This window comes from Notechis scutatus, chromosome 1 (assembly GCF_049901735.1).
Source record: "Notechis scutatus isolate UNSWTSFEM ecotype Mainland chromosome 1, rNotScu1.2, whole genome shotgun sequence".
NCBI lineage: Eukaryota > Metazoa > Chordata > Lepidosauria > Squamata > Elapidae > Notechis > Notechis scutatus.
Window position 1 is genome coordinate 247,431,608 of NC_142009.1, and position 288,358 is coordinate 247,719,965.

Sequence of the window (288,358 nt, forward strand, 5' to 3'; positions counted from 1 at the left end):
TATGCACAATAGAGCTTCCTTCCTGCTAAATGGGTAGAACTACTTTTTCTCATCTGGAGCCATATGTATTGTATAATACATGGGCCGACATGGCATTGTTTTCCTTGGCTAGGGTTGATGGGAACTGAAGACCAACGCATCTCTCATGATGTGAGCGGCTGTTGATATCAGGGACCCACAGATTTGCTTTCCTATCTCAGTCTCTAATCTTGGATGAATTGTATTTCCTCATTTAAGATTACTGCCATGGTGCATTTGGAGATCTTTTTTTTAACAAAACTGGTTCTAAAAATGGGGCAGAACATTTTGTGATCTTGCATTTTAATTCTTTTGTATGTTTTATATATCTCTGGTATGGTATTTTGGTTTGTTTTGATTGTTATTATTTCTGTAGCTAGCTTTGAGTTATTCTGATTAAGTAACTTACAAACTGAATAAAATAAAATAATATAATCATAAGTTCAGAGCAGGTTTTCTCAGTCTTGGTGTCATCCAAATCATTGGACTTCAGCACTAGAATTCAGGCAGCGGCCTTGGTGGACAAAGTATTTTGGAACTGAAAGTCATATATCTAAAAGACATCCAAGCTGAGAACGTTTAGTTTGGGATTTCATGTTTGGTCCAAATGGAGAGTATGGTTTAGTTCACATTTGAATTAACCAGAAAACATAGCCTTGAACAAATATAATGCAATTTATGTTTTTCTGATTAGCTGAATACAGAAGTATCATGTGTTCTGCATCTGAATGACACATTAAATTTAAACTAACCAGTTGTTTTCAAGTTGTACCAGTCAGACTCAGCCAACAGACATGAATACATCATTGTTTTCTTAATGATAAGAAAAAATAAGTCTAATATCACCATGGAGCTGTTATTTGCCAACAGAAAGAAAAGGAAGTGGTCATTTGAGAAGCTTTCATCTGGCTCTTTCATAACAGTAATGCTCTTTGCAATTCCAAAGAAAACTGAGATTAATACTAACTGTATTTATTTGATTTCCCATTATCTTCATGAGTTTTAAACAATGTTTTTCCTATTGCAAGATTACAACTGCTTCAACTATAATGTTGCTGGGAGACCATAAACTAGAAATTATCTTGACAATATAATCTGTGAATAAGCCACAATTAAGAATTAAGTTCATGTGACTAAGAGTGTAAGTATAATGAGCTAAGATTTGAGCTGCCTGAAATAGTCCTGAAGGACATTTTTAATATATTATTGGAAATGTAAGGAATAACAATGTTAATGACAATTCATTAAGCTAATACCTTAAGAGCCATGGCGGCACAGTGGTTAGAATGCAGTATTGCAGGCTACTTCGGCTGCCTGCCAGCTCCCTGCAATTTGGCATTCGAATCTCAACAGGCTCAAGGTTGACTTAGCCTTCCATCCTTCTGAGGTCAGTAAACTGAGGGCCCAGATTGTTGGGGACAATGTGCTGACTCTGTAAACTGCTTTAGAGAGGGATGTAAAGCACTGTGGAGTGGTATATAAGTCTTATTGCTATTGCTAATAGCACTTAGGTTTATATACTGCCCCATAGTGCTTTATAGCATTTTTTGAGTAGTTTACAATGTCAGCATATTGCCCCCGACAATCTGGGTCCTCATTTTGTGGACCTCAGAAAGATGGAAGGCTGAGTTGACTTTGAGGCTGTCAGGATCAAACTCCTGGCTATGTTAGCCTACAAGACTGCATTCTAACCGCTACATCACCTCAGCTCCTATATAGCTGCCCACTTCTCTTCATGGCAACTCCACTATTGTAAATTATAGTAGAGTACCAAAGATAAAAGCTACAATATCCTGTTTTTATGGGAGTAGTCTAATGGAGAGCCTGCCTATGAGCCATCACTATCAAGCTCAATATTTTTGAAAGCCTGTACTAATTAGAACTTGCTATAACGTTGAAGCAAGAGTGGCAATGGCAGTTAGACCAGACTGATTATCATTTCCCTGGTAAAAACAAAACAAAAAAAACCCCAAACCCTTTTGTACTGCATTTATTCTGCACACATAGCTGCGTAGTCACCTTCCTCAAAAGCAAGTGCTTAATAATTAAACTCCGAACTTCCAGGTACATTATGAGAAGTTCAAAGTATATATAAAATCTTAAATTACAAAGTTCAGATCCCATTGTGACATGGAGAATATGATATAAAATAAATGGTAATAACTTATTTAAAACTATGGAAGATGAGTAAATGCAAAAAGCAACATAGCATAGATATGATAGTATTTAAAAAAAAGCTGACTATTTTGTTGGGGTTTAATTCTTCTGATCACACTAACAAAGAAAAAGCCGTTTGTGCTGCTAAAAAAAGTATTAATTTATAGTAATAGATATGCAGCTTGCAGATGTCTGACAAGATGTTAACAAATTTAAAATGGAAGTTTTGAATGGTATGATCCATTGTTTTCAATAGATTTTACTTCCAGGAAAATGTGCATAAGAATGCAGTATTATATAAGATATATTTGGTACATATGGTGAATCATTTCTAAATTCTATGACTCTTTCTTCCTCAGTTAGACTTTTGCTACTCTTACTTAAATCTTTGGTCTATAAGTTTAAAAAGACCACCTTTTAACTCTATGAAACTTGTAGCTCTATGAAAGCTATCAACTGATAATATTGCTTTGAAATTTCTGTTATTTATCCATATCTGATCAGAAATCTTGACAGTTGAAGTTTAGTTACTAAACTTGGTTTTAAAATTTGATTATAGCTAACCAGAAATGGTGGTTCCATGTTCTAAAGACACTTTTAGCAAAACCAAAATCTGTGTTTAAAGCAGAGGTGGTATTCAGCAGGTTCTATCCAGTTCTGGAGAACCAGTAGCGGAATTTTTGAGAAGTTCGGAGAACCGGCAAATGCCACCTCTGACTTGAAATTTTACAGCATCCTTCCCCTGCCACACCCACCAAGCCACACCCACAGAACCGGTAGTAAAAAAAATTGAATCACCACTGGTTTAAAGCATGGTGTGAAATACTGTTAAGAATTACGTTTGTTTGTTAGTTTATAGCCTGCCTTTATTGTTTTTACAAATAAGGCATAGCATTATGTTATGCTGGAAGAGGAAAGAGGAAGCAATGAAATGGCTCTAACTTTCAAATAAATTTTAGGTGTTGGGTTATTTGAAATTATAGTCATTTGAAATTATTTACATAAAACTGGATATATATATCATTCCAAACAATATTTTATACATACTGTATACAAAATCAAATAATTAGATTATATATATATATATAAATAAGGTGTCAAAATACACATAGGTACAGACACAACAAACAACTTTGAAATAAAAAAAAAACATTCTTATGTTTTCTAGCTTTTCCTCAAGGTCTGCTGCAGCTTGTTTTATTGTTTCTTTTCAGTCTCCTGCTATTATAATGCTTGACCTGCAGAATGTCCCTGATTTGAAATCTGAAAGGAATGTACTTTTAATTAGTCTGTTTACTTCTCTCAAAACCTTCTAGATCAAGTGGCTGGAAAAATGATGAAATGGTTTTAAAATGATCAGACATTTAAAACAAACAGTAAAAAAAAAAAAAAAAAAAGCAACCAGGTAGCTTAGGAAAAGGAAAATAGTAATTAAATTGTTCCTGTTGAGTGTTAACCTGGGAATCCTGTTCATACTAAACAAATATTGTAACCACCAAGAACGATCTGAAACATTAACTGCAGCAAACTTCATTGAGGAATAGCTGGGAAAATGAGGTAAGGGGAAGTTCATGCTTCCGAACAAACTGGAACACAGTAGTCTTCAACTTATGAGCACAGTTAGGACTGTTGCTAAAGAAGTTGGTTGTTAAATGAGTTATGCCCAATTTTGCGACCCTTTTTTGCCATGTTTGAGTGAATTACTGGAGTTAAGTGAATCATAAGCAAATCTAGCGTCCCCCTCAAACTTTCTTTCTTGCAAGCCATCTGATAAGCTCTATTGGAAGAAATATCCTTCTGGGTTCAGTTTCAAGTAGGGGAAAAAAGACACTGGAAACATGGAGGCTGTTTGGAAAGATGGTTTAATGGTGGACAGGATTACATGCCTTGTAGCTCTTGGGTGAAGAAAAGGGAAGAGATGCTGAGAGTCCCTGGGTTTTATACTCTCTCTGGCTTTGAACTTCCTGGGGCATAGGAAGAGTATCCTGACTGGTTGCTGTCAGAGATCATAGCTAGTTTGGTAGGTTGTCTGTGTGCCAAGTTTGGTTGAAACTTGGTGGATGGTGCAATGAAGGGTAATTAAATGGCTCTGCCTGAAGGAGATTGATCTTTGTTATGTAGAATAGACTGGCCCAGGCCTTAATGGCCCATTAACAAAGGTGGAAGCTGAGTTTCTGCTTCTTGGAGTTTCTACTTCTCTTTTAGGGAAAATATTCTGCCTTTTTCGTATATCCTAAAATATTTCATTTTTTTCTAGGAGAGGGGTAGGTTTTAACTCCCAACAGTTCCCAAGTGGTAATCACTTGACCTTGGGTTGCTGCAACCGTCATACTTACATGCCAGTTACCAAGCGCCAGAAGTTTAATCATATGTCCATGGGGATGCTGTTACGAATATAAGTGGAAGGACCGGGTTGTAAGTCATTTTTTTCAGTGCCATTGTAACTTTCAAGCAATCGCTAAACACAAAGTTGTAAGTTGAGGACTACTGGTGTCAGAATCAGCACAAGCTGGAAAACACTAGTATTGAACTTTCAACTTGGAGAGGAAAAATCTAGCAGAGAGCCAAGGTTAAGTAAAAGACGATACTGCTGTCTCCAGAAACAATAGTGACTCTTACTCTTGACAAGATAACCTTATCATGTAGATATGGCCAGTATCTCTAAACCTCCTGACTTCTATGTGATTTAAAGCGTCTTCATTAGATCATCCAGCCATCACTGAAATGATTAAAAAATGTTCTCATTGTTGTTATTTTGGCACAGTGATGATTGAAAACTGTTAGAAATCAGATGTAAAGCATACTATCCAACAAAAAGCTCTACCCAACAAAATGAAATTTAATGTGGAGAAAAGCAAGGTTTTTACACCTGGTAGGAAAAACCAAAGGTTCAAGTATAGATTAGGTGAAACCTGGCTCAAAAACAGTAACTGTGAGAGGGAACTTGGAGTCCTACATGGACGATCACTTAAACATGAGTCAGCAGTGTGCGGTGGCAGCCAAGAAAGTTAATACAATCCTTGGTTGTATAAACAGAGGTATAGAATCAAAATCATGAGAAGTATTAGTACTGCTTTATAAAGCCTTAGTAAGACTACACCTGGAATACTGCAACCAGTTTTGGTCACCGCATTACAAAAAAGATGTTGGCATTTTGGAAAAAGTGCAAAGAACAACTAAGATCAATGGCCCCCAACCTTTTTTGTGCCATGGCCCGGTACCGGCATCACAAAATGATCCGCGGCCCAGTACCGGCATCAGCACGCATGACAAGGCAAGGCGAGCCGAGCGACCAGCCAGCCAGCCAGCCGTCCCGCTTCTCCCGCCACCTTCAACTCCTCCTTTGTACCTTTGTCGATGGGCTTCGCTTCGGGACGACTTCGGGACAGTCGCTCAGCTCGCCTTGCCTTGGGTGCTGAAAGAATCCTCGCGCCTTAGTTTCGTTCGAAGCCCCCCCCCTTTGATGAAACTAAGGCGCGAGGATTCCTTCAGGACCCAAACGCCGCTTTCCAATCGGAAAAGCTCACCCGGAAGCACTTTCTCGTCAAACAAGATGGCGGTGCCCAGCAAACCGGCGGCCCGGTAGGAAATGTTCCACGGACCGGTACCGGTCCGCGGCCCGGTGGTTGGGGACCCCTGACTAAGATGATTGAAGGCCTGGAGACTAAAACGTATGAAGAACTGTTACAGGATTTGAGTTTGACTAGTCTAGAGAAAAGAAAGACTAGGGGGGATATGATAGCAATATTCTAATATTTGAGAGGCTGCCACAAAGAGGAAGGGGTCAATTTATTTTCAGAAACACCAGAGGGCAGGACAAGAGACAATGGATGGAAACTAATCAAGGCATGAAGCAACCTGGAATTAAGGGGAAACTTCCTAACAGTGAGGACAATTAACCAGTGGAACAATTTCCCTTCCAGTGGTTTTTAAGAAGAGACTGGACAGTCACTTGTTTGAAACAGTAGGGTCTCCTTGAACAGGGGACTAGACTAGAAGACCTCCAAGGTCCCTTCAAGCTCTATTCTGATTGATACAATTTCTTCCATCCCTGCTTTTTGAAATATTTACACTACAATTTTCTTAGCTGTAAAACTTCATGTGACTATAACTAAACCATTCTATATTCTACTCTGTAATTTGGTGGGACTCAATAGATATTAAAACATATTATTAAGTACAACTAATTTTAGGAAAATGCTAAATTCCTATACTTGCAAATGTTTATATTTCACAGTGATGTTAAGCACAAATGTGTTAAACTATGTCTAGAAAGTGATAACATGAAACATACCAGGAATAATTAGGTCATGTTATCACTTGTTTCTCAATCTGCAGTGAAAGTGCGGTATAAACAATAATAAAGGAAACTTTGTTTCAGAGGCAAGTTCAAATAATTCAACAGAAACAAAGGAGAGCGTCTTCTCCCAGTTCTTTTGCTACAAACAGAAAATATTGTGCATATTATGGTAAATAAAATATTTCAATTTAATGTCATTGTGCTGTGCATGATTATTTAGATAGAAGCTATTTCTCTCAATGCAGCATATAAGAATAATACATTGTGTTAATTATAATTACTAGTGTAAAGCCCTGGCACAAATTACCATGTTGTATATGTATTATGCAAGGCCTGGCTCTCTGGAGAAGACTCTATGCTGGGAAACATGGAAGATAAGAGAAGAAGATGGCTAGTAGCAAAGTGGCTGGACTAAGGTTACAGTGGCCAGGGATGTACCATAAAAGATCTGAAAACCCAGGTTAGCGGAGAAAATCTCCATGGTGGCTGCTATGAGTTGAAAACTATTTGATGGCATATCAAAAAAAAGCCAGGATGTACTTTCAGAACATAGCTTTCAAACCAGAATCTGGGAACTTTAAAATCAACCAATCATCATCATCATAGTTTGTTAAGGGAAGCATACATGCCTGGTAATTTACTTTTGCTTTGTAAAAGTTTAGATTTTTGACAAGGAATAAAATGTGCTGAAGTGTGAAACAGGCTGCATTCAGACTGGTTTTAGTCTGGAGAAATTGACCTGTCTTCAGCATGGAAGAATTATCCCCAACACTTAAGACGGATGGATACTTTTCATTTAGACAGAGTACCTTAAAAATAAAACGAAATACTACCTAAGGAAGATTCCAGTCATCCTATTTATTGGTGCGTTGACTTCAGTGAGCGATAAACAAGGAGACAACCAAGGCCCGTCATAGGAATGGCGTTGGAAATAAATGGGGCCAGTCAAATCAACCTTTTGCCCGCGGGCTGCTTCGAGTCTTAGAAAGCCTTGAGTTATGGGACTGGCTAGCTTATAACAGGTGTTCAACCTCCTCCCACCTCTCCTCCTCCCTGGGTGCAACCCCGCTTTTTTTTTTTTTAATGACCAGGGAGCACTTCTTCCAAAGTCCCAAAGCGGAAAGCCGCTCCCGCGTGTAACTTCAGGGTGACAGAACTCCCCTTCGGCGTCTTCCCATTGGCAGAAAGAAGTCGGCTGGAAGCCCAGCCCCGCCCCGCCGCCCTCGGCTCGCCACGAGCAAAGCGAAGCAAGCAAGAGCAGGCGGGCGAGTCCCGTTTAAGGGCAGTCAGAGCTGCGCGCATTCCGCCGCGCGCAACCGGAGGGGAAGGAGCCGGCGGCATGCGCCTGACTCCCAGGTAGAAGAGCAAAGAGCCGCGGCCGGAGCGAGTTTCTCAAACCGCTCCTGGTCTTTGTCGTCTTCTTTTGCGACCAGCGTGCTGACGACCCCCGCCTTGTGACGGTAAGGCTTTTAAGGATTCCGCCTTTTGCTTTTTTTTTTTTGGGGGGTGTCTGTGGAGCGTGGGATCTTGAAGCGTCTCCGGCAGCTGGGATATATTTGCGCGCGGACGGCCGGGCGGCCGGGCGCCCTTCCAGGAAAGGCAGCGTTGCCGACAGAGGCAGCTTTCCCGGTCAATTCTCTCGGTGGTCCGGAGCGCGGCTTTACGCAGGTGGCGCTCGGTTGGGAGGCGCCGGCGAGCCCAGGTTAAGGTGGTTCGATCAGCCCGGTGCGAAGGCTTTTGTGCGCTCTTCCAACCTTCAGAATTGTATCGCCAGGCGCGTTTCATTTGCTTCGCGGGGGTGTTCTGTTGGGTTTTAAAACAAAAAAAACAGGATGTGAGAGAGCTGACCCAAAGTCCCCCCCATCCTGACAGAGGCGGAAATGAAAGCAGATCTGCGGTTTGGGCTTCGGTGGTGAAATATTTCTCGTTTCGGAGTTCCCTAATGGGCGGTATGCGATTCTTTTTAAGTGCAGGTGGTTTCTTGATGCTCCCTCCTCCACGTTTCTTATAGTTTTTTTTTTAAAGAAAGAAATAACGATATAGCTTTAAAAGCCTATGGAGTGGTTCAGTCAGTCTGTCTGTCTTCCTTTCTTTCTACCTACCTTTCTATCTATCTGTCTGTCTGTCTGTCTAAAAATGTTGGGATCTTGCAGATCAACCGTTTTGTTTCCTTCAGCTGCTTTCAGCTGTTGAAGATAAGTGGAATTTAAAGAAGGCCCCAGGACAGTGAGGTTTCTCTGTTGGGAGGATGAGGAAACCTTTCTTACACAATGTGGAATTTGATCTATTCGGAAGTAAAGTGTGTTGAATTCATCTTTTGGGTAATTGCAGATTGCAATGCAATGGAACAGATTGTCTTCTGGCATCATAAAGAGTCTGCTTCTGTAGACACGTGAAGGGTAGCAGTGCATAGGTACCTGTGTGGAACGTATTTGTATAGATACAGTACTGAGAAAAAGAAATCCTGTACCAATTATCTCCAGTTCTCCTTCCCAGAATGTTTTGATTTTCAATTCATATCATATTGAGTACTGAGTTTGGGTAAATGATCTACATTTTGGACTCAAGAAAGTACCATCTAAAGAGGATGGAGGGAATACTGTTTTCCCCAGCTTAGAGTGTTGTGATTTGCACCACATTATTCTTGTCCATCCTTCTTTGGGTATGAATTCTGGAGCTCATGAAGAGGTTGCAAAGTTGAGGAAAGGTGCTGTGTATTTGGGCATTATTTCTTAGATTAATCCTTAGTTTACAAATCCTTATATGATTAAAGGTTTATTGCACAGTTAAAAATGAGGTGTGTGTCTTAAAATTTCACTGTTCTTAGGCTTTTCTAAGTAGTCTTAAGGGAGTTATGCTGCTTCTACAGTAGTTTTAAGGAGTTATACTGTTGCTGATTGAAAAGACTAGAAGTTAGTAGTAGAGTTTGTGTGGAAAATGAGATGTGGCAGATAAAGAATGAAGATAGAAACTGGCTGGGTGTGGAAGGGAAGTCAGAGGCTGCTTATTGGCAGCTGTTGAGGTTTATGAACACGTTGGTCCAGTTATGGGTGAAGAAAGACAGCCTAAACAGAGTACAAACCATAAAGGCATCCTCATAATAACCTTATAAGAAACATCCATATACTGTAATGATAAGCAAACAAAACAAAACATGTTGAAGACACTTTACTTCAAGTAGAATGTCTTCTCTATGTTTTCCATACTACATAATACCTTCTTGAGCTTTAAGAAACAGTGCTTATATATGGTAATTTTCAATGTCTTCTTTCACATGACTTGAAAATCCAAGGTTAATGGAACTTCGTTTTCCTGTATTGTGAGCTCATTGAACCCTAGATTAATCACATGCATTGCGTTTGGTTCAGTATGCTAAGCTAAAATATGGCGAAGTAGCTTTTGATTCAATGAATTGCACTAACCCAGCCTTGGTAAATCTTCCTATCAGTATGGTTCTTTGCCACGGATATGCTATGAATCACTATGAAACAGTGTGCCTATTTAAGGAGATGTATGCCTGTGCAGTCAAGTGGGGAACGGACATTAGACTTTGAATTTCTTCTATGAATTCACTTTGGATCCTCCTCCACATAACTGTTATTTGGAATGAAGTGCCAGAATAGATCTGTGGGTGACTGTCAGCTTAAGTTCTAATAGTCTAGGAAGAATGGAACAGGGCACCCTATACTTTCTAAAGTTTTCTCAAGCATCCCTGTTTTATTGTACCAAACTTTGTACTTTCTCTTTCATATATTCTTTCAAATAGCTACAGGTACTATGGCCCCTAGAGGGACAGCATGTTCAAAATTGCTGATCTTCTTTATTTGAAACGCACAAAGGAATCAACACTGTTTATTCCAGACACTTTAATAAAGACTTCATTCTTAACTAAATGTACAGCAGATGCCAGTTACTTCAATAAGAACTGATCACCCTATATTTTTATGAAAAAATAACAAATAAGGCTAAAGTTGATTAGGTGCTTCTATTTTAAATCTCACAACCACCATAGAAAAATAATAATAAAATGGAAGCTGCCAAAAACAATGGGCTTTGGTTTGTTTTGTTTAAATTCTATTTTTTTTAATAGTTTTAAATTCTTTTTTTAATATGTAAACTCTTACTTTTTTCCTTTCATGTCTGCTGTTGTCTTTAATGGAAAAAAAAGTTTACTCAATGAGTAATGCAGTTGCAGTGCTTGCTCAACATGAGGCATGTCAATATATATATATATATATGAGTGACTGTGTAATACTATCACAGCAATCTGTAATTTCAGTTGTGACTGCTGTGTTTGCTTTATTAGATCTTCAATATACTGTATTCAGCTCATGTTGGGCCTAATTAAAAAAAAGGTGTCTGATATTATCCCAGTTCTGAATTGTGGATTGCTGCTTATTAGCGTATTTGTTTAGTTATTTGTATTGTCTGCAATTCTAAGTTACGCCCAGGCAATTTAAACATTCATTTCTTTTCACAAATGAGATCTCTCGGAGAGATTTCTTTTTTTGTATTGATCGTCTTTGGACTTCAAACATTTTCTTTTCTTGTATTGAAGTCTTTGGACTTCAAACATTTTGTCCCTGGGAGAATCCTTGCTGTAGGACTGGTGATCTTAGGTGGTACTACATTTGATTGGTATCTGTATTTAGATGTCAGCATGTTTTTATAGAGTAGCTTTTCTCGGTTGGGGTTCCTCAAGAAGTCACTAGGGATTCAGTAAAGGCTTGTGATTTAAAGAAAATCAATTTTCAAACTTTCTGTGCCACATGATGCTAACACTCTTAGGAATTGGAATTTTTACATGCCATGATATAACAGCTGGCTTGCAAATTTGCTGTTGTTGTAAACATTGTGTAGGTTGGGAGTTGTATTTTAAAATACATACATACATACTTACGCACGCACATACATACATACAGATCTTTGGTTATTCAGGTTTTCTCCCGCGTAAAATTGGAAGTATCTAGGCGACATTTCGATGAAGTCTCATTCATCATCTTCAGGCTTGTGTCTTCAGCTTTGTGCTTCTCGGAGTAATGTGAGCTTGCAGCTGCTTCTTCCTTTTAACTGCTAGTGGGGGTGTGACTTGATTGGGTGGGGACCTGGCTGATTGGGTGGGGGTGTGTTCTCATTGGTTGGGGGTTTGGCTGTGTTCTGATTGGTAGGGGGGTTGGCTGTGTTCTGATTGGCTGGGGGGGGTTCTGTTCAGGTGGGGGCTTGGTTGTGCTCAGGTTAGTCTTAGTTGCTGGGGGATTTGAGCTGGTGAGCTGTGACTTGTTGTTTGGCTTCGCGTTTGTGGTGGTGCCACATCTTCATGGTGGCCGTCAGTTCGCTTCATGTATGGGTCGGAGGGGTTTGAAGCGGGTAGTGATGCAGCTGCGGTACGGCTTCTGGTCCATAGTCGTGTCTCATCTTCTGTGTGGGTGTGAGTCTGCTTTCTACGTGGAAGTGTGGTGGTAGCATCTTGTGTGGCCCTCGTGGGTGTGGGTCTGGTGTCATTCTTCATGTTAGGTACTCATTTGTTAATGAGGGCGGGTTTCCAAATGGCTGGTAGGCGGGAGGTATCATCTCGTTTATTCATGCTGTGTGGGCATTTTTCTATCTCTATGGCTTCTCTGATTATTCTGTTGTTGAAGTGTTCAGTTTTGGCGAACTGACGCCCACCATGAAGATGTGGCACGACCACGAACGCGAAGCCAAACAACAGGATCACAGCTCATCAGCTCAAATCCCCCAGCAACTAAGACTAACCTGAGCACAACTAAGCCCCTACCTGAACAGAACACACCCCCAGCCAACCAGAACACAGCCAACCCCCCCAGCCAATCAGAACACAGCCAAACCCCCAACCAATGAGAACACACCCCCACCCAATCAGAACACAGCCAAGCCCCCACCCAATCAAGTCACACCCCCACTAGCAGTTAAAAGGAAGAAGCAGCTGCAAGCTCACATTACTCCGAGAAGCACAAAGCTGAAGACACGAGCCTGAAGATGATGAATGAGACTTCATCGAAACGTCGCCTAGATACTTCCAATTTTACGTGGGAGAAAACCCAAATAACCAAAGATCCACATACAAATACCCGCGAAAACCTCAGAAAATTATATATATATATATATATATATATATATATATATATATATATATATATATATATATATATATGTATATGTATATGTATATGTATATGTATATGTATATATATATGTATATGTATATGTATATGTGTATATGTATATATATATATATATATATATATATATATATATATATATATATATATATATATATATATATATATATATATATATACAAAACAAAACAAAACAAAACAAAACACAATTTTTATGCAAAAACTATTTCAAGGGTTCCTCCAGGGTAAAAGATTGAGAAAGGCTGCTACAGACAATGATACATTAATTGAGAGCCATGTTATGCTGTGTGCAGTAATGAACCAGAGATGCCCTGGACTACAGTGCATGACATAGTCCTTGATGGCTAAATCCTAAATATGTTTATTAGAGCAGAAAGTAGACTAATAGTTCAAATACAGGTAGTCCTCAATTTACGACCATAATTGAGCTCAAAATTTCTGTTGTTAAGCGAGACATTTGTTAAGTGAGTTTTGCCCCCATTTTACAAACGTTATTGCCACCATTGTTCAGAGAATCACTGCAGTTTGTAGTTTAGTAGCATGGTTGTTAAGTGAATCTGGCTTCCCCATTGACTTTGCTTGTCAGAAGGTCACAAAAAATGATCCCATGACCTTGGCAATGGCCAAGCATCTGAATGTTGATCAGATGATCATGGAGATGTTGCAAAGGTCATAACTCTGAAAAACGATCATAAGTCACCTTTTTCAGTGTTGTGGTAACTTTGAACAGTCACTAAATGAACTGTTGTAAGTCAAGGATTACTTGTATGAGACTAGGATTGTGACCTAGTATTCTGATCCTGAAGTCAGCACTAGCAGCACTAATATAACATTATGGCTTTCTGTTTTTAGATTTTTTAAAACAGTTTTACCATAGCAGTGCAGGAACTGCAGAGCTTACCCAGTAAGCAATTTATATGCAAGTGCAGCAAGTAAGTAAGGTTGATTTATAATTGGCACACAGACCAATAATCACAGCCAAGAAGATGATTCCATTTGAGCACGGAATCTGAACAACATTCTTGTTACTGGAGATGGCCACTCAGAGTCCGAGTGAATGAGAGTCTTGGGAGCAAAAACATTCTTGCTTTAATTATGAGTAGTTGTTGACAGTGTCATTTATGATTTTGCATAAGGTAAAATTAGCATAATATGAATTAGTGAATTTGAACTTTGGAGTGAAGACATGCCTCTCCCCCCTCCTTCCCTGCAAATTAGGCACTACTGCGTAGCAAGTTTCTAAACCTGTTTAATGTGGTTCCTGATTATTATATATGAAAATAAGACTTGCAGGGCTGGCTTTCCAAGGATACTAAGCTCTAATTATCAATGCAAAGTATAGTTACTTAGAAAAAGTGATATAAGAAAAGTATTCTTTTCTATTTGTGGCTGAGTTGCTTGATAAATGTAGTAAAAAAAAAACCTTGTATGAATAAATTATAAATAAAATGTATTCAGATGCATAGCTATAGGTATCCATAACAAGCTACAAATCTTTCTTTTTATAGATTTTTAAATTATATTTGTTAAATTTATTTGTTGCCTATGTCGCCATGGGGGGTACTCTTAAGTGGCTTTCAATTATATGAATAAAATTAATACGTAATAATATACTTCTTTTTATCTTGTCCCTACTTTTTTCTTTTGTGTCAGGCCTATTTGTTTATTTTTATTTTTTTTATTACAATTTATCACATAAGTCTGCAGCCTGCAGCACTAAAATTATTGCCTTCCTCTGCATTAAATATATATAAAAGAGCAAAAGAAATTTGCATAATACTATAACAAGCCGATATAGGTGTATAGCCTAGACATTGGAGATAAAAAGCATTAAGGAAGTAAATATAAATAAAACTTCAAGCAAGTGCTTTTTCTGCCTCAGTGTAACATGTGATCTAGTTCCATAGAAGCAACAAAGCTATAATTTGAAACCACGTTTTCTCCTCGAGCCGCTCGGAGCATCCAGAGACTGGGATGTGCTTCCGAGTCCTCTTCTTGCAGGCTGAGCTTTAGATGAGGAAACGCTCCGCCCCCTCACGTGACATCGCGGAGCGCTCCCAGTCTTTTTGCTCAGCCTCGAAGAGTCAGGCTGTGTGTTAGAGAGCTCCTTGGCTGATCGCAGATTCCTTCCTATTTTCTCTTTCTGATAAGGTTTGCCTTCTTTCTCCTCCTGCGCAAAGGGTCTGGACTTAAGGGAAAATTTTCCTCGTCCCTGAGACGAAGCGCGGGCTCGCAGCGCTTAGCGCCACCCCCGTCCTTATCAGATCGCATCGCTGCCTCCGCGTTGCCTCGTGGCACGCGTTGTTTTACTTTCATTTACTGCTGGATTCCCCCCACCCCAAACGCCGACCGGGAGGGTTATTGCCCCTAAGGCCCTAGGCGTGCCGAGCTGACCGGCAAAGCCCTCCTTTTCCGTCCCGAAGGCGCCCCGACGGTTCAGCTCGCTGGTCGCCATTTTGGCTCCGCCGTGGTCGGGCGCCTTTTTTCTGGTTCTAGCTGCGGTGAATTAGAGCCCCAGGCCTTGGGTCAAAGCTTTGCTGCCCATTTTTTTCTACCTGGCTCGCTCTTTTATCTTAGTTGGCCTCCCGCAGTCCGTTCGGGGCGAAGTTGCAGCCCCCTCCGGTTTTGTTTTCCCTTGTCTGAGGCCTGCTGCCAGAGGCCTCTCTTCTACATAGGCCTCAGGCGTTTATTTGACTGATCCGGCCTGTACTGAGATACCAGTTACTGCTACTGTTCGAGAATAAAAGGAATATATTTGCAAAATAATAATAATAATAATTTCTGTTTTTTGTACAGTAATAATTTTTTTCATAGATATATAGACATTTACGGATAACCTGTATATATATTGCGTAAAAAAAAAAAAAAAAAAAGAGAAAAAGATAAAAAGAACAAACAAAAAGAAATCAAAGGAATTACAAATAGAGTATCTATTTTTCCTGTACATACTATATTATTCAGATACCTCACTGTTATCTCTGTACACTACAAATTCCAAAAGGGGAGAGGGCCAGCTTCACCTTCACCCGGCCTCATCCAGGCCTATTCTGGGCGAGCCAACCGCCTTGCTAGTATTGTTACCTAACATGGCAGACGACAATCCATCTAAACGTCCTTCTTTGAAGGCTAAAGCAAAGTCCCACTACTTGCGCAGGCAGGACAAGGAACCTAAGGGCTCCAGACAGGACAAGGAACCTTCCAAGGCCGCACAACGTGACGCCTTGAGGCGCCACAAAGCGTTAGAAAAAGAGTTCGACCGGCGTTCAAGGGAGTCCCGCTCGGAGACGCCTATACCTCCTCCTCCAACCCCTTCTACCTCTGCTCTACCTCTCCCCTCAGACCCTTCTTCCCTACCTAGGCGCAGTTCGCTCAGGGTCTTCCGACCCCGGACCTCCGACCAGACGGACCCCAAAGCCACCTTTACACCCACAGCCGCTGGTCTGCGCCAGGATGAACCCTCTACCTCCGAGGTTCCACCTCACATCAAGGCTTGGATGGAATCAGCCATCCGCCAGGGCATAGCAGAGGCACTTCAACACGTGTCCAGATCAGGTTTCTCTCCGCGAGCCTCTGAACACGATTCGTTATCACTCAGATCCCTTCCACAACCGGTCCCCCAACTGATCAGGTACTCTCTCAGAGGGATAGCCCTCCACCGGTTGGGGCCCAGATGGAGGAGGAAGGGGACTTTGGGGACTTCAGGGAGGAGGAAGAGGATTCCCGGATGGGATCCTCCCGCTATAGTGAACCCCTCTTAGAGGCTGACATCATGGAGGGGGAGATGTCGGAGGACGAGGGTCCTTCCCGACCAACCCACCTTTGGGGGCTGTTCAAACCACATATGTTCAAGTCCCTCCTCCTTAAGGCCAAGAATGTATCTGGCCTTCTTCCCCAGTCCCCTGCTGAACCCCCCAGTCCAAGAGGGCCCAGAAGACTCCATTTTCACCCAACCAGTGGTGGAAGCCGAGGTCATCCCATCCCCTCCCATCTTCGTAGATCTGGTTGCAAAGCAACTTACCTCCTCAGGGACACCTCCTGCTCCATCTAGCCAAGACAAGAGATTCTTCAATCTCGATGCGGCTCTGTCTAACCTTCTGAATATCCCGGAGGTTGATGACCCCATTGTGGGTCTAGCTTCTTCCTCTACCCCTAGTGAGGCCCTAGAGGCCTTAAAGCCTGAGGACAGGCGGGCGGAGCTGGCGCTGCGTAGGGCCCACCTATCTGACGCCTGGGCCATTAAATCGGCTACGGCCGCCTCATTTTTCACCAGGTCTTCCATCCGCTGGCTACGTCAGCTCAAGGACCACATCCCTGCTTCCAATCTGAGAGCTCACCAGGATATAGCGAAGTTAGTGGCTGCAGCCGAGTTCTCGGCTGACGCCACTTACCAAGTCGGTAAAATTTTCTTCCAGAGCCATCACGTCGACGCTTTCGCTCGCCGCATGCTATGGCTCAAACACTGGCAGGCGGACGTAAAGAATAAGGTCAAGCTGGCCACTGCTCCCATTACGGGAGACAATCTGTTTGGCCCAGCTTTGGAACCACTGCTGGTCGAGGGCCGCAGTAAGAGAAAGTATTTGCCCTCCCTTTTTCAAAGATCGGAGACCAGGGGCCCCAGCCCTTTCGGAGGAGCTTCCCCCGCCCCTTCTACCAACCCCCTTCCCGCCCAGATACCCTAGACCTCCTTCCTTCCGGTCCCAGGACCGCTCGGACCCGGGTGACAGAACCAGACGCGGTGGCGGCTACAAGAGACCATTCCGGGATCGGGAGGAAGGCCCTACCGTAGAAGGTAGATCCTCTTCCTCCCTCCCCATTGGCGGCCGCCTCAGCCACTTCGCCGCCCAATGGGACATATCCACCTCCGATGCATGGGTTAGGGACACAATCAGGTTTGGTCTCGCCCTGGAGTTCAGGTCCGCCCCTGATTGTTTTATCCCATCTCCCTCCTCAAGGGATCCCTCCAAACGGGCTCTAATGGATGCAGCCATCCATCATCTTCTTGACATCCAGGCCATTCAACCTGTCCCTCCGGCCCAGAAGGGAAAGGGTTTTACTCCCATCTCTTTGTGGTGCCCAAACACTCTGGGGTTGGAGAGCCATCCTAGACTTGAAACGGCTCAACCGTCACCTCATCCAGCGTAGATTCAAGATGCACACCTTGCAATCAATTCTCTTAGGCACCAGGCGGGAGACTGGTTATCTTCCATAGATCTGTCGGAGGCATACCTCCACATTCCAATCAGGCCCTCCCATTACAAATTCCTCAGGTTCTGCCATAATAACCTTCATTATCAATACGTGGCCCTACCCTTCGGTCTGGCTTCGGCCCCGGACCTTCACCAAGGTCCTGGCGGCCCCTGGCGGCCCATCTCAGGACCGTTCCCGTCCGCCTCCACTGCTACTTGGACGATATTCTTATTCTCTCCCCGTCCAAATCCCAGGCAGTCAGGGATACCAGGGTCACCCTCTCCGCCTTACGGGCACACGGTTTTCTAGTCAATTGGCAAAAGAGCCAACTTACCCCTTCTACTCGAATTAACCACTTGGGGGCCATAATTGATTCGGTGTCACAGAGAGTTTTCCTCTCTCCGGAGAGGTTCCTTAGCATTCAAGCCCTGGTCAATCAGATCAGGCGTTCAAGGAGGGTGGCCTTGTTGGACCTCTCTAAATTGTTGGGCAAAATGGTATCATGCATCTCCATTATTCCCTGGGCTCGTCTACACAGCAGATCCCTCCAATGGTTCCTGCTCCCGTTCCAACCATCCGGAAGAAGCAACTCGAGGGTCAAGGTCAGGGTCCCTCCAAAGGTCCTCACGTCTCTTCTCTGGTGGACCAATCCCGCCATCAACAGAGGCCACCTATTCGGAACCTCAACGACTCACCGTCACTACGGACGCAAGCCTATCCGGGTTGGGGCGCCATCTCGACTCGATCTCTGCACAGGGCAAATGGTCGCTGACCGAGCAGGGTGCAGCATCAATTGGCTAGAGCTTCACGCCGTCCTTCTGGCCCTGCGCAGCTTTCCTCAGATCCGCAATCATCACGTTCGTGCTCACGGACAACGCCACGGCCAAGGCCCATATCAACAAGCAAGGGGCACCCAGTCCATCCAGCTAATGAGGAAGCCGAGCGCCTTTGCCGCTGGGCAGAATCCAACCTCCTATCTTTAAAAGCCGAACACATCTCCGGAGTAGACAATACTCAGGCGGACTGGCTGAGCAGGGCCACGGTGGACCAGGCGGAATGGCGTCTCCATCCATCCCTTTCGAGGAAGCGTCCAGAATATTCGGCCTTCCGGTGGTGGACCCTTCGCTTCCCGACCAACACTCAGCTTCCACGGTTCTTCTCCCGGTATCCGTCTCACAGGTCGGAGAATCACAACGCTCTGCGTTGCCCATGGCCCCAGGGCTCCTATATGCCTTCCCTCCGCTCCCGTTAGTTCCCAGAGTAGTTCAAAAACTCATTCAGGAGAGGGCAGAACTTCTCCTGGTGGCTCCCTATTGGCCCAGGCGACCGTGGTTTGCGGATCTCCGCATCTTATCAGTAGCGCCCCATGGAGGATCCCCCGGACAAGGTCTCCCTCTCTCAGGGCCCCCTGCATCCGGAGCCTCAATGGCTCCATTTAGCCGTCTGGAGGTTGAGCGGATCCGTCTGACTTCTGAGAATCTTTCAACTCAAGTCATCGACACTATTTTGGCCGCCAGGCGCCTTCCACCACACGTAATTTATGATGCCACTTGGAAAGGGTTCTGCAAGTGGTGTAGCGGGTCTCAGGTTAATCCCTCTCTCCTCGGTGGCACAGATCCTGGAATTTCTTCAGGAGGGTCTTCGCAAGGGGCTCGCACCTAACACCCTGAGACGGCAAGTTTCTGCTCTCTCAACCGTGGTCTCCTGTGATAACTACGGTTCCCTTCTCACCACCCCAGGGTTAGATCTTTCCTTAGGGCGCCACCAACCTGTGCCCTCCTACCGCTCACAGGTTCCCCACATGGGACCTCAACAAGGTCCTCGTTTCTCTTACACGTCCCCGCTCGAGCCTTTGAGGAGTCATCCCTGCAGTTTCTCACCTTCAAGGTAGTTTTTCTAGTAGCTATTACTTCTGCTCGTCGAGTTTGGAATTAGCAGCTCTGTCAGTCAGGAGCGATCATGCGTGTTCCACGCAGACCGGGTGGTCCTTCGTCCCGACCCTACCTTTCTACCCAAAGTTAACTCTCCTTCCATAGGTCACAGGAACTGATTTTACCAAATTTCTGCCCCAGGCCCTCCAGGGGCAGGGAGGTCCTCTGGCACACCCTAGATGTTAGAAGGGCCTTGCGTATTTATATTAAGCGCACTCAATCCATGCGAAGGTCGGAATCCCTCTTCCTATCCTTTCAACCCAGGTCAATGGGGCTTAAGGTTTCCCCTTCCACCATCAGTCGCTGGATCAGGGCTACTATTGCGGTGCTACCTTTCCCATTCTCTGCCCGCTCCGGGTGGGATAACCGCCCATTCCACCAGAAGTGCAGCCACCTCGGCGGCCTGGGCCACACAAGCCCCCATCGCTGACATTTGTCGGGCAGCCACCTGGTCCTCTCCGTCCCCGTTTATCAGACATTATAAAAATAGATACGTACGCCTCAGCGGAGGCCTCTTTGGCCGACGGGTCTTACAGAGGGTCATCAGTGGTCCGGAGGGGCCTTCGGGCCAGACGGAGTCCCACCCGTAGGACAGCCCAGCTTTGGTATGTCCCAGTCTCTGGATGCTCCGAGCGGCTCGAGGAGAATGGGCGTTGGTTCTTACCTGATACGCCCCTTCTCGGCGAGCCGCAGGAGGCATCCAGCCCCACCCTAATTTCTCCGTCTGGTGGGGCTTTTTCTTCAGCCAAGGAGCCAATAGTAGATTAGAAAGAATCAATAACCTCTCTTCTCAGTTATCGCAAAAACTGGGGAGGCGAGCCCGCGATGTCACGTGAGGGGGCGGAGCGTTTCCTCATCTAAAGCTCAGCCTGCAAGAAGAGGACTCGGAAGCACATCCCAGTCTCTGGATGCTCCTTGCGGCCGAGAAGGGGCGTATCAGGTAAGAACCAACGCCCATTCTCTTTGTGATCCTGTTTTTTGTTTGTTTATTCAGTTTGCATCTCAAAAAGGTGACCTTGGGCAGTGAACAATTGTGAAACCAAGTAAAGCCAAACATAATAGAAATTTATATCAATATATAGAGCTACTGAGAGAAATTATAACCATAAATAAAAGCAGGACCCTTAACATACTTGGGGTCCCAGGATTGGGCACATAATCAGGCTTTCAAGGTTTATGAAAGGCCAACAGGGTCGAGGCCATCCTAATTTCTGAAGGGAGAATGTTCCAGTGGGCAGGGTAAGACAATGAACTGATACTGGGAAGAGATCCAGGTTCTACTCATCCTTCAGCCACAGCCCATGAGCCACTCATTTTCTCTCAACCATACTATTTCACAAGGTTGCTGTATGGGGAAAAATAGGAGGAGGAAACACTGTATATCCGTGTGGCGAACCTATGGCACGCGTGCTGGAAGTGGCACGCAGAGCCATTACTGTTGGCACGCGAGCCCTCGCCCAGAGCAGGTCTACTGCGCATGTGTGCGTGCTGTGCGCCCAACAGCTGATTGTCAGGTATCTGGCGTGCATGCGCGGGGAGCGGGGTGAGTGGGATGCACAGTGCACGCTCATGCATGTGCAGGGGGTGTGGGGGGGACCCGCATGCATTGCCTTATGGGTGCTGGCATGTGATTGCGCGCATGAGACCGCAAGCACAATTATCAGCACAGGAGCCCAAAAAGGTTAGCCACCACTGCTGTACATATCTTGAGTTTTCAAATGAAACAGGATGCAAATTGAATAGGTAAGTTTTCAGAAATAAAATAAAAAGCAAACTTATTGTTCAACTTGAAAAGATCCTTTGAAATTAGCTTTTCCCAATACTAAATTGTAAGTCTGTTGTTACAGGTAGTCCTTGCTTAATGACCAGTCACTAAGCTCAAAGTTTAAAGTTACAGTGGACCTTCTCAGAGCTACTTGTGACCCATTTCCACAGGTTCTGATGGCTGCATAACCCCCTCCACAGTCAGATGATCTCATTTTGGATACCTGGCAATTGCCTAATGTTTCCCTCTGTTTGCAGTCATGTGATTTGCAGTGTTTTTTTGCCAACATTTACTTCCAGTTTCCACCAAAAATGCTTATTGAAGAAAATGGATTTGTTCAATGGCCAATGACTGTCACAGTCATGTGACACACATAACTGCCATGACTTAAGGCCATAATTACGATCTCAGTTATGGTTGTAAGTCAAGGAATACCTGTAGTAAAACTGTGTTTCTACTTGGATACAGGTGTTATTATTTAGTAATGTTTTTACTTTTCTTCTGATGAAACAACTGTTATTTAAACTACTTGCTCTAATTATTAGTAGGTATAACTTGGTAGCCTCAGAGCTCCTTTTTGATATATCTACCCAAATTTCTCTGTTCCTTTCTTCTTGGTTGACAGATGGAACAATTAAAGCATCATGCTTTTCCATGCTACATAACCTCATCTGGCCAAGAGGAGACAGTTTTATCATTGGCTGAGTGACAGGTTCTATTTCCCAGCATTGTAATCTGTGATATGAAAAGTTGGAGATATTAACCTCTCCAAGAACTACTTTGGACTTCTTTATCTTTCTATACAGCTTGGTTGTTCATACAGCTGCAGTCTTTCTTCTAGTGCAGGGCTGTCAAACTCACGGGCCACATGCATCATGTGCTCGCCATGCCCACACCCGGTTTAGTGAAGGGGGAAAAAAGTCCTGATACATCACGTGACAACGCTGTGATGACGTGAGTTGGACACCCCTGTTCTAGTGAATAGATCACTGGTATCCTCACCTGAATCTGATATTTAGACTGGACTCCACAACCTGAGTTGTTTTTTGGACAAATTGAAAAATAGAGAAATGAAAATCGAACTATTTGGTAACATCTGCAGACCCTGTAGTATGGAGGCCTAGGTAAGGAATCAGCTCCTTTCCTTGCTCTCCCCCTTAAAGAGAAAACAATCTCACAAGGAAAAACAAAATGAAGCTTCATTCTTCCAAAAAAGGGAAAGAGATAAAGATCCCTTTTTGGATTTAAGTAGTTATAAACAAAACAATAGTAAAGGAGATGAAATGGGTGTCTTGCAGAAAACTATAAAGGAAAATAGAAGGCTCTGAAGCTTGTCTTTTAGTTGGAGTGTCCTCCATCTTTTTGAAGTTGTTTCTTTTACCAGAGGAACCCTGTTACTGATTTTTTTCCTTTCCCTTGGAGAATTGTTTGCACTTTCCTAAAAGACAAAAGCCCTTCTGCCTGGAAACCTGAGGGATTGGAGAAAAATATCCTTTTTGCTATATAAAAAGAAAGCACCTCTTCTTCATTAAGATGTAGATTAAAATTATATGTCAGATCTGGCTGACAGTAAGTTTGTGAGGCCATACCTGTCCATTCACTCCATGTACATTACAAAATTCTTTTTCATATCTGCCTGCTTATTGGAGAGTATCTCACACAGTGCTAGGTCATGATTTTTTAATTTTGTTGTGTTGAACAAGCAGAGATAAATACTAAACACATAATGGAGCCATCCATTATGCTAACCTAAAGCAATCTGGATATATTATGGTTTAGTCATAAAATTACATATGCTTCATTGCACCTAAAATCTATCACTCATACATTTAATAGGTTAGTTCTGGAAATTGATAAAATAAATTCCAGGTATACAAAACTTCTCATCTACTAGTCACTAGACCTTGAAAGTTATTCCTGAGGATTATTTGAGGGATATATGCCTCCCCAAAGACAGCTTTGATTGCGCCAATGGAATAATATTCTAGATCTGTGTTGGCAAACCTATGCCACGTGTGCCGGAAGTGGCACTCAGAGCCATTTCCCCTGGCATGAGAGAGGTTGCCCGGAAGAGCCCCACTGTGCATGCGCGCTGCTGCCACCACCCGACAGCTGATTGTTGGGTATCTGGTGCGCATGCGCAGATGCGTAGCATGTGAGAGGGGCCACGCGCACATGTGCAAAAATGCATGGTGTGAGTGGGGAATTGCAGACACAGAGATGCGCAGCACACGGGGGGAATCGCATGCACAGACATGCAGCATGTGAAGGGGAGTCTCGCGCATGCGCAGGGGTGTGGTGGGGCCCCAGCATGCATTGCCTTCTGGGCATGCGAGCGCACACAAGCGAGTGCAAGTGCAATTATCAGCACAGGAGATGAAAAAGATTAGCCACCACTGTTCTAGATTGTGGGTCATTGGACTTCTGCCATTATGAGTTACTTTGACCATAATGCAAACCAAACCTCCTGAAATTATTTAACAGGCTGGTAGATTTTTTTTTCCATTTATTTCTACAAAAACTTTGATAATCCAGATTAATGTCTATGAATTCATATGTTAAGTGGTCAGTGTGTTAATGTTTCCCTCCAGTATTATTTAGTCTGCATGCAAAGAGAAAATTGGGTTAGGAAAAAATATGTGGTCATGTCTAGAAAATAATTGATTTGATGATGTTATCTGGGTAACGAAGGTTTCTTATCTGGTTTTATGCTATAATTTCCTCCTGATTTTCCAGAGGCAAATGGCTTTTGTGAGACATTGGGTGTGAAACACCAACTTTTTGCCAATCATATCTGTTAACCAGCTGTTGGGGTGCTATGGAGGATTAATGTTGAGCTTAAACAATGTCAGTTGTGTCTGTAACCCAGAGTTACAGAGAAGGAAAGTACAGATGAGATTGGGAACAGTTTCAAACATAACTTTGATCATTATGGCTTTTGGACCTATATGTAGTGCGAAGTTCAATGTCTGATAGCAGTCAGGGTATCACTTAAAGAACACAATGTGAGCAAAATTTCCTGTAAAATTTAGAAATAAAAATATGAATTTTAGTAGCATTAGAATCTAGTAGATATATTGGAGAGCTTTCAGATAATTCAAATGTTGAAGTATTTGTTTCTGTAATGTATGCTAAGGTGTTGGAAGTCACTATTGCAAAATGTAGCAATGGTTTTAAAAAGAAGTATGATAAATTTCTTCAGTACATTTTCTCAAAGATGAAATTTTCAATATATGCCTGTATGTTACTTTAAGTATTGTCTATGAAGTAGGATGCCTCTAAATACCAGAGGATGGAAAACTCAAGTGTGTATTTGTGGACTGTTGAAGGAAATGCATGTTGGAATGGACCTTGTCTGATCTAATATATTATATTATAGGTAGTCCTGATTTATGACTACAATTGAGTCCTACATTCCTGTTGCTAAGCCACTGACCACTGACTATGGGAAACAGGCTCCAAGACTGAAGAATCGAAGAATCGCTCCTTAGGCTATAAAGAGCCCTGAGCGAAGTCAGCAAAGAAAAGGGCTGCCTCTGGCCACACGATCAGCTGGCTGACGCTGTTATCGGTTTGCCGATCGCTTTTTAGACCGCTCAAACCGCAGGCGTGGGGGAGGTCTACAGACGCTGCCCAACTTGCCTGAACAGCGCTCTGGCAACGCTGCTCCCAATGTTGCAGGAGAGAGAGAGAGCCCTGCTCTCCTGGAAGAGCAGCTGTCCAGATCCTGGAAGCTGCTGAAGCGAGGAAAAAAGGTACTGAAGATCGCTGGTGAGTGCTATCTACAGAACCTCAGCTGGCTGATGCTGTTATCGGTTTGCCGATCGATTTTTACGACCGCTCAAACCGCAGGCATGGGGGAGGTCTACAGACGCTGCCCAACTTGCCTGAACAGCGCTCTGGCAACGCTGCTCCCAACATTGCAGGAGAGAGAGCCCTGCTCTCCTGGAAGAGCAGCTGCCCTGGGAGCTGCTTGAAGCGAGGAAAAAAGGTACTGAAGATTGCTGATGAATGCTAACTAACAGAACACTTTCAGAGACACAGCTACTGACTGAAAGGAGCTGAGTCAAAAGCTGGGGTAACTTCCGGGGTCTGGCTTTTATATCTTAGTACAGACTCAGCTAAATGATGTCATAGGAAGGAGTTAACCCATCCTGGGCTCTTGATGCAGCATGGAGGAGAATCATGAACACAGACTGCTAGTTTAATACTCATATTAAAGTTTTGTTTTTTGTTTTTTTGCTGAAGGGAACTTGTTATCAACCTCCACAATAAGCTGCCAGCTCCTTCTCTGTAATCTCTACTCTCTACCCTCCTTTATCTGAATACTGGGAGTCTGGATTCATTTATTTGAAATGAAAAAGTTCTACTCAGGGAGGTGTTTAAAGCTGCAGCCACCTACTCTTAAGTTCCTATCCCTTGGAATCTGGTGGGTCATAGGAAATTATCCTTCCCCAAAAGGAACCAACTTTTAAATGAATGGCTCCAGTTTTTCCTTTTCAGCCAGGATTGCCAAGCTCAAGCAGTTTTGGAACATTAGGTGCTAGATCAGGGGTAGTCAACCTTTTTATACCTACCACCCACTTTTGTATTTCTGTTAGTAGTAAAATTTTCTCTAACCGCCCACCGGTTCGACAGTAATGGTGATTTATAAAGTAGGGGACAAAACCCCTACCACCCACCATGAAAGCTGGAACGCCCACTAGTGGGCGGTAGGGACCAGGTTGGCTACCACTGTGCTAGATGATTGGAGTAATGAAGAAAATAAAGAATTTTTGTTTCAATAAAAGCAACAAAATAATGATTTCAGAGCCCAGTGTAATTGTAACTAGCTAATAAGATTGAGATTTGCATTCAAAACTTAGCACTCAGATCTGTAAATAGTCTGAGTTAACAAAATAATGTAGAAACAGACAACTCAATATCACTCACATCGAGGCACGCATCTCCTCCCCTGGCCTCTCATGACTGTGGGGATGCTGCAACAGTTGTAAGTGTGAAAAATGGTCATAAGTCACTTTTTTCAGTGCCATTGCAACTTTAAATGGTCACTCCACACAAGCAAAGTACCAGCAAAGGAGGGGGGAAAAACTCCAGAGAAGTTCCTGAGACAAGAAGTCTAGTCCTGCCAAGAATGTAGTAAGGGTTAACGGAGAGGCAGTTTCTGTAAGCAACACCAGAATGTTTCCTTCTTGCCTTCCTTGCAGGATTAGGCCGGTAATTTCTTCTAACAACTGGTTCTCTGAACTGCTTAGAATGTTAACAACCAGTTCTAGCGAATAGGTGCGAACTGATAGAATCCCACCCCTGGTGGGGTGAAAGATTATATTTGAAAAACTGTTTGTGATGCTTACAAGCCACCCATCTCAATGTGACAAATACTATATACTTACAGATCCCTACTTTATTATTACCATTGAAAACAATACTTAATGACACAATATAAATTATTTAAAGAATATGACATTTCCTGTGTTTTCCATTTTGCATCATACATTCACTTATTTTAACATCTAGAGGCATAACAGGAAATAATTTGTAATTAGTTTAATATTACTTCACATTATATGATTATTTTTTTCTTTTTTGAAGCTCATCTTCCCCAGCATAATGTTTGATATTGAAGATGAGGTTAGTGTTTTTTTGTGACACAAAAGATTAAGTTAACAGGTTATGAAATGGGAGAACTTAAATAAATCATACAGATTTTCAAGGTTAGTCCGTATGGTATTTACCACATGACAGCATAATTGGTTGAAATTATGTTTACAACCAGAGGTGGTATTCAGCCAGTTCTGATTGGTTCTGGAAAACCAGTAGCGGAAATTTTGAGTAGTTCGGAGAACTGGCAAATACCACCTCTGACTGGCCCTACCCCCATTTATTCTCTGCCTCCCGAGTCCCAGCTGATCGGCTGGGTCTTCTTTTGTTGCCCTGCACAGGAGAACGGAGCTGGAAAACAGGTTAGTGGGGTGGGGAGGGAATGGAGATTTTGCAGTATTATCCTTCCCCTACCACGTCCACCACACTATACCACGCCTACCAAGCCATGCCCACAGAACTGGTAGTAAAAAAAATTTGAATGCCACCACTGTTTACAACCTACTACTTTTAAGAAAGAACTTCCAATTAGTATTTCCATTTTAAAAGTTATGGTTGCTCTGCGAATGAATCCACATGCAGACGTGCTTTGCTTTTCAATGCTTGGCAACAGGCTCACCTTTATGACTGTTTACAGTGCCCCACTGTTACCTGAATGTGATTTGCAATGTTTTTGTCAGTTTCCAGTTTACTTCTGGTTTCTGGTAAAAAAACACCATTGGGGAAAATTGATACACTTATGACTGCTGCAAAAAATGTCAGGAAATCAGCTCTGGTCATGTGATGCCTTACCTTATGATGGCAACAAGTTATGATTGTAATTCTGGGCTCAATTATGGTCGTAAGTTAGGGATTACCTGTATAAACTCTTTTCAGCTGTCCTTGTTCGTCGGGATGTTTATTAAATTACTAAAAACCATGGATTAAATTCTAGGAATGAGTGTGTGCCCTATGAGTGTCTTATGTGTGAGCTACAATGTTTTTAGAGAAAATTCCAAGCATTATAGTAGAACTAGACACTGCCCTCTATAGAGTGAAGCTGCCAGCCTTATTCAGGTGAACAATAACAAACTGCCACGAGTTACATGATTTTGGTAGCATATAAATTAAATCAGTAAATAAGTAAAAGGCCCTTGGTACTCTGTGAGCTTGGTTGTTTTCTTGCAGACATCCCATTATCCAAACTAGGTAACAGTGTCAGTACCCTAGTTTGGATAATGAAACATCTGCAAGAAAACAACCAAGCATAGAGAGCACCAAGAACCGCTCATTTCAACCTTGAGCTACAGATATTTTTCTCTATTGGTACCAAATAAGTAAGTCTCTGTTTGGAAAAAACTAAACAGAATAGAAGTAATGCTACCACAGAGTGTTACACATGTGCTCTCACTAAAGTTATATTGACCTCTGCCACATTTAATCCTACTGGGCTTATGATCATTTCAGTAATTTACTTGATTTCAGAATGTAGGTCTAAACGTGTTGATGCACCAAATATCACTGATCGATTATCAAAACAATTATTGATGCCAAAGAAAGGATTTAACCATAGGGTTTAGGTTTTAATTTCAAACTATAACAATATGTGGGAATGAGAGACCAGGCAAACAGATACTGCCTATGGTGGCATTCTACCGGTTCAGCCCGGTTCGGCCGAGCCGGTAGCAACGATGAGCAGCAGAGACTAAACCGGTTCTCTAAGATGCTCTGCTGTTGGGCCCAACTGCCCATCCGGGCTCCCATGTCTTGCTTTTGAAGCACAGCTGCTTTGCGCAGCACAGCAATTGCTGCATGGCAGCTGCTGAAATATCAGGGAGAGCACAGGATACTGCCCATCGCTGATACAGTGACTCTGGGTGGCTTACAATAACACTGTAAGTGGGTAAATATAGAGAGCTAGTTTGGATTAGTTGTTGGCTTGCTAATTTGGCTTTGAAATAGTTAATAGTAATTTATGGTTGTTTTATTATAGCTGTTATTTGTAAAATCTTGTTTAGCTACAATTTTTTTGATAGTAATTATTTTAGTGTAATCAGAGTTGACTAAATCTTAACCAATGAATGGAAAGTTGCACTTCACATTTTAGGAACTGCATTTCTCCACAGCAGTTAAGATTTAGGGACTTAAGATTTGATTTAATTTAATTTAATTTAATTTAATTAGACTTAATGTACTATCTTGCTCCTTAAATAAAATTAATTTTATTATGCCTGTTATTGATTTTCATTTTATGCATGTAAAATGGTTGAAGCAAGTAAGGAATTAAATGGCTGAAGTTTATGGGCTGAGTCCTCCTTCCACTTTCTCCCGGATGTTAAATTCTTATCTGTTAAAAGTAATGTAATGTGAAAAACATGTGCATCCACGTTTAGAACCAAGCAAGCCATATAGTGGCTTAGCGTGAACTAACAACTCAGCTCTGTCCTTCTTCAGTAAAATATGGTATGTGTAAGTTATTTATGGTTAATTTCTAATGCTGGTTGATTTATAGCCCTCATCATGCCTTGTGGTCTGCCAAGCAACCTTGTGTGGCCCACTGGCATTTTTTGAGAACATAGCAAACCTACTGGCACCAGACATTGTCACAATTGCCTGGGTTTTTATAGCTATCTTGGCCCCGAAAAGACATTCTGCTGAGCATCTCTAACATATCCAGGCATGGCTAATACCACCGACTCCTGTAATGGCACCATGGTGCTAGCTGCTGAAAAGATGGTCAGCACCAGTGGTGGTACCAGCTACCAGTTTGGACTGGTTTAGCCAAACCGGTAATAAAAAAAAAAAGCCTCCGATGAGCTGAGAGGAGGAAAAAAGGCTCGGCTGAGATGATAAAAGACCAAAAAGTGCATGGGGAGGTGGGAGGGTCACTGCTAGCTTTTTGTTTCTTCATCCTCTCAGCTAATTGGCTTGTTGGGGTGCATGCGCTAGGGGCAACTTGAGAAGAAATTCAAGACAATACAGTACACAGAAGATTTTTTGTCTGTAGGAAAGGATATAAAGAAGGCTTTCCTGTACAGGCTTTCAGATTATTTTGCAAATGGGACCATTTTGAATTTAAAACACTAGATGTTAAGTTGTTTGGAGAAAGAAATTGCTATTTGATATTTGAAATAGGTTACTTTGAACAGAACTATTTTGAGTTTAAAATGCATCCACATGAACAAAATATTTCATATTTAAAACAACTATTTTGAATTTGAAGTAATATAATTCAAGGTCAGAATGTTTTGCACACCCTTATTTCCCTACTTTTTAGTTCTAAAATAAGAGGGGGCCAAAAGGTGTGTGTTGATCTTTATCTGTGTGTAAATATATAAATATAAAACACACATACATTATTTTTCTTCACTGTTCTCTCTGGATACATAGACAAGAACTGGGAAATAGGAACTAGAAATATGAGTTTCACCTAGAGATGGATGAAAAAAGACTGCAGGATTGGACCTGTCCTCTGTAAGATTGTACCAAGCCTGTTTCTTAAGTTCTTTAGCAAGATTGTGCTTGGTAAGTTATGTATTATATTGAATGTTACAACTTTAGGGAAAAGATATAAAGGCGTCATACTCCAATCAGTAACTACAGGAGAAATTTTGTTTAATGAGAAAAGATAATAGATAATTGAAACAGGACAGACAAAAAATATAAATACAATGATTTGAATTGAGATGAGATAATTAAAATAAAATTGAGAAAATTAAAAGAGGGGAGAAGCTATGCAGAAAATGTAAAATAGTAATAAGATATGGAATAGAATACAAAAATGAGCATGAACCTGAATTTGTGTCTGTACGAAGAAATGTAACCCGGGATTATGCTGCTTTCAAAAAAGATGTTTTATTTGTATTTTTTTTCTCTTTGTGAAAACTCAAATAAAATTTACAAAAAAAAAAAAAAAGAATTTCATTTTCTTGTACATAACATCCATTTCATTTTCTGTGAAGACTGGTGTGTCAAGCTCATTCTTCCTCATCACCTCTAGAAGACAGCAATTCTTATCCACAATGTTTAGGATAATAGGAATTGTAGCCAAAAGCCCTCCAGGGTTTTTGGCTAGAGAAATTCATATAGCTAGGTAGACTCACATGGAATTCGGTATTTTAAAAGAATCTGATGGCTCTGATTTTGTATTTGGACTTCAGTGATTAAGCAAGGCATTCTGTTTAAAAGAATATAGGGCCAAGCTTTACAAATTAGATACAGCCTTTGTATCTGCTTAAAAGTAAGTGGACTTTGCGGAGTATGTATACATCTTCAGTTGATTAAATGGAGTGACTGTTGAGTACCAATTTCAACTGACAGCATTATGCATAAAGAAGTACTTGTAATGTACTTTTTAAAAATGTGGTTTAGAGACTGATGTGTTAGTAAAAATTTAAAAATACAATAAAAATAGTAATTCTAATGTTTATTGACAGACATTATCTGCACTTGAGCAAATAAAATTAATCATTTTAACCAATCAACAATTTTTTTAGTAATGTTGCAAATGGAGCCAAATACACTCCATATGTGAGCACTACTTGAAATTGATGGAAACACTATGCTCACCTGCACTACTAGTTTCATTCTGCTTGTAATTCAGATTTCACCTTATTGGATTTTTGTATTAGTTAAATTCCTTAAAAGTTACTATTTCTTAAGTGTTGTATCAAAAGATACACTTTTATATAAGTGATTATATAACTCTTGCTATATCAGGCTCTGAAATACACCTGATGGAAGAAAGATATATCACTGGATGGCTGTTTAAGTTATTTTATCCTCTCAAGCATTTGAGCTATTATTAGTATGCCTTTTTAAAGAAATTATTTTTAACCAGCTTGTATTTTGCCCTTTAACATTCCAGCATAGAGACAGTATACAGCTGTTTTAGAATGAAGCTTAAAATCAATTACATGAAACTGCTACACTTCTTTAAATTATTTCCCATGTGAATTATGATGCTGGACAAAATTAGATAATTTATAAAACAGTTACATATTTGTACCTTATAAACTTGAGGGGTCATCTTAATTTTTTAAAATTAAATATTATTGAACTTTAAAAACTAAATTTAATTGGCTTTACTGGCTTTATTGGATAAGATTTCAAGCCAAAGCAGGAAATAAAGTCAGAGTAAAATCAGAACATTTGAAATGTTAAAAAATGGAGCACCCATACAGACTGATTTTTGAAGTTCTGATAATATCTTAAAAATGAATCATTGAAAATAATTATGTCAAAAAATAGATTGTTCTAAATGAAATCACATTGTAATAAAATATTTGATACTGAGAAAGATTATTTAGTAGAATACTAGCTGTATAACATTCTAGGTGAGTATAAACATTAATTTGCAATGCAATAGAAATATACAGAAGGAAGATAGAACAGACAAAAAGAGAAATGTTTAAAGTACTGATGATGGCTACTTGCAACTCTTGCTTTATTCTATTAGAAACAGTAATTCCAGAAGAAACAAAGCAGCCAATCTCATTTAAAAAGGATAACAAAGACAAAGGAAACAGTTTCATCAATTTTTGTTTGTTTCTCTAACTCAAGGTTATTAAAAAAAAAAAACCTCTTGATTCAGTCTCCCAAGCAATGCAGCATTAAATACAGGACCTGCCTCCCTCCCTCCCTCCCTCCTCAACTGAGTGCATTTGTGAGGCATTTGCTGTACCAGACTATTTAATGCCTAGTTCTCATAATCTTTCCAGTTCCCTCCTCCTGAGCAGTCAGGAAACAGTTGAAAACAGAGCTGCTTGAATATATGAAAAGTATGACGAGACTCCTTTCCTTGTAGTGTTGTTGTATGCTGAATTCTGGGTGTTCCTGGTCTAGAGGAAACATAAATGGGTACCTGTTATGCCCTCTACAACACCTCTGTGCAAAAACATTATCAGAATACAGAATACCATAGTTGGATGGGGCTTTGGAGATCTTTTAGCTTCAACCACAATAATACACGGGCAAACAGTCAATAGAAACTCAAGCAGGAGATCTTGTACCATTCTGGACAAATAGTTGTCCAATATCATCTTAAAAACCTCCAGAGCACCCACAACTTTTGAAGACAAGCTGTTCTGCTGATTTAATTATTCTTACTGTCGGTAAATTTCTCCTTAGTTCTAGGTTGGATCTTTCTTTGATAAGTTTCCGTCCATTGCTTCTTGCTTGCTGCCAGGTGCTTTGGTGAATAGGTTGTTCCCCTCTTCTTTGTGGCACAAGGCCAAGTTACTCATGGGTCTCCTCTTCTGAGAGTATCTGCCCATCCTACCAGGTCCAAAGGGTCCAGGTTCCTTTCCTGAATTGAGTGGGACCTCGGAATAGTGCCCCTTCCCATGGCTTCCCCTATCTTATGGAACACCTTTATCTAGCAACCAGCAATCCTTTTAGCCTTTCAGAAGACCGTTAAAACCTGCTTCTTTGCCCAGGCAATAGATAAAGGGTGGACTGTTGAGATTTTTTGGGCATTTTGGAGGTTGATTGAGGTGCTGGGTTTTATATGTTTATATAGGTTTCTTAGTTTTATTGCTCTGAGTTCCTCCCCAAGATTGTCCAAAGATGGGCAGCCATACAATTTTTTAAAAAATAAACAATAAATGTAGTGTGGCCTCTGGGATGTCTATGGAAGAAGGAACTTTCCCACCACCATGAAAGAGAGAGAGCATAAGTTACATTTCATGGAGTTGATGTTCTGTAATACAGAACAATTTTAGTCCAATTAAGAAAGTTTGGCAATCTGATCATTGGTGAAAGATACGCTAACATTACTCTAATTCATTGTGATTATTTAGGAGGAATTTCTCATTGTTCCTTTATCTTGTAGAATACAGTAGTTGAGCAACATTACTGAAAAAGAATAATAGCAATGGTGAATGTATTTAATGCATTCCTGATGTGTGCAGTAGTAAGGAATAAGGAATTTGTCAAATATTCCCCAGGAGGGAAAAAAATAATAATTTCATTTTAAAAAATTGCAGTTATATTCATTTGCTAGAGTTTTTGTTCTCTTTTTAACAATTTTTAATATATGAATAACATATCTTGATATAATCCACAAAATTGTATATATATTACAAAGATATATGTTAGAGAAGAGTTTTAAAAATTATTTTAAAAATATTTATATCACTGCCCACTAAGCCCATGATTCTGTGCTGGAACACTGGTAGCACTAGAGCCAAAAAAAATTGTTCTGGTTCCTTGTATACATACAAACGTCTAAGACATTTCATTTGAATTATCTTTTGCAATTGAATTATGTGTTATTATTTCTCTGTGATAAACATATTGTATCTTCACTGCATATTAAAACTCTTTTTATCTACCCAAACATGACCATGCATAAAACACTGTACTGAATAACAACTCAAAGGTTGGAGTTTTTTTTAAAAAAAATATTGGTTACAAATGTAGTCATTACAAAACTTGTGCATTGAATGTTGGAATAAGAATGGCCTTTGTTCTGATATCTTTAAGAAAATGCATTTTCATATTTCATGGACAGTTAGGAATACAAGGTAAAGATTTAAAGATCAGTATATTTACAAGCCTCTACTGACACAAGATAAGTTATTTTATTTCTTAAAGAATTTAAAAACCACATCTAAGAACACAGTAGCAAAAAATAATCCCAAAGCTAGAAACTTTGCAAAAGGTTATATTGAAGTATACATAAAATCTTCATCCCCTCTCTAAACATTGTCTCTTCCCTGGTGAAATTTACCTCAACTGTTATGGTCTTCCGGAAGGACCTTAAAATTTGTTTTTGTTTTTTTTCAGCAAGCCTGGGAAAATCCTTTGGCGATAAGAAGCCCACATGTTGGTGGTATTATCTGTAATATTCTCCCACTTGTGGTCTTCTTTTTAATTCTATTTCATTGTTTTTAATGGATTTTGCAGTGGGTTTTAATAGTAAGTTTTATTGTACGCTATCTAGAGTCATTTTGTGTGAGATCGACAGCTATGTAAATCTGATAAATAAATGTGTTAAAATCATGTAACAGATCATAGGCATACATGTGTTAGAATAATATAACATTGCTTTAAGCATATCTATTTATATAACTTCTGTTGTAGCAGTTTTATTTAAAATTCTCTCAATAGTGGTACTTTTTTTCTCTCGATGACAACACTTTGAGTTCTTTTCTATGTTGTATGTTGTAAAGTCTGGAATTTTGTCCTGATTTACACTAATGATTTTTATCTGTCCCTTTTTTTAGATGTTACATCTTGGGACAAGTTGACAGTATCTCTCAGATGAACCTCTGCTTAAAAATATGCCATTTGTACATGCTACTCAGTCTTCTTGAAACATGGGTGAAAAAGACAACGATAAGTACAACCAAGCTAACCAAATATTTGAAAGCTTTTTTCAAGCCTCAACATGCAAAGGTTCGATTCAGGCTTTTAATATTCTCACTCGCCATCTTGAATTAGATCCTTTGGACAACAGGAACTTTTATGCCAAACTTAAATCAAAAGTGACCAGCTGGAAAGCCAAAGCTTTGTGGAATAAGCTAGATAAAAGGGCAAGCCATAAGGAATATAAACGTGGAAAATCTTGTACAAACACAAAGGTAAGGTGAATTTCGTACTTTATTTTGAATCTGACCCTGCTTGAATAAATCAGGTAACCCTCTGGTTTTATAGAAGAAATTTTGGGATACTTCTTTAGGTTTAATAATATTTCTGCATAAACTTCCTCCTATGGATCAAAGTTCAAAAGTCTATTCCTATGCTATGCTATTCATATATACTATATCATAAACTAATGTACATCTGTTTTTTTAGTATTTTAAAGTTGAGCATGATATATACTTGTAAATTTCCAATTACTTTAATCTCTACTGTAAATATAACAAAAAAATCCGCATGTTAATTTTAATGTATTAAAATATATGTACTTGCTTCATCTACTCACATTTTGAGGAAGATTATTGTTATATTTAACTTACATTCAAAGTTGATGCATTCAAAGTCAAAAATGCAGAGAGTGCTGGGAATACTTAATAAGAAACCAAAGCAGCTTTTTAGTTTCCATTGTCAGCTTTCATAAGAACCTATGAGTGAATGATCACTAGTAGGTGGAAGGGAAACATCCTTATTGAAAAACTGAATCCATTTGCATTCAATTAGGTTAAAATCCTCTGTTTCAAATACAGGAAATCAGGAGTGCAGGCAGCTCAAATGAATATAAGGGTTTATTGCAAGCTTAAGCTCTCTACAAGAATCTGAATTACTAACAGTCAAAGCAAATTGGCAATAGATAAGAGTCAACAGAATTCAAATGGGCTCATGTAGTTTCAGTTGTAGTTGTTAACTGAATCTTGCAGTTTTTTAGCTCAGTATCACAAGATTGACATATGGGTCCTCCTGCCAGCTTCCCATCAACTTTGCTTGTTGGAAGCAGACAATGAAGGTCACAGATGGTGATCATGTGACTGCAGGATGCTGCAACTGTCATAATTGTGAGCCGGTTGCCAAGTGCATGACTGTGGAGATGCTGTGACAGCCTCAGCTTCGAGAACTGACCATAAGTTTCCTCATGCAACACTGTCCTACCTGTGAACTAATTTATGAACTGAGGACTACCTGTAGCACTGATGTGAATGAGATAATTTGAGTTACATGTTGAATATATGGAATATGTGCAACTTTTTAAAAATGTGTTTTTTATCCCCAGGTTAGAAAAGAAAGAACGGGATTATTCCAAATTCTATTATTAACAATGGCTTTTTGACATTTTAAAAAATGAGAATATTTCACAGAAACTAAAACAAAAATAACATTTTAATAGGGAATAGTATCAATTAATAAATTTCAGATACTCCAAAATGATCCAAAATTGTTTTATCTGCTATCAGAGTAACCAGATTGTATGTATGGAAATGAGGAATGTAATGAAAACACTGACTGGATTGCCAGCCGAATATAACTTATCAAGCAAGCATTCTTTACTGATGAATCATTGTTTCCTGTCAAAAAATATCTATGATATAAATATGAGTGATAGGAAGTGCAGAAACAAGAACAACTCCCAAATGATTACTGGCATTAAAATACTAAATATACAAGGTTTAGCACCTTAGCAGATTAAATTACATACCAGTATATAAATCAGTTGTGGAACTAAAATCTTCCATACAATTAGTGAGGACAAATATACTTGGAACAAAATATGATTCTCATGTTGAGCATTAATAGGTAGAATTAAACTTTGTGGATGGGCTAGCCTAGAATGTTTAGCTAAACGTTAGAAAATAATGTTTAAATTTCTGCATAGTCATAAATATTGCAGCAGTCTTGCATCTTACTGTCTATATTATTTCTGATTGTCGTCTATTTATCATCTATCTTGTAGCCTTAAAATGTATATATTGCATTATTTATAATAGGGTGTATAAGTATAAAATACATAAAAATAAATGTAATGGTTAAGGCATTAGGCTACAAACTGGGAGAATGTGAGTTCTAGTGTCACCTTAGGAACAAAGCCAGCTGCGTGGCCAGTCACTTTGTCTGAGTTCTAGAAAATAGGCAATGGCAAACCACTTTTGAAAAGTGCAGGGATTTGTTCAGATAGTCTTTGAGAATCAGACATGATTGAATGGATAAAACGTACATACATACAGTAGTGAAAAAATAATAAATAAAAATATCTGAAACAAAAAACAGAGGAAAATCAATAGATTTATAAGAAGTAAACAGTGGCATTCAGTTTTAAATAAACATCCTTTCAGATGTTGGATACAGCAATATTAGAACAGACAACTTTTTAATGGTAGAGGGAGAATTTTGACAGATAAATCTCTGCTTTTGTAGGAAAAAGTAAGCTTTCCCATTTCTACCTTAGCCTCTGATTTAATAGGAATGCCTGCCTAAAATCAATTTTGAGGTAGGAGTACCTGAGGAATGTAAAAAAATCTGAACCACATTTTCCATATTGATTAAATTGGAATCATTGTGTATTTTCTAATGTTGCTTCTTTGAATTTCTGCATATTTTTACTGAACTCGATTGGTAGTCACGATTGGTAAATGGGGTATTGGATAGAATAATCACTTGTATTATCACTTATGCTTTGGAAAAGCTGAATTTAGTCTGTTAAATACTGTGCAAAAAGGCCTGCAGAGCACCTGAGATGCTTCAAACTCCTTCAATAATTCAGTAATCTGTACAGTAAAAACCATTTCGCAATGTTAGCTCTTGCATACTGTGGAGGGTGTGTGTATCCAACTAAACATTACTTCATTGTCATTACTAGTAAGCCAATTGTGCATTATTATAACACACACACACACACACACACACACACACACACACACCATTTTCCTGCTTGTCGGATACCTGCTGATCTAGTATCAGTAGAAGCAATGGATGGCTTTTTCAAGGGGGCTGATATTTACAGAGAAGGTTGGGCAGGGTGTTCTTGCTCTTTAAAATGTGTGCAAATGGAAATTATCTGATGTAATCCTAATCACTTTTCCCAGTCAGTGCTTCAAGAGCAGACAGACTGGCAATAAGTACATTGCTTAATCTGTTTGTTTTTGCTTGATAATGTCTGGAATACAAACTGAGCTTTTTTAATGCAGTTTCACAGTAAGATACATAAATACTTCACTATACCTTTTATGCATTTCCAGATAGCTGAATCAAGGTACATGAACGCTGTATACGGCAACTGTGCTTTTTGTTAATTTAACATTAAACTTTATTGTTTCTTAGCCAAGGCTTGAAATGATAGATCAATTTCTCAGGAAATATGAAACTAGTTAATATTTAAAAGTATTAATTAGTATACATTAATGGAAGAAAAAAAAATACATTCAAGCTTCACTAAACTAAGACTATCTTGATACTAAAACAAGTAAAGTATTCTGAGAATAACAGCAGCACTTGTTATGATTTGTATTATAATAATTTCACCCCATCCCCAATTTCTATCAGTATATATGTAGTTATATTTGGAACTTTATAAAAACACATTTGATATCAGTGTGTATTTTTATATGACTTTGTAATGTTTTCTCCCCTTCTTTCATATATTCTCCTTCCTCCTTTTGAGAAATGTAATTCAGAGAGCAATGAAGTTATTGTTGTAGGTACATGTTTAGAATAAATGTTTCTTGAACAGAACAGACTCTTCCCCTGCCTCCCCTTAATTTTAATGCAAATTTAATGGTTTTTGACATTGAGGAGTTTCTAAAGCAATCTGGGCTTGGATGAAAAGTTTGGAGTAATGATGCACCATACCTTCTCCCCTATAGCTCCCTATATAGTCTCAGGCTAAAATATTCGGGGTTCATGGGGGACTGTCAGAGGCAGCCTGGGATATTTTATCAGAAGACAATGTTACACCAATGACTACCATGTTATAAATTATGCTAATGTGAGTTCCATATTTAACTCTACCTTTCAAATCCTGGACACTATCTTGGTGGAGAATTTGGTATAAGTCATTGTGGAAAGAATGAACCACTTGTGTGAAGTGAAAAAAAAAAAAAGAACAAATTTTGAATGCATTAAAATTCTATAGAGCTGTAATTATGGTCAAGGTTTTGGAATGGAATTGGATAACTTGGATATTTTTTATCTAACATGAGCTACTAGCTTTATTTAGTTCCTAACAGGATTAAACAGGAATTGCAAATGGTTGATGTAAAAGGTGGATGTGAAATTGAGGAAATAAGCAGTACATAACCATACAGTACTTTGCATTGTACTCTGAAGCTCATTTGCAAGTGTGATTTCTGCGTAGAAATCAATTTCAGAACAACTTTTACCATTTCTAAAAAGTGAAAAAGTTTTTTTAAGTACCATATATCAGAGCTATGATGTTTGAAATGAACATCTGTGTTATCTGGGGATTAACATACTGTAAAAGAATATTCACTTATTACCAGGGATTTAAGGCAATTAAAACCATACTTTTTTTTGTTATTAGGGACTGAATTTGGTGGGCAGAAGAGGGGCTGCTACAAGTTGGTGTTGATTCCTTGTGACTACCTGGAAAAATCCCTGGAGTTTTTTCTTTTGCTATTGTCTCCTTCTGAAATCAGAGAAAGTAACTGGCCCAAGCTTACCCACTTTTTTTTTTTGCCTACGATGACACTAGAACTCATTGTCTTCTGGTTTCTAGCCTATGCCTTAACCACTGCACCAAACTGTCTCTCTGAGGACTGCAAATACTCTGTAAATTTAAAAAAAAAAACATTTTAATAATGTAGAGCAGAATTTGCTTAGAAATTGTGGAAAATGTGCAAGTTGCTTTGAATAAAATGCTTAGATTCAGCTAATAAAACCAGAGCCAAGAAACTAATTTAAAGCCAAAGGTCTTTCATCATCTCAATTTAAAAAAAAATAATTCTGGGACTCCCTCCGATTATTTATGCTTATTTAGCATTACCTGTTTTATTTCAAACCACAAGAACCGCAGAGACATCAAGACATTACTCTGATGATTTCTGTACTGTGCAAGCACACGCTGTCCTGAAAAACAACTGCAATTATTACCAGATGACAGTAAGCACAATCTCTCAATAAAAATAATGTTAGTGGGGAATAAGTATGCAATTTTAGCACAAGAATTAACAGATTATATGTCCTACTAGCAGAGTGGGCTGCTGGGGGTTTGCAGGGGTTTGGGAGAGCCCCTAGCTAAGATTCTGTGAAGTTTGGAGAACCCTCAAATCCCACTCTTGGCTGGCCTGCTCCTCCCAGGAGTCCCCATGCAGCCCATTTTGGATGAGTGTGCACGGAGGCTCAAGGAAGGTGAAAAACGGACCTCCCGGAAGTTCGGAAAGGCCGGAAATAGGCCCGTTTCTGGGCTTCCAAAGAACCTCCGGGAGCCCAGGGAGGCCATTTTTGCCCTCCCAAAGGCTTGAGGAAAGCTTCCGGAGCCTGGGGAGGCAAAAACATGCCCCCCCCCCGGGGTGCAGGAGGCTGCCTAAGCCACGCCCACCATGGCCACACCAACCCAGCAACTGGGCACAGTATCCTTTGCTAAAATTTTTGAAGCCCACCCCTGCCTACTAGAGATATTAGAGCACTGTGCAATGATAGCATAGTGGGCAAGATAAACCAGACAGTGGAGACAGTGGAATCAGTTTTTAGACAGCCTGGAAATAATCCGACTTGTGTTCCTTAGTTCAAGATCCTTTGAAATGGTCCTTGTGACAAGTATAGATTGAAGAATCCTAAGATTGCTTGATAGGAGATGTATTTGATGAATTTGCAAAATTACAATCTATTGTCACCTTGTTGAGAGTTGCTGATTTTACTAAATCCAATAATTTCAGCAAAGTTGCTCAAAATAACTAAACACCTCTTTTAACAGCATTAAATAGAAAGGTTAACTCACTTGGGCAAAAATGCTTGAAGGAAGTTAAAGTTTTACCATTTATATTATTTGCATAATGATTTAGTTTACCTGTGTTCATGTTTTTTTAAAAGAAAATTATAGGAAGTAATTCTTTTTCAAGCACCAGTGATGAAAGGAAACATTGAAAATACTTTTTTGTAAACAAGACAACATATTTGACTTTAGGAACAACTTGCTTGAAGAGATTAATTTTGATTTAATGCCATAGATCACTAAAAACTGCTTTTTCTGGCACTTGATTGTTGCCTACAGAATGAACATGATACAGTTATTTTTTAAGTATACTGCTTATAGTCTTCCAATAATGTGATAGTAAGGGATATATAGCTATAGTTTTAACAGTTTAAGAGTTTTGTAGAATAAATGAAATTATTTATTTTATGAAGCTATTGACTACTTGTTATAAAATGGACACTGTGTTAGGATAGTATTCCTAGAAGATGATGAAGTCAGGACAGATGCTTAAATAGTAGGAGACGAGATATTTGTGGCTAATACCACAGGAAACTTAAGGTTATGAGGTAGATGATGTGGGTCTTGATGAGTCATTGTGGGGAAGCTATTCCAGACTATGAGAAAGGTATGATTAAAGCTCAGTGATAAACAATTCTTAAGCTCCTGAAAGGAGCTCAGTTCTTACACTACTAGCAAAAGACAAAGTAATAAACTGGCAGATAGCATGTGCTGAATTTTCAGGAGAAAACAAGGAATATAACTTTTAAAGTTACACCTAGTTTGTTGACTGCATTACATGCTTCCATCTAAGCTAATAATATTTAAATCAGCAGTACAACCCAGAATTAAGTTGTGGGTGAATTTTAAAAATCAGTTTAGTAATCCAAATATGAAACAGAAAAAGTATTCATCTACACAATCTCAAAAATATAAAATAAAATAGCATAAAGTTTCTAATTAATACAAGGGATGAGATTTTGCTGGGGTCTAAATGCTATTCAAATTTGGATAGAAAAGGAGAAAATAAAAGTGGATAGGTTAGGGCAAGATACTATAGGAACCTGTTTGATGATACAGAAAAAGATAAATTAGCATTGCAAGTAGAATAAGCCTGAGGCTAATCTTCAAAGACAGCCCTGCTTTTCAGTCATAATATCTACAGCCATTTCCTTCACTGGAAATCTGCACCTTTTCAACAGTCTCTTCTATTTTCAGTGAACGTAAACTGAAATAAAAATAAAAGATTGTTTATTCAGTCAGTAACCAGCAACATTTAAAATGAAAGGTAATTTCCCATGCAGGTCACTTGGTAATTGGTTTCTTAATTATCTTTCAATACGGTATGCAGAAAGTTCCAATATTACTTGGCACATCCAGTTCAAAAGTATAAATCCATACCTACTTGATTACCCAGAGAACTTGTCCAAGTAGCTGGTATTACATTGGATGGACAGAAGCTAAGCTGTCTAAATACAGGGCAGGCTGTTGTATTCCTCTGAAGTTTGGAGAATAATGTGAAAAAGTATGAGAAGATGAATAAAATATAAGATTATGTGTCTAAGAATGCTTCGAGCGGGATGCCTACCCATGGGCATACTTGATAAAACCCAAATAGAGTTAGAAACAAAAAAAAATCTAATAAAATGAGATTTGTGAATGCTACAGTAGTCAATGTGGAAAGCAAAGATTTTGGGAATGGAAACAGCTGTTTTGTAAACAGTGTAAAATAGTATAAAGTGCAGACGCAACCAGTTGGCCATGTTGAGTAAGCTTAGAATGCATTACAAAAGAACAAGAAAATGATTCTTCAGATTCAAATCTTGGGGCATGTAGGCATCTAGAATTTAGCCTGCCAGAAGCTCTTTTCAAGCTAATGAAAGTTCATATATCTGTAGCAAGGATCTTATCGATTCAAGTCAAGTGTTTGACTTCTAGTGAGAAAAATCAGGTCTACTGAAGAATTATTGCAGGAGCTACCTTGTGACAAGCTCAGGAAGAATGATGTAGGCTGCCAGCTACAAAGGTAAAAGGAAAATAAAACTTTTGCAGATTCTTACATTTAAATAAAAATACTCCAAAAGTAACAGAAAAAAGATTTAACCCAAGCTACAAAGAATAAAAAGTTGACACTAATTATAGGGGAAAAGTTAAAGATAACATTGAGTAAAAGAGGAACCAAACAAACAAAAAAAGGTCAAATATTTTAAACTGGGTTAAAGACCCAAAGACAGAATAAAGTTACAGAACTATATTAGTGAACCACAAATAGAACGAGTATGTGTTATCCTAAGGACAGATCAAAGTCCAAGCAAGAAAACTGTCCTGCTTGTCAGGAAATAGATTGTAACCAACGGTCTCTTAAGACAAGGAATTTTCACTATCCGTCATTTGACAATGCAGGGGAGAGAGGAAAAAGGTGGTAACATTCTCTTTTGCAGTGCTTTATGGTGAGGACATTCTTGGTAATTAATTCTGACCTTTGGATGCCTTTATTGAAATAGAATCATGATTTTGTATGTAACAATAGGGTTCATGTATTAAATTCTGTTGAAGCCAGGTGATGTTGCTTTTTGTTAATTTTAAATAAACAAAGCATAGGTCAATATATCGGGAGGAGGAGGAGGGGAGGAGTAGATTTTGCTTTGGCCCAGACTTTATTTTACAGAAATGCCATAGAAACAAAATATTTTGGCCCAACAATAGTTAAAATATCTACAGTTTAGTATATTAATTTTGCTGTATTAACATTTATTTAAAATATATAATGGATCAAGTCTATTAAATGAGAATGTTTAACTTTTTAATGTAACGTGAAGCAAACAGTTCTTTTAAAAACATAAAATGACATTCAGAATTACTTAAGAGAATCTTTAAACCTGTGAGCAAAATTTATAACTATGTTTAAATAAACTCTTAAACTATTTTGTCACTCTGATAGCACAGAATATCTGGTAGTGCTTAACTTAAACATATTTGACAAAGATTTCATTTTTAGATTTAAAACTTTGTCTTAAAAAGGCCCAAATTCTACATTAAACAAAAATTGTGGGGCATAGCTGTAATCCTATGTATAGGTTCCTAGTAGAGTCCTATTAAAAGTCCTACTAAATTATGAGTGCAGCTTTAACAGCTTTTAATAAGAAATGCACATAACTTACTTAATTTACTTGCCAAATCAAAAACAATCTATTTCGTCCAGTTCCCAGCAGATGACTTTGTTCCTGTCTCAAAAATAACTTGGAGGTATCTTACTCTGCATTGTGTGCACTAATATGAACAAAGGAGCTTTTTGCTTGAGGATATTGGCATCTACAGTATTGCTTTAAAACAATCCTTTGTAGTTCACATCAGGAGTGAGATAAATTTATCTGATAACATCTGCTATATAAAGTTGGAACAAATTGGTGCTTACTGAAAGTATTTCCTCAGGTGTAAATATAAGGCATCAGATCTATATGATATCAGATGCATATTGAATAAGGCAGTTATGCTTCATATACCTGGCTGTAGAGTGGTGGAGGTGGATTCTGACCTAGAAAACAACTTTTTCCTTCAGGCTCTATGATACATTCGATCGTATGGCATATCAGTAAGTTTTATAAATGTTTATTATTTAAAATAGTATAGTTATCTTTCATCTTATTTAAAAGTGTGGTGTACAGTCTGTAGGAACCTTCAGAGCAATGAACTGAACCAAGTAGCAAACCTAGAAAAAAAAAGTGGCCAAAAGAAATTCATAGAACAAGAACACCCAATGAACATAACATTATGCAAGTTGGACACAGTAAATCAAGTTGTAAACACACGTGCTTGCTTTATAAGAACATACCAAATTTTTCATTTTGCCGTTCTCCTGTATTCTATGTTTCTGTCAAAGTAATGATTTATACTATATTAAAGTTGCATAGATCCTTTGAAATATATTCTTTGCGAAGCATGGGAAAATGAATGACGCACTTCTCTTCAAACCCTTAAACAGCTGCATCTTTTTCTAGGTTATTTTAAAAGCTGCTATCAGTTGTCCCTGGGTGCATATACAACCTCTTGGTTTGCTTTCTTTTCAGCAAAATTATTGTTCTTCATGCAATGTAGCTCTAAAAACCTTTTGGATGAAAGAGAGATGGAAGTAGTTCCTTAATGTTAACCAAGGTAGAAATATTATCCATTTATCTACAGCAAATTCTGTCTGTCAGCTCTTCTCTTTTCACACACTGAATTTTTAGCTGCAAGTCAGCCAAGGCAAAAGCATCAGAGCAAACCTGATAACAGCCTTAAAGTAATAATCTATTTTAAAAAAGAATTCTCTTTAGATTCCAATTTTGTAAGCAGAAGAATGAGTTAAACGGAAGGCATTTCGTAAACCAGGCATACATCCAGAACTCAAGCTAATATAAGCTGTCAGTCTATGAGTCCAGAATGACGCTATTGGGTCTGTTTTTCTGACTGTTCTCCTTATTGAGTCTTTGCCTAGCACTTTATGTCTTGTTTGTTCCCTTTCATCATAAATGGATTAACTAGATTTGGAAATGGAGAAAAAGTCTGGAATCAGTATGAAGTACACAGTTACTGTAAGTCTGTAGAGATTCTCAGTCATCCAGGTCATGGTTGTCATCCAGGGGCTTTTTCCCAAAGTCCAGTTGCCTCCAAAAAAAGCAGCTTTGGTACAAAGTTAGATGTTTGAACTGTGTATTAAATGTTTTTTTTTTCTGTATGTATCTTCAGATTTCAATGTAACTGAAAGCTAATTTGTTCAGTCCCTTCATACTTTGCTAAATATAAGAGTCTAAACACTACTATGCTTAATGCAGTTAAGATCTATAATTGTCCTCCAAATATTTTAATATGAATGGCAAATAACACGTGTATTTTGCATTTTAGTAGGAAAATCTTGATAAACAAAACTACAAAGCAAGTAATTTAATGTAAATATGTTAGATGGTATTCTCAGATTGTGGCATAAAACAGTTGCTAACCGTATGCCCCAAAGAAAGTAGGTGGTGTTTATCTTGCAACTGCTCAAAAGAATTCTGTTTTAAGTGATAAAAGAATATTCCTTGAAAAACCAAAGTTTGAATGAGTCACTGTTTGTAACTGGAATTGTTTGTATATATGCACACACATATGCATACGCACATCTTTGCCTGGCAGGCCAGAATAGATTAAATCATTTATAATGTGCATGTGTTGGGTACTGTTAAACTGTATATATAACTCTTTAGCAATGTTTCTTAGAACTCTTTAGCAATGTTTGTTAGAGTTCTCATGTGAATCATAACAAAAGTGTGCTGACAAATCATATAAACTTCTGCCAACTGTTTCCTCAATCTTGATAGCATTTGGACTAGATAATACTGATCCATATAATTAGGTCAACTAAACCACCTTTTATGATAGCAGCTGACACAAAGTACCTTTGTAGCTTTATCTCAACCCTTCAAGGTAGGCTAGACTAGGAAATCAAAGTTATGAATGCTAATACTATTTTTATTATAAAGTTACAGTAACAGAATTTTTGAGGTCTGAATCACTTCTCCCCTCCCTTCCTTTATCTTTGTGAAAACTAGGGAGGGTCATCTCTGAAACACTTTTTCAAATTACATTCCTGTTCCAGACTTGGATTTCTCTTATCTGACCTTTGTCTTGGTTGTGGCTCTTCCTCTTGTTAAGGTTATTCTTTCTGCCTATTATACTTTAGCACAGTTTTGACTTTATATGCTAAATCTAGCTGGGAAGAGCAAAATTTTACCTATGCAGAAATAGTTACCTGCAAAGAATGTGTTGGGTTTCATAGAGGAAAGTAAGCATAGGTTGTTATATTAGTACTTGGGGTTTTATTTTCCGTTTCTTCTGCCAATGATCATAAGAACTGTGTTAACAATTGATCAGCACATCGTGTGTGTGTGTGTGTGTGTGTGTGAGAGAGAGAGAGAGAGAGCGAAAGATTGTATACTGAGAATGAGTGTATCTCATGAGTGTATGAGTATATGTATGTTGTTTATATTTGTATATAAACAAATATGTCAAATATATACTAAAGAACTGATTGGTTCTCAAAAGAACAATGAATTTTTCATGTTGATTTTTTAAGGGTTTGAATGTTTTTGTTTGCTTCAAAGATTGTTTTAATGCAAGTTTCGAGAACTATATAATTTAGTCCAAACTATATTCATGTCAGAATATTGGTTTTGACCTAACTACTTGCTATGAAGGGAAAGCAGCTGAGTAAAGGGCTTAGCTTAAGTCATTTTCCACCTATATTTATCAATCTTCTGTGCTCAAAAGTGCTGTTTACTATATGCAGCAGGCCTGTCAAACTGACGGCCCATGGGCCAGATGCGTCATGCACAGCCCACGCCCACTCTGGCTCCGCAAAGGCAAAAACAATGTCATGATATGTCACATGACACAATTCAGTTTGACACCTGTGATATATACAGCAAAGCAATTTTGGAGCAAAAAGCTTTAGAAGGGGGAGATTACAGGAAGAAATTAGTACCTGGATTAAGAATATATACAACTATTTTAATGAAGGAGAACAACTAAGAACATGTAATTGGGCCATTGGTGGAAAGTCAACCATAAAGGATCCATCTCTGAATTAAATGGCAGGTTTTTGAGGAAGTATATTTTGTATGGAGTTGTAGTTTTGTTAGACTTATATCTCAAGAAATTCAAGACAGCAGGCATAACATTTTTTTTCCAGAGTTTTCACACACTCACATTTCTGTGAAGTACATTGTGCTGAGTGTGACTTTGGCCCAGAGTCATTTTGGAAACTTCCATAGCCAAGGGTGGCTTTGAATCAGGTTGCTCAATCTAATATTTCGAATCCTATACATAATATGAATTAATTTTGCCCTTGACTTTTCCCAACTTAAGTGATTAGGGTGAGCTCTCTCAAGGGTTTAGATGTGTTTTTCATTATTTGCTGGCTGTGTGGGACAGTGTAAAATTTAATTTTCCTATAGGCCTAAATATAATTAATTTTCTCTTATTTGTTTTTCCAGTGTTTGATTATTGGAGGTGGTCCCTGTGGCTTGCGAACTGCTATAGAACTTGCCTTTCTTGGAGCCAAAGTCGTTGTCGTAGAAAAGCGAGACACATTTTCAAGAAACAATGTACTGCACCTCTGGCCATTTACAATTCATGATCTTCGAAGTCTGGGAGCTAAAAAGTTTTATGGGAAGTTTTGTGCCGGATCAATTGATCACATTAGTAAGTCATAATTACATCATTGTTTCTTTCTGAAAAGGAAAATTATACCCATGGTGAATATTTTTTGTTTAGAAATATTAACTGCAACTTAATACCAAGAGGTGGATATAGTGTGTTGAATAAAAATCTGAAGGAACACTTTGGCATACAAGTGTTTATCTAACTTGTATGCCAAAGTGTTCCTTCAGATTTTTATCAATATCAGTTGGCAGAAATTATCTGTACATTTAGTATTTATGTACAATTTTTCAGTAGGACTTGATGTATATGTTAGAGTTCAACTACAGCCTCTATTTACAATCTGGATTATTCATCATAAAACACAGGCATGGGATTGCAATTAATGGGGTAGATCCTTTCTTAACATTAAAAGAAAACCATAAAAAAAACTTCCTAGATATCTTCCAGAATGAAAATACATGGTAAATAATGCATGATCAAAAACCTCACACAGTAACATTTCTCTTTCATAGGCATTAGACAACTTCAGCTTATTCTCTTCAAGGTTGCACTGCTGCTAGGAGTTGAAATCTATGTGAACTTAGAATTTGTGAAAGTTTTGGAACCTCCTGAAGATCAAGAAAATCAAAGTAAGTTGTGTTTCTTTGAAAGGAAGAATTTCACAGCAAAAAATATTTTTTACTGTTAGAAAACAGAATGCCATTTTTGATGCAACTGATTACATCCATAGAGGTGTGCAAAGCATTCTTTATGGCTAGTCTGTGTCCAGAGCATAATATGTATTTTTGATTTGTATCTGTAATGAAACTGTAACTTGATCTAGGCACAGATGGAAACTGGTGCTTTGGGCAGAAATGTTTGTAGAGAAAGCCAAAGTTATTGGTGATACATGATTGCTATGTGAAGTAGGAGAAGAGAGCAGTCCTTAGTACCCTTCCAAAGTTTGACTCAACCATATCTTCAAACAATGAAATTCTTCTGGATTTCATTTGTTCAACTACTGTCCACCCACAGTTCAGCAAAACTTCTGAAACAGTATTTGTTTGTTTTGATTTTAAACAAAATTAATTTTCCATTTTATGTGCATCTCAATATGTGACCTGAATAAATTCATGTTTTATGTATTTTATTACTTAGACTAATGTTAAGTTTTAGAGCAGATGTTGTACCAAATTCCTTCTCTCAGACTGAAGGATTGACTCTGAAAATCTTTTCCACAGAAGTTAAGGATGAATTAATTAATTAGCAACTAATTAAATTGGGATTCAGCATAAAAATGGAATCATCTTGCTTATAAATGTTTGTTACATCATGATACACTTTTGAGTAGAATAAGTTGTAGACACTGTCTAGGTTCATGATCATATTTGTGTAAATTTTCTTCATGTATTGCTTGATTATTGCTTTGTTTAAAACAGAAATGGTATGGATGGATATAATCATCTATATTTAATCATTTATGGTGTCCATCCCATTTTTTAGATTGTTTTAACTGTAAGAGAATTTGCAATAAATGTATACATTTTTTTCACTAAATATAAATATAGTATGCATTTCTTCTAGAAAACATATAATTTATCTGTATTTTCTATAATACATATTTTTAATAAATTGAAACTTTAAAAAATCAACTAGAAGATAGTAGGGAAGTTTTTCCAAACATTTCTTAACATGATTTGCATTATACATGTTATTGACATACATTTGCTGACTAACCTCTTGATTTCAGAAATAGGTTGGAGAGCTGAATTTCTCCCAATGGATCATCCCTTATCAGAATTTGAATTTGAAGTCATAATTGGAGCTGACGGCCGAAGAAATAGTTTGGAAGGTATGTTATAAATAGAATCAAAATTCAGTTGAACAAATATCTAAAATGGAAATAAAGAGCCTGCTCATTTCTTTCTTTATGAAAAACAATGAAGTAGATCAAACTTTTAAAAATTATTACACTTTTATCTTTTAAAAATATGGGTGGCTATTAGTAAAAGAGACATGCACTTTTGAACTGCAAACTCTAATGCAGAACTTTTCATTGTTCCAACAAGGGCATTCTGTGTTATTTGGATCACAATTCTGCTGGGGTACAAAATAAATATGCACAATATAGGAAGCAATTTTACTTAAAAAAATAATTGTGAATTTGGTATAGAATAACCGAATGGAAGGAGAAAGATCCTGTTGTACTAGCTGTTAAATATTTTAAAAGGAATTTAATAATAATAAGTATCACAACTCTTAAGTCGGCTTTTGTCAATGAGATGTTAGTTAAATAGCCCATGCTGTGTTATATGATTGTGTTATCTTTATGCCTATTGGGCTTTAATCAGATGCACACTTAATTCTTTGGAACTACTGGACTGTTAAAACTTTTGAACCTAATATCACTACAGAGAGTTATGCCTACCCAATTCTAGGAGAAAAAAAATCAGTACACCTAATGGATTTGATGAATTCTGAGGTTGGGAGGTACCAGAGGAATGTGGTAGAATAGTCACAACAGGTAACACCAAGAATTTTTTAGCAAAACAAGTAAACTCTTTAGGAGATTTGTAAATAAATGTTTGCACTGAATATGAAATATGTAGAACTGACCAGTGGAAAAATGAAGAGAGTCAGTTTGAAGAATCTGATGCAGGAAATTATATAGTTAGAGGAGGTGTGATTCAATTAAAAGAGGATATAATAGAGAAATGCTAGGAGAGAGGAACAAATATTTGAGAGATTTCTTGCTCCAAATTAATTTACAATCTTTATGGTGATCTCCACCTGAGTTCTTGGGTAAATGCCAAAATTTCTCATGAAAAAATGGTATTAATCAACTGATATGCATTGCTCTTGTTGTTTTTCCTTGTAAGGTTTTAAAAGAAAGGAATTTCGTGGAAAGCTAGCTATTGCCATTACTGCCAACTTTATAAACAAAAATACCACTGCAGAAGCCAAAGTGGAGGAGATTAGTGGTGTTGCTTTCATTTTTAATCAAAAATTCTTCCAAGATTTGAAAGAAGAAACAGGTGGGTATTCTTTTAAACATGGCATAATACAGCAAGCTGGCAACCAAACTGAATAACAGAAGTATAAAATTGGTGATGGCACTTTAATTCATTTTCTTTAAGATTTTGTTCAGTGATTTATACAAAATACATATTAATAGACAGCTTCACTCATCATGCCAAATCAAAAGCAATCAAGCCACATTTTATTTGTGCAGTAATGTGCAATTTTTTTCTAGGTTGTGGGTCACCCTTTTCCTGTAGATGTAGGAATATAAAGGATTAAGAACAAACTGATTTAACTTCATTTATCGTTTTAATTAAATTTAATTGGAATTGAGTGTGAATGCTGTCTAGTTAGAAATTTAATATCTTTTACAATAAAAATTATGATTTGGTAATAATTTCTGTAGGTTCATGTCAGTTGCTTGCAAGTTTTCAAGGGTGCTTGTGTATCAGGGTCATGGATTATGAGCTTCTGGTCATAGCATTAAGTATAAACTAAGTCATAGTTATTTCAAAGGTGCTACTCGTTGCAATAAAAATAGCAAAATGTTTTATGACTTTCTACAATAGAATCTTCTCAGCCTTTACTTTTTCATATTATTTTCTGGACCAAAAAATTTCCAACACTTTACATGCATACAAAGAAAAATTGAATTCCCTCAAACATGCTGTTTGCTGACAAATTTAATGTGACATAATTTTTAACTAGGATACGATTTCAGACTATGAACATGCATGATTTAATGTGTTCATCTTTAAATTATCAAATCCTGTTGTTTTTAATGTCAACATCATGTTAGAATTTAATTAAATGCATTATTGAGAATGTTACAGTATGAATGAATTTGAATTCAAAATTTAGGAGATTAAAAATGTTTTTTTTTCCAAATTCATTGAATGTTAAAGTAGGAAAAAAATGAGCAATATACACTGTTTTTATTATACAAGTTTTCATCCAAAACATGTTTTGCTCTTCTGTAGGAATTGACCTAGAAAATATTGTTTACTATAAAGATAGCACACACTATTTTGTGATGACTGCAAAGAAACAGAGCCTTCTGGAGAAGGGTGTTATTATTAACGTAGGTATCCAATGTATATTTTTTTTCTCTGCATAATGGTACACATTCTGATCTCTGAGCCTGAACAGAATCTTAAAACTCAGATTCTCTTTTTTTAAATCACTAGTATCCAGATTATTTGGGACAGATCATTTCCAGAATTCCCAGCCAAATGGCCATTCCCAAAGTACTGAGTGGAAATTCTAAGTGTTGCAGTCACAACACATCTGAACTACAATTTGACAAAAGCTGAAGTGCATTTTCAAAGTTAAATATTAACAGGAAATTGTGTTGTAATTGAGTATTCAAGGAAGATGGAGAGGGAACATGCAGGCATAAGACTCATCATAGCATTAATAAACTAAGGCACGTTCTGGGTTCAAATTGTTATATCTCAACTGAGTTATTTATAAATTCATAGAATTTGTATTTGTGCTACATTAAAAATAATTGGGGATTATGGGAGTTGAACCTCAAAATGTTCTGGAAAGTAATTGGCAGGAAAAATCAAATGCATCGGTAGAGAATAGTCAATAGCTACTTCAGTATGAGTCAGCAGTGTGCTGCAACTGCCAAAAAAAGCCAATGTAGTCCTATGCTGCATCAACAGAGAGAGAGCATCAAGATCATGAAAAATGTTAGTCTTTAGTATTTATTTGATTTGTCAATCATTTACAAGATACAAGTATAAGAATAAATATAGTTTTGAATACATGAGATAGATACTTATAAGAAAAATAAAAAAAAAACAATGGGACAGGGACAGTAGGCATGATTGGTGCACTTATGCATGCCCCCTACAGGCCTCTTAGGAAGGGGGTGAGGTCAATAGTAGACAGTCTAAGGTTAAAGTTTTTGGGGTTTGGGGAAGAAACCACAGAGTCAGGTAGAGTATTCCAGACATTGACCACTCTGTTGCTGAAGTCAAGTTGTATTTCCTGCAATCAAGTTTGGTGCAGTTTACCTTGAGTTTGTATCTATTGTTTGCTCTTGTGTTGTTATGATTGAAGCTGAAGTATTCATTGACAGGTAGGACATTGCAATGTATGATTTTATATACTATACTTAGATCGGACCAAAGGCGGCATAGTTTTAGGTTTTCTAGGTCTAGAATTTCGAGTCTGGTGGCATCAGGTATTCTGCAATGAGTAGAGGAGCAGAGAACTCTTCTTGTGAAATATTTCTGGAATTTCTCAACTGTGTTAATATCAGATACATGATATGGGTTCCAGACTGATGAGCTGTATTCAAGTATAGATCTAGCAAATGTTTTGTATGCTCTAGTTAGTAGTGTGATATTACCAGAGAAGAAGCTACGTAGGATTAGATTAACAATTCTTAATGCCTTTTTGGCTATGTAGTTACTGTGGGCTCTAGCACTTAGATCATTTGCAATGATACAGATACAGATAATCAGAGTTGGAAGGGACCTTGTAGGTCATCTAGTCCAACCCCCCACCCAAACAGGAGACCCTACACCATTTCTGACAAATGGCAGTCCAATCTCTTCTTGAAAGTCTCAACTGATGGCGCTCCCGCAACTTCCAAGGGCAAGATGTTCCATTGGTTGATTGTTCTCACTGTCAGAAAGTTTCTCCTTGTTTCCAGGTTAAATCTCTCCTTGTTCAGTACTCCAAGGTCCTTGACAAAGTTTGGATCCTCAACAAGGTCTTGACTATTTAGCTTGTATTTTATTTTCTGATTTTTTCTGCCAATATGTAAGACAGAGCATTTATTTGTTGAGATTTGAAGTTGCCATTTGATTGACCATTCTGATACATAGTCAAGGTCTTTTTGGAGGGTAGTAGTATTGTCTGTGGTGTTGAATAGCTTTACATCATCAGCGAAGAAAACGCAGTTGCTCTTAATATGATCACAGAGGTCATTTATGTAGAGTATGAAGAGAGTTGGTCCTAAAACACTGCCTTGGGGAACACCACTGTTGACAGGTACAGAATTTGATAGGATGCTCCCAATTTTGACCATTTGTTGTCTGTTTGACAGGAATGCTTCTATCCAGTTATGTAGGTGTCCAGAGACACCATAAGATTTTAGTTTTAGTAGTAGTTTGTCGTGTACCACTGAATCAAAGGCTTTACAGAAGTCTATGTAGATTGTGTCTATTGCTTTGCCCTGATCGAGTTGTGTAGTCCATATGTTTTTGCAGTGTAAGAGTTGCAGATTACAGGATAGTAAACTAGTAAAGCCACACTTGGAATATTACATCCAGTTCTGGTTGCCACAATACAAAAAAGATGCCAAGACCTTAGAAAGAATACAGAGAAGAGCAATAAAGATGATAAGGTAACTGGAGCCTATCTGGAGCCTAACCATATGATGAATGATTAAGGGAACTATGTATGTCTAGCCCACTGAAGAGAAGGTTTAGGGGCTGGTAGCTGTCGATATCTAATTAACCAGATGATGGCTGTCTTCCAATACTTATGGGGCTGTAACAGAGAAGAGGGGTTCAACCTATTCTCTGAGCGCAGGACAAGCAGTAACAGGTGAAAGAGAGGTGTATGGTTCCTTCTGACCCTTTTATTCTATGTTCCACATACTGTCTGAATTCATACTTTTTAAAAAGAAATTTCATTTTTTAAAATCATTTTTTTAGTTAGGTACCGATATATTTGATTTAGATGCACTCAGTGGTGAACGTGTGCAAGTGCAAAACTCCATTTGTATGAGCTGCAAATGGAGCTGCATATGCCTGCAGCTCTTCCCCCCTGCTGCCAGTCCACAAAGGTGGAAAGGTTGGAGACCACTGGTCTAGAGCAAATTAAATTGCTAGCATATAATATGCATATAACTTCACCGTGTAGTGTTATATGTAATTATTTGTTTTATCTAGCATCCATTGGACGGTCCAAGAATTCTAACAATAGACCTCTGTGGTTTCATTTAGGATTTTATTGATACTGAAATGCTACTGTGTGTGGAAAATGTAGACCAAGACAATCTATTGTCCTATGCAAGAGAAGCTGCCGACTTTGCGACGGATTATCAATTGCCTGCCTTAGATTTTGCAATTAATCACTATGGGCAACCAGATGTGGCCATGTTTGATTTTACTTCTATGTATGCCTCTGAAAATGCTGCATTAATACGTGAGAGGCATCGACATCAACTGTTGGTTGCTCTTGTTGGAGACAGTTTAGTAGAGGTAGGATGAATTACGCATTTGTTCAAGATAGCTTTCAAAAGTGATTTGCTTTGTAATAACAGTTTTATGAACCAACATCTAGTAAATATTGAAATTATGAATGCTATAAATACTATTTTCTAACTTAAATGGTAGGAACTTCCGAAGCATTCACAATCTATACCAAGAGGTTTTATTATTGTTGTTGTTGTCCAATACTCCAGCTCTTACCTATTGTGTTTGTTTTTCCTCCACTTTCGCTCTTTTGTGTAAACCGCTTACCTACCTGTATCCTCTGCTTTCTTCTCGTAATATTGTGGCTGGATGGTATCTAGACTATAATAAGGAACTTGAATTTTTCTTTCAATTTAAATTATAGTAGATGTTACCTAAACAAAAATATGTTTCACAGCCTTTCTGGCCAATGGGTACTGGTTGTGCAAGAGGCTTCTTAGCTGCATTTGACACAGCATGGATGGTGAAAAGTTGGGCACAAGGAAAGTCCCCTCTTGATATCCTAGCAGAAAGGTAAGTGTATATGTGTTTGTCTTTATATACCAGAGAAGTGAATAAATTCCATTTTTCACAGAGCCTAAATTGATCCCAGTTTGATCCAAAGTGGGGATGAAGAATCCGTGGCCATCTAGATATCAAACATTCCTTACTATTGACCTTGGGCACTTGGTTGCTACAGTGTATTTCAGTAGATCTAGGTGACCTAGTTCTGCCATATTTGATAATTGTTCTATTATCTTATTCTTGTTTTATTTTGCTATCAATTTGTTTCTCATTTGCTCTACTGCAATCTTTGCCCAATTACAAGGAGGAGAGGACAGTAGTTGAGAAAGGGTTTTTTGGTGGATGTTATATATGGTAATGATGAAGTCAAGTGTCTGGATTTGGAAAAAGGTCATATAAGGGCTGAGAAAGCATGTTTGTGGAAAGCAAAAGACAGCACAGGCTGTAAATGGAAACCTGACTGACTAATAATGGCTGTGAAAACTATACCTACTGCTGTTTTGTGGCTAAAGGAGGAGTTGTTTCTTGTGCAAAATGAAAATTAAAGCCAGATGATTTAGGATGATGTAATCTTACTTCACTGTAGCTATTTTCTGCCTTAGGAAGACCTATATTTTTCTGCCTGAGTTGTTGTCATCTTAAGCATTTTTCATAGTTTGGCAAATCTAAATTTGTTGTCTAAATACAGATAGGTGCGCATCAGATAAGGATGAAAACTGCCTGCCTCTTAAAATCAAACAGGCATATTTCTCTTGCTGTCTTTCAGGGAAAGTATTTATAGACTCTTACCTCAGACAACACCTGAAAATATCACTAAGAATTTTGACCAATACACTATTGACCCTGCCACACGATATCCCAATTTGAACTCAAGTTGTGTTCGACCTCATCAGGTAAGCCAAGATATAAACAATAAAACTCTCTACATTCAAAGTGATGCAAGGAAGGTTGGGTTGGGGTTTTATAACATTTCTGTTCAACTTTGACTGTTATAAACATAGTGGTTGCATAGTTGACCTATAAAATATGAAAACAAACTCAGATGATCATCAAGAAAATGCAGACCTGCCTGCATTGCATGCATGTCTTGATAGATTTATTTCCCCTAGATGTTTATCTGTAAGTTATCACAATGGTGTTTTGTTGAGTTTTAAAGTTTGTTAAATGCTTGGGATCTTGGAATAGGGTAGCAAATAACATATAAACTGGGGTTAGATGTTGCATATCCATTGTCAGTTTAGATAATTGAATGATAAATCAGATTCGCGCAGTGAAGATTCTGAACTCAACTGATGATTATCTTCCCTTAGGTGAAACATTTATATATTACGAATGAGCTGCAGCCGTGCCTACTAGAAAGAGCAAACACCATTAGAAGATCAATTGGCCTTTCAAAACATGGTATGAGAAGTTTCATTAGTGTTCTGTTTTACTCCATAACCTGGGAGAGTTTGAAAGTTGTAAAGATTGTACCGTTTTTTTTTTAAAAAAGAAAATTATTATTTCAGAATATGACATAAAGCCCAACAAACTTTTAACCTGGTGTCAGAAACAGACCGAAGGATACAAGAACGTGAACATCACAGATCTCACCAGTTCATGGAAAAGTGGCCTTGCCTTATGTGCAGTTATACATCGCTTCAAACCTGACCTCATGTAAGTTTTTATACATGTATATAAATAATGCTTGCTAATTGCCAAATTCCTTTTAAAATAGAGACTTGAATAAGGCCAATCAAAACAGGAAAGATTGTTTCTCTTTTTAACATCTATTTTGCAATTCTCTGCGTCTTTTTGTTCAGATTCTGCCCCTCACTGTCTTTGGCTCCATACTAAAAAATACAAAGTTTACAGATTCAAAGAACTCCTAAAGTTTCATCCATACTGTTTTTTGCTTGTGTTATAGAAGCTGGTATCTTTTATGCTTGTATTTCTTCCTGAATTCATAGCATTTGTTATTTTACAGTGTTTTCTTTTAAACACTCTGTGCTGAGTAATATTCACATGCAAATGTGGGGAGAGATTATTCAGAATTGAGGAGTGCCATCTGTATTTTTATAATGTCTGGAAAAAAAAATACAAAAACAGCCCATGACAAAAGTGCAATAATAGCAAAGAAAACAAACCCTGAAGGCAACCCAAAGGAAGAAAGGGGCATTAATTGTCTTTAGCGAAACCTAGGCAAAGAACCAGGTCCTTAGAGCTCTTTGAAATGCCAGGTGTGTGTGTGTGTGTGTGTGTGTGTGTGTGTATCTTAATGCATCTATGGAAGGATATGTCAACTGTTTGGAGAATCAGTTGTATGTTTTATTCCTATCCCAGTTCCCCATGAATTCTGGAGATGATGGTGATTAGATTTTTATCCTGTCTTTTACATATGTTGGTCAACTCAAGGCAGTTAACATACCTGATGCTCCCACCTCCTATTTTCTCCACAAAAATAGCTCTATTAAGTGGGTTGAGTTTTTCATGCCTAAGAGAGATCTAGAACTCCTGGTTTCTAGGTCAGCACTTTAACCACTATACCAAATTGGCTCATACTGGAACCAGCAATTACTTCATACTTATTTAGTAAATATAATTCTCTAGAATAAAAATATTTTTATGCCAATAGATGCTAACTTTCTTCCTAATACCTAAAGCCTTCCATATCTATGTATATCATTTCCCATAATTTATAGTTACAGCCTTTAGGAAGTACTCAAAATATGTTCAGAACATCTGTAAGATACAGGATCAGAGACAATTGATTTTGAACATTTGCGTATTCTGGTTTGGTATATATTATTCTATTATAGCATATATTTATTTAGGGTTTCTTTCATTGGTTGGCTGGCTGGCTGTTGGTTGTTCTAAGGGATAATTATAGACTATTGTTTTGTATATATAACCTGGACTGAAATGATATAAGGAGATGGTGGTATTCCACTCTGGCAGAAACATAATGTGGAAGAGATTAAGTAGGTATGAATACTCACTAAATTAAAGAATACTAATACACATTTTCCCCCCCACAATGTTTTAGAAAAACTTTGAAAACAAAAAGATTTAGTACAGGGAAAAACATTTTCTAAAGTACTGTAAGAGATAAGTCCAGTTGCCATGATTCAGACTCCTCTTAAGAGATGTTTCTGTACTTATATGACTTTTCTTCCTAATTCTTCAGTGACTTTGATTCCCTGAATGAAGAAGACGCAGTTGAAAACAACCAGCTAGCATTTGATATTGCTGAACGTGAATTTAGAATTCCTCCTGTCACAACTGGGAAAGAAATGGTGTCTGCTGGAGAGCCTGATAAACTCAGTATGGTTATGTATCTCTCAAAATTCTATGAGCTATTTAGGGGGACACCTCTGAGAGCAGTTGGTAAGTTAGCTCTGTTGCTTTTACTCCCAGCAAAAATCAAGCTTTTTTTACTTCACATTCAGGTTTGGCCTTAAACCTGAGCCCAAGATTTCTTACAATTCTAACTGCTTTGGAATATCTAATTATATTTAGCTATGTCAACCAGGTTTTATAACAAAATGGGCGGAAAGGACAGTTTTATTCTTTTTGGAAAACCAGAAGACACTGTTTCCATTACTTATTTTGGTTAATTGATCACATAACCTTCATGGAAGTTGCTGATTCTCTACTTGGTTTTCATATTTGTCTCAGTTTTATTACATTTTTCAATTTAAAACCTTGTCTGCTAGATATATTGTTTTCCAAGTGCTGTGATATGGCTCAGTAAGACTCAGAAATCTACATTATCCAGTATATTTTTGCACCTTTCACACAGTCATTGGCAAAATGGCAATGTCGAAAAGAGGGGGCCGCCCAGGACAGTTCTTGACTCTGTTTTGCATTAAAAATTTGTACAGTGGAAGAGCTTTTAGGCATGCACAAATATCTTTTATTTAAAGTAATCATTGCAATCTGCTAATCGTAACTGGTTTACTCAGATATGCATCTTGGTGAGACTCAGCTCTGCTCAATGTGTTATATTTTTTGTGTCAGCATTGTTTGAGTAGTTGAAGGCTTTAAATCCACCTCCCAACTTTCCGGATGGTCACAGAAAGACATCTAATGATACTGTGACTTCATTGGAAGGGACAACTCCAAATTTATATCCCTTTCATGTGGTGAAAAGGAAAGAAATAGAAGTGGTAGGCCTCTGACAGACAAATCACTTCCATCCCCACCCATAAAACTTCCTAAAATCAGCAGTGGCCTGATATCCCATTTCTCAGGGTCATCTTGGATCTTCCTTCCAGATTTGTTAGAGGGACAGTTATAGAAGTTATTATAAAAATGTTCAACTTGTTACAACTTCAAGTTTTTGGAGTTGTTATGGTGGGGAAGAAAAATGGAAGCAGGAACAGGAGACAAACCACTTCTACTTTGAATTTTTAATTTTTTTAAGGGCTGCTGAAATTCAGCAGTTATGTTATTGACTTTGGCAGTGAAGTTTAGGGTGTTTGAGTGAGACCTGAATGTGACTTGAGAGATATCTCTCTCTATTCTAAGTTGAGAAGATATGACTGTGCTATTTAGTTTGAAGAATAATGTTGCTTTTTCAGTGTTTCAAATTTTGTTTTGTAATGAAAGATTTTCTGAAGTTAATGAATTATAAATGTAGTTTTATAGGAAAACTACTTGAAAGTATAAATGCCTTGCTTTACATGATTTCCAAATTAATACATGATGCTTAAATTTACTTTATTTTTTATGTTTGAACAGGTACCATGGTAAAGCAAAATGGAGAAAGAATTGATCCTCGTTCAACAAAATCATCCAAATTTGGCTGTAATAATTACATAAACTTGACATTTCCAAGGAAGAGAATACCAAAAGTAAAATTATATATCTTTTTTCTTCCTCCCCATCCTTCACATAAAGGGATAAATGCATGCGTAGTACAAAATAAACAGCAAGCTTATAAACTTACAAACACTGTGTAACTCATGACAGTTAAAAATAGGATAGTACTGAATTATGCTAGCTACATGTTATTTAGATTCACACAGTGAACAAAGTATAGCTTTCTCTATCATGCAAAGTTTGTAAATTTCCTTGGACTATTTAGTTGCCATTTGAGGTCCGTATTAAATTGGCCTTTGATCTCCTAAGGCTAAATTATCCCTAAGACTACTGAAAAATGTTCTCCAGTAAATCTGATCTCCCATTTACAGATGTCAAATTGACCTAATATTAAAAGAAACTACAGTTTTTAAAAGAGAGTCTACTTATCTGTGACCAATATTCTCTGTTGATTTCTGAAAGAGATCACTGTGTTTTCCCCCCCTCCCCCGTTGAAGCTTCATTGGAACAGCTATGGTATGACTGCACAGCAGCAGGAAAATAAAGGAGAGTGTGTGAATTTGCAGGTGTCACCAATAAGGAAAGAAAGAGTGTTACTTCCTACTAATAATTTTATATTTAGCACAAGAAATACTCGGCTCCAGAACTGGAAGAAAGTTCAGGTTTATACAGACATATAACTCCAGAACATTAATTTGTATTAAAAATTAAATTTAAAAAATGAATTAAATTTAAATTAAATTTAGAAAATTAAATTCCATCCTAGGTATGAAAATTAAATGTTTGATCTTTGAGATAAAGCCTCCTACCATAGCTGTTAGGTATCAGAAAAAGAAACAGCTTTGCATAATAGTTCTTGTGCTCAAATATAAGCTTAAACTTCCCAGTATTTTAATAATGAAATTGCTATAGCTTAGTTCATTCATCTATCAACTTCCATCATATAGTACTGTTTGATGGAGTGTGTTTTGGTTAAAATTATCATCTGATTATACTTACTTTTGTGATAAGTAGAACTTACACCACCACAAATTAGCTGCATTGATTTGAATAGTCAGCTAACAATGATTCACTCCATTATGTGAGAAGGTTTCACACATGCAATATAACTCCCCCCTTTTTCTCCCCCCTACATTTCATCCCTACATCTACTTACGTATCCCTAGAATGCCTCCAGAGACATTAGCATGCACGTATCATTTTACAGAGATTGCTTGATCAAGTAAGAGAGTAGTGTATACAAAAATATTTAGTCAACAGCTTCAATAACTAGCAACTAAAAACAATGAGTGCATTTTGTGCTTTTAAAACTGTATCAACTCTGCCTTCTTAAGGCCAGTGAATAAGGTTTAAGAGAGTCTATAAAAAACAAAATGTAAGATTCTTCTTATGCCAACCATTCTATAAATAATACCATCAAATCATGTGAATATTAAGCTATCTACCAGTAGTCATATGTCCTTTTTAGGAAACAGCCTTTCTTTATTCAGTCTTGCAAACAGAACTGGTGTGTTTATTCAATTGAAACCCAACTATCCAATTTGGCATAAATAGGAGAAAAATGCTCATCCTTTCAAAACAAGTTTACAGTAGATTCCTCTGCTAAAATATCGATATGGTGCATTTCACGATGTGGCTTACTGTAACTTTTCCAGTCTTGCACATCAACATAAATAAGACATCTTCATTTTTCCCCGTGTTTGTTGTTCTATGCCAGCTTTTCCGCCCTCAGCTACACAAACAAAATTTATTGTTATTAAATGCCCAACTGAACAGTGAAATATTAAAATTTTAAAAAAACATGCTCAGAAACTTAGTTTTAAAAGATCAATGGATTAAATCTACAAATCTGTAACAAGAACTGTACTTGTAGCATTGTCCCATAGATGGTTCTTTTGCTTAATTCCCTGCTTCACGGGGAATGGAGATCACACAAATAGCTTGGCAGGGGGAGAATAAAAACAATTTCTGGTTTCTATTAGTAGTAGGAATTTCTGTTATAGCCTCTTCCAAGAGCAGAAGGGTAATTCTGGTTCACGTCACCATTAGTAATGGTTTTTAATCTAGACAGGCAATAGTCTGATTCAAAATAACAACTTTGAAAACTTTTAAGACCATTTTTAGAACTATACATCTGTCGGTGTTTTGGAAAGGAGAGCTAAGACAGGTTTTGTCCATCATTTAGAAGATTACACATAGCTATAAAATAGTTCCAAAAGAAATATATTTATGTGAAATCATGTGGCTTGCAAGTTCAGCCAGAGAGTGTTGAATGTTATCAGTAATGCCACTCACACTTGCATGAAATATTGTTGAACTAACATAATGTTGAAATATTCACAGGATACTTTCTACCTCTTCTTAGAGGTAGAAGAGGTAGAAAGCTATATAAATTAATTCATATCACCGATAATGCCTGTCTTCCTTACATAAAGAACAACTGGTGATTTATCCAGGGCCTGAATTAGGCAGCAGTATACACAAGCTCCTGAGTGGTGTCATAAAAGAAAAAGTGTAATGCTGGGATCTTTAGGCCTGAAATAATGCATAAAGACCTTGAATCAAGGGAACCAGATTATCTCGTGGAAGGTTTCTGAGCTACTGTGACATTGGAATTGTGTGATTCCTGAGTTATTGTGAGATAAATACAATAAATCATTTTATATGTTTAATCTACAATCCAAATGCATTGACATGTGTGTGCCACTTTTGTATCAAAAACAGAATATAGATAAGGATAATAAGAAACTTCATTTTTTACTTAACACCTTGAAATCTATTAATTCGGGTAGTTGTTCTCTTCTCATTTGCTCTTTGGTGTTTTAGCTGTTAATGAGAAAAGTGCTCGGGCTGACATAATAAAAGAAGAATGGCAGAAGACAAAGTGGCTTTTATTTGCATCAGTCATGTGTGGTTTTCACATAAAAATCAGATTATACAAATTCCACAGCTTATGAATAGAATGGAGGAGACTGAAAAAAGCATACTCTAGTTTGGACTATAGATAACAAAATGTGCTGAGAATAGGTTGGTAGAAAGAGAAACATTAACATCAACTTTATAACATATTAAAAGTGCCATAAATTTAGTCCTCCAGTCAATTCTTTGAATTGTACCTGATGCATGATTTTTGCCCTTTCTTCTTTTATAACTAATTTGATTTTTTAATGCACAACATGTTCATTTGCCCTTTTATTAAATAGATATTTTTTTGATTCATTTACAGTTGTGAAAGTTTTCTTAACTTGATTTCATTGCTTTCAGGTGGAAGAAAACGAAACCAATAAAAGGCGACGCAAAAGTTTCATCAGTTTTGAAGAGGTTGGTAATAAATTTAATTATTAAATGTGCTATTATTATATAACAAAATTTGTTTTCCACTATAAAAAGTAGATATTAAGGAATTCACTTTCAGCTTTTTAGCTGATTAAAATTGATCATAACAAGTCAGGGGATGGGTAGCATTATTTTATCTATTTATTAAAAGGTTTAAACTGCCCCATAGTTGAAGACATTAATAACTCCCATTTTGTTATCAGTTCAATGTCTGCAAAAAAAAAAGTAATATTGTTTTGGAACTTGCTTTGAACAAGCAGGACTTTACTTTAGCCTCTTTCAAGTAATACTAGATTCTTCAAATCTGTGGTTGGAAAGCTGTATGGCTACTGCTATTGTCAGTGGAAGCCAAACTTCTCTGAAGACTTGTAGTGTGACAAGTGTCAAATATCAAGGATAGAATTTACTTGATTGTTTCTTAAGGGCCTTTCTGTGGCTTTAGATGCCATCATCTCAGAGATTTTATTTATTTATTTTTATTTTTTTTATTTATTTGATTTGCCAATTGTTTACAAGATAATAAGTATAAGTGTATACATAGTTGTGAATACATGAAATGGGTACATATAAGAAAAATAAAAGAAGAATAAGAGAAACAATAGGACAGGGACGGTAGGCACGTTGGTGCGCTTATGCACGCCCCCTAGATTTGGGAATAGGCGGCATGGCTTTGTAATAGTTCCATTCCTATCTCTCAGATAGGTTTCAAATGATGTTGCTTGGACACAGATCCTTAAAACAGGAGTATAAGAAACTCTACAGCTTTATTCTGTTCCCAGTAATATTTGATATCTTGAAACACTGGAGATATACAGCTGGATTTATCAATGTGGTTTTGACATCCAATTCTATGTCTCTATAAACTTTTCAAGAAATCTGTATGACTCCACTGAATGGCCTGCTGTCTGTAGTGAGACAGATAATGGATAATTTGTTGCAAGTAAAGCAGAAAGTGTTCATTTGAAAGGCAATAAAGCATAGAAATGTATATTTTAAACAGGATTGTACTCTCTTTGAAGGATGCCTAGGTAGTTTGGAGTATTTCTGGACTTGGATCTATCTCTTGTTTCCAGATTGAAGAAATGGCCAGTAGCATATTTTATCAATTTTAATATTTGTACCCATTGGAAGACAATGGTTTTAATATTATAATTGTCCCAGGAACTTCCAGGCTCTACACAGGTCTACCTTTGTGTCTATGAACATTTTATTTGGAGCAAAACAAGGCAGTCAGGTTGGTCTCAGAAGTCATAATCAGTTCATATTTAGCCTGCTGTATACTTAAAATACAGTAGTGGCTTCCCATTTATTTGTGTACAAAATACAGTTAATACCCTACACAGCTCAGGTCCTGACTATTTGAGAGAAGACCAATTTCTGTATGAATCTTTATAACTACTGAGGCATGAAATTCTCTACTTGTTACTCATTCGTGGGTTCCTCCCCCTTTTATCTGATCACTCCTTAGGAAGCATCTTTCCCTACCACTTCTTCCATTCTCACATTCCAATATACCCACTTTCTGTTTTATTTATTATCATGCTTGATCCCCCAAAAACTCAAAGCTTGCATTACTTTTGTGGTGTGTAACAGATGCGTTGTTCTAATGAGAGTGACAGAATGCTTTTCAAATTCACAAATGTAATGAAGAAAGAACAATTTGGTCTAGTAGTTAAGGTGCCAGGCTAGAAACCAGGAGACTGTGAGTTCTAGTCCCACCTTAGGCATGAAAGCCATCTGGGTGATTTGGGGCCAGTCACTTTCATAGAGCGGTTGTTGTGGAGAAAATAGGAAGAGGAAGAAGGAAGAAGTATGCTTGTTACCTTAAGTTATTTATTAAAAATGTAGCTTTTTTACATAGATTTTTAAAATCTACATCAAAGATTTACATAAATGGCAGTCCTTAATATTATGGAATAAAGACATATACTTTTTTTTTCTTCATCTGTTTGTTTATAGTCTTCAAATCATTTAAATCAAGAAAGAAATTCTAGTAATCGACCAAGGGATTTGAATGGAACAATAAATCGAAACAAAGTGAAATCAATGGCAACGCAGCTCTTAGCCAAGTTCGAAGAAAATGCGCCCAATGTTTCATTAAGGAGACAGGTGAGTGAATAAGCAAATGAATAAGAAGGCAGAGCAATTGCAGGACAAGGGCCAGACCATCTTGATTAGTTGAGAAATGGTGATAAGACTATACTGGCAGTGTTATCCAAAAACAAATAGAGATGAGGTAGAGATGCTGAATTCTTCCTGCCTCTCTCCTCTGCATGCTACGGAATATGGAACATGCAGTAAAGTGGTTTACATACGGTAAAGTACGTGCAGTAAGTTGGAGGGAACATCTAAGACACAAATCTTGTAGGATGAAGAATTCCCTCATAATGTCAGGCAGTTAAATAAATAGCCTATTTAAGCCTCTACCAGAAGTTCCATGTTTGATTGTGCAAAGCTCCTATAATGATGATGCTGCCTACATATTCTGGATCTTTCCTTGTGACCTTGGCTTGTTTTTGGATCTTCTGTGTACATCTTCTGTTTCATAGAGTAAATGAATCTACTGTCTTACTTAGTTTCATCAGCTTTGATTTGACCAGTTACTAAACTTTCCTTTGCCTTGTTACTGCTTTGTTACTGCTTCCAGTACAAATAATAAAATTCATATTTGGAAATGGAGTCAAATCTTTCTGAGGGATAAGCAGCTATTTTGAGCTATTGGCACATAGGCCTTCTGAATATATATGCATAGAATTACTATCTTAAGTTTTAAGTACAAGGAGAAAGATCCTAAAACTTTATTCTGCTTCCAAACAGCATTTCAGGGAATACTCTAAAAAGCATGATTTTGAGTAATGCAGTTCAGTATTAGTTTCAGAATCTTCACATATACAGGAAATACACATTTCTAGACATATAGGCAGATAATATAAATATTGCTGGCATTATAAAAGGAAGCATCTCAGAATACCTCCTGTCTTTGTATTTTTGTATAATGATGAAAATGCAACATAGTCATTTGTTCCTAGTCCAAGATAAACAAGGTTCCTTTCAGATGATAGATAGTGTGACATAATTTTATGATGCTTTCCTTCCCTGTTACTGAAATTTTTTTTAAATAATCTGATGCCATGGGATCAGGCTGTCTTAGCATGTAACATAATTTAATAGAACAATATAAAAACTGTATATTCTTGTGCTTCTTAAGATAGTTAGCAATATTTTGGTTAAGATTACAAGATGATGAAAATTTTGTTACACATTTTTATTGTTACTTAAATTGATTTTCTTAATCGATTTTCTAGAAACATCATACTCCATGACAATTGCTGTTTAACTATTTGCAAATATTTCTAGTATAGGATTACATGTAGAAAACAAGTCAAAGTTCTGTGTCAGCTTGGGCTTTGTGGTCAGAATCTTAAATGTCCACCATAAAAACTTGTTTGAAACATCCTACATAAATTCAATGTATACAATTATATAAAATAGTGCAAAGAAGAGCAATAAAGATAATTAGAGGACCAGAAGTTAAAACATATGAAGAACAGTTGTAGGAATTGATGATGTCTCATCTAATGAAAAGAAGGACTGGGGTGACATGATATAAGTCTTCCAATATTTGAGGGGCTGTCACAGAGAAGAGAGGGACAACCTATTCTCCGAAGCACCTAAGGTCAAGGCAAGAAGCAATGGATAGAAACTAATCAAGAAGAGACCCAACATAGAAATAAGGAGAAATTTCTTGAAATTAGACAGTCAGTGGAACTGCTTGCCTTCAGGGTGCATTACGAGAGACTTTTAAGAAGAGATTGGACAACCACTTGTCTGAAATGGTACAGGGTCTCCTGCTTGAACAAAGGATTGGACTAGAAGACCCCCAAAGTCCCTTCCAACTCTGTTATTCTGTATTCTATTTTTATTGCTATTGAACTTGAAATGAAAAGTATTCAAAAAAGGAGTATTTTTAACCTCTCTATACCTAATGATAGAGCCGTGATGGCGAACCTATGGCACGTGTGCCACAGGCGACATGCAGAGCCATTTATGCAGGCACACGAGCCCTAGCCAAACTTACCTGCACTGCGCATGTGCGCGCCCCTCCCAGCTGATTTTCAGCCTGTTTGAGGCCGTTTTCGGCCTCCCTGAGGCTCGAGGGAAACCTCTGCAGCCTCAGGAGGCTGAAAAACAGGCCTTCCGGAAATGCTGAAACAGGCCCATTTTTCGGCCTCCAAAGCCTGCAGAGACTTCTCTCGAGCCTCCGGGAGGTAGAAAATGGCCTCTAACAGGCCAAAAATCAGCTGGGATATGCGTGCATGCACAGTGCAGGTAAGGGGGCAGGCAAGGGTATTGCACGCACAGGTGCAGAGGATGGGGTGCATTGCATTGTGGGTGCCGGCACGTGCACGCTTTTGGCACACCACAACAAAAAGATTTGCAATCACTGATAGAGGATGTTCTCCACTGAACCAAATGTAAAATGTTTGGATATGTAATGTCACACTTTCCTATTCCAGTTGAAGATTGTGAATAAATTGTTTACATTTCTGACCTCTCCACTTCCAATGCTACTGGAAAAATTAGCTCAAGGCTAATTTATAACTGGCTGACATTAAGCCAGTCACTCACTCTTAGAAGAAGCAAGCAACCTACTTCTAAAATCTTACCAAGAAAACTGCAGAAGCTTGTCCTGACAATTTCTAGGAGTCAACACTGACTCAAAGGCACCCAAAATAAATAAATATAAATTTCAAAGTTGCAATTAAGTTAGGTACTGTCAGAAAATGATGACCAAATCAAGGCAACAGAGATTCATTATTGTTTATTTAAGACTTCCTTTTTCTTCAAACTACATGGATTAATTTTTATGTTTCCACAGCAGTTGAAAAGGTCACATATATTCTCAGTAATTAATATGCTTGCCTAGTTATTTTACCATATACAACAATCTAGGATAATTTGAAAATTGAGCTAGTGAAAAGCTATCAGTGAAATGCTCAGTTGTGATTGTAGTTTGCTATACAAAAGGACTAATGAATATTGTGGTTTTTAAAATTCTAAAAAAATTATTGTTCAAATGAAGAAAATGAAGTGGTTGCTCCAATAATAAATGCTGGTTGCGTGTGATAGAAAGAAGTCATCAGATTTTAAAACTGAGTTAGCTTGATTGTAGAATTAGTGATGGTATTCCTAATGACCATCAATGTGGAAAATCTAAAGAGTGCTTATTGTATGTAGTTTATAAATATTATCCTCTCTCTTTAGAGGTTTTTAAGTTTCCAGAGTTTAGATATTTGAATAGCACCTAACTCAGGGGACTCCTGCAACAGGCCAGATTTTCAGTTTGCTTAGGTTTCTGTTTAGCTTTCAGTATGAAGATTATACAAACTGTGAGCTCTACAGAAAACCTGAGTTCAATTTATGATTTGCTCAGCTAACGTTGATACTTCAACCTTATCTTCTTTATAAGTCTTGTAGGTTAGTACCATCCAAGCATATTTATGATGTTCTACTGTTTAAAGCAAAACATTTAATATTCCACGTGAGTGCTTTGAAAACAATTTGCTTCCAATTTGTTTAGTTATGTAGGTTTTTATTCCATTGGCTTTAATATTTGTGTGAATAGAGGCTTGAGGGAATGATTTTAATTGGGACCCAAGTAGAGAAGAAAAGTTGAGCTTCTCCTTCCCACTGTCCTAACTAACACTGTATAAATTTTAATGCTAACTACCAATTCAGTTTGTACCCATCTGATTTTAGTGGATATTATTAAATTTGCAATAAACAGAAATGATTATATAATTATAATAATTTCACAAATTTTAAAATGCTTCTGCTAGTGGTTCTTCTTCAAATTTCTTTCTTCTTCTTCATGCTAGCTTTCTGTTATAATTCTAAAATGTTCTTGGGCTGTTTTCCACTTTTTTAATTTAAGGAGCCGGTAAATAGACCAGGCTTGCTTCTTTCTTCTGAATCTCCTATAAATCCTCGCTTTGCTAAACCCAAGGAGACAACCAATAATCTGCCATCTCCACCAAAGAAACAGGTAGGCATTCTTCAGGGCGGGAAAAACCTTTGACTGCTGGAGACCATGATTGGATGATGCTAGCAAGAAGCCCATTAATACATTCCAAAACACTAGAAAGTCATTTTAACACAATGTGAAATATACCGAAGAAGTGATATAGTAGGTAGCAATACTTAGCTCCTAACAAAAGTTTACGCTATTATCCCCTATCCTGGGTGAATGTCAGAAAAAGCAAAATAATGTCAAGGATCGTTTTAATATAGAATTGGACAATGGAAATCTAATTTATAATAATCAGATGTGTGCTGTTTATGACTATTGGGTAACAAGATTTTTTGTTCCAAATAAATTATTTGCCTTTTGTTCATGTGATTAGGTGCCCGTTTGCATGGGTATATTCTGATTATTTTAGCCAATTTCAATGCAGATATCCTTTGCTGGGAAAGAGGCCACTGGTTTCCTTTGCAGTATTTCCCAGTCTCAGTTCATAGCTAAGATGGACTGCACTATCAGGAAACCCTTGTGGCCTTTGTCTGATGAGCAACCACTAGCCAAGCCTTTGAGATGCATAAAACCAAGCGAGCCGAAGTCTAGAGTCTCTGAAACTCTTGCCTCTTCCTGTCCTGCTGCCTTTGCACTCTCTGGTGTGCTTCAGCGCCTTCAAGATGTGGAGGAAAAAATTAATCAGGTGACTTCTTTCCTCTCTTTCCTCTTCTTTTTTTTCCTTTCTGGTTTCTTCCTGTGCTACTAAAACACATTCAATCATATAGGACAGTTCTGAACCATGGAATCCTAGCTGCTTTAACCATAAAACATACTTTTCTTTCCTTTCACAGATCCCTCATCCTTTTACAATTTATTTTCTACATTGCACACACCTTAAATTGATTAATGAAACTTGAGAGAAACTTGAGTTAGAAAGTTTTCGAAGTCTCAATTACTTCTTAAGTCCTGCACGGATATTTGATCATTTCATTTATCAAGCAAAGATTTGGCTCCCTTTTTTTAATCAACAGTCTTCAAGACATCTCAAAGCCAGGCTATAGGAACTCGGGATGCAGTCATGATATCTAAGAGATTGCTGCACATACACAAATTGATAGAATGTGATCCCTGGAAAAAGTCTTTTTTTAAAGCACATTACAGTTTTTAAAAGGAAGAGCAGCATAGCTCATCAACTGGTGAAATGCACAAGAAAAAGTGTACATTGGGGTGACATCAGGCACAAAGTTTCTCGTAAAGAATCCCACATATTTTTTTTCTCTTTAATTATTCCAGATAACTTCATGTATACATAACAGTGCTTAGTGTTTCTGTGCCTTCTTTCTCTTTGTTACTTAATCTTCTTTTCTCCAAACCTGCTATCTTTTGTACTATTATTTCTACTTTTTTCCTTAACTCGAACTGTTTTTCTCTCCTTGCTGTTCTTGCCACAGAAAAAAGCTCAGTCCATAGCCAATAGAGAATTTCATAAAAAGAGCATTAAAGAGAAAGCAGCTCATCTGGCCTCCTTGTTTGGTTGTGTTGACATCCCCAAGGTGAATAAATAAGCAGAGAATGCAAAGTTGGTGAGGAACTGTGTTAGTAGTTAAGAGGGCTAGCTCATGGCTAATAACTCTTTTGCTTCATTTCATTAAATGTGATTTTTTTAAAAATGTGGAAATTTGCTCATAGTCTGTCACAAAGTGATAAGGGCCAATTTCAACATGTCGTTTTTTTCTGATATGTTTGTCTTAGTTTATGGCTATAATAATTTTTCTTCTGGGTATAACAGAACGTTCTTCAATAATTTAATGCATGTTGGCAAGTTCCATAATTTTAACATTCATTTGCAGGTAAATAATTTGGGACCATTTTTCCTCTTTCTGCTTTACACAGAATTCACTTCCCACTAAAGGTCTCTCTCATTCTCCGCTCCCATCTCCCGCTTGTCTGCCATCTCATGATTCAGCTGCTTCCTCTTCATCTATAAACTCTGCTTCCTCTGCTATTCTTTCTGAAAAGGTATTCTTTAACAGGTTTCCTCTCAGCTTCATATTGTCACTTAAAAAAAAAATGCCTGTGTCACTTTGGCTTTCACTAATATTGCAAGGGAACTGTTTGTATGTGCTATGTTTCATTTGAAAAAAGGCTAAAGTAGTGGGTATTAAAGAATTTTAAAACAGCACCAGAACTTGAATTTGGCTTCTCCTGTTTAATAAACTATTTTAAAACTTGGACTGAAAAAATGGAAATCATGTAACTTTCCCCTCTATAAACAGTGGGAGAAGCATGATTGTATATTTGCTGTTCAGAAAAAAATGTGCTTATTACCAGGTGAGCTTCAAGGCCCACATGGGTTCCCAATTCTTTATTTACAATCCTCAGAATGTTCTCTGATAGCAGTTGTCAAAAAGTAGCATGATGATTATGATTTTGAAGTAGCATGAACACAAAAATGCTGTGGAAATGTAATGTTTTACATAACAAAAATCCCCAAGGGAATAATAATAATAATAATGTCCCAGCCTTAATCTTTTGCTGTCCTGTTTTTCCTAACTTCATCTAGAAAGATGGATTCACACATTATAGAACACCATAACACGTTCGTTTGCTTGGGACTTAACATTCAGGAACATAGTGCTTTGAAAACATGGTTTAATGCATGTGAGTATATGCACCCCACAGTTCACTTTCAGGAATGCAAAACAAAGAAAAGGAAATAGTAACCCAAGAAAGGGAAATACAGATATATCTAGTTTACCTTGAAACCATTTTCAGTCTTTCCAAATCAACCTAGTTTCCATAATGCCCAAATCCTGTTTCATATACTAATCTTCTCACAGTGCTTGTTTTGATTCTTTCCTATTTCCTCTTACTTTCAATCTATTCACTTTTCCTTATGGATCTTCATTAATTCTTTCTTTGTAACTAATTTTCTCTAACATTTCTATTGTATTGCTCACTCAAATCTGCATTCAGTCTTTTTTTTTTTTTTTAAATCTGCATTCAGTCCACTTTCATTTATTTTTGATCCTATTTCTTCCTGGACCATATAGTTCTTAAGTATCCCATTCCCACTGTGTTCATAAAAGTTTCATATTTCTCCTGACTTACTCAACCCTCACTTCATGTAACAAAGCAGGCAGAAGCACTCATATAGTGGCCATTCACTGATGATGGTGGTGATGGTGATAGTGATTGCCCAGATTTTAAATATTTGATAGTAACCTGTCTAAAAAATAAAAAACTGAATAATATTAATTTGAATAATATATAATATTAATTTGAAATATATGATATTCAAATTAATAAACAAGTTATATAAAATTTTACACACAAAAATAATTGTATTTTTTCAAGACAATCCCATTTTTGGCAAGCTTGCATTTGCATCCTTTTTAATAAAGATTGTGTCTATCATTTTAAGAAGCAAAAGTATGTTGCTTTACCAGGTGCCATCATGATTGGTGTCTGGTAAATTAAAGCATTGATATGAATTCTGTCAATAGATATAATTTGCTTCAAAGGATCAAAAACAGGTGTTGTTAACTTAACCTTTATTTATAATTCATGCATTTTTGAAAACATGCATATTCATCAGGAATGCCTCCTTTTACAAAATACTTCTTGCATTTTTAATTTGGTGTAATAATTGTAAATGTTTGCATTATGTCATCAAGGTAAATTATTAGAAGTCGTTATTCCCTTTTTGAGAAGTCAGAAGGAATATGTGTTGATGACTGTAATAATGTTATTACTAACATTATTTTAATATTTTATCTTCATTATTTCATTGGCCATTTAACAAGTTGCCCAGAATTAAATGCAGGTCTCACTTAATTCTTTAGCCTCTTGAGTGTGTAGTAGAGTGTGTTTGAATGTATGCATACACACAAACTCATCTGTTCAAGATATTCATACAATCTCAGATTTTAAAGATGTAGCAGATTGTCAACATATGGTATTATACAGATTTTAGACTTTATGTAGTAAGGTATAAATGTTTAGATTTTATGTGGGATTGGCATTCTGTAATTAAGCTCTGTTCTTTTTTTACTTTAAACTTGTACACCTTTGCTTCACTGTTTTTCTTTGCTTTGCTTTTCCTTAAATTGTAATTTCTAAGGCAAGATTTCTTCATTTTCCATCTTTTCTCTTTCCTCTCTCCTTCTTTGGGCCTTGTTAAATATTAGATGACAGTAGGGAAGGTGTCTCATGGAATAGATGCTGTAGCACAAATCCTTGTCAATCTATACAGGAATGATCACAAACCTAATCCATTACCTGCATCTTTGCAATTGGTAAGCCTTAATCAACACATAATTGAGTGCAACTCGTTATAATGAAGATGATAATATTTTATCCATTAAATGTATCCATTTTTCAGCAGTGAAAACAATAGAACCTTTTTACAGATAACAGCACTGGCTTTTCCAAAGCACATAAAAATGCTGAATTATTCATAGATTCCCTGGTTATGTTGAATCACTTTATATGTATTGTACTTTGAATAAGTTATAGCCTAAGTAGCCCAAAATAATTAAGAATTTGCTGATAACATTTAATGTTTCCTTTATATATACATGCATTCATATATTCAGATTTTTAAAATCTCTGCTTGCAATTCCAGAAAATATTTCCCTTTTTTCAGTTAGTTAAAATATCTGTATCCCACTTTTCTACCAAAAATGGCTTATTTTCAGGTTATACAAATCATCTGCCTTTTAACAAGAGGCTTTCAAAGCAAATATTCATAAAAATAAATTTGAATGGATAAAGCCAACATTTGTGCCTATATTTTCAGTTTATACAGATATACAGAATATAATATAAATTATATTAAAATGAGTTACATTGCATTGAATAAAATATGAAAAACATTGTTGCTCCCTAACTCTAGTCTAGCACATTAAGACAATTGGAAGTAGTGCTTTTTTGTACTATATAAATGGGCATAATTCAATTTCTATAAACAAATTGGAAATCTGAAGATTAGTTAGTGAGCTATTTTATATACAATATGTTGAACATGCAGCACATTCTATATTTGAACATAGCCTTAAAAAAACTAAAGTACTTTACGAGCCTGTGCCAAATACCAGTCTACAGAACCAAAAGTCATTGCAGATGACTCAGCAGCCAAATGTAAAGAGCTTCAAATATTTGGGATGCATCATCTCAAGTGATTGGTCTTTGAACAAAGAAATTGACTGCATTCAGGCTCTGGCTGGATGCATAACAGAGTAATCTAGCAGCACAATGTCTATATCTCCACAAAGCTGAAAGTCTGCAGAAGCTATCATTATTCTTTCTCTCATATGGATGTGAATCTTGGACTTGGTACTGACAACATAACAATCAATTGGAGAAATTTCATATTCATGCCCTCCACTCCAGCCTTGGCATTTGTCGGCAAGACCATTTCTCAAACTTGAAGATTTGGATAATGTGGATCCATGAGTATTGAGTCCCTAATTATCAGAGTCATAGGTGGGACAAATCATCAAAATGAAAGGACTACTGTATGCCTTATCAATTGTTCTATAGTGAACTGGAGACTAAAAAGAGACCTCAAGATTATCTATTCAAGCACTACAAAGATACTGTGAAGGCAACCTTATGTTGCTGTGTCATCCAAGAGAATTAGAACACACAACTGATGATAGAACCAGCACCAAAAATGACTTTTGAAAAATCTTTTACCGTAACTACCTTAATAAAGCCATCTAACATCATGAACAAGCATCATAAACATTAAACCAGGAAGTACCAGTAGTTGAAAATACATAAAATATGGCACTAGCAATTAAAATCTGCCAGAAAATTACTGTGGAGAGAAAGTGAGAACACAAATGTGTTAAGGTTTTTCATGGCAGCATATCAAAGAGGCTGATTAAGATGCTGGTAGGAGTTAATTCCAGTGCTTTTGGCTCTTCTATTGCCAAGTTCTAAACCCTAGCTATAGATAGCTTCACATGGGCACTCACACCACATATGGAAAGCCTGCTCCACCATTTAGCCATAAGACCTACTGAATAACTACTACTATATAGTAGCAAACCACTAAATGCATGGTTTGCTATGACACTATGGGTAGACCTCGAATTACAACTACAATTGAAAATTTCTGTTGTTAAGTGAACTTTGCCCCATTTCTTGACACCAATAGTAAGTGAATCACTGCAGTTGTTAAATTAGTAACATAGTTGTTAAGTGCATCTGGCCCCCGTTGACTTCGCTTGTCAAGGTTGGAAAAAGTGATCACATAACCCCCAGCATACTGCAACCATTGTAAATGTAACCAGTTGTTCAAATTTTGATTATGTGAGGATGCTACAATAGTCATAAGTAATTTCAAATGGTCACTGAACAAATGGTTGTAAATTGACGACTACCTGTATATTATTTAAATGTATAGTATATTGCCAGGATGCAGAACATGTCTAATCAGCAAGAAAATGCAAAATGATGTAAAACAGCTCTGATTAAAAAAATATGCAAGTAACAATACAAATCATTGTCAAGCAAATCAGGAGAGCCTGTTCTTGATTAAACTCCTAGTTTTCCTTCTGAAAAAACTTTTTTTGTGAGATTAAATAGTGATACAAACATTATTCAGATATTACCAATATATTTTAATTTTTTCAATAGGGATCTTTGAAAAGAGAATTTCCTCAGACAATAGGTGGAAGTGAAATCTGCTATTTCTGTAAGAAAAGAGTTTATGTCATGGAACGATTGAGCGCGGAAGGCCATTTCTTCCACCGAGAATGCTTTAAATGTGTCATATGTGCAACTACTCTCCGCCTAGCAACATATACCTTTGATGCAGAAGAAGGTAATGCAGATCTACAATAAAGTATTTTAATTTATCGATAAAGGAGAATATTTGTAGCTCAGGGTTGAAATGAGAAGTCCTTGGTGGTCTCTGAACTTGGTTGTTTTCTTGCAGATGTTTCATTACATAAACTAGGTAACATCAGTGCTTATTGCACTGATCGTAAGACTAAAAGGACTATATAGTAGGACTAGCACTGATGATGCTACGTAGTTTAAGTAATGAAACATCTGCAAGAAAACAATCAAGTTCAGAGAGCATCAAGGACCCCTCAGAAATATTTATGTATTGATGCCAAGACAATGTACCCTACGCATATTTTGATTGTATGTTCCTAGATACGGTTAAACTAAATGATAAAGGGTGGGTTATATGAAACCAAGCAAGGATAGCATCTTCATTATCCACAGCAAAAATACCACATGTGGTATTTTAGCCATTTTGCCAAGGCTTTGGTATCCCAAAGGTAAGACCACTCAGTTGCTAGAATAAGGTAATAAACTTTTCTCATATAAAGGACTTTTTCATGAAAGCACTGCTTTCCAAATGGTTTTAAACAAAGTCACTTAAAATAACTTACATTTGAAGGTATATTACATTTACATTCCCCATTCCATTTGTCAAGTTTACTATCTGGCAGATTGCATTGGGGAAGGGACAAAACCTAATGGCATTCCTTTTATTTTTCAGGTAATTTTTACTGCAAGCTTCATCTTGCACAATGTAAAACAAAGAATACGCACAGAAAGAAGAGAGCGGAAATAAAGGTATATATATATATATTTCCACTAAAGTATGACAGAGAGTAGGAAGATTATAAAGAGACCAATTCCAGCTCATTGGAAGTGATGCATAAAAGGGAAACTATCCATGTTATTCTGGCCGACCTTTGCACTTGAATTACATTGGGGTGATCACTGGATATCCAAAATGTTGTCTCTCTTAGCAGAAGTGAACTGATACATTCAGAGACGTTTTCGCTCAGTCTGTGAGCCACCCTAGCTTTAAAACATTTATATCAAGATATGTCTTTGTGCCACCTGCAGAAAAGGAGGAGCTGAAATATGTAAGAATTGCAAATGATTGTTTTTTGGACTTCAAAGTACCAGTGAAATTTCTGATGGTTCCATTATTTTAACACGCCAAACTACATTATTTTCTTAGCCTAGTCATATCAAATGCATTCTAATGTATTTTCAATTTTGACTGGAAAATATGATGCATATGATGATAAACAAGAAAGAAAATAACCTCAATGACATGTTTTCTTTCCCTGGGCTGCCATTTTTTTGTTTATCAAGATGAGAAAATATTAAATATCCTTTGCATTCTCATTCTAACTTTCTTGCAGCCTCTCTAAGGCTTTTTATTAGTTTTTGAAAGGAGACACTAGGGGGAGGAGATAAGACGTGACCTTTATGTCTACCTTGATTCTGAAAATTGATATCTGTTTATAACTTGAACTCAATGGAAAAAATTCCCTTACTTATTTTGGAGTTAGTAGGCCATCAGGGCGGTCCTTTTCTAAGTTGAAGCATTGACACACAGTAAATTGTATTTTGGAGATTGCAAAACATTTCTTTGCAAGGAGTTTTGAGTAATCTAGAAAGTCTTTGAATCGTGGCAAGGCACAAATGTAGACAATAAATAAATGGTTTTTTAAACAAATATTTGAAATATTGAAGATGAACATCCTGTTAATCTATTTCTCTTTAAAGGAGGAAGCAGGACTTCAGAGGCATCAAGAACCCATGTGTGAAGAAACTAGCTCAGAAAGTGCTTTTGCTACTAGTAGCAGCTCAGAAGACCGGTCACCAGGTATCCTGCCTTCATTCTTTGGGAAAGCTCTATGCTGGCCTCTTAAGGTGACCAGGGATCTGCTTGATCTTCCGAGACGCCTCTCTAACTGGATGCATGGTGTCCTGCACGCAACCAGACTTCATTTCTGGGACAATGCATACAACTATGTCTACTTGTATGAACTCCTAAGCATTAGCATGCCATTCCTTTTTGTGCTTCATGAGTTACTTGGCAATTTTTACGGGGAAGTGGAGTTGTCATATGACAATATGCTTGAATCGGTGAAGAAATTTTTCAAGCTTTAAAGTTCTTCTGAATCTTGGTTGTGCCTTTCAGATTTCCAAAACAAACAGCTTTGGGGTTTTGCACAAAAATAAATATTTCAATTCAGTAAGTGCTTTAAATGAGCCCAGAGCTCCATGGTGCAATTGTAAAATCATTTTTATTATTATTATTATTATTATTATTGGATCATGAATGTTAAGTGTCCGAATTCATTTCCCATCCATGGAGACGCTATGAAGGATAGTTTTATAGATTTTTTTTAATTACATGAATCTATTTCTAGTTAAAAAAACATATATTCCTCTATGTTTACATTTTGATATTCTTATTTTAATGACTGTGAAAGGAAGAACTTTCATACATAGGGAGATAGCAAATTTTTATTATGTGGAGGTTTATTTTGAAAACTGAATGTGGCACATACCTTTTTCTACCTTTTGCTTTGTCTATGGGGCTACTGTCTTCATCAATTTTTTTTAAAGTTCAAATGTATACTTAGCCCATAATAGTTACATTGACGTCTCTTTGATAAACCCTTTGTGAACACTGGGCATTTTCTGTAATATTTATGAATGAATTCAAAGAGTAATATTAAGACATTAATTAAACTAAACCAAAGTACAGCAATAGCCTATATTTATTTTTTCTCAAATCAAGGGGCAATTTTGTTAATTTATATTAGAGATAACCCAGAGCTGATATGGAAGGTAAGATGTATCTGTGTTAGAATAGTTTTTCTCAGTCAATCATTTGAAAGTTGTAACGATCAGAATAGTATAAAAATGGAATAATTTGAGAAAGAGGGATAATTATTCAGTTTCTGTTACTGACTTCATAGCTCTTTTTGACACCATAGAGTGTCATAGAAATTAGGATATGGCTGAGAATTATAATATATTCACTTGATATAAAAGCCACATTTGACTGAAAGAGAAAAGGTATAGGCACCATAGGGCCTTAAATTTATTTTTGCCATTATAGATGATTTACACAGGAGATATCTATGGATAAATTTAAGATAAAAAATAATTAATAGGATCCTTTTATTTAATGTCTTATTGCCCTAAGTTATCTTTGAAGAATACATGCTTCTTCAAAGTCTTGGGAAATAGCTGTAAAAACAAAGTCCAATTATGAGGCTTGTTCATTCTATAAAAGGGTCAGATAATTGGCTCCTGAAACTAAAACCAATTTGACTTTTGGCTGATAGAAAAATAGTTCTCCTAGATTATATGTCTGGTTCTCTATACCCATCCTGTGGCTATTCAATTGCATAAATATTATTTGTATAATGTAATATTAACTTACCATTAAACAGGATAAAAACAACTTCATAAAACCCATCAAGAAAGATTTAATTTAGAGCTAGCCTGTTAAAGGATTAACTGGTATACATGCTGTTCTATTTTCACCTTAAATCTCATGGATTCCTACTTGGAAAATTGTCCTATTTATTTCATTGGAATGGGGAGATGTAGTGTTAAGCACAGTACACAACAATAATCTTTAATTAAATGAACAATGGTGATGAAAAGAGGCTTTTATTTTTAATATTTTTAAAAGAGGGTTAATTTTTGCTCTGTTAATTATTTGCTTACATGTTAGAATTTTAGGTGGTCCTACTCACATGCTGTGATATTGTGAACTCCCTGAAACAGCAAAGGGATTTGTGTGACACCCCTCCATGAATAAAACCAATGAGTTCCTTCTTCTCTATAATAGTAATTGTGCCATCAGGTGCACAGAAAGCCAGAATCCATTGAGAACTCAGTCCTGCTGCTAGCTTGTCTAGGCCCAATGATGCTTTTAGGTCCTCCATTCCTAAGAAGTACGCCCAAATGTGTATTACCTGACAGATGAGATGTCTGCACCATGGAGCAAGGGACTAGATCCAGGGAAGAACAGGGTGGAAAGGGAAGTTGAATTATCAGAAGCCAGTGTGGACTGTGGAAACTCAGGTTACTGCTGTACCAATAAACAAGGCTTCTTTTAACAATGGAAAGGCTTGTTGGACCTTCAACCTCTATCCCTTGGACTTTCTGGTCACCTCTCTTCTGCAGTGATGAGCAGCAGAGGTAGGGAAGCTGTAAATAATATTTCCTACTCTCACATGACTAGTCTTTTGAGACTACTCTACCTACCCCCTCTTGCCATACAATGGCACTGCCTATGGTGTGGCCACTGACTTGGCCAGGCAGAGTAAGATGGTATTTGACAACCATTCAAGTTGGTCTGGGATTACAAATTTGAATCTCACTCTGTCTCGACAAACCAGCAGCTGCATCACTAAAGTTCCTTTTCCCCTGATTGCCATGTTTTTCTTGGTATTCTTTTAGAAGAAAGCAGCCTACCATATAGACTTGTAAAGGCCACTTACTGTGGCACCCTATGTTTCCAAAGCACTCTCCTGCAAGACCAGTTTCTTGCTACCTTCCTGCTCTGATCTCTTCATCTTGCCCACTATGGCTTTGAGCCTGACTCTGGGCAACTCCGCCTGTTTCTTCCCAGTTAGTAAAATCATGGCTCCCCACTCCTCATCTCCAGCCTGGCTATCTAAGCATGATCTTTCTGCCTTGCCTTTCTGCTTCGTCTTCCTTTGCTCCCCAGCCATGTTTTCCCAGCTGTCTATATATTATTTCCTCCTCCTGCCCTTGCAATTTGAATCCCTCCCATTTATCAACACATGATGGCAAGCTCTAAATGTGTGAACCCATCCTTTCCTTCCGCACCCCCCCATAAAACCCTCCTGCATTTTTTATTTGATGCCTTTTTTTCAATTAACAAACTAAATGTCTTTGTAGTTATTTCAAGGTCTCCCTAGCACATAGTTTCTGCTTATGCAACAGTTTTTGGTGTTCTCACCCGCCCCCCAACGCCTTTTTCAGAGTTTCTAATTCTCATTTAAGAAGGTGTAAGAGAAGGGAAATTTGATCTAGTAGCATCTTGTATTGGCTGATGGATACAACTCTGCAGTCTGTATCACAAGTTGAACCTGAATAAAGGTTGGCTCTCCGCTTGTAACCAGCTTACTATATATATATATATATAACTGCTGCCATTCTTGCAATTCAGCTATTGCATATCTCAGACTCAGGGAATTAAGCGTCAGAATAGCCAGTGTACACCCAAAATCTATGAATGATTTTACGGCAACTTCAAGGGTGAAGAGAACAACACAAATACGTTTTGCACTGCTTACTTCACTGTATCTTACATTAAAAAAAAGTTTCAATATTGTTAAATTATGTTCATATTTTATTTGTCTATAATTTGACTTGTTAGTTGTACAATCATTAGTTAATGATTACAATTTCAGCTGATTTGTATATCAAACCTTTATCACAAATGAAACACTTCAAGCGCTTCCGGTATTATCTAATAGTTTGAATGCAATGCACAGAAAAGGAGGGTCCATTTACACTGTTTGAAGCCACTGATAATCATTACACAGTACAATTTTGTTTATTCAGTTGTTTATCTCACTCTAAGGGAGACTATTTCCAAACTCAAGGTATGTTGGATCACTGTAAAAAGGCCAGAATTTTCTTTTGCGTTATGTCCAGTCACGTGTACACAAATAACCATATTCTATTTGGCTAAGGTATTTTGTTACTTCCTTGTCATTTCCACATTCAGTGAAGGTTTCTTTGGAAAGCTTTAGAGGTGGCTTTGGGGTTACAAAAGATGTGACCAATATATTGTACATGTAAATCCAAATTCAATCTCAGATAAATGCAGAATCATTTATTTTGACTTAATCATATTTGAAGTTGATTGTTTGAAGTCTGTTGCTATTTCAAAGAGTCTTTGATAACTACTATTATTTGATACTTGAAATGTAATAAATGTGGTTATTTAATATTTTTGGCTGATCAGAAAGACGAATTACTGTTCATTTGTTATACCTTACAGTATCAGTGCAATGTGTCTAGTGCTATGTAATCAAAGATTTACAGTTAGCTTGTTCTGACTACTTTCTTTTTCCAATATTTTACATTGTCTTTAGTTCATTTCAACATTCCAGTGCTACAGCCCCTAACTGGCTGAACCATTTCTAGTGTAAGATTTTCTATGCTTCCTTTTTTTCGTGTTGCGATGAATGCCTAATACTCCCTACTAGTGTTTAAAAATACCAGAGAAGAATGTGTGTTTTGTGTGTGTGTATGTGTGTACTAAATCCAAAATAAGAATCTGCATGGTCACTTACCCTACTTTGTAGCTGGCAATCCAAAACTTCTGACTTGCTTCTTTCCAAGTGTTCCCACTCTGCATTGTAGTCCTTATCTTTGCATGAATTCCAAATTTATTTTTAAAAAAGAAATTATTTATATTTAATCATGAGGCATTTCTATGTTTTTATTAATTCCTTCTTTGCAGCAATTAAAGTTGTGCTCAGGCATCTGCATCTCCTTAAATTGTAGGTCTTGGTCTACTAAATGTTAGGAAAAAATGATTAGGAGAATGGCCTTTTAGTTTTACAAATCACTTTAGCAACAACTATATAGAAAGTAATCTTAAAACACGAATCCCTGATTGTTTCAATACAAAGATTTAAGTAAAGTCTGGAAACTGAAAGACACAGATTTCATTCCTTAAGGAATTTTAATGCATCTATATGAAATTCAAATTCATGCTGCTGTGACATCAGCATAATACACATTTTTACAAGCTTCTGCTTATAAATGTAAAGGCCTGTAGGACAAAACAGACAGAACAGCCTCCCCCTCCCATGTATCCCCCTCCCAATCCTGTTCTATCTTCTTTTTACTGAGGATTGAGAAAGCTATTATGAAACATATCTTAAGCACTAAATACGGTACTTAAGGTGATATATTACTTTACTTTTTTCAAAATGGTCTCTCAGAACTCTGAAACGGAAAGACATTCTATGCAGAATTATTACCACTCCTATCATGAGGACAAACTGTATTTGCAAGAGAAAGATATGTATTTTCCCTCTAGGAGACAAGGCTATTTTCATAAGAAAAGGAAGAAGAATTCTGTCATTTGCTAGTGGGTTCTCTTGTTTACAATTTGCTTTTTTTCCTGTCCTTCTGCCAGCCTTATAGTCTGATAGGATGGAGCAGAGCTGGATAACACACCAGGTTTATTAATTATTGGTAGAGTTGAGAGTAGAAATAAGGATTTCTCTGCTTGTTCAGGAGGAGAATAATTCTAAATATTCTGGAATTGGAAGGAATCAGTCTGATTTTATGATTCGTGAAAGTAGTAGATAGTACAAAGAAGCTAGGAAAAAAAACACTGGAGATGACATATTTGATACTTCCTGAATAGAGAATCCCAAAGACAATCATATGCTATTAAAATTCTTACTCATCCAACTATGTGTCATGTTCCTATTTCCAAAGTAAAAAACTGGTTTTAGTATCTTAAGTATGCTAAACAAAATCGGTTTTTCTTTTCTTCAGAATTTTTAGAAATTTAGACCACTCTTCCTGCTTACTTTATGCTGAAGAACAATATTCAATTTGGATTTTGTTAAAAATGTAAACCTTTTCTGGTTTTTAATGATCAATATCTGCTTAATGTTTTGTAATGAATCCGGAATCACCCAAAGCTTAGCACATTCAGAAACCATAATTCTCTTCATAAATATGAGGACCCTCAGAGTTATATTGATTGCTTTAGTTTCCATTTTGAAGGATTTGGGGGCTCCCTAGCATGTTAAAAAAAGATACTTTAAAAAAATATCAGTGGAGGCTTTTAAAAACCACTTGAAGAGTCTTAAAAAGATGCTTCTTTTGGATTCCCAAAGGAAAGATCAGGAAAGGATCCAGATATATCCTAACAGAATGGTACCTTTTTTTTTTTTTTGCTGTGATTAACACAAATTCTCTGCATGTTTGGGGTATGGGGGACATCTGAATGAAAATTTTCTCTCTACTTTACTTATTTCTATTGCAGATCTACTCATCTCTTAAACAATACCAGTGGGAATTCTCTTCCTCTACTCCTTGTCACTTAAAATGTTTCTGGAATTTAATTAAACTTTTTTGTTAGAGTGTTCTTTTTTTTAAAAAAAAAAGTTTATAAAAATTTCACATGAAAATTTGTATTTTGCACAGATTTAATGTTTAACTTTTTAATGTGGCTGTTAAGAAATAAATTCAGTTCTCCTAAATACTGTTGCATCTGTTCTTCCTTTTTAACAAACTGCATTGGAGACGGAGAGTTTCACCTTTGCTGCCTTTCTGGTTTTGGTACAATGCTTCTTACACTCAGTGTGGGCTTTCTTATTATGTTCCTGAAAGACATTTAAAATGTTGCCAAATGACTACAAAATACAGGTAGTCCTCGACTTACAACAGTTCATTTAGTGACCGTTCAGAGTTACAACAGCACTGAAAAATGTGACATGGCTGTTTTTTTTAGTCTTGACCTTTGCAGCATCCCCATGTTCATGTGATCAAAATTCAGGTGCTTCGCAACTGGTTCACATTTATGATTCTTGCCGCACCCCAGAGTCATGTGATCACCTTTTGCGCTCTTCTGACAAGCAAAGTCAATGGGGAAGGCAGATTTACATAATAATCAATATACTAACTTATCAACTGCAGTGATTCACTTAACAACATTGGCAAGAAAAGTCAGAAAATGGGGCAAAACTCGCTTAACAAATGTCTCACTTAACATAAATTTTGGGCTCAATTGTCGTAAGTTGAAGACTACCTGTATGTACTATAAACATTTTGCGACCACTAGATGGCAGAAAGAAGCCAGAAAACACCGCCATCTGGTGGGTGCACTGATATTTGCAGACCTCATTGTTGTATAAGTGGTAACATTTTACAATGTTGTGCTCAAATCTATCATATGACACTTCCTTCCTATCTGGAAATGGAATCCTGTAGTGTAAATATAGAATATACTCTGACAAATTTTTGCAGATTCTCATCTGAATTTTGAGAAATGGTGGCTTTGGTAACATTTCTAACTTTTCCCTTTCACTAAATGGATCTCTTTTTCCTTTATAAACGTAAAGTTTTTTTTTTTTTAAAGGATAATGAAAGCTTCAGACTGCCATTTTTACCTATGAGACAATTTGATTAGTTTCAATTGCAATTATAACTGCTGATAATGTTTTTACTGTGATTAAAGTTTTTACTGTGTTTAAGAGGCAGGAAATGTGTTTGAGAAACTAAGGCTCAAAAGGCTCAGATTCTCGTGATCGATTAAACAAATGAGCAACAATCCAGAAATCAAGTCTTCTGACTGTAGAACTAAAACAAAGGAGAACTTGGATATTGGGTTTTCATAATTTTAGGCAACATGATGCTAAAGACACTTCTGTATTGCAAGCCTGTCGCACAGGGGTGTCAAATTCAATTTCATTGAGGGCCACATCAAGGTTGTGTTTGACCTGGGGGGCTGGGGTAGGCATGGCCAGGGAAGGTGTGGCCAGGTTGACATCATTCATGTCGGGGCGCAGGTGGTGGCCCAAGCACTCTGCCAACAAAAACAGACTCCCGAGCTCCATTTTCAGCTTTGAGCACTTCCTGCAACCCTTTGCCAGCAAAAACTGAGTTTGGGAGGACCACACACAAGCCTCCCGAGCTCCATTTTTTGCTGGCAGGCACCATGGGCCAGTCCTTCGCTACTTCCAGGGCTGCCCAGTGGGCAAGATCTAAGCACCAAATTCAGCCCGCAGGCCTTGAGTTTGACACCCCTGCTGTAGCACAAACATAACAGTCCCTTCCTGCCAGAAAGAAGTGCTGGGATTTCTTAGCTAATCACTGCTCAGATACTGACCAGTAATTGAGTGGTTTCATTTTCATATCGGCCAACAAAGTAAAAGAAATTACACTAAGAGTGTCTTATCTTCCCCAAACTTTATTTTGAGGAGCAAAATGGGTAATGTTGAGGAAATGTAAATATTAAGCTTAGAGAAGATGCTTGTCCCTTTGAATGAGCTCATCTCAATCGCTGTGTCATTCTAGGGGAGGAAGGCAACCTACCTTGTCTTGCCCTGCACTTACTGGCTTACTAAAGTTCTTAAATCAGTGCCGATACAACAGCATTAATTAGAAGAGCTCCAGTTTCATACAGTACTTACTCAGAGCCTTCCTTGTTCGTTCAAACCTTTCAATAGCCTAAAAGTCTGTAGAGATTCTCAGTCACCCAGGTCATGGTTGTCCCAAAGGTGCTTTTTTTCTGGAGGCAACTGGACTTCCTTGTTTTTTCTTTTGAAGTCTTTCTTTTTCTCTCTCTCTCTTTCAATAGCCCCCATTCCCAGGACTCTGCAGGACTACAAAGCTTTGCTAAGTGAAGTGCCAACCCTTTTATTTGAATCAGCTGTGCAAGGGCAACATATGATGGTTAAACATCTGGAGAGCTTTAACTTTTTTATGTAATCAATTTTTTATCAAAACATTCATAGGTTTTTGTCTCTTAGGTATTGTTTTTCCTGAATTAGACCACACTGTAGAGAAAACAATTCCGGTGTATATTGGATTTCTTTCCACAATGACTTTATTTCCCTTTTTCCAACCCAACCTTAATATCTCCACCCTTAAACCTTTGGTTATATAAACATACATCCATATTTTGCCTTGGATTGTCAGAAGTGACTTACAGTTTGGGAAGCATTCTCTTTATATTTTAACAATAAACTGCTAGTATGTTCAATCAGGATACCTGCCATTAGCGTAATACTGTTAAATGCTTCAAATCCTTATTTATTCCTGTGTTTATGTCCTGCTATTTGGTGTCAAAGAGCCAGAAAGGTGATCTTAATCGTTTATCATAAAACATTAAAATGACAATTTCTTCCATCTTTGCAATATTATAGAGCAAACATGCCTGCCTGGCAAATGTGGGCTGACCTAAATTTGGGTATGCATTTTGGGGCATACTTTAAAAACTATTTGAAAGCATATGATGTAGAGAACTAGAATTCTGGCAAATGTATAAATTTCTGAGAGGAATCAAAATGAAAATTAGATTCAATGAACTTTCTGCATTTGTCACAATGTGCTCAGTTTATTGTAGTCTTTTCCATCATTTGAAAAGCTAACTAAAGGCATTGCCTTTATAATGTATTTATCAAGATAATTAAAATATGTGTTGTTAGAGGTCCAAAGCTATTATATTCTTTGGTCACATTGCCATGATACTTGAATTTTGCAAAGATTTCTAACTAGACATCCCCATTGTTTTAGGCTAGTGGTTGTGTCACCAAATTGTCATAGACTTATAGAAAGTTGGTCTGGAATGAGATTTCTCCATCAGAATTTTTGACTGAGAATAGAAAGAAGGCCTAGAATTATTTGGATGGTTTTTATTATATTATCCATTGGCATGTATTCACATGTTCTTGCTAAAATGAAGAACATAGTTCTATGTATTTTACATATATAATCAGATATATTTATCCTGGTTTGGTTGGTTTCAGATACAACTTTAATATTTAATAGGAATACTGACTAAATCCATTTCAATATTTTTTTCTTTTAAAAGTATATACACGCATGTGATTTATGGACCCATATTTTAAGTATTAGTGCTAAGATAGAGATGAAAAAATGAGTGCCTGACTGCGTGTATCTTTGGAATGTTTAATTCTACAAGAATTAAACACAATTCTTCACAACCTGCTACATTTTCCAGGACCTATTAAACAACATTTCTCCCAAGAGTTATTGGCTATTCTTAATGTAGTAGGTTCATTGACCAGAAAATGAAAGGGAATTGAACATTTGTAGTGTAAATTAACTCCTTCATAGATAATGGATGCTTTGAATAAATGGCTGAATACTTTAAATATTCATCAGAAACAAGCTTGTTTTCATCATTGTTGCTGTTAATGTGCATTGGCAGATAACTCCTAGGAATTTTAGGTGTGGCATTCCTTTCTCCATCTAGGCATTTTTTGCCTTGGCCTTTCATTTTTGCTTGTTCAGTGAGCAGATTGTGAAGTGAATCACACGCATACATGCATAATTTCAAATATTCTTTTCGGTTGTAAGGAGGACCAGTGGCTATTGTCTAACTAGATTTATTTTGGTTGCAGCAAAAATAGAATTAATAATTAAGCCCAAGTATCAGAAATGTTTAGAAGTTGGCTGCAAGGCAATGTTCACAGAAACCCAACCACTACTTTGTCACTGCTTCGTTTCAATTCCAAGAAACTGAAATATTTCTTGGCTTGCCAAATACCTCCTTTGGATTCTCTAGTTCTCTTTGCAATGTTAATTGAACAGAATGGACTATGCAACTTTAAAAAATAATTTGCTTCTTAATGCATCGAGAGGATTGATCAGATGGATGAATGTGCATTCAGACAGACAGGGCTGTTCATAGCAATGACTCTGGACAGTTTATACGAAATTAAAAACAGGAAACAATAACATTAAAGAGCCAATAATCCACATAATCAAAGTCCAGGATGAAGAAAAATAACTCCAAATTTACCAGAGCAATAAATTCAATCAGCCAACTCATAGCAAAGCTCATTTAACAATCCTAATGCCTGGGGGGAAAGCCAGGCTTTAATTCCCTTTATGGGAGTTAATAGGGTTGGGGCCATCTGGATTTCTGGAGGGAGGCTGCTCTCTGGAGCAGGCACCACCACAGGAAAGGCATGACTCCTACTCCAGCAAGATGACATGGACAGAAGTCATCTGGAGCATGCCGTCCCTGACAAATCTGATGATGTTTTCCACAAAAAATGGAGACAAATAGCCTGGCTGGCCATAGGCCACAAAGGGTTTGATAGCTAATAACCATTTCCTGAATCTCATCCAGGGACCCCCTGTGGAGCCAGTTGTCTCACAGAGAAGAGTCTTTCTGGTATCCCTTTTCCAGATTTAAGGTATCACCAGGTGACAAAGGTTGGAACATTCAAGAGAGCAGACGTGCAATCTGTTTTTAATTCCAGAGTGGATTTTGGCTAAAGAAATGTGAAAAAGGCATTTTTTAGAACATGTACTAATGTTTTCCAATGTGTGGAATTCAATCCCTCTATTACTTAAGGTCACCTGTAGGATTGGCTTCTCCCATGACATTGTGTTCTACTATGATAGTTGGGGTGATGGGTATGAACAACAGCTACAAACACACGCGTGCACACACACACACACACACACACACACACACACACACTGATCAGGAACTTTTTCCTCATCAATGCGTCTTCATGCAGATGTTAGACTATTGTATAATTTCAAGGATGTTCTGGGTATGAGGACATTGTGCCCAGGAGTCTGTTTCAGATAACTTACGCATTTTGGTGTCAGTAGAATGTGATTTCTCCCTCAAAATCTCTTTCTTTCTCTCTCTTGCTGGTCCTCTACATTAGAAATGTCTTGCAAATTTGGGAGGGGATATAGCACCTTAATCTCTGCAATTCTTCTTGATATTAAAATGCCTTTACAGAAGATTCATGAAGTTAAGTTCTGGTGAAGTAAAATATAAACATGACCTTTTGATGAGAATAATATATATGTTTTAATGTTTCTAAGTACAGTCTTCTGTATAAGGAAATGTTTTGCTATGATTTGTTATGGGTGGATATGCTTGGGTTTTATTTAACTACACAAAGAAGATTTGTGTATTAGCAACAGAAATACAGTGGTGCTCCAATGAACACCTCTAGAGTAAACTGAGTTTCAAACACTCAAGGTGTACAGATACCACGTTTCCTTTGACACTCAATTATACACAAACCATTGCTTTCTGTTATCCCACACCAAGCCACATAGGTCTGCTGCAGCTAATATTGCTAGTCAGAAAATTGCACAGATTCAGTTTCCTTTAAAAAAAATAATCAGAAAGAATGAAGAATATTCAAGCAATAGGGAATATGGAAGACTAGGAGAGTCACGAATAGAAGAATATTATACTTAGTCAACACATCCCTCACTTCCCAAATTAAATTATAAAAACAAACAGGACAATTGCATAATGAACACCTAGCTTGGGACACCCAAATGGCACCTCAAAGTTAGTGAATCACAAAAATCTACTTATATATTCTCTTTGCTAGCCATAATGACTTACAGAAATCTAATCTGCGTATAGCATCTGAATTAGTGTTTTGGGTTTGCTTTGATATAGAATGAGGGTCATTAGAAAATGTAGTAATGGAGCTCTTTTAAGTTAACGACAAAGAAGTGCGCCTAAGCAATGACAAAGAGGAGAAAGGAAACTTTCTTCCTCATAAAAACATAGAAAGACAGAAGGCTGTAAATAAGGTAGGTGATGTGCTTACTCTGTATCACAGGACTTCCTTCCTGCTCACCAGATACTCAATCACCCTCTTCCTTCCTTCCTTCCTTCCTTCCTTCCTTCCTTCCTTCCTTCCTTCCTTCCTTCCTTCCTTCCTTCCTTCCTTCCTTCCTTCCTTCCTTCCTTCCTTCCTTCCTTCCTTCCTTCCTTCCTTCCTTCCTTCCTTCTTTCCTAGCATTGTATGGCTTAATCTTGGTACCATAATATCTAATGTCTTCATATTGAGGTAGTATTTGAATGGTGGATATCTCTGGAAGTTGTAACAGAGTATATGTAAACATACTGGAATTTTTTTTTACTTTTCCTGTAGTTCAGTGTGATTTCTTTTGTCTCTATACAATATTAAGTGAAAATTATTCTTTAAATAATCTTTGTCCTTTAATATTTCTGCAGGATGTTATGAGCTTAGCCTGACGTCCAAAAAAGCTTAGCAGAGTTGAACTTGAAGCTGATTATTACAGGAAATCCCAAGGCTGTAGACTAAATTGGAAGTTGCAAAAAATATCCCAGGAGAAAACAGTGATGTACTATGCCCAGAGTATGGCTAAAAACTTGTATCAATGCAGTGAACAGAAGCTGAAGTTGACTTGTTGGAGTCTGCACTTATGTGGTCCCCAGGCATAATTAGTCAAGTTCACATTGGTTCTAGGAATCTAAGAAGTTTTCTGCAGGCTGGTTGCCTCCCAACGTGGGCTTAATTATCTCATACAATTCATACTTGGCCTGTCTGGGAATTCTGGTGTGTAAAGTTCCACACCCTTAGTAAGACACAAAGTTGGGGAAAGCTATTATGCTCTATTTATATGCATATGTGCTGATATATCCGTGTGTGTGTGTGTGTGTGTGTGTGTGTGCGTGTGTGTGTGGTGTGTGTGTGTGTGTGTGTGTGAGAGAGAGAGAGAGAGAGAGAGAGGAGGGAGGGAGGGAGGGAGGGAGGGAGAGAGAGAGAGAGAGAGAGAGAGAGAGAGAGAGATTGTGACTCACAGACTCTTTTTTGTTGTTGTTTGCCATTAATACAATGTCTGGAATAAGGGATGAGTAGGAAAGATTGTGACTCAGAGACTTTCAGCCCATCTGATGTATAATACGTTTTTTTTACTAAGCAAGGCTGCATAATTTTTTTTCAATTTTTAGTAATTATGCATCCTTTATAAAGTAATTAACTATTTCCGCAGCATCTGAGTTACTATCTTGCTGTGACCAAGATGTTCACAGCTTTATGCTTTCTGTCTCCTTAGGGAATCATCCTCTCTATTTATAGTTCTTATTAGGGCTCCTGATATTCCTTTCTATAGGCAATAAAGCCTATTTACAGTTTCTTGCAGAAAAATACTTCTGCTCTCTGGAACTACACAGTGTATAAAATATTTGCTGGAGGAAATATACACTTTTTGCAGATTTAGTAAAATATCAAGTGTATATGTAGAAGGGGGGAGTTGTTGCATCAAAAGGCTTTATGTCACAAATAATCTGATGTAGTGATGTGGACCTTTTTTTGTGCAGCTGAGCCAGAAGCATCAGTAGGGTTTGCTGCTTGGGTAACATTCCCCCTTGCCATTCAATGGCATTTATGCCAGGGCTATGTAAGCTGATTTCTGGAATGGTGGGTGAGTTCCCCAGCCAGTAGTGTTGGGGACATCAATCTACCTTCCCACCACAAGGGGTATAGAATAGTCCAGAGGTTCATAGCTACCATGACAGATATGAATCAAAGATCCAGAACACATTAAAGACCACATTCTAGATCGAGTTTTCAGCTCAGGACAGACCAAATGTGATTTGAAAGGACTTTGTCTCTCATCACGGACAGATAATTCTTTGCAATATCCCCTCCATAGAAGGGAAGGATCTATTAGATTGAGTCCTTCTACTGAATGTAACTAATAGATCCTGTGGATTTTCAGATGGCTCTTGGGGAGTTTCATGAGGATTTGGTAGGCAGTTTGGCTGACACTGTGGTCACTCTCTGTAATAAAGAATCATCCAGAGGGGCCAGATTGCAACAGAGTAGTATATTGAAATGGAGGAAAATGGAGCAGTATTGGAGAAACGTAGAGCACTGTTGGAAAAAGATTTATTTTGAGTCTGAGTCACGTTCAAACTTAGAGTGGATAGTTGAATGGCAAAAATAAGTATTTTGTGGTCCTTATTGTATTGGCTGAATGCCACTCAATGGTCCTTTTTAAGAAACTCACTTCCCTTTAGGAAAAGTTGCTTGCTTCCTTTTAGGAAAAGTTGCTTAAAAAGATCATTGGCTAAATGCCATCCAAGAATCCTTTTTAAGAAACCTGCTTCCTTTTAGAGGAAAAACTGCTCACATTTGAAAAAAACATCATTGCAGCATTTGGCTAACAAAACAAATTCAAGAGCAGTTGGACAATACCAACAGAAATGATTGGGGCCGTATCTTTGAAGTAATCTGGGCCAGTGAATAATTTTGAGCCTGTGAGTCTCAAGAGAGCAGAGACTTCCTGAGACTCACTGGAGACTCTACAGTGTAATTCCACCACTTGTCAGAGAGGATTCCTGCTCTTTGTGGCTGGTTAAGACCTCCCACATTTGTGGAATGAGGAAGTGCTTCTGTGATCTCTAAAGAAGCCTGTAATGTGTCCCATAATTAAAAAGCCTTTGCTCGGTCCAACTATTTTGGATAACTTTAATATCATGGTCTAAATCAGGGGTCTCCAACCTTGGCCGCTTTAAGCCTGATGGACTTCAACTCCCAGAATTCCCCAGCCAGCAAAGCTGGCTGGGGAATTCTGGGAGTTGAAGTCCACCAGGCTTAAAGCGGCCAAGGTTGAAGACCCCTGGTCTAAATAGAATGCAATTAATCCAGCCCTGCATAAACTGGTCTCAGTACATCTGGAGACACCACAAGAAAGTCTCGTATGAAAAACAAGAATGTTTCATCCAAGTTCCATTAATCAAACTTTTGGAGAGGAAGACAAGAAGACTACCTTAATGATGAAGCTGGTAAGGTGTCTTCAGGAAGCCAGCAGAAAGGATACAAAAAGACAATGGCGTTGTCTTCTCCTGCTACTGTTCTCAGACAATTGAGAGTCAGGAGAAGTTGTCCTTGAATCTGAACATTTCCTTACGAACAAGCATGATGAATAGCTAATCCTCCCTGAAATTGTCTAATGGATTAAAACTATATTGTGGCAATGAATTTCATATGAAGAACTTTATTTCACTACTGCAGTGTTATAGACTGGGTCAATCAAGTTATACTGGGTAAGAAAGGGAGCAAGACTGAATGATTGATTGATTGAGTGATTGATTGCATTATGCTTCACTTGATACTCATCTATCTTGACTTTCTTGTCACTCAACTAAAATGCCTCCAACCATGTTATAATCTTTCTAGGGGAATCGTTCCAATTCTCTTCCTCCTCCCACCATTCCAGCTGCTTTCCCTACATTTCTAGCAGTACAATAGCCTTTCTGAAATAATTTGAAATATCTATGGACACTATTCCAAGTGTGAATGTATCCTCGATCAATGACAGAGTGTTACAGTACATTAACTACGCATATAATTTGGAATCTTTTGTGACAGAGGTTGTACTTCATTTGATTTTAAAAAATTAAGGACACAGGTGGCTTTTTACACTCAGTTTGTGCATCTTCAGATTCATGAACTCTGCTACATATACTCCATATCATGGAGCTTTTAGTAAGACAAGATTGATGCTCAGGGACATGATTTTATAATGCTTTAATACCTTCCCAGACCCAATTAGACAATGTTAAGTACATTTGGGGGCAAAGGAATTAAATGAAGCTGAAGTGCACCGGTAACATTTAAATGAATCCATTGATGATGAGAACATCTTAATTGTTTCTGGTTTACAATCATGCCACTTTAGTGCTTGGCAGTGGTGCTAAAGGTGCATAATTGTTATTGGAGGAGAAAGCTGTTGCTTTATTGAAAAGCCCTTCTGTTGCTGCTATTGATTTTTAACCTTTATGTTCGGTCTGTTTCCCCCAACCCTTGTCTATCTTTTTGGGGAGTAACATACAAATGCCAGTTGTTTAGTGTCTTCTTGCTGTCTTTTTCAGTACTTGCAACAAGGAGGCTGTGTAAGGTTACTGAAAATAAAGCTAGGATAACTGGACTGCTGTCTATTGTGATCACAGCCTATCCTTCAATAGAAGCTGCATCAGAAGATCCATCAGCATTAGGAGAGAACAATTGCAAGGACAAATTATTAGTAAGTAGATCCCAGCCCAGCATGAATCTGGAACATGACTGCCATTCTTCATAGGTGGCCTTGCCACAAATTTCTTTTGGGAGCTGAGCATCTTTTCCCAAACCAAACTATTATGTGCCAGCTGAAAGAATGGCACTCACAGAGGGCACAAAGAAAGCACCAATAATGATAGGCTTAAACAGCCACTCAGAATTGTTCCACATCTGAGCTCTGTCTCAAACACTATGGTACAGCCTGTTGGTTTTCTGCTCTGGTTTTATTTTTGATGTATGGATTTCGTGTTCTGATACAAAGCCAAGCACTTTAAAGCTTTAAGACCTCTAAAACATCACCAAAGATATTCTTAGTAGGATGAGACTTTCAGCATGTTGCATCTTACTCAGTTGAACTTGAAGAACTTTTCAGCCTGTTGCTCACTGCCACAGTAATAGGCCACATGTGGGCTAACACCTCCCAAAATTTCAGTTTTAATGTATTTGAAAGTAGAAATAGAGCTGGAGTTTAGGAAGATCTAGAAGGAGACAGTATTACTTGGATTAAAGTCTTTGAAGTAATAGATATTGTCAGGAGGGTCCACAGAGTGTTGTTAAAAGAAAAAGTCAAAATGGTGGCCATAATGGCACCAATGAAACTCTGCCTGTTTTGCTGTATATGTCACACATAATAGGCAGAGCTTTGATTGCATTTTAATTTTTTAACCATACCTGGAGGACATTCCTTGATTTAGTAAGCCAGATGTTAGATTTAACTACAAGTAAATGTTTTTTTAAAAAAAAACTGAAAAGTAATCTTTGATCCATACATAACAATCCTCTAACTAAACACTGTAACTCTGTGTGGTATCTGGCAGCCCAACGCTCTCGGCTTCAGATGCCTGTAATTATGGGAAAGGAAGTCCCTGAATCAGATGAGATCATGTCCCACTAGTGTTGTTGTGTGAGTGAGCCAAAGATGAAATGCCTCCTTCCTCCTGTGAGAAGCCCCAGCACAAACCTGAATGTTTTCTTTAAACTCTTTCAGCCCTCTTAATTTTAGAGAACTCCCAGATAGAAAAGAGAACATTAAAAAGTAAAAACAACAACCAGAAAATATATTTGCATATGAGAAGAATTGAGGGTTTGTTTCTCTTTTAAAGCAAACCAGCCTACCTGAGAGATAGAGCTGAGACATTATGTTCTGAAAATTGTCTTCAGAAAACAGAAGGGTACCTGGACCTCTAAAGTTGGCTATATGCTGATCAGGATTTCCCAAATCAGGATACGCAGTAATTAAAATTTAGCCATTTAGCTGGCCTTGGCTGCTCTCATAAAGCTAAGGAATGTTAGTCTGGCAAGTAAACTGGATGGGAGACAATCAAATCGTAGAACTGAGACTAGACTGGAATATGGGCGGGGGGGGATATTTCTGGAAGGAAATTCCATTATATAATCACCAACATGGAATAAATTATATATATTTATAATGATAGGATTTCCTTAATATTTTTAACATTTCATGCTTAAACTTTGAAACATGTGGGAATCATATTTTGGTTGAAAAAAGTTTTCCCTGAAATAAATGAGAGCTTCTGGGAGTAACATACAATTCCATACAGAGATTTTAGTTAGACTGCTTTAAGGTGCAGAAAACCCTGGATAAACAGGCTAAAAGGAAGAGTAAATTGAAGAATTTGAACTTAATGCCATTTTAATTCCGCTGATTTCAGTGGAAATAAACTCATCTAAATGTGTGACCCTCAACATTTTTCTTCTGTTAAGAAGCCTCCAAAGTCTGTCTGATAGAAAAGTTAATCAAGGAGACTGTAAGACAATCGCTTTTGGTTTTGCTTAATTTTTTTTTTTAACACAAAATAAAATTTTGCAGAGCACGTGGTAGCAATGGCCATTGTGGGCATGTTTTGGACACAGAACAAGTGGTTTTGTGAAAGCTGTACCCAAGTCCCAGAGAGAAACATTTCAATGGAGAAGGCAATCCATAAAGCTACAAAACAGATAGAGGTCTTCAGGGTTGACTATTTACCGTCAAGGATTTTTGGTTATTATTTCATGCAAAATTAAAGGTATGGATGTATTGTATCAGGCAATAAAGTCTCTCCCCTTGGCAAGACTGTAGGGCTGAAGGCAAGGATGAGCTGCCCTTTCCTAAATCTTAGTTTGTGGCATGTGATGGTTGTGAAGATCCAGGCCATCCATTACTATCCATTACTATCAAATTGGCATGCTGGGCGGTGACCTGAGCAAGGATAGGAGCACTTCAAAATGACCAGATCCCTGCTGTGCCTTTGGCCACCACAGCAAGGCATAGTTGCAGGGATGGGATATGAGGAACTTCAGCCATCTTACAATGCCAAGGGTATTCAAGTAGGCTTTTTGCTAGGTACCCTTTCCTTTTCTGGCAGCATCAGGCACTTGCAAGGCAGCTCTCTTCCCTGCAATGGTTCGCCTATGGCAGGGGGATTCAAAAGGATGAGATGTAACATGTGCTGCCATGCAGGTAATGACTTTAGATAACTGGCCAATCAGCTGGTGGAAAAAGCTGGTGTTCGGAGGCTTCTCCATCCTAACTGTTGGAAGCCCTCATGCTCCATTCTTAATAGGGCAACTGTTCTGACCCAACCGGGTTCCCAGAGAGCAAACACAGACAAAGGCAGAAGCCCCCACCGTTCAAGGTTTAATCACGAATGCTGTTCCTTTACAGATAAAAGGCTGCTTTCCAACAATTATCTCCAACAAGAAAGAGCCTTGCCAAGTTGTTTGTCAAGGCTGCCAAAAACCCAGAGATAAGAACTAATTTACAAGATTCATGAACTAAAATGTCCACCAGTTGAGCTTGAGCTTCTTTGCTGTCTGCAAAGAACGCTTTTCCAAACCTGGCTTTTATCCTCTCGAGGGAGGGGCCATTACCTTGCAGCATTACTCCCAAGTTGCCTGTGCTGCTGTAATTGTTCTTTCCTCTGAGCAATCCTTCGTGCATGTGCACTTGACACAGGCTCCTCGGGAACCTCCTCATCACTGCTGCCAGCCCCCACAATCTCTGAAGGCAGCAGTCCACTCCCTGATGGTCCTGGCCCTTCATCAGAGTCCTTGCTCTCCTCAACCATCTGTACCTGCTGCCGGCTAACCAGAACAGCAACAGAGTTCTTTGTGCTATCTATTTCCACCCCAACAATAACCTTGTAAGGTGAGTTCAGCTGAGAAAGAGCATCCCCTTGGGATTCTATGCCTGACTAGATACTCATGGGTGACCAGTTTCTAGGCCAGTGATGGCTAATTTTTTTTTCATAGTGTGCCAAAAGTGTGAGCGTGCATGCGTGCCTGCACCCATAATACAATGCATGTGTGACTCCCCCTGCCCCTGCACATGTGCGCGCAACCCCCCATCACACGCCTCTGTACGTGCATGTGTGCCCCCTGTGTGCCCCACCCCCTGCACATGTGCACACATCTCCTGTGCATGCGTCTCCCCCCATGCATGCGCGGCAGATACCCGACAATCAGCTGGCTTGCGGGGACAAGCGCGCACGTGCAGTAGGTCTATTTCGGGTGACCTCTCACATGCCGGCAGAAATGGCTCTGTGTGCCACTTCTGGCACGCGTGCCATAGGTTCGCTATCACAGTTCTAGGCCATCACATTGTAAACAACAATCCTTCATCTCAGTCAAGGAGGAGAATGTAAGGAGTAAGTATTTTTCATCTCTCCTTCAAAGAGCCATGGTGGCGCAGTGGTTAGGAGACTGTATTGCAAAAGCCAGTAAAAGAAGGATTGATTGTTGCTGACTCTGTAAACTGATTAGAGATGGCTGTAAAGCACTATGAAGTAGTATATAAGTTTAATTGCTGTTGCTATTCATTATGCAATGCTGGTAGTAGGATGAAAATCAAGGGAAGCTGGTGTTGTAGGCACCAACTCATCCACTGATGAAGCACTCAAGTACAGGTTGGTGTTGTTTCATGAGAAGTTGCTATATGTTGTTCATTTTAAAAAATTAATGTATCCACGAATTGTATGCTCAAGAGCTGACTGTCTAGGCATAAAAATCTCAATGGAGGCTTTGTGGTCAGAGGCAATGGGCCCAATGTACAGTATAAATTGCAACCCGTCAGACTTAGTTTATTCATTGTTGACTGCATTGCCCAGAAACTAAATCTGGTTGCACAGGATGATCTTAATCTGGGAGAACCTGCAGATTATCCCAAGTACAGTAGCGCAGAGCTTGCCACATGTTGTAAGATTGCTAGTAATTTCTCCCAAAGTGTGAAGTTGAAGTGGATCTGGACAAATGATCCATCCATCCCGATCCCCGTTGTAACTTGTTCCCATCAGAGACAACAGATGGCCATGAGTGTCGGCCTTTTTGACCACAGGGAGTGGAAATTCATGGCCAAGGGACTTTCTGCAGTTAAGCTGTTTATTATGGTGAACTCGTCTGGTTCAGAGACAGCCTTGCAAAGCCAAGTTCTATTTTTGATTCTTTTCTTAGAAAAGTTGATGGGAGAACCAGAAAAGAAACTAGAGTCATATCTGTGTGAAACAAATGAGAGAACTATCTGGCATGTTTGTTTCTTTGTTTTTGCATCCCCACAATCCCAAGGAGCTCTTTGAGTCTTATATCATAAACTTTCAACCATATAATGAAACTGTAAACCTACACATAATTAAAATTAATGTTCTTATTGGGTATCCATAATTAACTAATTAGTTAATTACATTGGGTATCTCCCAACTGAAGTGAAGGCTCTTCTAAATAGCTCTGTTTTTACTGACTTCTTAAATACTGGAAGGAAAGATATATTAGAGTTTTCCAGAAGAAAGCTGTTCCTGAATCTAAGGACCATAAGCGAGAGGCCCTTCCTCCACAAATATGCATGGAGGGAAATCCTCAACATCTATACAGGATATGCAAACTGAACAGATAAGCATCTATTTGAGGTGGATAATCCTGCAGGTCCGGGTAACAGAAGCAGTTCAAATGGAGAACATAAGACAAGGCTACAATCATGAAGATTGATCATTGTTCCTAGAAGCAGTAGCAGCAGGACCTGGGACCCCAATTCAGGCATAGGTTGTCTATTGGCTGTTACCTTTCAGTTCTCTGCTACATGAGAAAGTCAAAGGGAAGTGAGGACAACTATTTTGCTCCAGTTACTCCAGCAAAATAGTTCTCGTTGAACATGTTGAAGGACATCCATATTGAAGGAAGGATATTTTTAAACAATGGACATATAAGTTCATTTTAAGCAAATCTTCCTCTACAGATAAACTGTGTTTAAAAGATGGTTGGCTTGACTTTTCCACACTTTTGGCATCCTCCTGAATGAACAATGTTATTATTCTGAATTGATGTGGGACAAGTTTTCATGTTCTTTATTTTTTCTAGAGTATTGCAACTGTCCAGTAGATGAATCCATCTCTCCCAAGAAGTGCAAGAATATCCCCCATCTTGACTTTAGAAGTTCCTTGGCCCCTTCTGAATGGACTTTGGTCAAACTTAACCCAGAAGAAGAAAAAGCTAATCACAAACCTCTGGCAGTCCAAGTTGTGCTAACTAGTGATGGAAGCAGGTATTGGTTACTGATGCAAATTTACTTCCTTGAATGAACTGGAAGCAGAAATGATAGAACCCAGTTGTCAGAGTAAATAAAGGAGATGATAATGAGAGAAAGAAGAATGATGAACCAGGAACACTCAATTCTTGCAGCTTGCACAAAGTTCTTGTGGGCATATGATTCACTGACAAGAAATCTTTGCATCCCACACAGCCTGAATCATACAGGGTGGGGTGGGGGATTAGATCCAGGTTAGCTTTGACAACAACAGCAATAAAAATTACAGTATGTAAGAGTTATTGAAGTTTTCAAGAAAGCAGCTTTGTTGAATACAAATATACAGTATATATTTCCCAGTTTCCTTTGCACTGACTTTCTTCAACTTTTGTCCTTCCAGTTCCATCATTAGCAGTTCTTTCTAGCTGAAGAACTGTCAATAACTTGATAGACTTTAAGTAGTGTGAGTTGAGAGGGTGTTGTTTTCTTTCATTTTGCTGGCTGAGAGTTATGGCAGTTTTAATCCAACACATCTGGAGGACACATGTCCAGAAATAGAACACCTGTTAAAAGAAAAACTATAACAAAGTCAACCAATGATACCTATTACATATGTAAGGGAAAGATACCATACATGTGTGAATTGTTGATTAGGTATTTTTTGTACCACTTGCTGGTCATGCTTAAAACAACCAGATCTTTCTACTCTTGGATTCTTAGCTCAGAACTAGAATCTGATCTTTCTGGAAATTCAGCCATTCTTGCATCCTCAGAAGAAATGTTGCCATTGCCTAAGCCCATCTGGAATTGTCTCTCATCTTCAAAGAGATCTCCACTGTCCGTCACAAATTTGGAGAAGGGAAGTGATCGCCTTGAAAAATCCAAAGCTGCTAATGGTAAGTTTCTATAAGCTCCAAAACTCTCTGAGTCCACCAAAAGGCACTGAAACCATTCAAGACCTCCTCATTGACAAAGTGGTATGAGGTTCAGAAGATATAATGCGGTTTGAATTGAGTGGCATGGTGGCCTAGAGGTGAAGATGCTCACCTCCCACTCGGAAGGTTGAGAGTGCAATCCTAGGTAGTAACAGATGTTTCTCTAACAGGGCACAGAATGAAAATATCTGCTGTGAGCTCCACAAAGGAATCAGGAAGGGCATCTGATCAGTAAATGCTCAGCTCCATTCAGTCACCCTGACTCCATCCCAAATCAAGGGATTACAGCAAGGGTGCCAAATTTGCATCTCCACATTGTCGTCCTGTGATGTACTGTGACCCCTTCACTAAAATGGGTGGGTGTGGCCAGCATATGACACATCCGGCCCACGGGCCATGAGTTTAACACCCCTGCATTACAGGGTCGAAAAAGAAAAAAACTGCAGTTGAATTAAACAAATTCATTTGTGGGTGCTGGGTTCTCTATTTTCCCAAGTACTTTTTAGCAATCATTTCTAAATTTACTTTAGCATTAGATAATTAAGCCATAAATTATGTAACACTAATGTAGACAATAGAGGAGTTAGCATATTTAGAAAATATACCATTATATAAAATAATGCTGATAGAACTTTGGAAAAGAATGCTTTCCATACATCCAGTTTTTGTTGTATGTTTTGTAAAATAATGGAACTTTATTTTGTTGCTCTGACCACTCCATACCTAATACAATTGTAAAACAATAGCTTGATTAAATCTATTGTTTATATATTTTAATAGATATCATAGCAAATATATTTTAATGCCCTCTACTTTTAACCCTAATACTTACGACCATAACTGAGCCCAACATTTATGTTGCTAAGTGAGAAATTTATTAAGTGAGTTTTGCCCCATTTCACAACTATTCTTGCCACGTGAATTGACTGAATCACTACAGTTGTTAAATTAGTAATATGCATGTTATGTGAATCTGGTTTCCTCGTTGACTTTGCTTGTCAGAAGGTCACAGAAGGGGATCACATGACCCCAGGATCAGAGGTGGTATTCAGCAGGTTCTGACCAGTTCTGGAGAACCAGTAGCGGAATTTTTGAGTAGTTCAGAGAACTGGCAAATACCACTTCTGACTGGCCCTGCCCCCACCTATTCTCTGCCTCCTGAGTCTTAGCTGATCGGCTGGGTCTTCTTTTGTTGCCCTGCACAGGAGAATGGAGCTGGAAAGCAGGTTAGTGGGGTGGGGAGGGAATGGAGATTTTGCAGTATCCTTCCCCTGCCATACCCATCAAGCCATACCCACCAAGCCACAGGCCACAGATCCGGTAGTAAAATTTTTTGAATCCCACCACTGCCCGGGATGTTGACTCATCATAAATATGAGTCAGTTGCCAAGCATCTGAATATAAATCACATGAGCACAGGAATGCTGTAACAGTCATAAGTGTGAAAAATGGTCATATGCCACTTTTTTCAGTGCGGTTGCCACTTTGAACAGTGAGGTCTTAAGTCGAGGCCTACCTGTACAGCAGCCAAGAATCTATATAAATTAAATTTTCTCTTTTTAAAGCAGAGGTCTCCAAACTTGGCAACTGTAAGACTTGTAGACTTCAACTCCCAGAATTCTCCAGCCAACTATGTCTACAAGTCTTAAGGTTGCCAAGTTTGGGGACCCCTGTTTTAAAGGAAAGCTTTTGAAATGCAAAGCAATGGGATGCAAAGTATCCCACTGAAGCCATCCACCTCTCCCCTCTCATACATTGTGTTTTACACACCCAAACATATACACACACACACACACATGCGCACTGTCATAACCCCTCTTTACACACACACCACTTCAGCTTCTGCACTGATTTTTTCCAAAGTGAACCACAGCATTCCCTGGTACATAACGTACTTTCCCCTTTTGGGCCTCCCTGATCCTTAGCTTTCTATCACCCACATTGCTCTGTTTCGCACCGTCATTGTTTGCTTGATTACTAGGATTTTTTCCTTGAAGTCAGTTGTGAGAATTATGTAACTTCGACCAATGAAAAACAAATGTTTCATTTTCTCCCTCATTTTGGAGTAGAAAAAAAAAAACCAACAACCCACAGGCAAGAGAAACAATAGAGATATAGAAATGGCTGGGCATAAATGCATTCTCCTGCTGCAGCTATACCATTCCACAAAAATGGAATAAATTGAGAATTAAACTGCTGAGCCAAGGAAAAATCAGGTTGGAGAACATTGCCCCCTCGTGGCTGATATTTAAATATTTATCTGCCCGCTTGAAATGGTGAGGCGTCATTGCCTTAGAAAAATTGTAATTTTGAACTCTTCTACTTGAAATGTAAACTTCCTGAGTGAACTGTTCTGTGAAGAAGACTTGACTGATTTTTTTGTTGGCTACCAGCTGCAGCTGGTTTTGTCAAATATGAATAATAAGGAATGGTAGGATGTCAAACTTTACTCTCCAGTTGTGGAATAACTCCAAAACATATATCCAAGCAAAACAAATTCAAATTTAAAATCTCAGTGTGCTTATTGTTGAGGTTTGGAACTTCCTGAATTTTAACAAAAACCCTTTGTAGCTGTTTTTTTTTCCTTATCTCTCCCCTCTAGCATTACAACGAGCCTACAGTCTTCGTGATTCTTCTTCATCCAAAAAATATCAGAACTGGAAAAAGATTCAGTCAAGTAAGATATAATCTTATTAAATCACCCAATACAATTACATGTTTAGCTACATTCTTCCATTAAACAATTTCATTTATATTCTACTTTCATTTATGCCAATTTTACAACCTTTGTGCTACGGATGTTAGGCCAATCACTGCAGGTATTAAGTGAATTGCATAGGTTGTTAACTGAACGCAACTTCCCTCGTTCAGTGTGCTTTTTGGAATTCAGCTGGGAAGGTCACAAACAGTGATCGTCTGGGATTCCACAATTTATTCTGCAATGTATGGTTGCCAAACACCCGGATTTTGTTCACATGACTATGGAGATGCTGCAACAATCATAAGGGTGAGGACAAGCTGTAAGTCACTTTTTTCAGTGCTGTGGTAAAAGTTGCTAAAAGAATGGTTGTACGTCAAGAACTACCTGTAATGTCCATCTACTCTCATGACTTGATTATGATTACTTTTAAGGAAACGACTTTGATATAAGACATGTGGGAAAGACACGTAATCCTTTTTTTAAAAAAAATACATATTTTGCTTCCCTGTTCCTGTTAGCTATTTGTAAAGCAGTTTCCCTCCCTCAGAATATCAAAGATATGAGGGCCACATAGGATGGGCTTTGTAATACCTGCAATATGGATTTTGTAGTATTGTTGCACTGGATAACTAACATGGGTCTTCTTGCGTTTTAATTTGCTTTATTTCCCCTCCTCTCTCTTTTAAATGCATTGTTAATAATTGGCCATAAGCCTAACCTAGCAAGAAGAATGTAAAAGCTTTATTGTAGAAACTAGGACTGACAGATTCTTTGATGTATTATAAATACTTTCATTTTCAGGTGTTCCCAAGCCTAGATCAACAAAACAAACATTTTGAGCCCATCTGGCAGATGGTACAGAATAATAAAAACAAGGACAAATAGGCTGAAAAACAGCTTCTTATCCCGGGGCAGTAGCTCTGTTGAATTCTACTGTATAGTGAAGTGTTGGTGTGGTGTCGGGGTTTTCAATTCAATGTGTGGAGTGTGAAGGATGTGTGTTTGTGTTTATTTTCATGGTCATGATGTGCGCTAAAGATGGTGTTTGATTTCGTTGTACGAGGTGCAATGACAATAAAGTAAACTAAACTAAACATTCACAGCACTGGGGAACCACTGTCAATGTATCTTTACACTTAAAGTACATTGTACATTCATTTACATTTTCATTTTCAGATACGAGATTTCTTCATTTTCCTCCATAGAATACACACATTGGTCCACCTGTTGTGCAATCTGATCCCTCTCAGCTGTTTTGTGTTCCATTCTTAGTACTGAGAAAAAGGTTGCATCAACTTTAGCATCTTGGAGGTCTCAGAAAAGGCTGGCTGGAAACATGTGTTTTGCTTGAGGCAAAGTTGCTATCTATTTTGCCTTCTGCAGAATGGTGTAGATTAGAAGTTTCTGAACTGATACTTAGATCTTTGATACTAGCAAGGGGAGGAGGAGCTATTCCTGTATCTGAAAAACAACCTAAATTAGGGTGAACCGGTAGTTAAAAAAAAACAACAGCTACCAGTTTGGCCAAACCTGTATTTCTTTTTTTTCCCCGCCGACAATCAGCTGTTCCAATGATCAACTGTGCTGGGATCCCCCTCGCTGTCTTACTGCTTTGCCCAGGAGGCTTCCCTGAGGCCCAGGAGGCAAAAAGGGGCACCTGGGGAGGGGAGTGCTGTGCACCCCCCCCCCCACGCTCCGTTTTTTGCCTCCTGGGCCTCAGAGAAGCCTCCTGGAAGCAAAACCAGCCTCCCAGGAGGCTTCCTGAGGCCCAGGAAGCAAAAAAAATGGAACTGGGGGGGATGTGCTGCAAAAAAAAGCCATGCCCACCTAGCCACGCCCACAGAACCAGTAGTAAAAATATTTGCATCCCACCCCCTGTCCCTGACTCAACTGGGATAGATCCTGCTCATTACAGTTGGATGTTGTGACAGCCACAAAGTAAAGGAAGTAGTTAACAGCTGATTGGATTGTTAAACAAATGTGCAGGTCATTAAGCGGAACACAGGTGCCTCAGGGGCCCAGGAGAGGCGCTGAGAGGCCTAGTGCAGGCCCTGCCCCCTGAGGTACCCATGCTCCACTTCCTGTCATTCAGGGGCCTTGCAAGCCCAGGCCACCAGTATCCCACCAGTTTCACCCACCTCCCAACTCATGTCACCTACTGCACATTTAATTTTTGAAGAACTCTGGGGCTCAGGTTAGGGAAGGTGGGTATGTATGTCTCTGTATTCCTAAGTCACATGGTGTAATACCAGAAAGTGGCCAGCATTTCTGAATTATGACCATGCTTCACTTCCCGCCGTCCGTCCCCGCCCCCCAACATCAAGCATTTGCCACCAGAGGCCACTGCCTCGCTCTATCAGGCAAGCCCTACTTTTGACATCATACAAAACGTTCTGAGCTGCAGCTTATTTCTGAATTCATGGTGCATGTTCACTTTAAGGCAATTCCACAAATAATGAATAACAATGCCTTTGATTTATGTATTACATTTAGATATAAAAAGCCAGGTTTGCCCTAGCTGTCCAATTAGCACATGAACTAACGAATAAACAATTTGCAAAAATCGTAATGCTTTTACAAAAGAGAGAGAGGCAGGTGGCAAAACTACCACCACCTCATTTTTAATTTGTTCTTCTCAATTAAGTCTGTGTTTAAAATGCTGCTTATTAATTCTGTTGTCGTTTTGTATTTTTTTAAATTTCCCCTGTGTGTTTGATGAGGCGTCTCCAGAGGGAGCTAAAAGCTTGTGGGAAGAAGATATTGAATGTTAACATGTTCAAGCTAATCTATTCACTAGAAGGAATTATTACCTACGATTAAAGTATTTTGCCCAACTCAACAATTATATTTTATTCAGGTGAAAACCAGGAATTCTAACAGTTAGACTTCTAGAATTACAAAATACATCATTGTTTTAATATTTGAATGCTATTCTTTTTAATTTTTGGAAGTACAATCTGTATTATTCTATTTAAATCAGAGTGAACTGAGAGCCAACACTTAGCATATTGAAACCATATTACGAAAAAAAAGAGATAAAAATGCAAGTAGGACCAGGAGAAAACTGAACCTAGTTTTCTGTTAATATGCTACGTGTTGGTTCTCAGTTCAGAAAACAATGAAAATTGTACCTTTAAAGATTTCAGATTTAGGTATGTTGCATAGACTACACGATGTTCATAGTGGAGAAGACAGGAGGCACTTGAAAATGGAATCAGTGTTGCATGCCCTGCTGTTTCGCACTAGTGTGCATGGGGATATATGGGTAGGTCAATATTCATCATATTTTGCCCCATTTTCTTTTGACTTCCCCCAATACGTATTCAATTTATTAAAGACGCACCTGGAATACTGAACCTGGGGATATTCTTCGAATATATCACAAGAAAAAAGAATAAGAGACAAAAGAGTGGAGAGATAATTTGGGCAGGCATCAGCTGAAATGATGTCACTTGCTTCAAAACGCAGTACAGGGTGTTGCATGCATCCAAATCTGGACAAATATTTTTTGGCATTTACTATTCCACTAACAAAAAAAGTATAAGTCATACTACAATATGTGAGCCAAGGATTCCTATTGAAAGGGTGAAGGGTCTGTTGCTTCCCATGTTGCAGAGAACAAAACATTTCCACCATTACTGGTGCATGAAGGGGAGGGGGCGACAACAAGTCTTTGACAGCTGCTGCTTGTGTCCCCCGCTGAGCTTAATTGGCACCACCAGGAGCTGAGCTGAGCCATTCAGTCAATAAAGAGAAGAGCTGCCTGGCCTTGAATTCCATTGTGAAGAAATCTGAAGGTTGGTGGGAAGCAGGCCAGCAGTGAAAATTCTGCTCCACAATTCTTAAGGCGGGGTTAGAGGGATAGAGAGAGGAAGCAATATAAATGCCTGCATGACAGGCTGTCATAGATCTACAATAGGAGAGAATAATCTCGCCCAGCCATTAGACTGTGGCTGGATGGTCTGCATATGACATCATGTTAGGACTGTAGCCATACTAGGCATTGAATTTTAAAGAAACAGGTCCAGAGAAATACAAAGTTTGGCTTTTTTTTTCCTCTCAGAGAGTGAATTTTTCTCCATGAAATATCCATGTCTCCTAAAAGGCATTATGCATAGCCAATATGCATTCTGCTGCGCATTTCAGAGCTAAGAGCATAATCATAATCATGGATATCATCAGTGGTCTTGCAGGAATGTGATAACTCAATAGGTTAAGATGCTGGGCTGATGATTGGAAGACTCATGTTTGAGACCCAGTTGCTGCTGCAGGACAGGGTGAGCTCCCATCACAACCTCCTGCCAATCCAACAGTTCAAAACGGGTGATCGCAGGTAGATAAATGGGTCCCACTTTAACGGGCAACTTAATGTGGACATGAAAGCAGCCCCCAATTGGACATCCCCCAGGCAATTGTGATGTCATCATTCATTCAATCATTTCAACCAAGAAGCACTCGTTGTGCTCCCGACACAACTCTAGTAGTATCAGAAATCTTATAGTGCAACCCATTGCCCAAGACAGGTATTCTCATTCCATTCCAAGACAAATGTCCCGTCTGTTTACTTAAAACCTTGGTGATTGAGCACCCATGACTGTTCCACTACTTAACAGTTCTCACAATTGGGAGATTCTTCCTTCTTTTGAATGGGATCTCCTTCCATAAATCTAGCCATCTGCTTCATTTAGAGAACCCTAAAGAAGGATAGGATAGGATAGGATAGGATAGGATAGGATAGGATAGGACAAGACAGAATAGAATAGCAGAGTGGAAGGGATCTTGGAGGTCTTCTCGTCCAACCTCCTGCTCAGGCAGGAACCCTTACCATTTCAGACAAATGGTTGTCCAATTTCTTTTTTAAAACTTTCAATGTTGGAGAATTCACAACTTCTGGAGGCAAGTTGTTCCACTGGTTAATTGTTCTAACTGTCAGGAAATTTCTTCTTAGTTCTAGGTTGCTTCTCTCCTTGATTAGTTTCCATCTATTGTCCTGCACTCAAATGCTATGGAGAATAGCTTGACTCTCCCGTCTTTGTGGCAGCTCCTCAAATATTGAAATGCTGCTACCATATCACTCCTAGTCCTTCTTTTCATTAAATTAGACATACGCAGTTCCAGCAAGCCGTTCTTTATATGTTTTAGCCTCCAGTCCCCTAACCATCTTTGTTGCTCTTCTCTGCACTCTTTCTAGAGTCTCAACGTCTTTTTTGCATTGTGCTGATCAAAACTAAATGCAGTGTTCCAAGTGTTCCAAAAATTCTGGACACTGTTAATAGCCTCTGACTTTGCCAACTGTACCAGGTTCAACAAGCCAAGCTGTAGTGTCTATTTGAAAGCCATTTTATTTTATCACGGAAAAATATTAAATATTGACAAAAATTCAAATAGAACATTTGCCTGTTATTACTTGGAGATGGAACAGTCTCATTTTCTGCAACCAGAATTCCTGGTAGTTGTTTCAGAATTTGTGTAACAAATTTGTTCTACAATAAATATACTGCAAATAGAATAATCATGAAAAAATGAATAAACAAAGTCCCCTACATTTTTCAGTTAATAAAAAAATACATATCCTGTCTAAATGGTATGGTAATATATGTAATATTTAACATGAGCTCTGCTTTTTCAAGGACATAACTATTAACTTTTTAGTTTCTTGAAAATGAGGGTCAAACAAGCGTTGACTTCAAGTGAGGTCACTGCCAATTGATGTCCTTTATCTAACTACAGTTTTAATTCTTTAAATATTTCTATATTTCATGCCTTACAAAACTTCCCCATGCAGGAAATGGCATCCATTATGTTTCCTTATAACCCTTTATTAGAATAGATATAGGAACAGAGTTAATCACATCCCAGGTTTCATTGATCTCCTTCAATAGAGCCTCCATACTGCCATCCAATAAAATGGCAAAAAAGAGTCTCAACGTCTTTTTTACATTGTGCTGATCAAAACTAAATGCAGTGTTCCAGTGTGGCCTTACCCCTTGGTATAATGCCTTCATTATAAAGTGGTATTAACACTTCACGTGATCTTGATTCTACCCCTCTGTTAATACAGCATTAATAAATCCATAATCTCTTCCCTCTGACAACTCTTCAGGTCTTGGAAGGCTGCTATGAGGTCTCCTGCTAGTTTTTCTTCTTTAAAGTAAATATCCTTAGTAGAAATGTCCACCACCCTCGTTTTAACTGAACAGCTCATTTCTCCTTTTATAGATTTTCCTCTTTTGTACAACAAGAGAAGCGGACCATCTTCAAAGGATGCTTCTGCCAGCCTTCAGCAAGAGTTTGAGGAGAGTTGCTTTAAGACAGAGGTAGGTGGCCAAGAGAGGGCAGCACACTGTTTTGAACCTGCTGCATCATCATCATCATCATTATTTTTTGTTAACATGCATTATTTAACATTTAAGTGAACAATGTTAAAACACAGTGAGACAGAACTGACATTCAGAAGGCTTCAGTCTACGTTACAACATTTGCCCCGTGCAACTAAAGGCATCAGTGCACTTGGGATAAGATATATTTGACAGGGGAAATGACTGTTCCTTGCAGTATCATTTGTCATACATGGATTAACAGACTTTAACCATTTCAGTGGAAATGTTGGAAGTTGTCCTCTTACATCCCTGAGTTTTGATGTTAACAGACAAGGACACTTCATAAGTCAATCAGTCCCCCAGCACACATTTGTCTTAATTGTTAGAGTGAGTAATTAACTACTCCAGCTCTTCTATTAACTTCTTGAAGGGTGCATCTGCTCTTGGCCTTCAGGGATCCAGGCTCTTCTTTCCTGAAAATTTAAAGCCTTTTATCTTGCAAGAGCCTGAACACTCTTTTGAGTTCCAGTGGGGCAGAATGTCTCCTCAACCCCCTATCCCTACCCCTGTCTGATAGGTGATTCTTAATAACAGAATAACAGAGCTGGAAGAGACCTTGGAGGTCTTCTAGTCCAACCCCCTGCTCAAGCAGGAAACCAAATGGTTGTCCAATCTTAATTGGTTGGACAACCAATAGTTGGACAACATTGGTTCTCCAATGTTACAATGCTTTCCTCCAAATACCTTAATATGAATTATAGAATCATAAAGTCGGTAGGGACTGAAGAGATGATCAAGTCTGGCTCCTGGTATAATCTAGGATGTAGCACAATATCTCAGAGTCCATGCTATACTCTGATTTCTGAGACAGAACAGAACAACAAGAACAATAACAACAAAAGGCTGGTATCCTTTGTACTACTCTCATTGAAAAGTACTATTTTTATTCAGCAATGAAAAAGCCTCTGGTGCTGTCCTAAGGAATTTAATTCAGTGCACGATAACTTAATGAATATAGAGGAGCCAGTTTGGCCTAGTGGTTAAACAATAGCTAGAAAACTGAAGACTGAGGCATGAGAGATGGATGGGTGACTTTGGGCCAGTGACTCCCTCAGCCCATGAATCAACTCTTGTCACAACTAATGGGTCAACTTTTGGTTGATCTGTAAAAAGCAGACTACGCACTTGTGAGGGAAATGCTAGGATGGGGGGAAAACACCAATTTAATAAAAATGTTAATGGATTTTTCTAGTGGTTTCAACCACCACCATCCCTAAGGGAAGAAATAAGTTTTGACAGACAACTAAATCCAGGGTTGTAATCATCTGTCAAAACCTGTTCCCAATATATGACTAACAAATGTATACTAGAGGAGCTATTTCTGCTTGGTATAACAATCAATGCCCTCTTCCTTTATTAGGTATCATTTATCCATCCCAGGTGTGGATGATTTGCAGAGTCAGTAAAGTAGGCGATTTTTGTTCTCTTGCTTTTGCAGGAACTAATGGATGACCAGCAGTGTTTAGGACCAGTGGGTGCTTCCCAGGAGATAGTAGATATTCTGCACAGGCCCTGTTTTTAAACACAGATCTGTGGGACAGAACAAGGATGTTTTTAAAAATAGTTCCCTCCACTTATTTTACCGACCCAAATGATAGGTCGGGCACGTCTCTCTGTGCATGTGTCAAAGCAGGGACAGCTGTCTCTCTGGTGGGCTGAGGATGACACAACAGCAATGTTTTCTGTGACATGACCTACAAAGATAATTATTAGGGCATTTTAATACCATGAAGGATGATGAGCAGGCTGTGAAGATAAAAACCACGGTCATTCTTTTTCACTACATTTGCTTCCTCATTCAATTTTCTTCGGAAGAGTTGCTTCCCTTCATAGCTCCTATTAGCGTCTCCTTTCCTGTATCTAATACAGCTTCATCTTCTCTCATCAGTTGAAGTATGGCTATGCTTTTGTTCTGGGGCTTTCCCCTCCCCAAGCCAATTATGAGTCTATAGCTGCTACAGATATATGCCAGGAATACAAACAAATCACAAGTATGGTGGTTCACAACTACAGACTCTTGTCCATCTGTCCTAAGGCTTGTTTTTAAAGATCATAGAAGCAGACGGGTTTTCTTTGTTCCCATCTAATGTGGGATGGGAAAGTGTGGATTTAATTTAGACAGACTATTAAAAAAAAAAAACTATCCCTCGAGCTTCCCTGTTGAACTTCATAGATGGCTTTCCCTTTTCCCTTGCTCGCTTCTATGCCTAGTTGAACTTCATAGATGGCTTTCCCTTTTCCCTTGCTCGCTTCTATGCCTAGCTACCTGGCACAAAACTACAAATGGTTAGATTCTGCCCATTATGCTCCCTCGCCCCATACCAGAAGTGTCCACAGGGTTATAGTTTTTAAAAAAATCAAGATGGCAACTGCAACAGTGCAACCAAAGCGTTGCCAATTTTTGTACTGATGCACATTAAAAATGGGCAAAGCTTTGATTGCACCTCTGCCATCTTGAAAGGGTTTTTTTTTTAACTCTACCCTGCAGACAGACATCCTCGTGGTATTGATATTTTCTTTCCCCCACCCATTCACCCACTGTTGCTCATCCATTTTTTTTCTCCATCACATATTCAGCTGCTTTCTCTCAAATTCATTTCCCTCCTTGTCTGTCTGTCTTTCCAGCCCTACCTTTATTTCCCTTCCTTCTTCTCCAGTCTCCTGACAATCCTATTTTCCCAAAGATTCTTGGGCGTTTTTTCTTTTTTCCTGTTTCCAGCTGCTCCCCTTCAAATATTTGCCACAGTAGTTGATGGATTCCTTACCCCCCCCCCCACTCCAAAAAGCAAAAATGTTCCACTTCAGTTTGGCACTTTTCCAACAAGGTTGGAAAAGAATGTTAACCTTTGCTTATCTTACAAAACAGCAGGGTAGCAAATCTGTCTTTGTTCTGTTTTGTTTTCACTCACATGGATGCACTCAGGGTGGGCAGGCTTTGAAAAAAGTACACAAAAACAGAATGACTATATGCTGTTTTCCATGGTTCAGCTCCAGGGAAGGCAACATTATATTGTCTGATAATTTTTCTAAGAATGACCTTTGAAAAATTCTGGACACTGTTAATAGCCTCTGACTTTGCCAACTGTACCAGGTTCAACAAGCCAAGCTGTAGTGTCTGTTTGAAAGCCATTTTATTTCATCACGGAAAAATATTAAATATTGACAAAAATTCAAATAGAACATTTGCCTGTTATTACTTGGAGATGGAACAGTCTCATTTTCTGCAACCAGAATTCCTGGTAGTTGTTTCAGAATTTGTGTAACAAATTTGTTCTACAATAAATATACTGCAAATAGAATAATCGTGAAAAAATGAATAAACAAAGTCCCCTACATTTTTCAGTTAATAAAAAATACATATCCTGTCTAAATGGTATGGTAATATATGTGATATTTAACATGAGCTCTGCTTTTACAAGGACATAACTATTAACTTTTTAGTTTCTTGAAAATGAGGGTCAAACAAGCGTTGACTTCAAGTGAGGTCACTGCCAATTGATGTCCCTTATCTAACTACAATTTTAATTCTTTAAATATTTCTATATTTCATGCCTCACAAAACTTTCCCATGCAGGAAATGGCATCCATTATGTTTCCTTATGACCCTTTATTAGAATAGATATAGGAACAGAGTTAATCACATCCCAGGTTTCATTGATCTCCTTCAATAGAGCCTCCATACTGCCATCCAATAAGATGGCAAAAAAGGGAAATGCTCTATGTTGAAATACCTTTTCTTCCACTGCTACAATTAGGGCCCAATAGGATGAGATGTGATAGAAGTTGACAATGGCTAGACAGACTTCAGGTAACATTGAGCTTTGTTTGAGGACTGCTTCATGTTATGGGGGTTCATATGAGTGGCTAGTCCAGAAATGAAAAAGCAGAGTTGCGCAGAGCAATGTTCTTTTGTCCATAAATGTCTAACTTGCTGTAGATTTTTATAGCAGGAAGAAAACTACATGTAGAGAATGTAGAGAAATGTAGAAAAAAGTAAAGTCCTACACTTAGGCAAGAAAAACCCAAAGTACACATATAGACTGGGTGAAACCAGGCCTTATAGCAGTAACTGTGAGAGGGATCTTGGAGTCTTAGTGGACAACCAGCTAAATATGAGCCAGCAGTGTGCAGCAGCAGCCAAAAAAGCTAATGCAATCCTAAATTGCATTAACAGAGGGATACAATCAAGATCAAGGGAAGTACTAATACCACTCTATAAAGCCTGAGTAAGACCACACCTAGAGTACTGCATCCAGTTTTGTTCACCGCATTATAAAAAAGATGTTGAGATTCTAGAAAAAATACAGAGAAGAGCGATTAGGGGACTGGAGACTAAACATATGAAGAATGTTACAGGAACTGGGCATGGCTAGTCTAGTAAAGAGAAGGACCAGGGGAGACATGATAGCGGTCTTCCAATATTTGAGGGGCTGCCACAGGGAGGAAGGGGTTAAGCTATTTTCTAAAGTGCCTGTAGGCCAGACAAGGAATAATGGATGGAAACTGAACAAAGAGAGATTTAACCTGGAAATAAGGAGAAACTTTCTGACAGGGAGAACAATCAACCAATGGAACATCTTGCCCTCGGAAGTTGTGGGAGCGCCATCACTTGAGACTTTCAAGAAGAGATTGGACTTCCATCTGTCAGAAATGCTGTAGGATCTCCTGCTTGGGCAGGGGGTTGGACTAGTTGGAAGGTCCCTTCCAATTGTTGATTATCTGTTATCCGTTACATGTAATCTCTTTTCTGTCATAGTTATATTTGCAGAGCTGTCTATCTTAGATATCCTATAAAGAAAAGCAACAGACTCCCCCCCCCCCCAAAAGAAAATGCCTTCCAGAGCAGATTTTGTAAGGAACTGGTGAGGAAATCAATGAAGATTCTTCTCTGTCTCCATTTCACTGCTGGGTTTCCTCTAGTCTAATGGATCATATGTTTCCAAAGTTTAAAAAAGAACACTCTGTGTACCAGGAAGAGTTTTTGAATCCAAGTTATGGGATTTAAACCTTTTAATCAATTTATTAAAAAATGAAAGTTGTGGGCTAAATTGCATCTGGCCAATAGTCCAAGTCCAGTCAGGTCAAAGAGATGCTATTGATTATTCAACCACACTGCATAATTCAGTGTTCTTATTCTACTTCAATTTGGCTGGAGATTCTTGTTTCAGACCTTTGCAGCTAAGTGCAGCAGAAAATTGCTAAGGTCCATCCTATCTATCCATCCATCCATCATCCATCCATCCATCCATCAAATGTAGGCCAGCTTTTCACTTAAACAAGTTGTGTGTTTGTTGAGCCACACAGTTGAGGAATATGGATCTCTTAATAATGAGGATAGTTGGAAGACACAATTAGAAGGTTTGCATGTTATTTAGCTGTGAGGCAGCCTATTACAAATAAAGACTCCTACAATTACAACTCCACAAATATTTTTATTGCTCTCAGAGGACCTTAGCTAACATCACCATCAACACTGTTCCTTTTTTGTTTTTATTGGAATGGTCTTCATCTTTTCAATGGTTTTCAGCTCGCTCTGTTGACTTGATATTTATATGTGCATTTTTTAGAACTGAATTGTTTCAAAATTCTCCCCAGATAGAAGCATGGCTGAGGAACTACATTTTTCCTCTAAAAATAATCATTTTATGCATTCCTTACAGCTAACATATCCCAACAACATTCCAGAAATGAAAGCACATTTCCAACCTCACGGCGCAGAATTTCAGTCCAAAGAAAAAGCCACCAATGAACCTGGACAAATTCCTTTCTATATTCCTCATCGCTGCTGCGTAGAGAGTTATCCAGTGGCACATAATGAATCCCTTTCTCATGCTGATTGGGCTACCATTCCCAGTTCTCTTAAACTTGGTGTCAACCAGGGTAGTACTGATGAACAATATTTAGGAAACAAAGCAGCAAACAATCAGCAACTGACTTCAAGATGGTTTACAAAAACCTCAGATACATCCTCCATAAACCTTGATGAAGGAGATAAAATTGCTTCAGCACCTGCCAAGGAACAGCAAGACAAACCCTTAAACAAAGCAAAAAGTAAAATAATGAGGAAGTTAACCTGTGCTCTGAAGAATTCTCCACCAGAAGGGGCAAGAATTGCTCACCAAGGCCAAGGAATTCCAGGGCCAAAGAATTCCTATCTTAGTAGAAATGAACACATTCCAAAGCAACCTAGTTATGCTAGGTCTCCTGATTTCTCAGATAACCTTTCGCCAATATGGGACCCTGAGCAGAAATTTCCAAAATATGTTCCTAAATGCCCCATTGCTGCTCAGCCTAAGTTGTCACTGAAGTTAATGGCTAATGTCATTAGAAAATCCATACTAGAAGATCAGGAAAAAAGCCAAGATGTGCATACCAAATTTTCTTTGGAAAATACCTTTAATTACTCTCATAACCTGGCTCATCCTGAAATTCTGAAAAACACTAAGATTCAGGAAGATTCCAGTGCACAAACACAAGAGTTATTTCTGTTGAATACTACAAAACCGGGCCTTGAACCCAGGAGTTCAGTTATCTCTAATTTTTCCGGTTCAATTGAAGATTGTCGGTATGATGATAAAAGAGGATATTTTCTAAAATACGATGTGCATCTGAGATCACCCAGCAGTACTCACAATAGATATTCTTACTCTAATAAAGTTGATGTTCCCACACTTTTAGAAAGATTTACCCTTAAAGAAAATGCTCGAAAGTCATATATTGATTGTAATCAAAAGAACATGCTGCACCCATCTTTAAAGAACAAAACGAAAAGTGATAATGCTATACTAGATGGTCCAGTTCAGAGGAACAATGTGTGGAATCTGTTCAGCAGTTTGAGGAATGAAGATGACAGCATTAAAAGCCCTTTGTTAATTCCAGCTGTGTCTCCCACTACCATCTTCGATGTTGATAAAGTACTAAGTGATTCTTCCAAAAGAGAATATTTGGGTAAGCATGCTATTTAAAAATATTTTAAATTAAGGATGACATATTATTCATTTGAAATATGTGCTGTATTTTATTATATTGCCACACTAGGATCTGTCCTTCAATTTTCCTTATGAAAGAGATTCTGGATTTTTAGGTCAGGGTGCTTTAGAATGTTCTTTAGAAGAGCCATGATGGCGCAGTGGTTAGAAAGCAGTATTGCAGGCTAATTCTGCCGTCTTCCAGCAACTTTGATTCTAATCGGCTCAAGGTTGATTCAGCCTTCCATCCTTCCACAAGTTCAGTAAAATGAGGATCCAGATTGTTGGGTGCAAGATGCTGACTCTGGAAACCACTTAGAGAGAGCTGTAAAGCACAGTAAAGTGGTATGTAGCAGGGGTTCCCAACCCCCAGTCAGTGGACTGGCACCGGTCCACAGCATGCCAGAAACGGCTGTGCAAACAAGTGAAGCCCCATCCATGGGATGCAGACTGCAAAAAACCGTGCCCCCTCCGGTCCGTGGAAAAACCTCTCTCCAAGGAACCGGTCCCCGGTACCTAAAAGGTTGGGGGCCACTGCCATATAAGTCTAAGTGCTATTGCTATTGCTATCTTTTTGTAAATGTTTTTTAGAATTTCAAGGTTGGGAGCTGCTGCTATATAAGTTTAAGTGCTATTGCTATTTTTTGAAAATGTTTTTTAGAGTTCCTATTTGATGCTGCACTTGAACTTCCATTATTTTTGAAAGGGAACAGAGGATTGGCTCGTGATCACTTTTTAAATATATCTAACCAGCATTCCGCAGTCTTCTTGGCTGCCCATCTCCTAGATTGAAACTTTCTTTATAGAAAATGTTCTTTCTCTGATGTCTTCTTTTGAGATATAATTGAAATGTAGGAAGTTAGAGAGCTTTGCAGGCCCAGTTTATAAATAAAATAATGGAGAGTGGTAATGTTACATGTAGAAGTCTAGCATGGCTGGCTGTTCCAAAACTTAAAAACTGAACTTAACTTAAACTTAAACTTAAAACTGAAAGTCAGGATACTCAAATTTACCCATCAGTTTAATCATATTTAAATTAAATGCAAGAACTCCATACAGGACAACGAAAGATTTCCAGATGTTTTTCTCTTCTTTCATATTGTTTTGAAAGCACTTTCTTTTCTGTGAAATGGAATGGGAATCATAAAAAGGCAGAATAATGCAGAAAAATATAGAAAAATCAGAGAGACAGAGAATTCCTAACAACCTTTCTTTAGTAGAACATATAAAGCAGAGGTCTTCAAACTTGGCAACTTTAAGACTTGTGGGACTTGTGGCACAAAAACTGGTAAACCAACCGACACACTGTTTGTATATTTATGAAAGAAAGCTGGATGTTTTTATGTTTTGTTTGTTTGTTTGTTTTTAAAAACTAATAAAATTGTTTTCAAAAAAAAAAAAAAGACTTGTGGGACTTAAACTTCCAGAATTCTCCAGCCAGCACTGGCTGGAGAATTCTGGGAGTTGAAGTCCACAAGTCTTAAAGTTGCCAAGTTTGAAGACCTCTGAAAAGGATAGGCCCAGATTTTCTTTCCGTTGGTGAAGATGGCAAATGATTTAAATTCTTGCATTCCTTAACTATTACTCATCTAATAGCTATCTAATAATCTCATGGAATCATTAGGTTGGGCATGGATCAGTTGTTTATGTGTGAGGAGGAGGGGCTATTCATTCATAGGATATAGATAGATGAGAGAGGGGACCCTTCTTTTTAGGCTCAACAGTGCTTGTAGCATTATGTGGTAGGACTATAGCTGTAGAAAGATCTGCTACTGTACCCTGATCCTGATTTTTAATCTCTTCTGTTAGTATAGCCCAGGGGTCTTCAAACTTGACAGCTTTAAGACTTGTGAACTTCAACTCCCAGAATTCCTCCTCCAGTCATATTAGCTCAGGAATTCTGGGAGTTGAAGTCCACAAGTCTTAAATTTGCCAACTTCGAAGAGCCTTGGTATGATCTAACCCCTAACCTAGAATTCTAGCATAGCTTGAGATTCTGAGGAATGTCAAGTGCTATAAAGTTGATTGCTAAGTCTAACCTATTTTAAATGTACACATAAAAAGACACGGACTGTCTTTTTTTTTTTTTTTTTTGGACTTTGCTCTGAACGTTTCTTTCTTAAAATGCAAATTTATCCCAATTGGGTCTAATGTAAAATGATTTATGAACTTTTATTTTATTTCCAGGTGGATTTGATTGAGTTCTTTCATGAAATTTATTTGAATGCATTTCAAAAATGGCATGGTTGCAGAGAATGTCTTTTCTCAAAGGTTCTTCAGTACTCCTTGAACATTTTAGCATGTTCTAAGCCACAGGAATGCAAAATACTGTATATTTTGCTACTGTTTTGATATCTCTGTCATCCTTAAAGATTTCTGATTCAGGGTTCTATTTAACATAACCTGAAATATGGGACTTTGCTCTCCTTCTCAGTTGTTGCCTGGTTTGTTTTTCTGTCACTCTGAATTATCAGGGCATTTTCTCTAACTATGGCTCCTGGCCTTAATGGTCGGTACTTCTTTTATGGTCTCTTTGGCTTAAAATCATGGTAGCAGCCTGACCTGTTGAAAGCAGCACATTGAAAAATAACCTTCCTGGATGATAAACTTCCATTGTGTGGCTAAGCCCTCCCAAATAGTATTTTGTCCCTCCAAAGCAAAGGAACATCTCTGCATGCTTGTACAACATGCATTTCTGACATCAGTTATAGCAAATTCATACTTACTCATCTGAAATTAAGCAAGAAGCTCTCAATCATCTTAAACAATGTGTCCTTGTCACTCATGTCCTGACCATAAGTGAATCCAGGTGTTAATCATTAATCTTGCAGCAAATTAAGTGCAGTAGCAGATGTTCCTTGTGCTTCTATTGTTCAATTTATGAAGAGGAGCTGTATATGGATTAGACAAGTCAATTGTTAGGAGGGCAGGTTCAGTTCCTGTTAAAACATAATGCTGATGACCTAGGTAACAAGTAGAGTTAGGGCATAATAATGAAATCAACTTGGAATGCAAGTTATTCCCAGAAATCCTTCCTTTCCCATTGAGCTTTCTACAGTGTTGCAATGTGTGTGCTTGTAAACAGCACATATTATTTAATACTTGCTGTGGTAGAGATTGAGAGAGTGAAAATATAAGTGACATTTATTTAGACCTCATTAATGAAATATTTATGCTGCAGAAGGCTGAGTGATAAAGCCTCCATCAAGGCGTCCATTTGCTTCTGATTATATTTGTAACTTCTTTAAAAATATGACCAGACATTCTGACGCCAGCTATTTTACACTGAGCAGATGTCACAGAAGAAAAATGGGTGCCAGATGCTACAAGCCACATAAGAGTAATTTGTTTAAGAGCTGGCTCAACTTTGGTGCATTTATTTATGCCCCATGGTGTGAGATAATGTGGCTAACTTGTGATATGCGTTTTAAGAACAGGCCTAATTTTTAAGATAGGGTGAGCCATTGTTTGCACATAAAATTTGATATATTCATATTGTGAGGATGAGCACAGGATTGCCAGGAAGTGAAAGCCTTGAACAGTAGCCAAAATGTATTTAATGTAATCAGGTTTACAAATTGTTGTTCAGTTTAGCTTTGAGAAGCTATGAGAAGCTGCAGCATAAGGGGTTGAAGTTGGATCCTAGGAAAAGAATAAAGGCTTTGTCATTGAGCAGGTTGATTCTCTTTCAGGATCTGGAGGTCTACCTGACAAGAAACAAGCAATAGCTGGCTATTGCTCATCCTCCTCTGATGGCGAATGGGAATATAATCCTTCACCGCAACGCTTGGTAAGTTATTGAAGGCTATTTCCTCTCAAACATTTGCTGGTTTCACTTGATTACAAAAATGATTGACATTTGACGCAATCATCTATTTGTCTCTTTAATAGCATGTTAAGGAAACTTAAGGGGGAAAGGGAATAATAGTTTAACTAGTCTCCCACAGAGGCAGCATGAATGACCAGCTATATTTTGTAGAAGACTCCTTAAGATAACAGAATAACAGAATTGGAAGGGACCTTGGAGGTCTTCTAGTCCAACCCCTGCTCAAGCAGGAAACCCTATACTATTTCAGATAAATGGAATACCACATTAATAAGTTTAGGTAACAAAGAACGACTAAGATTGGCTGAAGAGAGTCCATTAGGTGCAATAATAAAATAATAAACAAATTTAAATGATGAAATATGCAATAATATTTTATGATTTCAATTTCTTTGCAGCAGAGCTTATTTGGTGGACCTAAATCTTAAAAGTAACATTTCCTGGAATCCAATTTGAGTTTAGGGAACTACAAGAATGCACCCTAGGCAGCAATGTAGACATGGCTTGCCATGGTCTCCCTCTGGAATGCATTTTCAATTTCTTTTATCTAGTTCACACACCCCTGGGGTTTCATCTTGGTGGTCTTCCAACTAAGTCCTGCACCCATCTTTAAGGAACAAAATGAAAAGTGATAATCCTGCATAATGTATTTTGAAATTAGCCAAAGTCCATTGGAAATCACCTACTGAGAATGGAAAAAGTATAAAATAGCAAGCTGGAGCTACTTGGAAAATATTTCCTTACTGAAGCACTTTTTTCATGCAACCTGGTCAATTGCTAAAAAGTGGTGGGAACTCTCATTCTCTTACTCCACAAACCTATAAATATTCCAATATGAAGGTTGGCAAAGTTTGGTTTTCCAGAGGCACACAGAACATTTAAGGGGAATAATGTCTAAGTTGGCCTGAGGGGAGGAAGAGATAAGCTAGTGTGCCTCAAGGAGACAAAGCCAGGGTTTGTTTGTTTTTTTGTTCCTTTCCAGAGTTTTGGTAGGAAATAGCACCTTCAATTTCACCACTTCCAAGCTCCATAGAGTCCTAAAAAGATAGTTAGGACAGTAGGCAGTTGCCAATGCTGTCCTAATAACATAAGTTGATGTTATCCTAATATGGTGCTAAGCTGCACTCCCAGTATCAGCCAAGCTAGTGGGTAGCTGAAAACTGCAGTCAGAAGTTTTTGTGTGAATCCCAAAGCTCCTTCCACATTGGGTCTTCCATGCCGGGCACAGGAAAAATGCAAGCCAGAATAAGGACAAAGAGAGGGGGGAATAGTAAAATAAAAACATTGCGGGCATATTAAAGGCTTGGGCATTGATTTTATATAACAGAATAACATAATGTTATAATAAACAACAGAATAACATATTATTAAAATGCTAAACAGGAAAAGTTTGCCTTCTGTACACTCTGTGTGTGTCTGTTTCTGTGTGTGAGAGAGAGAAAGAGAGAGAGAGAAAGGGAGGGAGGGAAAGTATGTAGGCATGTATATACTTTCATTTCAGGGGTGGTCATATATATTATATGACCTTATATATATGAGAATGTGTGGTCTGCCTGCTGCTAAAGCTTTCTTACTGTTTCTTGGAAGAATCTGGCCGGCTACTGCTTTTTGACGATTGTTTTCATTTATCTAATATTTATGCCCAGCCCTTTTTAGCTCTAGTTCCACCTACTTTTTCTCCAGGCCTTGCCAACTCTTTCAACTTGGCTTTTTGGCATACTACACATGAATATGGCACTTAGCCACAAAAATACAGTTCACCCTTGTGGATTGTCCTTGTGGGTTGCTTTGAATGGCTGTAGGAGCTCTCTCGGTCTCTCTCTTTATTTAACTTAAATCAAAATAACTACTGATGACCTGAACACCTAATTTTGCAAATGTTCTCCTACAAATTATTTTACATATTTAAAGTATGAATTTACTGGTGAACTGCCAAGTCATACAAATTTAATAAATGAAGAAAAAAAAAATCAAGCCAGCAGAAACATCTAGAGAACTTTGCAAACAACATTACATGGAGAAACAGATAAAACAGGAAACAAATGGGATGCAAAGAGGATACTATGAGATACTGAAAAGAGAGAGGTACAAAAAGGGAAATAATTTAATATAAGTATAAAAGAAAACATTGTATTAAATACAGCAATTTAAATCTGTGAAATACATTTACTGCCAGAGGAAGAATACCCATGGAGTTATCTATTTATTTAGTTTTAAATAAATCTAAAGATACAATAAAGATGCGAGCAACTGAAGGAATTAAGAAAAAGTGTATTACAGTGATTTTTTTAAAAAGTCCAGTAGGTACCTCAGGGAAAGAAAAATTGTATTTCTTTTTAATTTGTTCTAGGTTTTGAACCTTATATTTGCAAGGCTAATGTAATGACCACTACACCATTGATGCACTATTGATAAAAGATTCTGCTAGAAGAATTAGAGACCAATATTTTCAAAAAGGAAGATTTAAACTAGCACATATGCCATGTATATGTACTTTGAAGCTTTGCCTTTTTATTTCTACATCTAAGTTAGGGTTGTGTTAAATTATTTATGTATTATGTTTGTGTGTATTTGTGTAGAAAAAGGGTCCCCAACTTCTTGGCCACAGTCCATTGGGAACCGGCCATACAATCAGTGGCCGAGTGTGTGAAGTTTCATTTGGGCATACAGGAGACTAGACTGTGCATGTGAAACAATACCTTTATAGTTATTTATTTATTTATTTATTTATTCATTTATTTATTTATTTGTCAATCTCTTACAAGATAATAGGTATAAGTATAAACATAGTTATGAATACATGAAATGGATACATATAAGAAAAATAAAAAGAAACAATAGGACAGGGATGGTAGGCACATTAGTGCACTTATGCATGCCCCCTACAGACCTCTTAGGAAATGGGTGAGGTCAATAGTAGACAGTCTAAGATTAAAGTTTTTGGGGTTTAGGTAAGAAACCACAGAGTCAGGTAGAGCAGTGGTCCCCAAACTTTTTTGTACCACGGACTGGTACAAAATGATCCACGGACCGGTACCGGCATCAGCACGCATGACCAAGGCAAGGCGAGCCGAGCGACCGGCCAGCCAGCCGTCCCCCGCTTCTCCCCGCCACCTTCAACTCCTCCTTTGTACCTTCTCGTGCTCGATGGGCTTTTCAGGCTCTTTCTTAATCTCCTCCTGAGTAACGCGAGACTCCACCGCCATCAGGATGGCTCTTTGTTCGAAGCCGCCCCCTCACTTTGACGAAACTAAGGCACGAGGATTCCTTCAGCACCAACCGACGACCTGGAAGCACATTCTCAAGCGCCGTCGAAACAAGATGGCGGCGCCCAAGCAAAGCAGGCGGCGCCCAAGCAAAGCAGGCGGCGCCCAAGCAAAGCAGGCGGCTCACAAAATGATCCACAGACCGGTACCGGTCCGGGGCCTGGTGGTTGGGGATCCCTGAGGTAGAGTATTCCAGCCATTGACCACTCTGTTGCTGAAGTCAAGTTGTATTTCCTGCAATCAAGTTTGGTGTGGTTAACCTTGAGTTTGTATCTGTTGTATGCTCTTGTATTGTTATGGTTGAAGCTGAAGTATTCATTAACAGGAAGGACATTGCAATGTATGATTTTATATACTATACTTAGATCAGACTGAAGGCGGCGTAGTTCTAGGTTTTCTAGATCTAGAGTTTCAAGTCTGGTGGCATAAGGTATTCTGCAATGAGTAGAGGGGTGGAGAACTCTTCTTGTGAAATATTTCTGGACTTTCTAAACTGTGTTAATATCAGATACGTAATGTGGGTTCCAGACTGATGAGCTGTATTCAAGTATTGGTCTTGCAAATGTTTTGTATTCTCTGGTTAGTAGTGTGATATTACCAGAGAAAAAGCTACATTAGGTTAACAATTCTTAATGCCTTTTTGGCTATGTAGTTACAGTGGGCTCTAGCACTTAGATCATTTGAGATGAGTACTCCAAGGTCCTTGACGGAGTTTGGATCATCAACAAGGTCTTGACTATTCAGCTTGTATTTTATTTTCTGATTTTTTTTGGCCAATATGTAAGACAGAGCATTTATTTGTTGAGATTTGAAGTTGCCATTTGTTTGACCATTCTGATACATAGTCAAGGTCTTTTTGAAGGGTAGCAGTATTTTCTGTGGTGTTGAATAACTCTACATCATCAGCGAAGAGAATGCAGTCGCTCTTAATATGATCACAGAGGTCATTTATGTAGAGTATGAAGAGAGTTGGTCCTAGAACACTGCCTTGGGGGACACCACTGTTGACAGGTACAGAATTTAACAGGACACTCCCAATTTTGACCATTTTTTGTCTGTTTGACAGGAATGCTTCTATCCAGTAATGCAGGTGTTCAGAGATACCATAAGATTTTAGGAGTAGTTTGTCATGTACCACTGAATCAAAGGCTTTACAGAAGTCTATGTAGATTACGTCTATTGCTTTGCCCTGATCGAGTTGTGTAGTCTATATATTTTTGCAGTGTAAGAGTTGCAGATTACAGGGTAGTTTTTTTCTGAAACCAAATTGTTTATTAGAGAGTAGGTTGTTTGTCTCTAAGTGGAGGATAATGGATTGGTTAATAATTGATTCCATGACTTTACTAGGTGACGCAGCATAAAGAGATTGGTCTGTAATTTTCAACTAGGCTGGGGTCTCCCTTTTTGAAGATGGGGATGACCGTGGCTTGTGACCATAGTTTTGGCAAGGAGCTGGTCCTGAAAGATTTTTCAAAGATTATGGCAGTGGATAGCTTTTTTAAGAAGTAGGCATATACTCCATCCGGTCCAATAGATAGAGATGGTTTTAGATTGCGTAGTGCTTTTTCAACATTGTCTTCTGTAAAATCAATATGTATTAGATCATTGTAGTTTTCTGTGGTTCGACTAGGAAATACTGGGCATGATCCATTGCTGTTTACAAATACTGAACCAAATACTGTCGTCACTGGTGATCCATGCAGCCGGAAAGACTGGGGAACACTGATGTAGAGACACAGAGAGAATGAAAAAGCAAGCACCATCTTAGTGTACTTTTATTTTTTTATTTATTTTGTCAAATGCTTACAATATAATAGAAATAAGAATAAACATAAGTTTAAATATAAGAAATAGGAACTAATAATTGGGGACAATAGGATAGGGATGGTAGGCACGATTGTGCACTTATGCACGCCCCTTACAGACCTCTCAGAAATGGGGTGAAGTCAATAGAGGTTTGAGGGTAAAGAAGCGGGGGTTTGAGCAGATGACAACAGAATCAGGTAGTGAGTTCCAGACATTGACTACTTTGTTGCTGAAATTGTACTTCCTGCAGTCAAGTTTGGAGTGGTTTACATTAAGTTTATATCTGTTATGTGCTCTTGTGTTGTGGTTAAAGCTGAAATATTCATTAACTAGTAAGATGTTGTAACATATGATTTAAGTACTATGCTTAAGTCCAATCTTAGTCGGCGTAGTTCAAGGTTGTCTAAGCCTAGAATCTCAAATCTGGTGCTGTAGGGTATTCTGTTGCGAACAGAGCACTCTTCTGGTAAAACACTTCTGGACTCGCTCAATTGTATTTATGTCTGATATACAGTGTGGATTCCAGACAGCAGAGCTGAATTCAAGTATTGGTCTAGCAAAGGTTTTAAATGCCCTAGTTTGCAAATCAGTATTACCAGAGGAGAAGCTTCGTAAAATTAGATTTACAACTCTTAAAGTCTTTTTGGCAATACTGTTGCAGTGAGCTTTGGTGCTTTGATCATTCGATATGAGAACTCCAAGGTCCTCGACAGAGTGAGAGTCATCAACAAGGTCATATCCACCTAGCTTGTATTTGGTATATAGATTTTTTTTTTTACCAATGTGTAGGACAGAGCATTTGTTGGTTGAGATTTGGAGTTGCCAACTGTTAGACCATTCAGACACATTATCAAGATCATTTTAAAGGATTGGTAGTATTGTCGGTGGTGTTGAATTAAAGTGTAACGATTAAAGGCACCAGACTAGAAACTGCCCTACAGTCTCAAAAGGCAGAATAGGAGTGCAATCAATATAACAATAATAATAAGACAGAGGTTGGACCCAAAACACCTGGATGACCTTGTTTGGTCTAAGAAGCTCAGGATGGCCTGATGAGTATTGCAATGAGGGTTGTAGGTTAGACTGGGAAGTTGAAAAAAAATCACACTGAAAATCATCTTCTGAATGCTGCCAAGAAGACGGCAAGATTGTCCCCATGAAGTTCCCAGGAACTGAGCTTGAATCAAATAAGACTTTATGTTATTTCACTACAGTCACAAGACTATCTATTTCAGCAACCATCTCTCACCATCATCTGTCAAAGTTGTCCATCAAATCTCTTGAGTCTGCAATCCATCCATCTTCCACTGACTAGGAAATTGGGGCAATTATTAAACTGTTTTACATAGGTTATCAAAGTTTTCTCTTTAAGTAATGTTGAAGCCCTTTTTTGTTTTTAATATGATTTGAACCTCTCTTTTTAAAATACATCTATCTAAGGTTTTCCTACTTCCCTCTAGAATATGAATAGCAACCAAATCTAAGATAGTCTTCTGGCTTGCTCTGTCTCTCTGATAGTACAAAATCTCAGCCATTTCAGTCATCTGTGATAGGTATCAGCTGTTTCACTAGTGGAATTCCATGAAGGATGAGCTCTTGAAGTTAGCCAATAAGCCAACCAACTAAAATAGTAACAGCCACTAACCTGGAAAGGCAGGTGTGAAGCTTCTTTCTGAGAGCAGATTCCACTTGCTCATTCCCCGCCTCACCTCACAGCTTCTACAGCCTTTGGCTCACTTTGAAGAAAGAAAGCGGGAGGTGATAGAAAACAATTTGCAATGGTTGACTTTCAGGGCAAAGTAGAGGTTTTGCCAGAAATTGCTGGTTGGGAGAATAGCATGAAGGTGAAACTAACTTTGGCCACATCAAGAAGGGCTGTCCCTCTGAGAAAACTGTCAGGCTGTGTCTCTCTGTGTGGACATGTGTCAGGTATTTACACATATGTGTTTTCTTTTTCTTTCTCCTGAATATGATCGTGGGCTATCAGAGGGTTTTCTAAATGTTGGAAAGGTTTTGAAGTCATTCCAGCTTAGATGAGAAAAGAATTGGAGGCATTAGGCTGCTTTAATGCCACAGTCCATAACTGTAATAAATAAGCTTGGTATATGGTTTTCTGCCCTTGCCATATCTTTTTTCTCTATGTTAATGTGGAAGATTAAATGTTTCCTGGGGATGGCAGTGGTGGCACCCAACTTCAGATAAATGCTAGTTAGAAATGAAGAATGACCAGGGATAGAAAATACCTAATGGCCAGAGGACATAGATTGCTGCAGGTCATCACCTGGTTTCTACAGATTTAGCTCTATCTCTTATTCCTTGATGATGTTTGCTTTTAAACAAAGTTCACAGTTATATTTCACTATTTATGATTTTATTGTGAATGAAGAAAATGATGTGGCATGTATTACTGAAACCTGGATTGTGTGAGCTTGACACAGCTTTGTCCACCTGTATTTTCAGTGTACCTTTAGCCCAACAGTGGGATTGTGAGGATGGATTCTCAGTGATCCATAGGAAATACCAACTCATTTGCTAAAAAGCCTAATTTGGCTGGTTAAAAGGGCTTTGCACAAAGTTGAGTCAAGATGGGGAATATTATTTGGTGTCCTGATATTCTTTGTTGAGAGAGCTAAGCTGGTCTTTGATGCAAAATTACAGAACTTTAGGATAGATTTTTTTCTTCGAATTAGGTCAGCTGCATATTAAGGGTATTAAGACTATCCAACAGATCACTACATGGAGAGTGTGGTCTCATAGTGTCCATTACCTCTATTGCTCGATAGTGTTTGCCTGGGAAGATTTTCCAGAAACCAAAACATGTGATTCAGTAATGGAAAAATAGAACAGACTGTTGACACAATCTTACCACTTTTGATGCTGTAGAGCAGTGGCCCCCAACCTTTTTTGTACTCACGGCCTGGTACTGGCATCACAAAATGATCCACGGACCAGTACCGCATCAGCACGCATGACCAAGGCAAGGCGAGCTGAGCGACCAGCCAGCCAGCCATCCCCCGCTTCTCCCCGCCACCTTCAACTACTCCTTTGTACCTTTGCCGATGGGCTTTTCGGGCTCTTAATCTCCTCCTGAGTAACATGAGACTCCAGCGCCATCAGGACAGCTCTTCATTCGACCGCCTCGATGAAACTAAGGCGCAAGGATTCCTTCAGCACCCAAACGCCGCTTCCAACCGACGACCGACAAGCTCACCCGGAAGCACTTTCTCAAGCGCGTCAAACAAGATGGCGGCGCCCAAGTACCGCAGCTCCGGTAGAAAATGATCCACGGACCGGTACCGGTCCGGGCCCGTGGTTGGGGACCACTGCTGTAGAGTCTGTGCTTTTTTTCCTTGTTTTGAGCACGGGTCTCCAACCTTGGCAACTTAAGATTGTGGACTTCAACTCCCAGAGTACCTCAGCCAGCTTTGCTCTGGGAATTGAAGTCCACAAGTCTTAAAGTTGCCAAGGTTGGAGACCCCTGTTCTGGAGAATTCCACACAATGAAGCATTGGAGTAAACAACTATAGCAAAGGGATGGTTAGACCCACTTGGAAGTGAGATATGTGGCTTAGTAGATACAATCATGCCTCTTGTAAGTCATGAAGGTTATAAAGAAGGCTTACTTACCCCATTGCATCTCAGGTAATTGCCTATTAGAATGCTTTATTTTGCTCAAGGGTCTATTTTCATCTATTCCAACAAACTCAATCTGCATAAAGTATTTTAAGGATAAAGTCTTTTACTACCCAACTTGAATGCCAGACCCAAGGTGTCTTGGATTTTATTAAATAAAGAGCAGGCCCCCTCCACCCAACTCCTGCATCCTCACTATGAACATACTCAGTCAGGCTGTGCAAATAAGTTTCCATTTGGCAATCCCTGTGACAAAGTGGTGGTATCAGAATTGACACTCCCCCAACTCTTACTCCCTGTCCCATTGTGGTTTAATCATGTTACAAAAGGGGAATATCTAAGTTGAACATCCATTCCTGAAGAAAAAAGATAACTAAATACAACTTTCACCAACGACAGCCATGTTACAAAAACCCATTTACAGGCAAGGTGCTTGAGAAAATATTGCCTGTAAAACTGCTGACATTCTTGGAAGAATCCTATTAACACAGTCCTTTTCAGGCTGGCTTCCAGTCTGATTTTGGAACAAACTCAGCTATGGTCACCCTGTTAAATGACCTCCTGCAGAAAAGACAAAGGGAATATGTTTCACAGCCTAATGAGATGCTAGCAGGGAGTTAAATAGAACTGCCATAAATCAATTCTCTTACCAGCCATGCCAATGGTAAGACTATAAATCAGTCCTCAGTCTTTCACTGGTATTATAAGGATGCAGAATTTGACTTGGCCATTCACTGTGAGAATTCCAAGGGGTGAAATGTGGAATGTGGTCGAACCCACAGGATCAAAGAGCCAAGGGAGCAGGTAATAGATTCTCAGCACCAAGAATGGGCTACCACCAAATGTTGCTCAAGTAGAGCATAAAACTGCTGAGCAGTCATAAATATACTAGTCCCCTACGTTCCACACCAGATACAGCTGAAGCTCTGCAGCCTTATTTTGTTAGGTTTTGATCCTGCATATTCTCAACTTAAGGCAAATGGTTGTCATGCACAAAGGATCAGGACCTTATGTTAACTTGCAGCACAGAATATTTAATCAGATCAACACACAAACCTCTAGTCAACTAACAGTCAGCACTAAATTGGCACTAGATAAGGGTAACAAAATTCAAGGAGGGCTAGACTTGGATAATTTGTGGCAATGTAAGGACTCTAAGCTGATGACATATTTAATTCCACCACCATCCCAGCCCCCAACTCTGCCTTCTCTTACATTGGTTTCCTTGAGAGGCACTGCATTGAAGGAACAATGATGGAACCATGGTGGCCAAATACCACCCACCTTTACCTACTTTGACTGCCCTTGGTTATGGTGACATTGAGGGAGAAGAACAAGAACACAGAAAAGTTGGAAAGAAGATGTAAAAACATGAAAGCTAAAGTCTGATGATAGGCAGAGATGATAGGCAGAGCAGTAAAATGGTGGTGATAGGGAAAGCAGCTTGGAGAGAGGTGAAGAGGAGATTGTTAGTGGTAGCAGAGTAAAAAACCCAGAGTGCTGGCAGGAAATTAAGCCCAATATACTGGCAATTACACTGGAGGTCTAGACACCAGCAGGAAACCAAGTCCTCAGTGTTAGCAATTATTCCAAACAGCCTAGAGCACAGGCCCTAAACTAAGAGCCTGGCCTGGCAAGCAGAGGGGCTGAACACTGGCATACCCAACTGACGAAGACTATAGCAAACTCTTGAGCATTAGCTGCACTGGAAAAGGCCTAACAGTATGGCAGCTCAGTGCCAGTGAGAGGGTCCCAGTACCAGACTATGCAAAAATAACTGGGAGCAAAGTTTAAAATAAACAGAGACACAATAAAGCAATAAAGAAAAAGGAAAATGAATTACAATGCATGACATAACCTGCAGGCTAAAAACCGTGTTGATATAAAAAATAGAATTATAGAAGGTAAATTAAATGGTAGAAAATTGTGTAAAAACAAATGAGGCTGGAACCTCATATTTTAATTTAAAAGCACTATTTGGTGAATATCTGGTAATAAAAAAGATTCTGGTTGCAGGAATTCTCAAATGCTACCTAAATCCACAACACAGGTCTTTCACAAGTCTTTCCAGCTGTGGTCTTCTTGGTTCTCAAAGACTGTGTGGGTTTGCTTTTAATTCCAGATTTAAATCCTCAGCACCAGAATCAAACACTGTAACATCGGCATCTGGTCTTTTGGAACCAGTATTGGGGCTTGCTATCATCAGAATTCAGATGATGATATTTAGCCTGCTCCTTTTCTGAGGAAAATAATGTGTTTGGCTGAACTCTGAAAAGTATGCACCTCACTGATGCCCTTTGATATCCCCGTATCCTCATACATTGAAGGATGAGAACACAGTAGATTGACTCCTACGTGAAGGAACAGTACCAGAGTAGCGTTGGGTGGCCATATTTCTTCTGCAGGTGCTAGAAGACATTACTTTGTCTCCAGTACTATTTATGAAGCTGCTGAGGCTAGTCAGACGTGGCTGATTATGTGGAGATGAAGAGGAGGAGGGGGGGAGGGAGAGGGAGAGGGAGAAGAGGGAGAGGGAGGAGGAGGTGGAGAAACCAAGTGTAAAATCATTTATTTACTACCAAAATACTCCTCTGCATCTGCTCCTTGAAACTACAGCAACTCAAAGGTCACTTTATCCTAGCTAAATGGATGCTTGGGTGACCATGCAGAATCTCAGAGTGATTGGAGTGGCTTTCAGTGGCTTTCAGTGGCTGCAGATCTTTCACACAGTATCAAAGAGCAGGTCCAGAGAGACCCTTTGAGCAAAGCCTCTTACAGAATGATCTCCACAGACCAACCATTATGAAAAGATAAGTTTTACATTTTCCTTATAAATATCCGGCATTGCATTTTATTGCTATTTTTATTCTTTTCGTTTGTAATCAGAACAGGCATAAAGCACAATAAATAAAACATTTATATTGACATTTTTAATATTAAATGTTCCTGCATTTTGCATGAAGGTACTCTATTTTTTCTTTTCATGGTGGAGTATATCTTTTAATATTTTGCCACAGTGGTAAGTTAAGGAAGATTTGAATGTAATGCCAGATTCCCTAATGTTTACTTTAGCACTACCAGGATTATTATTACCTTGGTTTTATAGATGTGGTGTTTTATCTTAATTGACAGAACATTACCATTTCCATTATCGACAGAAAATGTTAATGCCTAACTAAGACTGCGGTTAGGCCTTTCTTGACAAATGGCTCAGACTGTCCCAGCTAACATAGTCATAGGCTACTTAACATTCACATTAAAAGAAAAGTCTATGAAAATCTGTGGCTAAGTACAAAGTATTGATTTCCTTTGGTATGTGCTGTTGTTTATTTCTGCAGGTCAAAAGTAGAAGAAACAAAAGGTTAGAAAAAGAAACAAAGCAACTGGTTAAACAAAAGGAACTAAATAGACTTCACAAAGCACAGGTATTTTAGCTTCTTACCCTTCATGTAATGTATTCAACAGTAAAATATTTGGCCAGTTTGGATGCATTGTCTTCTGCCATATTATTGGGAAACTGCAAAAATATTCCCCTTCATTAATGCTTAGTATGTCCTTATGAAGATGGCTCAGTGGAGCCATATGTTCCTTCACTGTTCTCTTGACAAGAAATTTGAAATGATTTTTATTTATCCTATTCTGAAGATATTTCCTGGTAGCGAACATGCCCTTTCTTTGTCATTTCTTCTATCTGTTCCATGTTTAGATTTATTTGTTTGATTTTTATCCCACCTTTATTATTGCTTATAAATTACTCAAGGTCAAAAACATGCTACCATCCACCACACTCATGAGTTCAATGAAGCCCGGAACTCCACAAGCAATTCCATCAACAGACAAATTAACCTACAACCAGCCTAAAAACCCCTCAGAACCCAAATCAACCGCATAGCCAACCAGAGATAGCACTGATGCTCAACCAACCCACGCAACTCCCCACCACCAGCAGTTCACCTCCCAATCACCCTGACCTGATGTAACCTCCCTATTACAAGACCCGTCACAAGACTCTCACTGATGACTCACACCTACGTATCACAAGACCCTCACCTGTCACACTCACACCCTTATAAACAGAAGAATAGTGACACTGACATCCCCTAAACTCAGCTGAAGATGTTAGCTAGCCTAGTAACAAAATGCTCGGAAACCAACCCACAAGCTCAAAGAATGAACTTTCACCCTCATCCTACAGATATTCGCCACTATTGCAAACTCCTTCCTCTTTCTATTTTCCTCATAACAATACTGTGAGGTGAGTTGGGCTAAAAGTGAATGGCTGGCCCAAAGTCACCCAGGCAGTTTTTCATGCCTAAGGTGGGGACTAGAACTCACAGTCACTTTGTTCCTAGGCTAACACCTTAATTACTAAACCAAACTGGCATTCCAGGTTGCCCAATTCTGTACCTCTTTATGCACTATCCATCTCTCCACAGGTCTCAAAATTTTATATTAATTTCCTTTCTTTTTAGCTTTGTACATTTTCATTTTTACCTGTGCTATTTTCTTTTCTTGGACTGATGGCTTTATGTTCATCAATTCATTTTACTGACAAAATCTGTGGGCCTTAGAAGCTCTGCAACCAGACTCTTTTATGTGCGCTGTTATTGTGGATAATCTTAGTACTTTTTCTGGTGGAATAGGTTGTACAGTAGCTATTATCCCAGGTGCATGACTGCTAAAGAACGGTTAGGCACTTTTGTTGGTACTATTATGGTTCCTGACAATATTTGACAGCAGAAACATACGTATATATGCCTTAATCTGTGTTTAAATTTTCTTGGGATAGAGACTTAAAAAAACACCCAAAGATATATGTTAACGTATGCTGAAAGGCCTACATTTAGTTCCCGTATCTCTACGTAACAGTTAGGAAAATAGCAATATCATCATAATGAGTCACTGTCTAATTGAATAGAGAGCCATGAAGTAGATACAAGTAGTCCTCAACTTACAACAGTTCATTTAGTGACTGTTCAAAATTACAACGGGACTGAAAAAAGTTACTTATGACAATGTTTTTCACACTTAAGACATTGCAACAGTCCCACAGTCACTTGATCAAAATTCAGATGCTTGGCAATTGACTCCTATTTATGACCATTGCAGTGTCATGTGATTAGCTTTTCAGACCTTCTGACAGGCAAAGTCAGTGGGGAAGCCAGATTCACTGAACAATCACGTTACTAACTTGTTACAACTGCAATGATTCACTTAACAACTGTAGCAAGCAAGGTCGTGAAATGGAGCAAAACTAACTTAACAAACGTCTCACTTATCAACAGAAATTTTGGGCTCAGTTGTGATTGTAAGTTGAGGATTAGCTGTATACCAAAACAGCACCTTTGAAGGTTTTATTTCTTAGATTAATTTATTCATTTATCCAGGCTATCCAACGGTTATTGGAAGAAGTAGAAGAGCAACAGAGAGCCCTTGAGGTGTATGGTGTTCAGTTGGAGAGGGAACTACGAGGAGAAGCAGGTGAGAATGGCAGAAAAATGTGTGATTTGAAGAACATGCCAGCCGTCCTGAAGCTGTTTGAGAAGTTGTACAAAAAAATTCATTTGCATTTTATCTTTTATCCTCCTAGAATAGATTGGGATAGAATGGGATACAGGAAACTTTTAGGCTTGTGGGCATTTTTGATTATGTGAGAACTTTCCCCCTTGGTATCATGTGACGATTGTTGGGGACAGCATGGCTAATCTTGAGATGTACAGGACAATGCCCAACCACCTACAAGTGAGCAGCTGGAGTAGGTGGCAATTTGGTTAATGTTCGAGAGGCCACAAGAACATTCCACCTTGTAAACTAGATTGGGGAATTAAAACAAAATGGCAATTCACTTCTACTGTATATAATGTTAATGAAGTCATCCAGAATCAAGCTGTTATCAATTGCTCATGTTTATTTAGTGATAAATTTAAAGCTGCCCAGAATCACCTTATAAGTGAGATGGATGGCGTAAATATTAAATAAACAAACAAGCAAACAAACTTGGGCAGTGAATTCCAGTGTCTCCCCACCAAATGAAGGAAGGAAAGCAGGTATATTTAAATCTACCCATTGAAACAAACAGATACTGGAAAGGAAAAGGAATTTTTGCTACAACTCAGACCAGTATTACTGAAAATTAATAGAGGAGATCAGAAAGTAATTGTAAATCTGTATTCTTATGGCCATATCTCATGTAACTACACGTTTCCATTAGAAGAGGCAAAATTTAAAAGGGGGTAGAATTCTAGCACTTTATACTTGTGATCAATCAATTAATTTGATTTATTGTGGTCAAAGTCCAGCACACATTATGCTTGGATATCAAAAAGAATAAGAGAAAGATGAAGGAACTATTTTCTTTTGCATTCAGTCACCCTCTCCCTCTTTCCCTTTTATTACTTAGAGTGCCCTGCGGCAGCTGCAGGCTTGCAGGAGGTGAGTTAGAATGCCTCTGCACCTGCGCAAAGTGCACATTTGGTATGTGCTCACACACAAAGTGTGTGCACGCACACAAAGCGCATCCACCAAGCCACGCCCACTGAACCGGTGGTTAAAAATATTTGAATCCCATCACTGATCTCCTCCCTTCCTAAGGAGCAGAGGTGGTATTCAGCAGGTTATGACCAGTTCTGGAGAACCGGTAGTAGAAATTTTGAGTAGTTCGGAGAACCGGCAAATATCACCTCTGACTGGCCCCACCCCCATCTATTCTCTGCCTCCCAAATCCCAGCTGATTGGCTGGCTCTTCTTTTGTTGCCCTGCACAGAAGAACGGAGCTGGAAAGCAGGTTAGTGGGGTGGGGAGGCTGCCCACCAAGCCACACCCACAGAACTGGTAGTAAAAAAATTTGAATCCCACCACTGCTAAGAAGACACCTTTCTCTCCGGTGACACCAACATTACATTATAGAAAGACTGGAGGGAGGAGGAAGACAAGCTTTGAGTAGGCACTGGAGGCCATTTTGCTTAGTGCAGAGGTCTCCAAACTTGAAAACCTTTAAGATTTGTGGACTTATAACTCCCAGGCTTCCCCATGCTGGCTGGTGAATTCTGGGAGTTGAAGTCCACAAGTCTTAAAGTTGCTAAAGACTCCTGGCTTAGCAGGCAGAATAAAATGTAATTGTCTGGAGGCATCCTGATGCCTTTGAGCATCACTGTGGGCACCAGCACATCTAAAGCACAGGCAATTGTAAGATGTCATAGGTAGGACTGAATATGTTTTCTAGCAGCTTTAGCGCTAATGCAGAGCAATGGTACTTTTTTTTTTTAAACAGATGGTTGGAAGAGCAAACAGTTACTTAATTGCTCCAAAGTATGCCAAATTACTTTTCAGCCCACAGCAGGTGGTACCTTTTAAAAATTGCTGTCTTCATCATGCATTTTGTCTTGTGAGAGAAAGACTTTAGATTTGCCTTGTTGCTGAGCATAAATTTCTTGCTGTGAGCTGGCCTTATTCCATGTTTCCCCCAAGAAGGCTGGTTGCTTGCTCCGAGTACCATGTTAGAATGGAATTGTTGCTGATCTTTCCAGCTCATATGCAACCTTGTAAATTACACATCAGAGGCACTTGATCATCTCCATTCTCCCTGATCTGGTATCTCATTGTTCCATCTGCACTAATTCAACGGTAGCAACAGTTTCTTATAAAAGGGGCACCAAGCAAGCAGGCCATAGCAAATGATACTGATGCAAGGACACTGCTATTAAAGGGAGGAAAAAAAACCTCCTACAAGAGTCTTTGTCAAAAGCATTTCTATCTACTGTAACGAAAATAAAAACAAGGGTTCTCATATGAATGGAGCAAATGGGTTAAGCTGCCCAAAGTCTTAAGAACTGAATATTTGTAGCATTCAACAATGTACAGACTTTTAGTTAGGCTTGCTAAGTTGTTATGCCATTATTGACTTGGCATGGCTTGGGAGATGGAAGATTTCTGCTCCATTCCCCATCATTAGTAATTTAATTCCTTTAATTAGGGTCAATTTTTCCCCCTGTTCTCTATTGATTGATCGACAGAAGCTGCTGTTCTAAAAGAGGGACTGATTACTTCTCATTTGTCAACCTTACATGTAGATTTGGCAAACAACCTAAGAAATTTATTAATTTGGTGTTAACCATGTTTATGTTGTTAATGTATAGTTACAGCTCTTACGGTTCTGTTCGTTCAGCCTTTAGAAATATAGTACTTTATTGCTTTAATAAATAACCAGGTCTTATTAGATTAAGCTGTATTTAGGCAGGGCTGTGCTTATGGAGTTCAAGTGATTTAATAGGTGTTATTATGGTAATTAGAAAATCATCACAGTTAAGCAATATTATTGAGCTGCAAAGGTTCTTAATAACCAAATTTAGAGAAAAGGCCTGCAAACAGTAGTCTTCCATGACATTAATGCAACTCCCCTCTAATAATTGTGTGAGAGTGAAATGAAAGGCTCTTTTGTTAGGGGGAATTACTCATTAGCTACTGGACTGAATAAGAGACTGTGGAGGGTGAAATAAAGTGCTCTAAAGGCACTGAGCAAAATGTGTCTAAGAGGATCACAACTGGAGCAACAACCACGTACGCATTAGAAAAACCTCAAATAATCTTAGCCTTATGAATACCATTAAAATTATTACTGGGGCACGGACTAGGTTAATTGTGATCTGTTCCTCTTTTTCTTTTAAAGTTCTTCTGGAGCAGCCTCTCATTTAGGCACTGATTTTAATTCTGTGCAACTTAATTTTAGTACAGCTAGATTACAGGGGTGTCAAACTTGCGGCGTCATGTTGTCATGTGATGTATTGTTATTTTTTTCGCCTTCACTAAACTGGGGGTGGGCGTGGCCAGTGCATGACACATCCGGCCTGCGGACCACAAGTTTGACACCCCTGAGCTGGAACGTCAGCTGAATTCTGAAATCCCTGTTTCCCTAAAGCTTTTCTATACAGGTTCATATTCCATCACTGGCAATGGGATATCAAAAGATAAATCCTGGTTGTTTCGTTTTATTGTTTTATATATCTCTACTTTGTGTGAGAGCTACTGAAAGTACAGATTTTTTCCAACGTGATATATCAGTATAAGGTTGTACTGTATATCATCACAAATTGGAAGTGCCGCAGACTGAGGTGGGACCATGTGACAAACCCTTGCGCATTTACAAAAATGCAGGGCCTGGTTGTATGAACAACTAAGCATGTATAATGTGTTCCAGAGAAAGAGAGATACTCTTTAAAATATAAATGGTAGAAACAAACCGTAGGAATATCCTCTGCCTTCATGCTGTAATTGAGAGTTTCTCAAAAATCTGATTTGAAAAGTATTGGAAGCTATTTGGTGAAAAAGCATTTTGAATAAGTGAAATAAATAATTCATGCTGGACATGAATACATAATATTATCCCCAACTTGTCTCTGTCTTACAGCTCTCTGCCCTTTTGCTTCACTTCAAAAGTAGCAAATTTTGCCTTTTTAGTACAAGGTATGCCAGGTGGTCAGTCTGTGGCAAGTTATTTCTCCTGCCACACCTGGCAGGAAAAATGGGAAATAGCTGCAGAGAAGAACAGTGGTCTTAGAGTGGTCATTTTGTACAATTGGAGAACAAGTGGCAGAAGGCTTGTTTTTTCCCTACTTGTCTTCTGCTTTTCTTACCACTGGTGGCAGGAGAAGTGAAGGGAAAGGAGGAGGAGACCATCTCCTTTGGTGTCAGTTCTCCAACCCTAGAGAGACATGGTCATATCTGGTCCTAAAGAAGGCATTCTTCAATAGGGCTCTCAATTTTCCCTCTTTTCCGGTGCAGACAAGATCTTTATTCTACTTCATTGCTGGAAATGTGATCAGCCCCTTGTTAAGCCAGCACTGTTTTCTGTTGGCTCCAGGGGTGGGATTCTACCAGTTCTGTCCACTTCTGTAGAACCGGTTGCTCTGAAAAGCAGCAAACAGAGAGCATACATAAAACCGGTTCTATGTTTGCTGCTGTTTTGGCCCACCCACCTGCCCGGGCTCTTACCTGACCTTTATTTCCTGCATTTTCAACCGCAGCTGCTTTGCACAACACAGCTGCAGTTGAAAAAGCAGGGGAAAAAGTGCTTTTTCAACTGCTGTGCACCCGCGCGCAGCTGTCCAGGCAGCTAGATGACGACAATATACACGCGCACGCAGCAAAATGTAAAATCACCGAACCGGTAGTTACACCGGTCGGATCCCTCTGCTGGCTGGCTCCCATGCTGGATAACAGCACTTGCATGCTGCTGTGAAGAACAACCCTGTGGGATCAAAAATGGAACTTAACTTTTTAATAATATGCCTTCTAGCCTTCATGTCTATGAAGATTCTCAGTCACCAGGTCATGGTTGTCTCAAAGGTGTTTTTTTTTCTTATTCAAGAAGCAACTGGACTTTCTGGCATTTCTTTGAAGACGTTTCACTTCTCATCCAAGAAGTTTCTTCAGCTCAGCTTTGAAGAAACGTCTTCAAAGAAAAACCAGAAAGTCCAGTTGCCTCTTGGGGAAAAAAAAAAAACACCTTTGGGACTTCTAGCCTTCAGTTCAGCAGCTGCAATATTTGAAAATGCTTAGAAAATACAACTGGAGTATTTTGGAAGAGGACATTTTAATAACCGCTACTCTATATTGGATGCAATTTTTCGGATGGGGGAAAAAAACTAATTCTAGCATTTTTAAAATTTCTCAAACAGATTCAAGGACACAAGATGAATCTGAATTATTACATGAATGGTTTGAACTAGTACTGGAAAAGAACAGATTAATGCGCTATGAAGCTGAACTCTTGACCATGTAAGTCAGAACTGGCAGTTTGCATCAATGGTGAGAATATATGTACTGTATGCATGTATATATTTATGGATGCCAGAAGATTTTCTCTTTCCAGCATATATATGTCCCTTACTGAGCTAAACTCTTGTGTTACTCCTTGCATATGTATTTTTATTTTGGTTTGAAGTTAATTAATCTTTTTAATACTATCCTTCATGAAAAGCCTTGATGGAATATCTTCTAAGGGCACTTTCATGCTGATTTGAAATCTTTACTAGGGAGGGAGGGAGGGAGGAAGGAAGGAAGGAAGGAAGGAAGAGGGAAGACGTTTTATACTTTTTACCTTTGAATTAAGACAATCCTAGTCAATCCTAATCTTAAACAATTTGTACATTTTATTGCTGTGATATATTCATTCATGAGCTGTATATTTGTACAAAGCTGTACATTTCCTGCTTTGTTTCCTGATCCTGTTTTCCTTTCATATCCCATTTCTTATTCTATTTATTGCATTTATAAGACTGAGTAGTCCTTAGTACTCTCTGAGCTTGCTTCAGCAAGTTCAGAGAGCAGCTCCTCATTTCAATCCTGAGCTACAAATATTTTCCTTTATTTGTATTTATAATATATTTGTTTTGAGCCCTAATAATGTTGTGTGGGTGGCACACAACAAATTTGTGAACAATGATCCAAAAAAAAGAATGACCTACATCATTAAAACACTCAAATATATAAAATAGTGAACCAAACTTGATAACCCTATGACTATTATTAAGTGTTGTACCTTATGATTCTTGACTCTTGATGAATGTATCTTTTCTTTTATGCACACTGAGAGCATTTACACCAAGACAAATTCCTTGTGTCCAATCATACTTGGCCAATAAAGAATTCTATTCTATTCTATTCTATTCTATTCTATTCTATTCTATTCTATTCTATTCTATTCTATTCTATTCTATTCTATAATTAAACAAACTAAAAGACTACACATATCTGGACCCCAATATTTGGCTAAAAAGCTAGGTTTCAGTGGCTTTTCTCAAGGCAAGGAGAATAAGGACTGTCATATACAGATAATCCTTGACTTATGACCACAACTGGGACAAGAATTTCCATTGATAAGCAAGGGGACTGTTAAGTTCTTGTGTCTGATTTTGCAACCTGTTTCCCACAGTTGTTAAGCAAGTCACCACATTCTTAATTGAATCATGTGGCCATTAAGCAAATATGGCTTCCCCTGCTGACCTTGCTCATCAGAAGCTGTCTGAGAAGGTCGCAAATGGCAATCACATGACCCCAGGATGCCGGTGGCCAAGTGACTGAATTTTGATCACATGACCATGGATATGCTGCAGGGCCAGTTGTAAGCAACTTTTCAGTGCCATTGTAACTTTGGTTTTAAGTCAAGGATTACCTATATCAGAGGGAAGAATCACTCCAGGGGATATTATACCACACCAAGCTATTTTTTTTACAACATTTTTATGTGTGTGACTTTTATGCTCGCCAAGAAAAGCATGTTTCAATCTCATGGGGAGGCAGTGTTTTCAAAATTAGCCAAGTTAATAGGTTTACAGGTCAAAAATGAAGATAGAAATGGAAATGAACTTGGGCACCTTTTATTGCATTGCTCAAAAAAATAAGGATCTTGATCAACTTTGTGTAGAATGATAGGAGTTATCAAAGGATCGGTCATCATAGTGGCATCTTTTTCTTGTTCCAGAGCCAAAGATATAGAACTGGAAGATCATCAGAATGACTGGAGGAGAACCGAGATAGAAAACTAACTATTGGTGATAAAGTAGATGTTTAAGGTATTGGCATAAAGTTTATTTTGTATACAAAATCAATCTATGTCCACCTGAAAATGGGTAGAGTTAGTGCTCGTTTTCCAAACACATTGAGACTGGTAACTCTCTCGCCAAGCAACAGTTGTAAGGGGGAGAAATCACTCCTTACTTACAACAGTAGTTTTTCATTTCCAGCTGTGGTTGTGGTTATTTAATAAAATAAAATAATTTCTTTTTCTTTTTTTTAATTTTTATTGGTTTTTAAAAACAAACATAAACGAACAAAACATAAAAACATCAAACTGTCTTCCATATGTGTACATACAGAGTGCCGGTTGGTTTACAAAGTGTTTTGTGCTTCCATTTCGTAGTCTTCAATTACAATTACATTACATGTAATCTCATATTGTCAATCAAAAATTAAATACCTTAGTATCATTATTAATCAATCATTTGACTATACTTTTATTCATTCATGTTTTACAAGATAAATATAATTTACTTAATTTATTTTATAACAGTTCATATTATCATCCCAAATCTATCCTAAAATCATTTTGGAGATATAATAAGAAGTACATCTTTATATATTTATTATTTTCTAAAAGTCTACATATTTCATTACTGTATTTTATTGTCTAACCATTGATAGAAAAGATCCCAAATTTTATAAAATTGTTTATCCTGTTGTTCTCTAATTTCAAATGTCAATCTACTCATTTCAGCACATTCCAATATTTTCTTAATGATTTCCTCCCGTGATGGTATTTTCTCATTTTTCCAGTTTTTAGCAAATACAGTCCTAGCCACTGTTAATACATTTATAATCAGGTATTTCAAGTCTTTACTATATATTTCAGGTAAAATTCCCAATAAACATATCTCTGGTTTCAAGTCTATATGTTTTTTTGTCATTTTTTCCAACCACGTGTGGATTTTACTCCAGTATTTTTTAGCATCCGCACAAGTCCACCACATATGGTAATATGAGCCAGGTGTCTGATGACATTTCCAACATTTTTTGGATTTATTCTTGAACATTCTTGCTATTCTTGTGGGGGGAAATGCCACCTGTAAAACATTTTATACAAATTTTCTTTATATGCTGTTGACATTGTCATTTTATAATTTTAAGACCACAATTTTTGCCATTTCTCTAAATCGATCCCATATCCAAAATTCTTCCCCCAAGCAATCATAGTTTCTTTAACTTGTTCTTCTTCTAATTTAATTTCTAATAAATATCCAAACAGTTTTTAAATCACCTTTTCATCACTACCTGTCAAAATCTTATCTAAATCAGTCAATTTATCATAGAAACTGTTCCGAACTAAGCAACTCGTTAGTTTGCATTTCTAATAGTTTTCCTTCCACGACAGGCTCGTAAACCTGCACTTCTGATTGGCCCGCTAATGGCGGATTGTGATTGGTCGCTTTTGGCTGATCTGATTGGCTGTTGGCGGGTCGCCGCTGATTGGACGCTCCCAGCGCGGCAAACTCAAATCATTGGGTGTTTTGACAGCAGCCAGCTCTATAAAAGGAGCTGCTGCTGCCCAAGTATTTGCTCTGTTCTGAAGTCACTAATAAAGAGTTGGAGTCACTATTCGATGCCTTGTCTCCGTTCTTTGCGCCCACTCTCCCAGACATAACACTGGCGACGAAGGTGGGATGCGGAGACGATAGAGCTGACTGAGCACTCGCTGAACACTAACAGAGCACGTGGCTGATAGCGCACCAATAGCGGCAGAATGACCAGCGGCGCCATACCACCCGCTCCATTTGACCCAGCCAACGAAGACTGGGACTCGTATATGGACAGGTTTCAGATGTTCTTGGAAACCAATTACTTGAAGGATGCTACGCCTGGCAAGAAACGAGCTGTATTCCTGACCCATTGAGGACCCGCCGTTTTCAAGATGGCAAAGGCACTCGCTAAACCAGCAGAAGTCAAGACGATGGACTGGGACAACCTCGCCCCAATCCTCCGGGCCCATTATGCCCCAGCGGTGCCAACACTCATCAGGAGACACGAGTTTTACCAGAGGGACCAACAGGAAAGCGAAAGTGTTGGAGACTTCATCGCGGACCTCAGAAACCTGGGGGACTCTGTGGCTTCGCAAACCTAGAGGAAGCCATGAGAGATCGAATCGTTCTGGGTCTAAAAGACCCCACAACCCAGAGCAAGATTATGGCAAGGGGACATCGGCCTCGCAGATGTCATCGCGAAGCTTACTGCAGCAGAAGCAACCAGGAAGTCGGCAGCTCGAATGCACCAAACGAACGGACCACACCGCCAACTCGCTAGTGACACTACTTCCTTTTCTGAGAAGCACACAATGACCACCCACCATGAAGACCTCGAATCCTCATCAGAAAGCGAGGAAGAAGAGGTCAACAGACTCAGGTCAGAATGCGATCAGCGAGACCAGCGGAACCGCAAACCTTCGTATCAGTGTGCTGGATGCGGGGGAAACCACCCGCAATCAGACTGCAAATTCCTAGACGCCCTCTGCTGTTCCTGTGGAAAGAGGGGCCATATTGCAAAGGTCTGTAGAAGCAAGCGAGGGTCCAGCCCAAACCGAAGAGAAAATAATTTCCGGCAGACAACAGGCACCCCACCAGTAAATCGGGACCGCCCAAGCAACCAATGGAACCACTACTACAGAAATCGAGCACCAGCCACTTCTACCAGACGAGAAGAGGCGCACCAAACCATCACCATCAGCCACGCGTCATCCCTTGATGCAAGAAAAATCTGAGTAAGGGTCACCATTGAGAATCGGCCATGCGTTATGGATGTCGACTCCGGGTCTTCCCTATCAATGGTCTCCTGGAAAACCCTCAAACAGCTGATCCCTGACATCCGTCGCCAGGACCTCAGCACACAGAAGATCATATTAAAGGACTACCAAGGAAATAGGATCCCAGTCGCCGGTTCCAGCCACGTCCAAGTCTCCTTCAAAGACCACACCGCAACCCTACCTCTTACCATCGTCGATAAAGATTGACCCAGCTTACTAGGCTTGCAGTGGTTCGCGCCACTAGGAATCGAACTGGCGGGCATCAACCAGACCGAAAACGATGACTGGGAAGCGGCCCTCGTCCAGGACTTCCGGGAAGTTTTCACCGAGAAGCTAGGCAAGTACAAGGAATCCCCCATATCGTTTAATCTCTGCCCTGATATTGCGCCCATTCGCCTTAAGCCTCGTCGAGTGCCCTTTGCACTCAAACCAAAGATTGACGAACAATTGGACAAATTAATAGCCCAGGGCGTGTTGGAACCGATTGATCACGCCCGATGGGAGACCCCAATTGTAACCCCCATAAAACCTGACGGATCTCTGAGAATTTGTGGGGATTACAAGGCCACCCTAAACCACGCACTTCAGCAGAGCGCTTACCCCGTACCTGTGGTCCAACACCTTCTTCACTCCCTTGGGGGTGGGAAAATATTCGCAAAATTGGATCTAGCCCAAGCGTACCAGCAGCTGCCCGTAGATGCAGAGACCGCAGAAGCCCAAACTATAGTCACGCACAGAGGTGCATTCAAGTGTAATAGACTCCAGTTCGGAGTGAGCGTAGCACCTGGCATCTTCCAAAGTCTGATGGAAAGATTGCTACAAGGCATAAAAGGGGTTGTGCCCTACTTCAATGATGTCTTGATAGCCGCCCCCACTAGAAGCCTACTAGAAAAGTGACTACGAATGGTCCTCCAAAAATTCAAAGATGCTGGCCTGAAGGTCAAGAAGGAAAAGTGCAAACTATGCACTGAGAGGGTTGAATTCCTTGGTTACCTTCTTGACAAACAGGGAATTCACCCTACTGAAAAAAAATTGGCTGCAATAAAAAACGCCCTGATACCTAGGAACAAAACAGATCTCCAAGCCTTCCTGGGACTCATCAACTTTTATAACATCTTCCTACCCCAGAAGGCGACTGTTGCTGAACCCCTGCACAGGCTCCTCGACAAGAAGGCTTCCTGGGTCTGGGGACGTCCAGAAGAGCGGGCTTTTCAGCAAGTAAAAGACCTTTTAACATCAGATGCTGTATTGATACAATATAACAAGACTTTACCTTTAACTGTCACCTGTGACGCCTCACCGTTTGGAGTAGGAGCCATCCTGAGCCACGTCCTGCCAAACGGTACTGAGGCACCCATTGCATTTTTTTCAAGAACTTTATCTAAAACTGAGAGAAACTATAGCCAACTAGATAAAGAGGCTCTCACTATTGTGGCAGCGATCAAACGATTCCACGAGTATGTATATGGAAGACCTTTTTCTATAATCACCTATCACAAACCATTACTTGGCATCTTGGCAGGGGATAAACCAACTCCCCACATCTTATCGCCAAGAATGACACACTGGTCAGAGTTTCTAGCCGCATACGATTACCAACTGCAACACCGACCCGGAAAAGCCATTCCCCACGCTGACGCCCTGATCCGCTCTCCACTACCAGAAATCCTAGACGACCCAGCTCCAACCCTAACTACACTGCAAATCGAGGCACTTCCTTCAGCACCACTAACTGCACAAGACATCGCATCGGAAACAAGGAAGGACCCTTGTTTGGCACGAGTCCTCAGCTGGGTGGAAAGAGGTTGGCCTGACAACGAACCCAACGACACCTTCAAGCCCTTCAAACACAGGCGGACAGAACTTTTCTCCCAAAAAGGATGTGTCCTGTGGGGAGACAGAGTCATCATCCCAGGAAGACTACAGCATAAGGTCCTAAAACTACTGCATGATGGACATCCCGGCATCGTGCGAATGAAGGCACTAGCAAGGAGCTACGCTTGGTGGCCAGGTATGGACAGGCAAATAGAAACCTGGGTGGCCACCTGTAACAAGTGCCAGGAAACACACTCAGCTCCTCCAAAAGCACCGCCAACAGAATGGGAAACGCCCCGAGGTCCCTGGTCCCGTATCCACATCGATTTTGTGGGACCCACCAAGGGGCATACGTTTCTCATAACAGTGGATGCCTATTCCAACTGGCTTGAGGTCCACAAAATGAAGAGCACCACCACAGAGGCCGTCGTTAATAAACTAAACAGACTATTTGCCACACACGGCTTGCCAGATGTCTTGGTTTCAGACAATGGCCCACAATTCACCGCCTTGGCATTTGAACAGTACCTAGCAGACCGGGGGATACGCCATGCCTTAACATCGCCGGCTCACCCTGTGGCCAACGGTAGGGCTGAACGAATGGTCCAATTCACAAAGAAAACCTTACACAAGATGGAGCAAGGGAACATCCATGACAAGGTGACAAGGATGCTTCTCCTCCAACACATTACTCCAAACAGCACCACAAATAAAACCCCAGCCGAACTCCTGATGGGCAGGAAACTTCGATCACATCTTGACTGCCTACACACTGCTTACACGCCGGAAAAGCCCCTGGGGTCCAGCAGCAAGTATCGCACGTTCAAGGTAGGCGACCCGGTCTTTGCAAAAAACTTTACAGGAGACCCATTGTGGGCCCCCGCTACCATAACTCAACTTACGGGTCCCCGTTCCTACTGTTTACAAACTGCTGATGGGAGACTGTGGAAGCGCCATATCGACCAACTACGCTCCCGGTTGGCACCTACCCCCGTCACAAACCCTGAACTCCAAACCAGGGGGGGGAGGGAAATCGAGGGGGCCGAAAATGAACTTGTATCCGACCCAGTACTCAAAACCCAGCAATCAGCGCAACCAAACCCAGAATATTCACCTTCCGAAGAAGAGCCGGGGCAGATGGTCATCTCTCCACGAAGCAGCACTGCAGCATCAGCAAACTCAGAGAATCCAGATGATAGCCTTGACGGGAGTAGGAATGACAACCCCGACTCACCCAACGGAGAAGTCAGATCATCATTACCGCCGAGCTCAATGAACAGCCCACCGGAACCAGAGTCCGGGCAAAGACTGGTGGTGCAACGCAAATCAGGTAGACAGGTGAAACAGCCTGCCTACCTGCGAGAATACATCACCCCACCCTTGAGAGACGGAACCTAGGGGGCGGGGTGTTCGAACTAAGCAACTCGTTAGTTTGCATTTCTAATAGTTTTCCTTCCACGACAGGCTCGTAAACCTGCACTTCTGATTGGCCCGCTAATGGCGGATCGTGATTGATCGCTTTTGGCTGATCTGATTGGCTGTTGGCGGGTCGCCGCTGATTGGACACTCCCAGCGCGGCAAACTCAAATCATTGGGTGTTTTGACAGCAGCCAGCTCTATAAAAGGAGCTGCTGCTGCCCAAGTATTTTGCTCTGTTCTGAAGTCACTAATAAAGAGTTGGAGTCACTATTCGATGCCTCGTCTCCGTTCTTTGCGCCCACTCTCCCAGACATAACAGCAACCTTCCATTTTAGAATCTTTATCATACCTTGAATGTATTTGCGCATATGAAAACCAATTCATCTTTATAGCTTGTTCCTCTAGTTTTTGTATAGATTTGAGTTCACCCTTTTCATTCAATATTTCACCATATCTAACTGTTTGTTCCTTTTTGTATATTATAGGATAAGAATATAGTCGATAACCAGACTGGAATTTTCAAATAACATTGTCTTTTAATCTTCTCCCAGTTTAACCACAGAGACTCCCGTATATAATGTCTTCTAAGATACCCCTGTGTTTTAGTTCCTTTATACCATAAAAAAGCATGCCACCCCAGCAACAAATCATGTCCTTCTAATATCAACAATCTAGTATTTCTTAGTGTTATCCATTCCTTAACCCACATCAGATTTGTAGCTTGATAGTACAACTCCCAAATAGGCAAACCAAATCCTCCTCTAATTCTAGCATCTTGCAAAAGTTTTAACTTTATTCTCGCTTTCTTACATTTCCATATATATTTCAACACAATTTTATTTAAATCTTCAAAGTAATCTTTTCCAAGCCTAATTGGAATTGTTTGAAACAAATATAAAATTCTGGGTAATATATTCATCTTGATTGTTGAAATTCTCCCTATTAGTGACAGTTGTAAATTTTCCCATTTCGCCAGATCTAGCGCTATCTGCTGTTTAAGTTTGATATAATTATTCTCTTTTAATGTACTACATCTTGCTGTCAAATATATCCCCAAGTACTTGATCTTATTCGTGACCTGAATTTTCAATAGGTCTGCCAGTTCTTCCTTTTGTCTTAATAGCATATATCTTTGTCAAGATCTTTGTCTTATCTTTATTTATTTTCAAACCAGCCATATGTATTTCCATATGTCTCTATCTTTTCTATCAATTTTGATGCTGTTTCTAAAGGGTCTTCTAAGATGAAAATCAGATCATCTGCAAATGCTTGCAGCTTAAATTCTTCCTTTTTGATTTTCATTCCTTTTATATTCTTTTCATTTCTAATATTTCTGTTTAGCACTTCCAAAGTTAACACAAACAACAAGGGTGATAGTGGGCACCCTTGTCTTGTTCCTTTTCTTATATCAATAGATTCTGTCAGTTCTCCCTCTATCATTACCTTTGCCGTCTGCTTATGATATATAGCTTCTATTGCTTGAATAAATTTTCTACCAAAACCCATCTGTTCCAACAGTAATAATATGAATCGCCAATTCACATTATCAAATGCCTTCTGTGCATCTAGAAATATCAAAGCTATTTGTTTTTCAGGATGTGTCTCGTAGTATTCCAAAGTGTCCAAGATTACTCTCATATTGTCTTTAATTTGTCTCTTTGGCAGAAATCCCTTTTGATCAGGATGAATAAAATTATTTAAATATTTTTTAAGTCTTTCTGCCAATACTGAAGCAAAGATTTTATAATCTGCATTTAGTAGAGAAATGGGCCTATAGTTCTTAATTTGTAATGGATCGGACTCCTCTTTTGGAATAAGTGTAATATAGGTTTCTGACCATGATTTAGGTATCTTCTTTAATATAACTTCATTCATAACTTCTAGCAATGGAAGATTCAACGATTCTTGTAATGTTTTGTAAAATTCTGCCGGAAGTCCATCTGGGCCTTTCCATTATTTTGCTTCTTGAGTGCTTCAGTTAACTCCATCATCGTTATATTGCTTTCTAACATTGTTTCAGTCTCTTTAGGTATCTGAGGTAAATTAGCATTGTGTAAGTACTGTTTAACTCTTTCCTCATCAATATTCTCTTGCATATATAATTTCCCATAATAGTCTCAAATGATTTCCTTCTTTTCTTTACTACCATAGCAAACTTGGCCTTGGTCATCTATTAATTGCAATATTTTCCTTGATTCTTTCTCCTTTCTCAATTTGTATGCTAACCATCTACCTGGTTTGTTTGCGTCTTCAAAGTAGTTCTGTTTAGCACCTCTAATTTTCTGTGCTAATTATTCTTTTTCTATTTGACCCATTTTATGTTTAATTATATCTATTTTTAGCTTGATGTCCTTTTTCTGTGGCATTTTCTGTAGCTCTTTTTCAAGTCTTTTATACTCATCCTCTAAGGCAGGGGTGGGCAAACTACGGCCCGCGGGCCACATCCGGCCCGTTGGTCTGTCCAATCCGGCCCGCCCCTGAAAAAAAAATCGCTGGGTGTGGCGTATTGCCCTGTGCGCGTGGCCCCCAAAGCTGCAAAACAGTGCGGAGTGCTCTCGGGTAGGAAAGAAAAGAAGAACTTTGCAAAGGCCTCGGCTGGGAGTTCGAAATCACCTTCGAGTGCGACCTCTCCGAAGGTGACTCACCGATCCCCCTTTTTTTCCGGGGCTTCAGGCTTAAACTTTGCAAAGGCAAAGTTTGCAGGCGGAGCGTCTTCCGGCCGAGGAGCGGGAAGGGTTCCGCCCAGCAAGCGGGTGGGCTGCTTGGAGCGGGCTGCTTGGAGCCACCTAAAGCTAGGCCGCTGCTGGTGGAGTCTTGCCCTGCCTTGGTGCCCCGTTTCCCAGCTCGGCGGTCCTGCTCGGGCGGCACTTTAAAAGCCTGCTCCCAGCACCCGAGCAACTTCCCAGCAACTTGTGGCTTCCTTTTTCCTCACGGGCGCTCGCGCCTGGCCCAGAGCCGTGCGGCAGAGGGGAACCCGGAGCACCACCGGGTTGCCTCCTCCAAGCAGCGCGCCCACCCGCCGGGCGGAACCCTTCCTGCTCCTCGGCGGAAGACGCCCGCCTGCAAACTTTGCCTGTGCAAAGTTTAAGCCTGAAGCCCGAAACCGAGCAACTTCCCAGCAACTTTCGGCTTCCTTTTAACTCGCGGCGCTCGCGCCTGGCCCGAGCCGCATGGCGGAGGAAGCCAGCGGGCGGGCGGGCTGCTTGGAGGAGGCGACCGGCGGTGCTCCAGCAGCAGGAACAGGCAGTTCCGCCCAGGCTCCGCTCAGGTGTCCGGCTGGGGCTGTCAGGAGTTGCTACCGCCGGCGCAGCTCGCGCAGCTCCAGTCCCGCGTTGCCTTGGGAAGGAAAAGGCAAAACCAGGAGCCGCTGAGCCTGAGCCTCCGGTGCCGCTGCTGCCGTTGCAAAGCACCGCGCGGCTCTTCCTTTTGCCTTTCCCTTCCCGAGGCAACGCGGGACTAGAGCCTCGCGGAGCTGCGCCGGCGGTAGCAACTCCTGACTCAGGGGGCCTCGAGGGGAGGGGAAGGAGGAGAAGAGGGGGAAAGGGTGGGGGCGATTCCCAAAAAATCTTGTGCTGACCCGGCCTGTCTGTCAAATTTTAAAAGTCAATGCGGCCCCCGAGCCAAAAAGTTTGCCCACCCCTGCTCTAAGGCCTTAGAGGCTAGTCTTTTCATAGTATTCCTTTTCCTTGTATAGTCTATTATCAAGCCTCTAACATATGCCTTCATTGTATCCCATACATTCTGAATTGATGTATCTTCTTTTTTGTTTTCTCTAAAGAAAAAAGCCAATTTGTTCTCCATCCACTGTGTGAAGTCTTTTTCCTTTAAAATAGTATTATTTAACGTCCATCTAGATCTTCTTTTTTGTCCTTTCTATTTAATTGTCATTGGATTGTGATCTGCCCAAGTATTTGTTTCAATATTTATTTCTTGAATATTAGTTATTAATTTTGTTGATCAGTAGTTAGATGAAGAAAATGGCTTGAAAAAAAAAAGAAAAAAAAGGAAAAGGAAAAATTCTTCAGGTTCTTCAACACCTTAATCCAATTGAAAGGTCTCAAATAGAAAAGAGTGCATAAGAATAAACCAGAAAGGTAGATGAAAAAACAAAAATACCAGGAAAGGAAAAAAAAGGTCTATTCCCTTAAAAAAAAACATTAATACTAAAGCTTTCCCTTTAAAATAAAAAGCAAACGTAGAGATTGCACTTCCAAATAAAAAAAGAAAAACAAAGACAAGCTCCAACAAAGCCAAAAACCCAAATAGTTATTACAAGGAAAAAAAAGATAAAATGAAATACAATAAAGCTGGTGAGGAGGGATAGCATAACTTAGAAAAAGTAAAAAGAGCACACTGCACTTTGTTTAATTATCCAAGGCTCTTATTATAGCTCTCTTCTCCAAAAACTTATCACCTTTTTTTCCCCTAGATTTCAACACCAGACTCCAGATGTTGATAGAAACCCAGAAGAGCACCTGCAATAATACTCTCCCATGCTCTTCCCTCTATCTTATCTAATAGCAATGTCCTTGAAAAAGAGTCTCAGTTCTTTCTTTCTCAGCTTTGTCTGGTCACAGGGAAATAGAATATTTTCAAGCCTCTAGTTGGCAGTGTTACAAAGTTTCTTTGCTCTCACTTTCCCCCTCCTTTTCCAAGCAAGATATAAGAATTAATTATAAAAGAAAAGAAAAAGATTTTTTTAAAAAAAGAAATAACTAAAAGGGAGCCTCTAGCCTAAAATATTACAAAATCAAAAAGGAGAAAAAAAATAGATGTAAAAGAAAAAAACAGTCCAGTTTCAAAATATAAGATCGTGTATAGAAAATCCAGCAATGAGAAAAAAAACACATTACTTTGACGTTCCTGTTTAAAATCGCCGCTTAATCACTTCTGTCAAAACTTTTACAGATTCTTTCTTTTCCTTAGGGTGTCCTTTCAGATCTTAGAATAAAGAAAAAGTTCTCACCAAACCGGCACACTCTCTCTTTCTGTTCTCTTCCATTTCGGAGCTGTCCCAACTTCAGCAGCTTTAATGGCTGCCTCTTTGCTACTGGCAAGAAGAGCTTCTCCTGCATCTACCAGGGACTTTGCGGTATCCCTGGGATCAACAGGATGCGCTCTTCACTTTCACCATCTCTTCGGGACGGTTTAGATCTGATAGGACTGTCCAGGAGCAAAGATATCGGCAGTGATCTCAGACCTCCAAGATCACATGCTGTATCGTCGCGACGTCAGCTCCGCCCTCCCAAAAATAATGTTTTTGTTCTTATATGGTGACGAATGAAAGGCTGATGGATGAATGTAGTAATATGAAAATGAAAAATCAGTATGAACAAAGCTGAGATGTTTTGTAATAAATCAAGTGAATGAGAATCAAATCAGGGAAGAAATATATGGAGAAAGAGTAAATGGGCTGAGACCAAGGGGAAGATAAAGAAACTCAATATTCACAAAGATCTGAATGGAACAGATGACAATCATGAAAAACAGAGAAATTAGAGGTTTTAAATACAAAAGGCAGTGCATGATCTGGTGAAAGCATGGGTGTGAAGGTATGGGGAAGTATGCGAAATGTTTGTGTAAATTTTCCTTTTGCCTCCTGATTTTCCTTTGCTTCACCCTCTACTTCTTGCTCTTTGCACAGCATTGCTTATCCCAATGAGGTAATAGTGTGAGAGGTACTGAACATATATTTAAACAACAGAGTTGGAAGTTTTTAGAACATATGTGCTAAAATTAAATCAACATTTGAGTCATCATTTACAAAGAAAATTTAAAAGCAATTCAAGTATTTGGTAGGATAGGAGAAAGAATGTTCAAAATGACTCTCATGAAATAATTCTTACATACAAATAATTATTATTTAGCATTCATATCTGGATTATGGGCAAAGGATGGGTTCAGAAATGTTCCTGTTGGAACTATGAACCGACTCTTGAATGAAAGTCTGTGCAATGTATGAATGGCAGCTTCTTGTATATTGTTCATTTAGCAAGTTTGTCTAGAAATCCCTGCTTGAACAGCATCCTTGATGGGGTATAAAAGTCCACATACACAGCAATACAGGTGGGCAACCTGTTCACAAATGCCTGGTGAGCTTTTTAATATATTCCATGTCTGATGATATTCATGGACATCACAGCATAAATAGACAGAACTGATCCTGATTCTGGTTTCCCCACTTTTGTTACACTAGCCCTAAATATATCCAGTATGCTATTTAATGCAATAACAAAAGGTTATTAACTTTTAATTTTTGTATTTGAAACAGGGCCTAATTGATGAATAAGAAACATAAGAAAAACAGAAGAATAGTATTTCTTGGAAGGAACAGAAAGTTTCAATAAGCCAAAGAACTGTATTTTGGTAAGTTTATACTGCTTGACAAATATAAACACAGGAAGGTGTATACAGTTCCTAACGGTGAGAACAATGTATCACTGGAACGGCTTATCTTCAGAAGTTGTGGGTGCCCCATCACTGGAGACTTTCAAGAAGAGATTGGACATCCATTTGTTTGAAATGGTATAGACTCTCTTGCTTGAGCAGGAGGTTGGGCTAGATGACCTCCAAGGTTCCTTCCAACTCTGTTATTCTATGTTTTAAAGTTCTCAGAAAACAATTGTCCTTCCAGCATAGTGAATACCATTAATGTATGCTCTCCAGTCACTTGTGGAAAGGGGGCAGGGCTTATAGAAATCAAATAAATAAATCAAGTAAATTAGGATCAAAATCTTATTGCACAGTACAACTGTAGGGGAAAGGAATAATGTTCCAATTGATAATGTAAAAATAGCATTGGCTTTTATGGGAAAAGAATGACTGAATCGTAAATGGACCTTATCTAATACAATTCCACTGAGGAAGTAATACTAGAATGGTTTTTGTGTTCTACTTCCTGGATTTTTAATTCTGAGAATACTTGATAGTTACAAAACTGCAACACTGTTTTAGTTTTCCTTAAAAGTAAACATATCTTGTTGATGGATGATGAAAAGACTTTCCGTGATTGACATACAGTATGTACTACTACATACCACTTAACATTTTACATTAATTCTTTAGGTGGAGGATGGTATTCTTGTGATTAGAATGCCATTGTAACTATGAACAGTTACAACAGTTGATTAGAAATTATACTGTATATGTATGTTGTAAATAAAAAACAAAAAGGAATCAGTTGCTGTTAAGAAAATGCAATTTATGTGTTTGCAAACTAAAAGTCACTATACATGTTAAACTTTAAAACTATGGTAGATATTTGTACTTTGTACATTGTAATTTAATATATACGCGTTTATTCTGAACAAGATGTAAAGCAATTTTAAGTAGGCTATTTGTATTGAAACAAATAATAAAAATATTGGTTTACTCTAAATGTTATTTTTGTAATTTTGCTTTTTAAAACTTGCATGAAAGGTGTAGGATAACACTGAACATCTTTTGTTTACTATTCCAAATGGAAATATTTTTTAAAAAAGTGTGTGTAAAATATGAATCAAAGTCACTGCTTCTTCTTCTAAAGAATATCAAGTATTGTATAAAACATTTAAGTGCAAAAATCTGTGATTCCTGACTGATGGGAAAGTTCTGATACAAATAGCATATAACTTGATCTTACACAATGTAAATGCAACTAAGCCCTAATTTAGCAGATTAGAGTTTTGTTGACTATGTACAGTAAGCCAAAGTTCCTAGCCTCAATGATCTTCCTTTGAGGGCAATAATTCCTTTTTATGACTCTGTAATCCCTTAATTCGGTGTAGAGTTGGGGGCGACTGGATGGAGTTGAGTGTTTACTGGCCGGATGTCCTTCCTGATGTCACATGGAGTTCACAGCAGATATTTTTTCTTTGGGCCTTAGGAGAAAATCATCTGCTGCTACCTAGAATTGAACTCTCAACCTTCCAAGTGGGAGACAGGTGTCTTCACCACTAGGACACCACACCACTCTTTAATAAGTAAAGTCTAAAAATGGTGATTTTAGTTATAATTAATTGATAATATTTATCCTTAGTTACTTAGTTTCAGTAAGTTTGGACACAACTCTAAATGTTATTTTTGTAATTTTCACTGCGTGGTCTGCAAGGGAGAGTTTGCTTTTATAAAGATTTGGTTTTGGATATCTAAAATGAACCCTAAATAAAAGGCCCTGTGGCCACAGTTGTTCACTGAGCAGGAGCTAACAGTCCAGGAGGAACCACGAGTTACATACATCTGGGAAAGTGTCATTCCTTCAAGTAACTCATGATGACCAGCATGTTATTGAAACCAAAGTGATTTGATCTTGCTAGATTCAAGCCTAAACTCTGATTCTCCTCATTCAGACCTTCAGGTACCAGGAAAGGACCTCCACAGTATTTCTTCCTCAGCCAAGGCTGAAATCTAAAGCTGGGTACTGTAATATCTGTAATATCAACAAATGATTGTTGTTAGTTGCAAAATCATGTCCGACCCATAGTGTTCCTCCAGGCCTTCCTGTCCTCTATCATCCTCCGAGTCAATTTATGCTCACACCTACTGCTTCAGTGACTCCAGCCAGCCAGCTCATTCTGTCACCCCTTCTTCTATTGCCCTCAATCTTTCCCAACATTAGGCTCTTCTCCAGTGAGTCCTTCCTTTTCATTAGGTGCCCAAGGTAGTTGAGTTTCATCTTCAGGATCTGGCCTTCTAAAGAACAGTCAGGATTGACTGATCACCTTCCAGTCCAAAGAACCAGGAATCCTCACCAGCACCATAGTTCAAAGGCCTCAATTTCACAGCCATACATTGCAACCGGGAAAACCATAGCCTTGATTTATCTGACCACATTTTTGATCTTTTCCAGTAGTCTCATGTAAATGGTGAATAAAAGTCAACTTTTTATGGGGCTCATTTCTCCCACCTACCAACATCTTGGGAAATGGCTCAGTTGCTTAATACCAGCTGGCAGCACAGAAATACAGACTTATGCCCCGTGAAGCAGATCCTCGACCAAGCAGAAAAGAGTAACTCCCACTTTTATTCAACTTTGCGTTCCGTTACTTCCTGGCTAGCTTGCTTAGCCTCCAAAATCAAAGGAACTGCATTAAACGTTATTTTTTCCCAACCCCCTTTCAACACCTTTTCTAACATTACATTTGAATTCTTAATTCGGCAATCCTCAAGATCCCCCGGCGGCACATCGGTATCCTCGGACGATTCCTTCCCCCCCACCCACCTCCGCCGAGGAGGACGCGGAGTGGAAAAGAGGCGATACAATTTAAGAAGGGGGACAAAGATTTAGTTTTGACATTGATAGGAGTACAGACGCATTGTGTGTAAGTGAAACTGGGCTAGGAAATGACGTCGCGGGAAATGTTTTCCGGGAGCACAGACTACGCTACTTTTTGAAACTGTCCCGGCCAATGATGCAGGTACGGTGAATAAATCAGCCCAGGGGAGCGAAAGGGCTGCCAAGTTGCGCGGTCGCCCCTTTGTAAGTGCAACTAAAGACGCGAGTTTACTTTAATTCAGAATGGAGACACGCAGGATCTTCCCCCAAACTCCCCCTTTGCAAGTGAAACGAATAGAGCTAGGCGTAAGAGTTGTGAAAAGTAGATTAAACTCCACCGACTTTCCTGTCAAGCAACCGTAGGGAGCAGGATCGGGCTTCAGACCTATGCCTAAGCAGGCGGTGGACGCCGGGACCTTTTCCCTGTATATTTTGCCCCAAGGTCCAGGCCGCAGCATCTTTTACAGTCTACCTGCAGGTCCGCTGAAGATGCAGGAGCAATTTGCGAGCCAAAGCCGCAAACGTTTCTCACAATCTCTGGGCTTTGAGGAAGGGGAGCGGGAACGAGCAGCAGCAGCTCTCTAACGGAGCCGATCGGGCTCTGCGCGAGTTTGCCAGAGGGAGAGGGGGAAAAAAACCCTCCTTCTCTGGGTGTGCGCGGGAGGGAGGGAGGAAGGACCGAGGGAGGGAGGGAAGGAGCAGACCCAGAGCAGCCTTAGATGCTTGAAATAATTCCGCTTCCGTTGGGAATAGGGACGAGCCCGCTGGTGACTGAGTCGAGCCGAAGCCTCTCCGCTTTCGTTTCCCAACCAGGCTCGGGCGCCGTTTGGTAGGAGCCACCGCCATGGCAACCTCTCCTCAGAAATCGCCTTCTTCCCCCAAGTCTCCGACCCCCAAGTCGCCCCCTTCCCGGAAGAAAGACGACTCCTTCCTCGGAAAGCTCGGAGGCACCTTAGCCAGGAGGAAAAAAGCTAAAGAAGGTAACCAAAGCTCCGCAAGCGCGCGCGGTGCCTTTAATGAGGCGAGGGGAGGGGCGAGAGAGAGAAGGGGGGGGGGAGAAGAGGCAAAGGTGGCCCGCACTGCCCTCCAACCCGGAGCCCGCGGGGCTTGGGAGAGGCGCCTTGGCGGGGCCGGCGGGCTGGGTGCGCTGCCGTGGGGGAGGCGCGTCATGCTGAAAAAATGTTGTCCCCTGAAGCGCTGCTGGGGAGTTGATGACGGGCTCTTCCGGCAACTCCTTTTGCTTTCTTGCACCGAGAGGTTGGCCGTCCGTAACGTGCAAAGTTCTCCTCAGGGCATAAAGCCCTGAGAGCGGCGGCCAGGTCATCGCTGGCTGACTGGCAAGGTTCCGCTTGGCTCATTGTTTTCGGCCGCCTGGGAACTCGCGGGCCTTATAGTGGAAAGGGCCTGAGACAGACGTCACCGCCCGCTGCCTACCGGAAAGGGCTTACTGCTCGCAGTGGGACTGCGGGGCTCGAAAACGTGTGCCCGGTGGCGGAGGTGGGTGCGTGGGTGGGTGGGGAGGTTGGCAGCAGCGCGCCTCTCCGCCGCCCTGCCGCCAGCTGGGCTCTGCCAAATAAAAAGGCTTTGTGTCTTTTCTGCTCGTGGTTTCTTATTCCTTTGGGTTGGCAAAACTCCTGTCAGAAGAAGCTGATGGAAGAGGAGAAGGGTCAAGATTGTTATGGAGGGAAAAGGACCTTTATTGAGAGCACCCCATAATTTGAGAAGTGGGGGGGGGAAGGGATGAAGATCTGTGTTTAAAATTGAAACGCTCAACCCAGGTTTCTAGGTTTGCAAGATACATAGTCCCGTTAGCAAACTACATGGATTTTGAATGGTTTGTTAACAAACCACAGTTAAGAGTTCACATTATGAAGAAATAAACCATGATGTACAAGACCCAATGTCTGGATTGGTAGAGCATGCAGTGGCTTGTTGGGCCTTGTATGTTCAAAGTTATCTTAGTGAGTTGCTTCTATGATCTGCATCTTCAGATCAGTCCATAGTATTGTAGCATTCCTCCTCAAAATTTGTACTGTATCAACATTTATTAACTATTAAAATCAAACTTTTTTTTTGTCTTCCTGGCTCTTTCAGTTATATTCATAAGATATAGTAAACCAGGTCAATGGTGGGCCCAGTATGTTCTCTGAATGCAAAATCTTGGTAATTCTGATGTAAGTATGCAGTATCACCCATAACCCAGTGTGGATCTCGAAGAAAGGTTAATTTCACAGTTACTGTGTCTTCCAGAACACAGAGATAGCAATGAAAGTCTATAGAAATTGCCAAGTAAAGCTGTTTCAGTTATGTCATCTTTGGTTACTTTTTCTAAATAATTTTATGCAAATCAAAACTACTACAAGCTACAAATAATAAAAAGTGTAGAAAAGAATACACACGCACATAGAAGAATAAAAAAGAAAAAAAGGAAAGAAAAGAAAGTATAAAATTACTTTCCCCTGTGTCACAATAAGTCACGATAAATCTAAACAATTTTAACAACTTACCATTCTTTTAAAATAAGACAAACAATCTCTTCATCCCATGTCACATCTCTTATCTAAAGACAGATCCTTAAATCCTCATTGTTCAAACTTGGTCAGCAAAAGTCCATTAAGGATTGCCAGAATTAACACCTTTTTTAATCTTGATCAAATAAAACAACTTTATATTCCTTTCCTTGTAAAGTATCTTGATCTTTATTTTCTTCAAATAATGTCCTAGAACATGGTACTTTTTTTTTCCTCACCAAGTCTTTCAAAATTTAACAGGTCTCCTTTGTAAGTACAATAGAGGAAAATTATCTAAGTTACTCTTATTATTGCTTAATAATCACTTATTACTTATCTATTATCACATTTGAATGTCTCTTAGTTATTAAAACATCAGCTGGTTTCATTTGTATATCTAGTGTACAAATGTATATCTAGTATATTTTCCATATTTTTGGAGCTTGTCATTTTAAAATCTAAGTTCACACTCACAACCTTGATTGCAGCATCTTCACAGTCACATGATCCACATTCAGGCATTTGGCAATCGGCACATATTTACAATGGTTGCAGTTTCTGACAAGCAAATTCAATGGGGGAAACTGGATTCGTTTAAGGCCCACAACATTCACTTAACAACTGCAGAGATTCACTTAATCGTCATGGCAAAAATGTAAAATCGGGTGCAACTCAATAATTACTTTGCTTAGGAACGGAAATTCTGGTCCCAGTTTTGGTCATAATAAATGAAGAGTCCATGTTTTCATTACTCAAGTTAATTGGTCACTTCCACTATATTATAAAATACCTTAAAGAACATGGCAACATAAATACCTTACTAATGTTAATTACCATACAACCATTTGTGACCTGAAGTCACCTTGGTATACTAGTTTCATGAAGTATTCAGCTCATTTACAAATAAATATAGCGAGCAGACATTGGGTGGAATACAACTGCAAATACTGGTATTCGTTAATGGAGTTCCTATGTAAGTAGGATGATTATAGAAAGAGTTATTAATGCATTCATTGATCAGCACATTCTCAATTCTCTTATGAAGAGGATATAAATAAATGAAACCATGATATTTGCAGATATCATTTGGGATACTTAGAAGTACAGTTTACTTTAAATCTCTTTATGATATTAGAATCATTAGCAAGGAAGTCTTTGAGATAATGGTAGAAGAAAATAATTTTCCTCTATCCATTTCCCCTTGTAGTATTTCATTATGTTATATTATGGTTTGCCAGGGTAAGTAAAGCCATAATTCATTGTTCTCCTTCAGCATTTCTGGATTTAACAGGCAGACATCAAAAAAATCACATCTTGTAATAACCTGCCTTAGAGCAGGGTCCCCAACCGCCGGTCCGCGGACCGGTACCGATCCGGAACAACCCTTACCGGGTCGCTGGTTGCTGGGCGCCGCCATCTTTTTGGTAAAAAGCGCTTCCGGGTAGAAAGTTCACCGGAAGCGCTGTTTCGTCATAAAAGATGGCGGCGACGCTTCGGTGAGCTTTTCCGGGTAGAAAGCCATTTCTGCCGAAAAAGCTCACCAGAAGCGCTAGCGCCGCCATCTTTTATGACGAAACGCGCTCGTGACGTCACCGAAGCCCTTTCGTCATAAAAGATGGCGGCGCCAGTTGATGCCGGGCGCGGCGCCCAGCTGATGTCGGAACCGGCCGCGGCGTCGAAAAGGTTGGGGATCCCTGCCTTAGAGGATCTTAACAATTGGAGCCTGACGTTCTTAGAAAGCTGTGATACATTTACCAAGGGAGAGCAAAGATCAAAATTGCTTAAATTGATGTAGGAACAGATGAAAAAACAGACACTTTGGCCCTGTAAATTATATGGAGGACAATTATGATGCAGTGTATGGCCTCAGACTATCTCCAATTGATACGACTTCAATTGAAATAATTTGCCCACTCTTATCATAGGCTTATTTGGTTCTGATAGTAGAAGAAAAATTATTCTGGCTCTAACTTTTGTAATATTTCCTGTGCTTTTTTGGCCCGGCTGCTTATTTTGCTGCTGCAGTTGAAAAATACTGCATTTTGCCCTATCCAAAAGGCAAATCTGCTGGTGTAATCTGCAAAAAGAATTGATCTGTAAATAATATCAGATAATCAGAAGGCCGAATAAACTGGCTGTTGTCACCCATAAAAGACCAGGGCCACATGTTAAGTTCCAATTATATTGATTTATTATTCATGCCTATGCAGGGGAATTTAGTCAAGTAGCAGCACTATTGATAAGGATTACTAGAATTCAAAACTCAAAAGCACCTGAGGGCAGAACAAGAAGTAATGGGTGGAAGCTTGTTAAAGAGATATCCAATCTAGAAGTAAGGAGAAAATTTTCTGACCGTGAGAACACTTACTCAATGAAATAGCTTGCCTCCCAGAGTTCTGGGTCCTCCATCACTGAGGTTTTCAAAAATAGACTGGCTAATCATTTGACTGCAGTGATGTAAGGCTCCTGCATTGAGCAGGGGTTTGGACTAGTCACTAGAACAGAGTCTCCAAACTTGGAAATTTTAAGACTTGTGGATTTCAACTCCCAGAATTCTGGGAGTTGAAGTCAACAAGTCTTAAAGTTGCCAAGTTTGGGGACCCCTGCACTAGCAGATCTCTGAGGTGCCTTCCAGTTTTTTGTTTCATGTCTGCTTGTTGTCTCTTCCTTTCCACTTCTGCTTACCCACTTACACTATGGATTGGCCAAGGGTGCTTTGAGCCTCATTCCCTCATCGTCCCATTATTACATTTCAAACAATGATTGTCATCCCAAGATTTGGATGCATCCCAAGATCTGGACCAAACTATGAAATCAAAGGTTGCTTTCATTGAACATTTTACCATTCCATCGTTTTAGGCCATGTAATTTCCTCTTGAGGAGACCGATGGCTCAGGGTTTAAAGACTCTGAACTTGTCAGCTGGAAAGCTGACATCCTGGGTTTGAGATCCAACTGTTGTGTAACAGGGTAAGCTCCTGTTCCTTCCCCAGCTCATGCCAATCTGCCAAAACATGCAAATGCAACTCAATAAATAGGTACCACTTTGGTGGGAATGTAAAGCAGTCCATGCCTCAAATGTATAGTCATTCTGGCCACATGACCATGGAAGCATCTTTGGACAACGCTGATCCCTCGGCTAAGAAATGGAGATGAGCACTGCCTCATGACTGGAGAGGGGAAATTTTACCTTTAATTTCCTCTTGCCATAGCTCAAGTAGTTTAAAATCATATAATTGATTATAAGGTAATTTAAAGAGCCTCGGTGGCACAGTGGTTAGAAAGCAGTACTGCAGGCTACTTCTGACTATCGGCTGCCTATAATTTGGCAGTTTGAATTTCATCAGGCTCAAGGTTGACTCAGTCTTCCATCCTTCCAAGATGACGACCCAGATTATTGGGGGCCTTATGCTGACCCTGTAAACTGCTTAGAGAGGGCTGTAAAGCACTATGAAGCAGTATATAAGTCTAAGTGCTATTGCTATTAAAATGTTAATAATCCTTTTACCTCTTGACTTTAAAATACACCTATTTTCAAACTCGAATTCACCCAAAATTTAAAGTTATGATGTGAATAAGGATCAAAATTTTACTTCTGTTCCAACATTCTCCCAAATGTGTAATAATAACAATGTGTTCAACTGCTTCCATTATGCCCAAAATGTCCTTTAACTGCCTGGTTACACAGGTCAGTGTCTGTGAAATTAAATATAAGAAGAAAAGCCACTGCAAATCAGTGTCATTCTAATTCCTTAGCAGGGAACAAATTGTTTTCCTATCAGGATTCTCATGCACCCACAACTCTGGGAGGCAAGCTTTCATGAGAATTTTGATAGCAAAACAATTTGTTCCCCACTAAGGAATTAGAATACCACTTTCTTAAAAACAAAAAAGGAAATTTATGTTTGGCAGAACCAAATTTCTGCATCCAATGAAACCAAATGCAACCAAAACACCCAGGATGGATAATCTAAGGCAATACTAGCTATAGTTTACATGCCAGGGTTGCTATCAAAATATTGGCATCAGTGTATGTCAAGAAAATTGGATAATGGCTTGCACAATTGGTAGAAACTGAAAACAATCTCATGTTGGAAAGCAACATTATAAGCCCTCAGTGTATGCAGAGAAAAAAATGTATGTCCTATATTGCTTCACAGGATAGTCATCAAGCCTGGGAAAGTTTCCAGCTTTTATAGATTAAGTGGTATCTATTATTTCCTGAAGATAGAAGAGTGCAGATTGATAAATAGCCTGGCCATGTGTGTTTTTCAAATAACTTATTTAAATATGATTATGTTTCCCAGTAACCTTTGGTTCACTGTCATAAATGCCAAGTCCGAACGCAAGCATCTTCTTTATTAAATCCAAGTCTTTAATAAAATTTGCCCTGAATATTTTTAATAGTAGATAGCTTGGGCAAATAATATAAATATTTGGATTTATGTAATGTGCTTCTATTTCAGTAGAGAAGAGAATGTTAGATTGAAATTGTTGGAAAATAAATTCAAAAGTATATCACTTGCTTAGTATTTTTTGCTTTGTGTATTTCAATAAATAATATGTATTAAGTGTATAAAGGATATTAAGTTTCAATTTAGCAATAGTAATAGCATGTAGACTTATATACCACTTCACAGTGCTTCACAGCCCTCTCTAAGCAGTTTACGGAGTCAGCATATTGCCCCAACAATTGGGGTCCTCATTTTACTGACGGAAGTTTTATTTACTACTGATGGAAGGCTGAGTCAACCTTGAGCCGGTGAGAATCAAACTGCTGAATTGCTGGCAGCCAGCAGTCAGCAGAATTAGCCTGCAATACCGCATTCTAACCATTGCACTACAATGGCTCAAATTTTTCATTACTAAACAAGGCAATTGTTAAGTGAATCACACCCCATTTTATGACCCTTTTGCAATGGTTGTTAAGTGAATCACTGCAGTTAAAATGAATCATGCACTTGTTAGGCAAATATGGCTTCCCCCATTGACTTTGCTTGTCAGAAGCTCCCTAGTAAGATTGGAAATGACAACCCCAGGACCCTGAGGTGCTGCAATGCTCATAAATACATGCCGTTTGCCAACTACTCAGATTTTGATCACGTGACTAAGGATGCTTCAGTGGTCATATAAGTGTGAGAACTAATCATAAATAACTTTCTTCAGTGCAGTTGTAATTTTGAATAGTCATTAAATGGATGATTTTAAGTCTAGGATTATGTATACTAGTTAAGGCATCAGACTAGAGACTGGAAGACTAGGAGTCCTAATCCCACTTTAGGTGCAAAGCCAACTGAATGACTGACTATGGGCCAGTCACTCTTTCCTGGACCTAAGAAGAAAGCAATGGCAAAGTTTACAAAAAATCTTGCCAACAAAACTGCAGGGATTTGTCCAGGCAATTGCTAGGATTCAACACTTACTCAAAGCCCCCACAAAAGGTTATGTTACACTATTTTGGATTTCAGTCTCCATGTTTTATTGTTCATTTTTTAAATGTATTTTTCCATTAAGCATGCAATAATACAACCACAAGTATTTGCTTCAAAATTAACCCAAACAATTAAAATTAGATGTTTCTGTTCCTATATATAAAACAACTCTGCCAAATAATGTCTGACCTATTTCTTCTTTTAATAATGATACATAATTTAAATACATCAAAAAGGAGAATGGCTTTTAGTGAATTGATAGTATTTGGGGGTGTGATTGGATATTGCAGTAGACCCAGTATTTTTCTGCCTGATTATCTAGGGAAAAATAATCAAGTCAAGAACAAGTTTGATGTAAGATTAAAAAAAATAATTATTGGTGTCAAAAATATAAAAGTCACCATATAGCAACTAAATTGAAATCCAGCATACAAGTTTGCAGCAATTAACAATGAGACTTAAAACTTAATCAAACAAATTTTATAGGGACTTCTACTAGAAACATATTGAAAAGACAAAGCAGTTAAACATAAGCTAGCCCATTAAACTGGTGATACAACCAACTAGCTCTATACCAGTGCTTTGCTACAAAACTATGTGATTGGGCTTAATTTTGGAGGAGGAAAATAAGGGGGGGAAATGTGCCTCTGCCTATCAGCATCCATCGGTATTCATCTGGCTAGTGTCCTGTCAGTGTGTGAGAGAGTTGAGTGCTGTTTGGAAACTGAAGCAGTATTTGCTGTGTGAGCAAGAAGGAGACAACAAGGAGCCTGGGCGTGGCTTAGCTCAACTGTTCTATACTAAAGCTGCTTGGTGCTCTGAAACTGAAACTCCTCTCCTCTGCTTGTGCTTTGCATTTGGAACAGATTTTTTTTCAGGTGGGAGGAGGAGTAGAACTCCTTAGCATCAGAGCGTGTTTACGAAATACTAATGCTCTGATGGTCATTTTGAAAAATCTTTTCTTAGTGAGCACCTAGAAGCCAAGAGGAACATACGGGCCAAATTTCAAGTTTTTAGGCTTTATGGTTCTGGAGATTTTGTGATGATGCATGAGTGGTATTTCGCTTTTATATAGATAGATACCAACTAGAAGTGATTGATTTATGTACCTGATTCCTGAATATCTTTTTGAATCAAGATGAGTCTTAATATTTTAATATCATGATAATAATATATATAGCTGATTTGTAATATGAGGATTAATTTAAATTGGAAGGGAATGACTGCAGAGATTGTGCACAACACACTGTATGTAATTGAAAATATGGTTTTATATTTATGTTTTGTTTATGTCTCTAAAAAAAACTTTTAAAAATATTGCTGTAATAAATAACTAAGAATGATCTTATTCTAATTTTCAGTTTTGTAAACTTTAAGCATACAATAATAGGTTTTGCACTAATACTGTATCTTTATTACTTTTTATATAGAATAAATACATGGTATATTAATGGAAATTATTGTGTACACCTAAGCAAAACACAGGCAAACCATTGCACTAACTGGATAAAAAAAATACTTTCTTCTTTTGGGGGGGGGGCTTGTTGTGGGGGTCTCTTTTATTTCTTTATGTGTTCAAAGCTTAATTCAATCTCTGCAGCTTCACTGCGTGTCCCAAGCTTTTTTATACATATGAAAGTGAGCTGAAAGTTTGATAGCCTTTGTTTAGCTTGATTATCTTGTGTGAATCAAACAAGACATGTGTACAGTTTACATTTATAATGAAAAGTAACTGTTGCTTTCTGAATATTCTATTTCTCAGCCAGCAGATGCTATGTGAACTTAAGATGTGGCTGTTTTAACAATGGAAAAATAGTTATTTTGTACATATTTTCTGTATATTCTGAAGCAATTCTTTAAAAGAATTTGCACAGTCCTAATGTATCATATAATGAAACTTTAATGCAGCGTATTATTATTCATTCATGCAATGGAATAATTTCCTCAGTGATTTGCATCTTTTGGTAAAGACATCATTATACAAATTGATGCAAATTATATAATTGGCATTATTAGTGTAATGATGTCATGGAAATGATGTAAGTTGCTGCAATAACATGCTGTAGCATTTAATGGACGTTTATGAATAGCAGACACCCTCTCCCTTGAATTAGTCCATTCATATGGCTGTATTATCTTGTTTATGCTACATTCATTAGACAAAATAGACTGTAATCCATAAAAATTCTGAATCTATTCAACAGTGTTACTCTTTAAAGTGATCTTGGTTGTTTTGCGGCTGCTTACTATGTATTTCTGTTGAATCACTACATCCTCAGGACATATTATCTTGCAAGACTGAGATCTGAAGAGTGAATTTGCAGAACATAGGATCAAAAATGCTCATTTGTAGCATTAGATATTCATATCATATGATAAGTGAATTAGGCATTTACTGAATGGGCTTAATATACATTTCTCAGTTATCAAATGGACTCCAATAGAGTAGTTGTGTTTGGATTGTTCTGTTCTTATAATTTATTGTCAGAACTTATTCATCATAGTATATTTAAAACAACGCCTAGTTACAATTTCCTCCAAGTTTCTAGGAGGTGGAGATTTTGGTAGTACAGTGCCAAATCTATGGTAAATAAATTGTTAAATGTCTGCTCACAGGGACTTTCTCCCGTACCAAATTTCAGTGCATCTTCATTTTTTTAAAAAAAACAACCCTTAATTAATTTGATGGCTCTTTTTAATAATACAATTTTATTGTTTAGTATTCTATAAAGAAATATGCAATTCTAAAACCAGCAAGTATACTCCAATAGTAATAATAAACCTCCGTAATAAGATTTTTCTAAAGATTTAACAAAATCTTTCAACATCAGTAAATTGCCCTCTGAAACCTTATTCATAAAACTATGGGTATAGAGTCTGTCAAATGTAGAAATTTGTTTAACTTTTGCTGCCCATTAGCTTATCCTGCAGTAAATTTTCCAATTTCAAGTATTGTAAGCTGCAGGTGCTCCTTAAGGCACCAGGTGGCTCCAGTAACCAGCACACAAGGTAAGTTTTGGTGAGAATAATGGATGAACAGATTCTTTAAGAAATGATTAAATATGTATAGTCATGGAGAGGTATACTTTTTAATAATTATTGAGGGTCTTTTGGAAAAATAGTATGTTTGATTGTGATATGAGTGAAACTTCTTGATAATTGCTTGATTTGGCAATTCACATTGTAAATTGCATTGTTGTTTTATGAGCTTGTTTTAGTTTGAGTTATTTAATATTTTGTTGCATTGTATGTTGCATTCAAATTCCAATTTTCTAACAAAATTAAGATGAAATTGCTAAAGCACGTACATATAGTAACTAAATTGTATTACCTGTACAAACTCCTTAAGTAGCTGTCTGGTTTTTTTTTTCAAAAGCTCCATTTTGTTTAATGATACCTAATCCAAAACCACAGCAAGTAAGGATGATCAATCCTGCCCCCTACCTCAGGAGGGAGAACAGTCATTATACCTCAACACTGTTCTCTGAAATCTTCTGTCTAAAAATTTGTTCCTATTCACAATCCAGATTTTTGAATATCATAGGTGACCAAACTCCTGAGACGTGCTGCTGAAAGATGGAACACACCGTATTTTTGTCTGTCTGTCTAAGCCCAATCACCACTTGAAGGAAAGAAGCTAGATAGTGCCCAGTGTGACAAACCTAGTAGCAGCTCTCCAATACATCCATTATCCCAACCTCAGTCTTATTGTCCATGAGTGCCATCACTGAGATGCTTGCATCCTTTGGAATGCCAAGGTCAGACCATCTTTGGATTGCATGGCCATTGTCTCTCAGGAGAGAGGTCAACCTCTAGTAAACACACTGCCTCTGTTGTTACATTGTTGGGAATCACCACAGCTCTGTAGCTGCACCTTTAGATATTTAACAGTGGGTATCTCTAGCCCAATGCCAAGCATCACCAAACAGGTGATCAGGAACATTGCTTCTGTTACATTTGGCTACCAAAAGGAGCTGTTTGGTTGCACAATCTTGTCCAGCTCTTCATTTACTGCAGACCACAATACATCATCCTGGAGATTGCCCATCACACTACTGCAAGCTCCCATAGCACCAGCTCACAGCTCTGCAATTCCAAAACCCTCCCCCCTTAACCTTCTTCCGCCCCTTACATCATGTTTTTGTTCCTGGAATACTGAAGAGCCAAAACCCTAGAACTTTAATAACACACAATTGATAAAGCTACTTGTTATGATCTACTCATTCTCTTGTATCATATTTTATGTCACACAGATGCCCCCCCAATATATGTTACCTTTTAATTACCTGTTCAGGTGTCAAATATTTCTGTTAGATGACAGTTGTCAATACCAATGTTCACTTATACTTCCCCCAAAGTCTTTATTTCTCTCCTCATTTATTTGTCTTATCCCTTGACATCAAATCCATTCTGTTGATCAAACTCAACAATTTTGCTTTGGGTTTTAATTCTTACCTCTCTGCCCAAATAAAGTTGCTTCTTTTCTTTCATAAAATTTGAGAAGCATGCTTTTTTCTTCTCTGATTCCATAGAAATAATTGATCATCTCTCACCTAACTACCTCAGTTCTCTCACTTTGGTTTTCCATTGGTTTTATCAATTGCTTTATTTCTGCTTAGCTCTCTGTTGTCAATTTCTTTCTTTCTCTTGAATCATATAATGCTTTTCAAAAGCCTTGCTTGTTCTTTCTCTAACCTAAAAAGGATGCAGAAGTCTTTCATAAGATTCGACATTTTAATCTGCTTTCTAAAATGAAAGACTTTGCTTCTATTTTACATCATACTTTTGATACTTTAAGAGAGAATTATGGATGCTTATAATTGTAAAGAGAAATGTAGCGAAAAGAAGAACTTCCAGGAAAGCAACACCCATTCCTTTCCTATTCTTTTCTTCCATATTTTTCAGAAGTAGTTGTTGAGTGTACCATCCTCTCATGCCCATACATGAGTTTAGTGGGTAAATCCAGCAAAGTTGTATGAATTCTGAATTACTATTATCATTTTGCTGTAATCTTGAGATTTTCAAGTGGCCAAGGCCTAGAAAGAAGGAAACGACCATTGTTTTAAAACTTTCTTTTCTTCCTAATTTCTAATATACAGAAATTGTCAGTGTGTGCTCCAGATGGTTTTTATTTCATCCAGAGCATCTATTAGTGTTGGTACTATCTTTGTTTTCTTTTGCCATTGTCATTCTGCTTCTGTTTGCAGGTCTTTCTATTTTGCGATTTTCTCCAATTCTTTCTCTTCTCTTCTGCTTGTTTCTAGTGTCCACTTCTGAGACTTTTTTGTCATTCTTATTGACAGTTCTCAAGTCTGGGCTGTTACATGTCAGGTGCTTGTCTGTTTGAATTCTAAAGTCCCAGACCAATTTAACTTCTTCCTTTTCTATTACTTTGTTTATTTTGTTGTCTTACCAGTTGTTGGTTTCAGGTAAATTATCCTTACTGTTTTATTATTTATGCAGGTAAAAACATTAACATGTCTATTTTTGATATCCAACTTGTTTGATACAATGATAGACAGCATGCTAAAGTGAACTTGCTTGCTCTAAAGATCTTACAGGAATCAACTATTCAGGTGCCATTCTGTGTGTGTCAGGCATCAGAATGATTGTAAGGAATTTGGCAGTTCGTATTGGTTTTTCACTATTTATTAGCATTTTCTGCCTGAGAAATCACAACATGAAAAAATATGTCTTCAAAACATTTTGCTGCTTTTGGAAATTAAAGAAAAAGATGCAAATGATGATAAAAAGTGAATAGGAAGTTTGACCAAACATTGGATCTGGAAGTGCCTTGTTCAAAATCCATTGGGTAGATTTGAAATTTAAGTTAATTTTAATTAGCTGCCTTCCATCTCGATGGGCAAAGATTTTTAATAACTCATAGAGTCATAAAGGGTAGAGGGAAATACCAACTGGTTTGTCAGCAGAGGTACTTCTGCAAACTAAAGATCATTGTTATCCTTAAAAATGCTTAGACTATATACTGAGCTCATGAGAACACAGGCCAGCAAGGACACTGGCAAACTGGACTAGTCTAGACCAGGGGTCCCCAACCTCCGGTCTATGGACTGGTACTGCGGTCTGTGGACTGGGCTGCGGCGTGCCAGAAACTGGGCTGCTCAAACAAGTGAAGCACCATCCACAGGATGCAAGCACTATGCAAAGCCACACATGCTCCAGTCCACGGGAAAAAACTCTCTCCAGTGAACTTGGGGACCGCTCGTCTAGACTATATTTAAAGTTCATTTAACTTGAAGACAAAAGACCCTCAATCTCCTGCTTCAATTTTAAATCCAAAGTATTGTGAAAATCCGTAGGTATAACCGGAGTCTGTGAGTCATGGGAAAAAGAACAGGGAAATGCTTTCCTTTCATACCTGTGGAAAGGGAATTTCACAAAGGCAGTAGTGTCACAAAAAAAACCAGGAAAAGCCCAAGGGAACATCAGGTCAGCCAGAAAACAAATTTACATAGGAAAAGGAATCAAATAAAAGTATTAAAGAATCCCTATAGACAAAAGCCTAAGTAATTAAAAAAACTAGACAAATAGGAAAAGGAAACAAAAGATAATTTAGAAAACCCTTACAAACACAGGACATACCAAATAAGCAAAACAAACAGACAAAAGACACAAAATATAAATTACAAAAGGGACAGACAGGAGATTGCCACAGAACAAATATGAAAAACTATCTTAAAGCTAAAAGAGATTACAGAAAACCAATAATACAATCTGGCCACCCCGCAGAGTTTGCCTTCCGCACCCCGCGGAGTTTGCCCTCTGGCAGAAATAAAGACAAACTCAAACAGGATTTGAAACATAAGGCACAAATACAAACACTCACACAAAATCAACTTACAAAGGGAGAAAAGGGTATAAAAAAACCAGGGACTTACCATAAGAAGCTAGCTAGCCCAGGAATGCAGACTTCTCGCTGTTCTCTGCCCTCCTGAAAAATAAAAAGATCCAGCTTTCAAGCAGTTGTCCGTGTCCTTGCGCCGGAGCTCCCCCAGCAGGAAAATCGAATCCTCGAAAGAAAGGCATTTTGACACCTTTCAACATATGTATATACAGTATTTTCAGTTGTTATTTAAACACACTTCTTGACATTCTTGTATTTTGTTTCATAAAAAGAATAAATCTTTTGATTGCTAAGCACTGGTCCACTGAAGTTGTCCTGTAGTTAAATGTTATTGTTCAGTAAATGTATGTGTAGTAGAAATGTATTAGTAGTACAAAAGATTGTTCATTTTGTTCTGTTATACCAACTAAAGCAAACTGCAGATTACCTGCTGAGTTACTTAATCTAAATATTTCTTTTTGTCATGTTTTGAGTTCTTGGGGTAAGGATAGTAACATGCATAAGCCACCCACTGATATTTCTTTCTTTATTAAACTTATATTGTTCAGTAGTTCAGAATAACCTACATAGCATTCTGTACTCCATTTTCCCCCCCCCAAACCGCTACCCTACACAGGAAATTAAACAAAAAGAAAGTTGATCAATAGGCTTCCATCGTAGAAGGTGGACTTGATCTCTGCCTCTTACTGGTCCTGATTCAGTTTCTAACCAGTACATTCCTCTGACTTAATGCTGACACAGCATTTAAATTTGTATTGAAACACTTCAGTTGCTTAAAGATAACATAATACAAGCATTATGCTTTCCTGATGAACATATCAAAATTCTGAACTATTTCATATATTGATGCAACAAAATGGAAAGTTTCTTATAGCACAATCAAGCTAATTTTTATTCTGAAAGATTTTAATTGTTTAGGGCATACGCACATGTTTTCAATATTTATACATTGGTTTCAGGTTATATTTGTTTTTCACTTTTTAAATTTTTGTTTGATAGATTCATAATAAAAAAATAGAGGTCCTGGGTGGAGCCAATTGAAATCTGTCCCCATCTTTATTTCATTCTGTTTATTTTGAATAGGAAGAACCTGAGTAATAGGACCTATCTACAGTATGTAGTTTTAAGTTCTAAATGCCTTCCTAAGATCTATTTGCAATAATAAGAAGCTACTTCTCCATAACTATGATCCTGCATGGTTATGGTATCTGTAGTACTACAAGGATTATTTTGTTTTATTTACTACCCACCAACTAGTATAGGAACTCTGAAAAAACTTCCATCTGGGTAGGTAATTTATGTGTAGGTAATTTATGGGTAGGTAATTTATATACATTAATTTGGTTATACATTTGATTCTGATACTCTCCTGTGTGCTATAACAACAGGACTTATGCTTCAGTGCCATAGTTCACATAGGTGTCACTGCTCTATGGAAACATAGGTGATAAGCAAGTTCTTATTTGCACCATTATGCCAAATTATAAAGAATAGAAAATTCACAAAGTAGGGAATTTTTATTGTTAAATAAAACAGCTGGTATTTTTTTTAAAGACCACATCTGCTTTTTAAGTGTCAGTACCACTCTAGAAAATTAGGTATGACATACTTCAATATGCATGTCCATAAACATGTCATGTTTATAAGGACTGATTCCAATGCAACACTTTTGGCTTGTTCCTTGGAAAATATGCCACAAAAACATCTGTGTTGGAATGAAACTGTATAGCTTGTCTGTGTTTGGGTTGGAGACTAAATTGTGACTATCTTTGCCTCCCATCTGTATATTTCGTTGTATAAGTAATACTTTTGCATTTTGATAAAAGCATTCCTTATCCAAAAAAAATAGTATAACTTGGTCATGCATGACTTGGGTTACCCCATTCTCTCTACCTGTTTACTTTTCATATATTTTTGTAATCTGATCTTAGTTCTTTCTCTCTGGATGAGCAAAACACTCAAATGCCCTTACCGCATACTGATCATTCCCCTTTTTATTCAGTTCTTATCCTTAATTTACTTATTCTTAAATCATCCATCATTCTTGACCCTCTAATTTCTGGTTTAACTCCTTCTAATTAAGTGCTTCATTCCTAGCACATTTTACTTAATTTTGTTTCTCCTGATATATCCACACATTTTAGCCAACCCCATGGTATCATCTACATATCTAAATACCCACAATCATATTCCAGTTTTTCATATCACGTTACATAAATTTAATATTTATTGCAAATCATTTGAGTTTTAGCCAACAGCATATCATCTGCATATCAAAATGCCCAGTCCAGCGAAATATCTCCAAGCAAAAACAAGGGAAGTCCAGTTGTCTTTAAAAAAAACACCTTTGAGACTTTCCTTATATAATTATATGCAACAAACTAAGGTGGCATAACATAACCTTTTCTTACTCTATCCTCAATGGTAAACCATTCACTAAGCATCTCATTTAATTTCATACATGCTTTTCTTCCATTTATACCTTTCTTACTGAACTCAGTAAGCCACCTTCAATCCCATGCCAAGCAAAACATTCCATAATTCAAGACTATTCATTTTGTTATATATCTTCCCTAAATTGAACGATCTAGAAGAACTGTTAGAACTTTTAATCACAGATGAACAACATCCAAGAGACAAAAAGAAATATACATAGGAAGAAGCATGTAGTACTTTGATTTACAAAGAAGAGAATGATCCAAGGAAATCTTAAGCATATAGACCAATTTCTTAATTAAATGTCAATTATATCCCAAGAGTCAATATTTCTTCAGTTGTACCATCTATACCTTATCATATCTAAATACTCTTGGAGCATATATAATTTCTTTTTCATCCACCTTTTTTGATCACTAAAAATATAGACCATTCATTTTATTTTCACTTTGACATATGATTGCATACAGGGATAAATCCAAGAACTGATCTATGTCCTTGTTTATGGAGCTATAAAAATCTTAAATGAGAGTCTTACAGAAATAGTCAAGATATAAATTTAGCCTGCAATCTTACCTCATTAGATCCTACTGAACTCAGTGGTGATTATGGAATAAACATATATAGAAATTCTATATTTACAAATGTTATTCTGATTACAGTAGAACAAAAGAATTAGATAAAAAAACATTAATTCCCTTTCAGTGCAACTTATCTGGTGCCAAAAACTAATGGATTCTTTTACTGGAAATTGAAAATTAAAGAGGATGAGTCAATATAATATTAAAGGTTTTATAATATGCATTTGACTTAAATAATGAATGCTAAATCCAGAGACGGCCAATCAGCTGCAATATTCTCTTGGCAATGATCTTTTTCACTCATACTCCTGGGGTCTTTTTTATGTCATTAAATAATCAGAATGTCAAAATAGGGACTGAAGTAGGCTTTGAAGGGGAAAACAAAGCATTGTACTGACACAGAGAATAAGTTTAAATATTTAATAGTGCATTTATTTAAAAATAGTGCATTTATTTAATGTCAAGTACAAACAGAACCAGTTTTGCAGTTTTTGAAATAAAAAAAATAAAGTTATTGAATTACTCAGCAATAGGTTCGCTATGAAAGATACGAGCAGAACAATTGTGTATTCAGTCTCTACTGTAAGGAATGGGAGAGAGAAATCTATATTTTGATGCTGCCACAGAGGCAGAATTCAATTGTATTCAAGTAAGAAAAAAAAATTACATTTGGAAAATGTAAAAGTAGTATAACAAGAGTGATCTCTCCTGGGGAAAAGTCTAAGAAACATCCAGGAATGGAAAACTCTTGACAAGCCAAGAAGTGGTAAGACAAGAAAATTTTCTTTTAGATATAACTCCATTAAAGGAATATAATAGTGAAATAGATAGTTTAGACCTGACAGTATTTGTGAATCACTTTGATTTGTATACACTGGAATACAATGGGTTATTCCCAGGTGGTGTTAATCATACTTAGCTGACATAAAAATCAATGGAATATTAGTCATGACAAATGCAAATTAATTTCAATGAAATTTAATGTAACTATTTTAATTCTAGATGAATCATGGATAGTTACTTATAAAGTAAGAGTGTATCAAGGTTTTTTTTTTCCATTTTCCAAATGGTATTTTATTAATTCCACTCTTGCCAAATAAACGTGACATGATCTAAAATTCTAATTATAATGTGCAGGTAGTCCTTGACTTATGATCACAATTGAGCCCAAAATTTCTGTTGCTAAGCGAGACAGTTGTTAAGTGAGTTTTGCTCCATTTCACAATCTTTCTTGCCACGGTTGTTCAGTGAATCACTGCATTTGTTAAATTAGCAACGTTATAAAGTGAATCTGGCTTCTCCGTTGACTTTGCTTGCCAGAAATTGGCAAAAGGTGGTCACATGAACTCTGGGACACTGCAGCCAGTAGCCAAGTGTCCAAATTTTGATCACATGACCATGGGAATGCTGCAGTGGTTCTAAGTGTAAAAAATGGTCCTAAGTAACTTTTTAATTGCCTTTGTGACTTTGAACAGTCAGTGAACAAATGGTTGTAGGTTGAGGACTACCTGTAAATCTCCTCACACTTTCCATTAAATTAAGAAGTTCCTAATTATGACTTTTTAAAAGTTAAATCAATTCAAATTTGACAGTGAATAATAATAAGTAAAAGTTCGATGCAACTACAATTCTTATTTATAATTGTAAAACATATTGTTGTTGTTAGTTGCGAAGTCGTGTCTGGCCCATCGTGACCCCATGGACAACATTCTTCCAGACCTTCCTGTCCTCTACCATCCCCTGGAGTCCATTTAAGCTCACACCGACTGCTTCAGTGACTCCATCCAGCCACCTCATTCTCTGTCGTCCCCTTCTTCTTTAGCCCTCAACCATTCCCAGCATTAGGCTCTTCTCCAGTGAGTCCTTCCTTCTCATTAGGTGGCCAAAGTATTTGAGCTTCATCTTCAGAACCTGGCCTTCTAAAGAGCAGTCAGGGTAAAACATATATTCAAATGCAAATTGTTTATCCATTTTGGAGGGCGGGGGCACACACACAGACAACTGGGTAAATTTCAGTTAACATCTGGGTGAGGGGATTAATATCAGTATCATTTAGTAAAAAGGAAGGAAAGGACAAGGGCTAACATTAACACTGCAAAAATCAGTAGGTGGAAAAAGAGATGGTTTAAACTGAATGTTTATGTGGAAACCAGATATGGCCATGTTTGTGTTTTAATGTAGCCATAGGGACTTAAAGCTAAACAAGCCCAATGAATGTGAAAATCCCCTTTGTATTCCAGTTAATGTTCAGAGAAAATGTATAAGATCAGATTTAACCCTTGCTCCTCTCCCCATTGAAACAAAATTCATTTTGGGGGAAAAAAATAAGAAAATGAGAAATTATGAAACTGTTAAAGTATGCTTTCCTGTTTTCTTTTAACAAAGTTATTGAGAAAAGGAGTCTTTGGAACTCTTTTGTTCAGGCAGCCAGAGTTTGCACAGCTGCATGATTTGTGCAGATAACATTTAACTCTTTTCTTGTGAAATTAGAAAGAGGGTCTGTAACGTGCCTCTTTTCAGATGGGGCTTACACATTTCTGAAACAAAGACTCCTGTGATCTATGTTATTTTAATTGTTTTGGAAAATGCATTGAGACAGATTCAGATGTAACAACAAGCCATAGTTTAATCATAGTTTGAAATGATACCCCATAGAGGAAAATGCTGAACGTGTGTGTGTGTGAGAGAGAGAGAGAGAGAGACAGACAGACAGACAGACAGACAGACCTCTTGGGTCCTCTTTTTACTCATACAATTATCTAAAAATGTTCACTCCTTTTAATTATAAAGCTGCAGTATAATATACAGTACATTTCCTATAAAAGGAGCCAAGATACTATTTTCCAAAAGAACTGAAGAAATGTTTTCTGGCAGCTGATAGGGTGGTACAGGAAGGGAGAAGTAAGGACAAAAGGTCCTGGAAAGCCATGCACTCTGGCTACCTGCAAACTATTGGAACAAGTAAAACATCTCTTATTGAATGTTCATATTTTACTCCAAGGAGTTAAACATTCCGAGCAGTAGTAGATGAGCCAGATGGTCTTTAACTGTAACATTGTTCATATTGTTTAGATTACCGTGTTGCAAGTACAGTGCCTAATTTGCCTTTTATGGGAAAAAGCATGGAAAATTGACCACAGATGTACATAACCAGGAATGATGGCTGAGTAACACTTACCAAGCCTCCCTAACAGACTTGATCCCACAGATAAAGAGTGAATACTGAAATGTTGGCGATGCTGCAAGAGAATTCTCTAACATTGCCTATTTAAGTCTTTGTTTTAGAGCCTTGAACTTAAGTGTTAGGTCTGAAATAAATCAGATGTGATTTGTTTCACTCTTAACGATTTCACATTTCATTCCTTTATGCATCATCGTGTGTGTTTGTGTGTGTGTATAGAACATGATTCATATAACCCTAACATAAATTATCCTTCTCCCTTGCCCCTTTTAAAGTAGGCAGGCTGAGAAGCCAAGTGTATTGACTTCAAGCACAGTTCCTAATTAAAAAGAAAGGGTATGTTTCAGGTTTTTTTTTTCTTTTTGTACTGTGTAACAGAAAGCATACACCTGCTATTAATATAGCTTTGATTTCAATCAGAAGCTAAGCTTGTGCCAAACCAATTAGGCAGACTGTTGCTTATTTTTAGTCATAGGTCTCTGGATTAGCACTATAAGTTCAAAAACCTATCTGAATGAAACTGTTTCCCCCCTCCCTTAGATGGGATCAAACCTCGATTCTGCAATTTGTAAAATGCATAAATGAGAAATACAAATGAAAAGCTGTGCACTCTGTTCTGTAAAGTCCTTTTGTTTCTTATCATTTTCCTTTATATCTTTCATTTCCTTCCACTTACTAATGGTTAATGTCAGGTCATTTACTTTTGGCTGGAGGGTTTCCTTTTGGACTGCATTTGCATGCAGGTGCTCCTCAGAATGCCCAGCTGTTCAAACTTGCCTAACCCTTTGGGAGTTGCTCCGGCCAAATTTATCAACTTCTTTCAGAGGTGAGAGCCACTGAGGGTGAAAAACCCAAGGGAGCATAAGCAAATGGAAACTGAATGAGAGAATCTCTCACCATGGGGCTAAACAGATTGTTTGTATTTATCCGGGCACGAAGCACCATTCAGAAACCAAACCATCCACGAACAAGGCAGATATCTCAAAAAAGTAAGCCAATCTGCACATTATCAATCAAGGCACGTGGGATATATATGAATCATAAGAGGATTAAATCAAAATTGTTCCAGAAGAAATGATCTCAAAATCAAAACTCAATAGCAATTTCTGAGAGAAGCAAAAATCTTTCCCATTTAACTTGTTTTTATTGTAACCACTTCTTTCTTGCTTTGGGGTTTGTTTGTTTTTAAAAAAAGCTGAGCTAATTAAAGGCCAATTGTATAAATGAAAACAGCACAGCTTGAAAGTGCTTCAGAAGAGCAAAAAGATGCTTCAGAATGGAGGTGTATGAAAATGAGGCCCCTGCCTCTAACCCCCTAATGTAGTCACATCTTTCCCTGGGGTTGCCTGGTTGCTGCAGTCAAAGAAAAATGTGCACTTGATTTAAAGAATTTCACACAGACACATGTTACTTTCAGGTTCTCACTGTGCTTCAAGCATCTTTTATTTTTTTTAATCTGTAATACTGCATACCTTACTATTCTTTTTTCCTAATCATAATCATTTTAACGTGCTGTATTTAACATAGCACGCATGATTTTTTTGTGAGTAAAACAATTCAAGGATAAAACAATTCAAGAGTAAAACAATTCAAGGATAGAACTAGAAAACCTTGAATTACGCCGTCTTTGGTCTGATTTAAGCATGGTATATAAAATCACACATTGCAATGTCCTACCTGTCAATGAATACTTCAGCTTCAACCATAACAACACAAGAGCACACAATAGATACAAACTCAAAGTTAACCGCACCAAACTTGATTGCAGGAAATACGACTTCAGCAATAGAGTGGTCAATGTCTGGAATACTCTACCCGACTCTGTAGTTTCTTCCCCAAACCCCAAAAACTTTAACCTTAGACTGTCTACTATTGACCTCACCCCTTTCCTAAGAGGTCTGTAGGGGGCGTGCATAAGCGCACCAACGTGCCTACCGTCCCTGTCCTATTGTTTCTCTTATTCTTCTTTTATTTTTCTTATATGTACCCATTTCATGTATTCACAACTATGTATACACTTATACTTATTATCTTGTAAACAATTGGCAAATCAAATAAATAAATAAATAAATAAATAAATAATAATAATAAAAATGACTAATCACATTTTTTCCCTAGAAGGTGAGTGCAACCAGGAACTAAAGCCACTAAAATCAAGGCAACAAATGTAGTTGGAAATCTATGCACCGACATACTCTTTTTAATATAATTTTACTGCAGCAACGTCCTTTTTACAGTAGTCAAACCATCTGTTTATTATGTAGACCAACTCCCAAATAATTTCATTTTCAACACATTGTCCTGACTATTTCATTGCATACTAGATTGTACTGGGCCAAGTCTGATTCAGTCATTCCAAGAGCACTCGTTCTTTTTTACCCATCATAAAGAGGGAAATACTACCTTACTGTTCTTTTACTTCCTATTAGCTATTTTAACTTGTTCTTTTGACTTTTTGCTGCCTTCTCTTTAAAACCCTTAATCTTCTCAGATGCAGGCTGCCTTAGTTTGCATCCGTTACCATTCAGCTATTTCTTTTGTCTCATGGCAGGTTCCTTTTGGGTTTTCTGTACCCTCGAGAGAGGAACAGGATTTTGCAAACATTTTTAGGTCATCTGTCAGTGCTATTTTAACATACTAGTTGTGTTCATTGGGAGATGACTTAAGAAGCTGGGAGTTGTGAGGATATTTTAGAAAAAGGTAGGCACTTTGCATTTTACATGTTTTGTGAAAACACACTGGAAATATCCTTTCTTATAACAAAAATTGCTTGATCTGAAAATGAAAGCAGATCTGTTCTTCCCAAATTCAAGGAGATGGAACTGGTAGATGATCCATTAGTATTAAACTACAACTTCCAGCATGCTGGTTGATAGTACTAAAATGGAGTCCTTGATTCTCTCTCAGAGCTTGGTTATTTGCTTGCAGATATTTTATTACCAGTCTAGGTAATACAAACATCATCAGTGCAAGCAAATAATCAAGCTCATAGATTGCCATGAATTCCATAGTTCAACCTTGAGCTACATATATTATTTTCTATTGTTACTAAAGTGTTGTATAGCAATCTCTGGAAGACCATCTGTGTAACACCTGCTGAGTCTGAGGGTGAGGTCAAATGCATCATCAGTTTGGAATTGGTGTGCCCCTGTAAGATACCGAAGTCCAGCATCCCTCCATGAAGTTCATTTACTCTTATGTGGCATCAATTTTCCTCGATCATTATTAAATCAGATTCTTGTTTATAGGTTACATGGAGAAAACTCATGGTGCTTTTGAATTCTATTCTGTCTCTTGATTTCCTGTGTCTGACAACCTGTCCCTAGGCTGTAGGAAATTAAGGTTAGGAACTGAAAACTATGTAACATCTGGTTTTAGTAATGACATTTAAACTTTTAAGGCCCTCACACACCATCTGGCCATCCCAAATAACACAACCGTGATTGCTTTCACTGATACGCACAGCCACCAACTCCTTTTTTCCCTTTTTAACTTGGAGATATCAGAGTAAGGCTTTGAATTATCCAGAATAAATAATATATACTCACACAGTATCCCTCTGCCTACTTACTACATTATAGACAGAAGTCTTAGAAGATTTTATTCCATCCTGAAATGGACCCTCTCACTGCCACACTACTCCCAGGAAATTTCAAAGAAGAAAAGCATTTAGCAAGATCTTTTCTGCCTATTTAACCTCAAAAAGAGATGGAAATTGTATCTGAGAATTTGGTCAACTTCCAAGAATAGTAGAAGATAGGCGGTTTCAATTATACGTGTATCTTCTAATGTAGAGATGCCCATACAAAAAACCCTTGAAGCTTGAGGGAAAATGCTTCTTCCAGAATAGAATAGAATAGAATAGAATAGAATAGAATAGAATAGAATAGAATAGAATAGAATAGAATAGAATAGAATAGAATACTTTATTGGCCAAGTGTGATTGGACACACAAGGAATTTGTCTTGGTGCAAATATTCTCAATACACATAAAAGCTACATTCGTCAAGAGTCAAGAATCATAAGGAAAACACTTAATGATAGTCATAGGGTACAATAAGCAATCAAATCATACTAGGAAACTGTACCTAACAAAATATTATGGTCTGCAAACTGAGACGGGGAGAAATCTGCAGTAAATTACTTAGGAGAGGAACATCCTGATTTTGGAATGTTTTCAGGAAGTTGGCTAGCATCAGTATTGATTTCATTTCAATACCAGGAGAAAACTCAGGTATTATTTTTGCAATCAGAACTTAAAAATTAGGGGACCCTATTATTCTTTGTAAAAACCTATGTCTCTATTACTTTATTATAGTTATTTACATTTAATTAAGTATTGTAATTTTCATTTCACTTTATTTTATTACATACTTTATGGATTATAATCCACCTTGAGTTATTTGGAGTATGTAGAATTGTGAACTCTGTGCAGATACCGTATTTATCGGCGTATAACACGCACTTTTTCCCCCTGAAAATAGGGGGCAAATGATGTATGCGTGTTATACGCCGATATATGTTAGAAGCCTTTGGTGAATGCTGCTGGGATCGGGGATCAAGGACACAAATGAAAGAAGGGGAGGAGGAAGCAACCGAAGCCTGTCCTTCTCTCTGGGTCAGCTCTCTCAGTTGCTCTCTCGCTCCTCCACCAGCACAGGAAGAAACTGCTTCAAAGAAGCGGGGGCCTTTTCCTGTCGCCTCTCCCCCCCCCCACCCCGTCCGCCCGCCCGCCCGCCCGCAGTGCTCCGTTCTGCCTGCCTGCCTGCCTTCGTTAATGGTTGAATCGGAACAGCTTCGGCTGAGTAAAAGAGGCGAATAGTTATTATTCTCAGCGAAGCTGCTCCCAAACAACCAGAAACTAAGGCAGGCAGGCAGAATTTTTTAAATTTTTTTTCCTGAAATTTCCCCCTTTAAAATGAAGATGCGTGTTATACGCCAGTGCGTGTTATACGCCGATAAATACGGTAGTTCATTTAGTTACAGTTCAAAGTTACAATGGCACTGAAAAAAGTGATTTATCACCATTTTTCACACCGACAATCATTGCAGTATCCCTATGGTCACATGATCAAAATTCAGACTTGGCAATTGAGTGATATTTATGTGATTCATATGATCATCTTTTACAACCTTCTGAGCAAGTAAAATCAATGTGGAAGTCAGTTTCACTTAATCATCATGTCACTAACATTACAACTGCAGTGATTCACTTAACAGCTTTGGCAAGAAAGGTTGTAAAATGTGGCAAAATTCACTTAACAAATGTCTCATTTAGCAACATAAATTTTGGGTTCAATTGTAATTGCAAGTTGAGGACTATCTGTATATATGTGTATATATAACTATGTATCAATATATCCATGTTCAAAGAAAGTTAGAATGTATTCCATTGAAAGTGTGTGTGTGTGTGTGTGTGTGTGTGATAGAGAGATAGAAAGAGCTGGGTATAAAACAAAGAATAGTATATTCTCATACAGGCTGCTAAGAGTGTCCAGGAAATGAGTATGACTCCTCCTACTGACGTCATAGAGCTGGGTCTGCCACTATAAAACCAATCCGCCTTAGCTGCTCACCATCTTTTTGACTCAGCTCTTGACTTAGAGCTTAGTCTCTGGAAGATAGTCTGAGCTTCGCACGAGTTTAAAAGAGTTTACTTGATATTTGATAAGGGTTTCTTTCCCTCATTGTTTCTGCTGCTCCTGGGGCTCTGGTTGAGAAAAGGCTTCAGGGGGCGGGGAATCTGCTCTCCGGTAGCATCAAAGCTTTGGCGCTGCCTCGTTGGAAGGCTGCAGCTACAGGGAAAGTTCTAATGAGCCTCCTATGCAGCCCGAAGATCAGAAAGTGCTGCCACGCTACCGATCTTCTCCCCGCTTCACAGCTGACTCTGGGGATCGAATTTCGCCGCTTTGCAGCTGTTCAGGCTAGCATGAAGCAGCTCGGGGCTGGCTGTTCCTGGACTGCCACACGTAGCAGGCGGCCATTTGGGAGATGGATTCGTTTTTGTTTTCTCCTTGGTGAATACTGATTGGGTCTCACAGCCTTAGAGCTGATTTGGCCCCCGCTACAGGCTGCACTTAAAGTGGGGAAGCTCTCAGCGCCTTCTGTGTCTATCCTGTTGGCGTAATGGAGAAGGAAGCCTCACATGCAGCCTCCATGGGGCCAGAAGAACTTTGTGATCCTCCAGCCCCTATTAAGACAAGGAAAGACAAAGGCGTTCTACAAACAGAGAAGTGGCTGCTAAAATCAAAGCCAAAGCCGTAGCTCCAAAAAAGACTTCCAAATCAGAGCTTAGAGCTGAGAAGAGAAGACATGTTGCTTTGGAAAAGCAGTTTGAAAAGACATTGGCACAGATGAGAGATCAGATTCATCAGTCCTCCCAGCACGGGGAGCTGCAGGCTTGCCCTGATATGTCTGCAAGGGGGGGGGGAGTGGCCTCTACCTCTGCTAGTCACCTTTTAGATTGGTCCCCTGAGAGGGTGGAGGGGGAGCATATACCCTAAGACTTGAGTAAGAAGAGTCCTTCTTCCAGACAGGCATCCTGGGGCCCAGGACCTTCCCTTCCATTGGGTCACTGGGTACAAGCAGGTCACAGGCCGATGCCAACAGCTACTTATACTCCTATGACTGCTGGTATGAGTCCCTCGGAACCCCCTTCAGGCCATTGCCATGATGACATCAAGGATATGGTGGTTGTCAGGGGTCAGTCCTTGTTGTCTTCCTTGCCCCAAGGGGTGGCTCCTTCTTTCAGAGTTTTCCCTAGCCATTGGCCAGCTCATTCCGATTGGGGGGAGGAGGAGGAAGAAGATTATACTAACCCTTCTGATCACAGTCACTACTCTCTGAGGAGGAGGAGGGTGCGATTGTTGATCGCAATATGTCTGAGGAGGAAGAATTTAAAGCTGATCAGCCTTCCTTTACTGGGGTTTTCAAACCTTCCCTTTTCAAACCTCTCTTACACAAAGCCTTGGTTACGGCACAATTGACAGCTGAGGAAGTGGCCCCAGAGCCTCAGACGGCCCCTCCAGGCCACAGTGATTCTCTGTTCACAAAACCAGTGATTCACACTGAGATTCTCTCTTCTCCCACCATATTCCTGGATCTGGTTAGGGAACAGGGTATCTCCCCAGGCCTTCATCGCATGATGAACCATGGCCTTCATCGCATGATAGGCAGTTTTACAATGGGGGACCAGCCTTGGGCAATGCCCTCATTGTCCTTACAGTAGATGCCCTGGTGGTGGCCTCTTTCTCCTCATCGGGCACACCCATTGAGCCTGAGGATGTGCTTAAGGCAGAGGATAGGAGGTCTGAACAAACCCTCAGATGCACCCACCAGGCTGCAGCACGGGCTATCAGGGCATCTATGGCTGCCTCATTTTTCACAAGGTCCTCATTGTGATGGCTCCATCAGCTTCAAGAAAGACTCCTGGCCACTGATTCCAGGGCTCACCAGGATCTTAACAAAATAATTGCAGCTGCGGAATTTACGGCTGATGCGACCTTGGACTCAGCCAAATTCGCCTCCAGTGCTATGGCTTCTTCTGTGGTGGCCAGGTGACTCCTTTGGCTTTGGAACTGGCAGTTGGATGCGAAGTGCAAATGAAAGTTGGCATCGGTTCCCTGTTCAGGGGATAAGCTGTTCGGGAGGGCTCTGGAGCCTTACTTGGTCGAAACCAAGGACAAGAGAAAAGTTCTCTCTACAGCAGGGAAGAGGTCAGAATATCGTCCCAGTCCGTACTATCGACCAGCCATATTCAGATCTGAATCCCCATCGTGATTCTCTAGAGGCCAGAGATCATTCCCTCAACGTCAAGACTAACGTCCTGAGGCTTCAGGCAGGCAACAGCCCTTTCGAGGGGGAGGAGGTCATTCATTCCATCGCTCGAAGTAAAGAGATGGTTGACACCCCCCATCAGAGGCCGTTTGGCCTTTTTCGCATCTCAATGGGAGGAGTCAACTTCAGATGCCTGGGTACTGGAAACAGTATGGTTTGGCCTGCAGATTGAGTTTATATCTCCACCCATCTTTATATTGATGCCCTATGTCAAGGGACAGATCTCGACGGGACCTCGTGGATTCGGCCATTCAACACCTGGTCGAAATTAGGGCCATTGAGCTGGTTCCGATGGAACAATGAGGACTAGGTTTCTACTCTTGACTCTTCATCATCCCGAAGGCTTTGGGGAGTGGTGGAGGGCCATCCTCAACCTTAAGTAGCTAAACAGGCTTATTCTGTACAGGCGCTTTAAAATGCAAACTCTGCATTCCATTTTAGAGAGTGTACAAGAGGGCGACCTCCTTTCCTCCATTGATCTCACGGAGGCTTACCTCCATATACCTATTTAGCCTCATTACCGCCAGTTTCTCCGTTTCTGTTACCAGAATGTCCATTTCCAGTACTGGGCCCTTCCATTTGTTCTTTCATCGGCGCCCAGGGTCTTCACAAAGGTGCTGACAGTTCTGGTGGCATCGCTGAGGGCTATTCTGGTGAGGGTCCAGTGCTATCTGGACAATATCCTGATTCAGTTGCAGTCCATCAGTTCAGCCCATTGAGATCTTCTCATCATGGTACAGTGCCTGCGAGACCACAGCTTCTCGATCAACCTCAAGAAAAGCCACCTCTCCCTTATGACCAGGCTGCAGCATCTCGGGGCGATCATCGATACTTCCCGCTGCCAAGTTTTCCTCTCCCCAGAACCCAGGGAGAGCCTCAACGCCTTTACTATCCAGATCAGAGGACAACGCACCGTTCCACTGTCTCTCCTGTCTCAGCTCCTGGGGAAGATGATCTCCTGCATTGGCATTGTCCCGTAGGCCCGCCTTCATGCACGAGTGCTTCAGTGGTTCCTGCTGCCATTCCAAAGGGCAGGCACCAACCATTCAGCAATCAGAGTTCAGGTTCCATCTCAAGTTCTTCATTCCTTCAGGTGGTGGCAGTCCCAGGCAGTAGGGCAGGACCTTCCCTTCAGGGAACCAAACAGGGCCCTGCTCACCATGGATGCCAGCCTCCAGGGCTGGGGAGCCCATCTAGAGGGTGAGATAGCTCAAGGCAGCTGGGAGACAGGACTTGCGCCATCAATTGGCTCAAACTCAGGGCCATTTTCTTGGCCCTGAAGCATTTCCGACACAGAGTGACAGGTTGCCACATCCTCGTCATGACAGACAATGTGGCTGCAAAGACTCATGTCAACAGACGGGGGCACCAGGTCCAGGGCTCTCATGAGGGAGGTGGAATGCCTGGGGAGATGGGCAGAGAAGCATCTGCTTTCCCTCAAGGCAGATCACATATCAGGGGTCAACAATGTCCAGGCCGACTGGTTGAGTCAGTCCCAGGTCGACCATTTGGAATGGAGCCTCCACCCTTCACTGTTTCTGATATTGTCCCACAGGTTCGGCTCCCCGGCAGTGGATCTATTCGCTACTCCCCTCAATGCTCAGGTAAGCAGATTCTTCACCAGGTTTCCGATCCAGGGAACGGAGGGGACCAACGTGCTTTGGAGTCGTTGGCCTATCCTTAGGGGGAGGAAATAGATAACTTAGAAAGATCCAAATGCAGGGACTTCCGATTTGAGCTTCTTCAGCAACAGACCGAAACCGTGACTCTGTGCTGTTTCGATCCGTGCTCACCACTGGAGCACCCCGAGCTGGCTGGTTTCGGGGCCAAGCCACCCCGTAGAGGTGGTGAAAAGAGGGGAGACTGCCTGCAGGGTTGAGGAGAGCCGCATCTCTCCTCCTCAGCTGGCCATTCCTCCCTTTCCGGAAGGCGGTTGCAGCAGTGGTCAGAAATGGCCACCCCAAAGAAGAACTCGACCGGAAAAGAATGTGCAGGAGGAAGATAAGAAGAGAAAGTTTTGGTTGACTGGGTCAAATAGCAAAAGCAACAAATAAGGTACCCTGGAATTTAAACTATAAAAAAAAAATAACACTGTTCCCAAAGAAGATTTTCAAGCAGCGGAGAGAGAAAAGGGAAAGGATTTGGGTTTTTTTCTCTCCTCTTCCTTTCCCTATACTGACAGCTAAGAGACTTAAGCAAGAAATTGAAAAAAAAAATCCACTTTGACATCAATAGGCATTTAAACTGAAAATAAAATGTCAAAGGGATAATAAAGATTTCTGGATACTTAAAAGCTTTTGAAAGCAGGAAAGGAGAGAAAAAGAATAAAAGGGCAGGATCTGGAAGGGAGGAGACTGCCTGGAATTAAAAATAACTTACAGTAAAATCCCAACAAGACTTCTAAAAGATACATTTTAACTGAAACATGGCAACAAAATACTCCAATTAGTAACTACAGGAGAAAATTTGTTTAATGAGAAAAGATAATATGAAATTGAAACAGGACAGACAAAAGAAGAAACATAATGATTTGAATTGAGATGAGATAATCAAAATAAAGTTGAGAAAATTAAAAAGGGGAAAAACGATATAGAAAATGCAAAATAGTAATAAGATATGGAATAGAACACAAAAATGAGCATGAAATTGAGTTTTTGTCTGTATAAAGAAGTGTAACCCGGGACCATGCTATTTTCAAAAAAGATGTTTTACTTGTATTTTGTGTGTGTGAAAACCCAAATAAAACTTTATAAAGAAAATAAAAGAAAAGAAAAGAAAAGAAAGATCCAAATGCAGTCTTAGAACAAGATTGGAAAAACAGACGGAATATGTTTCTGGAGTTATTTCCAACCTGTTTACCAGCAGTGGCCATATCTTTGTCTGTATGCAATATGAATGTGCAATATGGATATGTAATATGTAATAAGCATGTGACAAACAAGGAGAAAGGGGACTTAGAGTAGAGGAGCTACCAGCTTTCCAGATTGCTGTCCTATATGGACATATTGAAAAAAAAATAGGATTTTGTATTCCCTCCCAGTTGGTTAACCAGATTCAACCCATTTCCAAACCTTACCTTCCTTTTGGTGGCTTCTCCAAATATGATCATACTCTGTTCTATTTTGCGTGAGCAGTCCTAGAAACAGACAGAAACAGATGAGGTCTGAAGTCTCTTTCTGTAATTTCTAACATTAGTTGGGTTGGTCTAATCTAACAATGTTGTCCCCTACCCTACTCGAGTGTATTTCTTGGGTAAGATTACTAAACAAATCATATTTTTTTAAATTTCATAGCTTTAATAAAAAGCTGTCTCTTTGTTACTTGCTAAAAAATCCACAAATCATGTATTATACTTCTTCCATGACAAATTAAAAGAAAGATGACATGCCTGTTAACAGTATTTTAAATATATTCCAGTACTCATCTCTGCCCATTATCTCTACCTCATTTATATTCTAGTTTGGTTTTTTTTATAACCACTCATACAGCATACAGAGTTTAAAATAAGATTGCTTGTAAATTATATGACTAAAACAGGGCTTGATGTGATGATAATAAAAGTGATGAAGAATCTAATTAAAATGGCATTCTGAGGTTTATAGGAAAGACTGTGCCACATAGGACTACAGTGTAGCAGATCTAAATTTTTACCCAAAATTTACCTGCAAGAACCAGTGGGTAGAGGCCTTTGAAGAGAGAGTTTACAATGGCCATTTTCAAATATGCAAAGCCCCAGCCTTTTAATACGTGTTGCAGGCATAACACCCAAAAATAAGGGCAAGGCCCCCACCTTGACTTTTTTTAGCACTGCCGCCATGGACATCTCTTAAATTGAGGAAGGTCTTTTTAAGGGATAGGGAAGGTGAAGGGTACTTGGTTGTGTTCAGGGGCCTGAGATCACAAGTGTGTTAAGGGCCCAGTTTTCTGACTGTATTAACCTCCATATTACTTTCACTTAGGGCAATATATATTTAGTTAGTGTTTGTAAAATTGTTTTTATGGTTTATGATGTCACCCGGATGCCACCCGGAGTCATTTGTTGAGATGTGTGACTATATAAGTCAAATAAATAAACAAACTAATACATACATACAGAGCCCAGCGTAACCTTTCTGACTCTTAAAAGCAGGATCTCTCAAATATCAAGCATGCTTTGGACCTTCCTATTTTGGGAGAGTTTTTCCTTTAATATGCTGCACAAAGCTAGGTGTGGCCCTTGATCAGAGAAAAACTGTATATTTCCTTTCTGTAACTGTATAAACCAGGCCCTAAATTAGGTTCTGGAAACTATCATAACAACCATTAACATATTTATATTTTATTTATTTATTTGTCATATGTATATGGCTGCCCATCTCAAACTAAGAGATTCTATGTAGGTTTTGGATTAGGAATGTAGAGATCTAGGTTCTAGTCCAGAGGTCTCCAAACTTGGCAACTTTAAGACTTCCTCCCTAAAATAATTTTTATTGTCACCAATTTATGGCTAAATCATAATACAGTGCTGTGAATTTGATTTGTTGTGATAAATTTCAAAAAGAGAAAAATTGCCAGATTTCTTTAAAATAATCTTTGCAAAATAATAAAAATACTAAATGGGCATATTGGTATGTATACGTTGGATGCACATTGCTTCTTGTGCAATTAGTGCTCTGAAGTATGCATTTACTCAATTGGAAAATATACAATTTGGGGGGAAATATATTTTCTTTCCACCACTATCTGGATTTTCTCATGGCCTAGATAATTCTATCCTATTAACATCAAACATCTAGGTAACTTTAGAAACTTGCATCTGCATTATTTCTAGGAAGGCATAATATAATTGGTAATGACAGTAATTGGCATTATATGGTTTAATTCAATTTCCTCTTCAAGGAAAAAAACCTTTTAACCAACCATTCCAGGCCTATTTCTATGTTTATTTGTTATGTTACTAAAAGTGCTATACGGCAGATATTGTATTCATCAATTTTCACAAATTAATCTATTAGTATTATGTTACCTCTGAACTTCTGACGACCAAAACCATCTCACGAATTTTTCATTCCTTATTGATAAAGTTTCAGTTTGTAATTAAGATGCTAATTGGATGGGAGAAAAAAACATATAAGAAATGGAAAGAACAGACATCAAATAACACTGAGAACGTTTGTTTTTTTCTGAGAGAGGATATCACAGGAACATCTTGTACCCTAAATAAATGTGGTAGAGGAAATTGAAATGTTTTTCAAACATCATAAATGTAATTCTACTCCTCTGAATTTTTAGGTGAAATGGATGTTTCAGCTTTGGAACTGATTATATAATTGATTTGCTATGATGTAGTTCGGGAGGTGGTAAAATCAGACTTTTAAAAGCCCTCCTTATGGAGCTCTGCAATTTTAACTGAAGTTTAGCACTTGTATTATTGTTATATATTTAATCCCTTAAAATATGAACTGAAAATGAAATACAGCAAGACTCTGGAAATGGCAGAACATAGAAGAGTTTTCTCATGCATTAGCCTGGTCTTGCTCCCATCCCTGCTTTCTACCAGCAGTCCAGCTCACTGAGGCTGGGTATACTGGATATCCTCCATCACCCCAGAGACCAGCCAATAATAAGTAATGCTTCTACCACCAGACAAGTTCTCTACCACCTTGCTAGCACCTGGTGGCCCAGCACCCAGCAGCTGATGGGTAGCTTCAATCCAGCACGTGCCATGGTAATTGGTATCATTGCTACGGCTACCACCAAGAGCTGATTTCTGGATCTAGTCAATCAACTCCAGGTCCAGCTTCCTCTCCAGCTCTTGGACCATTTTTTATTCTAATTTTGAATGGTCTCCCACAGGACCTCACCAACTGCTCTGGAGACGCCAATTATTCCCCTGCTAATTGCCATTGAAAGCTACAGAAGATCCTCTCTGCTCCTTCCACAAACTTCATCCCACCCTAACCCTCCCAAACATACTCAATCATTTAACTCGGTGCCTGTCAAGATCACCATCTTGCTTTGGTACTACTATAGAAAAAGAAAAAAGGGAACTCAACTGACCTTATCACATGATCTCTCCATTGTTGGCAGTAATGTGTGAGAAATAGAGAAAAAAGAGGGGGAATCTCAGAGATGCTTGAAGCTGCTCAGAGTTTTCATAAACATGCTTTTCAGAAAGAGGTTGCCTGTTTCTGAAAAGAGAAGAGAAAGAGAAGGAAACCCAAAAAGGAAATTGTGTTATCAGTTTTCCCTTCTACTTCGCAGTTCTGTCAATTATTTGTCTTTGAATCCGTGGTGGTATTCAGCCAGTTTACACCGGTTCACTCGAACCGGTAGCAAGGATTTGGCATGTGTTGCCGAACCGGTAGTAACTTCTGGCTGGCAACGCCCCTGACCCAGTCACCCAGTTGCCGCTCACTCGCTTGTCCCACCCACCTGATGCTCGCGCACCCTGCCTGCTTGAACCTAGCCCGCCTAGTCATTCCTTAAGGTATTTTTTTTTCCTCCTGACAATCAGCTGTTCCTTTGATCAGCTGTGCTGGGATTCCCCTCGCTTACTTACTGCTTCACCCAGGAGGCTTCCCTGAGGCCTAGGGAGGCAAAAAAAACCAACCCTTCCACCCCCTCCATTTTTTGTCTTCATGGGTCCCAGGGAGGCCCTAAAATGAAGCATGGGGGGTACACCCCCCATGCTCAGTTTTCTGCCTTCCTAAGCACTAGGGAAGCCTTCTGGGAGCAAAAACGACCCCCAGGAAGCTTGCCTGAGGCCCAGAAGGCCCAAAAAATGGGGTGCTGCTGCAAAAAGCAAAAAAGCCATGCCCACCTAGTCACATGGCCTTGCCCCCTAGCCATGCCCCCTAACCGCCCCCATAGAACCGATAGTAAAACCATTTTAAATCCCACCACTGCTTTGAATGATGTACTGAGAACTACAAAGAATTAGGAGCAGAATCTAAAGATAGAGCCCAAAAGTTACATTACAATCAAAGTATTCATTGACTATGCAGGTTAAGATATAAATCAATTTTTGAGCAAGTCATAATCCACATATAATCTAAATCATTGGGGATGCTTGAAACACACTAAACCAAAGCACATGAATCAATCCTGTATAGCATGTAGTTGACTTATATTTATCTGAATGTCAGTGTGAAGACCTGAAGATTTATTTGAAACTATTAAATAGAGTGAGGTACTTTTAAACCTCTTGTTCTGTGTGAGGGCATAAATAGGAAATGGAGAGGAGAAAAACAAAGGAGGTGCAAGAGAAAAAAGCAAACAATCCAGGAGAAAAGAAATGGATGATTCTGATAGTTGTATTACGAGGGTAGATATTGATCAAGCAGTGAAAATAGAACTGAAAGGGAAAGGAGGGAGAGTTTACCTTGTGCTGCTCCTTGGTTTCTCAGTATACGCACTCCCAGCCTTCATTGCTGCTATAATAATATTCATCCTAATAAAATTTAATGACTGAAGAATTCTGTAAGCTAGTTGGATAAACGATGTTGCACAGTATGTCAAACGTTCAGCTTTCCAGAATGAAATTTTGCCAAAATGAGACTGGCAAACTTTGTTTGTTCTGCAGATGGTGTACGAGTCTCTTGTGGTATCATATTAAATTATATAGGCAGTCAGTCAACTCTATAATGCATTGAGCTTAGAGGTGCAATATGCATTGAGTGTTCTGTCAAGAAATGGACTCGGAAGCATAATACAGCTATGCGAGGCAGCAAAAGACAGAGCTGTTAAGAAGAGGACTTCTTAGCTGTTAAAATGATGACTTGGATAGTGTACAATGGGATGTGGAGTATTTTGCCTCAAAGGTAAGGGATACTGCAGTGCTTGCTGAATTTTTTTTTTCCAGGCTTATTGCTGTGACTGATTATCCAAAGGATTTGGATATTTTCTTTTGGTTGCTACATTTTAATTTTTCTGCTAGCTAATACTATTTTTATGTTGCATTACCTTGCTGTGATATTGTGGTAGGAACAACTATTGAGGTCAACAGTTTAATGAAATTACCTCAAATAAACTGAAAAATGTGGGATTTTTTTTTCCCTTTCCAAACAAATGTGGAATAGTAATCCTAACAATCTCAGATCAGCAATAACTAAAATACAGAGTCATACAAAAGAAACTTGGAAATATGTGTTTTTCATAAAGTTGCCCCATCCCAACTCTGTCAAAATTGCTTCATGTTTTAGAATAATAACATTTTTTTTTAATCACCAAGCACTTTTTAATTTTAGGCCCTCTTTATTCTGGAAGTAGCTGCCCTCTCAAAGTTGTGCATTATTATTTCTGAATGTGTTTGATGAGGTTTCCCAATGCGAAGATCAGGAAGCCCTTTGGATGTGTTCAAGAGCCTCTGTTGTTAACAGCTGCATGTGTCCTTCCTGCTTTTAATAAAAAAAAAATCAGGAAAATATATTGGGTAAACTAATATGCATCCATGTTTATGGTATTTAAAGCTGAAATTTTTAAAGAGTGAATGTCCTAGCTAGAAAGAGAAGAATCATCAGTGATAACAGTCCTGCTACTGGTGTTAAATGATATGTGCTGAATGTGTGCACTCAGATTATTTCCGAATCACAGTGGAGTTGGATGCAAATCCTCATGAGCAGACTTTCCAAATGAGTTGTGCTACTGGAAATGGGAAAAGGTAATTTTTGCCAATCCCATCTCCTTCCACTGTGACTTGGAGGAATATCTGGTCCTCCAGAGAATATGAGAAGTAGTGCAAAAGGCTGCAGAGTAAAAGGAAAATTGATCAAATTCTTCTTTGCTTCTTCAGTACAGCTGTTGTTCCCACATTCCCATTCACAGAAAGTCTACCTTGGATACATCCTAGTAGGACTGTCAGAGATTCAGACTGAAACACAAAATGTGATTCAGAAGACACACATATGGATGCGTACCGCTATTGGAACCACCTTAAAACCAGCTGTCTCTTTTCTTGGGCTCACCCTGCCGCTTTTCACAGTTAAGGCACAACCCCAGGAAAAGTTGTACTTGGATATTGGTTTTTATGTCAGGTGCTATCTATGTGCCCAATGAAAAATCCAATCTATATTTAGTGCTTCTTTCAATCTTAATATTTAAGAGCATTGAAACATCACCCACACACCATAGATTCAAGCTCTCTGTTTAAAAGATACACGCATACCAATTATAAACCCAGTCTTTCTGTTTTATTAACTAGAATTTCTTCTGTCAAAATTCACCCAAACCCAGCCAGTTTTGCCATTTGAGAATCTAGTCATGAAAGGCAAGGATTTGGGGGCTCAGACCCCTAAAACTTTTTCCCTTTAAGTGATGGATTTCTTAGCCACCTTTGAAAACTCTGATTTCCCCAAAGTGATTTATAATATAAAATATACTAAGATCAAATAAAATAGGCTGTAGGTGTGACAACATATTAAAACAACTAGTTTAAATAAATACAAATGCAAGCAAATAATTAAAATAATTTCTCTTTCACCTCCTACCTTTTTTGTTCATCAGAGTCTTCAATGTGAGCAGCCGTGAGAGGGAATCTAGTACAAGTTAAAAGCCCTTGCCCTATGCTTGGATATTGTAGTTCCTGTTGGCCTCACAATTGTCTTTTTTGTGATCTTTAATTTACTGGTTTTGCTATTGTAATTCCACTGTTATTCTCTTTTATTACCTTATTTTTTCTGCAAGAGTTATAAACCTCTTGAATTAAAGTGGAGTATTTACCCCAGTCTGCCAGTCAGTCAATCAATCAATAAATTAATCAACTATTCATGCTTTCTCTCCCCTCTTCCCCCCCCAACCACCAAATTAACATACAAATTTCAGCATCCAATTTTTTTGTTGGGCTTTTATTCTGGGGTGGTGAAAAGTTTCATTCAGCCTTTTCTATATAGTATCTTCTTCTAGATATAGTCAACTTCAGATCAACTTCAGCTTGGCTGTTTTAGCAGAAAAGTTGAAATCCAGGACAACTGGGAGACCACAGAATGTGTAAAGATGGTTGAGGGATTTTCTAATTAATATAATTTCTTTCATGGTCATAGCAACATGCTGTCTTAGGTCATCTTCACAGCAAGAACTTTTTAAGAGTTTGAGATGTCAAAAACTGCCCACTTCAAGCCTCTGGATCAGTACTTTATTGTGAATCATACAAGAATCATCCACGTTTCATTTTATGTTATAAACTACTTGGAGTTGTTTTTGAGTCCAGCAATACAGAAATATAATAAATATGATAACACAACTTGGGAAACGAGGGTTGCTATACATAAATCATATTTTCTTTTTCTCTTTTCAGGTGAAAATACAAGTATAAAAGTAAAATATTACAATAGCATCAAAGTTATAATGAGAACAAAATTAATTGCCTTTGCCAAAAGAAAAATTACATAGTAGGCATTTTATGTTACTCTTTCTTTCAATCAGTATCTTTGTAACATTGATTGGCTCCATATAATCAAAAGTAGAACAAAACAAAGATATGGAGTAAAATAATGAGCAGTTGAGAAAAATTCAAGGTGCTAGGTCCTTAATTTGCATTATATTCCAAACAATTCTGTGTGGTTGTTTTTCTGACTACTTATTAGTTATGTTTTATTTAAAAGAGAAATTATGCAACCATGGAAAATGGGCATTTCTGAGAATAAGTAGTAATGCATCATCATCAGACTGATGCATATTGTTTGCATACTGTATTCACTTTCAGAAGTGATTGGCTTGGAGTCAGCAATTAATGGATGTGGTCCTCAGCTCTGCTACAGATGGTTTTCTGAAAAATATTTTCAGTTGTAAACACATCTCTTCTTCCTTCCTTTATCAAGTCTTTTAAGAATGAATAGACATTTATTGCTTAACAATGTATGCTTTACATTCTGAAGACACTGTTTTGAATGAACACCTCATAAACAGCCATCTGTGTAATTGTAAATATATTTCTATGGGGATTGTGAAATAATTATTTTGATCCCAATAGTACATTTACACATTTAATTATCAGTTGTTAGCATTTTGTTGCTAAAGTCAAAACAATTTTTATATTGTGTGCATATGTCAGCATTTTATATTTTAAAATTACACATTATGTACAACAAACTAAATGAAATCTAATGTGTGCATACAAGTATTCATGCAAACTAAATATGTAGTATTATCTTAGTATTTTTCTACTTACCTTCATTGCCACTTCGTTTTGATGTGGATTATGGGCTTTTTCAAATTTAAATGTTAAATTGCTTACATTTTCTGAAAATGTAATAGAATCAATAAAAATGAAAGGTGTGCTCTATATTAACTTCCCCAATTTGATAAGCTTGATTGAAAAACAAAACTGCATAGTGTTCCACCTATATGAAATCAAATTCTGCCTTTGCATGCATAATTGTTTCTGAAAATTGGATAGGAAAAGAGGTGGTATTTTACACAGCAGGGAGAGGGAGGAAGAGAGATAGGGAGGGAGGGAGAGAGAGATAGAGAGGGAGGTATAAACGGGCGGGATTCTACCAGTTCGCACCGATTCGCTAGAACCAGTTGTTAACATTCTAAGCAGTTCGGAGAACCGGTTGTTAGAAGAAATTACTGGCCTAATCCTGTAAGGAAGGCAGGAAGGAAACATTCTGGTGTTGCTTACAGAAGCTGCCTCTCTGTTAACCCTTATTACATTTTTGGCAGGACTAGACTTCCTGTCTCTGGAACTTCTCTGGAGTTTTTCTCCCCTCCTTTGCTGGTACTTTGCTTATGTGGAGTGACCATTCAAAGTTACAATGGCACTGAAAAAAGTGACTTATGACCATTTTTCACACTTACGACCATTCATCACACTTGCAGCATCCCCACAGTCATGAGAGGCCAGGCAAGGAGATAAGTGCCTCATGTGAGTGATGTTGAGTTGGCCATGCCCAGCCAACAACATGACCACCAAGCCACGTCCACCAAGTCATATGACCACCAAGCCATGCCCACCGACTAAGCCATGCCCACAGAACCGGTTGTTTAAAAAATTGAATCCCACCCCCCTGGGTATAAATGCCTGTAACTAAGCAGTGTTGATACCATTTCTTTCCCAGAGTTACCTCTGATCAATGTTCAGTTAGTCTGTGTACTTTGTGACTTTATGCACTTAGTCTGACTGTAACCAATTGGCAATGCCACTTTTAGACAGTATTACTCATATTCATGTTCAGGCACCCTAATCAGTATAGATCAATATTAAAACAGCAGCTATATTGTCTTCTATAGATGCTTTGAACCATGGCAGGTAAATGCATCCAAATCAGTAAATAATTGTAATGTGCATAAAATACCAATGCCCAATCCTTACAGTCATTTTTAGAAATGCCTATCATTTATTCATAACTATCTTTATGAGCTAGAAAAAGGAAATGTCTCAACTCTTTATAATTTTGGAGTAAATCATTTTACCTAGTTCTCTCCAATCTAGATTACTGTATGTCCTGCTTTGAAGATGAAAGGAGACTTGTATATCCTATCAATAAATGGGACTAGAATAATCATATGTTGGTTTTTTTAGTGGTGTTTGATAGTATTGAACATGATGTTCCCTTATCACAGCTTTCTGTCTTGGGTTATGAGGCACATTATGAGTCTGGTCTATCTAAGTAATATGGTGTGATTCTCTTCCACTCTACAGGCTGATAATCCTCAGAGGATGTGTTTATGGGCACACATGGAGCAAAGTAAACCAGTGAAATAAGCCATTTGTATAATGAATCTCGTTATCAACAGTTTGCAAATTACGGACAACACTGCCTTTATTTTCCACTAATTCTCAGCTTTGGAAGCTATGGAACTCATAAATTGTCATATATATTCAGTTCTTGGATGAGGAAGAACAAACTTTCTATTGGGAAATGGATATGTCTTTGGATTGGAAATTATATTATTTGAGTAATAGAATGCCACTGATGTTGAATGGGGTTACACAGTTCCTAAAAACACAATGTGCATCTATGGGATGCTTCTGGATTCAGTGCTGTTGTATAGGTTAGGTCAGGTGTGTTAAGTACTAATTAGAGTACATTAATTCCTCTTTGAAGCACCTGGAAACCAAAACTGTACATTGGTACAGAATTGTGCTAAGCAAATAGCAAGCCCGTTGTACCCAAGGCCTAAACAATAAGGATTATGTTTACAGAATTAGGAAAATATATGTGGCTTCCTTTTTCGTCTCTTTTTGTTAGTTAGGAAAGATCAGGAATTGCTTCCCAAAGCAAACAAAGAGTTTTTTCCCCACTTTCCCAGCCTTTAAAAAAATGATGACTGTAATTGTTGAGCAGCACAATGTGTGGTTAACCATTAGTAGCAGCTTCTCCTTTTTTATTCCCTATAATCTGAAATAAAATAGTAGGAAGCCTTCAAGATGGAATGTTTGAAATTGCTAATGAATGGAAATATAAATAGTAACAAAAGACATGAAATAAAGTCTAATAAAGCACAACATGGAGGACATGCCTGCATATACTAAAGAAATTAAGCTAATTTAAACCTTGCAGGCACTGCTATTTATGCCTTCTGATAGACTCATCAGTTTCCAGGGACTTTAAAGGGCGGAATTTATTTATATACTTTTATTTTGGAAAAGAAAGCTGCTTCTAGATTAGTGATGGGCAGGAATGAATTCTTCATTGTCGATTTTTGTGTCAGGTTCTTCAAATAGGGGATAGTTTTACTGCTGAATATTGTTAGCTATAGATTTAATTCCATAAATATGAAGAGTTCCACAGATACAAGAGAGCAAGAGAATTGGTATTCCTCCAAAACATTGCATATCTTTCCTGGGCCCCATCCCCTAGTATCTACCTAGCAGAAGTCTACACATACATAAGAGTTGGCACTCTTTCTGCAGTAATTCTGAAGTAAATCAGAACTGACCTCCTAGATGTGCAACATCTAAGGTAGTCCTCACTTAACAAGGGTAATTGGGACCTGAATTGCTAAATGTTGCAGCTAAATGATGATAAAATGAGATATCACGTGACCAGGTTGCTTAGCAACTCTGGCCTGCTTGCAATCCTACTCCCTGTTGCCGTTGTTAAGCAAAAATCATGGGTCATTGAGGGCTTGACACGACTGCAACCTTCTGCTTGGCTTCCAACAAGCAATGTCAGTAGGGCTGGAAGTTGTAAGTCTTGGGAAACTTGCAAGCAGGCCAGAGGACTTGTGGATACTACAGAGTAAGGCAGAGGGGTGTTGTGGAGAGTGGGTTCAGGCTAGGGAGAAGTTGCTGTGGTGCCACATGAGTGTATGTGGGTTGAGGAGGGAATGTTATGGTGCAGTTTCAGTTTTTAAAAATATAGAACACATTATTTTGAATGATTTAATGCAGGGGTGTCAAACTCGATTTCATTGAGGGCCCATCAGGGTTGTGTTTGACCTTGGGGGGGCATGGCTGGTTTGACATCACTTGTGTCAGGGGCGCCTTGGCGGCCCAAGTGCTTTGCCAGTGAAAACAGGCTCGCAAGCTCCATTTTCGGCTGCACTGGCCTCCTGTAACCCTCTGCCAGCAAAAACAGAGCTCTCTGTTTTTGCTGGCAGAGGCCCCATGGGCTGGTCCTTCGCTGTTTCCAGGGTGGTCCCACATATTAGATCTAAGTACCCCATGGGCCGGATCTGGCCTGCGGGCCTTGAGTTTGACATCCCTGATTTAATGGGTGCATACATTCTTTGCATAATTATTGTACTGGAATTGTTTTGTGAGGGGCCATTATCCACAAATCCTCTGGCCTGCTTGCAAGTTGCCCAGGACGTAGAACTCCCAGCCCCATTAACATTGCTTGTTGGAAACTAACAGAAAGTTGCAGTCATGTCAGGTCCTCAATGACCCATAATTTTTGCTTTTTACTGTTATTTGTCAGTTTTGCATTTTGTTTCCTGCTCACTTCATTTTACAATTATCTCTCAACATTGGATAAGAACATAAAGTGCACTCCTTATTGCTACTAAAAGGCATTGTAACATCAAGGAATTTTTTTTTTAATTTCACTAACCTTTTTTTTCTTTCCTTTCAGTATCTGAACTACAGGAAGAAGGAATAAATGCCATAAATTTACCACTCAGTCCAATTCCTTTTGAATTAGATCCTGAAGATACTATGTTAGGTAATTTGAAATACTTTTTTAAATTTAAACTGGTCATAAGTATGCCTTTTTTTTTATAACGAGGAATCTTCCTTCTTCATTTCTCTCCATTTTTTTTCAAAGAGGAAAATGAAGTTCGAACAATGATTGATCCCAATTCAAGAAGTGACCCAAAACTACAGGAGCTAATGAAGGTAATACTTGTTCTTTCAACTTCAAACACTTTGAAAGTAGTCTATAAAATTCAGGCAAAATAAAGTAAGTTGGGTTCTCCGAATCACATCAGCCTTCTCCTACCTCCATTTACTCAATACTCATTGTAAAACGTACTTCCTGTGTTTAAGACAAATGGCTTGTGAATCACTGGATCCTTTAGCAGAAAATATTTTGTGGATTATAGCTTTAACACTAATTGTTCCCCTAAATTTTATTTTTTAAATGGTTTAGGTATTTATTTAAAATAATTTTAATCTTGCCATTTAACTCTGTTAGGCTTTCCAAGATATAAACAAAGAAATAATCTGAAATATAACAACAAATGATAGCCGAACAAAAATGGAACAATTCATATTTAACAGCAGAACTAAAAATATACCCAGTGACTAAATATCAACAATCTGCATTTTTTAAACCTTAAACATAGGTACCAAAGACTTGTGAAATTAATGTGTGAAGAAAACAGCGTATTGCTGTTCCATTTCTTCAGAGATGAGGATTTTTTCCCCAGGTTTGAATGTCAACTTATTTAAAACCAGACATATTTGAAGTTTTTTAAAGAAACAGTGGGTATTTTTTAAATTTAATGGGAATGTCACAGTATAAACTGAAATTGAAAAAGTAATATTCCATCAATGGAAGATCATTTCATTTAAATTTACTAAAAGAAGGTGAAAAAACAATTTTTGCCAATTTTTCCTACTCTCTGCAGTCCCTCCCATATGCTCCTGGGAACTCTCAAGCTTCTAGAACAGTTTTTTGGGAGGATTACAAAAGATAGTTGAAATTCCTGAAAATCTTCTTTCCCTTCAATTAACCGATATGGAATGCCCATTTTGTGAGCTGAAATAAGATTTAGTTAATTTAGTTGACCAAAGAGAGTTTTCACCATAATTTCTAAACTTTAATTCATGTGACGAGTAGCAGGTTTTTCTTGGAGAGTTGAAAGCCTGATAGGAATTTAATAAAATCAATGGACCATGTTCATTTCATCTGCATCCAACATTAGTGATTTTGGAAGATTAAAAAAAAGAAAGATCAGCTAAACTTCTAGCATTGCTGAAATTAGAGATGAGAGTTCTAATAATTCTATGCAATCAATATTTTTCTAACAATATGTTTAAGAATGAAGTCAAAGTATTCCAAAAGTTTTCATTACTGAAATAGAGATAATTTCGAAGATACTTCCATGTCCACTTTTTTTTTTAAAAAAACAAGTTTTATTCAGTTTTCCACATTTTAACATATCTTTTTAGTGAACAGCATGATTTCAGATTTCACATATACATACAAATATGACCATAGTTACATGTTCAATTTTTGTATTCAATTTCTTATCTTAACAATGCTTTTATACATTTTCTATTTTATTGTATTATGCCAAATGCTTATCTCATTATTTAATTCACTTATGTGAGCTTCATAATTATTATACTTTAGTACTTTTAGCTGTCACATTTGTATATTTCATCTTAAATTCTAATTAAAAACACTCCTTCTATAAATTGGTTTCCCCCCCTAAAATATCAGCTTAAGTGCGCCACCTCTTAAATTACATATTCATTAATTATCTCCCCTTTTAAATCCCAGTAAACGTTTAACATTTTATTACCTAAAACATTAAAATTAATAATCCCTTTAAAACTACATAGCATATATAAATCAGATTCTGCATGGTTTCCCCCCTTTTTAATTTCATAAGATTTATTTACAATTTCAAAAAAAAAGACATATTAATCTACTCATTTAATCCTAAATCCTGATGTTAATTCCATTTCAGCTCTCCTCCTATATCATTTCATTTATTTCCATATATTTAATACATGTATTCCATTAATTATTCCATTCATATTTAGACAAAAAAGCCTGCATTCTAGTCCTAGAAATATTTCAATATATTTAATAAACATATTCCATTATTTGTTACAATTATCTCTATACATGAAGGAAAAGAGCATTAGATTCCATTATTGAGAAATAACAGTTTTGTTTTCCATCTTATCAATCTATATGTCCCTATTTCTTAACTATAAATTTATTTATGTTACCCCTCAAGACCTTGCAGAATCCCCTCTCTAAATATTAATCACCCATTATCTCTATGACTAATTAAACAATTTTTCCCCATTTTTTTTACAATTCCCATATTTCTTTGTTCCCAAGTCCTGTTTCTTATCCCTTCTTTCCCCTTGTATTTTCCCCTTTATTCTTTCACTCCAGTTTTTATCCCCCTCTCTATTTATAGCTTCCTTCCACCCTTCGAATTTCTGCTGATTCTTTTTCCCTTTTTTAATTTTCTGGATATTCCCCTCTTTATTTAACTTCTTAAATCTCCTATATTTATTTCCAACTCTTTCCAGAGTTCTTTGTTCTTGATGATAATTAAAGATGGCCCCTTCTATGATTTGCTCCACCTCCTCTTCTGTCTTTTGTCTTTCTCGTTCATATTCTACAATCACATTTTCCATAAATTTTAAAGCAAAGCCCAGCAATTCACCTCACTCTTGTAATATTTCTTTCATGCTTCTAAGTTCCATTTTTAATTCCAGAAGAGATATCGCCATTTTACAACTTTCTAATTAGCAATTTAATCCAAATAGTGTCTTTGAAGGACCAACTCTTTTCATACTCTACATAAATGACCTCTGTGAACATATCAAGAGCAACTGCATTCTCTTTGCTGATGATGTAAAGCTATTCAACACCACAGACAATACTGCTACCCTTCAAAAAGACCTTGACTATGTATCAGAATGGTCAAACAAATGGCAACTTCAAATCTCAACAAATAAATGCTCTGTCCTACATATTGGGAAAAAAAATCAGAAAATAAAATACAGGCTGAATAGTCAAGACCTTGTTGATGATCCAAACTCTGTCAAGGATCTTGGAGTACTCATCTCAAATGACCTAAGTGCTAGAGCCCACTGTAACTACATAGTCAAAAAGGTGTTAAGAGTTGTTAACGTAATCTTACATAGCTTTTTCTCTGGTAATATTACACTACTAAATAGAGCATACAAAATATTTGCTAGACCAATACTCGAATACAGCTCATCAGTCTGAAACCCACATTACGTATCTGATATTAACACAGTTGAGAAAGTTCAGAAATATTTCACAAGAAGAGTTCTCCACTTCTCTACTCGTTGCAGAATACCTTATGCCACCAGGCTCGAAATTCTAGACCTAGAAAACCTAGAACTACACTGCCTTCGGTCCGATCTAAGTATAGTATATAAAATCATACATTGCAATGTCCTACCTGTCAATGAATACTTCAGCTTCAACCATAACAACACAAGAGCAAACAATAGATACAAACTCAAGGTTAACCGCACCAAACTTGATTGCAGGAAATACAACTTGACTTCAGCAACAGAGTGGTCAATGTCTAGAATACTCTACCTGACTCTGTGGTTTTTTCCCCAAACCCCAAAAACTTTAACCTTAGACTGTCTACTATTGACCTCACCCCTTTCCTAAGAGGTCTGTAGGGGGCGTGCATAAGCGCACCAATCATGCCTACTGTCCCTGCCCTATTGTTTCTTTTATATATTTTTTATTTTTCTTATATGTATCCATGTATTCATAACTATGTTTTTACTTATACCTATTATCTTGTAAGCAATTAACAAATATAAATAAATAAATAAATAATGTTAATTTCCAACAGTCAGCTTTTATTTTCTTCCTCTCAAGTTTTAGTCGTCATCTAATCCAATGCCAAATCCATGTCAGAATCAACAATTAATCCAATCTTTCTGTTTCTTTCTTTGTTTCAATATTTCAATTTTTCAAAGTTCTTGTTTTATTGTATCAATTTTCCTTACAGTTTTTAAGAAACAGAGTCGTTTAAAAGAAAAACAAGTTAGATTTAACTTAGATGGCACTCTTTGTTATAACAGATCTTCACCCCTCTTTTCTTTTTCTTTTTCCAATTATTCAGAGCTTTTTCAACCACAGTCTTCCAAACAAAAAGATCAAATCCAATTGGTATTAAATTTTCTCTTTAACAATTTATAGTTCAGTTTTATTAGTGCCTATATAGAATCAGAATATACTTATCCAAATTGATTAGAGGATTCCTTCTTCCAGCTTCTACCTTTCCCAGTTCAAAGCCCCACCAGTGTCAAAAGCAATTCACACCTTTTTTTTCTCTCTTTCTCTTTGCTGCTTTAAATCCTTTCTTTAAAATTCTTTGAAATGTTAATCCTGGGGGTACCTTCCATTTAATTATATTGTCCCATTCCTCCTGCTGTTCACTTCTTTCTCTCTCTCCTGCACAATCTTATTCCAGTTTAATCTTCCCCTTCAGGGTGGCCATTTTAGACCACCGCTTCAGGCATCTTCGGGAGGGAGCAATTGCAAAGCCAGGGAGGGGATTTGCGACTCCCTCTACCCAGCTGATGGTCTCCCCTTCCTCCGCCACCCCTACAAGGCGGTTTCTGCCCCAAATCTGACCGATAGGAGCTCTCCGATGGCGAAGCATGGACCAAAGCTGCGCACAGTCACGGTTAGCGGTCTATTTTCAGGGAGATTCAAAACCGGAGGGCCTTCCATGTCCACTTTTTGTAAAGTAGAAGAGAGTCCTTTCTGCTATTCAAAGCTTACATATAGATTTTTAATAGTGGAAAGTATCTCCTTGAAAATTTAGAATTTGAGTCCAACATTTTCTTCTATAAACAAAAAAAAGCTAAAAATAGAATTTACTGTAAATGATTTATTTGCTGAGAGAACAAATATTGGAATGTGAAGAACATTCTTTAAAATTTCATTGTTTACCTCATGTATATTTATATTAATCTTCAGTACTGATTCAAAACTGGAAAAAAATGTTGTTTGTCCCTTCTGAATCATTGCCAAAAAATCCCTACATAATTGTGTTCATGAGATTACTATGACCTGAATATGACTTGAGGATGTCTTTATTTTTTACCTCATGCTTAAATACCATTGAATTTAACTACTGGATTTCTATAATTATATTTTAAGTTCCATTGAATTTCACTATTGAATTGCAATAATTTATATTTTAAGTCTTACCCAGTAACTTATCCAGCAATCATCATTAAGTAGTTGTAATGTCTACTGATAATTTATTAGAAAAATATAATTCTGCTATAAAGTAACTTCAACATTTGGGAAGCTGAAAAATGGGTAGCTTTTTTTTAAAAAAAATGGTGTAGCTTAACTCATTTGATACAATATAACATACACCCGCCATAAATAGTCATATTTCAATATCAAGATTTTAATTCTTGTATTTAACTTGATACACTGCATCTTTCATGTTGAATTTTTTCCTATTGTCTCGAACATCATATCGTGTTTAGTATAACATACATTTGCGATGATGCATGGGTAATATTGCTAAATCTTGGTCTCTTTAACAAAGGTATTAATAGACTGGATTAACGATGTATTAGTAGGAGAAAGAATAATAGTAAAAGATCTGGCTGAAGACATGTATGATGGACAAGTACTGCAAAAACTCTTTGGTAAGAAGTAATTTTATTTTCAAGCATAGTGTGATGAAATTTTGTCTTTATATAGAGTGGTTTTTAAAAAAAACAACAACCAAGAAATAAGAAAAGATAAGTTCCTTTTGTTTCCTAAGAATAATTTGTTCCTACTTTTCATAGATTTTATCCAATGAATGGCTATAATGTCTAAACAGCAAATAACCATTTCCTTTATATTTGTATTATATTTTAAATTATTTTTACTTAGCATCTTAAATTAGACATTTCTCTGAAATTTCTCTTTCTGTAGTGCTATCATATTTAATGATGACATCCAGGTTTAAAGGCCGTTTTTGAGGAAAACTATACTATAAAGTTTTGAAAAAATGTTACTATAATTAACATTAGTAAAATATTCTAGATAGTTTTTTTTCCCTAGGAACGTCATTCATCAATACTGTCAGATATATATTTTTGGAAGAAATAAATGTAAAATGTATTGAAATCACTGTGCTTTATTAAAAGTATTGAAATCTGCAACAGAAGGAAAGATTTTTCCTTACTGTACTTAGTTCTGCTTCGTGATTTGTCAGTGGTTACTTTTGAAGTTTTAAATTAGGTTCTCTATAGAAAATCCATTTTGAAATATGTGGAACAGAATGTCTTCACATTGAACTGGGTACATGGAGTTGAGGCAAAGACTTGTTTTTTCTTCCATTATCACTTCAGAGAAGCTTGAGAGTGAGAAACTCAATGTGGCTGAAGTCACACAGTCTGAAATAGCTCAGAAACAGAAGCTACAGACAGTCCTTGAAAAGATCAATGAAACCCTTAAGCTTCCTCCAAGGAACATCAAATGGAATGTGGACTGTGAGTTATTTATTTACAGTAGAATTTGTATTATACAAATTACATTAAAATTGTGTTAAGTTTATTAAATAAGAAAAAAAGCCAGAAATGTTTTGTAACCAGAAGCCAATTTAGTGGGGTATGTGTATGAAGACATGAATTTGTGCATGTTTATGAATGTTTTAGATATATTTAAAAGCATATACATACATATATACACAGACATACTGAGAGGGCGAAAGAAAGAAGCTTGTAATTGTTGGCAAATAATCGTCAACTCAAAGGTTGTTAAGTTTAAATTCCAATTGTATGTGCCATGTAGCATTCACAAATGAAGGCAAAGTGCTGCATTCGTCAAGGAATATCTTCAAAACTGGAGAGGTCTTTTTGCTGATTTCTGATATAATTTGCAATGGGGCTTTATAGAACAATAAATGTGAAAAAGACTGATATCCAAGAAAATCTAAAGGAGTTGGTTCACAGGAAAATAAAAAGTCTAGTCTATGTAATGTTGTTATTTTTTTGTATTGTCTCTTGCCCAGAGAACCGAGAGAATTTTCTCACAAATTTTGGAGCAAATCCTGTAATACATTTTCCTCATTAAATTCTGCAAAGAATTTACAACCATGTCCAAGAGATGCTTCTGTTTATTCCTTTCAATTCCCAGTTAGCTGAGTTAGGTTGGGGGGGAAAAGACTTTCCCAGAAGTATTCCTTTGGTAAAAGGATATCTAACACTAGAATTCTTTCGTTCAAATCAAGTACAGGAGAATCTTCAACTTAGACCAATCCTTTAGTACCATTTGAAGTTATGATGGATTCACCCCCCCCCCCCAAAAAAGATACTTAAGACTCAAATTTGAAGTTCCAATGGGAGCTGTTGCCTGTCCCTCCAGCCATTTGATTGAATTTTGGGCACTTGACAACTGACCCACATTTATGGCCATTTGTAGCATCCCATAATCATATGACGTTTTACATCATTTTTGCCAGAAACTAGTGTTTACTTCTGGTTTCAGCAAAAAGCACTGGACAATGGGTCTAGTTTAGCAACTCCCACATTTGCTTAATGACCACCATGTTCATTTAATAATTGCTGTAAAAAATATCATGTGGGTGCCTCAGCTTCCAACCATCATGACATATAATAGAAATTCAGGTTCACCACGGTTGTAAATCAAGGACTTCCTGTATATGATATAATACTCCATCCTTTATCCTAAATATTGTGCTGGATCATCATCCATAAAGTCTGAAAATATTTTGTATATACATTAGGTTGCTTTGCTTAAGCATGTTTATCCTATAGGTAGTCTAAAAATGTATTGTTTGGAAAGTGTTTCATTGTAGTTTTAGTTTGCAAAAGACCTGTTATCAAACATAGACAAACAATACAGTTGAATAGTTGTTATTAACAACTATTATATTGTTGTTCTATAATATGTGAGTAATCTTAAATTGAAGCATGCTTAACATCAAATACTTTGACATGATATTCATGGATACTCCAAGTTAAGGGAATGATGATGATGATGATGAGTTTTGAATTATTTCTTTTGATGATTACAGATTAGAAATTTCCTATGAGAAGTCTTTTGATACCTTGCAGCCTTGTTAGTCTTGAGTACATATACAAAGCCTGCTGTGAAAGACCTCTTAACAAGTTTGAGAGGAATTTTTGAGTCTGTTTAGTAAGTTATTGCACAAGGGTATGGGCTTAAATGGACTCATTCATCTTCCTGCAGACATTATGATACTTAAAAGTAAATTAAGTGCATGTTATAAATCAAAAAAATATCCTTCTTATATTTTATAAATCAACATTGGAATAGTGCAGATAGAGGAATGTCACTTAGGTATCCATAGATAGCACTTACTACAGCCGCCCAAACCTCTTAAATCACTAGAAGCATGCAACACCTAACCCAATGGAATAATGTTGATTTAGTTGTTTTTATAAGACCCATTGATTTATGGCAGGAAAGAGAAACAGACGAAAGTACCCTTGGATTAACCTCTAGTGGGCAAAGTATTAAAAGATAAAATATGCTGCATACTGATAGTTGTTGGCAAGTAAAATATTTCAGTTCCTCTCTTTCAGCTGTCCATGCAAAAAGCCTGGTTGCAATACTGCATCTTTTGGTTGCATTGTCGCAGTATTTTCGGGCCCCCATCAGGTTGCCAGATCATGTGTCTATTCAAGTTGTGGTTGTCCAGGTATGAATGAATGTTTTCTGCAACTCTGCACCCTTTTGAAACTATAGAAAGTATTTAGAAAAAAGGCATGTTTCTGCTTGATCTTTCTTCAATGAGAAAAAAAGTCAAAAGCACAGCATTTCTTTTTTAGAGCTGAGTGTACTGATAGCATAAGAGCGGAACGGTAACATTAATATAGTAAAGATTAAATCAGATTTTGGCAAAGTGTAACTCTGAGGTTGTCATGCAAGAGTCCTAAAGTTAATATTTTTCACCTTTCTGGTTGTCTTGCTCCATGTTGTGGCATTCTACTGGGACTATACAAATCTTGTGAAAGAATATGCACACAGATCAAATTTTCAAATCATGAAAGAGCCTGCCAATTTCCGGGTTTACATTGCTGCTTCAGAAGCTGCTCCCAGCTCTCTCTGCATATATGTGCACATGCATTTTGCTTTACTGAGGGAAATGTGAAACGAAGTGGCAACTTGTGCAAACACATGTGGAAGCAGCTTGTAAAAGCCAGGAAACAGAGGTGGCTGCTTTGCAATTTGAAGAGAGATGCTTTGTATATGCTCCCCTGGGTTCAAAGCATTTCCCTCAAAGGATTTGCATGGCTCTACTTTCTACTTCAAATATTTGTATTTGCTCACTGAACACAAGTTTAATAAATGCCTCTTTTGATAGTACATGTTCAACATGGCAAATAATATAGATCTTTCTATCAGTCTGCCAGCTGTATGACCTACCTACAATTTCAAATTCACATTTTAAAATCCTTGTTATTTTTACTGAACTTGCTTTTGTCAGTTTTTCAGAATTGTTTTTTTTTCTGGAGAAAGAGCCTGTGAAAATTCTAGCTTCCATGATAAATATTTCTAAGACAAGCTGCTTTCTGTCTCCTTAAAATAACAGGCAGAACAAGCTTATATTTCGTATAAGTAACCATACACAAATAAGATTGTGGCTGTTTGGAAAACAAACACAACAGTACCTGCTTGAAATTGGTTCCCTGGGTTTTATTCGAGAATTACTTCAAGTGGAAGGCAGGTGGGGGGGATACCTTTTGATTCTTGTAGTTAAGCCGTTTTAAAAAATGAGAATGCATCACCAAATGAGTAGGACAATATGCCATATTTGTAAAATTACCAGCTTCCATTATTATCCTAACGCTGAAGTGAATAATCACCCTACGAAGGTTTGAAGTCCTTCTTTCCATAAAAGGCAGAGGACAGTTTCAAAGCAAACTGGGAATTTAAGACAGAACCCTGGTGATGGCAAGATTCCTGCCTGCTGTCAGGATCTTGATTTTGTTATGCCAAGCCACAATTTTTACTGTTAAATAAAATACAGTGTCTCCTTGCTTGATATTTGGAGTGGCTTTGGATTGTTACTTTTTAGAAGCTGAACATATATTCAGACTAATTCAGTCAGCCTTAGAAATTCTCTTATTTAGATATTTAACTGGCTGAATTTTGCTTCTGGAGAATCTCCCTTTTCACCACTGGCATCCTTATAAGGGCAGGGCAGTTTTCCAGCTTTAGCAATTGGCAGGGTTGTGGCATGCAGCTCCCAGAATTCTTGGCAATCAACGCTCTTGTGAACTGAAATCCATAGATCTTGAATATGCCATAGTTGGAAGCACTGGTATAGGAATATATAAATCTTTTTGTACATTTCCACAAGGTGTGGACTGAACCTTCCAGGAAAAAAAATGCAGAATAGTATGTATCTGTCTGTTGGAATTGGTTGTTCTTATTTCAAAACTAAATCAAAGTGCTTATTCTGATTTTCAAACCAATTTCCAATTATTATTTTGAAATTTACTTGGAAATGCTTACTTTGACAGAAAGCAAGTTGAAATTCCAGGTTCTGAGAAAAAAACAAAACTAAAGGTGAATGTTTATGTAGAATTTTTTTGTAATAAAAAACATTTATTAATGTGGAAATGAGAGAAGAGTTATGAATGCATTCACAGTAAAGTGACAGGTAAAAGTAGTTGTCCATCCCTACTTACCACTTATAAAATATAAGTCTCCATCTAGTCTCTTCTTGGCCCATCTTGTATCATGGATCTTCTGCTGCCTTCTGTTTCCTATTTAAAGTTACTGACCCTCCCCTAGAATAGGAATAACAGTAACATGAATATTCAGCCATAATGAATGCTTGCCATTAACTTATAAAAATTCCTGTTGAGCTAACCTTATATACACGTGTCAGGGTTCATACAGGAAGATTCCCATCTTAGAATTAATAGTTAATAAAAGTATAAATAAGGAAAGAAATTAGAGAAGATATAATTTTACAATTTAAATATTGCCTATTTTATGGCTAATTATTGTTATTTTTTTCAGAAACGAGAAGGAATCCTCCAGTCCCGACAGATCCAAGAGGAAATAACTGGCAATACTGAGTAAGTCAAGTCAAGGTTAAGACGTTCCAGTTTTACCAAATCTTCCTTGTAGAGTACGGGTTCCACTAATGGAAACTTCAAACAGGCTTCACTCCAAGTAATAAAAATAGAAATAATATAAAGATATGGAGATGTTCTCAATATAAGAAGCTTTAAAATCAAATAATTCCTTAAACAAGAAGGTAGTTTTCCCATATATGTTTTCAGGAGTTTTTGTGAGTGCCAACTTAGAAGTCAAATTAGAAACAATTCAGGTAAGGGCTTTCTTAGTTGATGGCACCAGATTTATGGATCTTCTACTCCTTGGTCATTCAGACAGCACCTTCTGTGGCTTTTGTTTTAATGGAATTTTCAGAGTCAATCTTTTCTGCTTTGAATGTAATTAGCAGGTGCATGTTTAATTTGCTTTGCCTATTTGTGCCTTGAACAAAATGTATTAAATGACTCTTAGGAGGACTCATACAAATAATTGCATTATTTCTTTTCTATAGGGCAATGTCAGGACGGCATGGTAAGCACAAATTGATTGTTGACATTTTCTAGATGTTTGTAAATTATTCTCCAATTAATTATGTTATATAATTCAAAGTCAACTAAGTTCACATTCCAAATTTTCTTAATTGATCTGTAAATGTATATTTCTTCTAAAGAAGAATACTTTCTTAATAATTAGAAAATAATTACATTTCTTAAATCAATAGTTTGTTATACTTTCTAACCTGCATGGCTGGAGAACAATAGATTTCAAAATAGATCGACATGAATGTGCATTTGGAAAATAAAGGCCAAGAATTATTTGGGTAGACCAAATATTCCTTATTAAATGTAGATGTCAATGACCTTCTGGTTTTTGAATTCCTACACTAGTAATGTAGCATTTAACTATATGTTAAATGTAATTTAACATTTAACATGTTGTTCTCATCAACTGTTTTTCAGAACGAGATGCATTTGACACATTGTTTGATCATGCTCCAGATAAACTCAATGTTGTGAAAAAGGTGAGTCAAAAATGTTTTTGACAGGTGCTATTTAACTATCTTAGAAACTCACTGAATTTAATTAGAACTAAACTTTGATGTTGCCAAGACATTCCATAGATTTGTTTTTGTTGTATGCTTTCAATTGCAGTGTGTCATCCAGGTACAGAGCAAAGTAATGTACTCTTCAAGTTCAACCTGAGGCCAAAAGATGGCCTCTTGAAGAACAATACGCTACCATATATGTACATCAAGGTGCATGGCATCATCCCCTCTTCAAAAAACCTTCACAAAACCTTGAACCCAATCCCCAATTTTCACTAGCTAGGTGAAGCAGGCATCAGTTCCAAAGTTGAAAGAGCTCTGTAACCAAAAACATTGTCCCCTTCTTTAATATTTATATTTTGAGTAAATCCAAGATATGTTCATACAATACTTGTCATCTCACTGGATTCTGTCCATGTGGCATCTAATTCCAAATTATTTGGGCAACAAAATACCTTATAGGAAAGTTTTTCTGACCAAACACCCTGCAAAAGGAAATGGGTAACTACTATCTAGTAAGACTGCTAGATAGCAATCCACAGATACATTAAGGGTGGGAAGCACTGACACTTTTCCAACCTGACTGCTACCATATAGAGCTGAAGGATCACTAGACAACGAAGGTCCATGATTAACCAAATAGCTCCTCTAGATCTAAAGGATATTCTTTTAAATTACAGCAGTTGAAATAATCTCTGCATTTTGTAGAAGTTGATTGACTAAGCGCCTAGCTGAAGTGCTCTCCAAACTTTTGAGAAAATTCCCAGCAATTGGTGTTGCTTCAGTAGTATCCATACTGTGTCTGTGGCTGACCATCTTAATCCATGGTGCCAACTGGCATCATCAGCCAGGAAATAAATTGACTGTGGCAAAGAACTAAGAGTAACATATTTGATTTTCAGATTACATCCCTACTTCTCTAAATAAAGGCTATTCCAGTGGGCCTCTAGTATGTGTGATTTGCAAAAACAAAACAAAAAACACCCCATACTTTATCGAAATCATGTAATCCCAAACCTACCTTAAGTCAGGAATATTAAAATCCCAGAGCCCCAAAAATCAAAGCAAATCAACCATGAGTCAGCCATAATGTCAAACAGCTTAAGTAGGAAGGGTGCTAGGCAGTAGAATAGGCAATACAAGTTAGCTCTGGTGCTAAGTTACATACTGTAGATATGTACTCTCTCCTCCGGTTATCTGTGCAGCACAGCACCTGGTCACTAATGTATTTTGGAGGATCATTCCCATTCTTCCTCCTAAAGCTTTAGACTGGTGGAATATGCAAAATATAGCCAGGTACATCTTAGACAAGGGGACTCCCCCTCCATCTGTGCCCAACTAGATTTCAGCAACACATCCCAGGTGTACTTTCCCCTTCATATGTAGAGGAACATGGTCATATTACATGTGGATGTGCCATTCAGCAATATCAGTTTCAGATCAAGGCCTTCTACATTCTGGTACCTAGGATTTGAACTAAGAAAATACTTGGCACCAGTTTTCCAATCTTCCCCTGGAAACTGCCCGCCTCTTGCCTCCCATCATATTTCCCTCTGTATAAGTACTTCAGTTCTCTCTTGGCTTTTTGGCTTCCTATTGATCCTTCTGAATATTCACTGGAGGTACTGTATAGAAAATCACTGTATGAAAGAGCATCTTATTGAAATCTGAGAAGTTTTACCTGTTTTCCCCTCTACTTAAAATAAATATTTCATAATATAAATGCAAATGCTTTTCTGTACATTATTTCTAGTGAAAGGTGGTATAGAAAAGGAATGAAATACCAAAATTGCCATTTCACACATTTGTATTATATAATCTCCAGTTGATCTAGATCAGCACAGCTTCCTTGAAGAGAAAACAGTGGCATTCCACTTTACAACAGCTTATTTGTTACAACAGGATAATGCTTTGTTTTTTAAAGTGATAAATATTTCCCAGCAATATGTACTCATTCTTTATTTAATATTTAGGATGGAGTTCCATAGCATTTTCCTCTTTCTCAAAAGCCAACAAACAAGCAAATTTACTAAATGCTAAATTATTTTAAAGCTCAGATTGCATGTTTTACGGAACTCTTGTTTTTAAAAACCTTTAAAGCTTATGTTCTTAATTTCTAGACTCTCATTACTTTTGTGAATAAGCACCTCAATAAGCTGAATCTGGAAGTTACAGAACTAGAAACCCAGGTAGGATTGTATAGATGTATTTTAAAAAGGAGAACTGTTTCTTAACATTATTCCAATTTGTACCATGTAATCAATGAAGGTGAAATGTATTGCAGGGGTGTCAAACTCAAGGCCCGGGGGCCAGATCCAGCCCAGGGGGTACTTAGATCTGGCCTTCAGGGCCGCCCTGGAAATAGCGAAGGACCAGCCTGCGGTGCCTTTGCCAGCAAAAACATGGCCCTCCTGAGCTCCATTTTTGCTGGCAGGGGGTTGCCAACCCAGCCAAAAACTGAGCTCAGGAGCCTGTTTTCTCTGGCAGAGCACTTGGGCCACAGGTGCCCCCACACAAATGATGTCAAGCTGGTCACTCCCATCCTGGACATGCCCACCCAGCCCCCCAAGGTCAAACACAAGCCTGATGCGGCCCTCAATGAAATCGAGTTTGACACGCCTGATATATAGGAAGATTATCTTTTATTTTCTTGTCCATCCTTCACTTTTTTACAATTATATCATGGATACAAAACAAAGATCATCTTTACTATCTGAAACCATGGCTATTGATAGACATTTTTTTTTTAAATTAAATTTGTTAGAAGGATACCATGAAATTGGGCTCTTGTTGGTTAACAAAAAACTATTACACGATATATAACAGAATGACTAAAACATTTGTGGTAAGAATAGATTAAATGAAAGCTAAGCCATCCATATAAAAAAGTCAGCAAACTTTTGATATGTTTGTCGGCTAGATGACAGAATCCATCTGACCAACTATGGAACGGCTTTGGTTTTATGTAGCAATAATGGACTGAACTGTTTGATCCTCCAGATTCTGTGCACATGTAGGGAGAAAATATGTCATGATGTGTGTTTGTATTAATATTCCATTATACAGAGCATCTTGTTTTCTTCACTATCAAAAGGAAATTCATAGAATCACAAGGATCTTATTTTTGTTTGCATTTGCTAGAAAATCCACCGTATCTACACTTGATTTCTCCCTAAGACAAAAAACAATAATTGGAGTTAAAAGTTTTGAACATTCCCATGGAAAAGAAAATGCCATTTTTAACCAGAGCATGAATCTATGCTGCCGAAGTTGAAAGTATCATAAAGCTACTGTGTATTGTAGGTTTTTTTTTTCTGCCCTGCTTTAAAATAAAAGCAGTAAAATATTTGCCTCCCAAGAAACAATTGTGCCTTTGATCCAATTTAGAAATCTAAAACTAGTCCCTCTTCTTGAATACCCCAATGAAAAGTCCAGCAACCATATTCTATTTTGCACAGGTTTTCATTGTCTTCATTGACACACACCCCCCCCAAGTTTTCCCCATGAGACCATCTGCATGAAAACTGGTGATAGGATGGAAGTCTTGGCAGATATTACATTCCTTTTTCTGTGGCATATAAAAAAAATCATATGCACTTAGGAGGAGGAGAGAAAATAAGATATTGAGGAAGATTACAATATTGCGATATTCAAATGGGAAAAGAATAGCATTTCTTTGTTTTGGTGCCTGACGTGTCACATTGTTTACCCAATTGTCATTTTCTGACTCAAAATATACTGGAAGTCCCCCAAAATATGCTATTGAAAGTGATGTTAACCAAATGGAGAAATAGATTGCATTGCCAGAAGCTAAAGGTCAATCACATCTGAAAGGCATTGTTTCAAAAAATGGGGATTTAAAGTGAAAGAGGATTTGTGGCAGAGGAATGAAATAATTAGGGTCTGACTAAAGGAGGTTAAACTGCTGATGGTAAGCATTAGAGATAGTTAGAAGATGCTAAGATGAAAATAACTATGCTAATATAACATGTAGTTTGAGCATTACCCTGAACCCTGGTTTATTATCTGGTCCAAACCAATTCATTGTATGCTAAAATACAACAACCGGTTTTTTTTTCTTATTTCTGCTCCTTTTAAATTAAAGGAAAGAGCTTTGTATCTGCTCTTTCATTAAATATAGAAAAATAATAATACTTCTACTTTTTTAAAAAAAAAAATCCCTTGACTTTTGAATAGCAGACAATTCAGTTTGTAGTGAATTCAGGAAAATTCTGAAATCTGTCAGGAAAATATGAGGAGGAAAGAACATTAGATATGTTCACCACCTTGAGTTATTTATAAAAATAATAACAGCTGAATAAAAGCAATATAAGGCATGCCAGCAAACTCGCAGTGATTTGTCTTGCATGTTAAAAATGCTTTCAGATAGAATTGTTATTTGAGAAAATGGTAGCACTTGGTAATGGACCTAGGCTAATCCAGAAAGCAAGAGTGTTTCTGCATACTATTTTATAAGAGGTATCCTGTGAAATCCAAGGCTAGTGTCTAAATTGGCAAATTAAGCAAAAAAACTGAGAAAAGGTGATGACAAGCCATTTTCATACCAAGCCAAGAGAATTGTATTGATGTGTCTGCAGAATTCATTTGAAATCAAGGGAAGCTATTCATTTGAATTCAGCTCAAGGAAAGCTATTTTTTTTAATTCCTTTTCTAGGGATGCCACATATGTTAATCCTTTTTTCTGTAACATGTGGACAACAGAAAATTGGTTTGCTTGAAGTCATGTAGAGCAGGGGTCCCCAACCTTTCCCGGACCGGGCACGCATCGGTCAGCTGGAACAAGCCTTACCGGGCAGCTGGTTGCTGGCGCCGCCATCTTTTTGGTAAAAAAGCAATTTTTACCCAAAAAGATGGGCGGCGCCAGCGCTTCGATGAGCTTTTCTGGGTGAAAGCCATTTCTACCCGAAAAGCTCACCGGAGCGCTAGCGCCGCCATTTTTTGATGAAAATCACTTCGTGACGTCACCGGAAGTGATTTTCATCAAAAAAGATGGCGGCGCCCAGCACGCCCGAGGAACCGGACGGCGGCCGTCGAAAGGTTGGGGATCCCTGATGTAGAGTACTTCCCTTGGTCAAGTACTTCAGTTCTTCTGAATCACTTACAAGCACCCGAGTCCTACCATTCTTAATGACAGGAACTTCTGTGATGCATAATTGTCTATGCTTACAAAACTTTAAAATCAAGCAGTTGCTTTTTTTAAATCCTGTATCTTTACAAGATTAGATCTTTAAAAAGGTGTTATTTTTAAAAGTTTGCAGATGGTGTATACCTGGTGCTGCTGATGGGTCTTCTTGAAGGTTATTTTGTGCCTCTTCACAGCTTTTTCCTAACTCCTGACAGTTTTGAACAAAAGGTAAACTTTTATGCATTTAAAGAAGAATTAATTTGACTATTTATGTTTATACTGGTTGTCATCCTAAAAGAGGGTTCATAGCACTGCACACAAAAAACCTCAATAACACTTGATTTAAATAAAGATTAAATAAATGTCACTCTTCTATTTTTATTCTGCTTCATTAGTCTAGAATTGTAAGTAATTGCTTTCTCTTAATTAACCCATTAGGTACTCAATGTCTCATTTGCATTTGAGTTAATGCAAGATGGAGGGCTGGAAAAACCAAAGCCAAGGCCAGAAGGTATATGTTGAATGTCTTGAAGATACATTTCATTGGTAAAATCACCTAAAAGTTAGGGAAAGATTCATGGGAAATAAATGCCTATTTTCATTTGATAATCTAATTATGAGGATTAATTAATTTTCCATTAATTATTTGTTATTTTCTTAGAAACACAAACAAATGAAATTCTAATATCCTAAGTAGATAAAAATCTTAAAGTTTCTGTTTTTCAGCCCAGAGGACATTTGATAGTTTCCAAATTTGATCTTTAGAATAGCTTTGATATCAATAGCAATAGTACTTAGACTTATATACTGCTTCACAGTCCTTTTACAGCCCTCTCAAAGCAGATTACAGGGTTAGTATATTGTCCCCAACAATCTGGGTCCTCATTTTACCCACCTCGGAAGGGTGGAAGGCTGAGTCATCCTTGAGCCTGGTGAGATTCGATCTACCAAATTGTTGGTAGCCAGCAGTCAGCAGAAGTAGCCTGCAGTACTGTACTGTAACCACTTGCATCACTGTGGCTCATGATGATTTCCAGAAATAGTATTAATGATCTTCTTTCTGTAAAAACAGATTTTTATAAGACTTTTAAAAGGACATTTACTTACCAGGATGATACCATAATCACAAGATTTCCCACCAAAGTAACAGATATAGGTAATCCTTGATTTACAATTGATTGCTTATCGACCAAAGTTCCAACAGACCTACTTGGGGTCTAATTCATATTCCATGTTCTGATAATCCCATTATTGCACTTTGGGTGCTTGGCAACTAGGTCCTATTGATGTCCATTTGTGGGCTGCTGCGATTATTTGACCGTGTTTTACAACTGTTTTGTCAAAAGCAGTTCTGTTTTTTTAGTGAAATTGGCACCAAAGTGTTGATTCACTTAAAAACTGTGGCATTTGCTTAACAACTGTGGCATTCGTTTAATGAGTGCACAACAAAGGTCATAAAATTAGACTGGTCACATGACCAACCTGCTTTACGGATATCATGACTTGGTTATTGGGGAGACTCTGTTATGGTAGTATCTTGAGGATAGCCTGTACATTCAGAATGTAGGTGGTTCAAATAATTATTTTCCTGAATCTTGCAAGAGCTCCATTGATGGATTTGATGCCAAACAGAGGCGGGGTAATTGCTGAAATTGGGGCTTTTGGGGGCGGGGGCTGTTCTTCTCATTCTTGTACATATCTCTAATGAAATCACATTCAGGGTTGTGGGATGATGTTTAACATCAGCTCAGGTTAGGATTCAGTGACTTTGTTGATAGCCATGGAAATGTTACAATTTGCCAGCAAGTCCAGATATAGAATAGGGCATACCTTGAATAGACTATTTCTCATTTGGGCATGGCTGCTTGTAGAAGAGGGGCAAGAAAGGACAAGTGACAAAACGTACATCACTTACATTGATCTATTTCCTCTTTTTTGTCTTGGGTATAACTTACCATAATTCATTCCATTTTCTCTGGCAAATACAATTACCTGTCATCTAGGGTTTACTGTTTTAATGCTCTTCACCCTTAATCACTTTTTCCTTTAATGGGGTGGGATTGGATTTTTTAAATTGCCCTAAAAACGACAAGTAATAGAAGAGCTGTGAGTTAAGATTGGCAGGGGCTACTTTGTGCTATCTATCTTCTTATGGATTCAAGTTTTACCTTGTGGCATCTGAGTGAAGATAGAGTCGGAATTGTAGAATTAGGCTGTAAATGGAAACATTACGATTCTCTATCCCTTATGGCCCATTAATGTTATTACAGCATTTCAGTTTTTCAGGTATTTACTGCTTCGAGAAACAGTTGATTTTTTTCCCCCTCTGGTATAAATCAAACCACACAGACATTTCAGCATTCATGTACAATTATTAACATGCTTAATATGAAATTTCCTGCTCAATGTGAATGGAAAAACACATCTGTTTTATATGTTGTTACATCTGGGCACAATGCCTACATTTAGATTTTCCAGCAAGCATCCATGTACAGAAAAGCATTTTAATAATTGTGGAGTGCACATAAAATAGCTTTTAAATTCTTCCCTTGTTTTTCTGAATGAAAAATAGTTAGAAACAAGAGCAGAATAAGGAATTTGCCTTTCAAATCTTTGGTCTATAAATAAAATGAGAACCTTCGTCACCAATGAAATAAAATGTTCCTCTCCAGCTTTCAAGCAGCTTTAAAGAGGCAAATTCTGTAACATTCAGCATAAGTTTTTTCCCTGAGTGCTGTGTAAAAATTATTTATTTTTACTGTCACCCCATATCTAGCAATATCTTTCCTCAAAGCTGTAATGTTATCCTTTCTACCAAGAATGACTGACAAAAGCAGAGCCCTTGGCATTTAAGAGTGTGTTGGCCGTTCCTATAAAACGTTTGCAGCAGGAGGGTGACCTTCACAAGTTGAAATTATTGGCATAAACCGTTAAAAAGCTAGTGTGTGTGGATATGTGCATGTCCAAACTATTAAATGTGTGCTCCTAGTTTGCAAGTCAGCCAGAATTTAGTTCTTGGTTACCTACAACACAATAGACAGAATCTTGCCAGATTCTATTCTCGCCCTAACTAATATACCCTGGAAGATTCTAGGGAGTGGCTATTCTAACTCTCTTCCTCTGTTACCAACCAATTCCAGGCTGTGTCATCTCTTGTCTCACCCACCCCACCCCATTTCCTGGGAAACTGCTGTTTCACGGTAGTCCATTAGACCAGCTCCCCCTTCATGGGCACCAATTCTCAAAGATAGGCATTGCACTGTTCTTCACACATTTATTCTCATTTTTATGGGAAACAGAAGCATTCAGGGAGGAGGAATGCCAAAATGCATTTTTGCTTTGGAGCATTTCATCCTACCATTTCTCTTTAAGAAAATGATGATTAAAAGAAAAAGATAATCTGATAATGCAGAAAGCCTGACAGGCATAACAAATGGTCAGCGGAGGGCAGATTGAAGTCTACACAAGCTGCCCTTGGGATCTCGTTGTCAATGTTTTGAAATAACCAGTAATTAAATAACCTGAAGCTATAAAGGTTGTTTACCAAACTATTTTAAAATGCCTTCCATGCACATATGACTGACAGAATAAATCAAAAGTTGTATTAATCTGTATTTCTTCTAAACACACAAGGGGGTCTCAAAAGCAATCACAGGCAGCAGGTCTAATCTGATATTTAGTTCTTTTTTACTATCTTAATATGGAATGTATTTTCCAAAGACAACACACAATAAATTAGAATCTTTCCCTAGTACCAGCCTGATGCATAGTGTGGATATGTTGCATGGAGCCCTAAGAGGGAAAATATATAATGGTGGTCTTTAAAATAGCATTTCCTTTTCAATGCTTGCCCAGAAAGTGCTCTGATGGAATTGGATGGAGAGTTCCAGAATACTTAGTTAGCCCTGGACCATTTCTGGGAATTTGGGAAGTGGTCAGCCTGCTCATCATGAGGGTATGAGGCTGGAGTAGAAGCAGGCTAGACTAAAACCAAAAATAAACTAAAACCAGGTGTTATCCTTGAGGAGCCCTGGTGGCTCAGTGGTTAAAGTGCAATATTGCAGGCTAACTCTGCCCACAGCCTGGAGTTCAATCCTGACGGGGCTCAGGGTTGACTAAGCCTTCCATCCGTTTGAGGCTGCTAAAATGAGGAGCCAAATTGTGTGGGACAATATGCTAATAATGCTTCTGCACTGTAAACTGCCAAGAGAGTGCTGTAAAGTGTTATGGGCTGGTATATAAGCCTAAATGCTATTGCTATTCCACTCATAATATCCAAAGTTTAAACATTTTCTCTTGTTTTGGTTTCTGAAAAAGCACTCAATCTTGAGTACAGTAATTGGAAACATTACTGAATTTTTGTTTAAATGTTTAAAATACCTCTTCTTGGTTTTAATGCTACCTGTGTTTTTGACAGCAAATCCAGTTGAATTTAGTCTGTCTAAGCTTTGGGGCAGACCTAGTTAGTCCTTGCTTGGGAGATCAATAAGAAATTCCAGAGCTGTAAGTGAAACTGGCACAATGAGACATTACATTCCTGGAGGAATGTAAACTACCTCTGTATGATTTGCCAAGAGACTTACCCTGAAGACAGCAGTGCGATTTGCAGAGTCAGTGCTGCAATCATTCTTGAAAAGTAAATTGTTATAGCAATAGCACTTAAACTTATATACCGCTTTACAGTGCTTTACAGCCCTCTCCTTATACTATTGTTATGCTATCCCAAAGAGCACAGAAGCACTTGCTAGTGCAGTCATCTTAGTCAAAAAGTCCTCCTAGGCCACACAGAAGCCTGAGAAATGTTTGGGCTTCTAGGTTTTCAGCTTCAGCTGTATTAACAACATCAGAGCTACAGAATAACTTGACCAACTGAGTCTAACACGTCTTTTGAACCACTTGTAGCCTGCCAAGTGCCTGATCACCCCATATGCTTGTAAACCCATGTGAGTAGTAAAACCAGAAGGTCTATCGCCCACTTAATGAGCCATAATTAGATAGTAGGTGGGTTGTATTTGGTTTCATGGGTCCAAAGCTACATAGGCCTGTTCCAAAGGAATGCACTTGTCACTTGTAGCAAGCTTTTATTATAATCCTGTAGGTTGGCTGCTAAAACTCTGTTAAAATCAAATAGCTTTCAGTAGTCTTACTACTAGAACTGTAGTCTTCGCCTATAAATGTGAATGTGTGATTATGTTTCTTCCCAATGTGGGCCTTTTAATTTGCTCACGGTGATTTCAGGTTATTTAAAAAGCTCACCTTTCCTTCCTTCCCCCACTTCTCTGTCTTTTTAGACATTGTCAACTGTGACTTAAAGTCAACGCTGAGAGTGCTCTACAATCTGTTCACCAAATACAGAAACTTGGAATGAAGAAAAGCACATCAGGAAGCCATGGGTGGCAAAATTGGAACCAAACAAACCAACCAAAAAGCTCTCCTTTCTTTGCAGTCATTCTCAATTTACACTACACTTTTTGAAAAGAGAGGGCACTGTTTCTTGGAATGTTCTTTGTTGTTAAATGTAAATATTAGAACAGTTTGAATTCAGAAATATTAGAAAGTGAAATCTGCTGGAAGGTAATAGGTTTGATTGGCAAAAAGCAGGTTGCTATATGAATTAACTCTTGGTTTTAACTGTCTTTTAATTTCTTAGAGAATAAGCACCAGGCACAAATCCTGATCCACAACCAAGCTAAGCTAAATTACTGCCAAACAGAAACAGGAATCTGCTCCAATGAGCTATTTGAAGAAAACGACATTCACGCTGTTTTTATATATCTGTGGAGGGTCTGCTTCATTTGCCCAAGCTTCTCTAGTGCTTCTCCCTTTCGTCACAGGGTTCCTCCCTGCTCCACAAAGGACATAATTAGAAACCCAGACTCTGACTGCATTGGGCTTTTTCATCAGTACTGGAGCTAAAACAGTTCTAGTCTATACTATTTTTCCCTATACTATTATGACCAATAGGAACAATGCCCCCCTTCTTAGCAGCACCCAAAAACTTTTAGCATTCATGCCACAAATTGCATGGTCCATGGAATGATATAAGTTGAAATTTGTCAGTTTAATTAATTTACGGATTCTATTGTATATTCTCTCTCTCTCTGTGTGTGTGTGTCTCTTTCTCTCTCTCTCTCGCCCCTCTACTTGTTGAATGTTTATTTGGGGCAAATGATTCATTTTATTTATGATTCAAGGACATGAGGGAAAGGAGGGAAGGGAAAGAAGACACACACAGAGAGAGAAAGACCATGTATAGTTTGATGATACAAATAAAACAACTTGTGTCACTATAAGGGGCCAACTTTTTGTTCCCATTATATACATTCCACATATTTTTTCATTCCTATTAAGTCTGCATGAATATATGCAACTGGGCACTTAAAATAACATACAGTATAGTATCTTTGGTGGTGAAATAGTCTTGTTTACTTGCAAAGACTGAGGTACGAAATATGTACAGACTTTTAAAGTGTGGAAAATATACAGCAAGAAAGTGCTATAAACGTTGGAAATATAACTGGGGTTAGTTCTGCCAGGGTACTGAAAGAAAATAAAAATAAGCTTTGTTTACTTAATGATGATGAAAAGGAAAGAATATAATTGATAATAGTAAGACAGAAGGTTTAAAGAAATGCAAAATAAATGTTTAACTTGTTTTCTGAATACCTCAGATGAATGAGAAATTCTAAACATTTACAGAAAACCAGACAATGCTATACTGTTGGTTTTGAGCAACAGAATTAGCTTGTATACAGATAAAGTATAAATTTTTAGTATAATATATTTTTATTCAACTTGATTTACACTTATTTTGTACTGAAAATTTAGAGCAGTTTAAAAATGTATGGAAAATGATAAACTTAAATGTAAAATAATAATCTCTACATATTTTATAAAGTTAGATTCTGATTTTAAATAGATCTTTCATTTAGGGTCTTTAGTTAATGTCTTTACACATTAACTTTGTTTTTGTAGTTCAAAGAAAATTGTTTACATGATATACGGTCATGCCTTTTGCCTTCTAGAAGCTGACACAGTGCTATAAGTTATTCAGTGGCCCGGATCCAATTTCATCCAAAACTTCACTTGTAGTAAATTTGCCATGAGGTATTTTATATGGGTTTATATATTGCTCAAATTAATATAAGAATTGTCTTTGAGGAGTTATATGCCCTAGTAAAACCTTTGTTCATATATATTCGAATGTGATTTGTTACATGTCATTTTTCCTTGTATGAGGGTTGTGATATAGATGATATATAAAATATATCCACATTATTTTATATGTTCAAAGGGACTAGTTCTCTGTGAATTCTTGATCTTTGAACTTTGCCCATTGTCAAGAGGCAGGATTTTATGTTTAAGGTTCAGAGATCTTGAGTAGGCCATAGCTCAGAAAGTGACCATTCTCTAAAATTCTTTTGGATTATTGGATTCCGGATTTATGTTCTGTTTGGTTTAACCTCCTTGAACAGCAACATATTTCGCCATGTGCAGAAGCTGCAGGGAAAAGCTAGATGCTGACTGCTTGCATTGCAAAATCAAAATTAATACTATGAAGGGGAAAAGGTTGGAATAGTTGCTGATTGCCAAGAAAAGCAACAATTCCTCATCAAGTCATTATTTATGCTAAGTAAGGAAGAGGGGGAAGTTGCATCATGCCAACCATTTATGATCCCATTTTTTAAGAGAAAAAAGCACAACACTGACAAACTTGAACGCTTGTGGCCAATCTAGCCAATTTACACAAAATGCCAACAAGTAATTTTAAAAAATTTTCTCTTTATAGGATAACATATCCAATGTAAAGATGAAACAATAAGCATCCCTTGTTGTTACTGGGTAAAACTTAACTGTTTCGTTTTATAAATAAGATTTGTGTTTTATCCACTAAAGGGACAAATTCTTGAAAAATATATAATTAGTCAAACAAAAAGTAAAGCAAGCAAAATTGAAAAAAAAACACCTAAAACAGTATCTTTCCATTTCTAATCAGGCCACGTAGAAACCAGATGGTTTGTGTACGTGTGGAAACAGTATTATATTGTAATTTGAGTTTCTAAGTGAAAGCAGAACTTTCAGTTGTGCAGAGTTGCAGCAGCTTAATCTACATATATGTTAGATTAAAAAAGTGAAGTGGAATTCAACCCACTCTATTCATGTACTTTGTTTTCCCAGATATATTTCTGAACAGGCTTTGTCAGTTGTATCTCTGAAAGGAGAATACATAGCGCAAATACACATGGTTTCTCAACAGACAAGAATTACGTTTTTTTTTCTGGGTTCAGGATGATGGGCTACATATATAGCTGCATGTTCTTGGCAAACAGACCCCTGTGATATGGGAGGGAGGAAGCCTATATACCTATAATATCCATGCTTGAACATCCCGAGTGCATTGCCTAACTTTAAAGTGCTTTCTGAAAATCATGATTTTGTTAATTGTGTTTTTTTATGAACTTGTCAAACCACAAAATGAAGTTTTTGAAATGCATTTTGATCAAAATTACAAGCTAGGTATTTGATCAACAAATGACTCATGAATACTGAGTTGCTTCCATTTTCAAATGTACAAGTGGTTGACAATTGAAGGTGCTTTCCGTGATTTTGCAGAATGCGTAGATATATTTCTAGCAAGTTATGTTTTTACTGAAGAGCTATTTCTATATTATAAATATATATATATATATTATGAACATGCAGTTGTTTGATAATATTCATACCCAAGCATTACATAGCTTACATAAATGAAACTTTTCTTATATTTCTCATGGAGATATATCATCACTATGAAGCTAATATGCAACAGAATCTATAGATTATATCCAATATTTATTGCCTTTGAAAAAATATAGCAAAAATATACTATTATGCTAACCGCTTCATTTCTGTATCAAATATAGATTTTGGATCTATTAAAATTCATGTTTACCTAAATGCATACATTTGCCATGTTTCTCTGATAATTGAAGATCTATTTTATATAGGATCTGTCCCTTTGATTGTTATTGAAGTTAAGGAAAGCTTTTGGGTCAACCCTGCCTAACCTATCAATTATTTTTCTTGCTGTTCAGAGAAATAAATATATTAAAAATAGTGTACTTATATGTAGGATTAGTAGACTCTCTGGATTTTGAAAACCACAGGCCTAGAGGCTGATAGAAGAAAGGGAAGATTAAATAAGAACCACTGCAGTAGTGTAAATGGCCATGGACTTTTTTGTCTTGTTTGAAGCTTCTCTTTCTTACTTAGTGAACTCCATGCCTATGAGATCATGTCTAGCTTTTGTGGACTCATAGCTTACAAAGTACAGATTTTTGAACAGGTGCCTCTGCGCAGAAGGAGAATCTATGAACACCATGGTTTGCACATTCCTATCTCTTTGAAAATGTAATTGCTCTTTGGTGCTCTCTGAGCTTTGTTGTTTTCTTGCAGACATTTCATTACCCAAACTAGGTAACATCATCAGTGCTAGTAAGGAGTGCAGTGTGCTGTCAGCTTTAAATTCTGGTGGCTTGCCTGTGAGTGTGGTTAATGAAATGTCTGCAAGAAAACAAAAAAGCTCAGAGAGCACCAAGGACCCCTCATGTCAACCCTGAACTACAAATATTCTCCTTTATTAATATGATTGCTATTGTTGCACAGCTAATAATGGCCATGTATTTACACATAGTGTTAGGAAGATCAGAATTTAAATCCTAAAAATCTAAAGTTAAATTCAATGTGCGAACAGGTTTCTGTGCACAAGATAGTCTCATCCCTCACTTTTGCTCTTGTGATGAAATCTGATGCAGTATTTTCAGAAATTCTTTGCTGCAGATTCTCTGATTGTTTGTGGGTGGGAGGAATGTTTTCAGCCAATGATAATGGAGTGAACAGTCAGAGATCAGAGCAACACTGTGAAAGTGCCCTTGACACCCAAGGCTGAGAAATGAGTGTCAAAAAGTCTGTCATCACATTAGGGCAGAGGAGACACTAGAACTGAATAAATATAGCTAGATTCCTAGATTCTGCAGTAGCTGATTCTCACTATAAGGGCTTCTTTGGCATCTGCAGTAAAGTCAGCTTATCTATTTGAATCTTGTGCTTGACTCCTCCGCTGCTATTTTCATTTATCTAATGCCCATTGTCTGGAAAAAAATATGAAATTTTGTAAGCAGGTTCAGTCAGACCCAGTACTGAGGCAACATTGACCCTGTTGATGATCTCTAGTAGGTTTGGAATGGGATGGTACATCCATCCTGGCCCTCCTTAATTTCAGTAGCCTTCACTGCTATCTCCAGCACAAGGGATTGGGAGTAAAAAGTACTGCATTATAGCAGTTCTCCTTTCTCCAGGGCTGCTTCCAATCAATGGTGTTGGGAGTGTAGAAGTTAAACCTGAGACCTCTGCTCTGTGGCAGGCCTCAGGGCTTTTCTCTCCTACCACTCCTGTTTAATATCTACCAGAAGCCACTAGGTGAGGTCATGCCATTTTGGGTTTCATATTATCAGTATGCTAATGATACCTAATTATACCTTTCAACCTCAGGCCAACCAAGTGATTCTGCTGTCCTCCTTTCCCAGTGGCCTCCACTCAGCATCTGAAGGCTATGGGGATCTGGATGGGAGAAATAGGCTTTGGCTCAGCCCTGGCAAGACTACGTTGGCTATTGGGTTTAAGCCCCTAAATCTGGATGTTTCCTGTCTTTAACTCTGCCTGGCAATGCATTTCCCCAGATGGAGTAGTCCAGGGTCCTTTTGGATTCAGCTAGGAAGATGTTTTCACAGTTTTGTCTTCTACAACAGCTATACTCATTTTTGGATCACAGTGACTCATGCCTTTGTTGCTTCCTATGTAGCATGGTCTATAAGGGATCACCCTTGAAGAATTTTCCACAGCTGCAGCTGGTCTGGAATGCAGTGGCACAATTAAATTTGGTGTTTCTTATTATACCTATATAATACCACCGCTGTGCAAAATGCACTGGTTTTGAGAAGGCTACTGTGTACAATGCTTGGTGCTTGCTATCAACCATAAAGCCCTACATTTGCTATTTGCAGAATCGCCTCTTGTTTCTGCACACCACAGCAGATCTGACAGGGAGGATGGACTCCAAGTCTCTTTCATCAAGCGGTGTCATCTTTTTGGACCCAGGAGCCATCTGGTAGTGCCTATCCTATGGAACAGCATCCCTGCAGAGGCCCAGATGGTTCCAACTCTGTTAGCTTTTTGTAAGGCAGCGAAGACCAGGCTGTTTCCCCGGGCATTTGGGCTAGGTTAGGCGAGTTCTGCTGGTAATGCTGCTTTTATGACTTGGGTTTATTGGTTTAAGCTCAGGTGTCATGGTTGTGTTGTTTTAACTTTGTTGGCAGCCCAGAGTTATTAGTGCAAGATGGGCCGCCCTATAAATCATATAAATAAATAACTAAATCAGATAGGCTAAAGAAACTTCCTGACAAGAATACTGTTCCAGTTTAAAAGCAATCCTGAACATCTCTGGTACTATAATCTTGGCTGGGCTTGAGAACTAAGCCAAATTATTTCTGACTCAGCTAGAGTGTGTTTGAAACTGCTGTAAACCTAACATTTTCTTTAAAATGCTACAGCTCGATTAAAGCTTCTGTACAGCCTCAAACCTCCACTCAACGGTTGGGCTTGAACAGCCTTTGCAGATCTTTTGAAGAGAAAGGTGACTTGATAGTTGGGTACCTCAGAATATCCACTCAAGACTATTTTACAAGACGAATGTAGCCAACCTGAGGAGAGTTGCATAAACTTCATTTTATCATTTTGTGTGGAAAGAGAGTTCAGAGTATTTTGTTTGAGGGCAGTGACTGTTCATTCTGCCTCAGTCTTGCAAAGTTGGCAGAACCTACTTTTGAGGATTGGGGATGAAAAATTGGAACAGTATGGAAAAGCCCTAAATTAGCAGAGTTACGGGTTTGTGTATTTATCCTATTTTTCCAACTGTTGTTCTTCTGCCACAATAATCTGCCAGCACTGTAAGTTCATCTTGTGGTAGAGATATAGAGATATATAGAGAGAGAGATTGGTAGGTAAGTAAGTAGGTAGAAGTAGATATAGATGAGAGAGAAAGATACACACGCACACACACACACACAGGGATTTTGATACAGCAAACTTATGAGCCTGATTTGCTCATCAATTATGGTTTCATATATATTAAGATAAAAGACAATCAGTGTAATTGATCTTGGATTACTTTAAAAACTGACCTTTTGATTGATGTTCCAAATTATTCTTTCTGATCCTTTTCAGCCTTTTATTTGCTCAGCATTAGCTTGCTACATTGCAAAATGATGCTTGTATTTCACGACAGTAGCAAGAATGTCGTGTGTGTTTTGAAAACACATGGTTTGTGTATTTCTTTTGATGTAGCTTCCTCGCCAAAAGTGTTTGTTAAAATTGTAAGGAACAAATCACATCGATTTAACTAAGTTGCTTTCCAAATATCAATATATAGGGTTTTTAGTATAAAAACTTTAAACATTATAGAATGTAACAGCTGTCATTGTGGGGGTTTTTATGGGCTGTCCTTTCCTGTTACAGGTAAACTAGCATAACTAAGTGCTTCCATTCTTTCAGAAGTCATCTAATGAGGTTGAGAGGTTAGAATCAGGAATTTGAAGCAAGTACTTAACATCCCCTCTTGTGCACTAGGTGAGGTATAATCAATAAGCATTGAACTCACTAAACTAAACTAGCAAGCACTGTGTGGTAACTGCTGCTACTGTGTATGTGTGTTAATTTAATACTTGTTTGAAGTCAATTACAAATTGGCAAAATTCTTCTCACTCTAGATTTCAATACATTTTGAAATTTGTTTGATGTGGGGAGGATAGGAAATGGGCTAGTGTTGGAAATACATTAAGTGAATAATGTGAGAACTGCAGGAAATATTTCCTATAATGTTCATGATTTTTTAACACCCCCTGGTCCTATGCAGTTTTAATTTTTATAAATTATTCTCTGTCATCCAGATAATTTAAAATGGTGCTTTTCAATTATTCTGTCTAATAAATCAGTTCACCTTCAATTGCTACTTGAGTAACATTTTTTAATCTGTTATATGTACTGTGAAGCAATCAATAATGTCTTTTGAAGGCTGTTTCAGCATACATAATCATAATCTAGTAATTGTAATTGGTGGCTATATGTGTGAAATTATTCATAGGAAAAAATAGTTATTTAATGCATCTTTCTGAAATAAAATGTGTGGTTCTTATTTAATAGAATATTGATAGCTAATGTAACAATAGCTAACGTTGTTCCAGATCTAACCCTTTCCCCATATTCAAGGCTGCTTGAGATGGATCATTTGTGCCACAAAACAACTTTTTTCTTGTATAAACAAGAACAACTTTTTTCTTGTATAAACAAGAGAAGGTTCTAAGATGATGTGTTAAATGATACGGAATACGTGTTCAAAGAGAGCCAAGAAATTTGACTGGATGTTCCTTAGGATCTGAAGATGATGTGATCTGGGGAAATGCATGATTGTTATCCTCTGAGATTTTGCTTTGCATTGCTTTATTAAACTGAAAAAGCCTAAAGTAAATTTTTTAAGAAGTATAACTTTTTCTGGGATATTTATAAATACCCCAAAAGGAGGCTGAAGAGAAAATTAGACTTGGTGATGCATATCCTTCCAGAGCTAACAGTAATACAGAAATATTGAACATGAGCATATTTTGTCTCCTAACTATCATCCACAGGTTTTGGTATCATAAATAATGATATCTTGGAATGAACATCTCCCATTTCATATTATTGGTGATATTTTTGAGCTACCAATCTTGGTCATTGCTGAGGTACAATTCTTCACAATGTATTCAACTGAAGCTTTTTAAAATGTGTTCTGTAGATTTTTTAAAAATTGGCATTCATGATAGATCTCCCATATCCAGATAAGTTTATATGGAATGTTACGCTTTTTACACTCTTTATGGATATTGTACCTTCCAGGATTTCCAACAACTAAGTTGTTGGAACTGCTTTCTATTCTTTCTAGTTTGATTAACAACTTAGTTTGGAAGAAACCTAATGACTATTGTAGGTAATGACACATATGCATGGCTTTGAGGCAGGAAGTTAACGAGCATATGGTTCAACATTTGAAATGATCAGAAGTGTATCAGTTTAAATATATGCCACTAAGAGTTCTATCAATATTGGGTTTTTTCTACGCCCATCTTTTACGGCGCCACTGACTACGAAGGTTATTAAATAACAAGCAAAAGAAATTAGATGCATAACATAGGAAACAGATAAGAAAACATAGCTAAATCTAGTTTCCACTAGCACAATTTCTAGTTCTTACATTTTCTATCTTTCCAACTACCCTTCCTTCCTTGCCTTTTGTTTTTAATCCTTATTTGTAAATTGGAAAGGATGCTTGAGAAGCCCTTCTTTACTTCCAATGAATAAGAACCACAGAAGGCACATGGCTTGAGCTCAGTGGCAAAATACAAGCTTTGTAAGTAAAAGGTCAGAAGCAAGAGTTGGCAGGGGTCGTTTAAGCCCTCAATCCAACCGGCTGCTCAGGGCAGGGATCCAAATTAAAGCATTCCCGGCAGATGGCTGTCCAGCCTTTGCTTAAGAACATCCAGTGAAGGGAAGTCCACCACCTGCCTGGATAATTAGTTCTATTGTCAGATTGTTTGGGGAGATATATTTTTTTCTAACATTCAACTAGGTCTATAGTCTGCATATTCTGTACTCTGGAATACTGAAGAACCCCCAAAAAATTTTTTTCTCCTCATGAGATCTGTTAATCGATTCCACACATATACTAAGATCATCAATGGTAGAAGCTGGGTTTGTGTGATATGTTATGCTAAAACCAAACAAACCTCTTTACAGTTTGGTGTAACGATTGGACCAGATCTATGTGATCAGTTTTTGGACAGTAGGAATTTAAACCCTTCTCAGATGCAATTTTAGTAATACCCTCCTTTCTTCATCTCCCTTTTTCCAGAAAGTTATGAAGAACAATAGGAGAAAAATATTCTGGTTGATACTTTTGAAAAATGGCTGCATTGAGGATGGCATTTAAAGGGATGTGATTTGTAGGAGATCATCTTAAACTCCCCTTTTTATGTTACAATACTCACCATGACATCCCTGATCTTTTGCTATATTTTTAAAACCTGAATTCTGTTTATTAATCATACCATTAACAGTACTATATATTTTAGTCCCTTTGAGGTTGAGAGAAAAAAGGGACATAAAATTTTCTAGATATCGAATTGTATGCATCAGACATGCAATACAATCTGTTGAACATACTGTCTTTTTAGCATTCTAGTAATAATTCTGATTTACATCTTAAGTTATGGTGTCCAAATTGTTTGTCCATCTTTCTCACACACGTTGTGTGCATAAACATACATATCACTCTACTTCACTAGTTAGTTTTAATTAACTTGGCCTGGACACAAGCACTTTTTACAAACAAAAGCTATTAGATGAATTGTAGCTTTCCATGGAGTTTTATGAGCTCTTGTTGGAAACGTACAGAAACAGAACTGAAAACATGTGGCCACAACAGTCAATGTTGCCATTTGATTCCATGACCATGCCCCTAACCAAAACCAGCAGCATAATTCTCTATTTTAGTGATCAAGTTGCCACAAACATATTTCCCACTCACTAAAAATAGAAAACTGAAACAAAAAAGGATATGAAATGAAAAAAATGTACTTTCAGAATAACTTCAGTATAATAGATTTGTTTGATCCAGTTATATTATTTGCATGTAATTTGTTAGGTACAAAAGGAAAAAGGAAATTAAGAAGTGGTTAAGGATAGAATTAAATGCCTTCCTCTGGTGACTTACATAATAACTGGCTACTGAAGCTGGGCTGGAACAAAAATGTTTTTTATTTAAATCAGGGACACCATGCCTTGACACCCCTCTGTTGCAAATGTCCCTTCCATTACATCTCTGAATCAATGTGTGCTTGTGTTGGTCTTGCATTTTTCTGCTTTAATGCGAAGTAAAGAAACACAGGATAGTTTGGAAACCAGAAAAACCAATGAAATCAGGCATTTGAATCAGCCCAGTTAAAAACAGCAAACAGTCAAAAAGTTGTATTTCCTTATGGCTAATTAAATACTTCAGCAGGGGTCTCTGCAATGAAATCTAAACCTTGTCTTGGAATCTATTCTTGGAGAATTAAATCTAGTAATAATTATGGCTCTGTTGGCAAAAGTTCTATCTCCTTTTTCACACACATATCCATAGCGAAGTACAGTAAATCAGTATTTCTTAACCTGTGGTCCACAGATCTGTGGGGGGGCTACAATGTTATCATGACATGGGGCTCCATGAAGACTTGAAGAAATGTTGTGATTTAAATCTTGAGTTAAGTCTTGGTGGTCTGTGGCCATAAAAGGTATTTAAAGGGAGTCCATGGTGAAGAAAAGATTGAGAACCACTGCAGTAAATCATTGTCTAATATCATTCTAAAAGATTGTTCTCATGAAGCTTGTGGTGAAAGAAATATAGTTGACACTCCTCTTCAGACATGATAGCACTTTAACTATTTCAGGATATTAAACTTCAGGTGGCAAATCATGATGTTCTTGGGGCCAGGATACATTAAGTATGTTTTCATTAAACAAAAATATCTGTCTCTTTCCCCTCTTTTTAAAATATGCCAGGCTTGAAGTAAGGGTTGGGTTTGTTTCATTTTTTGGTATGGTAAAAGATAAGAACTAATGTATTAGCATATCCTTGAAATGGGCCTTAAACTAAACATCAACTATCTTTTCCAAATGATAATATGTCACAAGAAGTGAAAGAAACTACTTTCTGAATGGTAGTTGAAGACTGCTAGCTATAATAAAAAAAAAGCAACTTCTTTTAGCTGTCATTTTGGATGTGTAAGCATTTAAGAAACATTACACAACTCGATCAGGGCAAAGCAATAGACACAATCTACATAGACTTCTGTAAAGCCTTTGATTCAGTGGTACACGACAAATTACTCCTAAAACTAAAATCTTATGGTATCTCTGGACACCTGCATAACTGGATAGAAGCATTCCTGTCAAACAAACAACAAATGGTCAAAATTGGGAGCGTCCTATCAAATTCTGTACCTGTCAACAGTGGTGTTCCCCCAAGGCAGTGTTCTAGGACCAACTCTCTTCATACTTTACATAAATGACCTCTGTGATCATATTAAGGGCAACTGCGTTCTCTTCGCTGATGATGTAAAGCTATTCAACACCACAGACAATACTGCTACCCTTCAGAAAGACCTCGGCTATGTAACAGAATGGTCAAACAAATGGCAACTTCAAATCTCAACAAATAAATGCTCCGTCCTACATATTGGCAAAAAAAAAATCAGAAAATAAAATACAAGCTGAATAGTAAAGACCTTTTTGATGATCCAAACTCTGTCAAGGATCTTGGAGTACTCATCTCTAATGATCTAAGTGCTAGAGCCCACTGTAACTACATAGCCAAAAAGGCATTAAGAGTTGTTAACCTAATCTTACGTAGCTTTTTCTCTGGTAATATTACACTACTAACTAGAGCATACAAAACATTTGCTAGACCAATACTCGAATACAGCTCATCAGTCTGGAACCTACATTACGTATCTGATATTAACACAGTAGAGAAAGTCCAGAAATATTTCACAAGAAGAGTTCTCCGCTCCTCTACTCGTTGCTGAATACCTTATGCCACCAGATTCGAAATTTTAGACTTAGAAAACCTAGAACTATGCCGCCTTCGGTCCAATCTAAGTATAGTATATAAAATCGGATAGAAAAGGGAACAAAAAGGGGAGGGAGAAGAGAGGGAAGAGGGAAAGGAAAAGAAGCTTAAAGGACAGAAACAAGATATAAAGGTACAGGAAAAGCGTACAAGAATTAAAGGTATAAACCTATTTAAAAGACACAGAGACAACGGTTAAAATTTAACTTAAGGAGAGGATTCTGCAAGGGTGCATGGGATAGTGTTGTTATGTTAGAAATAGAAAAGTATTAGAAAATATGTTTAGATAATTAAAGTGATAGAAAAAAATTGTATTGATGTGTAATGGAATATTTGTGTGTAAGGAGAATAAGATTCAATGATTTAAAAAGGTTTTTAAAAAACTGAAAAGTAACATGGAAGATTTTTATCAGTTGACAAGATGAATTTGAATAAGAATAATAATTTTATTGACTACTGTTAATAAGTATTTTGTTTTTTATTTAAAGACAGTAATAAGTAAAATATGAAATATAGATGATTAAAGTGAAAGACAACTGATATTACTAGGTAATGTTTGTTAAAAGAAATAGAAATGTAAAAGATTGTTATTAATGGCAGAGCTGTACTTGAATAGAATAATTATTCCATTTACTATTGTCATACATATATACACAGATATATATATACATATATACTTTTTTCTTTTAAGAATTTAGTGTGTATTTTTAAGGGAATGTACCAAGCAGAATTTGATTGAAAATAGGTATGTGTTATAAAATAGAGGTTAAAAAATGAATGTTATAACTGTAAAGGTGTAACTTACATTTTTAAACAAGATTTGAAAAAGATACAAAGGTGTTACACTCCATCTAGTAATTACAGGGGAAAATTTGTTTTATGAGAAAAGATAATATGAAATTGTAAACAGGACAGACAAAAGTATAAAAACATTGATTAGAAAGGTTTTAAAAATTAGAAAAAGATAGGTAATTGAATTAAGAAAGGAATGAGATAATTTAAAAGAAGGCTACAGGAAGTAAAGAAAGGGAAAAAATTGTGAAAATAGTTATAAGATATGGATTAGAATGTATAAGATAAATATGTATTGAGTTTATGTCTGTATGTCTCCCAAGGCAGTGTTCTAGGACCAACTCTTTTCATACTCTACATAAATGACCTCTGTGATCACATCGAGCAACTGTGTTCTCTTCGCTGATGATGTAAAGCTATTCAACACCACAGACAATACTGCTACCCTTCAAAAAGACCTTGACTATGTATCAGAATGGTCAAACAAATGGCAACTTCAAATCTCAACAAATAAATGCTCTGTCCTACATATTGGCAAAAAAAATCAGAAAATAAAATACAGGCTTAATAGTCAAGATCTTGTTGATAATCCAAACTCTGTCAAGGATCTTGGAGTACTCATCTCAAATGACCTAAGTGCTAGAGCCCACTGTAACTACATAGTCAAAAAGGCGTTAAGAGTTGTTAACCTAATCTTACATAGCCTTTTCTCTGGTAATATTACACAAATAACTAGAGCATACAAAACATTTGCTGGACCGATATTCAAATACAGCTCATCAGTCTGGAACCCACATTACATATCTGATATTAACACAGTTGAGAAAGTCCAGAAATATTTCACAAGAAGAGTTCTCCACTCCTCTACTCATTACAGAATACCTTATGCCACCAGACTCGAAATTCTAGAACTAGAAAACCTAGAACTACGCTGCCTTCAGTCCGATCTAAGTATAGTATATAAAATCATGCATTGCAATGTCCTACCTGTCAATGAATACTTCAGCTTCAACCATAACAATACAAGAGCAAACAATAGATACAAACTCAAGGTTAATCGCACCAAACTTGATTGCAGGAAATATGACTTCAGCAACAGAGTGGTCAATGTCTGGAATATTCTACCTGATTCTGTGTTTTTTTCCCCAAACCCCAAAAACTTTAACCTTAGACTGTCTACTATTGACCTCACCCCTTTCCTAAGAGGTCTGTAGGGGGCGTGCATAAGCGCACCAATGTGCCTACTGTCCCTGTCCTATTGTTTCTTTTATATATTTTTTAAAATTTTTCTTATATGTATCCATGTATTCATAACTATGTTTTTACTTATACCTATTATCTTGTAAGCAATTGACAAATAAAAATAAATAAATAAAATAAATAAATAAATGGAGAAGTGATAACCCGGGGTCACGCTGTTCTCAAAGAAAGATATTTTATTTGTATTTGTATGTTTTGTGAAAACTTAAATAAAACTTTTATAAAAAGAAAAAAAATGGCTGCTGCTGTTTTTCTGCTATTCCTCCCCACTCCCCGTGCAAAGTTGCTCAACCTCAGCAACCTCAAGATGTGTGGACTTCAACTCCCAGAATTCTCCAGTCAATCATGCTGGCTGGGAAATCCTGGGAAATGAAGCCCACATGGCTTAAATTGCTATGGTTGAGAAATTCTGCCTTCATATCTAAGGCTACTTTTTTTTCCAAATGAACCCAGATTGTATACACAAAGAGTTATGGTATACTCTACTGTAAATTCTTTCCATTTCTTGTGTGCAAGGATCCTTTTTAAAGCTTCAAAATGACTATGAAGTATACCATTTTCACTCATTCAGACAAACCCAAGACATTATCATTGCATAGTGACCATGTTCAGCAACATCTTTCTGAAATTAAATTGTCCCCCCCTCCATGCCTTTTGATTTTTTCATAAGGCCCTCAAAACTATGCTGCCAGGCCTGGGGCTCCCAGGGGATTAGAGTTTTGTCCCAATAATTTCATTGCTGTGGGAACCATTTTTCTACTCCCTTCACTCTGTATTTTTGTTTTATGCTTTTTATTATTGTGATGTTTAAAATTTTATTGGTTCTGTAAAGGTTGTCTTATTTATTGTATGCCACCCAGAACCCTCTTTATAGGGGAGATGGATAATGAGTCCTGATACTTTTGTGGGAGAGCTCAGTTACCAAGATAGGTATCCTATTAAGATTTCACAAGCTTCCCCATTGGATCCATCCCATGTTGCTCAGGAAAAGTACGATTCTTCTGAAGATGTATCTCAGGAACTCTCTCTCTCTCTCTCTCTCTCTCTCTCTCTCTCTCTGTGTGTGTGTGTATGTGTGTGTATGTGTGTATTTCTATGTTACTTGCAGTCTGAACCCACAAAGTTTTATAACTTCAAACTATAAGCAGAAGGAATTTTCTTTTTAAAATGTGACTTAAAATATATGTACCTGAAATGTAAGATATACACACAAATACAGATACACGCATAATTACATGGAGGAAAGATGATCAGGTCAAGCATTAGTTAATACTGAAGATTTGGTAGTCAGTTTTAATCTTTTTTTAAAAGAGTACATATAAAAAAAGTTTGGTTTCCTGTACCAATTTGTCAAATACAAGCCACCAGAGCCATTTGTGAATAACATATATTGTGAAATAAAGTAAGCAGCTTTATTTAGTCAGTTACAAGAATCTCCCTGACTGCTTGTCTTCTCCTGGGAACAACCAGATAAGGCTTCATAGATCACAGGGGAGATAAAACTTATGCCTCTTGGCTTGGAACTGCGCAAGGACTCTAAGTTAGGTCCTCATTTGACCCCTCCTTCCAGCCTAGCTGGCAGATTTCCAACACTAATGGATTTTCAAACATCTGGGGATGATGGAAGTTGTGGTCTAATGCAGGGGTCCCCAACCGCCGGTCCGCGAACCGGTACTGGTCCGCGGAACAAGTCTTACCGGGCCGCTGGTTGCTGGGCGCCGCCATCTTTTGGTAAGTGCTTCGTGAGCTTTTTCACGAGCACTTCATCAAAAAGATGGCGGCATCAGCGCTTCCAGTGAGCTTTTCCGGGTGAAAGCCATTTCTACCCGAAAAAGCTCACCGAAGCGCTGGCGCTGCCATCTTTTTGATGAAAAAGTGCTTCCGGTGAGGTCACCGGAAGCACTTTTTCATCAAAAAGATGGCAGCGCCCAGTTGATGCCGGTACCGGGCCGCGGCGCCCAGCTGATGCCGGTACCGGGCCACGGCGTCAAAAAGGTTGGGGATCACTGGTCTAATGTATCTGAAACTCATCCAGTTGGGAGAAGGATGATAGTGTGGTTTTATGTATGGAAACATCTACCGTGTTTCTCCAACAATACGGCCTCCACCAATAGGAAGGCCCAGCATGATTTCTAGGCATGAGGTGAAATTAAGCCCTACCCCCAAAATTTAGGCCTATTTAATCCATGCGTTTCCCCACCATTTCTCACATCGTTCGTTAGAACTACACGAGGTGAAGAGAAATGGGGGGGAAGGGCGGGGGGGTGAGGAGAAAACTTGCCTTTAGGATTGCCCTGCAGGTAGCCTAGGCTAGAATACCCCGATCTACTGATAGAACATCAGCCGATAGAAGCTCCCCAAAGGCAGAGTCCCCAGCCGCTTCGGGGCAAGGCATGGCTGCCTGTGTCCTCTGGCCATTAGGCAGTGTCTTTCAGGCGATGGAAGCTCCCCAAGGGCAGTCTCCAGCCACTTCTATTGGCCGATAGAAATGGCCTCACGGCGAGGGGAGTGTGCATGTGCGCTCACCCCGAGGCCACTTCTACTGGCCGATCGAAGTGGCTGGTGCTTGCCCTTGGGGAGCTTCCATCGCCCGAAAGACACTGCCTAATGGCAAGGGGACACAGGCAGCCATACCTCACCCCGAAACGGCTGGGAACTCTGCCTTCGGGGAGTTTTCATCGGCCGATAGAAATGGCTTTGTGGAGAGGTACATGCGTATGGACTGCTCTAGGTGGGGGAGGAAATTAAGTCACCCCCGAAAAGACGGCCTAGCCATTTTTTCAGGGGTCAAAAAAAAAAAAAAGGCCCAGCCTTATTTTGTGAGAAACACGGTACCAATACTGCAGGTATAGTTTTGTTTAAGGAAAACTAACAAGACATGCAGATTTTTTTTTACTCTGACAGCCGTTATACTAATGCTGTGTTGCAGGAAGCAGAGACACGCTTGCTTCAAACATTATATGTATGCATGTACTTACTTGAATTTACACAACTTACTTGCATGTGACTGATGGCACACACAATTAAAACAAGTTAAACAATCAATATAATCTAGCCATTAAAACAATTTAAAAATTATGATAAAAATACAGGGGAGAGAAAAATCAGCTTATACCAATCATTTAATGGGTTCCACTCTTCCATGGGTTCCCATGGCAAAAACCAAGTTTGGAATGCCTTCTGGACCTCACCTCAGGGGGAATGATGTCCTAAAACACCATGACAGAAAAGGCTATCCTCCTGTCTGTCCCTCCAATGAAGTTGTTTGGCTGCAATATGTCTATCCTGCTGGATCTGATGGGACAGGTAGATGTCCCTCAAATAATCTGATCCCATGCCATGTAGGGCTTTAAGGGTCATCACCAGCACATTGAATGGGGCCTGGAAGCAAAATGGTAATCAATGCAGCTCACATAGCAGACCTGTAATGTGTCTAGATCTTGGAGCATCGATAACTGCCTGCATCATTGCTTTTTGCACCAGCTGAAGTTTCCAGATATTATTCAAGGGCAGTCCCATGTAGAGTGCATTGCAGGAGGTGGTTACGGCATGGGTGACAAAATACTAGAGCCACATGATCCAGGAAAGGATGGAACAGGTGCACAACATGAGGCTGTGCAGAGGCCCTCCTGACCATGACCACAAGTACAAAGGACTTCCAGATTTTGTACTAGAACTGTTTAGATCTTTGTAGGCAGGTAATGGGATTGAGTACAGAGAGCTGGAATGAAAACTGGCATAAGGCATCTGGATCACATTTCCTGAGAACAAGTTGCCTCTCTTTCCTGTCATATTGCTCCCAATCTAGGCCTCCCAGGTTCCAAAGTTTAGATCCCCACCTGACTCAGTAGCTATAAAACCAAAGGGAGTGGGGTATCCAGATCCACAGATACTTCTGACACCATTCTCAACACCACCAGGAACTCTGATCACCACCCCTTATCATCTGTCCATCCATTCTCCCCTCCATGCCAGTCACTCTTGCCAACTAGCTAGGAGTCACCATCCACACCCTTCTACTGCTGCCCCCAACTGGTTCTCACCTGGGAAGAAGAAACAGCTCCTTCCACAGGAGGGGGCCCCCCTCTGCCATCCATGATACAGTCCTAATGCAATCCTCAGGGTCTCCAAATGACTAGATCCATTTCAGCAAGGCTAAAATGACACCCACCCTCTCCTTCTCCTGCCTCTGACAACGAAGAGGGCAACGTGGCCCTGGTGAAGCAATGCATGACAGCTTCCAGGCACAAGTCTCCCCCTGTCACTAACTTTTGCTAGACTGGCCACCTCAAATCGTTCTTCACTGATTCAAAAAAAAAAAACAAAAAAAAAAAAACAATAGGAGGCAGTTCTCAAAGTCTCAAACAATCCAGTCACTGTAAAGAGCTGGGTGGCAAAGAATCTGATTAATTTTGCAACCCATTCCCCAGGCTTATTTCTATTTTACATTATGTGAGGGTTGCCATTCCAAACCATTGGCAAATGACATTCCTGCCATGGTGCCAGTGAAGTCTGAGAGACTGCAAATGGCATGCTTTGTTGAGAAGAAACAAGCAATGTGATTATCAGGGAATGCTTTAGTGAGCACGTTATCTCTTTTCTATGAGGGGAAAAAAGTGGGACTTGGATGTAAGAAATTGTTTAACATCAGGTCAAAATACATATTTATTGAATTCTGAAGAGCCTCTGGATTTTGTTTCAACCTAATGGATTCTTAATTTACCTATCCACTAGATGGCAATAGCAGATGTGATTGCATGTTTTTAGACTGATTTTAGCTTAGCAAGTCAAAAAGAAGAAAATGTTATCCAAAACAATTGCACTCATATAATATGATTGGTTGTGCCCTCTGTTCTTCTTTGCCTTTCCATGATTTTTTTAAAATGCAATAGGCATCATAAGCATGTGTTTTTTATACTGAAATCAATTTTGAAGCGCTAAAGACCCAGTGTCTCCAGGGTGTTTTGCAATGATTTGAGTGCTAGGAGGACTGTTTGCAGCTTAAGTGAAGCTAAACATTTGTCTCTCAAGTATGAGCTGCCATCAGAATAAAACAGCAAGATTTGGAATGATAAAGAAAAAAACTATGGCATTTTGTTGAGTTTCTGCCTGTTTGGAATTGGGATTAAAAGTATGCAGGAAAGCAACAGCAACAAAAAGTAAAGAGAAGAGAAGAGAAGAGAAGAGAAGAGAAGAGAAGAGAAGAGAAGAGAAGAGAAAAAAGAAAAAGAAAAGGGAGAAAAGAGAAATAAATAAAATCCATATGGAATATATCGAGAAAATATATACTAACATGACATGAAATCTCTGGAGACAGAGGCAGCGGACCAGATTCTTTGCCTGTTGTCCCCATTTATATGCAGATATAAATAAAAAATGAACTGCAAATAATGGATGGGCACCATTCCATATGTTTGAAGTCTGATAATACCACTGGCCAAGGATATGACACTTCAGACAATAGAGGATGGCAAAAATAGAGGAGATTGTGGATTGATATATGTTTCCATTCTTTTGTTACACATCATACATGCTATTTGGAGGTGGCATTCCTAGGTCCCCTCCCCTATAATTGCTGGATTTGAAGGGCAATTCAACATATTTTTGATACACCACAGCATTAAACTTTACTTGCCTTGTTCAGAGATAATCATCATCTGCACATGTGCTGTTCAGACAGTAGTTCTGCATAAATTATTTTGCTGGTCATCCTTGGACTGATCTAAATTAATTCATGCCTGCTGTGAGTGAATTTTTTACCAAATCAGAAGCTACAACAACATTATTTGTGTCACTAAAACAGTATTGGATTCACCAGAATGCTCTAAATGCTCTAAATAAATAGGATTGCTCTATTAATAGATCCCTGAAGGATCAGTCTCAAAAGAGTTGTGGAAATATTTTAGTTTACCTGAATATTTTCCAAATTTACCAAATTTACCAACTTCGTATTGTTGTTTTGGGGAAAAATCAGTGTACTCCCTGAACTGTCTTGAACAATGGACAATATAAACATGAACATTTATAAATTTATAAATTGTTACCGTACGAGAATCCAGATTACACAGGGATGCTTCAGGCATAACAATATTAAATGTACACTTTAAAGTATTTTCAGTGTAAATGAGCAATTCAAAGAGCTGGAATTGTGCTGTGTATACATTCGATGTATATATTATTTGCCATTCATATAATCACTTAATTCTCTGATCTGTTCAACTCCAAAGCATTGTGCTAACTACAATTCATTTAATGTAAATATTTAAACATTTCTAGCAAAGGAATACCACCTCCCAAAGCAATCCGTTCTACTGTTGAACAGCTTTATTTATCAAAAATTGTTTGATGTCCAACAGAAATATCCTTGTCATTTAAGCACATTGTTTCTTTCCTGTTTTCTGGAAAACCACAGAACATTTTTTCTCCAATTTCCACATGACAGCCTTTGATATTCTTGAAGACAGTTATCTTGGGTCCTTACAGTTTTTTCTTTAACACAAGAAAGATACTCAGTATCCAATCTCTGAAAAGTATTTTCCTTCCAGGCCCTTTATCATCCTCTTAGCTCTCCTCTGGAAATATAATCAATGTATTTCCTAAAATCTGGGCCCCAGATGCAAGGTTTTTGATGAGGTCTAGATAAGGTGAGGTCTGAGAAAAATAGAACCATGACTTAAATATCTGGAAGAGCACAGAGACTATAATGTGATACCTTTCCTGCTTAACAGAGAGTCAGCAAAGCACACTTGTTGGTTAAGATTGTTAGCCAATTCTCTCTCTTTGATGTGAGCTTTCCTGCTTTAAATTTTTTAATTTTTCCTGTTAATTCCCATATTGTGTGTATCTGACACAGGAATCCTTGAAAGCTGCTCAATGTATTTGGATATTAATGGGAAGCAGCTAAATTTTGACCCAGATAAACTCAAGACATAGGTGCTATGGGATATTGGGGGTGGGGATAGGCGGGGGGGAGGGGGGGTTGAAGATTTGTCAGTGACCTAACAGAATTAAGGTAGTCTTTCTATCACATCCTGAATGTGCACGCCACACATCTTGGTAGACTGTCTGAACAATAAGCTACTGCTTTAGTCCCTCTCAATAGAGAGTATTAGATCATTGCTGCCTTCTCCTGATCCCCAGTCCATGAGGCTTGTGCTAACTGCTTTCTATTCAAGAATCCAACAACATCATTGGCAAGGAGCTCATGGAATCAATTTTGAAAGTCCAGGAACTAAATTTGGCTTGGTTCTTCATGTCACATTCCTCAATCTCTTCATCCCTTCCATCTGGCTGCCTTCTTTCTTCTGGGCAGCTTTCCTGCAAGAACACCCTGTGTTTGATCGAGGAATTTCCCATCTTCTCTGAAAAGTTGGACAGTGAGCCTCAAGTCCTTTCACCTTCTTCAGCCAGCACACATAGTAAGTGTATTTCTTATTGTCTTCAAGAAGGAAAAAACATGTCAAGTCTGCAGTCATGACAGCAGTTTGTTCCATCTGCATGTTCTTCTGATAATAAACAACATCAATCATAACAGCAAATAAAGTGTCTGTTCCTTGAACTGCCATGGAAAACTCTTGTTTGCTTTCTCTGTTTGCTCACTCAGTATATTTGCTTTCTGAGGAACTGGCTTCCTTATATATCCCCTGGTGCACCTTCAAGGAAATTAGGAGGAACGAATCGTCTAGTCATATACAATGGCTAATCAGCAGCACTCAGGAAGTAAGTCAGCAACTCTAATCAGTCCACAGGCTCTTCCTTTCCTTGGTCCTTTCTTCCTCTTCTTCCTCCTCTTTCTTCTGCATCTTCCCAATCCTCAGCTGAATTTCCCAGGCAAACTTGTTTGTTTTCTCTATTTGCTCGCTTCACGGAGACAGATGCAACATTTTTTTATTTGTTGTAATCTGCATATTAGAACTATGATTTGGCTGAGGAAAAAGCATGTGCATTTTTAGACTGCATCAATACAGATATTGTTTCTAAATCACAGGAAGCAAGCAATTAATCTTTCCAACTCTGTATTGGTCAACTTTCCATCTCATACATCGTGTCCAAATGTTAGAAAGGATTCAGAAACTGGAACAGGAAGGCTATGAGGATGATCAGGAAACTATTCCTGAATTTGAACAGTTCCTACACTATTGGCCCTTCCTAAGATTGTGAAGGCTAGGCTCTTCCCCTGGGTATTATGGGCCGAATGTTCATTGAATGGGTGCATGTGTGTGGTGCTTTGTGTTTTTATTGAGCCTTAATGTAGTTTTAGTTGCTTTTTATGTTTGTGTGCATTAATGTAATTGTTTATTGTTCATTGCCCCCTGAGTTACTTGGATCGTGCATGACCATATAAACTGGATACATAAAAAGCACATACATAAAAAATAAAGTTTAAATTACAAGCAGGTTGATTTTAGGTAAATATTAGGAAAAATAGGAGCACCTTAACAATGGAAATAATTATCTGGGAAGTAAGTGGTGATTTCCCATTTCTAAGATGTGTTCAAGTAGAGGCTGGACAGCTATTTGTCACAGATGGATTTCAATACGAAGAAGAGGTTAGATCAGATGGCCTAAATGTCCCCTTTCAACTTTATGAATCTATGATTTTGTGACACCATTGCATGTCAAAAAAAGTCCCTTAAGCTAGCACCCCCAACCTTTTGGGCACAGGGACCAGTTCTGCAGAGAGTTTTTTTTTTTTGTGGACTGGAGTGGTCTGCATCCCATGGATGAGGCTTTGCTTGTTTTTACTAGAGATGGTATTCAACCAGTTCTGACAGGTTCTGGAGAACCAGTAGTGGAAATTTTGAGTAGTTCAGAGAACCGGTAAATAGCACCTCTGGTTGGCCCCGCCCCATCTATTGGCTGCCTCCCAAGTCCCAGCTGATCGGCTGGATCTTCTTTTGTTGCCCTGCACAGGAGAACAGAGCTGGAAAGCAGGTTAGTGGGGTGGGGAGGGAATGGGGATTTTACAATGTCCTTCCTCTGGAGTGGAATGGAAATGGAGATTTTGCAGTATCCTTTTCCTGCCATGCCCAGCAAGCCACACCCAGCAAGCCACACCATGCCCGCCACGCCACGCCCATAAAACCTGTAGTAAAAAAAAATTGAATACCACCACTGGTTTATACGGATGGGTTGCTAGCATGCCATGGACTGATGCTGATGGACCAGGGGTTGGGGACCCCTGCCTTAAGCTACATTGTGCCAACCCTTATTTAGCACTTATAGCAAAGCACCACTGCACTTAGACTTATATATTGCCCCTTAGTACTTTACAGCACTATCTGGGTGGATTTATTTATTCATTCATTCATTCCATTTGTATCCTGCCAAATTCCTGCCAACTCATAAAGGTGTACAAAATTAAAAAAAAAAACCAATAAAAAAAAGGAAAAATGGCAAAACTGGGAAATAACATTCTACTACTTAAAGGGGGCTTCAAGCCCTCATTGCCAGCCAAAAACCTTGGCAAAGAGTCAAGACTTCAAAAGCCCCTCCAAAATGTCAGTTAGGAGAAGCCACCGAGATCTTGGGTGCATCCTTATTGTTCCATAAACTATGGCTAGATTCCCGCCCAATATTGCAGTAATAAATCAGCTTCAATAGTTTCGGTACATACCAGGCCTCAAGGCCTCAAGGCCTCACGTAGGCTGAAAGCGTGTACCAGGAACAAAGAACATCAATCAACAACACGTCATCATGGGCTAATAACTGGACTGCAAATGCTGACTGGCTACTTTGTACCTTTTAAACAGACCATGTAACTGTAATTGGATGCTGCTATGTGTCCACTAATATTTCTGCTCATGTAACATAATGATTGGATAGAATTCACCGCTTATGACGTATCACTATGTGTTTTTAATAAAAGAGCTTCCCGAGCTCATAATTCTTACCTCTCTCCCGCTATTGATAAAAACCTTCTCTCTCTTTTTGTTACATTGCAACACCTTGTTGCACAGCGCCAGCACCACCTCTTTGTAGCACACATTCGCAGCCACCAACCCTTCCCAGGAATCCTCCAGGAAGGCAATGATGTGGCTGATCAAGTGGCTGCAGGCATCATGACCTCACACACATTAACTCCTTGGGAGAGCCATTCATACTTCCATCAAAACACTAAAGCTCTCATGAAACATTTCAACCTTACTATGGCCGAAGCTTCAGCCATTAGACAGCAATGCCCCACCTGCAGTCAACAAGCCCATTCCATTCCCTTAGGGGTAAATCCCCGCGGGTTGAAAGCCTGTGAAATATGGCAGATGGACGTTACTCAGTTTCCTCCGTTTGCCCCCTGGAAGTATCTGCATGTCACAATTGATACTTATTCAGGGTTCATAATGGCAACCCCGCAAAGAGGAGAAGCCTCCAAACATGTCATCAATCATTGCATTCGCACCTTTGCATCGTTGGGACGCCCAAATGAAATAAAAACAGATAATGGTCCTGCATACACTAGCACAGCTATGTCAGAATTTTGCGCTAAGTGGCAAATTACCCACAAATTTGGGATTCCTTATAACAGTCAGGGACAAGCCCTGGTAGAGAGAGCCAACTTAACGCTAAAAACAGCGTTAGAACGACATTTAATCAAAGGGAAAAAACCCCTTGGCCTCCCGGCGATGCAAGACACTCTTAATCTCTGTCTTTATACTCTCAACTTCCTCAACCTCTCCGGCACCCCTGCTATGACGGCAGCGGAGTGACATTTCTCCTCCCCCCCTTCCCCTGATTCTCCCAAACCACAGGTATACTACCGCCAACTGCCAGACCCTACTTGGAAGGGCCTTGCTGGTCTCATCACCTGGGGTCGCGGCTACGCAGCTATCCAGCTTCCAGATCATGTCCTGTGGATTCCTGGACGACATGTCAGACCATACCACCCCAAGGTAGAAAAATCATCACCTGCAGAAAAATCACCACCTGCAGACATATCAACATGATTCGTCCCGCTGCCTTGCCGATCCTCTTCCTCCTTCTTGCCGCACATGCTTCCAAGGTCTCCATTCCATCTCGAGTGACGTACTTTACGCCAGGCACCCCCCTCCTGCTGACCTGCACCGCATCTGGGGACATCTTTCCCCCTTATCTCAGATGGTCGACACTCCCTCAGCCATGGCTCCATATCTCCAGCAATGCTTCTTTCCAGATCAACACCTTTGAACACCCTCCTCGGACTACACTCCTCATACTTCATCCTACTGCCACCGCCTATTATTGCTCTGGTCGACGCCTCTATGATTCCATATGTAACATCTATGACTCCTGGACAGTCCTCAGACCCCGTTCACCTCATCATCATCACAGACAATTTGCGAATCAGCCTGACATTCATATTCAGCCCCCGCCTTTCTACATCGGGTTAAGAGATCGCAGAACTCCACCAGCATGTCAGATGGCTGCACCCCCTGCCTGACTAAAACCACACAAGCAGGCTTCATTCAACTAACTCTAATCTACCATACCCAACAACCGCAGAAGTGCCTTCCTACCGGAAGAACTTGCCAAAAAAACGGGACCATGTACCATCTATGCAAGATGAACTCAAAAACCATTTGCTACGATCCCAAGACGGCTGTACGTCTCAACGTTACCTTATGGGCGGGACTTCCAAGAACCTCCAGCAGATCTGATCCTGAGGGGGAGGGAAAACTTTATTACCTAAACCACACCACCGTGCTCAAGGACGGTACTAACCCAATTGTTTTAACCTTTGATGTTTGTATTGCTTGTTCTAAACCAGGGGGATATTCATGCAGGTCGGCTGACTGGAAAACAACTTACACCCACAACCATAAATATTTGTGTCCTACACCCATTATCTGGGCCATAGGGAACCCCAATCAGTGGATCCCTTGTGGAGGTTCTATCGAGTGCTCGGTTTGGTCTTGTGTCTGTGATTATACTGGGGGAGGGTACTCAGGTTTCAATCACCTATCACATTTCAAACGAATATCAGGGTCTACCACAGACAATAAGGTAGAAATCACCATATCCAGACAACACCCTGCTTTGGATACTTATGGTATAGGGATTGATAGCACAGGATCGGATCCAAACACTTACATTACCATAAAAACCAAAGTAATATATGAAGGTCAGGAAACATCATTAGGGTGGTCGGTATATAATAATTTAAGGAAATTAGAAAAAGCCCCTGATACCAGTGTAATTGCAAAAAACTTGTTCATGGATATGACAGAAAAAATTGCAAAACAACTTGCAATAACCAATTGTTTTGTCTGTGGGGGAAACACCACAGGAGAACAATGGCCGTGGCAAGCCTTAGAAGCCTCACCATCACTGTTCAATAACATGTCTTCTATAGGAAACATAACAGCTAGAACAGTTTCCGATCCACTTATCTGGATAATCACCACCAACTTAATTGGTAGAAACTGCTTTTCCCGAAATGGGTCCACTCCAGTAGGACACCTCCTTTGCTTAGGTACATGGGATAATTCCTACCAGACTTGGACAGCACCTGACAATGCTACCACCACACCTGCCAAATTCAACACCTCCCTCCTCCCATATCTCAATGACACAACATCTTCCCAAGACGGGTCCTATGGATATAGAACCCCCATATATATGATTAATAGAATCATTCATTTACAAGCTGTTTTAGATTTAGCAGGCCAACGAATAGATAAGGCTCTAAACACTCTAGCGACTGCTACAGACAAATTACGCACAGCTGTCTACCAAAATCACTTAGCTTTAGATTACATACTAGCCAAAGAAGGAGGGGTATGTGGTAGGTTCAATCTCATGAATTGTTGTCTTCAAATTGATAAAGTTGGCAAAGTAGTAGCACAATTAACAACTGAAATGCGACAATTAACCTATAATCCTAATCAAGTATGGCAAGGTATTGATTTTAAAAATATTTTTAGTTCCTGGTTCCCAAAACTACCAGGATTACAAGCTATAGTAGCTCTCATAGGTATGATTGCTGCAGGATGCGTTATTCTTCCATGTGTTACCAATTTTTATTCGCACTATCTCCAATAGTCTCTCCTTGTTAGCTGAAAAGTGCGCTATTGCACAAGTTAATGCCCTCTGGGAAAAGAAACCTCTGTACAAAGTCATACCCTCAGAAGACCCTGATGCGTACGCTCGCACAGATTTTCGCATGGGCAGTGACGAAGATCCAGAAGAAATTTCTCTATAAAACTAAAACAGAGGAGATGCAGTAATAAATCAGCTTCAATAGTTTCGGTACATACCAGGCCTCAAGGCCTCAAGGCTGAAAGCGTGTACCAGGAACAAAGAACATCAATCAACAACACGTCATCATGGGCTAATAACTGGACTGCAAACGCTGACTGGCTACTTTGTACCTTTTAAACTGACCATGTAACTGTAATTGGATGCTGCTATGTGTCCACTAATATTTCTGCTCATGTAACATAATGATTGGATAGAATTCACCGCTTATGACGTATCACTATGTGTTTTTAATAAAAGAGCTTCCCGAGCTCATAATCGGGGCAGCTCACCCAAGATAGAACCTGCCTGGTGTCTTTCTTGATGCATTTGACCACCCAGTGAGAAGCCTTCCTAATGCAGAGCAAAGCCGAAATATTCTAAGGGAAAACCAAGAAAACTACTTATGGATGTGTCAAATTTTGAAACGAGACATGCTATGATATTGAGGGCAATACTTATGGCACACTCAAGTATTTCAAAAGAAATGTTTATATAGGGACATGATTAGGTGTCTGATATAACAGGGTGTGTTTCTTTCCATAAAGCACTTTTACATGATAGACTCTGGAGAATGAATGAACAATAGTTTGACCAGAAGGTTTTCCTTGTTCCTCTTTCTCTCTCTCTAGACATGGCTCAAATGTCTTTTTGTATAGATGTGTTTGGTGTGTGTCTGTGTGTATAGCTACCCAGCTAGATATACACATATATACCCACACTTACAGTTTTTATGTGACAGGAAATAAAAGATGACAATAAATTATTTTCTGCTCATTCAGATTCTTTATACAAGGTTGAGGGTTGGGGGCTGCCTTCATGTTAACATTTTTCATTTCTCTATCAGAGGTGATTTGATTTCTTTGTCTGCTCCCAGCTTTTGGATAAAATCACATTACCTGGCATAGTTTTTAAAAGCCTGAATTTTCATGCTGTGTTTCGATTGAATAAAGGTTCCCAGAACTATTATTTCCTTATTTATGTTGGTAAATGTTTAACCATCTAGGTAATGTACTGACAAATAAGCCCCTTTATTCAATATTACATCTGGTGCTTCTGAAACAAATTTTACTGATGCCTTTATGACCATAGATATGTAACACAGCTCATTATTACTATAATAGAGAAGGTGGGTGGGGAGAAATAACCCTGACATAATTTTTCAATTTGCTGTATCAAGCATGGTGTATATGTTATATAAGTTTCAGAAGGGTTATCTTTTTGATTCTTTTTCTTATTTATAAGCAGGGACCTCCACAATGGGAAAGCAGGCAGGAACAAATGAGATCACCCCTGTAATAATATGGTAATGCTTGTGATGCATAAAGGTATTTATCAAACATCTTAGACTTAGAATAACTTTATTGTCACTTTGAATGTACACTAGTCAGTGTACATTAAAATGAAATTTCATTGCGGAGAACTCTCAAAGGGTCTCCACCTCTAATGTACACTACATAAACATGACAAAATAAATAAATAAATGAATGAATGAATGAATGAATAAATAAATACATACATACATACAAAATTACGCATATACCCACATATATGACACAAAGAAACAACACAGTCTAGTTTGGATGTATACATGTACAAGGTGAGAGAAACAAATCTTGCAAGTTTACTAAATAGATGGCATAGGGAACAAAGCTGTTACAGAATCTGGTAGTCCTGCTAGAAATACTTTGAAACCTCCTCTCAGAGGGGAACAACAAAAACAGACCGTGAAGTGGGTGTGTGGGGTCTCTAACAATGCTTTGAGCTCTAAGCACACAGCACTTATAAGCAGTATCCTGAATAATGGGAAGCGAGCTTCCTATAATCTTCTCGACTGTCCTTACCACTCTCTGAATGGACTTTCTGTCTCAGGCACTGCAGCCACCAGAACAAACAGCGGTACAGTTTCGTTAAAATGCTCTCGATTGTTCTTCTGTAAAAAGTGGCCAGGACAGAAGGAGAAAGATGTGCTCTCCACATCCGACACAGGAAATGCAGGTGCTGGTTTGCATGCTTCACTAAGGATGACGTGTGGAGAGACCAATTCAGATTGTTAGTTATCTGCATCTCCAGATACTTAATACTGTTGACCACCTCTATAGCTGCACCCTTGATACTGAGTGGAGTATGACCATGCCGGCTCTTTCTAAAATCTACGATGATCTCCTTCACTTTATTAACATTTAGAAATAGGTTACTTTTATTGTGCCAGTCCACCAGAGCCTTCATGTCTTCTCTATAAGCATCTATGGTTCTAATAATGAACTTGAATAGGCCATGCTAGATCGGGTGCTGATCAGTTTATTCTAGCCTTCAGCCATCATCTGCGGTCAGCCAGAGGTCTTAATATATATATACCTAGTACAAAATACACAATGGATGGTTTCTGCTTTGTTTTAACACAATATGTGAACTCAGCCACATTTTATATACAGCATTCTTAGGCATATTTACCTCAGAGCAAACTCCATTATATTCCCAGATGCGTATTTCTGACCAGAGAGTTCGTGTTGTAGAGATTATTTAACTTCAACAAAAGAGACACTTTTCTATTAGAACAGCAGACAACCTTTCAACTTCCAGTGAAGCAAGCAGGCCATCAAAGAAAAAGACATAAATATTCAGCCTCCATTTGACTATTCTCCTCATTCCTGCATGCTTTTTTTCTGTCACAAAAGATAACAGCCGCATTATTATCTCAATCATTGGCAAGAGCAATGAAGGTTCATCAGTTACTGTAGCAGATAATGCTATCAGTCCAACTCTGAAACAAACAAGCCCACAAGCAAAAAGGGTTCATCTATCCTCTTTACTAACAGAGGGATCAAATTATTATTTTTAAAATCCAGTGGTGGCTATTGCTTCTGATAGCAGTTTAATCTTTAAGTTAATTAATAGGGCTGTTGGCTGAAGAACTCATACTTGATAAAGTATATCCATTTTAGTGAATGGATGAATAAATAATGAAGTATGTCCAATGTTCATAAATCTGCATAATGCCCAAGTCAGGATCTGTAATTAATCATAATCAGCTTATGGTGTCCAGTATATTTTCTTTGCTAATGGGGCTTTCATTCAGGAGATGAAACCAGGATTTGGATGTAGAGACTGATGAATTCTGGTCTGCTGTTTGAAATTTCCAGACAATGGATTAAGGTCTTGATTGTCTCTATGCCCAACTTTTGGCATCGCTTCTCCTTGTATTTTCTTTTGCCTGCTTCCTTTCACTCTTTTTCTGTGTTTTGTATAGCACTGCTTATCACAAAAGGGAATAGCCTAATACAAGCATCAAGATTTATATGGCAATCAGAAGTCTCTTTCCAAAACTCTAGCTCCCCTTTCAGTGTTTCTAGGGAACAAACTAGGCTCTGACTACCAATACTGAATTCATTATTTCCAATATGGTTCCCTCCATGTGCCATACAGACAGTAATTCCATAGCACTCAAACAGCAAATGTTGTCCTACTGAGGTGTCTGTGAATGTGCTTAAATTATATCAGAAAGATTAACACAGTAAAATACCCTCGATATGGATATCAAGCCTCCTGGAGAGAAAATATTGTCTATATCCATATATCAGAATGCTATTATAAATAAGCACCTCCTAGTTGCTTCTTATTGTGATGACCCGGGGCATGGCACAAAGGCAACACAGTCAGATAATCAGTAGAAGTCCCTTTATTAGCTCCAACTTTGTCCCCAATGCCTTGGTTACCTTCTGGCTGGAGAAAAACTCTCCCAGGAACAGCCTTTGTCTGCAGAGAATCAAGTCCAAAATGTGGTCAACAAAAACTGTAACTATAGTCCAATCAAGGCAAAATGAGGTAATTGGTCCGACAGGGCAGGAGCAAGAATTCCAGACGTGAAGGCAAAGCAATAACTCCACATGGTTGGGAAGACACCAGGAACACAGATAAGCAGGGCAATACAAGATAAACTCAGGTTTGCTCCCAGTAGCTGCCGCACTCAGCATGCATTTCTTTGAAACTCTCATTCCTAGGTGTGAGCCATGCATCCATGTTGCTCTCTTCTCTGTTCCTCCCTGCATGCCCTAGGATGAAGAGGGGGTGAGCTTGAGTCTTCCTTTGACCTCCCTTTCCCTTGTTCTCTCTCTCCCCTGCTTTGCTGGACTTTGCCCTTCCCCAGTTTCCTCCACAACCAACGGAGCCACACTCCCACTCCCTGTCAACTGTTCGTCTTCCTCTTCGGATTCAGACTCTGATAGGGGCATGACACTTATAGAGAAACTGACCTTCTTCAGTTCATTGAATGGACAGCTATTTAAGGTGGTTTTGAACATCATGAAATGTATTTAAGAGCTGTGGGGGGCTCAGTGGCTAGAATGTCGTATTGCAGGTTAATTCTGCCAGCCGTTCTATTCTCACCAGGCTCAAGGTTGACTCAGCCTTCCATCCTTCCAAGGTCAGTAAAATGAGGACTCAGATTGCTGGGAACAATTTTCTGACCCTGTAAATTGCTTAGAGAGGGCTGTAAAGCACTATGAAGTGGTATATAAGTCTAAATGCTATTGCTATTATTTATTTATTCATTAGATTTATATCTTGTTTTTCTTCTAAGAATTCAAGAGGGCATGCATTGCTCTCCCTCTTCCTATTTTTTCTTTTTCACTCTGTAAGATTGGCTGGGCTCAGGACACGGACTGGTCACAATGTACTTCCATGGCTGAGAGTGGATTTGAACCCACTTGTAGCACAAGAATCTTTACCATTATATGTTGGCTCTCAAGTTAGAGGCTTCTTAGTTGGACTGGACAATGCACACCACCCACACACCCTGGGCCTGAATAAAATTTCTTATGTATTGTGCAGATGATGTTTTTTAATTAATGCAATAAAATAATAAAAGTAATAAAAATTAAAAGTCTGTTAGCATCTTTTCCAACTAACACTTATTATTAAAAAGTATAAGTAGCATTCTTCATAAGATGCATAGAATGGTTAAACTGATGTAGCATTTGAAAAGACAAAGAGGAAAGGGAAAAAGAAGAAAGGATGGTATTGCAAATTTCAAGTATTGCAACTTTCATTAATAAACAGTTGGGATGTGTTAAAAGTGAGCCAGTTTGATGTAGTGGTTAAAGGTGCTGGATTTGAAACCAGGAGACTGAATTCTAGTCCTGCCTTAGACAAGAAGCCAGTTGGGTGACTTTGGGCCAGTCACTCTCAGCCATAGGAAGAAGGCAATAGCAGGATACTTCTGAAAACGTTATCAAATATCCAGACTGTCAACCAACAGTCAAGACTGACCTGAAGTCACATAAAAACAAAAAAAAAGTGTTTAAAACTCACTGTGTTTGTTAAGACTTTCTGAGATGGGCTAAAGCCTTTTGATATAGCCAAGTTCCTTAGTCTGTCACTCTGTGAAGTGATTTCTTTCTTCTAGCATGGAAAGTTTGAAATATGTAATCAAATAAATGCTCGTATATTTCTGTGTCTTTGTTTTGAGCCACAATGTCAAACTTGTTCTCACTGAACTGTTTATATGAAGTCTGATGTGTTTGTCCTACATAGAATCCAGAAGGGAATTGCTGACAGATGATAGGATACAGGTAATTTACAGACTAAGCAGTTTACTTTTTAAATTCCTAAACTCCTTTACCTCTTAAAATCAGGGGTGGGTTTCTACCGGTTCTGTCCACCTCTGTAGAACCGGTAGCTCTGAAGAGCAGCAGACATTGAACCGGTTCTATGTCTGCTGATGTTTTTGCCCACCCGGGCTCTTACCTGATCTTTATTTCCTGATTTTTTCAACTTCAGCTTTCGAACGAGGCACAGCTGCAGTTAGAAAAGCAAGAAAAGAGGTCTGTTTCAAAGGCTGCTTCTCTGCAGGCAGCTGCTGATGACGATTAACAGGCGCGCAGCTCGCAGCCTGCAGGGAAGCTTGTAAATCCTGAACTGGTAGTTAACCCTGTCATATCCCAACCCTGCTTAAAATGGCTTTGGTGTGCCCCCTCCTCAAGAAACCATCACTGGATCCTACCACAGTGGACAATTTTCATCCATTATCTCATCTTCCTTTCTTGGGGAAGTTGAGGTAGAAGGTGCACAAAAGTTTCAGAGGCCCTTGGAGGAAGAGGATTATATTGATCCTTTTCAATCTGGATTCAGACTTGGGTGTAGGACAGAAATGGCATGGGTCATGCTTCTGGCTAGAGCAGGATGGTGGTAGTGCATCCATCCTTGCACTATTTGACCTCTCAGCATTTCAATACCATCAACCATGTTTCCTTCTGGATTGGCTCAGAGGATTGGGGTTGTGCTGGTTTGCCTCCTTTCTTTGGGGTTGATTCCAGCTGGTGGTGATTGGGAAGGAGGTTTAGCCCTCAACCCTTATTTGTGAGATGCCATAGGGTATCTTATCCTCTTTTGTATAGGCTGTGAGGGTCTACATGGGGAAAACAAGCTTCAACTGTAACCTTGCAAAACTGAGAGGATCTACAAGTGAGAGTGAGATGATAGCAAATAGTGATCATGTAACCATGAGATACTGCAACAGTGTAATTGTCAGTTGGTCACTGAGCACCTTGTGATCACATGACCTCAAAGATGCTATAACAGCTACAAATACAAGAATGTACCATAACTATCCCTCACTCAGTGCTGTTATAACGTTAAACACTGAATGAATCACTGTTAAGTAAGGAATACCTATATATCGTATTGAAGGAGGAACATATATGAAGGTGCCTCTAATTTTGTGTATAAAGTTGTTTCGGTCTATGACATGTTGTTGACACAAGGTTTATCTTAGGGCATGATTCCTTTTATTATATCACTGTTTCTTGTTGTTTGCGAGTATTGGTTTCAGGTTGTGTGAATTGTCTTGTATACAAGAGATCATGAGAAACTGGTATTTTTGTTCAATATATGTTGCACCTTATTAATGAGATATTTGAATAACTTGAGTGATGAGCTGTAAATGGCCACCAGTTGTATTATGTAATTCTGTTTTTTCAGCTAGCTTTAAATGGGTCCTCCCCAGAAATTGATCCGCTGTGCTGAAAAATTAAAATTAATATAATGTATTTTTCCCATGAATATCATGATTTTAAAATGTTGTCCTTAATTTTACACACTACATTTCTTTATCTAATGGTTGTTATGTTGATGGCCTCTTTGTGTTTCTATGTGTGCCTAAAACAAGAACAAAATTAGAGAACAAAAATGTTTATAGTCCCTCTTTTGGATTTTGTTTTTCATTCATGTGTGTGTGGGGGGGTCTCCAACTGCTGTTTTATAGAGAAACCAGCTGGCCTTCCCACACTTCTGGCTCTCCATAATCTCTGCCCACATAGACTTTAAATGCCTGGTCCCTGAAAAAATACACAGATTCAAGCAACTTTTAGGATTAACTTATTTGAGGGAAAACTCTCTCTCTCTGTGTGTGTGTGTGTATGTATTTGTGTATATATATTGCTGTCATTTTTCATAAAATTCCTCAACATGACAATTCAGGAAATATATGTCCAAAAATAGTAGGTTCTTTCAGTCCCAAGGAGTTTGGAAAAGAACTGTTTTAAATAATCATTTACATACATTTGCATTACAAATATGCCAGTTCTATTAATGTCCAATGAAGTGTTTACATGGAACAGGTGAGGGAAAGATCCCTCATGCTTCCTGTGTAAAATGTTTATTATTTATGCATACATGCATACAAACAGTGACTATGTATATATTATGTATAATGAAAGTAGTGATCACATCTCCAGTAATTTCCTCTTCTTCCTCAGCTTTCCTCCAAAATGTATTGTGGATTACTGGAGTTCTTTCCCCTCCCTCATTTTCATAAGATGTCTTTTTCTCTGACTGTTTTATTTTCTAAGTTTCATTGGTTTATTTTTCTATCAAATCTATGATCCATTTCTCCCTTTTAAATTATAGACACATTTTCTTATTTTACTTAATTCTATAATGTCTATCTAGAAAACGCACCCATGTCCATATGTAAGATTTGTACTATGTCCTTCAAAGATCTCAGATGCTATAGGATTCCTCGTGATTCTGAAAAACCTCAAAAGGGGATGTAAAGACGGGGCTTCAGTTTGAAGTAACGTATTTCAACATTGTGCCAATGCCTCTGGAAGGATGAGCACCTAAAAGTCCTAAGGCACAGACAGTCCTCAAGCTCATTTCATGTGGCTTCAGCCTAATTACACAAAATCTTAGCAAGACATTCGAAAGGCCCCTAGTGACAGCATTCTTGTTTCCCAACTCTTGCTGCAGGAAAAGAGAAGATGGAGGAGTCACAATGAATGAGAAATCCAAAAGGGGATCTGAAACAGAGAGAAAAGAAGGAGAGAAAGATATGTGTCTCTTCCCACACCAATTGTAGGCCCAGGTTCCACCCATTCCTTGCCCATGTCTTGCCTGCCATGTCACCCTGATAGACAGAACATTCCTGATCAAAATGTCATAGTGGTCATATTTATATTCTCTCCAAAGTCCAACTCTTTCCCCCCAAGAACAGATTGCAAGAATTAAAAAGTATTGCCTTCAAAGCAAGCCCTAATTTTCACACAAATCATTTTTATTATGCTTGGCTATTTGTATATCAAAATGACCTTAAGGTAATAATACCCAAAGGCCTGAAACAAGATTCAAATACTTATGAAAGCAACTTTAAATACCGTGTCCACAATGCCCTTCTACAGTATACCTGGGTACCATTTTCGTAGCATCTTTTCCCTCCCTGCAAGGATGTTACGGAGAAGATCTCACCCTGACTTTTCTTGCTATCCAATGATCTTCAAATTGATAGATGGTGAAATTGCACCACTAGCATTATCAGTTCAAGGATAGCATTTTCAAATTCCAGCATGCAATAATCTAAACCTTCTACCTCTGCACCTGCTTAGTGAGAATAGAAACAGATAGCACAGCTTCTGTGAAGGAATGCGGGAAAATGTGCTGGCAATTCCTGAGGGGCTAGTGTCTCCCATGTTTTCCTGGTCCTTATACAAATTGACTACAGGCCACAGGTTGCAAATGCATCTTATAAGAACTACCTTTAACTCTGACGTGCCCTAGAACAACGGTCCCTAACCTTTGTGGCTTGGTGGCCCGGATGGGGAGGGGGAGAGGGGAACCTTTGTGGGTTGCATGAGCAGTGGGGGCTGGCTTGTGCGCATGCATACAACCCTTGTGCAAGTGGTGGGCCAGCGCACATGTGGACAGCTTTGACTTGCACAAGCGGAGGGCCAGTAAACATGGGCATGAGTGCCTGCCAGCCTGCCACTCATGCAAGTTGAGCTGCACACATGTTCCAGCCAGCTACTTGGGCAGCCCAATTCCGAATAGGTCATGGCCCAGTAGTGGGCAATGGCCCTGGGGTTGAGAAACTCTGCTCTACAGGATGAGAAAGGAGGAAAAACTCCAGCTTATTCAATTGAATCATATTGTTCCTCTTAAGACTGAAGTGTGCTTTTTCACTTTATATCCAAGACCAGCCATTTGTACGGATATGAGGGAAAAATACTATAAATGGATTCAAAGCCACAGAAGTTACTACCAAATGCTTACATCTTTTTAAAGAAATTTACCAAGGGGGGGGGGGGGGGGGGGGGGGGGGGGAGGGGGGGGGGGGGGGGGGGTTGTTGGGGGGGTAGTGGGTGTGGGGGGGGGTGTTGGGGGGGGTGGGGGGGGGGGGGTGGGGGGGGGGGGGTTTGGGGGGGGGGGTTGGGGGGGGGGTTGTATTTGGGGGGGGGGGGGTTGGGGGGGGGGGGGGGGGATCTCTGGGGGGGGGACAGGCGCCGGGGGGGTTCCGGGGGGTGGGAGGGGGGGGGGGGGGGGGGAGGGGGGTCCCGGCCGCAAAAAAAGGTAGGGAGTATTTTAAATGATGTATATTCTTTCAGACAAGCTATAAACACATTACGAAAGCATTTGCATGATATACTAAGTCAAAGCTACTTTCCTGTCCCATGGTATATATCAGATGATGCCTCAGGCCGTGGTTTATTGTGATAGGCTAGTTTTTCTATACTTTGACTCATATTCCAGCCATCTTTGTGTGGGCTGGTGAAAAAAAAAATCTTCTGCGTTGATTTTTTACAACAAGGAAATAACATGAGGATCAGGTAAGGGTCAGAGCCTTTGCAAAGAAGGCATGGGAATTAAGATTTCCCAGGCTATTAACATTTTATTCTCTGCATGCCTGCTGGATTGGATAATGTAAACATTTATGACCAGGTAAGATACTGCAAAGGGAGCAGCCCTCATTTTGTGCTCACTCCTGCCTCCCATGCTATGTCCAGAGACAAAAGGGGAAATTAATCACCAAATGCTTCCCATCATTTTGGTTGAGACAATAAACTGGACCATACTGGAGATGAATAAATGATTGCAAAACAAATGGTTAAAAGGCTCTTCCTACACCAAGACATTGATTTGGACTACATATTGTGCCTGGGACAAAAAAAATATATGATTACTCCATTTGAATGAATGGCCATTGTCAAAACTTGAAAGTCACAGGGGCCATTTGAACTAGATACTTTTTAGACATTAACATGCAGAAAAAGAGTGAGAAGTATTACACTGCTAGATGAGTGCCTGTTTTCGGCCTACTGCACATGTGCCAGTTTCAGATCGATGCACCCATCATTTATATTCATTGTACCTACAAGGGGATGCAGTGGTGCAGAGGCTTAATGATACTGAAACTGCTGGCCAGAAATGGTCTGTACTTTAGCAGTTCGAGCCCAGCTCTGTGAGACAGAGTGAGCTCCCGTAGCTTGATTCCTAGCTCCTGCTGCCCACCCAGCAGTTCAAAAGCATGCTATATTGTGAATAGATAAAGGGGTATCACTTATAAATGGGAAAAATGTAGCTGCGTTTATGTTTGTGGAGAGCAGAAGCCAGTGCTGGACCTGGTTGGATGCAAGACATCCTGACACGAGATGAGGCAATACTGGCGGAAGAGCATGGAAGAGCCAGAAACCTGAGTGCCACTAGTGTAGTGTGTAAAGCTAGTTTCACACACACACACCATAGCCCACCAAGGATAGGCACGTAAATGCTGAACAGAATGAACTAGCATTCTAGGCTGTCAGGACTGCATTGCATATCTAGCATGTTTAGAATTCCCTGACATTGTAAGCCATATGTTAAATTGTACCTGGGAATAATAAGACATATATTTTTTAAAAATCTGGAGGATATGAAGTTTGCAACAATGGACTTAGTTTCTAATTACATTTAGAAGTGATGCAACGTCAGAGCTAGGGACTAATGTCACAGATTATGGTATACCATGGCTTGTTATAGATGTTTGGCATTACAGAATACACTTTGTCACAAGCAAATAAGCCTTTTTGTCTTGATCTGATAATGTGAACTCAGCAATTATATTTACTAATTGGTCTTTCAGGCATTTGTTAGTCTTAGTACATCACAACACACTGACAGAAAAAAAGGGCTTTTTGAAAAAGAAGATGCAAATATAAAACATACATTGTTTCGTTTAGACCTGAATCCAGGAGGATTTTACTTCAATTTTTTCCCCAGTCATAATATTGGGGATTTATGCTAAGTTTTGTCACTGGATGGAATGAAGAACTTCAGAATTTAGATTTTTCTTTGGATCAATTCAAGACTGGTTATTGGACTTCACTAAAAATCCTTGTTTTAAGATCAGCGCTTAATGTAATACTATATATAATGAAAGTGTTTTTAAAGTGTAATCCATGAAAAGCTCAGGTTATTTAATTTAGTTTAAAAATAGTGGGTAAATCTTGGAGTAGGGCAGATAGTTTGGGCCTTCTACAATATTCTTACAATGGATCAAGTGAAGACCTAGTTTTTAAAAACTTTTGCAAGTTTAAAAAATGACTTTGATTTACCTCAGAGTGCTTCTTGGCAGATTATTCAACTCCAGTATTTGTTGTTTGATAGATTTGTTCCAGATGCTTTTACTGCGTATGCATTTCTCAATGGTTAGAGGTTTGGGAAGAATTAATCTGACTTCTAAACCAGTAACCCTTTTGTATAGAAAGCTGAAGGAAGCGGATGGCATTGTTGTTAGTTACTTGTGCAACCTCTGGAATAATATGCTTGAATGTCCTGTTCTGGTAAACCAGTGACGTTTCTTTTAATGATGCAAACTGGGTTTCCTATAGTTTTAAAATGAGGTTACATGGAAAAATATGGCTTGTACACGAGTGATTGGGAATTGCTTGGAGTTGAAGAAGTGCTCAGGTTTAATAATAAATAATTAAGTAAATATGTTGGATATCTTGGGGAATATTTAATATGGCTTAGTTGCAAATGTCTTGTTGGAAATTCCATTTAGGACTTGTATCATTGTTTAGATTTAGACAGCAAATGAGATTTCATTGTAATAGAGAAATGTGCATTGTGACATGTTCCATATGACTGTGATTTATTGGTTTTTGAAAAAATTTTTATTGGTTTTTAAAAACAAACATAAACAAACAAAACATAAAAACATCAAGCTATCTTCCATAGGTGTACATACAGTGTGCTGGTTGGTTTACAAATTGTTTTGTGCTTCCATTTCGTAGTCTTCAATTACAATTACATTACATGTAATCTCATATTGTCAATCAAAAATTAAATACCTTAGTATCATTATTAATCAATCATTTGACTATACTTTAATTCATTCATGTTTTACAAGATAAACATAATTTACTTAATTTATTTTATAACAGTTCATATTATCATCCCAAATCTATCCTAAAATCATTTTGTAGTTATAATAAGAAAGAAGTACATCTTTATATATTTATTATTTTCTAAAAATCTACATATTTCATTACTGTACTTTGTCTAACCATTGATAGAAAAGATCCCAAATTTTATAAAGTTGTTTATCCTCTTGTTCTCTAATTTCAAATGTCAATCTACTCATTTCAGCACATTCCAATATTTTCTTAATGATTTCCTCCTGTGATGGTATTTTCTCATTTTTCCAGTTTTTAGCAAATACAATCCTAGCCGCTGTTAATACATTTACAATCAGGTATTTCAATTCTTTACTATATATTTCAGGTAAAATTCCCAATAAAAATATCTCTGGTTTCAAGTCTATATGTTTTCTTGTCATTTTTTTCCAACCACATGTGGATTTTAGTCCAGTATTTTTTAGCATCCGCACAAGTCCACCACATACAGTAATATGAGCCAGGTGTCTGATGACATTTCCAACATTTTTTGGATTTATTCTTGAACATTCTTGCTATTCTTGTTGGGGGGAAATGCCACCTGTAAAACATCTTATACAAATTTTCTTTATATGCTGTTGACATTGTAATTTTATAATTTTGAGACCACAATTTTTGCCATTTCTCTAAATCAATCCCATATCCAAAATTCTTCCCCCAAGCAATCATAGTTTCTTTAACTTGTTCTTCTTCTAGTTTAATTTCTAATAGATATCCATACAATTTTTTAATCACCTTTTCATCAGTACCTGTCAAAATCTTATCTAAGTCAGTCAGTTTATCATAGAAACCTTCTGTTTTAGAATCTTTGACTGTGATTTATTGTTATATTTGGAGCAGCAAGCAGTAGGATTGTCAATGCGGATAGGACATACAATGATCATAACAGTTTGGTCTAGTGATTAAGGCACCAGACTAGAAAGCAGGCGACCGTGAGTTCAAGTCCTGTTTAGCCACAGAGCCAGCTGGGTGACTTTGGGCCAGTCACTCTCTCTCTCTCAGTCCAACTCACCTCACAGAGTTGTGGTGGTGGGGAAAATAGAAAGAAGGCGGCGTGATGGATATGTTTGTAACTTTGAGTTATTTATAAAAATAATAAAGATGGGATACAAATAAATAAAATAATAAAAAATAATACAATCTATACAAAGGTGCATGTTCGTCTTTCCTTTTGCCCTAATATATTGTATCTATGCAGACATCAAAAATGTCTGGGGGTTTTAAGTAGGAGAGCGAGCTAAAATAAATATACTACAACACTCAAAGAAAAAAATCTGTTAACTGATCTGAATGCAATGAACTGTTGATGTGTGTTGTCTGATAATAATGGAATAAGGGGGGGTGTTCCAACAAAGGGGCAAAGAAAATGATTTTTGAGCAATAAGGTAATTTTTATAGCATTTTATATTATTTATATAGGTTCCCAGACTTTTATTTTTGAAAATACTATTTATTAACTTTGAAGTTACATTATATAGTTAATATTATTGTATGGCTATTTTGGCCTTTTGTTTAGACACCATAATGTACCAATTTAATAAATCTAGCCTGATTTCATGTATCATAATATGTATAGTTTTAGTTATTAATAAATCTATTTCCCATGGCAGAAATAAAAAACAAGCAGAGCAAAAAGTTCCAGCGTTCCAGATAATCTGAATAAAGTAGTAATCAATGATGAGATTTCTGAAATGGCTGTGTTCCACTGGACATTTAATTCCATTAAAATGGCCCCATCCAAAGCTCATTTAGCACCTGATTTCCAGCACTGACCTCTGATAAATTGAGCCTGTAATTCTGTAACCACAATGAATTGAACAGTAATTTGCTGAGTGAATTAACAAGCTGTTAGACATCAGAAGCCACTTGCAGTACCTGTGGTTTATAGTGGACGAAATAATTTATGAACACCAAAATTACACCCACAAAATTAGGGTTAATGGGAGCTCAATGTCCATATGCAAAAGTCAATCCTGAAGCTAAGTTTTCCAGCAAGCATTTTGTGAGGGGGGGGGCACTAACTCTGGCAGAAATGCTCTACAGCCACATGTAAAGATTAGAAACTGCTTATCCCAGAATCTCTGAGTTGGGACTGGGGAAAAGGCCCACATACCATGGGGGGGGGGGGGAATCATGAAGATAACCACAAGTAATCAGTATTGTGCAGAAATAATTTGAATGAATTGCATAATTTTCCTTGAAGAACTTCAGTTGAAAGAGAAGCCCGTATTGTTAGTTCTTTTCTTTTTCTTTTAAAAAACGTTCAGTGGTGTTTGATGTTCAAACCTCTTCCTCGGGCTGAGAGGGACTGACTCACTCAAAGTCACCCAGCTGATTTCATGCCTAAAGCAGGACTACAACCAGAGTCTTGGGCCAACGATCGAGAAAAGTCTACCGGGGCGGGGGGGCTCTTTTTAGTTCGTAGTTTCCGGAGCCTTTCCCAGTCACAGGCGCCTGACGAAAAGGCCCGGAGGCACCGAAGCTCGGCCGTGATGGCCCCTGGCGCCCGCGTACCGGGAAGGTGGGGATACTGTTCTAGTGTATAGTTCAGTGCCTTTAACCACTATATTAAATTGTTGTGTTGTTGGTTTGAGCTCCAAGTTTGGCAATTTGGCTACGAATGTTTCGTCCCCATTTGAGGAGACATCTTCAGTGCTCTTTGGGGACGAAACGTTTGCAATCAAATCACCAAACTCTGAGCTCAAACTAACAACGTAACTACCAACCTGACCAACTAATATCCAAAGACATTTCTGATTAAATTGTCTTCAACTCTTTTATTTGCTTCTAAGCAATTGAATGAAACATACTTGAGTAACTCACTATTTTCATGGGTTTTCTTATGTTCCTCTCATCCCCTTTTAAATTAATTTGTATAAGTCAATTTTTTTGGGGGGGGGGGCTGTACCAAACCTAAAGTAACCAATCAGTTTCTTAAACTTACAGTGCAGTAAAGATAGCAGTAAATATTTGCATAACAACATGCAAAACTGTGGCTTTCTACTTCTTTTTACAAAATAAACCACAAGCTGGATGTCAAGTATCAGAAGACTATTCATTCTTGTGTGAACCAATCATAATTTGACATTTGTCTCTCATAACTAGGAAAGAGTTGAAAAGCGTAAGTTCTTAACATAATACAAAGTGGAGTCATATCCAAACAAGCTACATTTATACATTACTGAGTTATGTGGCTTAGTGTGTTAGGATCCCACTCCTGAGAACTTTTAAAATATCCTTGCTTTCAATCTTTGCATGAAAGCATTCTTCCATGATTAGATTAATTTTCTGGATTACACTACACCCAGCATTTGGGAATAAAATGTTGTTCCAGCATCAGGATATTTTTGTGTATTCTCAGTGCTACTCATGCTGAAGTGAATCCAGGTGAACCCTTTTAACAAAAGCTAGTTTATAACAAGGTAGGTAGTTTATAACAGTTATTGGTTTCAGAGTTGTTTCTGTATGACATAGCTAGCCAAATGAATGAACAAGTCACAACGAAGAGATTAAAAAAAGAAGTGTAGTCCCCTGTTCTCATTTTGCCACTGATTCCTTCTTGAGGGACACTCTTTGGTCCATACTTTATGTAGCTGGTTATCTCAGATTTCCTCTTATACAGACACCCTAAGAGTCAGGATCTATATATTTATCAAAAACATGTTATTTTACTTTGTTTTATGAGTATCCACATCCTTAGACTTGCAATCTAAAATATACAAGGCACAAGAAAAAAAGGGGGGGAAGAGAAGGATACCCCGCCTCATACCCCTCAATTCCCTTGTTTTGGGTTTCCTTCCCTAGTTCTCATATCTTTTAAAACCCCACAAAGAGCATCTAGTTCTGGGAAGGCATGTTTCAGGCAGCATATATCAGCATGCCACCTGCTTCTGGGCAAGCCGTCATATGGCCTTTAGCATCATGTTAACTAGAAGAAATCTTGGATAGCTCAAGTCTCTTTGAAGAGTAGAGTTTAAAATGTTCTTAATCGGTCAGATCTACATATTATGCTAAAATAAGGTTTGTTTTAACTAGTTTACTGAGTAAACCACACTTAACAGAGTCTGTTATACCATACCATACCAAACAAATCATAGTTTACCAATGTCTGGGGTTATAAAGCAAAAGGCAACTTTATGGCTTCATATGTATGAACCTAGCTATGTAGAGATGGGTCAGAAATGACTTTGCAACTAACAACAAGAAGCTAGGACTTCCTTATTAATTCTATCCATAATGGTGCACTCAGTAAACTCCCATGACATGCAATACTATAATATCCAGTTGATGAGTTACCAGAGTACACCTGCTGATAAGTTACCCCAGTGTTGGGCATCTAGAAGAATGCTGAAACTTTTCATAACCTTGCTTACCAGCCATTGTTTTTAAACGTGCAAAATGGTCTCTGTTTGGTGCACACATAACATAGAAAAGTGATGCAGTCCTGTGGAGGAAATAATCTAGCAATGTGTTTATGGTCAATTGAATATTTTGATTTCAAAAGTCTTGCCAATATAGTTGCTTGACTATATATATTTTAACTATGATTTATTAACTCAAACTAACCAAATTTGTGCAATCTGCTGTGCCATAAAACCCAATTTGGGAATTACAAAGGCCAGGTCTCAGAAAGAACGGCAAGCCCACCCTAAAAACGCCCGGCATGCCTTGTGCCTTTGCGCAGCGCGCACCTCGCCCGCCCTGCCCGGGTTGCAAAGCCGGCTCCTAAAGCAGACTTTTTAAAAAAACTAAATACAATATACCTTCAACCTGCCCAAGTGAAATTTAATCTTTTGTTGCACTTCAATGGATGGATGGATGGATGGATGGAGATATGGCTACATTGTTGTGGCACAGTGGTCAGAATGCAGTACTGCAGTCTAATTCTGCCAACCGCCAGCAGTTCAATCCTCACCGGCTCAAGGTTGACTCAGCCTTCCATCCTAGAGGTTGGTAAAATGAGGTCCCAGATTATTGGGGGTAATATGCTGAGAGGGCTATAAAGCACTGTGAAACAGTATATAAATCTAAGTGTTGTTGCTACTGCTATTGCTATGACTAGAGTAATATATAGAAATAAATATTTGGTTATGCCTTTCCATTGTAGAACTTCAAGTAAGCAAGAAAATGTTCCAGTGATATCATGTTAGGATATGCCCATTAGTGACAATGAACAATATATATACTAAGAAGAGCAGAAGACACCAGGATCCTGCAGATTTGAGGAATTTCTGTTTGCTGTACCAAGTCATTTAACTGATAGCAGAGTCTACGAGGATCTTTGTCAGGAAAAAACTGCCTTGTTCAGTATTCTAGTTGCTATAAAGAACATGTGGCAAAACAAGTCAACTTTTTAAAAACACACACACTCTCTCTCTTGGAAAAAATAAATAAATAAAAAATAAAATAAAAAATACAGGACATTTATAGTTCAGGGTTGAAATGAGGGGTCCTTGGGTTTTTCTAAGATTGGATAATGTAAGAAAACAACCAAACTAGATAACATCATCAGTGCTACTAAGGAGTGGGATTTGCTCTCATTTTATATTCTAGTGGCTTGCCCTGTCAGTATTGGTCTTTGAGATTCTTTGGTTGGGCTGGTTACTATTAGCTTGTTTGGCAGTTCCTTGATTGGGGTCTTATTTACTTCTTGATTGTTGGTTTGATATTAATCTTGGTGTTAATCTATGCTCCTCACAGGGTGATTGTTGGTAGGGAGGTGTTTTGGTGGTTTTATTCCCATTTAGGCTTGTTGATTGTCTCTTTTGCACAGGAGGTAGATGTTAGGTTTATGTGTCTAAAAGATAAAGGTAAAAGTTTCCACTGTCCAGTTGTGTCTGACTCTAAGGGGCGATGCTCATCTCCATGTCTTAGCTGAGGGAGCCAGCATTGTCCAAAGACATTTCCATGCACATGTGACCAGCACGATTTACGTGACGGCACACAGAAAGATGTTGCCTTTCCATCAAAATGGTACCTTGCATTTGCATGCTTTCAAAATGCTAGGTGGGCAAGGACCAGGGCAAGTAACGGGAGCTGATCCCATCGCGCAGGGCTCAGGTCTTGAACCCAGGCTGTCAGCTTTCAGGCTGACAAGCTCAGCATCTGTAACTGCTGAGTCATCACACTCCTTTTTATGTCTCTATTGATGGCCAATTTGTCAGAGTGCCAGGCTATCAGGAATTCTCTAGCACTTTTGGACTTGACTTGGTCTAGTATGGTCAGTTTCCAGTTGACAAAAAAAAGTCTGTCCATGTGTGGAAACTAAGTTCTCATGATGTCTGAGAGTTGGACTAGCTGACCTACAAGGTCCCTTCCAACTCTGTTAATCTTTCACTGGTGTTCATTGGTGTGTTCTACCAGTCTTCATGCATGTTTGTCTTATGTATTGGCTGTTGCAGTCTTTACTCTGTATGTTGTAGATGATTCCTATTTTTTTCTTCTGGACCTCTTTTGGTTTACTTAGGACAGGTGTATCAAACTCAATTTCATTGAGGGCCACATCAGGGATGTGTTTGACCTCAGAGGGCCTGGGTGGATGTGGCCAGCTTGACATCAATTTTTGACTGCGACAGCCTCCTGCAGCCCTCTGCCAGTGAAAATGTGCATGGTTCCCCCCAGCTCCATTTTCAACCATGATGGCCTCCTGCAGCCCTCCGCCCGCCCCCCAATCCATTTTCACTGGCAGAGGGCTGAAGGAGTTGAAAGTTTGCTGGCTGTTCAAAACAGAGCTTGGGAGGGTTGTATGTGGCCGTCACAAACTCTATTTTCACTGGCAGAGGGACCATGGGCTGGTCCTTTACTGTTTCCAGGGCAGCACTGTGGGCCAAATCTAAGCTCTGCCCCCTGGGCCTTGAGTTTGACACCCTTGACTTAGTATGTTTTGGAGAGCTTTAATTGGTTTGTGTGCTATGCTGATTCCATGTGGTTGTAATAATCTATTGGTGGCTTCTGAGATGTTTTTGATGTAGGGCAATGTCCTTTTATTCACTTGTTTTGGTTGTGCTACATTGGGTGGAGTGCTCAGGCACTTTTTGATGAAGTTGTGTGGATATCCATTTTGCTGGAAAAGGTTGTTTCCTACCTAACAAAATGGAGGGCACTGACCGCTTCAACCAGTGAATAGGCCATCACAAGATGCTGGCTCTTAACCAAGATGACGAATGTGCTGTGTGGTATTATCACTGTGTGGACACCAAGATAGAAAACCTTACTATAAAACGGGAACAGCTCGAGATGAATTTTGATTGCATTCATCACGGGCTGGGGATGAGGCAAAGGTTGCAACCTGAGGCTATTCCTTCTAAATATGACTAGCATATTTAGCATAGTATATGGCTAGGTGAATGTAAGAAAGAACCTTTTGATGGTTAAATGACTTCAGAAGATGCAGTAAATTAGAGGGCGAAAAGAAATCACAATTGGAAGGGGAAAAAGGCATCTTTTAAAATAGGAGATTCTAATGTCACAATTACACAAGACAGCTTGAGTTTGCATGAACCAAGACTTGTCCATAGTAACTTTGATTTATTTAACCATTTTCCCACCTTCTCAGGACACACACAGAAACATTAAGCTAAACCTACGATTATGCCTAGTTTGCATACAAATGGTTGCCTAGTCTGTAGTGAAGAGGGACTCTGGTTCCCTTTCCTCAAATCACGACACCCCCCGCTCCCGATTTTAGAACGAGGCTTCCTTTCGCATCCGGCTATAAAATGGTTAAACGAGCTAAGTTCGCTGCCGAAAATCCCTAAGGAGCCTCTTCCTGTCTGGGGGAAATGACATCGATTTCACCCGGGGAGGAGAAAACACGCTATGTGGAATCGCACAACCGCAGCCGTTGCAACAAATTCAAAAGTGGAGGAGTTGCCGCGCTTAAAATTCTTTTTTTTTTTCCTTTCTCTTTCTTTTTTTCTTTCTCTCTTTCTCTTTCTTTCTTTCTCTTTCTCTCTTTCTTTCTTTCAACCACCACACCCTGAGCAAACAAACTAATACCAACAAACTCTCGCCCAGCCTACTTTCCCAGTTAAGGCATCCTCGTCATGGTTTGCTCCTGAATGAGGCGTTTTTCCTTCCCCGTCGACCCTGAGGGTTATATCGGGTTTCACTGAAACCCAGCGGCTTTTTCTTTCTCTTTCCTCCTCCTCCTCCTCCTGGTTGCTACGATCGATTCGAGGCAAATTCCACCTCTCGCCAAGCGCGCAACTCCAAGGAGCTCCAGAAAGTTTGCATCAGCCAGCCTTTCTCCCTCAGGGCGCTGAAATCCTCGCTCTCCGCCGCCTGTACATCCTCCTCCGCGCCCACCCCACCCCCGACGGGAGCCGCAGCTGGAGCGATCCCGGCTCAGCCGTGTAGCTTCGGCTCCGCCCTCGCGATTGTGCCTCGGCATGTGAGCAAGATCCCATTTCAAGAGGCTCCTCCGCTTTACGCCTGCGACTAAGGTGGCTCGCGAGGACACCTCTCCCTCTCCCCCTTTCTCTCTCCCCCCTCCATCTCTAACTTTTCTCCTCCCCACTGATCTGATTCCTTTCCCCCCCCCTTTCCCCCTCGCTCCCTCCCTCCCCTCCCTCCCTCCCTCCTCTCCTGGACTTTCCTATGAGGTCACCAGCTGCTTCCTGGCTCCGCCCCTCTGCATCCCCTGGCTGTTGCGGGCCGTGGCTCCGCCTCCCCTGTAGAGAGTCCGCTCCTCGCGTTCATTTCATTCCTCTTCTCATTCCGAACATTCTTAGCATCGCTCGCGCTGCACAAGCCCATTCGAAAGCCCAGCCCGCCCTGCCGCCACCGGTTTTTGGGGGCAGTAACTAATCACTTGAAGGGCTTCAATAATCCCGCAAGCCAACAAGCTGTAGAGCCCAAGACGCACACACACCGTGATTTTTTAAGGGGCAAAAAAAACAACAAAAAAGCCATCCAAAAAAAAACCAAACCAAGCAACAAGCAAAAAAAAAAAAAAAAAAATACACACGAAGGCTATAGACATTTTAAAAGCAAGCCAAAAGTCCCCAGGGGAAGCTGGAAGAAGTTTTGAAATTGATTTGCACAAAAACAAAAACAAAAAAACAAAAAAGAAAGGCTGGTGGTGTTTGCAAAGGTGGGGAGTGGAGTGGAGGTAAGTTTTGTGCGTGTGCGTGGAAGGGGCGAGTGGAGGCTGGAGGGGGCAGCTTTACGGTTCGCTTTGCTTTGTGTGGCAGGGAACGGTGGATGGCGGTGTGTTGGGGGGGGGAAAGAGGTCCTCTGTTATTTACTTGGGAGAATCGTGTCGGTTGCCCCCCCCTCTTTTCACGCCCCCTCCCTTCCGCTTCTCAGTCTCCGCAGGTGAACAGAAGGGAGAGGAGTTGGGGGGGGCGGGAAGCGAAAAATCAGGCAAAGTAGCCTTGGGAGACAGGGGAGGGGGAGGTAAAGCTGTTTCCAACGGAGTTTAGCCTGATTTGGGTATTTAGCCAGAGCTGCAACAGGCGGCCGTGCCGTTCCTCTCTCGCCCTCTGCGCCTTATTGCTGTTTGCTGCTTTAATTTAGTTGCCTGAGTCACTGCTTTGCAGCCTGGCTGGCGCGCGCGCGCGCACTCTCTCTCTCTCTCTCTCTCTCACACACACACACACACACACACACACTCCCGCGCGCGCGCACACACACACAAATCTTTGGCATTTTTCACATTTTTCGTCGAGAAGAAATAACTTGGGAGCAGATCAGGCCTTGCATAGTAAAACGAACCTATCCCTTGAGTCCCTCGTCCTTGCGCTGAGCTTTTATAAAAAGTGGCTGGATCGGAGATTTAGCTGCCTGTTTATAGAGCCTTGAGGTTTTGTTTAGTTTTGGGGGTTTTTTTTCCCTTGTTTTTCCCTTTTCTTTTTTTTCGTTTCTCCTCCGCCTGCCCCCTCCCCCTTTTATCCCTCCTTTTAAAGATGAAAGAAGGAATGTTCTCTTTCGTTGCTTCTTTGCTTTCTCCAGAACTGCTGCTGCTGCTGCTTAATTGCACATTCAAGTGGAAAAATTTTCCGGAGTCAGCAGAAACATTGTATCCCCAAAAGACAACAAAGTCACAGTTCCAACAAAAACGAGGAGAGTGTCCCTGGAAAACTTCCTTCGGTAGGAGCCCAATGTTTATTTATTTTCCTCTAACCTTTTACAGGAACCTTGTGCATCCCCTCCCTACACGTTAATAGTGCTGCTGGCCAAAAGAGACTCTTTTGTTCCACAATTCACACTGTTAAAGAAAGGAAGTCCACTTACATGAGGGGGGGGGGGGGAGAGGAAAATTAAGTTTATCTAAATCCAAAACAAAAAAATAGAAAGTGAGGGATAGTTCGCGAGCCAAACTTGTTTTTTATTCCAATCTATTGGGGGAGATGGACAAACAAGAAATTTATACAATTCTGGATTGATTTTCTCTTTTTTTTTTAAAGCATCCAACATTATCACTGTATTAAAATATTTTTGAAACTGAAAAATCAGTGTCACCTGTGCTTCTTAGGAGAATAGTTAAGAAATTAGAAGTGGCTGCCTGTATATGGTGATATGTCTCCATATCAAATGGCCTTCAATAAATGCCTCAAAGTTGATGGGCACCTACTTTTCTTTATTTCTAAATGTAAGTGGCTTTATGTTTTAATTTGAGGTGTAAAAATCTGTCTTGCTATATATTTCTTATTTTAAAAAATTAGCATGGTGCTTTTAACTGCTTATGTGACTTCTGGCATGATGTATCTCTATTCTGATTTAAAATAGTCAATGAATAAAAGTAGCTCAGCCAAAACTCTTTATCAGGAACACTAAACATTCTAATCTGTAAGTTGATCAAGTTAAAGAAACATCCTTGGTTGTAGTTTTGCAAGAGAAATCTAGATAAATATCAGTATTGAAAGCAGTTAAGTTAAAAAATCACCTTTAGCTAAACTTACAATGCATTTTATCTGGATGTAAAATTGTATTCAAGGACAGAAGCTGACAAAAGGAAAAGAGCATTATGTACAGTGCACTGGGAACACAAATTGTAAATAGAAATCTGGTCTTATTTCGTATAAGATTTGAAGAAATGTGCTCCTAAATTTGGAACGGTTGTCCTGGGGTACATAGTGCATTGCCATCTCTATAAATAGTTGGGGAATACCACTGCAAGGACATTAGATTGTACTGACAGTGTTAAAAAGATTCCAGATAATTCAGAGGCTGTTTTACACTGCCTTACTTCTGTATCTCTGTACAGACAGCAGCAGCTCCTGCATATTTTTCAAATGGAATGCTGAGAATTCATATTTCTCTTCAAAAGGTCAGGAGTACAAACTTAAGGCCTAGCTGAGTTTTTGAAATGATTCCTGTGTTGGAGGGGTACTCTTTTAGTATTTTCACAGCTCTCCACAATGCATTTTAGATTTCTTCATATTTTAATTCATGTTTGTGCCATGATGATTTGTTCATAAAGTTAGCCATAACTTTGGAGTTCTAGTTGCATTAAATATTTTCGACACTTGTAGATGCATTGTTTAGGAAAACAGTTTGAGCCTTTGATTCCATATTCCCCCCTTTTGCTAAATGAAAGTAATGGAATGATAATATCTGAATGTATGTGATGTTAATAATTATTGATGTTCAGTTCTGCTGAAAACATTTAAAGTTATCAAAAGCAACTGCACAGTCTGTTAGATGTATGATTAATATTGTATTTAGGTCCATTAAAGTTATCATAAGAGACTAGAGTGAAGTATTGGTTTTGAAAGAAAGTTTAGTAAACAGTGGAAAAGAACAGTTTTAGCACAACTAAGAACTTGGCCCTTAGTGAATTCCAGCTGGAAGATTTTTAGTGTTGGAAGAATGTGGCTCTTTATGTGTGTTGGTTGAAAAGCCACTTTAATAATTTGAAAGTAACTTTCCCCCCCTTTTGCTTAGATGGTGAATAGATTTTTGAAAGAGGTAGCCTTTTATGGTAGTTCTCCATTGCTAATGAAAGTTAAGATTAGAAACATGAACACAGTAAGCCCTAACATGTTTGTAAAAAGTAAAAGAAACATTGCTAGAGTTCAACAATTAAATTATATTAAAAAAACTTTTTTTAAATGGATATATCTAGAGGCATTAAAACAAGAAGGGGTGGAATTAGTATTCTAGTTGTTAACATGAAAGTGTTATGTAGATTTGCCCAAAGGTATACGAGAACTAAATGGCAAAAACTTCTAAGCAATGGAAAGTTGAAGGAAAAAAATATAAATGTTTTTGTGTATGTGTATAATATAGTAATTGGGTAGCCATTTTCCTACTATAATTCTGTATGATCTGTACTTTTTGTGAAAATCATTATTTTATTTTAAAATATTTTGGGCTTTTTGTGAAACTTGGTATGCCACTTGTGCATTTAAGTAAGGAATGGGTGTCTTATATGGGTATTTTTAAGTTTTTAACCTAGCAGGTTTTCTGGCACAGTTATGAATTTCACACTGTTTATCTGAAATGGCTTGATGCCTTGTTTCCTAAAGCCGCTTCATTAGTTTAGGATTTAAATATTTGTTGCATCAAAGCCCTCATATTAACATGGGATGTGTGTTTATTTATGCTGTTATGCAATTAATTTTTTGCTGATTTGATTTTTAGGATTTTTATATTTTGAGAATTGTAATCTAGACAGCAATTCAAAAGTAAGAATGTAGCTAAACATACAATGTGGATATAATTGTAAGCAAGGTTTATACTATATGCTTTTTCTCATTATGGTTCTGCATAGAGATAGAGATATATTGGGAACAGAAAGTCATTCATGCCTCCATGGTTTACTGTAGTGGACTTTTTTTTCAATTACCTAGTAAATACAAGAGAAGAACTCTAATATGGGTGTATTTCAATTGGAAATATGTTTGTGCTATGAAAATTATAACACTTTATGTGGAAGCTGTTGCTTTTGGTGGCTGCATATTGTCTTCGCTGCATTTCTATAGGATCATGTAGAAATCAGAAATGTAGACAAGCGACAGTTAAACATTTTCTATAAAAGTCTCATGGTATTGATAAGTGTCCCTTTGTAAATCTAATTCTATGTAATAACCAATTGATTCCCAAATCTGTAAATATCCTTTCAGATATCAAAGACACATCAAGTTAACTGATCACTGGAATCTTTTTGACCAGAGGGTGTATGTGGGGGGAGGGGAGATGGAAAATATGCATGTTCAGAAGCAAATCTGCTACATTAGTTGTGGATTTCTCCTTGGAAGTTCTTGCTTGAAGATGAGAACAGATTTTAATACAATACATGCAGACATTTTTTAAATTTTTCCTCAACAAGGGCAAAGTGATCTCAAGCTGATGTTTTATGATGATAAGAATTGGAATCAGAAACAAATGTGCCTTTTTTATTTTTAAGCTTCATAGTCACTTTGTAATCCTTGCATGCCAACTTGCTTGACTAACATTCTTATATCACAACAGCCATATCGCAACTTGTAGTGTTGGCATGTATCATCATGATTGGCTTGACCCCCTGGATTTATGATTGGGCGGATAGGATCCTATCTCATAATGCTGCTTGGAGTGGAAAGACTTAATTGGGGATTTCTAAAGTAGATCATATTGTGGTACACTATTACAAAATCCTGATTAGTTGTTATAGGAGGATTTTTAGATGATGAGTCTGTGCTGGAAAATAATCTTCAGTGTTAAACAGACGCTTTCCTGGGAATGCTTACTCACAAATAACTGTCTCTAGGATCATGGACTATATCAGAGTCCTTTTTCATAAGAAGCAGTTCCATACCCCAAGGAAACTTATAAATTCTCAAGTGGAATTTTATAGATATTGAGTATTTTATTGAAAGAAATTATTTTAAGCAGTTTGAAACTTAAAATAATTGAATGGAATTATGTGATTATGTCCTGTATGTTATTTTGTAACCTATGCTCCTAAGCTGTTGTAATGTAAATCTCAACAACACTTGGGTAACCAGAATACTTGAGAGGAAAAGTTTGCACCTCAGTTTGGTATTAATTGAAGGAGGGGGGGGTATTAAGTTAAGAATGGAAACCTATAGGTCTCCTAGCTTTAATGTAAAGAGCAGGTTTTACAGGAAAGGTAGAGAGAAGAATTTGAAGGAAAAAAAAGAGAAAAGGGTATTGTGAAAATCACTGACTTCCCTTTACTTTCAAATAATAGAAATTATAATAGGATGGTTTTAAAATAGCCTAATTCTTTATTATATTTAGTCAGATAAAATCTAAGTGTGCTAATAGTGTTTTTGTTTTCTTTTGTTTCAGCAAAAGATACAAAGCAGCCTAATGTTTTGGCAAATTGACAATTATTTCTTTTACCAAGACCATTAAAAAAAACTATTAGTCAAATGAGAATAATTTCATTTCCATTGATCTCTAATATCATTGTGTTGTATTATTTTATCATTACATAAACTGAAAGCTACTATTAACAATGGGAAATGTTAAATTATGTGAGAACATATTGAACTTACATTCTCTGCAGCTAACTCTTTAGTTTAGTGCATTTGTTGCATTGCTTTATCCACATAATTTCTGAATTATCATAATTCAATGTAGTACTAGCTTTTGGAAGGAGTTCAAGATGGAATTTTAAATTAATATAAAGGCATTATAAGGAAAACCCAAAGTGTTAATATATTCAGTTCAATAAGAATTTCATGTTAAAAATTATCTTATTGGTAGATCAGATGATAGTAGAGACCCTTTAATTATTTTAACTCATTTTTGTGTGCTGTCTTACCATCCAAAGATACTAAATTGAATTTATTTGAAAACATATGAGATCCAGCTCATAATGTCAAATTAATACTATAAAGGACTGTTACGTATATTAATAAACTTTTTTGTTACGAAGGCTTTTGAGCAGTTGATTTGCTGTCCTAAAAGGATGCTTTTAAGAACATCATGAAAACAAAACAAAAAAAGAATGAAAAGAATCTTACAATCCTTCATTGTAAATCAAATGTGAAGCTATGACTTCTACAGAAGGCCAGTTGTAAATAACTTTTCTCTATTACTTCTTTCCAAGTTACCTTTAGGACGTTGGTTAAGACAATAATTTATATTTTCTCTTAATGTTCTCAAAGTTCTTGCAGAACACAATGATTATTTCCAATTTGCTAAACTGATACAATTTGTTCACAGGATTTATCAGCATTATATAAGATCAGAGCATTAATTTCTTTTGCAGTTGCAAATGAAAGCTTCCCTTCCCCCTCAAAAAAAGTGTTTTGTTCTTTGCTACAGTGCTGCACACAGTGTTGTTGAAATGCATAGAAAACCCCATTGAAACAAAATGACTTCATTGGAGTTGGCACGGTAAGAGCAGGCAGAATCCACCTCGGCCATGCTGAAATAAAGGAAGCCAAGTGTTTTAAATAGCCACTCCCCTTAGCCAGAATGTTTTGAGAGAACCTTATTGTCTCCCTCTGAGCTCTAGCAGTTTGCCTGCCTCTGTTAACTCTCCCAAACCAGACAGCTCGCTTTTGAAAGTTGACATCTGGTTTACTCTTTGTTCACCTGTTTTTTTAAAAAAATGCAAATAGATGTGCATGCAATTGCCTTAGAGGCGTTTTTGTTTCTTTTCTATGTGGGGTGGGGTGGGGGAAAATGCCACGGAGGGTTCTGTCAAATAATGCTTCCTGTAGAATACTATACACCCTGTTGTTACATTAGTATCAGACCAAAAAGAAAAAAAAAGTTTTGGCACCATATGGCTGTTTTATGTTTCAGATAAGTTATCAGTGAATTTAGCTGGTCAATAGTAGTTTTATGCATTTCATGTTTGGATTTCCAAGAAGCTTGGCTAATCTAGATGAAAATATTCCTTGAATGCTACAGGAAAAAAAACAGGGTTATCTTTTCATTGAAATTATTTATTTGCTGAAATATAATGTAGTAACAGGCAAATTACTCCACAGTATATATTTCAATTGTTGAGCTAAGTTTGCAGAGTTATGGAACCCTTGACCTTTTTTTTATAGCAAATTCTGCCTATGGCTTAGCAGGTAACTGAATTAATTCAATGCTTGGACAAATTTGGGCCCTGTGGAATGACCTGGAATTCTTTTGACTCTTGTTGTTTCTTCTTCTTCTTCTTTTGGAAAAAAAAAAACCTTTATTGAAAGTTAACATATTAAATATATATATATACAAATGTATCTATAAAAGAAAAGTATGTTGATACATTTCACCATCGTTTTCTTGACAGTACAAAATCTTAGCTGTATTTATACATTCCAAATGTCCATCCACTTCAACAGATTCTCATTGACCATACAAGTATACAAAATATATTTTTTCTCCGTAGAACTGCTGCGAGCATCCAGAGAGTGGGAGGTGCTTCAGTCCTTCCTTCTCACAGGCTGAGTTATAATTGAAGAACGCGCTCCTCCTTCCTCCACGTGGCTCCTCCATGCGTTCCCCAGTTTTCACTCAGCCTTCGAGAAAGCAGGCAGCGATCTCTTGTTCCTTGGCCGTTTTTCAGAGTTTTTTGCTTCTAAGTGTTCAGGTTTGCCTTTATTCCTTTCCTCCTTGTCCCTGCGTTGATAGTGTGCTCTTAAATTTAATTGGTGAGGCATTTTTTGCCTGTAGGAAGGGGTTTAAGGGCTCGGAGCTTTACTTCGCCCCCCACTCCTCTTCTCTTTCTCTGCATTTCGAGCGTGCCTTTATCCAGCCGCTTGTCTCCGTGCCTTGATTTATTGCACTATTATCATTCCCCCCTAGAACGCTTTAGAGGAAGCAACGCTTCCTCTCCCAGCCCTGGCTTTTCGTTGTTCCTGATTGCCTGGTAGCGAATAGGGCTGGTGCGCCTCCTGATTGCCTCGCGTCGTGCCGGGCGGCCATTTTGGAACCGCCCGTGGCCGGCGCCATTTTGTTTTATTTTAAATAATATTTTTCCTGGCTGTGTGTAAATTTTGTTTTTGGATTTAAGCTGTGTGGATTGAGGCCCTAAGCGGGACCGTCAGGCCGCGTGGAGCCCCTTTTTTTATTGGAGGACACTGTGGTTCCGGCCCTGCTGTCTTTCCTTTAGAGGTTTTTTTCTTGTTGGCTTTTTCTGTCTGTATCAATCAGCTTGTTCAGAGGCGCGGGCACGTACTTCCCATTGTGTTGGGAGGCTGCCTAAAGAGGCCTACCTATTATACTTATTTTGCTTTCCTTATTTTTTGGCCTCTGCGTTCATTCGGCTCATTTGGATTTGTATTTAATAATTTTTATTATTATTTTCTCCTTGTGCCTATTTGGCCCTGTCCTTGGGTCCCGCCCTTAAAAAAAAAAAAAAAAAAAAAAAAGGAGAAAAGAAATTATTATTATTAGTTATTTTATAATATATTCCAGCAAGCTTTTGTGTAGATATTTTTGGATAGTTTTCTCCTTGTGTTTTTTAGTACTTGGTGTTTTAAAAACAAATTCAAATAAATAAATAAATAAATAAATAAAATAAAAAAATAAAAAATAATACAAAAATTTTTTATTCAAAGGGGGACGTGATCTGATTTGGGAAAACCGGTTTGCGTTTGTAAGCCGAACTCCTAGGCATGCCAACCGCCATATTTGTTGTAAGGTTTTTTTCCTTGATACCATGGCAGAGAACAATCCAACTGGCTCTTCCCTGAAGGCCAAATCGAAGACGCACTATCTTCGTAAGAGGGACAAGGACTCCTCCAGTGCTTCTCAAAAGGACGCCTTAAGGCGTCACAAAGCTCTGGAAAAGGAGTTCAGTAAACGATCTAAAGAACTGCACACTATAACTACCCCACCTTCTACCTCTGCCCATCCCCTCCCCTGCCGAGTCGTTCTTCCCCCTCCAGGTGCAGTACATCCACCCGGAGCCGCCAGCCATCCCGTACTCCAGAGGCGACCTTCACGCCAACCGCTGCAGGTCTTCGCCCTGAGGAGCCGCCGTCAACCATCATCCCTGATAGTATCAGGGAATGGATGCAATTTGCTATCCGTCAGGGTATAGCTGATGGAATGCAGCAGCTATCCAGACCTGGTTCTCGAGGGAGGACTTCCGACGTTGAATCTTTATCTGGTCGATCTCTCTCCGGGCAGGCGCCCCAGCAGGGTCAGGTACCTTCTCATACGGATGCCCCATCCCCAGGAGGGGAGGAGCCTCAGGAGGTCTCGCAGGAACAGGAGGAAATGGGCTTTGAGCCCTTCGGGAGGAGGAAGGCTCTGAGAGGGGGTCCTCGCAGTATTCTGATTTCCTTCTCGGGGACCCTATGGAGGGGGAAATGTCAGAGGACGAGGGCATTTCTCCCGAACAACCGACGGTTGTGGGCCTCTTTAAACCCCAGTTATTTAAGTCCTTATTATTTAAGGCTAAGAATAGCTCAGGCCTGGCCTCTCAATCTCCTTCTGATCCACCGCCATCGACTTCGGAGGATCCAGATGACCTCATGTTCAGGCAACCGATTGTGGAAGCAGAAGTTATTCCGGCCCCCAATCTTCTCAGACTTGGTTGCGAGGCAGTTGGCCTCGGTGGGTCCTACACCCGCCCCTCTAGTCAGGATAAGAGGATGTTTAATCTGGACCCAGCATTCTCTTCTATGTTAGACACCCCGGAGGTAGACGATCCAATTGTGAGGCTGACCTCCTCTTCCAACCCTACGGATGCGTTGGAGGCGCTGAAGCCAGAGGACAAGCGGGCGGAGATGGCTCTTCGGCGAGCTCACCAGTCCGATGCCTGGGCCATCAGGTCGGCCACGGCCGCCTCCTTTTTCACCCGTTCCTCCATCAAGTGGCTCAGGCAGCTCAAGCAGCATATCCCCCGACTAATACCAGGGCCCATCAGGATATTGCAAAGATCACAGCAGCGGCGGAGTTCGCGGCTGATGCCACCTTTCATTCGGTTAAGTTCGCTTCACGGGCCATCTCCTCCCATGTTACAGCTAGGAGATTACTTTGGCTTCGGCATTGGCAGGCCGATGTTAAAAATAAATCCAAGTTGGCTTCAGCCCCCTTGGCAGAAGGGAAGCTGTTCGGGCCTGCCCTTGAACCCTTGCTTTTGGAAACTCGAAGTAAGAAGAAGTTTCTTCCTTCGCTTTTTCGCAGGCAGGAGTCTAGAGGGTCCCAGCCCTTTCGGAGGGGCTCCTTTCGCCCCCCATACCAGTCGTCATTCTCCCCTAGATTCCAGGGTTCCCGTCGTTTCGGTCATCCTACCACGACCGAAGTGATACAGGAGACAGGAGCCGAAGAGGAGGCAGCTTTAGGAGATCCTTTAGAGGCTCCGGTCACAGGACCTCCCGCCGGCCCAGATAGGGCCTCAGACCTTCTCCCCATAGGCGGTCGTCTCAGGCATTTTGCAGACCTCTGGGAGAGGTCCACTCGGATGCCTGGGTGAGGAGTTCCGTGCGTTTTGGACTCGTTCTACAATTCCTCTCCCCCTGAACATTTCAGGATTTCACCTGTCTCTAGGGATCCTACAAAGCGGGCTCTTATGGATTCCGCCATTAAACATCTGGCTGACATTAGGGCCATCCAACCTGTCCCATCCTCTCAACGGGAAGAGGTTTTTATTCTCTCTTGTTCTTGGTGCCTAAACATTCAGGGGTTGGAGACCTATTTTAGATCTCAAGCGACTTAATCGCTTTGTCAGGCGCCAGAAGTTCAAGATGCAGACTCTACAGTCTATTTTACAGGGTATCAGGGAAGGGGACTGGCTCACGTCAGTTGACCTGTCGGAGGCATACCTCCATATTCCCATTCATCCCTCATACTCAAAGTATTTGAGATTCTGTTATAATAACCAACATTTCCAGTATGTGGCCCTCCCTTTCGGCCTTGTTTCAGCCCCGAGGTCTTTCACGAAGGTGCTGGCAGCTCTGGCGGCCCATCTTAGACAGGTTCCCATCCGCATCCATTGTTACCTCGACGATATCCTTATCGTATCCCCTTCCCGACAGCAGGCCGAGAGAGGATACTAGTGTTACCCTTTCAGTGCTACAAGATCACGGGTTTTTAGTGAATTGGGAGAAGAGCCAACTTAGCCCTTCCACCCGCATAGCTCACCTAGGAGCTGTAATTGACTCTGTTAAGGGTAAGGTCTTCCTCTCCCAGGAGAGGCTTCATAGTATTCATACTGCTATCCGGACTATCAGGCGAACTGGTGAAGCGTCCTTGCTCAGTTTATCCAAGCTTCTGGGGAAACTTGTTTCCTGCATTTCTATTATCCCATGGGCTCGTTTGCATTCCAGATCCTTGCAGTGGTTCCTTCTGCCGTACCAGCGCTCGGGAAGGAGCACATCAAGTCGAGTGGTAAGAATACCTCCAAGGGTTCTCTCATCCCTTCTTTGGTGGACTCGACCTTCTACCAACAGAGGTCATCTATTCAAGGAGCCCCAAAGGGTCACTCTTCACGACAGACGCAAGCCTTTCCGGATGGGGGCCCATCTGCAGTCTCTGTCAGCCCAGGAGTTTGGTCTCCTTCGGAACGACGACACAACATCAACTGGTTGGAGCTTCATGCGGTATACCTAGCCCTGCGAGCTTTCGCTCCTCAGGTGAGAAGGCACCACATTCTGGTCCTTACGGACAACACCACCACCAAAGCCCATATCAACCGTCAGGAGGCACCCACTCCATCATCCTCATGAGAGAAGCCGAGCGACTATGTCGATGGGCAGAGACGCATCTTTCCTCCATCAGGGCAGAGCACATTTCCGGGGTCTCCAACGTCCAGGCAGACTGGCTGAGCAGGGCCACGTTGGACCCAGCAGAGTGGCGCCTGCATCCGCGGTTGTTCAGGGAAGCAGCAGACAGGTTCGGGTCTCCTCTGGTAGACCTCTTTGCCTCGCCGCTCAACACGCAGACACCAAGGTTCTTCTCTCGGTTCCCTTCCCACGGGGCAGAGAACCACGACGCCCTGCGTTGCCCGTGGCCTCCCGGCCTCCTGTACGCCTTCCCTCCGCTTCCGCTGATCCCCAGGGTAATTCGGAAGTTGCTGTTCGAGAGGGCGGAGATCCTACTAGTGGCCCCATATTGGCCCAGGAGGCCGTGGTTTGCGGATCTTCACGGTCTATCGGTGGTTCCGCCGTGGAGGATCCCGCTGGACCAGATCTCCCTGTCACAGGGACCTCTGCTTCATCCAGAACCACAGTGGCTGCAGCTAGCCGTCTGGAGGTTGAGCGGGAAACAATGATTGAAGAAGGCTTGTCTACCCAGGTCATAGATACCATTCTGGCTGCCAGGAGGCCTTCCACTACTCGAATTTATGATTCAACTTGGAACAGCTTCTGTAAGTGGTGCCGAAAATCCTCTGTCAATCCTCGCTCTCCTTCTATAGCACAAATTCTAGCCTTTTTACAGGATGGCCTAAATGAAGGTCTTTCTCCCAACACGTTGAGAAGACAGGTCGCGGCCCTCTCAACGGTGGTGACTGGCGGCTCCTTCAGCTCTCTTTCCCACCACCCTCGCATTAAGGCCTTTTTAAAAGGGGCTTCTAATTTGCGCCCGCCGGTAGTGCATAGATATCCAACATGGGACCTTAACAAAGTTCTCCTGGCCTTGACTAGGCCTCCTTTGAACCTCTCAGGAGGTACCACTCCAGTTTCTCACCTTTAAGGTGGTCTTTCTTGTAGCGATCACCTCAGCTAGAAGGATATCTGAAATTGCAGCTCTATCCGTGAGGAAGGACTTGTGCATTTTTCATTCTGATCGAGTGGTCTTGAGACCAGACCCCTCCTTTTACCAAAAATCAATTCTGCTTTTCACAGGGCGCAGGAGTTGGTCCTACCTAATTTTTGTCCAAAGCCTCTGCATGATAGGGAGAGGCAATGGCACACCCTCGATGTTCGAAGGGCGTTGCGTATTTACATATGTCGCACGCAATCCATCAGGAGATCGGAGTCCCTGTTTTTGTCATTTCAGCCTAAAACGCTGGGTCAAAAGGTACCACCATCCACGGTAGGCCGGTGGATTAGGGCGACCATTTCCAAGGCCTATTCAGTTCAAGCTCTTCCAATCCCCAGTGGGATAACGGCTCATTCCACCAGGAGCGCAGCTACATCAGTAGCTTGGGCTACTCAAGCCTCGCTTCTTGACATTTGCCGGGCGGCCACTTGGGCCTCTCCGTCACCTTTCATACGCCACTATAAGATTGACACTTTCGCTTCGGCTGAAGCGTCCTTTGGCAGGCGAGTCCTACAGCAAGTGGTTGGGGATCCTAAGGAGATTCCGATCCAGACGGAGTCCCGCCCGTAGGACAAACATGCTTTGGTATGTCCCACTCTCTGGATGCTCGCAGCAGTTCTACGGAGAATGGGCGTTGGTTCTTACCTGATACGCCTCTTCTCGTGGAACTGCGTAGAGCATCCAGCCCCACCCTTCTTGGTCCGTCTGGTAGGGAATTCTGTTTTTCGGCCAATGATCGTTATTGTATATACTTGAGTTGTTTACTAGTTCAGTTAGAGGATTATGGTTGTCCTCTCGTCTTCGTGAAACTGGGAGAACGCATGGAGGAGCCACGTGGAGGAAGGAGGAGCGTTCTTCAATTATAACTCAGCCTGTGAGAAGGAAGGACTGAAGCACCTCCCACTCTCTGGATGCTCTACGCAGTTCCACGAGAAGAGGCGTATCAGGTAAGAACCAACGCCCATTCTCTTTTTAACCTATATCTTTCATATTTTGCTGTCTATCCATTGGTACCAATTATTCCAAATTGTATAGTATTCCAAGTCCTCTTTGTTATTCA

The 288,358-nt window shown here is 38.7% G+C and overlaps 3 protein-coding genes across 23 annotated transcripts in view; all 3 read left to right on the forward strand.

Moving 5' to 3' along the window:
- The first annotated feature begins 7,691 nt into the window (after positions 1-7,691).
- On the forward strand, positions 7,692-156,890 carry MICAL2 (microtubule associated monooxygenase, calponin and LIM domain containing 2). Of its 11 annotated transcripts, XM_026664837.2 has the most exons (35): positions 7,695-7,935; positions 35,328-35,684; positions 48,451-48,658; positions 49,132-49,248; positions 50,349-50,450; positions 51,478-51,633; positions 52,600-52,700; positions 55,588-55,845; positions 56,237-56,352; positions 57,110-57,236; positions 57,654-57,744; positions 57,852-57,999; positions 59,510-59,709; positions 61,066-61,178; positions 64,411-64,467; positions 66,442-66,591; positions 70,418-70,528; positions 70,938-71,198; positions 71,947-72,048; positions 72,389-72,514; positions 74,686-74,793; positions 77,144-77,330; positions 78,021-78,097; positions 79,049-79,148; positions 101,254-101,437; positions 102,140-102,315; positions 104,957-105,031; positions 111,275-111,372; positions 117,096-118,383; positions 122,096-122,193; positions 134,273-134,359; positions 136,322-136,415; positions 141,608-141,707; positions 143,413-143,503; positions 155,786-156,890. In XM_026664837.2, exons 2-34 carry the CDS (start codon positions 35,421-35,423, stop codon positions 143,474-143,476), a joined length of 5,544 nt encoding a protein of 1,847 aa, XP_026520622.2. In that variant the 5' UTR covers positions 7,695-7,935; positions 35,328-35,420; the 3' UTR covers positions 143,477-143,503; positions 155,786-156,890. The 11 variants fall into 11 exon arrangements, with proteins under 11 accessions (XP_087807083.1, XP_026520622.2, XP_087807080.1 ...); XM_087950954.1 differs by lacking the exon at positions 72,389-72,514 and having other exon boundaries at positions 7,796-7,935; XM_087950953.1 differs by lacking the exon at positions 70,418-70,528 and having other exon boundaries at positions 7,796-7,935.
- Positions 156,891-158,801: 1,911 nt separating this feature from the next.
- Positions 158,802-228,925, forward strand: PARVA (parvin alpha). Of its 4 annotated transcripts, none has more exons than XM_026664835.2 (14): positions 158,802-158,909; positions 159,521-159,747; positions 202,607-202,696; positions 202,799-202,869; positions 208,290-208,392; positions 209,086-209,226; positions 211,306-211,421; positions 213,755-213,813; positions 214,305-214,324; positions 214,753-214,814; positions 216,959-217,027; positions 220,111-220,212; positions 220,423-220,495; positions 225,276-228,925. In XM_026664835.2, the coding sequence occupies exons 2-14, from the start codon at positions 159,612-159,614 to the stop codon at positions 225,350-225,352; spliced, it is 1,119 nt and encodes a 372-aa protein (XP_026520620.1). In that variant the 5' UTR covers positions 158,802-158,909; positions 159,521-159,611; the 3' UTR covers positions 225,353-228,925. The 4 variants fall into 4 exon arrangements, with proteins under 4 accessions (XP_026520620.1, XP_026520621.1, XP_087807116.1 ...); XM_026664836.2 differs by having other exon boundaries at positions 158,837-158,909; positions 159,581-159,747; XM_087950990.1 differs by having other exon boundaries at positions 158,866-158,971.
- Positions 228,926-274,333: 45,408 nt separating this feature from the next.
- The window catches only part of TEAD1 (TEA domain transcription factor 1), a 229,511-nt gene continuing 215,486 nt past the window's right edge, over positions 274,334-288,358 (forward strand). For 5 of the 8 annotated variants that reach the window (XM_087950992.1, XM_087950996.1, XM_026664833.2 and 2 more), the window contains exons 1-2: positions 274,393-274,798; positions 275,641-275,778. The gene's annotated coding sequence lies outside the window, so the exon portion shown is untranslated. Of the gene's footprint in view, positions 274,799-275,640; positions 275,779-276,821; positions 276,959-288,358 lie in introns of those variants that run through there. The other 3 variants (XM_026664832.2, XM_087950994.1, XM_087950993.1) reach the window with 3 other exon arrangements.

Bases quoted from the DNA above. Each gene is read 5' to 3' on its own strand.
- PARVA (XM_026664835.2), top strand. From the start codon at position 159,612: ATGGCAACCTCTCCTCAGAAATCGCCTTCTTCCCCCAAGTCTCCGACC. The intron at 202,697-202,798 runs GTAATTTGAAAT...TTTTTTTCAAAG, and splicing joins TCCTGAAGATACTATGTTAG to AGGAAAATGAAGTTCGAACA. The intron at 202,870-208,289 runs GTAATACTTGTT...TCTTTAACAAAG, and splicing joins AACTACAGGAGCTAATGAAG to GTATTAATAGACTGGATTAA.
- MICAL2 (XM_026664837.2), top strand. From the start codon at position 35,421: ATGGGTGAAAAAGACAACGATAAGTACAACCAAGCTAACCAAATATTT. The intron at 71,199-71,946 runs GTGACTTCTTTC...TTCTTGCCACAG, and splicing joins TGGAGGAAAAAATTAATCAG to AAAAAAGCTCAGTCCATAGC. The intron at 77,331-78,020 runs GTAATGCAGATC...TTTATTTTTCAG, and splicing joins TACCTTTGATGCAGAAGAAG to GTAATTTTTACTGCAAGCTT.